The sequence below is a fragment of the Triturus cristatus genome, chromosome 4_2 (genome assembly GCF_964204655.1).
Source record: "Triturus cristatus chromosome 4_2, aTriCri1.1, whole genome shotgun sequence".
Lineage (NCBI taxonomy): Eukaryota > Metazoa > Chordata > Amphibia > Caudata > Salamandridae > Triturus > Triturus cristatus.
In genome coordinates this window covers 366037080-366325437 of record NC_140586.1, presented here as the reverse complement: position 1 = coordinate 366325437, position 288358 = coordinate 366037080, and the positions used below count along the sequence as shown (strand labels likewise).

Sequence of the window (288358 nt, the reverse complement as noted above, 5' to 3'; positions counted from 1 at the left end):
GTAGCCGCGATGCTGCTGACACTAGAAAAGTGCGTAAGCAGATTGTGCCTCCTAGAAGAAGTCCCTGAAAAGGAAAAAGCCCACAGGCAAAAACCTCCTAATGGCAAATGGATGTCACCAACCAGCTTCCCTAAAGAGAGGAATAAACTCGTGGTAGATGGTATTGGTGAGCTGGCTGCCATGAGATAAGTGTGCAGGAGGAGTGACACAGCGGTCTGTCGGCACCTCTCCCCCACTACTGCATCGTGCCCGCTCGGGATGAGCGCAGAGATAGCTGCTGGGCAGGACACCGGCACAACAATTTTATTATATTGTATTCCTTTGTTGAGAATACTTTTCAAGAACTTTGCAATACTCACAACATTATATCTATTGTTTATTTTGATTTACATCAGACAATATTTTTTGTATTATGAAATGGACAATGGGTTTGGTATTGGCTATTAGATTGCATTTTCAGGGAGTATTTCTTAAGTTACTTCATGCTTGCATGTTTGGCATTTATGTTTCCAGCTGTAATTTGATTTTAATAATATTACCAATGTCTGGATTTTCGTATTCTAAACATTGCCATGTAGTCCTAAAACATGCATTTACATTTTCTTGTGTGTTATTTGTCAATTGTACATGATTTCTTTAATAGATCACTAAATCAAATATTGGCTAAACTGAGGAAAGTTTTAACTCTGATGTTATCCAAGACCTTTTATGTTTAAAAAAAAAATAACTACATACAGTTTCACAAGTATGCCTTTGCTTACACTTTTTTTTGCATTATATTTATAAATCATGCATGATCAACACATCCTTCGACACCGCCATCTTCCCCGAGAGCTGGAAACACGCCGAACTCAGCGCTCTACTCAAGAAACCAACAGCGGACCCCACCGACCTCAAGAATTACCGCCCCATCTCGCTTCTCCCGTTTCCAGCCAAAGTCATCGAGAAGACCGTCAACAAGCAGATGGCCGCCTTCCTCGAGACGAACGGATCCCTCGACCCCTCACAGTCCGGCTTCCGAGCCAAACACAGCACCGAGACCGCCCTCATCGCCGCCACCGATGACATCCGAGCCCTGATGGACAATGGAGAAACAGCGGCCCTCATCCTCCTAGACCTCTCCGCGGCATTCGACACGGTCTGCCACCGCACCCTAATACGGCGCCTCAGCAACATCGGAATCCAGGACAAGGCGCTGGAATGGATCATCTCCTTCCTCGACGGAAGAACACAGCGAGTCCGCCTACCACCTTACAAGTCAGAGGCCTCCGAAGTCATCTGCGGCGTCCCCCAAGGATCATCCCTGAGCCCCACCCTCTTCAACGTCTACATGAGCCCCCTCGCGGCCATCGTACGCAAACACCACCTCAGCATCATCTCCTACGCCGACGACACCCAGCTGATCCTCTCCCTGACCAACAACCCCGCCGCCGCCAGAGCCAACCTACACGAAGGGATGAAAGAGGTAGCCGAATGGATGACGACCAGCCGCCTGAAACTGAACTCGGACAAGACGGAGGTCCTCATCCTGGGCTCCTCTCCCTCCGCCTGGGACGACTCCTGGTGGCCTCCCGCCCTGGGCACCGCACCCAAACCGACAGACCATGCACGTAACCTGGGCTTCATCCTGGACTCCTCCCTCTCCATGACCAGGCAAGTCAACAGCGTCTCCTCGGCGTGCTTCAACATCCTACGCATGCTACGGAAGATCTTCTGGTGGATCCCCACAGAGACCAGGAAGACCGTCACCCAGGCCCTCGTCACCAGCCGACTGGACTACGGCAACGCCCTCTACGCCGGGACCACCGCCAAGCTCCAGAAGAGACTCCAGCGGATCCAAAACGCCTCAGCCAGACTCATCCTCGACATCCCACGATCCAGCCACATCTCCGGACATCTGAGAGACCTTCACTGGCTCCCCATCAACAAGAGAATCACCTTCCGCCTCCTCACCCACGCACACAAAGCCCTACACGACCAAGGCCCGAGCTACCTCAACAACCGAGTCAACTTCTACGCTCCCAAACGCCACCTCCGATCAGCCAACCACGCCCTCGCCGCCGTCCCCCGCATCCGCAGAGCAACTACAGGAGGAAGGTCCTTCTCCTACCTGGCCGCCAAGACCTGGAACTCCCTCCCGTCCGACCTGCGCCTGACCCAAGACCACCTCTCCTTCAGGAAGAAGCTGAAGACCTGGCTGTTCGAGCAGTAGCGGCACCCCCCCCCCCCCAGCGCCTTGAGACCCTACGGGTATGTAGCGCGCTTTACAAGTGTCACTGATTGATTGATTGATTGATTGATGTAAAACTCCCTAAAGAATACACATGTACTCATACAGGGACCTTCAGCCAGCCCTGTTTATTCATTGGCCTTCTCTGTTTTCGTGTAATTTACAATTTGTTACCATCCACCACAGCATAGTGCAATGGATTAGCCAACTTCAACCACTTGCTCCTTGTATGGTGGATGTCAGCAAATGTGAGTTTTTTTCAAAATGTAAAACAACTTTTTTTCTTCTTTTTCTGCTTCATTTGGAAAAAGTATGCTTACCACTGGAATGCCAAATACTCAACTGACCATGAAACTTTGTGATATGCTTTAAGCTTTTGTGTGAAGAAGGATCTCCAGTATTTTTCTTAGCTAGAGACACGTTGTACCTCAACTATGTGCTTTCAACACGGAGGTTGTAGGCCATCTTTGAACCTGGCCATAAACTATGGGGTTTATAAAACTTATGCCTTCATTGTATGCCTTGGTACTGTACAAGTGAATACACTCTTGGGGCCATATGTATGAAGCTCTTTTGCGATCGCAAACACTGCGAATCACAAAAAAACGGTGTTTGCGATATGTATTAAAGTGTTCCGGTGCGCAAAAACGTTAACCGCAAATTTAGCGATTAGCAATTTTGCGAGGCATTGAATCTGTGAATAATTTTGCGAACTCGCAATCAGCGTCACGTCATTTGCGAAATTCGCTAATAAAGTGCTCGCAAATTGCGAATTTGCAAAATGAGATGCATGAAAAAATTGCAATTTGCGATTTTGCGAAATTCGCATTTTTGCACATCGCAATTATCACCAACTATGAGCAGGTGGTAACCAGGTGCAACCTATTTAAAGAGGCCCACAATGCCACAGGGGTTTTCCACCATGGCTCGGCTGTATGTGATAGTCAGGAGGCTGCGAATCAGAGCTGCTGCACAGAGAAGGAGACGCCAGGAAAGGATCTTCAGAGCGCGCATCACCCTGTTCCAGTGGACTGTGGAGGAGATCAATGTGAACTACAGTCTGGACGAAGACAGCATCCTGGACTTAATAGAGGAGCTCAAACCCATACTAGAACACCCCACATGCAGGACACACACCATTCCCACCCATGTACAGGTCCTGTGCTCACTGAACTTACTGGCATCGGGGAGTTTTCAGGGGGTGTTAGCCACAGCAGGAGTGGTCTCTCAGAGTGCTTCTTCCACGCGTTCCTTGATGCAATGGTACAGAGGCTGCATCACCACATCCAATTCCCCAGCACACAACAGGCATTAGATCAGAACAAGCAGGAGTTCTACCCGATGGCCCAATTCCCCCACGTAATTGGCTGCATAGATGGGACCCATGACGCTATCTACCCCCCTCATAGAATGAGTATGTGTTCCGGAACCGCAAGTCCTATAATTCCCTGAACATACAGGTAGTGTGCAATGCCAAACATGTCATCACTGATATTGTTGGTAAATACCCGGGCAGCACACACGACTCATTCATTGTTCGCCACAGTGGAATTAACCTACGACTCACAGATGGGCAGTTTGGTGAGGGCTACCTGCTAGGTAAATGCATGGCTTTCAAAGACACAATCAGTAAAGCTCAGAAGTGTCAGGACAGTGTTTAACCTGATTCTCGTCACTCTTCAGGTGACAGTGCATATGCTGTATGTGACTACATCCTGACTCCGTACCTGAATTCAGCCACTGCTGGGGAGCAGAGGTAGAATAGCGCCCACAGAGCCACCCACTGTGCCATTGAAAGAACATTTGGAATCCTTAAGAGCCGTTTCCGCTGCCTACATAAGAGTGGAGGAGCGCTACAGTACAGCCCAAGACATGCTGCAAAATTGTGGTCACATGTGCCATGCTACACAACATCGCCACCAGGAAAGGCACCCCAGTGGAGCTCACAGATTGAGACTCATCAGATGATGAGATGAGATCACACAGAACTATTTCTAGGTGAGTAATGATGACACAATGCTACAGATTGGTGCAAAACTGTGTTTTTTATTTCCTTGAGTGCAGGAACATATCCGTCACACAGCCTGACGTGCACAAAATGTGAGTCCAAATTGCTTGCACATGTTAAACACACAGTGCAAGTATGTTGCTCAAACATGAGTCAAGATGCAATGGGTTGCCTCACCCATTGCCATGTGCCACTCACGGCACTTCATCTTCTGCGGGCACGGCCTGTTGCCCCTCACTCAGGGTGCCCACTGCCCTCCCCTGAGTCATAAGCAGTTCTCCCCTGCTGCACACTCCGACGTCGGTCCTGGGGAATGGGTGGAGTGATGCTGCTCCTGCTGGATTGGTCCTCACTCTCCAGTGAGCTGAGGGGTCCTGTGCCACCTGTGGCTGCTGCCCGCAGCTGGTCCACGGCATGTGTGACCTGCACCAGGAACTTGGCTACATCCTGGCAACAGTTTGCCATTTCATGCTGCATGCTGACACGGCGACGTGCCAGCAGTGATGTGGCAGTGGACAGGTGGTTCACAGCTTTGGTGTATATGTCCAGGCGGCTGTGGAGACGTTGTCTCTCCCTGCGCCTGGCTGCCCGGTCTCTCCGCATCTCTGAACACAGTCCTTCCAGTGCACCAGTCATGCCCATGAAACCCTCCCTCATCTGTTTCATGTTGTTGTTATATGCTGCAAACTGGCGCTGTATTGACTTCAATGCCTTTGCTTGCAGGCCCTGGACTTTTAGCATGCTGCCTTCAAGCCCTGCAAACACTGTGTCTTCGCCTACGGCAGCTGTGCTGGTGGACGGCCGTGCCCTGCGCCTGGAAGAAATTCCTGAACTAGGACGGACAGGGGACTGTGTTGTGTGCTGTGCTGCACGCTGGCCCTGGACTGGCTGATTTTCTCCACTTGTGTCCAGTGGACCTGCCTCCAGCGGTGGAAGTGGTGGTACTATGAGGCACCGTCTGCGTGTCACAGGGATTGCTGGGCTGCCTCCCTCCTGCTCCTCTTGTCCTGACTGGTCTTCAGTGTGGGATGCATCCTCCCCTTCTGCCATTGATTCCTGTGTTTCAGATGGTGCTGTGAATGTAAATGCACACATTAATTTGGTGTCCTGCCTCGCATTGGTTATGCAATAAATGTTTCAGCTTTGGAGTTACATGGGTACTATATGTCTGTTTTTTGCCTTTACTGAATTACTCATTCTGATTCTACCTTGCTGGGTCTCACTACTCCACTGATTGGTGTATATGACTACATCCCCCATCATTCATTGCTGGGTGTGCTTGTTAATATGCACTGGAGTTGCATTCATGTTTAGTGCCTGGGTCTTTCCTGAGTGTGTGAGTGATATGGTGATGTATCAGGGGAGTAATAGCATGCTTCTTACCTTGCCTGGTGTTTGGGTATTCGGAGCTGTACAGGTCAGCCACGTACTGACACTCTCCGGCTGCAGGGTGCCCTCCACCAACTCCTCAATAGGCATAGAATCACTTGCAGTGGACGTCCCACCACAGGTCTTCTTTGCCTCTGCCAACCTTGTTCCCACCTTTTCTTTTCATCTTTGGCGCATATCGTACCACCTTTTGCGGAGGTCCTCAATGGTGCGGTGGGTCACGCTGATGGCATTCACCTTCTCCTGTAAATCAGCCCAGATTTTCCTTTTGCATGCCTCGGGCACACGTAAGGATTGCTTCCCAAACAGGAAATCACGGCTGACTGACATTTCCTGTATGAGCACCTCCAGCTCCCTTTCACTGAACTTTTACTTCCTTTTTCTGACATTCTCCTCCTCTCAGTTGAAGTGCACAAGTGTCTCACTATCCTCCCAGCCTCTCACTCAGCTTCTGGCAATCAGGTGCAGCATGGGCAGTCACAATTCCTGGTTGTGATATTATCAAGCTGCACCTGAATTTCCAATTCTCAGATTTGCGATTGCTTATTTGCGAATTCGCAAATAAGGAATCGCAAAATAGTTATTCTCATCAATATTCTGCGAATTTTTGGGAATGGCTAAAATTGTGCAATCTTTTTTTACATCAGGTTTTGCGATTCACAAAATGCAATTCGCTAAAAATCGCAAATTGATAATCGCAAATTCCGATTTTGATACATATGCCCCTTGGTCTTCTACTATGAGAAGAGAGTTTTTAATTTGTTTACTGCGGAGATTTAAATCCTAGCGAACCATTGTTCTCCAAAAAATAAGATGTAAATATGGCACCTCAATCTCAAGGCATCCACTTCAGAAAAACTCCTGGACCTGTGGAAGGGCAGAAGCTACTGTCTGAGATCTGAGAATCACCGAAAATGCTGCTCCTGCTGGATTGGTCCTCACTCTCCAGTGAGCTGAGGGGTCCTGTGCCACCTGTGGCTGCTGCCCGCAGCTGGTCCACGGCATGTGTGACCTGCACCAGGCCCTTGGCTACATCCTGGCAACAGTTTGCCATTTCATGCTGCATGCTGACACGGCGACGTGCCAGCAGTGATGTGGCAGTGGACAGGTGGTTCACAGCTTTGGTGTATATGTCCAGGCGGCTGTGGAGACGTTGTCTCTCCCTGCGCCTGGCTGCCCGGTCTCTCCGCATCTCTGAACACAGTCCTTCCAGTGCACCAGTCATGCCCATGAAACCCTCACTCATCTGTTTCATGTTGTTGTTATATGCTGCAAACTGGCGCTGTATTGACTTCAATGCCTTTGCTTGCAGGCCCTGGACTTTTAGCATGCTGCCTTCAAGCCCTGCAAACACTGTGTCTTCGCCTACGGCAGCTGTGCTGGTGGACGGCCGTGCCCTGCGCCTGGAAGAAATTCCTGAACTAGGACGGACAGGGGACTGTGTTGTGTGCTGTGCTGCACGCTGGCCCTGGACTGGCTGATTTTCTCCACTTGTGTCCAGTGGACCTGCCTCCAGCGGTGGAAGTGGTGGTACTATGAGGCACCGTCTGCGTGTCACAGGGATTGCTGGGCTGCCTCCCTCCTGCTCCTCTTGTCCTGACTGGTCTTCAGTGTGGGATGCATCCTCCCCTTCTGCCATTGATTCCTGTGTTTCAGATGGTGCTGTGGATTGCTTCTATTAGAAAGGGCCAACTGACCCTATCAAAAGCTTTAGCAGCGTCAAATGTTAAAACTGCCAGTGGAGACTCATACTGGATTGCTAGGTCTATTGCTCCAATAAGATCATGAGTTAAATCATATAATTTTCTCCCCTTCATAAAGCCCCTTTGGTCGGGGTGTATTATAGAGCCGGCCACCTTATCTAACCTCTTAGTAAGGAGTTGAGTGTAAATTTTATGGTCGCATATTAAAAGAGAGATTGGTCTGTATGACTCACAAAGTTGTGGGTTCTTGTTGGGTTTTAGAATAATAGTGATTGTGGCCTCATTCCAGGAAGCTGGCAACTCCTGAGCCAGAACAAACACAGAATTAAAAAGTTGGAGTAGAAAGGGGGTTAACTCCTCTTTCAAAATAATGTAGACTTCATTCGGGATGGCGTCTGGACCAGCTGCTTTCCCTTTTTTATGATTTTTAATGACCTGCAGTACTTCGTCTAACCTAATTTGGTTATTTAGGCTGTTACTATCAGCGGTCGAAAGCGTAGGGAGTTGAAGGTCTTGGAAGAAGACTTCCAGATTTTCCTTACTTGGAATTGATTCTTCAGAGTATAGATCTAAGAAGAAGCGAACAAAGGCCTCCTCAATCTCGGAGTCCTCTTCAATGACTTTACCAGTACTTGGGCATTTAAGGCTCTTCACCATGTTTCGGGTGTATTCTGATTTAGTTTTCCAGGCTAAAAGTCTACTACAGCCTTCTCCATACTCATGGTGGGCAAGTTTACTTGCCTCCCATTTTCTCTTATTTATTGCCTCAAGATGGTCTATTAATTCATTCTTGGCATGATGTAGTTGTTGTCTCTTATTCGGATCATTAGGTGTTTGTTGTAATGCTATTGTTTTTTGGGTAATTTTAGCTTCGATTGCCACAATATGCTCCTTTGCTTTCTTGCTGTGTGTTATCGAGAGTGTAGTCAATAAACCTCTTAAAAAGGCTTTATATGAGTCCCAGACAATATAATGTGCAGCTGAATTTACATTAAACATAAAAAATTCCTTTGTGGCTATCTTCAGTTTATGAACAATAACAGGATCCAGAAGTAATGTACGATTAAGAGTCCATCTTGTTGGTGCGAGGCGCTTCGGTAGAGCAACTTCTAAGAGTACCGCTGAATGATCGGAAAGATGTTCCGGAAGGTGTGAGACTTTAGATGTATCTTTACTGGTGTTGCGATCTAACAGGAAAAAGTCAATCCTTGAAGAATGGCCACATTTCTTATTATGAAAAGTAAATTTTCCCCCTGCAATTCTTGCTGTGAATCTCCTTTCGCCCCATATATCCAAGAGTCCTCCCTCAATTATTAATTGTTGAAGGACTTTACAGGTTTTTGGTGTAGCCCCTGCCGCTCTTTTAGACGTGGAGTCGTAATTAGGATTTAAGACAACATTGAAATCTCCTCACATAATAATTCGATCATTTACTTCTCCCAAATGGAGAAGCAAAGATGGGAGGTGGGTTGGATCATCAGTATTGGGGCCGTAGTAGCTGGCAAACGTGAACCAAGTTGTATTAAATTTTGCCCTAACGGTCACCCATCTACCTTGGGTGTCTGCTGTTACTTTCCCTTTAACTGCTTGAGTGTTTTTCTTGAAAATAATCGCTACCCCTTTTGTCGGTGTTTTTTGTAATGATTGAAAACAATGTTCTATCCAATTGTGGTCTTTGAGTATTCCTGCCCATTCTTCCTTGATAAGATGAGATTCCTGAATTAGTATAATGTCATAGTTAGTAATACGCAGATATTCCAAAATGTTCTTCCTTCTAGTCGTGAACCTGAGTCCATTTACATTCCAGGAAAGTATTTTTAAGTTCTGTACACTACCCATATTTTATCCTGAGATCCATTGAGAGTATCATCTTACTTGCAATATCACGTCTTTTAGGCTTATGTTTTGTATATAAGGCCATTTTTTTTTTCTCCCAAATGCTCCGCCACCCTGTGATAGAAAGAAAAAGTTTGTGTGTTTTCCTCTTAAACCCCCCCCCCCTTCCCTCCCTGGGGAACCCTCCCTCTAATCTAGAGACATATCAAGTCTCTTCCAGTATACTCACCTCCTCCCCTGACGGATAGGGTAAGATAAGATAAGATTTTTGTAAATTAAACATTAGTTAAGTGGACGGGCCTTTTATCTGCTTTATCCAAGTGCTAAGTTCCTCGGGGTCTCTGAAATTGAACATTTTTTTATCCCACATCACTTTCAGAGAGGCAGGGAACTGGAGCTTTGCAGTGGCTCCCAAGGTTTTTAATTCCTCTATGTATTTTCCGAGTTCCCATTGCCTCTCCTGTGTAGTGTGTGAGATATCCGATCTAATGCGGAAAGACCAATCTCCCTTATTGTAAACCCCTTTTTTAGCACTTCTGAGAGAACCTTTTCTTTTATAGCATAAGTTTTAAAATGTACTAGTATTTTCCTGGGGTTTTTCCTTCCGGGTCTTTGAGTAAAGGGGTCTCGGTGGACTCTTTGGATATCGTTTTCTAGAGTCAGTCTTTCAATTTCAGGATGGAAGTCATTTAAGAGATCAATTACGAAAGTTTTTATATCTCTTCCCTCAAGATCTTCTGGAACATTCAGAAATCGGAGGTTATTTCTTCTGGCACTATTCTCCAAACTCTCCAGTTTGTCCGCAGTTATTCTTTCTTTTATTTTTAATCTCTTAATCTCTCCTGTATTCTCGTTAACCTGCCTTGAAAGGTCTTCAACTCTAGCTTCTACCATTTCTACTCTGCCCATTACTTCATTGATTCTCAATTCAAGCGCCTCACAAGCCCCCTGACTCTTTTGCTGGTTTTTTTCAGATGTCGCAAAATTTTCTCTCATCTCAGAGATCAGGTTTAAAAGCAAATTCTCTGTGTTGGAGATAGGCCGTACCGCCTGTCCCACTCCTGCTCCCACTCCCACTCCCACTCCCACTCCTCCTCCCCGCTCAGTCGATTGACGAGGCGAATTATGTGGGGAGCTGTCTATAGTGGAGATTAGGGTAGACCTGGGAGTAGGAACGGGGCTGGGGCCGGCGCTTAAAGTTTCTGAGTTTTCCTGTGCTGAATCTTGCTCTATACTGCTAGTTCGGGGTTCTGTTAATACTTCCTCCATATCTTTTAAAGTGGTCAACCTATTCTCCAACAAGATCGTATCCTCTCCCTGCTCCATAGGTCCCAAACTGGTCTTTATACTGTCTCTGTCATAATTAACGGGGGCCTGGACAGCTTGAATACACGCCTGGGCTTGAACTTTAAAGTAACTACGGAGAGAAGGGGTAACCCGAGTACTCACTTGGTTAATTAACTTGGGCTGATCATGTTTTGTTTTTTGAGTTTTTATGGATTTGATACTTTTTTTTCTGGTATTTGGGGCCGAATTGCTGTTTTCTCCATTTGTGGTATACTAGATGGTGCTATGATGCAAGATAAGTCCTGCTCCCACAAACCTTTCCGGCGCAGAGTATATCTATTTAGGGCGCTACTACACCCCTCTGTGCTTACAACCGCTGACCTCTCTGCCCTCTTTAGGAAATGTTGAGTAGTATCGATTACAGCCTCATCCCCCTCACTCCTTACAGTCTCGACCTCTCTGTGTGCCCCCCGTGCCCCCTTGTTCTTTATTTTTTCGAGGGTCATCTGCGGGAGATGTTGCTTACTTTCGGCACTTCCCCCGCTGTATTCCGGAGAGACTCGTCTCCCGCCAGCCGCTGTGCAATTGTCAGAAACACATTGGAAATTGGTATAGAATTCTTTAACATGGCACTTATTGAATTGTAATCATTGGCGTACTTTGATATGTCTGACCATTGTGAATTTTAGCCCTTCTTTGGAGATTTTCTACCTACTATGTACTGTTTTACTGACATCAGACTAGTTTCTTGTCCTATTTTTACATGCTGATCTTGGGAAGCCGTGTCTTCATCTTCTGTAGTCTTGTTTATTTTGTTTGCAAGTCGATCTTCAACTTGGAGTACATTTGTGTTGTTAATGTAAAACTTTGTTTAATAAATGTGTGCTTACTGCTTCTGGCAACATACTTGTGAATAACTTGCAAAATAAATGTATCTGAAGCCAAGCAAAAATTAGGTGCATCTTTTATCCACATTATCATGTGAATATATAGTGTTCCTCTTGCTTGATATTTTCTCTGGAAGAACTATGTGATTTATCCAAGTGGTGGTGTCGGAACCCCTTTCAGAGGGCCATAGGTCATGCAGGGGCTACTGGACCCAACTGTGGATGCTGAGGCATTTTACTCCTGATTTCATAGGGCCCAACCTATTGTGGATCCCGGTCAATGGGGCCAGGCACCCCTTCTGCACTTGACTCTCAGAGGTAGCTGTGGTCGAGCAGTCAAGGCTCGCAGGGTGGGGATGTAGATGCAGGTCAGTGAAGACCACTCATAACTTAAAATGCAAACATTACAAGCAATAATTCAATGTCCAGCCAAATACTTGCTTTTATAAGATGACGTTGAGGCTCTAGTATTTGTCAGGCAAATGCCTGTCCCACCCTATTTTGAGTAATGTGTCCAAGATTATTCCCCATTCAGGGAATGCAAACTATTAGGATGTACTCAAGCGTTCTCTCTTCTGACCTTTTAGGAACTTAGTCAGAATCGTCAATTGTCCTGCAAGTCCTGCAGGGCCCCAAAAGCCCGGTTTCAGTCTTATCTGCTCCAGCAGCATGGCAATGTTCAGCGGTGTAGCGAATATGCGCTCCTCGGGCATTCCCAAGTCCAGATCCTGAATGGTGAAGTTAGGCTACTCACGATGGATGTGGTAGCACCAATCAATGCAGGTTCTTCCTGTCGAGCAGCATAGCCGGTCGGGTTCCAGTGAATGGTACTGCTCTCACTTGCTGGACAAAAAAGGTAAGTTGCTCTTCCCCCTAACAAGGGGGTGGGAGGTGCTGGTGTGATCCTCCAGCTTGCGACTAGTTCCAACGAGGGTGCGATGCCCATGGCAGCATCTCAGGGAACCTCAAGGACTTTGTCAGGAGCAGATCACAGCATGCAGTTCTTTTTTGGTCAGGCGTGACAGCCCGAACTCTAGGCCGAAGTCAGACCAGCAGCCCTTCCCAGCCTATGGGACTGCCACGGCTGTCACGATCAGGGCTCAGGCTCTCCTTAGATGATCACCCTCCCTACTGATGCCCCTCCTGCCATTCAGAATCGCCATTCTAGGCAGTCACAGGTCCTGCGTACCTGGCATAAACTCAGTTCACCGGACTTCTCTGGCATGCGGGGTCGCCGCAGTGGTGTGGCTTGGTGCTTCCCGCCCAGAACGTTCGATACAGCTCAGGACAACAATGCTCTCTCCTGGCATACGAGGGGCACAGAGTTGATACATCACACAGGCAACAGCCCAATCGGTGGAGAGCCTCACACCTCACTCAGGAAATCTTTGTGTAAGTCTCCCCATTGGACCTCGCTCTCTCCAACGCTCTCCTCTCTCTCACAGTTCATAGTGGTCTTGGCAAGCGGGCAGACGATGGTGATCCAGGATAGGTGATCTTGGTGTTCTGGGTGATGTTCCCTCACCCAGCAGGGAGACTAGCAGGCCTTTGCCTCCTGTCCTGGTCACAAGCAGAAGTCTTGCAGAGTTTCCCTTTCTGCTTGGCAGATGACAATTTTGTGGATACTCAAGCTCCCCTTCTTATAGTGCTGTTCCAGACACCAAATGTAATTTAGGGTCTTGATCTTTGAAGTTTTATGTTGGGGTTCTGATGCTTTTGAAGTGGTCACTTTTCCTTTCAGACTCCTTCATAAAAGAGGTCTGTCACAGCAGACATGATCTGAAGCTGATTATCCACAACATAATTCATGGTAGTGACCAGAGTTCACACCTTGATGCCAGCCACAGTGCTATGTGCTTCAAAAGGTTACTCCCAGCCCCCCAGCCCTACCCTATGATTTTCTTATCAGCCCCATCTTCCTTTCTTAGATGTGTCCAGGCCCTTTCCCTATCATCTATCATTGAATCAAAGAGCAGTCTTTTGAGATGTAAAGGGAGTCCCTTCCTTCCCACAGGAATTCAGCAATCCACTAATCTGTCTTCGCAATTCATCATGCCTTCACCAGGCAGGCCTGGGCTTCCCAAAATGGAACCCAGGCTCCTCCTAATGTACTATTGCAGGCACACTCACTCAGTGTACATTGATAGCACACTTTCTGTTCAGCTCTAATGCCTCCATGCATGGTACCATTACATGCACACATGCATTCAGCTCACACACTCAGTCTGAGCGCACTGTTAACCACTGATGCCTTTCTATCTTTAACCAGGGTTTGTTTATTTTAAAACACACTCACTACCAGCTCACACACTCACTATATGCATGCTGCACACTCCTCACCCTTCATGTATTGTGCTTCACACAAGGGCATATACACCCAGCACATGTGATCCCTGAGCACACATACTGCTCAGCACCATAGGCCAGATGTACATGGGTTTCAGTTTGTGATGACCTAATATCGAACCTTTGTGATTCGCTATTAGGTAATCGCAAACAGCTATGTACTACAGTGTGTTTTACACTGTTTGTGATTCCCAGTGGGTCACAAATCGACCTGCCTCATTAATAATTGTGAGGTAGGTCGCAGTTTGTGACCAACTTGGGAATCACTAAAATCACAGGAATGGTGGCCTGCTAGGGTCAGCAGACCACCATGTCTGTGATTGTTTTTAAATAAAGCCACTTTTTCAAAAAATGCATTGCGTTTTCCTTGAAGTTTTATTTTCATTTTTTAAGAGACCACTGCCTGCTCTTAAAAAATGCTTTTGCATGCATTCACAAAGGGAAAAGGGACCCTTGGTGACCCCTTCCCATTTGCAAATGGGTTACCACCTTCTTGAAGTAGGTGGTAAAATGCAAATGTTTTGCAACCGCATTTCAATCGCAAAACATTCACATGTACCACTGCGAGTCGCTATTAGGAAGGGACACCCTAAACACGCCCCTTCCTAATACTGAATCACAAACCCATTTTGTGATTCTGTAATAGGTTACCAAATCGCTAAATAGGGTTTGGTACATTGTAAAAGGCGTTTTTGCAGTCGCAAATGGCTTGATTCTGCGTATCGGACCGTTTGTGAGCTCATAAAAGATGCATACATCTGACCCACAATCTCTTATGTAATGTATTTTTCTCAGACCTACATACATCATGCACACGTACGAACCACACATGTACTGCACAGTACTGCACCATCCTTCTACTGTAACCTACCCAAGGTGCACATACAACTAACACAGAGTCACAACTCCTGTGCTGCGCAACACTCCACATCCACCTGATGTAGGCCAAGGGTTAGTTAAGCACACAGCAGCTGCACTTTTAAAATGGTGAGTGAGCCTGTAGGCTTCACTACTGTGACACAGGGTAAAAGAACCTGCTCACTACTACGGATCACTATACGTATGCTGCTACCACCTTGCGTGTGCTACTTAACTCCTGGTGAAGGCGGCCGCCTTTCACCAAAAGGAAGGTGTTGTAGGAAATGTAAAAAATGAACATGCTGTAGAAAATATGAAACAGGAAAATATTGCACAACATCAAGCACAAGTAGAAACCACACAGCTGTTCGTGGTGAAAAAAACAGTTTAGGCCCAACTCCCACAGTGACATGAGTAAGGTGAAAAAGTCACTTACGAATTTAGTGGAATAGGAAACTTGAAAGGGTTTTTAATTTAAGGCCAGCTCATGTCTAACAGACTTGAAAGCATTTACGACATCAGCACACAAGTCCCCGGCACACACCGTGCCTGCAAACAGATTGTGGCTTGATAAGAAAATTAGAAAATGGGTTCATAGTCAAATTATCCCAGAGAACACAGGTGCTTGATTAAACAATGGGTGCAGGGAAGAAACTGAATTCTAGGCACACGAAGGGCTCAGGCACACAATGATGCAGCACACACTTCACGTAAATTGCATCTATCATGAAACACACATGCATTCATTGGCCAAAGAATGCTCTGTCATTAAGCATTGTGAGAATTATAATGAAGAATGTATAATGGTTTAGTTCAGGAATTCAGGGTTATGAGGTCACATGTCTTTAAGTGTTTTCCACCTTAAATCTGTTACTTGCAAGTCAACTATTATTTACCATATGTAATAAAGTATTGTATTGATTTGTATAAAAAGGCATGTCTGTGAACAGGCATTTGAGAAAAACCCAAGAGAAAGTCTGAGCAGGACTGAGGTGCAGTTCGTTGTGTTTTTCTCCCTATTGCAACAGTTTGTACATACTGTCTTTGCATTGATAATAATAATTTGAATTGCAAAGAACTTGATTACTCCTAATGGAGTGATCCCACTCTAGGATTTCCCTACCAGCCTACAACAAAGCTGGGCTAAAAAAGACAACAAATCTGAAACTGGAGAGGCCGTGCCAGACAGAACCAAAACTGAACTCAAGACGGTCTGCGTGTTTATTCCGGTATTGGGAGTTTTGTCACCCCACAACAGTTGGCAAGCCATTGTAAGAGGTTCTTTTTGCACCCACCTGACAGCTGGCACCAGAAGACCGCCTACCTCCAGCTGCAGAGAGACCAGTGCACACCTTTTGATGAGGTAAGCAGATGCCGTCAGTGCTTAATTTGCAAAATAATAAGTGCCAGGGACCTGATCAGGAGGACACTGTAGCTTGCACCACCCATCGCCTCTGTCATCGCTGCCAAAACAACTACTAACCATCTCTCTTTTGACTGCAAGCACGACAGTTCAGATTGTGCCAGGTCCCCAAAGCTAAAGGAATGGCTGGGGAGATAGCTATTAGCCATTTTTAATGTATATTGTATTCATAAACAACTGTTGTTCTGATCATCTCTAAATTATATGAACAGTGCCACCATGTGGCAGACTGTCCTAAGTGTGGTGTTGACATTAAGTACCGGAAACCAATTAAGTGCTGGTGATGAGCACCGGAAACCACTGGCCCAAATTAAGAACTGGATGCCGTGTTTAAGCTGAAGTTTTGCATGTGCATGGGATTAGGAAGGATCCTGGGACTGCCATCTTTTTAGGCTGAGGACAGATCCTTGTTTATGTATTAGCTTGTTCTTCCTGGCAATACTAAACACTGATGTAATATAAATATGATGTCAATATAAGATGTAAAGTTATAAGACACACACATGTGATGTTTTTGTATTGGAAAGTGTCCAACGTGGGTAATTTGAAATTGGAAGGTGCCAGTATTGTTCCATTTGACACAGAGGGACAGCTGAAAGGCTGGTGTTGCTAAACCTTACCGCAAGTTAAAATATGAACACTCAAATTCCCAATCTTGAACCTACTGTCCAGCAGTCTCTCCATGGTTTCTAAAACATTTAGTTTGAAAAGAAATTGCTCTGGGGTGGAAGGGGTTCAGGGGTTGCTAGGTGCATTTACCCAATACTAGATTAGAGATGTGATTAATACCCTAGAATAGAATTTTGTTTTGTATTTTTTTTATGTGTAATTGAAGGTAGGCACATGCATATTTGAATGAAATGTGGCCACATTATGATGTTGTGTAGTGCTGTATAATGTGCAAACTGTTGTTTTGAATATACATTGCAAGAAATTAAAAGTGTATGTGGCCCCAATAGAATTGGGGAAGCAAAGTTAAAAGTTAAATGGATATTGTGAAATGATAAGTAGAAAAATAGACAACATGTTCCTACTATAAAAATTTGTGCAAATATATTTTAAAAATATTTAGTCTGGTAGGAAAATAGGTAAAAGTTAGAGTTTTAAATATGCATAATCATGGAGACCCCCATAGAGCATATGCAGAAGGTATTCCCCAATGACAAGAAAAAATTATAAAAGGGTAGCCTGGAGCAGTTTAAAGCCACCCTAAAGCACACACATCCTTGGCCAAAAGAAGGAACATTCCACAATAGGATAATTGAGCATTTTGCCATGTACCTCCGAAGTAAATATGCAGGAGCCAAATTGTTTTAAAAAAGGGAAGCCACTATAGCCTTATGGAGAATATTTTGTGCAAAGTCAAAAAACTCCTCAAAAGGCGATACCCCTAATACCCTCTCTGTTCACCCAACTCCATATGACCCTATGAGCATTGCACCTACAGTGCCTTTATCTACCCACTAGTGCAGCTGCAAGAAGTCACAGTAGAGTTTGAGAACCCTGAAATTTAAGAACACCTTCACACTCCCGACAGCCATCCCCAAGGTTACCCCACGACTACCAAAGCCAAAAAAAGGCAAGTACTCCTAGGCAGCAAAAGAGGTAGGGGACCCCCAATTTTCAGGGCAATTAAAGGCATAGTTTGTACTGCATCTAGATCCAGGTTATCCCCAGCAGGATAAGTGTGAAGAACAAAAGATAGTGATAACCAGTCATGTATATCATCAGCAATATCGCAGTTGATACAGAAAAGGGATACCACAGGAAGGGTTATTCCAAAACGATTATCTACCCCACTGCAAAGGGATGTAGGGAATGCCGGGTGGAGTGCATAGGACTATAGGTATGACACGATAGCGAACATCTCAAGCAAGGGAAGGATTGAAGATAGTTCACCCCCTTGGCAGAAGGAGAAGGGGGAGTAATAGTCTCACGCGAGAGTGTGCAGAACTGTCTATCATGTAGTGAGAATAGGAGAGAGACAAGTGAAGTGGGGAGAGAAGGGTATGATGAGGACTTTACAGGACAAACTCCGAGAAGTTTTGGGAAGTTAGTGGCCAGAACAGAACCCACACACCAGCATGTGGAGAGCATGGACGAACTGTTTAAACCCCAGAAGCTAGTCACCCCACCTATGATATCCAAGAGAGGCCACTCATTGACTTAGACCACACATGGGGCACATGGAGACTGTCTAAACCGACTGACCATAGGGAAAGAGAGCAAGATGTGCTGCCTAAGATTAGGAAGCCTCGAGCAATGGAGCTTGAATGATTACAATTTCCAGGAAGTAGGTCAGGGCTGGGAAGTGACAGGAGGTAATGCCGTATTGTTTCATAATGTAGTCAAGAAAGGGTTGCCTCCTGATGTGCAGGACAGCTTAGATACCATAGTGGCACGGGAAGCCAAGCCCTCGACTGAAATTCATGCACACATAATCCATTTTTGCAAAAAAATACAAGAAGAAGAAAAAAGTAAATGGGAAATAGCAGAGAAAGCAGCAGCCAAGTTGGTGCAGCAGATTTAGCAAAGAAAGGAGCAATGGAAGGTACTATAGTGGCAGAGGCCACTGATGCCTGCAATGTCTGTGGGAACAGTGTCAGGGGCCACCCAATGGGCCTACCCACAGAAGCACAATGTATGGACACGGAAGTAGTAGAGGAGTATGAAGAGGTTGGATGGATCCACCAAAAGGGACGGTATTATTGTCAGAGGTTTGGGCATTTGATTAAAGACTGTAACACAAAGAGATGGTATGAGCAAAATGGAAGAATGGGAATTCATAGCCAACCAGATAATATGACAATGCAGCCACAGCACAATCCACAAGTTATATTTGTGCCCCAGACACCCTCACAAAATGAGCAGTTCCCTGCAATGCCCCCAAGCTCAGCAGTGACTGCCTCAGCAGAACTACCATGCACCCCCCACGGGGACTCCACTCCAAAGTGGACAAGGAGTTGTAGTTTGTAAGGGAAATAAATTCTTTTCAGGTGGGTCAATACACAGAACATTTCTATGTGTTCAGTCTTGTCAGTAACGCACAGGACAGATGAGGAACCTACTGGGACAGTAGCAATCAATGACAAAGGGAATGCATTCCTCATAGAAACAGGAGCAACCAAATTGTGTATTAGGGAGGGAGGCTTTTCTGATTGCCAACAGATCAATGGACACATAGGGATTCCCTGGGGAAGTTATTAGAGTTCTTTTTTCCAAACCAGTGGAGATGGAAGTAGGGGGAGACACATTGATGACTGTGTACTGTTCTCTCCAGCTGCCCCAGCTAATTTGTTAGGAAGAGATTTGATGGCCAAATTAAATATGACCATTCATTTTGAAGCAGATGGTATCATCCAGAATCATGGCACTAATGGTAGATTCCTCCACCAGAGACCAAATCAGAGCATGACCCAATGATTTGGAGACATTCACTACAGCAGTATTTACTATCATAGCAGACACACCAGAGTTACTGTGAAAGAAGGTTTAATTGCCCAAAGAGATCTTTTTTCTGCAACAAAGGCAAGGCTCTGGGCTATCGAATGCTGAGTTGATATTACAGAGAGAAGCCTTGGAAATAACACCAAACTATGGTGCTCTGATAGCAAGAGGTCAAGATAATGTTTTTTGGGCATGTGTCATCTTCCTAGAGCCAGGAAAGTTAGTAAGAAGATACTGGATGACCAACTGTTTGATGATGACCTGAAGAAAACAGTTGTGGTTTTTCCAGAGGCCATACCTTTGAGAACATTGTTCAGAGATCTGTCCCAAATACCGGACACCTTGTGAACTAAGGGTCCCCATGATGTAAGTCTCATCCGCACTTCCGCACCTTTCCATTGAAGGAAGGTGCCCTCTTATCTGGAGTGAAGCAATATCCCCTGTCCAAGGAAGCAGACAAGAACATCACCCCTACTATACAGGCCTTGCTGAAACAGGGAGCGATTTACCCTGGAGAGTCTCCTTGCCACCCCTCCATTTACCCAGTCAAGAAAGTTAAGCGCAATACTTGGAACAAGACCGGCGCCCTCTAAATAACACAGTGGTACTAAATTTCCCAATTGTCCGTGATCCTGTCATCATCTTGACAAACATTCCAGAGGATGGCAAGTATTTTTCAGTTATTGATTTAAAGAATACTTTCCTCAGCATTGCTCTTCATTCAGACAGCCACTATCTGACAGCTTTCTCATATCGCGGGACTCAGCATTTGTATTCTCGTTTACCCCAAGTGTATTGTGAGTTCCCCAGTGTGTTCAACAGAGTGATAAAGAATGACCTGATAAGTTTCCAATGTGACAGTACTCTGTTGCAATATGTCGATGACATATTGGTTTGGAGTCCCACGGAGCAACAGTGTAGAAAAGACACTGTATCTCTTCTAACCACTCTCGCACAGAGAGGATACAAAGTAGAGAAGGAGAAAATTCAGTATTGCCAGGAAAAAGTACAATACTTAGGCCATAACACCTGGAAGGGCAGCGTCCATCTACCAGATGACAGAACCAAAAACTGTCAAAGAATGTCAGATGTTTCTGGGTCTTTGTAATTATGTGAGACAGTGGGTTTTTGACTATAGCATTGTAATAGCTCCCGTGTTAGCTGTGATCAAACAGGCAAGAGACAGAGAGGACAGGATAACTTGGACACCAAAGATGAAGGAGGCGTTTCAAAATCTGAAAAGTGAAATAACAAATGATCCAGCTTTGGGAACTCCTGATTACACCAAAGAGTTTTATTTATTCTGGCACTGCAATGGTCAGGTGAAGACAGCCGTCCTCACAGAGAAGTATCCGCTTGGGCACTAACTCATTGCATACTTCGGTGGGCTGCTGGACTCTGTAATGAAAGGACACTATCCAGCAGGCTCTTGCCACTGCACCCTTTGCAGTACAAAAGAGCACCCCTAGAGTTATGGGGCACCCTTGACGCTGTATGCAGAATATGCAGTAGTTGCCATAATTCAGAAGGCAAAGACCACTCTGACTACTCAGAGAGTGTCCAGGTATGAGGTGATACTGTCACTGCCATCTTTGAAGGTTGTGACTTGTCACACTGTAAATCCTGCAACATTCTGTGCCAATCTATTATTAGACCCTGAGGAGGATGCACATGACTGTGCAGCATATAATCCCAATTAATGCAGTCAAGCCACAGAGGACCCTATATCAGGTAGCATTGTCTACTTTGTTGATGGTCTCTCCACAATTGATCAGGAGACAGGAATTAGACACACAGGAGAGGTGTGGCTCACTGGTTAGAGGCGGCAGACCCGTAAGCAGAGAATCGGCCAGGGACCAGGGTTCAATTCCCGACGCGGCAGGGTCGTGGACCAGGGTCAAAACGGACTTGATCATTCTCGCCTCGGTACCTACTCTAACCAGGAACACACTCGGCAACTCTGGGCATTAAGCTTGCCTCATCTCTACAACGGCCCCCCACAGACGCCAGGGATGCCTGGTTTCACCTTGGAGATACCCAGTAAGGGACCATCTCACAGGGAAAACCAGGACGGGTTCCCCAGTGGTCTTCAGCGCCAGGATACTCCGACAGGAGTGATAGTGCGCTTTACAAGTACACACACACACACACAGGGGTAGCAGTAGTCAAGGATCAACAGCACAGTTCCTCTGATACACTGCAGGTCGTAGAACAATTGACATTACCCGCACATTATTCTACCCAAGCAGCAGAACTAACAGCATTAATAGCGGCCCTTAAGTTGGAGCAGGAGGAGTAATTAAGATACACTCTGATTCAGCATATGTAACAACTGCTGAGTACTCAAGCATCATGAGACGGAGCAGGAAAGGGTAGTCCTGTGATGCAAAGAAACCTCTTAGAGGCTCTAATAGAGGCACTTGCATTGCCACAGGCAGTGACGCAAGAATACACCTGAGTGAACTGCAGAACACTGCTCCTTTGCACAAAAAGCAGCTGTGGGAAGATAGAGGGTGCATCCCGTCAGGGGATGACCTAGTGTAAAGACAGTGTATAGACAGCTATCTATGGGAAAACCAGTAATGCCACAGGCTTTGCTCACCATAGCCCTGGATCAGATCTATTTGCCAGCCCACGCCTCTAGGGACTATTTGGCAACACAAACACAAGACTAGTTTGTCCCCAATTTGCACAACATAATTACCATTCATCTGCGCAGTTTACCAGCAGTATTCCCCTAATCCAGTGGTTCCTAATCTGTGCGCCATGGCTCCCTGGTGCGCCGTCAAAACTTGCCAGGGTCGACGTGCACCAAGCACTTAATGTTGAAGGGTTTGTTGTCTTCAGTTAAACTAATGAGACTTAAATGCAAGATGTTGATAATTTGTAAGTGGTACAAAAAACAATGGTCCTGGACCTATATTTCAATTGAATCGATCAAAAAAAAATTCATGAAACATATTATTGAGTAAAGCAATAGACATAGAAAATCAACATCAAAAAAATCAACATAAAAAGTGCAACAAAAAGACCATGATCTGGTTCACCATATATTTATTTAGAAAAATTAAGTGAAAGCCAGACAGTACATAATACAAAGTAGCAATTTAAAGAATCAATTTAAAGAAGGTTGCTCCAGGGGGAGACGTGCAGTGAAACAGAGTGCTCAAGAGTGACGTGATAAAGAGAGATACTTCAGCAAGGATACATACATTTTTTTTCAATATGTCAAGGCAAAAAAACAGCGGAACCGGTTGTGAGTCACCGTCCTTGGGTAACCTGGCCCAATTATATTAACACAAGATTATTATATCAGTTCGTACTAGAAATCAATTCTAGGGTAGCACGTGAGAAAGGCCAGAGGGTCCAGGTTAGGTTAATTGGGAGTCAACGTTTCGATCCGACTTATGGCCAACAGGGCAGTTAGTTCCTCGGCCGGGCGGATCTTCATCAGTACTACACTGGGCAACCCCTCAATTACAGGTGAGAACATGAATCCATGGTTCCCTTTATGGATCCAATATGGGGGTATTCGTCTCCAACCGTAATCTTCACACTTGGTTTCAATAAATGCACCCCGGTGAACCAAAGGAGATGATTGCGATTCCCAGTCACTTTAGAGGGTCGTGTAATCGAATTACTCCGGGGATTAAGCAGGCGCATCTTCACTTCGCGCCGTCTCCGTCGACGCCCAATTAACCTAACCTGGACCCTCTGGCCTTTCTCACGTGCTACCCTAGAATTGATTTCTAGTACGAACTGATATAATAATCTTGTGTTAATATAATTGGGCCAGGTTACCCAAGGACGGTGACTCACAACCGGTTCCGCTGTTTTTTTGCCTTGACATATTGAATTTTTTTTTTATATATCCTTGCTGAAGTATCTCTCTTTACCACGTCACTCTTGAGCACTCTGTTTCACTGCACGTCTCCCCCTGGAGCAACCTTCTTTAAATTGATTCTTTAAATTGCTACTTTGTATTATGTACTGTCTGGCTTTCACTTAATTTTTCTAAATAAATATATGGTGAACCAGATCATGGTCTTTTTGTTGCACTTTTTATGTTGATTTTTTTGATGTTGATTTTCTATGTCTATTGCTTTACTCAATAATATGTTAAATGAAAAAAATGTTGATCGATTCAATTGAAATATAGGTCCAGGACCATTGTGTTTTGTACCATATAATACCCAGGTCCTTGATTACTTTGGGTTACCCCGTTCTTTATAATGATAATTTGTAAGTGGCATGCCTAAAGCTGAAAGCGTAGTGCTTAATTGATGGCATGTCGAGGGAGATGACCTCCATATTTCACTGGATCCTCACATTCCAACACTCCCAAAGGAAGTGGAAGACTCCTGATTTGTTTTGTTAGACACATTGATAGTTTAGTTTTTTCCAAATGCATTTTACACCAATGCACGTTATCAGGAGACTAAAGTTGTCCTTTCTCTCAAACGCACTAAGGAGTATATTAAAAATAACGTGTTCTAAACATCACCAAAAAATGCTAATGCAACTTTACACGTCACAGCCCATCGTGGGAAAATAACCCGGTGTTAACGTGGAATTCACAACACGGCGGTACCATGCGATAGTCCGCCGAAAACGCAGCCAATGTCTGCGATACAACCACCCCGACGGAGATAAAAACACAAACCACAACACCAGAAAACTTGAGATGAGTCCATCCATGATGAGAATAGCAGGGATAAGCACCGCCAGTACCGCGAAACACACGGCAAACGGGAATAAGCACAACAAAAGCCTAAAAAAGTAAGACAGACCAAACAGAAAACAACAGCCAACCACAATGGAGGCAACCCGAGCCAGCAGACAACCCCACCAAACACATTGGCAACAAAACATTGTACATGGCAGGCCAACTTGGACAAGATGAATGCAGCCTGAGAGCGGAGGAGGACAATGGCAGAAAACCAGAACTCCAGCAATGATGCGAAAGGCACAAACAAGCAGAAACACGCCAACAACAAGAAGGCAGCAATGCACACCGGAGGTCGGAGTCCAGCGCCACACCAGGAGCTGGATGACATGGAGGAAATGGTCTCCACCACATCAGTCTGGAGATGGTGGCAGGACTCGGGGACCGGAAACTGCACCAAACAACAGACACAACAGCAACAGGGAGAGGAACCAGCAGGATATGGAGGACGGGGGAGATGGGCACAATGGCACACATGCACAACTAAGCACAGCACAACTGCAGACAAACCATGCCCAAGATGAACAACACCAACCAGGTGCACAAGTCACACAACCCGGCAATGTCACACCACTGAACAGGCACAGAAGTGAACACAACACTGCCTGAAAGGGAGAAGGGTGAGCCAAATGAGAGCTGAAGGGACATCTCACACACAATGCAGCACACACACATAGGAAGCAGAGCACCCCAACATCCAACACAATATGTTACAAACACCAACTTGTGCACAACCAAACACAGGACACAAGTGCACCCGCCTGTGGCCGGTAAACGGCCATACGCATCTGGCAAAGCACGAAACAGGGGCATGATAATGCACAAGTACAAACACACAGTCCTGATGGGATAGCAATGCACAGAGAGTCCGTGACACACATTGGCATACAAATCAAGACACAACACAGTTGGAGACAAGTGAAAGTGTGGAAACTTTATCAACAAGTGCGAGTCAGTACGGCCAAGAGAAGTGCCACGATATGCAGACCAATGCAGCAGCATGTCTGAATGAGGAACGTAGGAAAGCGCCCATGTCCACCTCGGGGGAGTCCCTCACCAACACAAGTCAGTGCCAACCCCCATTGGTTGTCAGCACCTGGAACATGAGTCCTGGCCAATGCAGCCATCTCCATTGTCGTCTCAGGACTTGTGACCATATCCACAACATGCAACCATGTGTCATGACAAGTGCAATGGCTCACATCCAGTTGTGGCTGCAGGTACCTTGTCACGCATCCATGAACGCAAGTGCAGCTGCGTTGGCCAACATCTTCAATGAGTGATCGTTGTCCACCACATCTGACATGTCGTCGACGTAATCCATCAGCTGACCAGGACAGATGTACTGACTCCAACCAGTGGATCCAATGTGCATCAAAGCCCAATCGGGTAGTGGCTCAATGTGCTCACTGCACACGACGACTCGTGCAATCTCCCAGGTCCAGTTTCCTGCCTGCATGCTGAACATCCATGCATGCCATAAGCGGTCATCCTGGTGACACTCCTTGTCGTGTGTTCAACAGGGGGCGCACACACACGTCAAAATCCAGGTCAGCCACCATTACATTGGAGAGGCAGACATCCATGGGACACTTGAATATGCACAAGCGACATTGCAACACAGGCTGCACGCAGGTGACGTGCGCAAGGCGGAAGCCCACCTGGTCACTGATCCGCAGCACTGCCAACGGCAGTGCCCCCAGTACATGCAGCCCACGTGCACGGTACAGCTCCACGTGACAGGAGGAGACCATGTATCCGGGATGGTCTGCCATTGGGTCAGTGGATCTGCTTGAAGCGGCACTGGCTTGCCCTGAGACAGTCCTGTGGATGAAATGGCACAGCTCAGTGCAATGAGCAGTATCTGTGTGCAAAGGGCGCAGGCCTTGGGTGGGGTGGGAGTACTTGTGAAGGCCATATCACGCACGCCAACTACAACCAAGGACTGCTGCGTGTGGGATGTGTACACATTGGTCTCACGCCGGGCAGTGCGTAGTGTGGGAGTCGCAAGCCAATGCTATCGTACCTGTCAGGGGATGCTGGGTACATGCAAGTTCCTGCTCGGAGCTGCAGATGTGCTACCACCTGATAGTACAGACAAAGGACCTTTCATCCCTAAAGTAACTTCACCAGCTGCATGCATACAGGAGACGTACAGAGGCCGGTCGTGGGTGTGGTGGGATGTCTGCAACCCTGGGTATCATGGATGATATGCCCAGCACGATGCACATGAGCGGACTCACTGTGTGTCACGTTGCCACACATCTGCTCCGCCCTGCCAAGGGCACCCACACTTGTGTGCGCTGCACAGTTGCATCACGTGCACTCCTACTGGACACCATTCTAATGCCTGTCCGCACATGTCCAGCGCCATGCCAACAACACCGCGACACTGGCCTTCGAAGGTGTGCACCCACTTGGGTATAGGCCAATGGTCCGGACAGGGCGGACACAGGTGTCCAGCCCATGGCTGGCTGGGTGAATGAGGCCAGGCAACAGACTCATGCATCCGCAAGACTTATACACATAACACCTGGCATGCATGTGCCAAGACCCCGAGCGTCCTAGCGCTCCTACATGTCCCCGTACCTGCAGGCCCGCCCTCCTGGTACATGCCACATTGCAAAGTCATGTACTGTGGCCTTGGTGGCGACAACACTCCAATACAGAGACACACTTACCGCACTTCCTGCACCGGGCCAGGTCCGGACCATGCCCTGCCTCCCCTGCCAATCCAGCACATGCAGCCTGTGCATGCAGGGGGGCAGGTGCGGGGCTACATGTCCAGGGTCATTACCAACGCTGAGGTGACATGCCAACGTCCGCAGAAAACAGCACACTGTGATGTTGCAGGGCCCGTGCACATCAAGCTGACACAATAAACACACGGACACACTTGCTCAGATGGTGTGAATGGCTACGGGCATGTGCGCACGCCCACATTTATTATCAATATATCAACACAATAATAAACCTTGAGGATTTATTCAACTTCTGTTAATCAATTCAATAGTCACCGTAGTGAACTTAATTTGCAAAAAAAACTCAGATACAGAAAGAGAAATACAAAAAAGCCACAATTCATTCTTTTGTATTGCTTTTATCTTAAATTAATCTTTTATCAAGTATTTTCATTGATTTCATGCACAAACGTACGGAATATACAAATCAAATTTGAACATTGGCAACACAAACTACTGTCTCAATATGAAACCTCAGCAGTAGTTACTGACACTTTTTCTCTCAAATATGTACCATCCACAGTTGGTCATATGACACAAACCATTGGTTTCAACAATTGTAATGTATATCAACATCAAATGGAAATCATTTGCGTCAAAACAGTGTCACAGCGTCGACGTTTCGGTCTCCTTATCTGTAAGATTATCCACCGAGACCATCATCAGGACCAAAGTTGCACCATGTATCTAATATAGAAATACATACGTATATTAAATAACATATAATTTTTAACCACATCTGAGTTCTACTTAAAGTATTGTCAATACACTGAAGGAAGACAGGTCAACAGGTGTGTCCCATTTACACCACCCGAAAGGGTGTAGAAGTACTCAGTCCCCAAGAACTATATAGCCACCAGTATACAAAACGCAAACCACAATGTGAGCGTAAGCCAAACACAACTAATAGAGCCACAATTATACCATCAATAAACACCCTATAGTGCAAATATCACTCCTATTTAAAAGACTTGGAAACACTTACTCCCTCATTAAAGATCTCACTCTCGTTTTATTCTTTGTTGTTTTTTTAAATTTAGTGCTTCCGTGAAAAACGAGACAATTTAACGAGAGTGAGATCTTTATTGAGGGAGTAAGTGTTTACAAGTCTTTTAAATAGGAGTGATATTTGCACTATAGGGTGTTTCTTGATGGTATAATTGTGGCACTATTAGTTGTGTTTGGCTTACGCTCACATTGTGGTTTGCGTTTTGTATACTGGTGGCTATGTAGTTCTTGGGGACTGAGTACTTCTACACCCTTTCGGGTGGTGTAAATGGGACACACCTGATGACCTGGCTTCCTTCAGTGTATTGACAATACTTTAAGTAGAACTCAGATGTGGTTAAAAATGATGTGGTATTTATTATACGTATGTATTTCTATATTAGATACATGGTGCAACTTTGGTCCTGATGATGGTCTCGGTGGATAATCTTACAGATAAGGAGACCGAAACGTCGACGCTGTGACACTGTTTTGACGCAAATTATTTCCATTTGATGTTGATATACATTACAATTGTTGAAACCAATGGTTTGTGTCATATGACCAACTGTGGATGGTACATATTTGAGAGAAAAAGTGTCAGTAACTACTGCTGAGGTTTCATATTGAGACAGTAGTTTGTGTTGCCAATGTTCAAATTTGATTTGTATATTCCGTACGTTTGTGCAGGAAATCAATGAAAATACTCGATAAAAGATTAATTTCAGATAAAAGCAATACAAAAGAATGAATTGTGGCTTTTTTGTATTTCTCTTTCTGTATCTGAGTTTTTTTGCAAATTAAGTTCACTACGGTGACTATTGAATTGATTAACAGAAGTTGAATAAATCCTCAAGGTTTATTATTGTGTTGATATATATTATACCCAATTCCTTGGGGTTTAGTGGGTTGCCCTATTGTTGGATACACATTTATTATCAGGCACACTTATCGAGTGACACCTGTGTTGGATGTGTGTGGGGTGTGTGCACACCAGCCAGCAAGGGCTGCCTGGTGCAGTCAGAAGTCGACAAGTGTACATCCTAAAGGACACAAGAAACAACCATAAAGGCCCCATGATTTGTGCTGCAAAGAGTTAGTGGCCCGGATGCACATCGTCCTGCACGGGCCTACCGCCACGGGCCGCTGACTTGTCGTGCACTGGGGCAGGGTCACGGGTGCAGAGCAGGTTCACGGGATGACAAGGGGCCTTGTCGTGGAGTGTCTCTATGGACAGTAGAAGATGTACCCCAGGGCAGGATGCCGAGGGCAGGCCCATGCTGATACAGTCACTATGGTGGAGATGAATGGAACAGACACATGTCAGACACCAAGTCCGGTCCAGCCAGAGGAAGATGCAGAAAACCACCAGGTCATGGGCGCCACCAGGGTCCAACTAAATGGTGCCCATGACTCATTGCGCACAGAGTTAGTGGCACCAGTGCAGTTAGGGGATGCCGCCTGCGATGAGGTGTGTCCAATGGTGTGGATTCATCCACATCTTACCCAAAACACAGTTCCACATGTGTGACCTAATGGAACGCAGTGTAGGTCTGAGGCAGCAGTCAGCATGGGCCATTCACTGAGTGTCGCCGGCATAGGTTGGATGGCCCCCACTGGCCTGCGTAGTTCAGGTTCAGTGGCACCACGGGACGCAGACTTGCGATGAACAGGGTTGATGGCACCAGTTCAGTTGTTGATAGTGTTCGGTCACCTCCGTGACTGTGACCTGGCTTTCGTCCAGACTGAGCCGCATCTTCCTCTTACTCCTCTCCGTGCGACCACTGGTGTGGACTCTGCCATTCGTGATTCACGACTAGGTGCTGGATGTGGGTCTTTCTGGTCCACAGGGTAGTCCTGGTCCCTCATCCACGTGTCGCCGGCTGGCGTTGAACAGGATTAGTGGCACCACGTGTCGCCGGCTGGCATTGAACAGGGTTAGTGGCACCACGTGTCGCAAGATGCCCATATGGAATTATGATCACTGATGGGGGGGGTCTGGTGCTGTGGCTGCTGCCCTGGCTTTGGGGTCACTGCCATTCAGGACTCAAGACACAGTTTCACATATGGGACATACTGGGCCAAAGAGGACGCTGGTGTAGTATGTGAATGTGGAAGGAGTAATGTGGTCCAGCGTTGGGGTGCTTGGAGCTTGCACCGGCACATGGTGGACCCTCCTTGACACACGCCGGTGTCGGCAGGTGATCAGTGTGGCCTAGCTGCGCAGGGGCGGTCCTGGTGGGTTTGGGGTCCAGTGGGCCGTGGTACAGCAGGCGCACAGGATCGCAGGCAACTCCGCTCATGAGGACGGCATCGGCCTCGTGGCGTGGTGAGAGGCGCTGCCCTGGTAGAGACATTGGGCTTTCCGGAAGTGGACCACGCCCAGGGCTACGTGCTTTTTATTCACACCCCTTCACTGGCCTGGCATACGCCGGGCCATCCCACTCTGCCCACGCTTACGGGGGGACATAACAGGCAACATTTGCGCGAACTCCCCCACTGGCCGGGGTGACATGGTTGTGTCCACTGTCCACTACACTCCATACACCAGAGGTGTATGTCGCCATGGATATGGATGTGTTCTGCATACTGGGGTCTGTCCAGCACATCTCCACCACTCTTGGCATTGTGTGCTTTCCCAGTTATGGTTCTCCTGCCTCCTTCACACATGCCTGGTTGCCACCTCTCCCTACATTGGGCTAGTGTGTGGCTGAGGTGCGATGCCATTGATGGCTCAGGTTCAGGGCTTGCCCAGGTTACCATTGTGAGTTGTTCTATCATGTCTGGTGGGTGGGTATGTTGTTTGGCATGTTGGTTTTGATTTTGTCACATGTGCATTGCCAGAGTTGTGAGTTGCATGGTTGTGGAGTTGAGGTGAGTGGGGTGTTCATTTGGAACTTGCCAAGGGGCTGTGCATTTCCCTTGGTGCCATCCTGGGAACGCTGGTTGCTGATAGACTGTCAGAGGATGGAGGAATCATGCACAGTGGCTGGGTATTTGGAGGCGAGATTGGTGGAGGTTCCACGGTGTTCGGTTGTTGCCTGCACATTGATGTGAGACGTGTGCTTTCTGTTGCGGTGATTGTGTGCTGTGTCGGCAGGGGGCACATATATGACATGTGTGCTGTGGATTGCCCCCAACATGTGCGTGCATCCAGCTATGGCGTATGGTCCTTGCTTGGTGTCCAGCGGATCCTGCGCATTGTGTGGGACGTATAGGGACTGGGGTGACAGGCTGATGGTGTTGTCCAGGTCAGGTGTGAGAGGCTTGGATGTGTCTGGCTGTGTGACTCCTCAGACTGTGACTGGTGTTGGTTGGAGGGTACCAGGGGCCAACAGGTGCAGCACAGCCAGCAGCTTTGTGTGGGGTGGGATGTTAGTTGTCTGCTGTGTTGGTGCCGTCAACCTGTTGGGCGTTGTTGGGCAGGATGCATAGGATGGTTGTCCTTTTGAGCCTGTAGTGGGCAATGACATTGTCAGGTGTTGGGTCTGTGTGGCTGGTGCATATCCTGGGGGTCTGCTGTCTTTGTCTGCGCTGCCTCTGCGGTGGTCCGGGGAGATGGGATTCCGGGTGGGTGTTGGGGTCCTGGGGTGGTGGCGGTGGGTGTTGTGGCCCTCTTGGGTGTCCGACCCACATGACCGGTGGCTCCATGGCATCTGTTGCCCTTCCGATGTGGCTGTGGGCTGGTCTCCCTTTTGTGGTGCAGGATGTGGTCTGACTTTGCACCAGGTCAGAGCAGGTGTTATTTTCCTGCTGCTAACGCGCCTTATCGCCTGTTTTGTGTTCTTATCGCAGTTCTGGCTGGTCGTTGTGAATGTTGTGGAGTGGTGTTGTCATGGCTTTGGGCACGGGAACGCCTACTCTGCATCTCATTAGCGATAGTTGCGGGGGTCTTCTGTGGCGATGTTTTTTGCGGCTGCTATTGCGGGTAAACTGGTGCTGTGGGCTGTTAACACCAGCTTGTGAATGGGGCGATCGATTTATCGCAACTTTGGCTGTGATAAAATGCTGTTAACTCGGCGATAGCTCCTTGTGAATATGGCCATAAGTGTTATTAAGACCTGACAATGGCACTGATTTTTCAAATGCAATATGCACACATTGTCCTCCGTGTACAACCCCAAAAATAATGGTATTGTTGAACGCCTGCATCACCTCTTGAAAAGCAAGTTATGCGCTACTTTAAACAAAAGATAGTTGTATTGTTTGCCAGATCATCACTTAACATCTCATCAAATAGTGACAAGAAGGTCTATCAATGACCAAGTCCCTGCCACGAGGAGTAGAATTCAGAGAGAGAGCATGTCACAAGCCCTGAATGGGAAAATGCATATGTAGTTGTTTGAACTTATGTAGTTTGCAAGGTTCATCTCCAAACAGGTAACCAGGGAAAAAGAAAAGAACGCCAACTCCGAGGTTGGGAATTTCGAGGGCTCCTACACAGTTGCCATGGTCACACCAACCACCCTCAAGGTGGGCAGCAGGAAGCCCTGGTAACACGCCCACCAACTGAGTTTAACAGCTATTTTGTAAACCTATTACCCCCAGACTGTGTTTAAAGGCCAGGGTTTAGGGTGAGAGAGTCAGTCTTTGCCCATGATCAGTGGCATCCTAACATTGAACTTTCCTGTAGGACCATGTCTTTATGGAATGGCACTGATGTCAGCCAGGATGCAATAGGGAAATGTACACCTACCACGGGATGAAAGCAAACCATGTTACACATGGGTAGATAGCACTGTAAGTCGCCACACTGTCATGAAACTAACTTCTGCTCCTTATGTTTCAGGGGAAATGGCACCATCAACGTAAGCCAGAATATTGGTTGCGGGGTCATAGTATTCCATGCCGACATGCCGGGGGGCACCTCCAGCCTCAAGGACTTGTTCTGGCAGTGTGGAGACCTGCTTTACACCCAGTTACCACCAAGCTGGGGCGGGATTGTTCCATTGTGGCTTTTCACATCCCAGTCTTGGTAATTCCTGGAATAAACATATCCACTTTGCATAAATACCCCATTAGGTGTCCAACAAAGTTACTACACCACAACTGAAGGAAAAAAAAAATTGTAGAATATTATGGCACAGGCAGCTGGAATGAAGTTCCCCAGAAGTATTGTGTTCAACGATGCTGAACATTTCTTTGGGAGCATCTTGCCATTTGTTAAAACTAAAACAACAGCTCAGTGGCTCCAAATTACAAGGTGGGAGGTCCCCAAAGTCATCCACACTACCAATGATGGCTTCAATGCCACAAAAGAAGACCTGCGTGCCTTAAGAATGATGGTGCTACAACACCATTATGTACTTGACCTTATGACGGCCATTCAGGGAGGGGTGTGCAAGAAAATAGGAACTGTCCGCTACACGTTCATTCCAGCAAATGATGAGGAAAATGGTATTTTGACAGAGGCAATACAGACGCTGCATAATTTATAGACTAAAATTATAGATAAAGGAGGTGCCCCAGATAGTTGGTTCAGTGATTATTTTGGATCGCTGCCATTTTAGATGTTGGGACTGTTGGGGGCTCGTTGCCCACAACTGTGGTCTTACTACTAGTATACTGTATGATATAAGTCATTCTGGTATGTGTTAGGAGAATAGGCACCAAGGTGGGAGGGATGATTTCAGTTTGGACACCAACATAAGTAGTAGATTCCCAGGACAGCATGTATCGCCTGGTGTCAAGGACAGACCAAGATCTAAATGAAGTAGCTGAAATATCAACTAAAGGGGAAGTATTGTAGGAAATGTAAAAATTAGCACGCTGCAGAAAATATAAACCATAAAAATATTGAGCAACATGAAACTCAAGTACAAACCACACAGCCATTTGTGGTTACAAACCAAGTTTAGGCCCAGCTCCCACACTAACACAAGCAAGGTGAAAAGTTCAGTTAAGTATTTAGTGGAATAAGAGATTTCGAAGGGTTTCCATTTAAAGGAATACTAATGTCTAACAGACTGGAAAGCATTTACAACATCAGCACACAAGTCCCCCGTCACACATCGTGCCTACAAACAGATTGTGGCCTGATTAGACAATGGGTTCATGATCGAATTATCCCAGAGCACACACATACTTGATTAAACAAAGGGTGCAGGGAAGAAACTGAGTTCTGAGCACACAACGTTCTCAGGCACCCAATGCTGCCAACTCACACTTCAAATAAATGTAAAGAATGCTCTGCCATTAAGCATTGCCAGAAGTATAATGAAAAATGTGTAATGGTTTAGTTCAGGAATTCAGGGTTATGAGGTCACATGTATGTGAGCATATTTCCATCTTAAATCTGTAACTTGCAAGTCATCTATTATTTACTATGTGTAATAAATAATTGTATTGATTTGTATAAAAAGGCCTATCTGCTTTGTATAAAAAGGCCTATCTGCTAACAGGCATTTGAGAAAAACCCAAGAGATAGCCTGAGCAGGACTGAGGTGTAGTCCATTGTGTATTTCTCCCTGTCGCGACAGTTAGTAAATACTGTCTTTGCACTGCCAAGAAGAGTCTGCATGGTTATTCTAGTACTGGAGGTTTTGTCATCCCTCAACAAGGGTAGCACGTTGGGTGCCTCTTCTGGTCCAACAAGACTGCAACCTGTGAGACAGGCCTATGTCATGGTGCATATACATGATCTGTGTTCGCCTATGACAAGAGAGAGAGCATTAGGGATCCAGACAACAGTACAGTTGGGTACTCAGGGCAGAGGTACATGTCTCTTACCATGTCAATAGAGCTTGAAATCAGTTTTGCTGTGTCTATAGAACATAACTTTCACACCATCAATGTTTGGCAAGTGATCATTGATTTCTATAGCAGATAATATGTAGATCAAACCATACACAGTCTGAACAGCTTATGATTATAATTTTTGTTAGAGGCTTTAAGTGTCTTAGCATACTATGCACATCAAATAGTGCTCACTACCAATATTCATTTGATCCACGATGATTTGCTAAAACAATTGTAATGTTTCCTACATGTTGGTGGTCTTTAATTTCCAATAGCCACTGCACAGTCATATTTTTAAGTGGAATGCTAGACTATAAAGTATGAACATAAGAAAGATCAGATATTCCTATTTCATAGATATAACAACTTGATTTTGTCTAACTCTTGGAACTTCAGTATGTTCTTTAGAGGCATGAGACTCACATGCACTATTATGAAAGTGTATCATATAGTCATACTAAGCCTCCCTTTGGCAAAGGCACTGAAATAAAACGTCCTTCTAAATTTTTCTTTCAAATGCTAATTTGTTTGTCTTTAGCTTGTTTGATTTGATATTCATCTCTACTTTCGTCTACAACTTTATTCAAATGTGTGGGGCATATTGTGTGGTGGTCATAAATGTATTCTAAGCCTTGTTGTATTTTTCCTAATTGTCCTGTACAGGTGCCTTTTTGAATGACATCTACTCGATGAATAAAAGATTTATATTAGATTTACATTTACTCAATAATATATCAATATATTAATCTTAATAAAAGGGATTATAGGATATTCCATACAGAAATACTTTCTCCAGTTTTTATCCATAATTCGTTTCTATATTTAGCAGTATTCAGTTTAAACTCTAATTGTTAACACAAAACGTTTGTATTCCAGAATATTCACAATTCTAACTTAATATTTTCAAAATATTTGATAGTGAGTATAACACATATCCATGTAGTATTTAGATGCAAAGATTGTTTTAGTTTTCGTGGAAATTAACTTTTTGAAATAGATGGACAGTTTAATTAAAAATGTGTTAATATAAATTATAGCTTTGAAGTGATCACGGTTCACAAACAAAATGGGTTCAGCATTGAGAACACTTCTTGTAGGGGGTTTATTTCATTTATACTTTTCAATATACTTTTATATCATTTAAAGACAAAGTTGGCAGTAAAGGGCCTGTAGATACCTACAGCATAGCATAGAGTTACTGTGAGTATATGTGTTGGTCCAAAGAACTACAATAGGCCGTGGAGCGAAATCTGGTTCTACATGATGAAAGTTATATGGTCGACGATTTACAAAGCTACCAGTGCAATCAGTACTTCAAATTAAACAAGGCAAAGCATGAGCATACATGGTGTGGATTGCAGAGGCACATTTCAAAGTAGGTTGTGGATTAAAGAGGAAATCTGTTTCCAAAAATCTGTCAGAAAAGTGACAGCTTCTGTTACACAATTGACAACTGACCTGTGGATGTCTGGGCATAAGCTCATGTTAAATATGACAGACATATTCTATGTAAACCTGAGGTTTATAAGGTGTGGACATTTATTTTCATAACTGCCCAGCTGCCATATGGCCTGGAAAAAGGTGCCTTATAAGTGGCTAATGCATTTCAGTCAACATCTTGGCTCAGACTTGCAGATCATATAAGGTGTTTAAGAGGGTGATCCCAATTGGAGGGATGAAAGTCCACCTCAATTAATAAATTTACTAACCTGTTAGTTCCATCGAATGTTTCACTGATTCAAAGTAAACCTGGCTTCACCCCTGTTACCAATTTAGAAAAAGACAGAAAAATGTTATTAGTAAAAAAGAAACCAAAATGAAAAAAAACAATAAGTGGAACCAGAGATGAGATTTTTAAAGATTTAAGTAGAAAAAGTACCAAGAAAAAAAAAGCTCCTAATGTGTGCCAATGGTCGCAACTGCCCAGGAGCAAAGTGCAATTTAAGGTGAACCGCAATGGAGCCCTGATCAGATGCACAAAGTGGATTCTTTCTGGTGAAAGCCTAGAAGACAAAAAGTCAAGATCATGTTTCTACTGGTCAGTTGGACACTTCAGGAAAATCCTTCTTGCAGCTTGTTTTAGCGTGGAAGTCACACAGGAGGCCAGTCAACTGATCCGTGGAGTTCACTTCTTTGTCCAGGGTACAAGTGGGAGCAGGACTGGCCCTTCACATCTCCTCACAGGTCTCAAACTGCATGTGGAGTCTTTCTTCTGTTCCTGCACAGTTCCAGAAAATGTTCTAAGGGTTGTGCCGTGGGGTACCATACTTATGCCTGGCACCAGCTAGGGGGTGGGGTGACTCTAGGCTCTTCTCTAACAAATGAGGTAAAAGCTTCCTGGGGCAACCCTATATACTTTTGCAGCAGTTTCTGTTTTCTCTATTGTAAATATTCCCACAGTGCACCTTACTCCAGAAAATACAAGATGTGAAAACCCTTCTCCTCTTGTACAAGTACTGTGTGTCAACCTAGAGTTGCGGCCAGGGTAATGAGCAGTCCGCTCCTCTGTTGGCACCCAGAAACAGTTCTAGGGCGTAGCTTTCCAACCACTGGGTGTGTGCCAGCCTGACTGGGGGGTCCAAAGCGTGGTCTTTTCAATGGGTCACCTAACATTTACTTTTGACAGGGGAGGACTCTTTAAAGTTAATTAAGTTTCTGTGCTCACCCCAAATGTTCTTCCTGCTAGGGGTAGAAAAACATCACCCCACAGCCCGCACATTGTCTTGGTGTGGAAGCAGTTTTCATGCTTAATTAAGGTCAAGCACTTGAGTGACTGCAGAGCTAGTATAAATTAGATTCCAAGAGCTTCAGGAAGGGAAAAAGTAACTTTCTATAAGCTATATTTCCCAAATATGTATTACAAATCTAACTGTAAACGTTAAATGACTTTCAGTTGAAAAATTCCTGTAGCACACTGTCACAATCATTGGATGATGTCACCCGTGATGTCATCAATGATGGCATTTGAAATGTCATCATTGATATCAAGGATATCACTGAACGTGTTATGAGCGATGTAATAAGTAAGGTCGAAAGCAGTTCATGAAGGGGTGCAATTTATAGTTTTCTAAATTATAACTGGCAAATTTCTGTGTTTTTTTAGGATTTTACCATTAGTTCTTATCTAATTTCAGCACATAGGTACATTGTCACTTTGTGACAAACCTTTGTTTTTTTCAGTGAATTTCAGGGTTTTTTAACGTACATCAAGGTATTGCATCTTACTTAGCTATAGCATCACATTAGCCTTTGTTTTTCTCAGAGAATTTCTTGATGTTTTTGATCATAAAAATGAGTAAACATGTCTTCAGGCGGACAACCCCACTATGCAGAGCTTATAACCATGTGCAATGATGGTTGGGTGCAAGGTTGCTCTCCATTCAGGACTTGCTCCCCACCCTCTGCAAGCATCCAACGTGACCCACTTTGCACACAGCATCTAGTTGGGTGAATGCATGGCTTTTCCTATAGCCAATTTGATATTTAGTTTTATATTTCCGTGTTATTGTAAAGGTTTTTAATTTTTGTTTAAACTTTTGTTTTGGTATTTTTTACAATGAATTTCTTTAACTTTTAAATTATTTGTCATCTTGATTTCTTTATGTAATGAAACTACTTTTTTATTTAATATGTTTTTTGTACAAGTCTTTTCATTTGGTGTTTCAGATAGTCTTGCATTGCAATTCTTTATTTGTTTTGCCAGAAACTATGACCTAAATACATTATTTGCAGTGTATTGCAAAACACAGCATGTTCTCGTTGTCTTCCTCTTTTGTTGCTGCTGTACTTCAGGTGGTGCAATTTCACCTCCTGGTTTCCTCTTTCCACCTGTGCTCGAGCAATATGCTTTAGTACATAGCCCGCAGGTGCTTCCTTTTGACACCACTACTCATACTGTACTGGCAGGTTGGATCCTATGCAGCATGTGATTGCTAAAGGAACATGTTACTTTAGGGCACTGATTTTTTTTGCCTAGATAGAAATATATGAAATTCCAAAACCACTGATTGTCTTTCAGGCCTAGTGGATGGTCCTTCTTTTGATGCAGCGCAGTAAGAAACTTGACCACTTTCATCACCCCTCCTCAATCCCCTTTCTATGACAATGGGCCATATGTAGGAAGCCAAATTGCGAACGCAAATGCTGAAATTCGCCGAATTTCGGCGTTTATTTATTTTTTTTTTTTATGGATTTATATCGTGCTAGAATCGACTCTTGCATAAGAGTATCTCTGCGCACAGAAAAAGAAGAAGAGAGTGAAAAGTTGGCAGCTACAGGAGACGGAAGGAACAGCTCAGCACAATACAGCGTATAGAGCTGAAACGGTTGATGAATTACTAAAATAGAAATGTTTTGAGTTTTTTCCTAAAAACCAAGAATTCAGAACATTGCCTGAGCTCAAGAGGAAGTTTATTCCATAGTGTCAGGCCTACTACGGACAAGGCTTTCCCACCTTGTCTGCTCCTCTTGATGGTAGGTACTTTAAGTCGAAGTTGGCTACAGGACCTAAGAAGCCGAGTGGGATTGTAGGGAGTGAATTTGTCTTTCCAATAGGAGGGTCCAGAACCATGTATGGTTCTATGAATAAGACAACATGTCTTAAACGTAATCCTTTTACAAACTGGGAGCCAGTGTAATTTGTCAAGGAGTGGTTTAGAAGGTGTTCTTGGGGGGGCATTCAGCACGAGTCTTGCCGCGGTGTTTTGTATCACCTGGAGTTTTGCTAGGACTCCCTGGTTGGCTGACAGCAGGAGTCCATTGCAGTAATCCAGGCGACTCAACACTAGTGCCTGAACCAAAGTTTTTCTAGTGGAATCAGGTAATAGTGGAAACACTTTGCGTAAGAGTCCAATAACATGAAAGCATTGGCCGATAACCCAGTTGCCATGTTGTTTATAGGTGAGCTCACGATCAAGACGGACCCCTAGGTTTTTTACGACCAATTTGGGTTCAGGTACTTGACCAAGCTCACATGGCCACCACTCTGAAGTCCACAGATTTCTAACCTCCCCAAAAAGCATTACTTCGGTCTTATTTACGTTGCATTGGAGGTAGTTAGATTTCATCCAATTTGCAACAGCTTTCATGCCATCTGAGAAAGCCACCCTCACTTCGTCGGTAAGATGTTGAAAAGGGAATAGGAGCTGCGTATCGTCAGCATAGGAGACAGGGACAAACCCAAAGTCTCTCAATATGCTGGCCAGGGGTGCCACATAGATGTTGAACAAGGTAGGGCTTAGACAAGAGCCCTGTGGCACCCCCTTGGTGATATGAGTTTCTGTCAACCGAAATGTGCCCATGCTGACAGTTTGGGTGCGGTCAGACAGAAAACTCTTTAGCCAGGTTAACGCTGTGCTCTCAATTCCAATTGCGGTCAGACGTTCGATTAAGATATTGTGAGATATTGTATCGAACGCCGCCGATAAATCCAACAGTACCAGGATCGCCGAATACCCTCGATCCTGATACATGTGAAGGTCATCTGTCACCGATAGCAGAGCGGATTCAGTACTGTGTTTGGGTCTAAAACCAAACTGAGAACTGTCAAGCTTGCCAAACTGTTCTATGTACTGTGAAACCTGCTTGTTAACATGTTTCTCTATAACCTTCCCTAAAAAAGGGAGTAGTGAGATAGGCCTCAGATTGGATAAGTCAGTCCAGGGAATGGAAGAGTTTTTCCTAATGGGCCTTACCAGCGCTTTTTTCCATTCCCTGGGAACTTGCCCCTCAGTCAGGGAAAGGTTAATGAGACTTTGAATCTGTGGACTCATACTTTTTCCTACAATCAGGATGATTCTGGCTGGAATAATATCTGAGGGACTTCTGCTTTTAATCTGACCCAGATAACATTCTGTATCAATCAAGGAGATAGGGGAAAAGGATTGCAGATGCGTGATTCCTATCTCTTTTTCCTTTTCCACAGGTGATAGAGTGTCATCAATGATGGGTAGATAGGAATTTAAAATATCGTCATGAATCTTATTTATTTTATTTGTAAAAAACTGAGCAACTTCATTACAGAGTTGTTGTGAAGCTAATTCAAGAGTTTCACAAGCTGCTGGTTTTACAAATGAGTGTAAAGTTTGATATAAGATCCTGGGGGTATTTCCTGCAGCTAAAAGAAGGGCCTGTATGTGGGCTTTCCGGGCATTACGAATTTCCTTGTGATATTTAGAAAGAGCTGCCCAAAAATGATTCTTATCCATGGTGTCATGGGTCAATCTCCACACCTTTTCTAGTTTCCTCGCCTGCTGTTTAAGAGATCTCAGGTGTTCCGTAAACCATACCTCTTGTTTACGGGCTAGACGAGGTTTATAGGTTTTCATAGGAGCAATCCTGTTTACCACCTGGAGTATCGCCCAATTATAACGGTCCAATCCTTTATCAACATTCTCTCCAGGAAAAATGGGGCATCCAGCAAAGTGTTCCTGAAATATTTCTGGAGTAATCTTGTGCCATGGTCTACGCCTAGTGGGAAGGGCTTGTGCCTGAGGGGGGGCTTTACCTGAATGTAAGGTAAAAAATTCCAGGACAAAGTGATCTGTCCAATTGACCTGAGTGGAAGAGACATATAGCAGGGTATTAGGTTTGTTTGAGAAGATGAGATCCAAAGTACGTCCTGCCAAATGAGTAGGACCAGTATTCATTAAAGTTAATCCCAACACGGACATGTCAGTTAGTAAAGATTGTGCCTCGGCATTATCCTTGAGGTCACAGTGCATGTTAAAGTCTCCTAAAAGTAAAAACTCGTTCTCAGTGTCAATGTGTCTGGCCAGTATCTCCAGCAACAAGATGTTAAAGCTGGTATAAGGTCCGGGAGGTCGATAAACCAGTGCCCCTTTGTTAGACCTGTCTGCTTCTGAGAGTCCCCTCACACCATGATTTATTTTGTTCCCCCGTGCCTCCTAAAATTTGTCGCTTTTTATTTGTCTACCAGGACCTTTTTGTGTGTTGTCCCATGGGGTTAGATGCTCCTTGACGCTCAGTTGCTCACCAAGTTCCTGGCACCTATGTACAAGGCGCCTGACGGAACCGGTGGCATTACACACTGAGGTTGTCAACCCTAAAATGGTGGACACCATTGTCCCCTATGAGAGTGACTCCCATTGGAGTCCTTCTGACCTCTGACCCTTTGGAGGTTTTGGCGCACTTTGTGTAACCTGCAAACCTGACAGGAATCCCCTCAGAAGTTACAAGTACACAAAATGGCTGCCTTAGGAAGCCCAGTATGGTGGCTCCTAATGACCAAAAAGACACCTTGGAAGGGCCATGTCATTGACACAGCCAGGAAAGGTTCTAGAACCTTCTGGCTCGTGCTGGCACCCCAGGGCACTGACTATAAAAGGCCCAGTCCCTGGCGGCCATGATGAGAAAAAGTGGAGAAGAGAAGAAACATAGAAGAGGACTTGACACCAGATTGACACCTGCCCTGTTCCCCCCCCCTGAGGCAGCTGATAGCGCAGGCAGAAGTACAGCCGAGGTTGTTGGCGTGGACCCTGACTGGCGTTCCAGTCAGAAGCGCGAGCAGTGACCTCTCGCCTTCAGCGCCTGGCCAGCGAGTGCCCAATTGCCCCTCAGAGACTTTGGCCATAGTTAGAGCCTCCCCACCTCCCCCAGTGGTGAGATCGCGACTGCGACCCTTGACAGGGCCCCTTCAACTTAAGTGCCTCCTGGCGGGCGTTCGGACGTCTCCGAACCCACCGCCGTCGAAGCGCTGATCGTGGACAGAAGGTGAGGTGCTGCGCTGGGGCGGGGAAAGGCTGGCCTTCATTTGGGCGAGAGTACCGTCTCTGCCCTGCCCGAGTGACTTGGGGACTGTTGTTCTGGGCGGGAGCCCCCCCCCCCCCCGTGAGTGAGATCGGAGGGAGGATCGCAGAGCCCCTGGGACCCCCCTTCGCCCTTGGGAGAAGGGCCATACCGACTGGAGCGCTTACCGGCGCAGCTAAAGTGAGGTGGGACTGTCTCTTCCCCTGAAGTTGCCGCATTGTTCCGGGACTGAGGTGCGGCTCCAATTTTGAACTGTGCGCGCAGGTAGTTTGACCCCTCCGGCAGCCCGTTCAACGGTCTGAGGACTCGTGAACTGAAGCCGCCTTCGGAGACCCCGCCTGCGTTGACAGAAGCGCACAGACTCCTCCGGCCACAGTAGTATTAAACCGGCTGGCCACAGAGTGTAATTGCCGTAGTCATTGTATGTCTTTATCTTCCAGATACACGCGCAATATGCTTAAGTGCAACTAAAGGATTATCACGAGTATCTTGTGCCCAGAGAGCCCGAACCCGTGAACACTTCAAAAACTGTAAGAGCGCGCATTCCGCATTAAATGGCAATCTAAATGTGTTTACCCTGAAAGTGATTAATTGGTGGCAGCGATACCAGTATGACCCTGAGATATTTATGTGAAACGATCGGTATCTAACTTGCTATGCAACTGTGATGTTTTGCTGATATTTATTCCGGTCATTGCTGATATTTATTCCAAATGTATTGAATCCTGATATTTATCCAGTATATTTATTTATTAGAGTCCAACCATTTATTCCTACGCAACCAGTACACAGCTAATCAAACCCATGTAAGAAAGGTGAATGTGATTAACTAATTGAACTTCTTCCAACCCAGAGAACTTTTACATAAACGAAACGTATTTATCTATAACAGTGGTGTGGTGTCCTTCTTTTTATGTGGTGTGCAGGGAGTTATTATTTGGTCATAGCCGGCTTAACACAACAGCCTTCTACCGCCTTGTCACTCGAGCCAAGCTACCCCCCTTTGTGCTGGGCTTGCCCATCGCAGGTCCAACATAAAATTGGTGGCAGCGGTTGGGATTACGAGCCGTGCTGTTGTGAACCTCATAATAATTCAGTGTGCATCACAGGTACACACCCGGAGTATTCTCCCAGCGGCCTTCTAATTCTGTGATTTTGTTTTTTTTAAATTCTTTCCTGGAGGTGGGTGGAGGTGTCCTCAGAGAAAGTTCCTATCTTCATAACCTACTTCGGGGTGGTGGTCCACACTTTCAACTGGCAAAAATGGAATTCAAAATGTCAGAGCTGGAGACCTATACTGTGGCACAGCTCAGGGAGTTCTGTCAGGAAAGGGGAGTGTTCGTTAGGCGAGGAGCCAAGAGAGAGGAGCTCCGTACTAGTCTGCGAGCCTGGGTGGAAGCACACACGGAGGGAACGGTAGAGGAGGAGGAATCAGACAGGGACACTGTCCTGGAGATGATTACAGAATGTCCCCTGGGGGTGGGTGCGATGTCTATCAGCCCCAAGGTAGCCTCACGGGAGGGCAGTAGTGTGTCATCAAGAGGGTTATCAGAAATCGAGTTAGCCGACAGGAGAGAGGAAAGACAGTTAAGGTGGGAGTTGGCCAAGCTGGAGATGGAAGGGAGGAGGATGGAACATGAGTTCAAGTTACGAGAACTCGACCTCAAGACCATTAATAATACTCCGGGGGGTGTCGAGTCCAAGGAAATTGCCAGGGAGCCCAGGCCCCATTTACCAAAGGACGTAGTCGCCAGTTATTCCGCTGGGAACGACATAGCCAAGTGGCTGGCAGCCTATGAGGTCTCCTTAAGAGCCCATGGGATCCATGAGAAGCACTGGGGTGGTGGATTATACCGGTACATGCCTCCGACAGGAAGGGATGCCCTATTGGCCCTAGACCGGGAGGAACAGGTAGACTACCCCGCCATGAAGGTGGCGCTCATTAGGAAGTTTGGGTTGACCCCGGAGAAATACCGGCAAAGGTTTAGGGGTAGCCACAAGCTGAGTTTACAAAATTGGGTTGACTTCCTGGATTTTGCCAAGAAAGCCCTGGAAGGGTGGGTCCAAGGTAGTGAGGTGGAGGACTATCAAGGGTTGTATGACTTAATCCTCAAGGAGCATCTACTCGAGAAATGCCTTCCCGAGCTGAGGCAACACCTGGTAGACAGCAAACTTACTTGCCCCCGTAAGCTTGCTGAGGAGGCGGACATTTGGGCAAGTACCCGAGTGTCCACGAAGGGGACTGAAGGAGATTCTCAGAAGTCCGGACAGGGTGCTCCCCTAAGGAAAGAGGGGGGAGATAACAAGAAACAGGAGTTCTCCAAAGGCCCCCAAAATAACTTTAAGGGGAAAAACACCTTTTCCAACTCTAAGGCTAACCCGCAGAAGAACCCTAACCCTGGCAAGAGTCAGCAGCCAAGGGTTGTCCATTGCTTTGAGTGCGGTGGTATTGGACATTACAAAGGAGACCCGAAATGCCCAAAGAGACCACCCCCTCCCGCTGGAGCAAAGGCCCCGGGAGACGCTAGTGTAGCGCTCGGGGAGGAGATGCCCTTAAGTGAGGGAAGGGAGTGGGCGGGAGTCACCTTAGTGTCCCTGGGTGATCGGGAGATGGTTCCAAAGATCCAGGTGCCCTCGAATACTACCAAGTATGGGCAGTGGGTCACCATCAATGGCCATAGAGGGGAAGCTCTGAGAGATACAGGAGCCAGTATGACTATGGTAAGGAGTCATCTGGTGTCCTCGGAGCAGGTGGTTCCGGGCGTACTTCATCCAGCCGCACTGGCTGACGGCAGAATGGGCCACTATCCTGTGGCCGAGGTTCCCTTTGAGTGGGGAGGGGTTGCAGGTCCACTTCGAGTCGCCGTAAGCCCCGTCGTGCCAGTCGATTGTTTGCTGGGCAATGATATGGAGCACAATGCTTGGAAGGAGGTGGAATACCGGACTCATTCGGAGATGCTGGGTACACCTGATTGGGCCTGTGTGAGTACCAGGTCGGCGACTGCTCGGGAGGAGAAGTCGCAGGGGTCGGAGTCTGGAACAATGGCCCACCCCGTAGCTGCTGATGAGGGAGCATGCCGAGGACAGGAGGAGCCTGCCTCGACGTCCGTGCCCCGTGAGACGGATAGGCCACCTACGGAGGTGGACCCGGAGTCCACGGAGGAGGACATGGTTCCGTTGGAGAACTTACCTATCCCCGCTGATTGGCGAGTGGAGGGATATGGCACTATCGTGGCTCCCCTTACTGAACTCACGGCCAAGAAGCAACCCAGGAGAGTCATCTGGACCGAGGCTTGCCAACGAGCCTTCGACACTCTGAAACAGGCATTGTGCAACGCTCCAGTTTTGAAGGCTCCAGACTTCTCGAAGGAATTCATTGTCCAGACAGACGCATCCGACATTGGCATTGGGGCGGTGCTATCGCAACTCAATGAAGAGGGTCTGGATCAGCCCGTGATCTTCCTGTCACGGAGACTACTTCCCCGGGAACAGAGATGGAGTACCATTGAGCGGGAAGCCTTTGCGGTGGTCTGGGCACTGAAGAAGCTGCGACCATACCTGTTTGGTTCGCACTTCCTGGTTCAGACAGACCACCGACCCCTTCGTTGGCTCATGCAGATGAAGGGGGAAAACCCAAAACTGTTGAGGTGGTCTATCTCCCTACAGGGAATGGACTTTCGGGTGGAACATCGGCCCGGAGCTGACCACGCCAATGCAGACGGTCTCTCCAGGTATTTCCGCCTTAGTGTTGAGGACTCCCAAGGGGTTGGGTAGCTCTCCCCACTTTCAGCTGGGGGGGATGCGTGTTAGACCTGTCTGCTTCTGAGAGTCCCCTCACACCATGATTTATTTTGTTCCCCCGTGCCTCCTAAAATTTGTCGCTTTTTATTTGTCTACCAGGACCTTTTTGTGTGTTGTCCCATGGGGTTAGATGCTCCTTGACGCTCAGTTGCTCACCAAGTTCCTGGCACCTATGTACAAGGCGCCTGACGGAACCGGTGGCATTACACACTGAGGTTGTCAACCCTAAAATGGTGGACACCATTGTCCCCTATGAGAGTGACTCCCATTGGAGTCCTTCTGACCTCTGACCCTTTGGAGGTTTTGGCGCACTTTGTGTAACCTGCAAACCTGACAGGAATCCCCTCAGAAGTTACAAGTACACAAAATGGCTGCCTTAGGAAGCCCAGTATGGTGGCTCCTAATGACCAAAAAGACACCTTGGAAGGGCCATGTCATTGACGCAGCCAGGGAAGGTTCTAGAACCTTCTGGCTCGTGCTGGCACCCCAGGGCACTGGCTATAAAAGGCCCAGTCCCTGGCGGCCATGATGAGAAAAAGTGGAGAAGAGAAGAAACATAGAAGAGGACTTGACACCAGATTGACACCTGCCCTGTTCCCCCCCCTGAGGCAGCTGATAGCGCAGGCAGAAGTACAGCCGAGGTTGTTGGCGTGGACCCTGACTGGCGTTCCAGTCAGAAGCGCGAGCAGTGACCTCTCGCCTTCAGCGCCTGGCCAGCGAGTGCCCAATTGCCCCTCAGAGACTTTGGCCATAGTTAGAGCCTCCCCGCCTCCCCCAGTGGTGAGATCGCGACTGCGACCCTTGACAGGGCCCCTTCAACTTAAGTGCCTCCTGGCGGGCGTTCGGACGTCTCCGAACCCACCGCCGTCGAAGCACTGATCGTGGACAGAAGGTGAGGTGCTGCGCTGGGGCGGGGAAAGGCTGGCCTTCATTTGGGCGAAAGTACCGTCTCTGCCCTGCCCGAGTGACTTGGGGACTGTTGTTGTGGGCGGGAGCCCCCCCCCGTGAGTGAGATCGGAGGGAGGATCGCGGAGCCCCTGGGACCCCCCTTCGCCCTTGGGAGAAGGGCCATACCGACTGGAGCGCTTACCGGCACAGCTAAAGTGAGGTGGGACCGTCTCTTCCCCTGAAGTTGCCGCATTGTTCCGGGACTGAGGTGCGGCTCCAATTTTGAACTGTGCGCGCAGGTAGTTTGACCCCTCCGGCAGCCCGTTCAACGGTCTGAGGACTCGTGAACTGAAGCCGCCTTCGGAGACCCCGCCTGCGTTGACAGAAGCGCACAGACTCCTCCGGCCGCAGTAGTATTAAACCGGCTGGCCACGGAGTGTAATTGCCGTAGTCATTGTATGTCTTTATCTTCCAGATACACGCGCAATATGCTTAAGTGCAACTAAAGGATTATCACGAGTATCTTGTGCCCAGAGAACCCGAACCCGTGAACACTTCAAAAACTGTAAGAGCGCGCATTCTGCATTAAATGGCAATCTAAATGTGTTTACCCTGAAAGTGATTAATTGGTGGCAGCGATACCAGTATGACCCTGAGATATTTATGTGAAACGATCGGTATCTAACTTGCTATGCAACTGTGATGTTTTGCTGATATTTATTCCAGTCATTGCTGATATTTATTCCAAATGTATTGAATCCTGATATTTATCCAGTATATTTATTTATTAGAGTCCAACCATTTATTCCTACGCAACCAGTACACAGCTAATCAAACCCATGTAAGAAAGGTGAATGTGATTAACTAATTGAACTTCTTCCAACCCAGAGAACTTTTACATAAACGAAACGTATTTATCTATAACAGTGGTGTGGTGTCCTTCTTTTTATGTGGTGTGCAGGGAGTTATTATTTGGTCATAGCCGGCTAACACAACAGCCTTCTACCGCCTTGTCACTCGAGCCAAGCTACCCCCCTTTGTGCTGGGCTTGCCCATCGCAGGTCCAACACCCTTTATAGCAAATTTTCTTGGAAAAGCTGATTTTAAATACAAGAATTTCTAAGTCCGGGGTACTCATTTCCTCTAAGATGGTTACTAATAGATTATTTTTATACACAATGGCAATGCCTCCTCCTGTCTTGGCAGGCCGGTCAAGTCTGGCTATTTTATAGCCCTCTGGGATCCCTAATGTGATGGCTGGGACAGAGTGCGGTTTTAGCCATGTTTCTGTCAGATAACAAAGTTCAGGCTGAGTTGAAGCAATCATATCCCACACTTCACTATGATGTTTAGACAGCGATCTAATATTGCAGAGAAGATTCCGACTCTTACGGGAGTCATGTGGGAGAGTGGTTATAAATAATGTTTCATGCGGTACGATTTGCAAGTGATCAGCAGAAGCTTGATATTGACATTTCCGACATGAAAAAGGACCCTCCAGTAGGCATCCTTCCCCTCTCGTGCAACCCTGAAGTACAGGCTTACGGATACGCAACAGCTCTACTGAGGAGTATTTTACCAAAGGTTTCACGAAAGCAGTCAGCTGGGCAACACTCGCGGCCATGACCTCTAGCCCCTAGCCTCGTCCAGTCGCGGACGGGCGCAGACGGGCTTCTCTTTGGCTTGTCTTAGGTGCGTTCTTAGGCACACCCCTGTGCGCAACCGCTGCGCGCTTAGAGTGACGAGCACCCTTTGTAGTCCTGAGACGCCGAAGCTAGAGCGCTAACCGCCCCTAAAGCGGAAGTGACTGGGTCTGCCTGTCCGCCCTCCGCTCAACGGTGATAGACACCGAGTCAGACCGAGGCGTGCAGGCTGTTTGTGATCGCAATTTGGGCAGTGTGCCATGTAGCACACAAAAACCCACACGCAAAATAAGGAATCGCAAAATTTGCGATTCCTTATTTTGCTAATGCATTTAAGGAATCCCAAATTGCGATTCCTTAAATGCAATGTAGGAAGCACCCAAGTTGTGCGATTTTGGCTTAAGGAATCGCATATTACCACCAACCTCAGGTTGGTGGTAAGTTGCGATTTCTTTGAAAAATGCACTTTTTTGCATTTTTCAAAGTGCCATGTGGCGCACATACATGCCCTTAGCGCATGTATGTGCGCCACATGTGCACACATATTTATTTCAGGGGTGCAAAAGGGTGTCCTATTGACACCCTTGCAACCTTGAAATTGCATTCTCAATTTGCGATTCTCTAATTGAGAATCGCAAATTGAGAATGTCTTCCATTCATTCCTATGGGCCTTCTAGCCCATAGGAATGAATGGCGAGGTATTCCTTATTTGCGAATCTCAATTTGGGATTCGCAAATAAGGAATAGGTGGGAATCGCAAAATATTTTGCTAATCCTACTTACATTCCGTTTTGCAATTCTCTAATTGCGATTCCCTAAAAATTGCAATTAGAGAATCGCAAAACACGTTTTACCTACATATGGCCCAATGTTCTCTAACTAATAAAGCCATTGCCTGTTATTCTAGGAACCTGAACATTCCTACCTCTTTTTGTCATAGAATGCTGGCAAGAACACTATACTTCAGTACATAGACCTAGTCACAATATCAAGTGCCACATTCAAAATTAAATTGAGCATTTAAAAATTACACAATTTTCTTCATTGATCTCAGAATCCCCTTAAATTTATTTCTAAAAATATATTTAGTTAAGAGTACGCATCTGAAAGTGCAATGCCTCTAACATATACAAAAGATCACCTTATTTTTTCAAATCTATCTGGACAAGCCCAAACTCTTAATATGATATTTTTGTTTTAAATACTTGAAAGGCAAAATCTATGTGGTTAATTAGAAATTGTTCACCTAAATGTTTCCAATGTACTTAACAATCAGAGCCACTCTAATTTAAAAAAGCATGATTTTGTTTCAATTTCTATAAACTGTAGCATAATCAACTAAACAACCCCATTCCCCAAATGCAGTTTACCCTCTGAATTACAGCGTGTTTGCATCAAAACAAAAAGACCCATATGTATAAATTATTAAATCATACCTGGAATCATGACAGCTTATCTTCACACCCTCAGGGTATAAGGGAATGTGCTGGAAACCTTTATAAGCAGATCAATAGGTTTGAGCATTGATGTGATTAATATTTGTACCTTGCTTCAGTAGAATATTATTTAGATGTGTACACTCCAAATTTTAATTTCATCCCTCTAAATAATGAGTAGGGCATAAAAAGTATATTAACAAAGATATATATTTATTCTTGCTATAACAAATTATAATACTGCCCACATTTAATCAACAGACATTTTGACCATAAAACAGAAAATGATGTGCGTAATTTTAGGTGACTACACATAGTATTGAGGCGAAACTTCAATGCAATTTCCACTGTCTTCAAATATTGTTTGATCTGCATCCTTATGCACATCTGGGATATTTCAGCTGACCAAACATGCACTGTACTCTAACCCCAGAAATCCCATCCACGGGTGCATTATAAAACCCCCTCTTACATCTAAATTCAATGTAGTCCCCATGGAAGAAAAATTCCTTGTTGTCAAAACTCCATCGAAGTTCCAGATTGTTGTTTTCAATTTCCTCCAGAGATAATATGCAGGGTTCTAGAAGAGAACACAGTGGCACATATAATGTTATTGACAATTGTGCCACAATGATTAATCAAACAAACAGTGACAACACCAACATTTTCTTACATGTTAAAGCACTAAGTATAACTTTTTGTGACAGTATGGTGATTATCCTAGGGCTAAGTTATCATGACTTTATCTTGAGGTGCAGGTGAAGGTGGGTGTGTGTGTATGTATCTCGATGTGTGTATGGTACGTACGTGTGTGTGTCTGATTTCTTGAGCTGCAAATCAAACCATTGCCCATGCCACCAAGTAACCCAATATTGTGCAGGACTACTAACCAGTTTCATACCTCATAGGAATATCAGGTATACCATTGTAGCAGGCTCATCAACAAAAAGTATTTATCCTACAAAATAGCTCAGTAGAGAATAATTTTTTTAAACAAATTCAATCTTCTCCATCATTTCTGGTACCAGATTGTGTCTTGAACATCCCTCTAAAGTGCATTTCATCTTTACTTTTGAAAAAGGATCGATATACATTAAATTGTGGGACCTGTTGACCCCTGATCAAAAAACAATGAATGGAATGTTGGCCAGAGAATTATTGGTATCCAAACTAAAGTTAAGCAATATATCAATCACTCTGAACTTTCAAACAATGTTCCCAAGAGTTCTGCTAATCACTACTATTTTTAATGTATGCATAGTTTCATGCTAGATATGATAAGATCTATAATGTTAATACCATATTAAATTCCTATCTTTATTGGGCCTGCCTCTGTAGATACAATAGTTGAGAAAATAATACTGAGACATTTTATATACATAAAAACAAGTGATCAAAGAAAGCTTCATGTTGCTACAAAGGCAAAAACTGAAATTCTCATCCTACCCACAAAACGAATCCTGACCAAACAGCACACACCCCTTATCAGGATATCTCCTAAATCATACTCTTTGCTGTAATACTTTGTGGTTTCCCAAACACTCGAGTCTTATCTATTTTTGAGCTATCATGGCCACAACCTGGGAGGTGTGTGACAGCCAGCCCAAATATATTGTAACAGAAATGTTCAGTCAATAAAGGTCAATAGTGTTTGTACACTAATCAAACACCATATTTTTTTGTTAGTCCAAGATTTTCTCTAGTTATGACCATTTCCATTTTATGATAACATAACATAGTATATAGAAAAAATAATAGTGATACTTAGTAAATAAATGTTGACGTTAGAAACATAGGCACAAGCTGCATTGGGGATGTACGTGGGCCAGATTTACCAATTTCTCAAGCAGCGCAGCAGCCATAAATGCTGCGCTGCACTGCGTGGAAAGAAGGAGCAGGAGAGCGCCAAATTAACTGAACTATGGCGCTCTCCTCCAATCTTCCAAGTGCCGGCACAGAAGTTAGCTGCCGTGCTCTATCAAGACACCTTTGCGATATAGTGTAAGGGTGTATCTGTGAGTCAAGCATAGGTTTTGTGCTGGAAGGACACCCCTCCAGTGCAAAATACCATGCTTAGACTAACTTTAAAATTTTTCCCACTTTGTATGTAGGCTGTACAGTGCAGCACACATGCGAAGTCGGAAAATAAAGGCGGAAAAAAAACTTTTCTCCTTCATAGCACCTGGTTCAAGGGTTTGTTATTCTCTGAAGCTAAACCCTCTCTAATTTAATGATAACAATGATCCTTCCCCTGATCATAGGGCAGCGGCAGCTGAAAGTCATTGCGTATGCAGATGACATCGCTATGTTCACTACCGATCCAGCACTTGCAATAGAAAGTATTGAAATGGAAGCTAAGAAATTCGGTATGTATTCCGGTTATTAGCCGAATGCTAATAAAACGCGAGTGCTTCTAAGTTTTCAGCCGGAACAACCTATTATAGGGGTCTGCCCGACTGCTACGTATTTAGGGGTTCGTATTTCCCCTAAGATTGAACATATACATGCATTATATAATTATACTTTATTGGCAACTATCTCTAAGCAATTAAAATGCTGATACAAACTCCCAATCAGCATCCTGGGGAGGTGCAATATTATAAAGATGAAGGTGCTACCAAAATGTTTGTACCTATGCCACTCAATCCCACTGCGTATCCCAAATTCTTTTTTCAATAAGTTAGATGGGGTTTTGAGTAGTTTTATTTGGGGGTACAAAAAATCGAGACGGGCAATAGGACTAATGAATACCCTTCTAACGAAGGGGTTTTAGAACTCCCCGATTTTAAAATGTATTTTTGGCCAGCGTTTGTGGGGCGATTACGTAGCCTCATGAGCTCAGATAAACTGGAAGTTTGGCACTGGCTCATTCTTGGTTCAGATAGCCAAATGTTTTTATACAGAATCAATGACCCCCGATTACTTTAAACGGGTACGCTTCAAGTCCATTAGGGATTGTGTACACATATGGCAGGGCATTATGGCGAGGTGCTCTATTTCTCTTATACATGATAAACTCCTCCACTGGAGTAACCCAATGCTGCCCGAGATATTTCAGGACTCTGAGGCTCGGAAATGGGCAAAGTACGGCATTTACAATTTGGGTCAACTTTATTATGATACTAACGGTTTTCTATCATTTGAAAACTTGCAACTGACATTCGCTATCCCTCAATAAATGTTCTTTAAATATCTCCAGCTTAGGGATTACCTCAACAGACACCTTTTATTGCAAGATGTTTCAGGCTCAGCGATATGGGATTGTTTGCATGCACAGAATCAGAGGGCAGCAATTAGCACGAAGTATCGATGTTTATGTCAGGTTAGGGTGGACGGTTGTTAGAAGTTAGCAACACGATGGAGTGTGACTCTGGGCGCAAATGTCACTCTTGAAGAGGTCAGGATGGCATTTGATGTTATCGAGCGATCAGTATACTCAGTAAGTGTTAGACTTCAGCAGTTCCGGACATCTGTGCACTATATTATACACTGGAAAGGATAGCTAGATGGGCTCGAGGTGGGGGCTTCCAAGCGGGGACATCTGGCGGGGCACGTTGTGAATGCCCTAAATGTGGGATCCATGCAGCCGGCATGGTGCATATGTTCGTTACCTGCCCTGAACTAGTAACATTCTGGCAGAAGATATCATTCGCTATTAAGCTTCGACTTGGGTATGAATATACTTTCACGACAACTGAGAAGATGCTGGGCTATAAAGAGGACAGTCGTGGCTATAGATCCATCATTGAAATAATGCCAGTAGCAGCCCGACTTGCAATAGCCAGAGTCTGGATTTCACCCAAGCCTCCTTTAGTCGCTGAGTGGTGGGCCATTGTCAGAGAAACGTGTGAAAGAGAGAAGGCTCTAGCTAGAGCTAGGGGAATTAGAGCGCTGCAAAAGTTTGACTCTATCTCGGGTTGCTTGGAGGACACATAGTGTACAGGCACAATTGGGATTCTGTATTTCTGTATCTCTTTCTTTTTTTTTTTGTCTTTTTCTTACCGCTCAGTGAAGCTATGTTTGTTTTGTACAGTATTGGCGATCTTGCCTGGTATGAACCCGAATTCAGTGATTTTTTCTGTTATCCTTAACTCCCACTCCCATTTTTCTGATATGGTGAATTGTTATTGTGAATCAGAATATATTGATGTACCATTTTATTGACAAATAAAGAGATTTTTTTTAAAAAAAAGATGACAATGATCCTTGCAAAACATAGGGAACGGTGAAAACAGCATCACATACTTTCCTGTTAATCAAATATTGATACTGAAGGCTGAACTATACATACTCCAAAAAAACAGTGCAAGTTTGGAGACAAGAAAGAACTACTTTTTGCAAGGTGTGGTTAGTTAGGGGCAGTTTACGTTTGTTTGTTAAATGTACACATTCCAAGTTCTAGGTTATTTTGATACTGCTTATGACTCTTAAGCCGTGTTTCCATATCAGAACTTTATTGATATTTCTCTCTTTATTTTGGAAGTTCAAACTTGCCAAAATGTAATGGTGTCTACAACTGGATGGCGAAAAGAACTGTTCCATACCGCTCTTAATTGTCTGAGGAATTGGTGAACCTTCCAAGTTGTTACAGTGCCACCACACATAGAAAAGCATATGTGAATAGTATAAAGTGTCTCCTTAAAAGAGTGTTAGTGAGGAGGAAAAACCCTTAAAATGGATATGCCTCGGTGGAAACCTTATAGCTCTTGATCTGCAGATTAGAGCTAAAGTAACTAGCTATGCACCAAATGCCTCCTGACATCAGGAAGGAGAAACAGCCAAGCAAGAATAAGGTGAAGAAATCCATAAGAAGATCAATCTGTTGAAATCAAAAATCTAAGACAGCAATAGTAGCAAGGAGGCAAAAACACAATTAAGAAATAAGGGAACAAACATGTTGTGACACCTTTTCCTTTTGTCACTCTCTTATATATGATTAAACAGGAACTGACATAAAAAAGGCTCAACTCCATCTTAAATTGGGAACCTCAAATAATTTTCTGTGTTCAATCCACCATCTTGAGAAGGGCTGGTCATAAGGCTTGTCCAAGCGCCTTTTTCCAGAAAGTCATGGCATTAATTTGTAGATCAATGAAGAAGCCCATATTTGCCATCTTCTGTTGCACGCTGAATTCCAGTTTCCCACCGCCACCCTTCATGCCTGACACTCCATGCAACTTGTGTAATACTTTTTTTTAGCCATTTAACAATTCACTTAAACGCATGTTATAGTTACATATTCTCATTTTTGCTATATTAATTGAAATTTTCTAAACTCCCTTTCACTTTTAAATAAAGTAATCTTTTTTCTTTAAATGCAGCCTGTTTTCCATTTCCATCACCCTTTCGCTGCTAGACACCCCCCCCCACCGTGCCAAGCCTTTTTATGGCTATTTAGAGTCATTATAAACACTAAGAACCCTGAGGTTCTTAGTGTTTATAATACTTTATTTGGGGATTTAATCCTGTGCGGTCTCAAAAATGTTCCCTCTGACCCTCCGGTATCTAACCGTTTTGTAATATATTTAGAGTCATTCACACTGAGACCCCCATAACCTTTTGTCCACATAAGGTATCCACAGCAAAAGTGCGTCCTTTTTTTCCACAATCCTGGGGATTCTAAAGGTACCCAGAGTTTGGTACCTTTAGAACACTTAGGGGAACCAAGATATTAGCCAAAATACAGCTACATTTGTTTTTGTTTTTGGGACAAATGGGAAAACAAGTGCTGCAGAAGAAAGCATCCGTTTTTTCCCTGCAAGTGGTATTAACAAAGGGGTTGTAGTGCTAAATTCACCATCTTCCCAGCTTTCAGGAACAGGAAGACTTTTGTCAGAAAACCACATTTTTCGACACATTTGTGGTATTTTACTGGGACATACCCTATTTTTCATATTTTTGGTGCTTTCCTCCTCCATCGAGTAAGTGGTAGAAATGGGTGTGAAACCAATGGTGGTCCCAAGAATGCTATACATTTCTGAAAAGTAGACAAAATTCTAATTTCAGCAAGGGATCATTTGTGTAGATCCTTTAAGATTTTCTTATAGAAAGTAACAGTTGAAATAAAAAATATCGAAATGGAGCTGTGCCCATCTTTTCACATGTAACTACTACTAGCTGTGGCAGATTTTTGAAAGACATATACTGTTACGTGAATTAGAGGTCATTTTTAAAAATGACTTCTTTTTTACATACAGTCCAACATTTGGAAGGCACAATTGCAGAGAAATACATTGGTGATAAAAATGGCACCTTACTTGTGTGGGCCTAGTGCCCACGACAGGAAATGGCCCAAAACGCAAAATGGACATATCACATATCACATTTTCCACTGAAAACTGTCGGGTTTTTTTGCAATATGCCTAGCTGTGTATTTTGGGCCCTAGCTCAGCCGGCACCTACAGAAACCTAGCACATCCATACATTTTTTAAAACAAGACACCAGGAAAATTCAGGATGGCATGACTTATGTGGCTCTCACCGGGTCCCGTTACCCAGAATCCCTTGCAAGCCTCAAAGCATGTCTAAAAAACACATTTTCCTCACACTTCTGTGATGGAAAGTTCTGGAATCTGTGGGGAGCAACAAATTTTCACCCACCCAGCATTCCCCTAGTCTCCGGATAAAAATGGTACCCCACTTGTGTGAGCAGGCCTAGTGCCTGCGACAGGAAACGGCCAAAAACAAAACAGGACACTTCACATTTTTGCACTGAAAACTGACTTTTTTTGCAATGTGCCTAACTGTGGATTTTTGGGCCTAGCGCAGCCAGCATCCAGGGCAACCTAGCACAACTGTACAATTTTTTTAACTAGGCACCTAGGGATATCGAGAGTGTGCGGACTTGCATGGCTCTTACCATGTTTTTAATCCAGAATCCCTTGCAAACCTAAACTTTGACAAAAAAACACAGTTTCCTCACATTTCTGTGATGGAAAGTTCTGAAATCTGTGACGAGACGCAAACTTTCATCCCCCAAGTCTCTCGATAAAAATGGCACCTCACTTGTGTGGGTAATCCAAGTGCCCCCAACAGAAAACGACCCAAAATGAGTTGTGGAGACATCAAATATATCTATCACAAAACGACCTGGTTTTGCAAGGGGGTATCCTGCGTTTTTGGTCCCAGCTCGGCAACTATCTATGGAAACCTACAAAACCTAGACCTTTCTGAAAACTAACACCCGATAGAGTCCAGGGAGGCATTGCTTGCATGGATCCCCCAACATTTTCTTACCCTGAATCCCCTGCAAACCTCACATTTAGCTAAACAAATCCCAGTTTCCTCACATTTTTGTGAGAGATCACCGCACCAGCACAAATTACTACCACCCAGCATTCCCTTCGGTCTCCCGACTAAAATGCCACCTCACTTCAGTAGGTGAACCAAATGCCTGCAACAGGGCAGGACCAAAAACTTGTAGAGATTGGATGGGTATCACAGCGTGTTGATACGCAAATTTTTTAATACATTTTTAGGCTGACTCTACTTTGGGCACACTACCAACCAAGCCCCACTCCACGCACACTACCATCCAATCACCAGTCCACGGACAGCCAGCCAAACGCCAGTACATGGAGATCATCAGCCGAACTACAGTTTACACACAAACATACAGAAACTTTCCCTGGTGTCTAGTGGATTCTGCTCCGCTTGGGGGCAGATGGGCCCCTGGGGGCTGAAACATGGAAAAACTTGTTGCCCCAAGGGCAGCGACCCTTGCACAAGGGGCCGCTCTCGTCACAATGCACCAAAAAGTAATCCTGAAAAAACGGCTGTTCAAGCCCACAGGGTTAAAAAACATGCCCTCCAGAGAGTGACCCTTGTTTTATATAGCACGAACTTGACCTGAATCCAATCAGGTATCAGAGCGCTTTACATAGCTCCAGTTATGTTACATAAGGACACACATTCATTTTTTGTTAGGCACGGGGAGATTAAGTGATTTGCCCAGAATCACAGGATGTTTAGCGTCATTACCGAGACTCGAACCCAGTTTCCCCAGGTCCGAGGTCGAGCGCCCTAACCGTTAGGCCAACTTCTCTCCCCTTGCCTAAGGGGTCACTCCCCTGAATACAAAAAGAAAAATCCCTGGTGGTCCAGTGGATGGATTCCTGCTCCACAATTGCGCAGGCCTCACCTACAATCAGTGAGCAGCAATCCATTCAAAACAAGCAAAGGGGAAAGGGATATAAACTATTTCCTTTCCCCCTGTGTCTGTTTTTTACAGGAAAATCCCCAAATCCCCCCGCCCCACTGGGAAGAAGGACACATCGCAAGTGTCCTGTCTCCTGGACGCGCTGTAAGCTAATGGCTTCCAGCACATCGTCTGTAACTTCTTCTGATGATGTTGGAGCAATGTTAGTGCGCTGACGTCAACAGATCACCGAGGGGGGCCTAGGGGTGGCAGCAGAAGTGCGCCCTCTGCCATCCCCAGTGGGGGCCTCTAGATGAGTGGCCCACTGGGGGAGCACTGGCGCTTCTCCGATTGGTGGGTGCTAGGAGAGAACGGTTGAGGCGGAGGACAGAACCGTTCCATTCATAGCACCCAAGAAAAATGGGATGTGTTTACAATAAAAGAGTAAAGTTTGTAAAACAGTTTTTAGGAATGGGCAGTAGTCCAGTGGACTACTGCCTACTCTTGAAAAATATATTTGGGACCATCCACAAAGGGGAATCATTCCCTTTGGACCCCGATCCTGTTTGCAAACTGGTCACCACCTCCTTTCAGGTACTGATAAAATATTAATGTTTTGCGACCACAATCGTAAAACATTAACACATACCACAAGGAACCGCTTTTTGGAAGGGACACCCTAAACGCGCCCCTTGCAAATAGGGATTCATTATGGTTTTCTAAACCCATTTAGTGATTCTGTAACATGTTATTGAATCACTAAATGGGCTTACTACAATCTAAATCCAAATTTTCTGATTGCAAACCCAGTGATTTACAGATTCGCAGTTTTGTGACAATAAAATGCGTTTGTATGTCTGGCCCTCTGTCTTTAATCTTGATGCTGCAAAAACATTTATTTGGGTTTAAGTGGAGCACATGAGATTAAGATCATCGTTATATTACTAACCAAGGGAATTTGTGTTTTTGCACAAGTCAATTTTACCAGCATGTGATATTACAAGGAGCAAGGCAGAGTTATTCCTTTTCCCTGTCACTCTTCTACTTGTTTTTAGAAACACATATTTTATCGCTTCATAACGCAGAAACTCATGGTTATATTTTTGTCAAGCTATAATTTATGTTTTGAAACATACAGACTACTCTAACAGTGCCAGCTAAGGGTTGAGGTGGTAAAATACAGCAATTCTTTCGTTTTCGCGAATTCTAACAGTTTAGGTAAACCCAGGACATGCACTGGGGAAATGGTGATTTGCAACTGGAGATAAAACTTGACATTTGGAAATGTTCATCTTCCTGAAAATTGGCACAATTTCAAGCTGAAGTGTAGCTACTCTGATAAAGTTGTTATGCTGTATTTATACCCATTGGCTTGAGAGTGTCCTTTAACCTTGTCGAAAATTCTATTTTAATTTCAAGCCTGATTAATTTTACTTACCCTTTGAGATTAGACACAATACACTCTAAAATTAGTTAATCTGATGGCATAAAATCCTCAAAATGCAACAAAGTGACCTGATATCTCTAAAGCTGAAATATAAATGGCAGGGGCCTTGTGTTTACATTATTATTAGGCTATTGGTGATAAATTAATTATGTTCTGGGAAATTGGCACATCCACAATGTGTCGTTAAGCTTCAACATCACTTATATGATTCTATGCTTGTTGCTGTTTATAGATATCAAAGAATGTTTAAGTTTTCTTCCCTTAAGTTTTTTTAAACAGATCAGGCTCAAATCAGTGAGGCACTACTATCAGGAAAAGTTTATATTAATATTAATAATAATTTGGATTTCTTACAGAGAAGGGTTGGAGGTTCACACCACTGTTGAATTACTTTAGAGCTTGTGCTTGGCCTGCTGTTTTTTAGAGGCCCACAGTGGTTCATGCCGGTGTCTAATGAGGCAAAAATGGTAGAAAGTCTCTTATGAGGTGACATGATGCAGCTTTGGGCCTTTGCGCTTAGAAAAAATCCATGTTACTGTAGTGTTGTTTGTCAGTAAATCAATGTTTCATCGGTTTGGACTGCCAATTATGAAAATACATTCAGCTGATTGCCATACAACAAACCGTGCTTATTACTATTAGTTCTTGGTGCTTCCATGAAAAGCAACACTGCCCCTTGTGAATGGTGGGTGCTCAGTTTGGGACAAATGTTTCCACCAAGAAAGGCTACTCAAAAATTAATTGACCTAGCATAGGTTGATTCTTGCAAGATTGAAAATAACACAATTCTGTGTTAAACATCACCTTTACAGTACTACAGCTTATCTTGATGAGTTGACTAAAGGTTGCCGGGTTTATGTTTGAAGTGTCAGCCTGTGAACTGCTAGGTTGATATGTTAGAGATTTACCAAGTCATATTTAGGTTTGATCTGAGGCTAGTCATCGGATAGCTGTAATTACTGTCAGAACGATTTCTAGAAACTGGAGATAAGCTAACAGTGGAGTGTTTCTTTGTGGTGTTTCACTTCAGACAACTTTAGCGTTCAACAGCAAGCTAATGCATTCTATGCGACCAACCCATGACATATTGTTGATTTGTTTGTTCCTTAAATGTCGCCATTTTGCCTTGGGTAAAGTAGGTACATTTCCGGCTCATAATTTGACATGCATGAAAGAATGTTGCCACCATATTCCTGATGTAGGTATGCTTGGCCAGCTGGACCCATGGGTAGACCAATACTTCTTCTATGTTGCTGCTTCTTTTGGTAGTTCTTTTATCATGAAACAGTGATGTAGCTCGGAACCCCCTAATTCTTGTGACTGATGGAATGACGAAGGCTATGAATGACCTCTCTGATCATAAAAATATGTTTGTTAAGATTTGAAGGGAGTGGAGTAGTGCAGTGGAACGTTTAATCAACAGCAAATGTAATGTAATTTCTTCTTCGGGGTGAGGTAAAAATGGTTCAGTCACACTAGTGGTAGCAAAATGCTATAGAAGGGCTAAGACCTTGACAGCGAAAGACCATTCCTATTTTGGTGTTATACGGAACCTTCTATCAGTTTAAAACATAAGCGAGCCTTTGTTATTCCGACATTTAAAAATGCCTCCTTATCCTTACCTATGCAGGCTGGTGGTGTGCTCCATTGCCCATTCTTGCAGTCGATTCTCCTAGATCCTTGCAGGAAATGATGTTCAAAGCATGAGTAGTCAACTGAAGATCCTGTGCTGTAGCTTGTTGGTTCTGATTGAATGACTCCATTCTGAATGGCTGGTGGTGATCCACAGCTTTCCTCAATACCTAAGAGGACATAGGAGAGGCAAAAAGGAGATTTATTTTGCATTTCATCTATTCATTCTAACAATGTGTGTTTTCAGAAGCTGTTCTGAACTCAGTGACAGTTTATTTTCAACTGTATTCTATATGCATAGGAAATCTCCCTGGAAAGGTAGAACATCCTATCCCACACAGCCCCCAGCCTCCCCACACACCTGCATCTTACTTGGGAATCGTATTTTCTCTTTACCTGGGTGCCTTTATCTGCCCCTGGGAACCAGACACTTACCCGGAGAGGTGGCAGTACTCACTTCCTCTAATCATGCTAAATGGCCGGTGCTTTTCCAACATCCTTAATAGAGTCTGTCTCTGTCCAGACACAGGACACCTCTCGGTGTTGTCATGGATAGATGAGATAGGTTGGTCTCTCCAAAGTGCTTTCTTTCTCTACCTCTATGCTCAAACCCCTAACACTTGAAGTCGTGTTTAATAATATTAAGAAAATAATGTAGAGTTGGCAAAATATAGAAAGAATGCAAAGTCTTAAGAGAAAACTCTAAGTGTGTGTAAAAATGCAGAATGTAGTACGCAGTCATACTTAACTGTGCTAGGCCTAAATAACTGATGCAGTATTATTTCCCTTAACATATTGACCTGACTGAAAATACTGAATGTGAATAAAAGAACAATTGATTTTCCTGACCTTCCCGTGACATGTATTCTTTTTAATGAACAATAAGTTGATTAGACTTTTAAATAATTCAGCACATTTTTCTACTTCCGCAAAGATTGCTATTAAATGTCTTTATTAAATATTCCTTAGAAAGATAGAGATGAAGTTTTCATCATGGGAAAGTAGTTTGACTATGAGAACCAGTGCCAGTTAGTGTTAGTTGATCCGTTTATAATTACTGTCTGTAGAGCTATTGTGTGAATGGTGAGAAGACGAGGAGCAATCCCATCCCCAAGATGGGTAAGGGTTTTTGGGTGGCAAGTTTATTTTTTGGATTTAGGGTGGGTATGGGTTTTTGGGTGGCAAGGGTCATTTTAAGGGTTTAGGGTGGGTGTGGGCTTTTGGGTGTCAAGGGTAATATAAGGGTTAATGATGGGTATGGGTTTTTGGATGGCAATGTTATTTTTAGAGTTTACAGTAGGTATGTTTTTTTTGGGTGGCAAGGGCAATTTTAGGGTTTAGGGTGAGTGTGGGATTTTAGGTGGCAAGTTTATTTTTAGAGTTTACGGTGGGGATGGGTTTTTGGGTAGCAATGGAAATTTTAGGGTTAAGGGTGGGTAATGGTTTTTGGGTGTGGGTATTTGGGTGGCAAGGGCAATTTTAGGGCTAACGGTGGGAAAGGATGTTTGAGTTGCAAGGTTATTTTAGAGTTTAGGATCGATTTAGACTTTTGGGTGGCAAGGGTAATTTTAGGGTTGGGTGGGTATGGGTTTTTGGGAGGCAAGGGTAATTTTTAGGGGTTTGGGTTGGTGTGGGTTTTTGGGTGGCAGGGTAATTTTGGGGTTATCGATGGGTAAGCGTTTTTGCAGGTGTCAAGGTTATTTTTAGGGTTTAGGGTGGGTATGGGTTTTTTGAGTGGCAACGTTAATTTTAGGGTTAAGGCTGGGTGAGGGTCTTTGGGTGGCAAGGTTATTTTTAGGATTTAGGGTGGGTAATATAAGGGTTAAGGATGGGTAATGGTTTTTGGGTGGCAATGTGATTTGTAGAGTTTACAGTGGGTATGGATTTTTGGGTGGCAAGGGTAATTTCAGGGTTTAGGGTGAGTGTGGGATTTTGGGTGGCAAGGTTATTTTTTAGAGTTTACGGTGGGTATGGGTTTTTGGGTAGCAATGGAAATTTTAGGGTTAAGGGTGTGTATGGTTTTTGGGGTGGTTATGGGTTGAGGGAATATGTATAAATATATTTAAATTATATTTATATCAAAAGTGCTATATAAAAAGTGCTTGTAATTACCGGTACATTTTTAAGAAAACATATACCGTCACCATGCATGCCTTAAAATGCACGTAAAATTTTGCGGTGTAATTGTAATGAGTTGTAATGATAAATACATTGTTATAACCCTGTTGTAATGGCGTGCATTGTACTGGAATGCATTGTATCATCACACATTCTTGGAGATGCCAGGAATCTGTTTGTGGCATTGTTCATGTATTGTGGGAGTGTCTAAAAGTTAGTATTTTTGGGTTTCAGATTGAATAATATTTGAATAGCTGCTCTCCAATTCGCTTTTTGCATGATATTTCAGATGCACCCCTATGTCTATACATAAAGCCAAAATACCACATTTCTGGAAGACAAATATACTCCCGACAATTCAATCCTGGCTAGAAGATAAAAATGAAATGGCAAAATTTGAGAAAGTTATTTGTAACCTAAATGACAACTTGCAACAATCTGATTGTATCTGGGGCCCTTTTCTAGAATTACGACAGCTTTAACACTGTAACCTCTTTTATCTTAGGAATATACCTTTTATCGACTTGTGTTATTTGATATATTCAAGAGATATTTTGAGATGATTGTTCTCATATACATGTGATTAACATACTTGTTCTTTGTTCTTTCCTTTCTTTGTTCGATTTATCTTCAAATGTGTAATTTGTATTTCATGTACAATTATATTGATTTGCTGAACATATCCTGTTTTATATTTGAAATGCCAATATTTAATTGGAAAAAAAAGAACTGTGAGAACTGCATAACTTAGAAACCAAGCATGGCAGACAGTGCTGCCCTTTTGAGTGATGTTTATTGTGAGTGCAGGGTGAGCGGTGGATATTGTACGTTCAGGGTAGACAGTATGTCTTCAGACTACATGGTAAGGAAAGTGTCTGGGTGAGTGCATGGTGAGGGGCGTATCTGGGGGTGTGTACGGTGAGGAGCATGTTTGGATAAGAGCAGGGTGAATTTACTATCTGGGTGTATGGTGAGGGGATGTCTGGGTGAGTTAAAGGTAATAGCAGTGTCTAGGTATGTATTGTGTTTGCAGGTTAAGTTCAGTGCCATCTTAAGGTTTGGAGAGGCCCTGGGCAAGACAAATTTTAGGAGCACTGTAAGGAACACGTTTTGAATGTAATTTCCAATTTCCTGCTAACTCAAGCCAGCATGATGCCAAACTGTACTTTTTAAACTTTTACCGAGTCACACAATAACAGTAGAAATATGTCTTACCAGGAACTCAACAAATCCTTAAAATGAGAGCTGGAGTCAGAGATAGAGATAGAGATAGAGATAGAGATAGAGATAGAGATAGAGATAGAGATAGAGATAGGCAGAGAAGGAGAGAGTTGTACATAGAAGAATAGAAAAGACAGTGTTCAATAAGAGAAAGCACACTTTTCCAGTGGGGCCCTTGGAAGTTGGGATCCCGGGGCAAGTGCCCACTTTGCCAAGGCTATAAAACGTCTCTGAGCGTTGTAACTCTGAGTGCAGGGGAAGGAGTATGTCTATATTAATTTAGGGTGAGGCTTGTGTGATTCTACAGCAAACAGTGTGGCTCCATGAGTGCGAGGTTAGATGTGGTTTTTGATTGCTTGGTGAATGATGTGCATTTGTAGGTGAGGTATGTGCTTATGTTAGTGCAGGGTGTGTACCTTTGTGATTATATAGTGAGAGATGTGCCTGTGTGACTGCAAGGTGAGCAATGTGCGTGAGTGCAAGGTGAGTGGTGTGTATTGTGACAGGAAGGGGGATTCTGTGCAGTGTGAGGTGAACGGTGTTTCTTTGTCACTGAGGGTAAGCGAGGAGCCCGTATCAATGTAAGATAAGCAACATGGCTTTGTGAGTGTAGGTTACCCATTGTTCCTGTTCCTGTCTAAGTGTAGGGTGCGGAATGCAACTGAATGGAGGGTTTCGGTGTATGTTGTGAGTGCAGTGCATGGTTAAATCAGTGTGCCTCTAGGAGTGCAGGGTGAGCAGTTTGCCTGTATGAGTGCAGAATGGGTGGTGTGCCTATGTGAATGCAGAGCACAGCGTATTAATACCAGACCTATTGGGACTGCCAATATGTGTTCACCTGGAAGTTAATACGATTTGGCAGACATCTTGGTTAAGGGCAGCAGGGGATGCATGCATTTGCCTGTTCCTTTTTCATATCATAACAGGTCACCCTAATTTCGTGAAGCTTCACAGATATGACTCTTGCTCCCCCTTTTGATTCCTAAGATTTTCGAAGTAAAATCTATTTTTTCTTGAACTTATTTTGACTTGAAGTTAATTCTAACAGTAGCTAGGGCACACATTTAACTGCACCCTGTGCATGGAAGGGATGCAAGCTGTCAGAAACATATATTATATGCCAAATACATTAGATTTTGAAAAATTATTGTTTCTGCTTAGTCACATCTGGTTATATAATTGGCCTCTCCTCTTCTTGAAACGCAAAATGGCATGTTCTCTTCCACCCCTGACATTAAGACATATGTACATTTACCGTTATTATATCTCTGTGGTGCTATAACCACAAGAGATCTTTTGAGTATAACAGTTGACAAAAGCCACCACAGAATTTCACGGCTGTAATCGGTGGATTCTACCAGAATACAAATGTCACAGTTCACTGTTTTCTCTATCATGTATATCTCCCAGACGTTCACAACTTTTTTTCTCACTTGTCTCTTTTCTTCAGACAGAAATATGTGGCAAAACATCTGGAGAGTTTATTCGAATTGATTAAATAGAGTGGTGCTGTGCAGACCGGTTTCAAAAGCCCTTCCTCTGATGATTGCAGCACTGAAATGATGCGCCCTGTGTATAACTGTGAAGGGCCCTAGAGAAGCAAATGGCACCAGAGATCCCAGTGTTTTATCACATTGTCTAGTCACACACCGTTGGTGTTGATGGATAGACTTTTCAATACCCCTTAAGGAACTTAGCTAGCACCTTCAGCGCATGACACTGAACTGCATTAAGTGATGAAACTGTCAAGCACCAAACTGTTTTAAGTTGCCAGTTACAAAAGTACATGAAGTAAGGCAATGGCTCCCCTGGTTACTGTCTTTATGCAGTCAGGCCTCATGTGTCTTGAAGATGAGATGTGGTCTAGAAGCTGAAAAAAGTGGCTGAAGATGGAGGAGACAAGAGCTGTAATGACAACGTGTAGACTCAATAAAGCCATATGAATCTCTTCACATGTAGGCATCTTCCTGCACCTAAGATCCATTATTTGAAAATGCTGGGTGGGAGCAATTAGAGACTGGCAATCAGTGAATCAGATCACGCCCAGTCTATTTCCCTTAAAGGCCCTCATTGCTTCATTGCAATGGTAACAGTAACAGAAGTCACCAGGAAACTGTGAGACCCAAGACAACAATGTGGCTCTCTTAGCATTCACCCAGAGATTAAAAACAGCTGAAATCTGCAGCTGAAATTCCAGCCCAGAATGAGGAGATATTGAGGGATGTGAACCCGGAATACCAATTCCCTCTGTAATACTTTTGATTTGCATAATGTGGTTTCTATTGGTGCGCACCCTGGCAAGTCACGGCTATGCACTTGTCACTAGCTTTAGCACATTGAAAATTAATACAACGGCATCTGTGGCAATTTTCCCTACCTTAAAGACTGAAAAAATGGGTGATCGATAGGCTACTACAGGTCTCTATATGCTTCTTAACATGCATATGTAACTTGCTCTTTGCCCTTCATAATCGAACTAAGCACTGATTTCTGCTAACTGATTGTGTAACTTATATATTTAAGAGGAAATTGGTAGGAAGCACCAATATTGGGATTTTTTTTAGAAAATGTTTCTAAAAATAGTCCTAGTAGTGGTCTGCAGATGAACACGCGCATCACCAAAGCTCTGTTGGTCCAACCCCTGTGTTGACACCAGTTTTTGATAATTCATTTACTAGATGACAGTGCTCTTTGAGGACATTTGAAGTCAACGCAGTAGGGTCTTTCTATTTTCTTTGTGTGTGTGGTTCCTAGGATCATAAGGAGGACTAAAGCCATATACTACACAATCTTTGCAAGTTTCATCTCCATCTGCCAAAGACTTTTGTTTTGACTATCAATTTCCGTTTGCACAACTTTGCTATTTTGGTTGTGCCTTAGGTTAACCCCCGAGCTTTCCCATTATATGGCAGCGCTTAAGGAGGTTTCCAAACTTGATCGCTTTAAAAAGATTAGGTGGCTTAATGAAGTTAGATCACTAGTAATAGCGATAGGCCCAGGAAGTTCTTGGGAAACTAGAGATGTAGGCCAACTGCCCAGCAAAGAAGTGGTTAAACCCCAATACTGGAGTTGGGTAGCACAATCTTTTGTTGTACAATCATCAGTGGGTCGCCTTACGAATGAATGGAATTCAAAATGCAAAGGACTTTTGAGGCCTACTTGGATTATATCACCATCCCGCAGGATAGAAAACTTTATATCCAGTTCAGACTAGGTTGTCTTCCTGTGATTTCCTTCACAGCTGCTTGGTGTCAGCCCTTGTCCACTACACAGCATTGTCCACGTTTTAGAAATATTAATAGATCTTATTCTTTTAACAATTGTCTTTTACATTAGCGATGATTTAATATCCTTTTAACAGATGTGTACTGTTTAATGATCTTTTATCTTCTGTGTAATGTTGGATCATTGTATTGTAAGCACTCGCACTTTAATGGTCGTAATGACCGAATAAAGTTATAATGATGACAACTTTGCACAACTGGTATGCTAGTTATTTTTAAAGCTTTGAAATACCAAAAATTATGGCTTGGCTTCAAATATTTCAAAAGCAAATCCTGCCACTAACCCTAATGATCAGAAACATTGACTCCGTTTAAAGGGCTTAAAGTGGCCTGTCCATCTGCCATGTTAGAGATCGGCCTCATTTGGAATTTGGTGGTAAGTGAAAATCCGTCTGGTGGAAATGCCAATTACGTCGTACATTCATTGTCTGAATGTCCCCCACCGAACTCCTGGAGGAATTCTGGAGGAAATTGGCCTAAAACAGATACTGCGTGATCTGCCAAACTAATATCTCACTGGTTCAGATTGTGGAGCTCTTGGTGGTGAGAGATGTCACAGAAGCCGGCAATGAGAGTGGAGGTGAGGGTCCCAGGTGCCGGAGCAGGCAGTCAACTACTGCAGAGTCAGGAGCCCATTGCCATTGATTTGTGGTGTATACACTCTGCACTGAGGTTCGTGAAACTTACACGGCATCAGAACCAATCAAAAACTGGCAGGCTTTTCTCCAACCAGTCCCAAGACACATGAAATCATCAGAGGGCCCGCTTCTAATTCACAGTGAGCACTGTCATCGCGAATCACAACCGATCTGAATCAGTTACCTCTCCCCATCTCTACTAGATTGTTTATCCCTTGGAGATTTGGCGCAAACTCATGAGTGGCCCTAATATCTGTAATTGCAAGAAAGAAACTTCCCACTAATGTCACGAATAATAAACTCTCCAGGAAAGATTTGGGTGGGTCAGGTGGTCCCCTTAGCTGCACAACACAAGGGTAAACAAATAGAACTACTACCCACTCACATTTCTAAAACCACTGTTCAACGGAAAAGGCGGCACAGCAAACCGTGAGGAGGAAAAACAACACATGTGGGCTGATCAAAATGCAGACGGCACTTCACTTGCAACAACAAATGACTGAGGGAGACTCACCTATTGCCCCTCTCTCTAGGTATTGAGGAATAAGCGCCACAAAACACCTAAAGATGTATATAGGCAGATCTGAAAATGGGATAATGAAAACCTGGCCTCGTGTATGGCACCTTTAGACATAAGCAAGGAAAGTGTTGACTGGTGCCGTTTGTGGAATTTTTTTGATTTAAAAATATGCAAAAAAAACACAGCACAAACACATGTTCCATTTAAACATGAAAAGTAAGTTGCACTTTAAGGTTGAGACGTTTTTATAAAATGATGTGGTGTATTACCTTTTTTGATGCAATGAGGGTATTTCAGCGTTCCATTGACACACTGGACCTTGAGTTCACCTTGTGCCAGAACAAATCCTTCGTTGCATGCAAACTCTATGATATCACCGTGGAGGGAATGTATATTTGCTTCGTAATTCCATAGCAGTTCGATGCTGTTGCTTTTCATTTCATCTGCATCTGCCTTACACGGTTCTGTAACACAGAAAAAAAGCATGCAAAATACAAGTTGTTTGCGACATTCTTTTCTGGCAGGCTTAGGAAGGATGTCTCATCACACGCGTAATGTTCTTTGTAAAGGCACTACTCAGAAGTCCGCTTCTATGGCTGCCTGATCAGTTAGAACAAGTCATTGTCTGTGCAGATCTCATTAAATAGGCCATTCAAAAGGGAAAACGCCCTTTAGGACAAAGCCGGAATCACACTGTCCCTTCACAGAGCTGGCAATATAGCGCACACAAGTATAACGACTTGCTTTAGGGGGGCCATTGGTGGAAAATGGTGTTAGATTCAAAGACTGACACCTTCCCTACTGTTGCTCAGATTGGAGTTGGAATAGTAAATTAAACTATCCCAAAATCCTGCGCCCCCCCTAAGGCAAGTTGTTAAAACGACTTGCGTGCTGAACGAATTTGTGCTAAAGACGCGTTGGTTCTAATGACGGTGTTCCGAAGGTATGCGTTCTAAACGCATACATTCATTCAAAAGGCTCCAGTTCATCTAATAATGGCTGAAACAGGAACCACATTTAGCTTTGTTCTGAAGCAAATGGATTTCTTGTTTAATTTGGAAAACAGGTACATTTTACATTATTTTCATCAGAAAATGTGTTTACGATAGCTGGGTGAACTGTTTCCATAGTATAATAATAACTACACATGCAATTGTTTTTCAAATTGTTTAAAAACTGACCAGCATACTTAATGACCTCCTCCTGGATTCAGGGTTTCTACAAGATTAAGTCACAGCAACATCTTTGTGGATCAGGCCTCTTAGTACCACATGCAAAGCCATTCATTAGTATCCAAATGAGTACTCATGTATTACTACTCCATATACTCATAAATGGCTTAGCAAATTGCCCCCCAAACATCTAAAATGACAACATTCCGAGAATGCAATGATGTGACAGGTAATTCCCACCTTAATTACCGATAACAGTTCCAAAGGGTAAATCTGGAGGGATTACCAGTCGGTTGTAAGTGGGACCCACAGGGTGACCTGAGAAATATGGATTTACCTGCACAACTGGTCATGTAGTGTCGGTTAAATGTTTAATTGCTCTTTTTTTTTTACAGTTTTTATACCAGAGATTTTGCTTGCTTGAAACAGATGAAAGAAACCTCTTGGAGCAAATCCCAGGTACTACGGATTTTGTCATTTTGATGGGACTGGTAACAGGAGTTACTGACCCCCATAGGAATTAACGTGCAACTTGTAATGAGGTCCCAGGGGTTGAATGTGCACAAGATTTGCCCACGCAACCTCTGCTACGCAGCCAGACGCCTAATTAATCATTTCTTTTTGAGAAAAATACATTATTTCAATAGTTTTATAGTATTATTGAAAAATACCTGATTGAAAGATATACAAACAGTGCAAACGACACCCAAATAGCTCTCCATTATAGCAGTTAATTTCCCAGTTTGTACTCCAGCCCCAAAATTCACCTGTATAAGCTGAGAGTGACATGAGAAGAGTAAGACAAGGGATGTGATATGACAAATAATTATATTAGGGTTGTGTTTACAACCAAAACTAGCTTCATATAAGTCGGTTAGGGGTCCACATAAGGATACCTAACTGGAGTAAATGCTTTTATTATTTCTTAATAGTGTGCAATGACTGAATACAATTATAGGGCAGTGATCCCCACAAGTGTGTTGGGCGGATCTAGATATTTTTTGATTTCAAATAATCTTTATTGATTTTCAATACAAAAACTATGAAGCAATAAATACTGAGACAAAGGAAATAAAGACCATAGCAGGTGGAGATGACAAATCCCACACCTTCCAAAAAAAAGGAAGTTATTGGTGAAGTACAGTGTCAAATTTAGTCGTTCATAGAAGACTGTATGGGTGGAAAATCATTATAACAGGCAGGTACATAGGCCATTTTATACATAGTGTTGGTATAAATTAGCCATATTAAAAAAGGTACTCAGAAAATCAAGTGAAAAGAGGGGAGATATATAGATAAGGAATGAAAATGGGAGGCCTGATGTCATGCTCCTACTTTCATGTCTGTAGTACAAAGCTGAGAATAGAGATCTACATATTTGAGATGCAAGGTAGTAGGCCGGTAGTTCAGGGAGGTTTGGGGGTATTAAAGTAAGCATTTAGGGGAATGCTGGAGAGCAATGTTTTCTGCACTCCTGATCTATGACACCCAGTTTAGCCAGACCATAATTTATGGTTTGTGTGTGTCTTTCCAGTTTGAGGTGGTTGTTTTAACTGCAGTTGTTAATAAAAGATCTAGTAAGAAATGATCAGTAGGGTTGCAAATGTCAGGGTGAAGGAAGCTCTTTAGAAGAACTGAAAATTCCTTTTTTTGTTCGATGTTAAAAAGTTAGGAAATGAAGGAGAAAAAATGGTCACAAAATATTCCTACCGATTTGCAGTGGAATAATAGGTGAGCAAGATTTCCGAGTTCTTACTTTCAGTTCCAGCATGTGGGTCTATCTAAAATGTTCATATTGCATAGGCAGGATGGGGTCCAGTTGGCTTTGTGGATTAGCCAGAATTTAGTCTAACATAATACTGGTGAGATTGTATGTTAAGTAACTGCTTCCATATGGTGTTCACTGAGTCTCAGTTAATTTAATTTAATTTAAAAACACTTGTAGAGCGCGGCGTACACCTTGCGGTTTCTTGGCGCTGGAGGTTCAGTAACTGAGGAAGAAAGACCATGGAAGGGTGGAGTAAGTATTAGGCGGGGAAAGCCTGGCTGAAGAGGAAAGTTTTCAGGTCTCTACGGAAGGAGAGATACTGAGTTGCAGAACGGAGATTGTCTGGAAGTGAGTTCCAGAAAGTGGGGGCCAGAGTTGAGAAGTTAGAACCGCCCCACTTTTTGCGTGAGAAGCGGGGGGTCTGGAGAAGGGACTTGGAGGAAGACCGGAGATTTCTAGCGGGGACATAGGGTTTAATTAGTGAGGCGATGAAAGCGGGGGCAGTGCCCTGGCGGGCCTGAAAAACCATGCATCCGATCTTGAAAAGGGAGCGTTGTTTCACGGGGAGCCAGTGAAGCTTTTTTAGAAGGGGGGTGGAGTGGTGGTAGCGTGGAAGGCTGTATATCAGCCTGGCCGCCTGGTTCTGGATGGTTTGGAGTCTACGCAGGCTGTACGCTGGAATGCCATGATAGAGGGCGTTGGCGTAGTCCAATCGTGAGATTACCAGGGCGGCTATGATGGTCTTAAGTGCCTGGGGAGAGAAGAAGCGGGAGACAGAGCGGATAGTTCGGAGAGTGAGGAAACAGGAGGAAACCACGGAACTGATTTGTGAGTGAAGAGTGAGCTGATTATTCATTTTAACACCCAGTGTTTTGACCACGGTGGAGGGGGATGGTGCCGGGCCAAGAGAGGGGGGCCAGAAAAGAGAGTTCCAGGGGCTGGATGAACCACCAGTGAGAACCAGCTCGGTCTTGTCAGGGTTCAGTTTAAGATGGTTGTGGTTCATCCAGTCCCTGATGAATGTCAAAGTTGACTGGAAATTAGAGACCGAGAGAGGAGAGGGGGACAGATCAAAGATGAGCTGGAGGTCATCCGCGTAGTTGTAAACAGTGACCTCCAGCTGCTGGAGTGCATAGATAAGAGGAAAGATATAGAGATTAAAGAGTAAGGGAGAGAGAGAGGAGCCCTGTGGAACACCGCAAGTGACAGAGAGAGGGGTGGAGGTGAAATCGCCTAGTCGGACCGCCTGAGTGCGGTCCCTCAGAAAGGAGGAGAGCCAGACCAGAGCTGATCCCCCGATGCCGGCCGCCTTGACACGGGCAAGTAAGATGGTATGGTCCACCGTGTCAAAGGCGGCGGAGAGATCAAGGAGGACCAGTGCCTGGTGGTTGTTGTCATCCATACCCTTTCTGAGGTTGTCTAGGACTGAGACTACGACCGATTCGGTCGAATGCCTGGGGCGGAATCCTGCCTGGCGAGATTCCAGCCCCCCATTCGCCTCGATGTGAGCGCTCAGTACCGCGGTGACATGGCGTTCCATCACCTTGCCCAGGAAGGGCAGCAGGGAGATGGGGCGAAAGTTAGCCGAGATGGAAGGGTCCGCGCCGGGTTTCTTCAGCAGAGGCACTATGGTGGCGGCCTTTAGTGCAGGGGTCACAACACCCTGAGCCAAGGAGCTGTTAAGGAAGGCGATAGGGGGATCAGGGCAGCTAGAGTAGATTTGCTGTAAGATGCGTGCGGGGCAGACGTCCGCCGGAGACCCCGACTTTACTTTGGGGAGTATTGCCAGAAAAGATTCCTGAGTGAGGGGAGGGATGAGGGTGAGAGGGTTCTGGACGGTGGGGGGGGAGGGATCAACAAAAGCAGACGAGGGTAGTGGGATATTAGCCTTGATAATTGTGATTTTGTCCAAGAAGTAGTGATTGAGTTGATCACAGAGGGGCTGGGAGGGAGGGATTTGGGACGAAGTTCGGTCAGAGAATGCCAGGTCATTCACAATGCCAAAGATTACCCTGGGTTTGTTGTCGGCAGACGTTATTTTCGTGGAGAAGTAGTCGGTTTTTGCAGCCAGGATTGCTGATTTATATTTAGCCAGTGATGCCAGGAAGTGGGTTTTAGATGAAAGGCTATAATCTTTCCTCCACTGCCTCTCCGCCCGTCGGGCGCTCAGTTTGAGTTCTTTTAGGTGGTCGTTAAACCATCTATTGGAGTCCTTGAGTCGGCGAATGGAAATGCGACGTAGGGGGGCCACTGAGTCGCAACCTCCAGCCAGCCAGGTGTTAATGGCCTTGGCTTGAGAGGCAGATGATAGGCCAGAGAAGGAGGGAATGGAATTGCGGAGCAGGGAGGTCAAGGAGGGGAGATCCAGCCTGTTCCAGTTCCGCGCCCAGGTGTTTTTGGCACGCGGGGTTTTGGAAAGTGGGTTGTGGAGGATGGAGAAGGAGATGAGGGCATGATCAGACCAGGGGCATGGAGAGACAGCCACCGAGGCCAATGGAAGGTTGAGAGACCAGACCTGGTCGAGTGTGTGCCCGTGAGAGTGAGTGGGGACAGTTATATGTGACACGAAGTTGAAAGATAGTAAGGATTCTGTAAATTCCTTTGAGGCAGGGCACTCGTGTGGGTCTGAGGGCCAGTAATTAAAATCCCCCAGCACCAGAACCACTGAGATTGTATGTTAAGTAACTGCTTCCATATGGTGTTCACTGAGTCTCAGTTATAGGGTGAGAGCAATGATTTTCCCAGCCTTCCATTATTTCCAGTTCATACCAGATTTTTGGGGTTGTATCAATTTATAGATTTGGTTATCCAGTAGTCCAGTATAGTGTTAGACCTTCATGTGTGATGTTCGAGTTCTACCAGAGTGAGGGTAGATTGGAAAATTTCATCAGTGACGGTAGTTTCTGGCTATTGGTTATTTGGGCGGTCCTACTGTTTTATGAGTAGGTATTTGGAAGCGGTGAGAAGTTTGTCGTTGGTAGTGAGAAGCATGATAGGATCTTTGTTGTTCAAGTTGGCTCTTTCGACTTCTAACTATCTAGGTTTGTAATTGTCTGATGAGGTGAACCAGTGTATGACTGAATAAACAAGAAGAGTGAGAGAAGCAACAACCAGTTCATCTTCCCAGCCAAGACATTCAATAAACAAAATTAGAATGGATTTTCTGCCTATTTTCATCTCGGTACTGTATGCCTACTCCGTCAATCTCTTTTACAACTTCAGAGACCTAGAACCCACAAGCTGTTTTAAAAGAGCCCTCACTCACCTACCTCGTAGGTGACATGCTTCATCATTGGGTTCCCACCCTGGTTGCCGAATGCTCCCAGGGTGTGCTGTGACACCTGATTACAGCGGGGCTGGATTTTCTGATCGATGTATTTGTATTTATGTGTTGGAGCAAGATTCACAATTTTGGTAGTGATTTTATACATGGGGCTCTCGGTCAATATAAAAAATGAGTGATGGATATTTGTGGGATAGTAAGTTCGTTCCACTTATCCTGGGTGGGTGCAGTCTACATGTTTCAGCCACCTTTAATAGCCCATCTGGATCAACGTGGCTTCTTCAGGACCAAGTTCAGAGTGCTTGTACGCTTACTAAGGCAAGCAATAAGGGGTGTCTGAAGTCTGTAATAACAGAACCCCTGTTGAATCTGATACGAATACCTCTTGTATCAAATCCTGTAACATAAAGAATCATAAAAAAGGGGTGTGTTAGACATATAGGTAGTAATATTCATACATCGTGGGGTCAGATGAGTGCTTTACTCGCCGAAACCCCTAACTTTTAGATATAAATCATTTGTATAGTTCGTACATTCAACAATTTTTAGATATAAATAATTTGTATAGTTCATACATTCAACAGTGTGATGAAACCATGTTTCGAGCAGACTGCTCATATTCATATCAAACATGCACCTATTCTGAGCTGGCAGAAAGGATCAAGAAATCAAGGATCACGTTATAGATGCATAATTGTTTCACAAAAAGAAGAAGTACCTATATGACTGGGCTGTAAAGGCTCAGTGGTCAAATTTGAGTCCCAACAGGGGGTATTGCAACCCATTCAGGTTGTTGTTTTGGGGTTTTTTGTTCTCGAGTCATGCTGTGCATTTTGTTGTGCACATTAAAAGTATAGCAAGGAACAGTGGTTCCTGTAGACAATGTGTATAATATATGATAATAGTTTAGCTCAATGGCAAAACTCATGGGTAAAAGTATGTCGAAGAGAGAAACAAAACTATACACATGAAGAAAATCAAGGTTATTTGCTATTTATGTAACTTACGGAATAAAGTTAATCAAAAAAGGGTGCACGGTGTCCCAAGTGAGCATAGATCCTACATATCAAGGGTAACAGTTTGTGACATCAAATAGGTTTCAATTTTGTACATAAACGACCATATTATAGATATTTATTAGCAGCCTTCTAACACAATAGTAGGGTCTGGAGGATGGTTCGTTTTAAATGTGTGTCAATGGTGTTTCAACCCCACCATCAATAGTGGGTCTCTTCAGGACCTAACAGTAAGGGGCACCTGAAAAAAAAAATGAAAGGATAACTAAGTGGGCCAGAACAGAGATAAACTCAAAATAAGTGATCTAATGACGTTATACCTGAATGAATATAAAACAACTGTCAGAGTGGTAAGGTGCACACCAAGAGTCAGTGGCTCAAGACAGAGTATACTGAGAAGGGATACTCACATGGGGTCCAGCCAGGCACCAGGGGGAGAGAAAAATGTAAAAGTACATGTAAGGCTTGATGTACAGCACAGAAGGGCAGATGGCATAGACTGTAATAATCTGTAACTCACCCCTGTGATGGGAAAGGGGCCTGACAGTCCTTATGGCGTATTGTGGGTATACGTCTGTGCTTCACAGAATTGAAGCTAAAACATATACGACAATACGTAGTGTTGAATTTTATCTTTGGAGAAAATGTAAAAAACGGGGGGAGTAATAGTGCCTGGCTGGGCCCCATGTGAGTACCAATTTTGTGAATGAAGAAAAATATCTGAAAGGGACCATGATTTGTGGCTTAGTTATCCCAATGCAAGTCGCAACTCTTGAACAAAAGAGTAGTTTTATGATTGAAGGGATATTGATCCGTTGTTTGCACTTTCCTAACTGTGTTTTCAAGTTGTCATGGTGGGATATTGGGTAATGTTTTCAATAAGCTATTATCCCGCCTCAGTTGGCTGCAACTACACAAAACATTATATGTCTTTAACTGCATTTGCATTACATAAGTGGTAACAATGGTTCTGTTTTGTTAAAGGTTTAGCAAGACTCCAAGGCCCTGATTCTGAGTTTGCTGGAACCCAATGTGCTTGAAATTCCACCAGATAAGTAACAATACTCGGGGTATATAATTTATTGGGATCAATAAATAGCACCTGATACGAGTTTCTGGGAATACAAGTCAGATTTTGGTACTTACAGGACCAAACTTCATATGGTACACTTTCCCCTATTAAATTACATCAGGTTTGACTTGTCAAACTTTAATTAAGGGTATCATGTTTAATGCATCCAGTAATTACTGAATGCAGTGAATACCATCCAACTTGTAATTCCAACCTCTGCTCAATCAGGGGTTTAAGCAGAAGTTAGAAAACACTGAGTCACTTGTAATCATGGCAGTGGTGTAGCTGGAGTGGGTGGGGCGGTCCGTCCCGAGCATCACTCTATTTGAGGGCAGCAGAGGTGAGCACGTATTCTGTCTACTACCATTTTCAACAACCCGTGTGTGTTATTTTGTGGGCCGGGCATCGTGCAGCCTTCGGGCTTCTTTCCCAGCAGGACTCGGTAGCAGCAGTGGCAGTGACTCCCATGCAGCTTCAATTTCCCTGCCCCGGAACTTCTCAGGAAGAGCAGTTATAAGTTACTTGAAAGTGCTAGTGTGTTCAAACCACAAGGAAGGTCAGCTATAGTCTGGAATACATGTATGTTTGTCAAAACTGAAAACCTAACATGCCAAGCTGATTATAAACAAATAATATGGAACACTAGATTGAAGGATGGCAATGAAATCAAAGACACTGTTCTCCAGGTTCAAGCAAAGTTCTACAGAAAGTGCAGTTCCCGCTGTTATCAGAATGAACTGAACAAACCTACTGAGCAATGGAGGAAGAAAAGTAAGCAAAAAAGAATTCTGAGTTTAATAATGGACAGGTGTCCAGTAATAAAAAGTCAGAAAGGAAATGTTTTTTCTGTGATAATAGAGACCCGGGCCGGGTTGCACATAAACTCTGTAGCTTGCATCAACCTTTCACATGGGTAACTATATAAGACAGTGCTTTGCTTCTGTAAAATGGAGGGATGATTAGCAAGCTAATTGAGGGAGACATGATTGCCGTATTTTATGCAGTATGCCTCTTAAGTATATCCTAAGATTGCAAACAACATACCAGAGATGAAAAGGATGATTCACACCTGCAGTGCCCTCTTGCTGCCAAGTAAAAAAGGACTTTGCTGTTTGCTGTGTCTCCTGCTTGAGGAAGATCTCCAAGGGCTTGAAATAGAGCTTGCCTTCTCTGCTTAAGTCTCATGGACAGACAGACTTCACTCCAGTCCCCCTGAACTCCTTTGCTGGGAGTTCTGACCTGCTGAGAGGTGCCTGTTAGTGTTCTGGACCTCTGGAGGTTGTTTTGGGACTGGGGACTGCAAGAACTGGGAAAATCGACGCATCGCCTGTTACCGACATATCACAGCGGTGCGAGAAGAATTTTCCGACACATTGTTGCTGCAAAGAATTGACACAGCACCTGCTTGCAGCTGAAGTGTCTGCTGTGCAACGAATCCTATGCACCAATCCCCGGAGTCTGAGATCACTGCACCGATTCTGACGCAGACCTGGTTGGAGAAGAACCAACGCATCGTACCAGATTATCACAGAATGCATCGAAGCGCCAAGTCTGTTGCATCGTTGGGGGATGCAGTAAGAAACCGACGCATCACCTCCTCTGGAGCAAGGAACTGACGCATCACCTTCCCTGCAAACCTTTTTACTTGCCTTTTTCAACGCATCCAATGTACTTTGTGTAAAAGTATTGCATCCTACATTTTCTTGGAACAGAACTGTTTCTACCTTTTAAGAATCATGTTTTTGATACTGTATTTTGGATTTATGTTGTTTGGTCTTGTTTTGTTTTAAATAAAGATTACTTATTTTTCTAAACTAGTGTGGTGTCTATTTGTAGTGTTTTCACTGTATTACTGTATGTTTTAGAAGTGTATTCCCCTTACACTGACTAGGAAGAAAGGTCCCTATTCAGACAAACGTACCTACCTCTGCCAACTAGAGACCCCCATTTCTAACAGAACCCTTTATAGAAGAATTGAGCAGCTTGGAGGAAATTCATCCAATATCCATTCCACAAGAATAAACAACAAATTCTAGACAATATTCTGGACCTTGAAGTATTTACAGAAGCAGAGAGGTGTCCATGGTTGCAAACAAAGAAGTCAGTGCAGGGAGCTGAAGGCATAACTCCAGATTTGCGTGGGACTTTAGAGCAGGGGTTGAGTTGGCTGCCAGTAGTGCCACTCATCAACCCATGCTCCACATGGCACTTCATGACAGCGTAAGTGTGTGCTCCTCTTGTTTTAACATCACTGTGGTTCCACTTCATGATTCTTACAGTTGTTTATAAAATAATAATGAATCTGCACTTTACATGCCATGTTTTCTCTCATAAAATAAATCTAATCTGGAGTAGAACATCATTAAACGTGGCTATTGATATTACAGGAACCATAAATTATGCCAGGGTTTATTCATATAACAGCGGGAAAGTGTAATTTCTGCTAGCCCTAATGAATGACACACATTTTGGGCCTCATGTAGGTAGCATACCAGTTACCACTTCTTAAATACCGAACGTTACCGAATCGGTATTTAAGAAGTGGTAACTCGTATGTAGGTAATGTGTCGGTATTTTTTACCGATTCGTTAAAATTCGGTAATTACCGAATCGGTATTTACCGATTCGGTAATGAGGCATACCTTCCCATTGAGGGGAAGGTATGCCTCATTACCGAATCGGTAAATACCGATTTGGTAATGGGGGAGAACATGCAAGGGTGGCAGGGTGTCACATTGACACCCTGTTGCACCCCTGATTCGGCCATGTGTGCACATGTGGCACACATACATGCCCTAAGGGCATGTATGTCTGCCACATGTGCACACTTCTAAGCGCTTTTAAATGCTTTTCCTCATCCATACATTATTTACCACCAACTATTAGTTGGTGGTAAATACCGACTCATAACAACACCCACACACTCCCCCTACATCTCATTTCTGGATTCGGAATTTACCGAATCGGTAAAATTACCGATTCGGTAAAATTACCGATTCGGTAATTTTACCGATTCGGTAATTTTACCGATTCGGTAAATTCCGAATCCAGAAATTGTCCCCCTACATACCAATAGCCAAAATACCGGTCGGTAACGGTATAATTACCGAAAATCGTCCGTTACCGACCGGTATTTGGCTACCTACATGAGGCCCTAAGTGTTAGTTAAATATAGTATACTCTTGAAACTGCTGTTCAAAACCAAGCCATGCTTCGTGCTCAGAGTCATCAGTTGCTAAAAAAGAGCACCAAAATGCAAAATATAAAAACAAAATTATTTTCATTTTTATAAGTTGGTTCTTTCTTATTATTAAGTCATGAAGGTGAAAAGAACATCTACTATGGGAAGATATGGGTAATATCCCTGATTACTTTTGGTTCTTTGCAATCATACTCCTTCTCCGAATCCCTCCTGAGCAAATGAGAGCCTATTATGGGGCTAATATTTGAACAAAATCCTAACTTGTGATATCATCAAAGGGTCAAAGACAGTGTGAGGTTACTTCTACTACTCCTCACATTTTGGTGAATTTGCTTACCTGTGAATTGTTGTGAAATATGGGAAGGCGGATGAAAGGGCACATAGGGCAATGGAGGGCACACAGAGGTGGCCAGTTGAAAGTGGGATAAGAATCATGTGTTCATTAGTACAGTTTGCACAGCAAAGTGTAAAAGTGGGAGGTAGAAGACAGTAAGGAGAACTCAAAGTGCAGCTCATGGTTTGATTGGCAAATAACAATTCAGCTGATAAGCTATGTTATGGACAAGAAAGAGAGGATGGTGAGAAAAAAGATAAAAACTAAGGGATTTAAAAGGAAATTAACTATGGACTGGGACAAAGAAAAAGGAAGGTACTGATGGAAGCTTACCACCGTGCAGCCTATCTGAATGTTTTGATAGAATAATTCTATATCTAGAGATAGTACAGCAGTGCTCTTGCAAGAGTGTTGGCGTCTTTACTCCATGCACAACCTGCAACAGACATTTGGTTTAGTCTCGCTGTTTCTTGTGGGTCAATCTCAATATCTCTTTTATTTACTGAGAGCTGCATGTCACAAAGTGTGTTTTGCTTTTACGAGGAGGTGAATGGTATGTGCACTTAATAGCAGTTAACTTTTCTTGTGCATGTTTGGAGTTGCCCTGGTCATACGACTCCAGCTTACCTGGACAAACCCTGCGTTGTAACAATGATTTGTTGTCTGAGGTCTTACTGGATTTTGCTTGAGAGCAACAGTTGGAAGCAGGAGAGAGAAGCAGCCTCTCTGTCTTGTCAGGTTACCTGTGGATCGCTGCTGACGTTGAGGATCCTGGTAAAGTATTTTCCTGCTGAGTTACCTCGTAAGAGCCCTAAGCTTCTAGACTCATGGACAGAGGAGGTCAAACTCACATTTGCCACATTCTTTTTTTTTTTTTTTTTTTAAAAACCTTTATTCTTCAAAAACATGGACACAGCTATTCAGCCGACAACCCGGAGGTTCGGCAGCTTTAAGAGAGCAGAACAAAGAAGCGTCCACAGCGCATAAAAGGAGAAGCAAAAAAGGTTCTATTTTAAATAAACAAAAACACACACCAAACCCAAGCAAGGCGAAAAACACTGAATACCACTGGTGATTGCCCCTCAGGGGAGACCGGACCCCCCTCGTCTAACAGTCACAGTGCTGTGATAAGAGGAAAAAGGGGGAAAAGCAGAGGCCCAAGAAGTCAACTAACAATCAGATATATATACAGAGCTGGAAAGAATGTTAAGGAGACATATGCCCCCCCTATATTGGTTCCACCGCCCCCAAATGGCATGCCACTTCCGAGGGCGCCCTCTAGCGCAATATACTGTCTTTTCCCTGAGCATACTCCAGTCCATATTTTCCTTCCACGCAGTCAATGTGGGGGGTCCCGCAGATCCCCACAGGCGCGCGATGTCTCGCTTAGCCACCATGTTACCCAGAGTCACCCACAGGGTCTGTGCCTCATCGTGATCAGTAGGCCCCCAAACAACCAGGAGACAACACCGCGCCTCCGGCTGCATGGCAATGCCCGTCACCTCCCCCATTACCGCATGGACTCTCCTCCAAAATTCCATGATGACGCCACATTCCCAAATGATATGCAGGAAGGTACCCACCATACCACAGCCCCTCCTACATAAGCCCTCCTCAGAGAATCCCATATGAACCAGCCTTGGCCCCGTAACATAGATTCTGTGGAGTATTTTGAGCTGCACCAGCCTCAGACGCGATGGGATCGCGACCTCCTTAGGAGAGGAAACCGCAGACTGCCAGTCCTCGTCATCCAGCTCAAGTCCGTCCCTAGTCCACTGGTCCCGCAGCCCCAATAGCAGGTCCGCCCGAACATTAATCAATTTCTTATGGATGAGAGAGATCGTGCTCTCTGGCATATGGCCATCGAGGATCCGGTCCTCCAATGGAGAGGACTCAGGCACCTTCTCACCTTCTACGAGGACTGACCGCAGGGCATGACGCACCTGAACATAGCGGAAGAACTCGGATTTCCCCAACTCATACTCCTTCTGCAGCTCTTCAAAGGACTTCACCCTCCCCTTAATCAGCAAATCTCCAACCCTGGAGATACCGATCAAGTCCCATTTATCAAAACCTTTCGTATGCCAAAGCCTCCCCAATTTTTCAGATTCAAACAACGGGGTAGCAAGGGTGAGCCTGTCCTTCCAGACCAGCGAGTCAGTCGCCAACTTCCACACGCGCACCGCCACCCCAGTGGGCCCTGTGAGGGACGAGTCCAGCGACCGCGAGTACAACGCTCTGTGATAATTACCGCCGCGCAACAACCATCGGTCCATGGTGTAGCCGGGGCTTAAAGCCGGACCATAAAAGCCATGGTTAATCGCGCTCAACTGGGTGGCCCAATAATAGCGTCGAATGTCCGGAAGCGCAATACCCCCGTCGTACCATGGAAGCGTCAACTTAGCAATCGCTATTCGCGGCCGCCCATCCCACAACAACGACCGTTGGAGGCTTTCGACCTCCCGAAAGTAACTGGCCGGTACCCAATCAAGAGTATTCTGCAAGGCGTAGAGGAACCGGGGAAGAGACATCATTTTGAACAAGGCGGCGCGCCCGACGAGGGAGAGCGCCAGCCTCCGCCAGCCCGCAACATCCCGCCGCAAACGCGCCAGGGGGGGGAGCAGGTTCTTCTCATACCGCAAAGTGGAATCAGTGGAGATAAAAATCCCCAGGTACACGAAGCCCTGCTGGGCGATCTGGATCGAACAAGTTCGCGGGACAGGTGGAACATCGCCACTCAGAACATACAGATATGATTTACTCCAATTGATGACGAGGCCCGAGTTCCTACCAAAAGATGTCAGAACGTCACAAACCACTATAAGCGAGTTCTTGGGCGAGGCGAGATATAACAGGATGTCATCGGCATATAGCGAAATACGGTCCTCGTGCTCGGGCGACCATCTAAGTCCATGTATATCCGGGTGCCAGCGTATCCACGCCGCCAGCGGCTCGAGGGCGAGGGCGAACAACAAAGGCGACAGGGGGCAGCCCTGCCGGGTGCCCCTCCCAAGCTGAAACGGAGTCGACGCCCGCCCGTTTACCACAACACTCGCAAGGGGACCCTCATAAAGCAACCTCACCCAGCTCACAAAACCAGGGCCAAAGCCGAACTTGGCAAGCACCGCCCACAGATATGCCCATTCCACCGTATCAAAAGCCATCGTGGCATCAAGAGACGCCACAATAGCTGGTTCTCGCAGCGTGCTCGCCCTGGCAATCACTCCATGAAGACGCCGAAGGTTTAACGCAGTGTTACGGTGCGGGATAAAACCGGATTGATCCGGGTGGATCAAGTCTCCAAGCACCCTGACCAAGCGGCCCGCCAGAATTTTAGCCAGAATTTTCGGCTCAGCATTAAGGAGTGAGATTGGCCGATAGGAGGCACACTTGTCTCGGGGTTTACCATCCTTGTGTATCACAACAATCGTCGCCAATCGCTGGTCCAACGGAGGGGACACACCCCCCCGTGCCTCCACGAACATGGCGCGCAGGTGAGGGGCAACCCTATCCGGGAACAGCTTATACAAGTCAATCGGCAAGCCATTAGGGCCTGAGGCCTTGCCCGAGTTCAGCGCGCGGATAGCACCCGCCACCTCATCAACCGTTATATCTCCATCGAGGTCATCTCCATCTACGTCAGAAAGGCAGGGCAGAGCGATGTCACGCAGGAGGTCAAGCGAGTCCTCAGTCGGCCTATCCGAAACTGAGGCATAAACCATACGGAAATAATCCGAAAAACACTGTACTATACCCTCGGGATCAACAACCACCTCTCCCCCCTCTCTCGTCAGCTCCGGCACCACTCTATTAACACGTTCTTTTTTGTCCAGCCAAGCTAGGAGTTTCCCGGCCTTATCGCCAACATCGTACAAGCGACCCTGCTGTTCCCTACTGAGGGACTTGGCGGCATTCGTCACCAGGTCCTTATATTCCGCTTGCTTCAAACTCAGCTCATGCAGTGAGGCCGCTGTAACCTCCCCCTCCAGGGCCACCTCTAAAGCCGCGATCTCCTCCTCAACCTGCATAACCTCGCCATCTCTCCGTCGCTTGGCTGCCACTACCAAGGAGAGGGCCTCTCCTCTCAGCACGGTCTTAAATGCTTCCCACAACGACACGGCCGAGTTAACTGAACCCTGATTGTCCTTAAAATAGTGATCCATTGTCTTCAACAGCGCACTGCGCATCTTGGGATCACGAAAGTACCAGGGGTTAATAGGAGCAACCCTGCCCCCTCCCTCGCGGCCGACGTCCAGCCGGACCCACACTGGCGAATGATCAGATATGCCCCGCGCCATATGCCTAGCCTCAGATACAATGAGGCGTGCGCAGCCAGAGTGAGCAGGTAATCAATCCGAGAGAGACTACCATGCGCCCCGGAGTGGAAGGTATATTGGCTTTGTGTGGGGTGCCGGAGCCTCCAGCAGTCTACCAAGCCGAGTGTATCTATAAAGTCTGGAAGCCACTTCTGAGCCCCCCCGGTGTCCCTGGGCGGGTACCTATCCAGCAACCCAGAGCCGACAGCATTAAAGTCGCCCCCCACCACTAGCATACCCTCCGGGAGGTCCAACAAGGCCCTACCCAGATCTGCAAATGTGGAGGCCTGCAGGGCAGGAGGGACATAAACCGAAACCAAAACCAACGTTCTCCCCTCCCACCTCCCCGCCACCGCCACAAACCTCCCCCTATCATCAACAATGGTGGAGTCCACCTCGAAAGGTAGTGAAGCTCTAACAAGGATGCCCACACCCCTGGAGCCGGAGGAGAATCCCGAGTGAGCTATGAATTTGTAACCTTTTCGATTAAGAGCATAGCAAGTATTACCTATAAGGTGTGTCTCCTGCAGTAGGGCCACATCCGGCAAAGACCGTTTCAAGAACTGCAAGAGTATCCCCCGCTTAATACGATCTCCCAAGCCATTAACATTCCAGCTAATAACGTTTAAGCCCCTACCCCCCATCCCCACACACAAAGAGGCCCACCCCACACCCGAAGAGCCACCATTGAACAACCCTAACAGTCATTACTACGCCTTGCAAAAACAAACCCCCAACAACAACCCCAAAATCCCAACTCCCCCCCCACCCTGCACCCCTGCTGCATCTTACAAAGCCCCCCCAACTTGCAGTGTGCCTGTCGCCCTACCAGAACCCAAAACTACAAAAAGTACCCTGAGGGGGGAAAGAGCTCCCATCTGCCTCCCGCAACCCTCCGTATTTACTGCAATGAGCTCAAGTCATTGTCTGGAACCAAAGCAAGTCAGTCCGGCTCCAAAGCATCAACCCTGCCCATCCCGGCCACTCTCCCCGTCTGTGGCAGCATCCTCGCCAGGCCGTCGTCGGGGCAAAGCGTCCAACCATTCTCCGGCCATAGCAGGCGACTCAAAGAAGAAAGTTCGGTCCTCATACACCACACGTAATCTGGCAGGGAAAAGCATGGCATACTTCAGGTCCCTCTCCCGAAGACGTCTCTTCACCCCCAGGAAACTCTGCCTTTGCTTTTGCACCAGCTGGGTGAAGTCAGGATAGAAACTCACTGATGCGTTCTGAAAAGGGACCGGGCCCGTCACCCGTGATGCTTGCAGGATAGCGTCCCGATCTCGGAAGTGAAAGAGCCGGGCGACAATCGGTCTCAGAGGGGCTCCCGCCCTGGGCCTCCCGCCAGGAACTCTGTGAGCCCGCTCGACTGCAAAAAACTTCCCAAGGCCCTTAGGCTTCAGATGGTTAAGCACCAAGTCCTCCACGAGCAGGTCTGCGGAGATCTCATCCGAGGATTCCGGGACCCCAATAATGCGCACGTTGTTGCGCCTGGCCCGGCCCTCAAAGTCCTCAAGCCTACGGGCGGAGAGGTCATTCTCGGCCCGCAGCTTACGAACTTCGGTCTGAAGTTCCGAGACATCATCAGCGAGGCCTGTGGTCTTGAGATCAAGGGTTTTAACCCGCTCATTAGTTTTGCCCAAATCCGCGCGGATCAGGTTAACATCCACCAAGATGGTATCCACTTTGTGCGCCAGGGTATCGAACTGCCTCCCAATCGAGGCCTGCATCCCCTCGAGCGCACCCATGACATCCTGCAACGAGAGCTCCGAGGTCGGGGATGAGGCAGTCTTCTGTACATCCAGCGACTGGCCCGATCCACCAGGCGATCCCTTCTGCTGGGCATAGCGATCCATATTATTGGATTGAATATAGGCTCCCCGCCTGGTAGCCTTGGGTTTCAGCCGATCCACCTCTCCTTTACCCGACATGTCTGGCACCGGGCAATCCGGTGCAAAAAGACGACCCTCTCTCAGTCAAAGGGAACAGGAGAAGCCAGATCTGCAACAACCAGTCTGAGTAGGGCGCAGGACGTCCAGAGGATAATGAAGCATCCGAAGGCACTCCCGGGCCAAGGCAAACAAAGGGCGAGAAAGTGAAAGTGAAAGTACGGCGTTCTCCGTCCGCCAGTTCACACCTCGCCAGGCCGCTGTTGTTCGATTAGAGGCCGGGCATCCTGCCAACGCCAGCCCCTGGCATCCCTCGGAGATAGGCCTCAATCTTCCGCCGTGCACAACTCCGGTTCCCGGTGGGCGATCCGAACTCGGGCAGCATCAATCGCCTCCACAACGAGTCATCTGCAAGATGCCGTGCATATAAAACAGGATTTAAGACAGGATAGTCGACGGAGGGCGCGTGGGTCCCGGGAGCTCAAAGCTCACGCGGCCATCTTGGTCAAGCGCTAGGCTCCTCCCTCGCCACATTCTTAATTAGTAAAGCACCTAAGAGGAAAATTCTGCAATTGTAGAAATGCAAATAGGATGCCAGGGTTAATTATAGTGGCACTGACAAAGTGATGCCCTAACGCTGACAAAAGAATGTCAGTAGGATAGAATGGATGTAAGTCAGATTGAGTGAGATGATGGAAGGAGCACAGAAGATTAACACATCTTATTCCCTCAAAAGAGTCCAGTAGTGTCAATCTAAATTTTCGCTAGAATCCAGCCACATTAAATGTGATCGTTCCTATTTGCATTCAAACACCAATGAAGAGCTTAGGGATATAGCTGAGTTCCTACTGTGCACTTATTTGGCGTGTTTGCACATGCCATGAGGAGTATATTGTTGAAACCTGTGCAATAGACTTTTATCTGTGTACAATGGATGTTCCCATCTGCCAATTGTAAAGGTTATTTTATATACTGTTTGTAGGAAATGTCAGTCTTTACTGAGAGGCCGCACACCTACATTTTTGCCCTATTTTTTTGTGTGGCTTTATTACTTAATCTACCCCTGCAAACCAGTAGTGGAGTGCCTCTGTTACCCCTTTAAACAATGTCAAATTGGTATACTCCTAATTGGTATATTTAGCTTGCCTATAAGTCCTTACTATGTGGTACAAAGTATTCCAAGGGCTAGAACATAAATGTCACAAGTGGACTGCAGCACTCATTGTGCCATCTACTACAGAGGTAGTGCAAATATGACTTCAGGCCTACCATTGTTGCCTGACTGTAGCAATTTATAACTGCAATTCGAACTGTCAAACTAAACCCTTTTGACAGGTCAAAACTGTCCTTTAAAATATTTATGTCAGTTCTATGTAGGCCTTGTAGCCCACAAGGCATGGTGCATGGTATTTAAAAGTAGGACGTAGAAATCTACTGTTAACATGTGCTTACAGTGACTAGCATGCAAAAGCTATAGTAACTGAAGGAAGGCTGGTCCATAAAGAAACACTGGGAAGCAATTTTAAATATTAATTCTTCTATCTCAGTGTAGAGACCAGGTAGAAACATGATGAAAGCAGTATTTTTAATATTTAGTAAAAGTCACACTAAATGGTGAAGTCATATTTTTAAGAAGTATTAAGGAAAATAAGCATTTAGAAAGTTACCTTTCCCCTGCCTGAAGCTCTAGGAGGCTAATTTGCATGTGGCTCCAGCTGCAGCTTTCTGAGTACAACAAATTATAAAGAAATGACGTAGACCCAACTGGACCTTACCTGGATGGACCCTGCTGGTGAGCTCTGCTAGGGTGAGTCCTGACCCTTAAGTGCTGTTCCTAGGGTCTTGGAATTCAGGGGCCCGATTCACAGAACTAACTTAAGACAAAATCCTAAACTTACAACCATTTACTCATTTTGGTATTCACAGAAGGCACTTACTCATTTTGGTATTCACAGAAGGCACTTACCCATTGATGAGTAAGGGCCTTCTGTGAATACCAGAATGTGTAAGTGCACTTATTCTCTTTTTTTATTCACAGAATGCAGTTACTCATCAATGAGTAAGTGCCTTCTGTGAATACAAAAATGAGTAAGTGCCTTCTGTGAATACCAAAATGGTAGTAAGTTTAGGATTTTGTCTTAAGTTAGTTCTGTGAATCGGGCCCCTTGACTGTATCTGGCTGGATGTCTGCTATCAGCCCTGAAATCCTATTGGAACTTCAGTAAAGTGCTCAGCTGCCCACTGTGTCTTTTTCATGCTACACAAAACTAAAATTATGAGCATTCATCATCACTAATGCCTGGGAGAAGGCTTATTGTAAAATGTATGTATGTATGTGTATTTGCATAATATGTGACATTCTGCAATCCCTGTATAAAAACAGATCTCTAATTTCTTCTTAAAATGCAACTTGGTATGCATCCAGTTGCCTACTTTAAAGAAATGACGTAGTCACTGAACTGTAATAACTTATTACAGTTGAGTTCTGAAGTCACAATACTTGCTGACAGAGCCAGTATCAGAGAGGAATGGCAGGTCAGGTCACAAAGCATAATTAAAGCAGTTGTTTAAAGAACGAAAAGGAAACATTGCTTTTTTTCTTGTGTTCTGTTTTTCTAGCTTACAGTGATGAGCAGAAAGTAGGTATTTATGGAAACATGCTTATTTTTTGCTCTCCATAGGTAATTGTAGAAAAGTTAAAATCGTTCTGCCTATTTCTACATATTCCAACATTTCAAACTGCTGTGCCTTTTTTATTTTAATGACTTGTGTTGAACTGATTCTAATATCCTTTTACAAATTGACAGGATTATTTTGTTACAAATATCTAACAGCGTTTTAATGTGTTTAATTTTGCACTAGATATTCTATTTCTATTCTTCATGCTTACTGACATATGAAAGAGCTATGCACCAAATATTTAAGTAATTTGTGGGAAAGATAAGGTAATTGTGTGACATTGTATTATAAGGGATAAAGTACCCCTTATGTACATGATGAGAATATTGCAAGTCAAATTGGACTTCCATAATCTAATATAGGACACATTCCTCCGTATTGATATAGGACGTGTCCCTCCCCAGTAAAACTGCTCGTTTGTTGGACAGCATGCATGTCGGGACTGTACCAGACTGATTCAGTGCACACCTTCAGGATTTGTTGGCCTGTAGTCCTGCTAGCTCCCAGTGCACCATGTGTACCCCAAACCCAATCAGCCAGCTGGAGCATGCACCCTCAGAACATGACAACCCTGACTTCCCAAGGATATTGTGGCAACTGATCTAGAAACCTTTAACTCAGTCACTTTTGAATACCCATAGAAATACTCAAGAAATTCTCAGCATACTCAACAAAGGGTTTAAATCATTATTGAAGCATTTTGATTCTTGTATAAAATACGTGTGCTGCGATAATCAAGAGAAGGGAACAGAATAGCATGAACAGCATTATGAGGCTAGTGAAAAAGATGTACAATTCCACCATTGTTCTATAACAGTGAATATAAGTGCTGTGCTATTGTGTACCCCTACCTAGTGCTTCAGAACCCAGTTTGCCTAGGGTGGGTGATCTGCCAAATCCACGCCGGGTGTTCTAACTCCTCATTTTCTATGGGTAAGTGTCATCAGACTGCCCTTCTTGGTTTAGAAGTGGACATCCCTCATGAAGGTAAACATGAATCAGCTAAGCTGGAATTCAGGCATGAAGTGACCATGCAGTGTCAGCGGAGTGGTCCTCTAACTCAAAACAAGGAAATAGTTCTGTATAATGAGTAGCATTGAGTTGGGTAACAATAAACATCTGTTATTCAGCTCCAAGATACCCGTCGCAGTGAACGTGCACTTTACAAATGTGCATGTTATGTATGCTATAAAATAAAATAAACAGCACCCACGCAGCCATGTCAAGTCTCAGACAGGCCCAGCGTGCGCTACAAAATTCGTTTTATTTATATTATTGTTTACTTACCTGCAATTATCCATATTCCAGTTTTTATAACCCCCCACCCTGCCCCTCCCCCGCCCCGCCTTTCCGCCCCACGGAACTCCCTCCACGGGCCGCGGCTGGAGCCGACGTAATGCTTAAAAAGGGATCTTGCAGTGATTTTACGCTGCCATGCTCATTAAAAGCAGTACTACTTCTGTACATACTTCGAGTTCATTCAAACAGAATATCGGACACTCAAAGGAAATGTGTGGTAATTCATAAGGTAATTCTTAAGGAACGAATTTGCCTTTATGTAATGGGATATGTTCCCGAGGGCAGGGCCCCGGACTGGGAACACAAACCAGCCCTGACAATTCTGCTGGACCTGCAGGAGGGCGGGGGGGGGGGGCTCGTAAGAAGCACAGGCTGGGGAGGGGGAGTACGGCTGCTGCTTTAGCACTGCTACCGCTTTTCTTGCAGGGGGGCCAATATTGCAACCCGGCCTCACCCTAATGGCCCCCAGTGAAAATGCCTGGAGCCCATACGGCCAGTCCAGCCCTGCCTCAGGGAATCAAGAAGTCAAGCTGGAGGCACTATGAAACTGCAGCAAACTACTGAAAATATTGCTGTCATTCACTTTCCCTATCTTGTATACAGGCTTGTTCAGGTCAGTGACCAGCATATGAAAGGCGAAATTCTTGCCTGCCTCAGGCAACATAATTGAGAGAAAATATTTTGGCTAAATATTGCCAACTTTCACACACTTCAGCCAAATCCACATATCATGACCAATGGAAAGATCTATAACATTTTGACTTACAGTGACTACAAATACTCTCAAAGGTTACATTCACAATGCCGATTTGCTCTTCCTTTCAGCACAAAATGAAACTTTGTTGCTGAACCGAACTTACCCATGCAAACTGGTGGAACAGACCACACCCCTTGCTTGCAGTGTACAGTGCTCAGGCCCTCCATCAGGTGATAGTTCTGGCACCTGTACTCCACTGAAGATCCTGTAGGATAGCCAGTCAATATCGGCTCAACAATGTCTCCATTTTTGATTGAAGGCGGTGGCCTACACTGTTCAGTGTTTTCTAAATGAGATGAAAACAAATGAATAATACATCAGCAACTAAACAATCAGGCCTCTGTTTTTCAAAAGCTGGTATTTCCTCTACTTTCGAGCTGTATATTTTGCTGTATGCCTAATGACTAGCAGAGTCGTTTGACATTTTAAGGTGTTTTGACAGCATCATGTTACTGGGAATACCTCAAAGTAAAACCAAAATTACAAGTACTTCAGAGTAAGTATATGCAATAGTTTGTGGAAATTTGTTTTTTCTTGCATGGGAATTTAGCTCATGGAAATAGCAAGCGGTATTAGCGTTGGTGCAAAAGTGCATGAAAAAGCTACCAGTGAAAAATGTCCAGGCTTCCCCTTCATTGAACAAGAAGTAGGAAGGCAACAACAGAACGGAATGAGCTAATCCTGAACCCCCCCAGACAAAAACAGGCGATAAGTGAGCTATTCCTGTAAATTGCACAAAAACAGTGCATAATTTGAACCGGTGGTTTCCGGTGCTTGTCATCAGCACTTAATTGCCAACACTGGTACCTACGACAGTCTGCCACGTGGTGGTGCTGTTCATCTAATTTACAGATTAGCACAAAACCAGTTGTTCGTTGATTCATTATGCATTAAAAATGACTGATGCCTGTTGCCAAAGCCATTCTCATACCTTTGGGGGGCTGGAATAGTCTCAGTTGTCACACTTGTAGGAGTGCGATGGCAGTAGTTGTGTTAGTACTGCCATTGGCAGGGCTGGCAGGGGCAATGGATGGTGCAAGCTGCAGTGACCTCTTGACGAGGGTCCTGGCACTTATTTTTTTACAAATGAAGAACTGACAAAAACACGTAAATGAATGGAACAATCACAATACGTACATTGTGTTTAATTAATATAGTTTGATATCAGCACTTGGAAGAAAGACATATTTTCCATTCTTAGATTTCATCATACTGAATTTCTGAAAATATTTAAATAGACGAACAAAAACACAATGACATTCCATAGTAGCCAATAAAATCAGTGCATCCTTTACATTTTGAATCACAGTTTTTTAGAGAATGGGTGCAAGAGTGTGGGGGAGGCCTGCTGTTTTCTCACTCATTTCCTGTCTCTCACATGACCCAGCACATTTCACATCTACTGCAAAAGTAATGGAGAGCTAGAATCTCAGTCCATTGGAAGGCTTACCTGGCCAGGCGCTTTAAAAGCCAGCGCCGCTCCCGCATTGCAGGACTCCTCCAGATCCCTCCCGCCTGCTGCCTACATTTCCCAGCAGCCTCCGCTGCCGCAACGAGAACCCAGCCCATTGGAAGGCTTACCTGCCCTTGTGCTTTAAAAAACAGAAATATTTTTATTTCTCCTCATTGGTTCATCTTTCTAAGTGTGCTGCAAAATGACACACATTTTAAAAAGTTTTGAGGTTAGCAAATTTCCATTGGCATCCACTGACCTAGGACTCCAATACTGCAGTCACACTCCATGTAAAATTAACATTGACTACATATGGGTGTAGAATTAGACCTTTCTTCTCCGCATAGAAAGCACAACAGTAAATGGTTATAATTTTAGTCAAGGGAAGTGTAGAAGGCTGAATGGTATAATATTCCTCCTTTGTATATAATTTAAGGAGAAAATTGCCTTTTCAAGGAGAAAATATGGCTTAGTCAGACGTTTCTGTACTGAAACCAAACTTGCATAAGCAAAAATCATGTAATAGTTTGAGAAAAGGTTAGGTTAGTAGGTTTTCCTTGATACTGACTGACCAGGGACTCAAATACTGCAGCCACACTCTGCATAAAGTCAGAATTCACTACAGACGGGCACAGTCTTAGATCTTTCTTCTCCTCATGAAAAGCACATATATAAATGGGCAAAATTTTAGGGGCCGATTCACAAATGTAATTTGAGACAAGAGTCTAGCTTTACGACTTTTGGTATTCACTAAGATCATTCACGATTCGCATCTTTAAGTCCACAGTCGGGTCGTACTCTACGCACCCAGGCCATACTCTCCGCACCTGGGCCATACCCACTGGCTCGGGCCGCACTCTCCAGCTCAGGTCATACTCCCTTTTACAAAAGGGAACTTTAGGAACATGTGATAAATGGTAGAGGAGGTCATGAAAATCCGGTTTGGGCAAGGAAAAGGGTGCAGCCAGACACCACATTATATCCCAGAAAAGTTTGTTTCTTTGCATCATGGTACATGCAGTGCAAAATGTGCATTCCCCTCAGTGTTGACTGTAGTGTCAACACTACAGTCAACACTAAAGCGAGTGCCCTTAGTGTTGACTGTAGTGTCAACACTACAGTCAACACTGAGGGGAGAGCAAATTGCACCATGATGCAAAGGAGCACACCTTTCTGGGATAAGTTGTAGTGTCTGGCTATACCCTTTGCCCTGCCCAAACAGTTTTTCAAGACATCCTCTACCATTTATCACATGTTCCTAATGTTCTCTTCTGTAAAAAATTGTATTCCAGACCATTGATTACACTTCATCCGGCCCGAGCCGGGAGTATGGCCCGGGTGCAGAGTGTAAGGCCCGGGTGCGGAGATTCCGGTCCAACTGCGGACGTAAAGATACGACTCGTAAATGATCTCTGTGGATACCAAAAGTCGCAAAGTTAGACTTTTGTCTCAGATTACCTTTGTGAAACGGCCCCTTAGTTAGGAGAAGTGTGGGAAGGCTGAATGGTATTAAACCCACACAAAGGTCCCAAAAGGGAAATACCCAACCAGAAACATACAACACTTTTACGAACATGAAACTCACAAAACGTTCATCTGTTATCTAGAAAGAAAAAAAGAAGACATCAGGGAGAATCAGTGTCTCCAGGCAAGAGTGCTTCTTTAAGGACAAAAACCCTCACTCACCCAAGGGTGGCATGCTTCATTACTGGGTTCCCTCTTCACACCAGGACCGCAAGATACCTGGTGTGGGCTACAATTCCCTGATGGGGAGGAGCAGAGTTGGTTTTATTCAGATGAGCAGATGTTGATAAGGAGTGAGGGGCAGAGTGCAAGAAGAAATAAAGATAAAGCTGAAACTATCTACAGAATGGCTGGCCTGGATTTATTTGGATGTCCTCCGTGACAGGGTTTCAACTAAGAGTGGACAGCGGGATTATCAATATATATTCTCCCTTTATGAGGTCAACATGTTTCTGCCACTTGTCTACCCGGGAAGGGGTTTTAAGACATTCATCTGGTCCCAAATGATGAGTCACTCTGCTAAGGAAATGAAAATTGGAAAGTTACAGGCCACACAAAGGCAAGCCTGGCAGGAGCATGGATGGCCCAATAAAACTCAGGATCCGCTGAGGTTCAAGAACGGCGAGGTATAATCCACTCTCGAGCCTGTAGCGCTACCTTAAACGCACAGATGCATCTTTAATGTGGGAAATTTCCTCAGCGTGCCTGGAGAGTAAGAATGAAAGCTGAATGGTATAACATTCCTTACTGGCAGATAATTTGTGACTCAGGACAAAGGCACATACATTTCTCTTCAGTTGTATTTTATTTTGTCCATATACATACAAAAGATTAAGGATATTGTCACACAGGTATTTTGCTGCACAAATGATTGTCACAAAGGTGTTTCACTGCACACATGAAAAAAACGAAGCTTTGAAAATTCCAATTTGAGATACTCAAAAGACACTGCGATAAAGAAAATGCAAATGATTTTTGAAACCAAAGTCAAGTGTGAACATGTAGGCACAGGCAGAGAGCCCAAACATATCCACAATTTGAACAGGTGAGATTATTACTAAAGATAGTGAGGTGCATGAATGTGAATGAGACAATTCTTCGTACTATGAAGGTATTCTTTGCAAACATGTTCCTCAGAACAAAAAATCAGTAGCACCTGGGATTGAGGGTCCTACCCATGTATGAATAGGAATGCATTTTTAGACCTACCAGACAATCCCATTGGCTCATATTGGCTAATGAGTAGAATATCAAGGCTTTGGGGCTTTTGCTTTGACTGTCTGTACTTGTGTGTGTTGTATAGCTCACAACTGTCACCTGTGACATTTCTGAGCAGAATTAATGTAGTGGACTGTGTATTGCTCCAATCTATTTTTTTCTATGTACACAATTCATGCCTTTAGTAATAGAACTAGGATTTCTCTAACTATCTCTTTCTGTACTTTTCTCTAAGTGAGACCTGATTAGCATTTTGCCAGTGTGCAGATACATTTTCATTATTGCCTTCTCATGGTAAGCAGGACAGGCTCACAATGGTGTGTCTTTCTTGCTTCCTTACAGTGTTCACTGAGCCTGAAGGAGACTCCCCCCTTTTCAAATGTTGCTTTTCTTTCAGGAAAATATGCCTGGTGGTCAGAGTTGTGTCCCAGGGTATTGGCAGCAATAGATAATACATAGTGGTTGCCATTTTCCCAGTATATAGGGGATCTTTATCCTTCCCCAGGAAGGCAGATCAAGGAGGGGTGGGACCTGAAAACCAACACAAGAGGAGGGAAAGGGTTCAAAACAAATTGCTAATGGGGCCCAGCTTTATGTGAAGGGGTCGATAAAATAATTCCAAAGTGTTGGAAAATAGACCTCTCTGGAGGATCACCCCCAATTATTTTGCCTTCCTCCTCCTCTTTTTCTGACCTTCTTTTTGGTGGCTTTAGGACTCTGGGCACTTTACGACTGCTGACCATTACTAAAGTGCATGTGCTGTCTCCTCTAATCATGTTTGTGAAAGTCACCCCTAAGGTAGGCCATAGGTAGCGTAAGTGCAGGTTGGTATGTAAGTAAATGGTGGAACATGTACCTTTATGTTTTACATGTCCTGGTAGTGACAAACAGCCCATTTAGTTTTTCACTACTGTGAGGCTTACTCCACTCATAGGTTAGAATTGGAAATTCCTTAAAACGCATGTAAGCTATAATTCCTGACCAGAGAGGAGTAGCTTTTTCATGTTTCATATGTACGGAATGGTAGTGATAAATCATACTTACTGGTGAGGTTGGATTTAACTTTACTATTTTAGTAATGCCACTTTAAGAAAGTGGACATTTCTCTGCAAGTACTGCTTTGTGTATCTGACAGCCTGTCTCCAATACACATTTGGGCTTGGCTGGGTGACCGCTACACTTATACACTCCCTCTAGACAGCTATAACACAAGACACTTGACTGCATCTGCATTCATCTGCATACTGATGGGTCTTCCTGGGCAAGAGGGAAGGGAGGAGCTGACACTTCATATGAATAGGTAGTGTCTTGTCCACACACAAAGGGCTGATTTAACCCCCATTGCTAGGCTGGCAGACAGAATTGGGCTGAAAGGAGAAACAGTGCACTTTAGAGAATTGTTTTGAAGTCACCCCCACAACAAAGGCACTTTTCAGTATCAGTACTGGGTCTCTGACCCCCTTTAAGTAGACACTTCATGAGATCTGTAACCAGATACAGATGGCTCTAAGTTTGCACATTGCCAGAAGGACTGCTGTGCTGCCAGGAGGGACTGCATCTTGCTGAGCTGAGGAGGGACTGTCACTTTCTGATCTGCCTTATGGCCTGCTGCCTGCTAGTTGTGTGCTGTGCTGAACTACTTGTGTTTTCTTAGGGATTGCTGGCTTGCTTCCTCTTCAGAAGGTCTCGGGATCATCAAAGATCTCAACCCCTTCCACTGCCATGGTACTCCATAACTGGTGAGCCTGGCAAGTGGATTTTGACATGGATAAGCTTGTGAGTCAATCACTGTCTTGATCTTAGCACGAAGACCAGTGCTTTACCTTTGCTGAGGACTCAGCGCTACACTTTTCTAGAACCGGCGTTATCTACGAAGCTCAAGTTGTTCAGACTGTGCTTGTGCCAGTCTAACTCACTGTCGCACTCCTAGCGGCTGCAGCGACCTTCCAGCGTGGCTCTACTGCATCACGTTGCCCAGGTGACCAGGGGCATGTACATGGGCGTGAGGTTTGTCAGCTGTCGACGCGCACGCTGTCGTGACCCAAATTATCCAATGACATGGGCCTCTCTCACGAGGCCCACCCACAACTCGATTGAAAGGCACTGTACTGAGGACCCCAAGGTTTCAATCACGACCCACATGTTCGCAGGCGGTCCGCCATTCGTTGAATTTACCCAGTCCCTAGGGGCCTGTCTAACAACGAACCTCTGGTGCCATTTTGTGCACTCCTTTGCCCCCATGTTGAGGAAGTAATACTTATCAGTAACGACATTCTTTTTTTTTGTTCTTTTTTTTTTTGTCCTCATCACACAAAGTTTTGAAAGATAGAGTGTTTATCGCAAACAAAGCCACTTAAGGAGAACTATCCTCTTAGGCTGTATCTTCCATGGCCCTTACCCAACGCATGGATCGCTCCGTATCCTGCAAAGGGATAACCTAAACAGCCCATTAGGCCTCTCCAACGCGGCTTGCCCACTCTTTCCAAAGGTAAACTCTCTGTAACCAACACTCAAAACTATTGATGCGCTTAATCATTGGACTTCAAAAGGTCACCAAAATCTCAAGAAACTACGATTTCCCTACCCAGTAGTGTTCTCAATCATTCCAAAAATCCAATCTCTTACTATGCGGTCCAGCTCTATCCAATAAACTTATTCTAAGTACTGAATTCAACCACTCCTCTACATTAGGGGGACAATGATTGACCCATTTTATGCAAATCTCACGTCTGGCAGCTAATATCAACAAAAATAACAAATTCCTCTGTTTTTTAATGAGACTGGACCTCCCATTATCATCCAATTTTACCCCGAACAGTATCAATTGGGCGCTTACCTGAATTTCTTGATGAAGAACATCTGAGAGAATCTTACCTACATCTTCCCAATAGGACTAAAGGTGCATGCACGACCAAAACATATGGATGTCATCAGCTTGCTCCTCGCCACATTTGGGGCAGCACCTGACTCTCCCTTTATTCATTTTCGACAACCTCTTCGGCGTCCAATATGCTCTGTGCAGAGTGAATAGAAAGTTCTTCTTCAAAGGTGCGGATTTAATAGCATCCCGAAATGCAGCCGTAGATACTTGCCATAATGCTGATACATCCAGCGACGGCAGCGCCTTCCCCCAGATCTCGGTAGGTAGTGTAAATTCCTCGTGTCCTTCATCAATAAGCGCCCAATACCATAGGGCTACTTCTTTCTTTTCAAATCTCGCTTGGAGTTTTGCTTCCAGCTCTTTATTTCCCATCCCATCTTTTTTTAACGTCTTGGTCCAGCTCATTAACTGATAATACTTAAATTTGGATCAACCCCCCTTCGAGAGTTCAACCAGTCGGTGCCAGTCAACAATGTTAAATCCAGATAATAGTTGTCCCGATTCCAGCACTCCACTTTCTCTCAACGGTACCGATAATGCATCCTTTAGACATTCAGGCGTACCAGGTGAGTCCCAAATGGGAGCATAATAACTATAATAAGGAATACCCACAATCTAATAGCTGCTCCCAGAATTTTTGATTTAATTTTCTTAAAGTATTTCATATGACCGAATTTGTATAAGAAGTGGTCACCCTCCAGACCTATCATTGCTTGCATAAATGTTGGAAGCCAGCAAAACTTTTTTTTAAAGTACTCTAATGTTCTTAAAATGGAATGCCCTATAATACTGGAATAGGTCCGGGCAGGCTATCCCTCCATGTTCCTGTTTCCTTCTTAGCTTCTTCCAAGAGATTCTAACTCCCTTTGAAGCCCAAATAAAAGAGGAGATTTCACCCATCATTTTATTAAACCACTCTTTTTTAAACTCCAGTGGTATCGAATTAAACAAATAAGTAAATTTAGGCAGAATCATCATTTTCACCAAGTTAGAGCAACCTATAAATGAAAGAGGGAGGCCTTTCCAGGCGTTAAGTAGTTTTTTGGATTCTGATTGGATTTTATTGAAGTTTATTTGGGCGATCTTCTTAACCTCACACACGATTAGTATTCCTAGATGTCGTATTTGGTGTTTTACCAAGGGGTCAACATTCTGAGTATTCCAGCACATCATCTCGGTCTTTTGTTGATTAATTTGGTAACCTGATAAATTCCCAAACTGCTGCAATGTTGCTGTTATTTCAGGAAGGGAACCCATCAAGTTGTTAGTAAATATCATTAAATCGCCAGCATAAAGTGCGACTTTCTTTTCCCAGTTCCTACTTCTAAAGGGGGTTATAGAAGAGTTAGATCTTAAAGCACAGGCCAGGGGCTCTATATATAAATCAAACAATATAGGGGATAACGGACACCCCTGTCTAGTACCTCTTTCTATTTGGAATTTCTCTGTCAGGGACCCATTAATCAACACCCATGAGGTTGGGGAACAGAATAGTGCTCTTATTGCTCTAATGAAGTTACTACCCAATTTATAAGTCTCCAAAGCGTTGTGCAAAAAACTCCAATTAACCCTATCGAAAGCCTTAGCGGCATCAAAGGTAATGACAGATAGGGGGAGTTTGTCCTCATTCGCCAGATCTATTGCTGCTATTAATTCATGTATACGTTTCTGGCCCTGTCTACCCTTTATGAAGCCTTTCTGATCTGTATGGATTAAATTAGCTACCCATTTTCCCAATCGTCTTGCCAATAATTGCGTAAAGATTTTATAATCGCAATTTAACATAGAGATTGGTCTATAGGATTCACAATATTTGGGATCTTTCCCTACCTTTAGTAAGATACATATAGTGGCTTCACTCCAAGATTTAGGAGGTAGTTGTCCTTTTATAAATATATCATTAAACAAGTTAGTAATTTCAGGGACAAGTTCTTCTCTCAGGACCTTATAGAACTCGTTGGGCAAAGGGTCGGGCCCAGCGGCCTTAGCTTTTTTAAAGGATTTAATTACTTCATTAACTTCAAATTCAGTGAATTCAGCGTTAATCTCTGTCCTTTGCTCTTCTGACAGAGTTTGCTTAACCCAAAGGTTGAGATATTCCTGAGTTGGAGCCTCACAATTATTCATATCCTCTTTATATAAATCTGAGAAGAAATCGAAAAAAGCCTTTTTAATATCTACTTCCTCTGTAAGAGAATGGCCCGTACCCGCCTCTTGGATAGTTGAGATCTTATTCCTATTTAAGTCCGTTTTTGTTTTCCAAGCCAAAAGCTTGCCGCACCCCTCGTATTGATAATGAGCAAGTTTGCTAACCTCCCATTCCTTCTTAATTCGGGTATCTAATATACTTAGCGAATTGTTTTTTTCCATGATGAGTTCCCTCCCAAAAGTTTCCACATTGCAGCCGAAGATTCACTACTAATGATCTTTTCCAATCTCAGAATTTCACTCTCTACACTTTCCAGCCCCCCCTTATTCCATTTATTTATATGGGCCGCTATACTAATCAACTTCCCACTAAATACCGCCTTAAAAGCCTCCCATCTATTCTGACTAGAGGTCTGACCCTGATTCAGGTGAAAATAGGATGTTGTTTCTTCTCTGAGAACTTCAATTACTTAGAGTCTTATCTAAAGTCCACCTTGAACGAATATGATGATTATATAATTCAAACTCCATTAAAACTGCGGAGTGATCAGATAAGTGCTCGGGTAGGTGGAAAACCTCTTTTACTTCCCCAGATAGTGATTTATCAATTAAAAAATAATCTATTCTGGAGGAGTGACCTAATTTTTTATTCTTAAAGGTGAATAAATTATTTTTATTACCCTTACTTCTCCATATGTCTATTAATCCTAGGTCTTCGAGATAGGTATTGAGCCATCTCCTCATTTTGGGCAAAGTCGTTGATTTTTTAGGAGGGCTCCTGTCTAGCTCAGGATCCAATAGTAAATTAAAGTCTCCACCAAGAATAATGTGTCCAGGGGCATCCAAAAGTTGCTCATAGAGAGCCTGCAAGGCTGAAGGGTCATCAACATTAGGCCCATAATACCCTGCTATAACTAAAGATCTACCACTTAAATGGATATTTCCAAAAAACCATCTCCCTTTTATATCAGATTTGTAAGAATCTAGAATAGCTTTTGCTGATTTTTTAAAAATAATCATTACACCCTTCACACAACAAGTTTGCTCAGTACAAATATAAAAATCCACCCAGCCTTGGGATTTCATTATAACTTTCCATTCAGATTTTAGGAGGTGGGTTTCTTGAAGGGTTATTATATCCCAGCCCTTACATTTAAGATAGTCCAGAATCCTTTGTCTTCTTGCTCTAACTCTCAGGCCATTAACGTTCCATGTAAGGACTTTAGTTCTCATAATTTAAGAAGATAGGATCAATTTACCTTTTAGCTTGTGGGATTCGGACAGAATTTTTTTTTTGATTTTTCTTCCCATAATGCTCCCACACCGTAAGTGCAATATTAAACAAAACCCTTTGACCCCCCCCTCCCAATTCTTAACCTTCCCACAGAGAACCCTCCCTTTATTCATTGGCAGGTTTGTCCTGCCGATTTGAGCTCCCTGCTATGCGGGCATTTCAGACTTTATGTGCCTTGATCGTGCTTATCAATGCCTCTACCTCTTGAGGTTCCTTCAAGTTATACATGTGGTTGTCCCACATAATTCTCAGGAGTGCCGGAAATTTCATTTGTACATCCCAGAGCTTTTAGTTCCTGCATGTATTGGCCTAGGTGCCATTGGCGATCCTTTCTCGTCTTAGATATATCGGATCTCACTCGGAATGACCAGTCTCCCTTTTTGTGAGAGCCCGCAATTATTGCCTCTTTTAAGATCCTCTTCTTTAGTGCATAGGTCTTAAAATTGACCAAAATCTTCCATGGATTCAGCCTATTTTTATTCTTGACAAAAGGATCTCTATGGACCCTTTGTATATCTTCCGAGAGGGCATCAGTTTCAATCCAAGGAAAACATTTCTTCAAGAGATGTATTACGAATGCTTTTATGTCCCCAGCCTCCTGACCTTCTGGAATATTTAGAAGTTTCAGGTTATTTCGTCTAGCCTGATTTTCTAGGGATTCAATTTTTCCTCTCAAATCCCTCTCACTTGCTTGCAGAGTCCCCGTTGCCTTTTCATTAGTGACGAGGCGTTTATCTTGCTCTTCCAAATTACACTCCAGCATAGTAACCCTTTCCATTATTGTATTAATCTTGGTCTCCAGTGCCTCACAGACCCCTTAAATTCTAAGCTGTTTTTTTTCGGAGGTGGCAAAACTCGATCTCATCTCCGTAATCAGGATTTCCATTAGATGGTCAGACATTTTGGCCCCTTCTTTTAATTTCGTAATCTTCCCAATTTCTGCTATAGCACCAGGAGCAGTGCATAAACCATTTTCCAATTCCTCAATTTCTCCATCTTGTTCTAAGATTACCAGCTCTTTAAAGCGATTGGGACTATGAGGAATGTCTGCCGTTAGATTTTTCTCTGCCATTTCAGATTGAGGTAAGCTTCCCTCTGTGTAAGTAATGTTACCCTCGACCTCTGGAGTTACCTCTTTGGGGAGAGTATGTTTTACCTTAAAATAAGTACGAAGAGAGGGAGTAATTTTAACCTTTCTTGTTTCGGCTTTCGGCCGAATGGGGACAATATTAGACTCCAGGGTTTGTAATGGAGACACTATTTTAACTCTTTCTTTAATTTTTTCTTATCCCCTTGTAGTGTCTCCGTATTTAACGGATTTCCTAAAAAGTTCCTGCTTCTTAGGCAATATCTTGTCCCTCTCTTGAATGGCTCAGTGACTGTAATATCACTTGCTATATTTCTGAGCTCCCCGAAGCCTTACTTGATGCCAATTCCTGAGGATTTTTTACAGCACCCAAAGCCTTTGCCTCCAATCTCGTACTTACTTGGATATCCAGCTGCTTCCTCACTGTTTTTCCCAAGATTTTGCTCTGTGTTTCACCAAAGGAGGCACTAGCCCTGCTGCCTCCCATTTGTCCTCCACCACCTGCAAGATTTGCCGGCTTACAGTCCTCATCAATCTCCTTGCTGCTGTTGCTGCTGGGGCTGAGAGTGACCTTTGCCCTGAAGGAAACTCTTGCTGCAGCTTCCCTGTTTTGCCGGAGAACAGCCCCTGCCTTTGCCCACACCGAGTCAGCGAACCTTGCAGACTTCCTGGGCTTGGCGGGGCTCAGGGGGTTTACTACAGGGCTCACGGTAGTGCCCTCTTCCAGAGGCGCTAGTCCGACCGCTCCCGCGGGGAGCCGGGACATCAAGGAATCCAGCACCGCACTTGCCCGAATGCACCGGAGTCCATCACACTCCGCACCACACCGCGCCAAGGGGGCGGCTCGACCGCCAACGTAACGCCGCCACACAACAGCTCTCCAGGCCCTCCGAGCTCCGAAACTCCTGCGCCGACGACAGAGCCCCAAGAGGTAGGTTTTTACCGATACTATTTCGGCATTTTATGCGCTATAACAAATACGTGCCCATCTATGCAGGAAGCTCCCGACCGGCACTCATATCCAGCTGCCATGTTCTCCACCAATTCCCATCAGTAACCACATTCTTGTATGTGCTGCTAGCACAGGGTTTTCCTTAATGAGTGTAAAACATGTTTTGTTAAGCACTGTGATTACTGTGGACATTTAATGTGATTACATGAAAAGTATACATTGTATTTTTTGTCATTTTGATATTGTCTTGTTTATAATACAATAGCCTATTTTTATAAACCTGTGAGGAGTCTTTTTGTGGTGTATTCATTGTGTTACTCTGTATGTGTGTGTTGCACAAATACTTTACACGTTGCCTCTTTGGATAAGCCTGACTGCTCTGTGCCAAGCTACCACAGGGTGAGCACAGGTTATCGCAGTTGTGTATCTAGCTTATCCTGAATCAAGTGATAGGTTCTGCCTTGCCTGGGTGTATACCTTAGCCAACCTGAAACCACATTTATAAAACTCGGTAGCTTAATGTAGGATCACTGCATAGGGACACCATTGGAATGGGGAGTTTCTCCCTTTTCTAATGGTGCCTCTCTCTCAGGATATTCTGCCTTGGGGTGGCATTGGGACTGCACCATTTCAAGAGCCACAATGAAAAAATGAAGACCATTGTTGTTTCTTATCCTTGAAGAGCCTTTGCTCTTTCCTTGAGGATGTGTATTTGGGAAGTCAGGAGGGCTAATCAACTTCCCAGGAAAGGGAAAGGGTTCAAATACCCAATTTCTGATCCTCACTTGCAAAATGGAATCTAGAGTGGTGTGACTTGCATGGAGAACTGCTATTTTTCTTACACAAATTGCCCTGTAACTGTTAAAGTTTCATTGGAAAAAAAGATATTTCCATACATTTAAGTAGAAGAAAAATTGGTGAAATCTGCATGATTTCCTTTGCAAAGATTATAAAAAATGCCAAAAAGGCATGTAAAACAAGGAGTTACTACATAAAATGCCAGCTTATATATTTTGCACTACTTTTTCAGCACACAATTTGTCCTTACATCTAAATTTGGCCCAGGGTTCATTTTGCACAAAAAAATTACAGCCCAAGCTTGGCTTCTTTATGTTCTTCTAAATGTCTTGCAATATGATTTTTTACTGAAGGTATCCTCAATTACATAATTATGGTGCAAGGCCTTTTATGTAACAATTGTAATGTGAAATGATGACATTACACAAGATTATACCAACATAAATGACATTTTACCGGGGTCTACTGATATATTGGATATGACAGGAACAGATTAAACTGTGACAAGGGGAAGAATGCATGGCCATCATTTGGTCTCAGCTTTTTTCTGTTCCAGTCCCGGGCTATAGACCCTCCCACAAGTGAGGTATACGTTTTACTGGGAGAAGTGTGGGACTGCCGTGTTGCTGTGTGTTAGGACTTTGCTTGTCCATGAATATTCTGGAATTTCCACTCAATGTGAGGAAATTCTGTTGGTTAGCCAAAGTTTGGCAAATGCAGGAAATTCTGAGAAATTAAAAATGTCACAAGCTATCTAGTTTTCAGAAATGTCTGGGTTTGTTAGGTTTTCCTTGGTGCTGGACGACATCGGGCCCAAATGCCACGGATACCGGCATCCAAAGAATGATTACTGTTGCAAGGCGGACCCCGAGGAGTCGGCGAGACCACCAAGGGGGGCCCTCACACTGTACGAAGTAGCCGAGCGCTGCCGAGAAGTCTCCTGAGAGATCCTTCTCCTATCACGTACTAGCACAGTAACACCACCACACAGGACTCAAGGAGGTTGTCTCAAGACAAGCAATTCTTTATCAGCAATAAAAAGGTTACGAGGTCAATATTTACACGAAGGGATCGAGGGATCCACCAAAAGTCTCAGTGTCTCTTTGGAAGGGTAGGGGTAGCGGGACAGTCTTTGGCAGGAGTGCGGTACGAGGGTACCTGGGGCCCAGTTCTTATCCTCAAGCTGGAGGACCTCCGGATCTCGGTGGGGTCGAGCCGCGACGGCGTCAGCAGGGCTCCGGCGTACAGTTCGTGGAGAGCCGCGATCCAATCAGCAGGGCTCTCAAGATGGTTTCTGCTCAGCTCGAGCCGCGACGTCGTCAGCAGGGCTCTGAGGGAGGTTTCAGCGAGGTTGGGCCGCGACAGCGTCAGCAGGGCTCCGATGTTCCAGGTGGCTTCAAAGTGTTCACAAGAAGGAGCCGCGACGCAGTCAGCAGGGCTCGTGATGGTTCCGACAAGAGTTCTTCTCCGTAGCGTCAGCCGCGATTCAATCAGCAGGGCTCTCGACTCCGGGATACAACTGCCGATCTGTGGCGGGGTCGCCCCAGATATAGGTCTGGAGCCCTTTGATGTCCGGACCCAGGCGCCCGGGGGGGGCGGAGAGGCCGGGTGGAGGTGGCCAGACGCCCAGCAGGAGAGGCGCCAGGCCCAAGGGAGTTGCAGGGCGATCACACCTCGAGAGGGGAGGACAGTTGGGGGTCCCATCGATACTGTCCTCCGCCGGGGGCGATGAATGGTTCCTGCGGCACCCCCTGGCCAGTTCGTGGTGCCTCGATGTCGGGGCTTCGCTGGGGTCGAGGCCGGGTTGAGCGGGGTCGCGCTGGCTGGTGCACAGAGTCACGTGGATGCCAACAAGATGGCGGAGCCACGAGGGGTATGCGACCTCGTGCAGCTCAGGATGAAGGGCCTCGGTGCAGTTCAGAAGGGTGGCCCGTGAAGGCCGGGGCGGGGAACGGGCACAATCCACGGGGTTAAGGACCACGCCACGAGGCCGGGTCCAACAGGCGTCCCCCCCAGCCGAAGGCATGGAGAGTCACCCATCTCCTTGGGGATTCTCCTCGTCAAGGCGGAAGAAGCGGGACAGGCCGTCGGCGTTGGCGTGGTCATTGCCGGGCCGGTGTTCAACGTCAAAGTCCATCCCTTGTAGCGAGATGGACCACCGCAGCAGCTTGGGGTTCTCGCCCCGCATTTGCATCAACCACCGCAGGGGCCGGTGGTCGGTCTGGACCCGGAAGTGGGTACCGAAGAGGTAGGGCCGGAGCTTCTTGAGGGCCCACACTACAGCGAAGGCCTCACGCTCGATGGTGCTCCATCGTTGCTCCCGGGGCAGTAGCCGTCGGCTGATGAAGGCCACTGGTCGGTCGAGCCCCTTTTCATCGGCTTGGGACAGGACGGCCCCGATCCCATACTCGGAGGCGTCCGTCTGCACCACGAACTCCTTATTGTAGTCAGGTGCCTGCAGCACCGGGGCAGTACACATTGCTGTCTTTAGGGTGTCGAAGGCTGCTTGGCAGCGGGGTGTCCAGTGCACCTTCTTGGGCTGTTTTTTGGACGTTAGCTCTGTGAGGGGGCCAACAATGCTCCCATAGTCCCGGATAAACCGCCGGTAGTATCCGGTGAGGCCCAGGAAGGCCCGGACAGCGGTCTGGGTAGTGGGGGGTTCCCAGGCCTGGATGGCATCTACTTTAGGTTGGACAGGGGCCACCTGCCCGCTCCCCACTTGATGGTCCAGGTAGGTCACGGATCCGTGGCCGATCTGGCATTTGCTGGCCTTGATTGTGAGCCCGGCCCGCTGGAGGGCGGCCAGGACGGCTTTAATGTGAAGGAGGTGCTCTGCCCAGTGGTTGCTGTACACGGCAATGTCATCTAGGTAGGCCGCGCTGAAGGCCTCAAGCCCGGCCAAAACCTTGTTCACCAGTCTTTGGAAAGTGGCCGGGGCGTTCTTCATTCCGAAGGGCATCACCCGAAAGTGGTAATGCCCATCCGGGGTCGAAAAGGCGGATCTTTCTTGGGCGCCGGGGGTGAGCTGGATTTGCCAGTACCCGGCGGTGAGGTCCAGCGTGCTCAAGTAGCGAGCGGCCCCTAAGCGGTCGATGAGTTCGTCGGCCCGGGGTATAGGGTGGGCGTCCGTCTTGGTCACTGCATTCAGGGCTCGGTAGTCCACGCAGAATCGTAACTCTGGGGGGTGGCCGGGAGCTGCGGTCTTTGGCACCAGGACGACAGGGCTGGCCCACGGGCTGTCGGAGGGTTCGATGACCCCCAGGGCCAGCATCTTCGTTACTTCGGCCTGGATGCATGCCCGCACTCGGTCGGGTACCCGGTAGGCTCTGTGTCGCACGGGGGTCTCCCCCCGGTGTCGACGTCGTGGACGCACCAGTGGGTCACCCCCGGGGTGAGGGAGAAGAGGGCTGCGTAGTCCCGCAGCAGTTGCTGGCAGTCGTTGCGCTGTTCCGGAGTCAGGGAAGAGGCGAGTTGGACACCTTCGATTGATCCATCATGGACGTTGGACTGCAAGAGGTCGGGCAGGGGCTCGGAGTCGTCCTCGCCCCCCTCGTCGGTCGCCAGTAGCAGGCTCAGTTCGGTCCGGGCAAAGTGGGGTTTTAGCCTGTTAGCATGTAGGACCCGGAGGGGGTTCCGGGGGGACTCCAGGTCGACCAGGTAGGTGACGGGACTTTTCTTCTCCACTACCTTGAAGGGCCCGGTACACTTGTCCTGGAGGGCGCCGGGTTCAACCGGGGCCATGACCCATACTTTCTGACCGGGCTCGAATTCTATGGTAGAGTTAGTTCCGATCGTACCACCGCTTCATGTCCTCCTGGCTGGCCTCGAGGTTGGCTTCGGCCATGGCTCGGAACTTGCGGGTCTGGTTTCGGAGGGTCAGGAGGTATCGGTAGACGTCAGGAGGGGTGCCTTGGGGCTTCATCTCCCAGCCCTCCTTGACCAGGCTGAGCGGTCCGCGGACCGGGTGTCCGTACAATAGTTCAAACGGGCTGAACCCCAGGGACTTCTGCGGGACCTCCCGATAGGCAAACAGGAGGCACGGCAGCAGGACATCCCATCTCCGCCTGAGGGGCTCTTCCAGGCCCTGGATCATTCCCTTTAATGTTCTGTTGAACCGCTCAACCAGTCCGTTCCCCTGAGGGTGATAGGGGGTCGTGAACTTGTATGTGACCCCGCACTGCTGCCACAGGGACCGCATGTATCTGGAAATAAAGTTCGTGCCTCTGTCGCTCACCACTTCGCGGGGAAATCCCACTCGGGAGAAGATCCCCATTAAGGCCCGGCCTACCACGGGGGCCGTTATAGTTCTTAGCGGGACCGCCTCCGGGTACCTGGTGGCGTGGTCCACGAGGACCAGGATGAAGCGGTGGCCCAGGCCGGTCTGGGGGTCCAGGGGCCCCACGATATCGATTCCGACCCGTTCGAACGGGGTGCTGACGGCTGGAAAGGGTTGGAGGGGGGCCTTGACCCGACCCCCCGTCTTCCCGCTGGCTTGGCAGGTCTGGCAGGACCGGCAGTGGTTGTCCACGTCTCTCCGCATCCGGAGCCAGTAGAAGTGGGTCACCAGACGGCTGTACGTTTTGTCTTGCCCCAAGTGTCCGGCGAGGGGCACATCATGTGCCAGGTTGAGCAGGAACTCCCGGAAGCGGAGGGGGACCACCAACACTCGGCTGGCCCCGAGTTCTGCCACTTTCTGCTCACTGAATAGCAGGCCCTCGGCCCAGTAGACCCAGTGGGTGCCGGTCTGGTCCCCGTTGGTTTGGGCGGACGCTTGTTGGCGGACCCCTTCGAGAGTGGGGCAGGACTGCTGCTCTTGTTGGAACTGCTCCCGGGTGGGGCCCCCTTCGTGTCGCCATTGTGTCAGCTCTGGTAGGGCGCACGGGGAAGCCATCTCTTCGGGGGAGGATTCACTAGGTCCAGGGTCGGTGTCCGCCTCCCCCTCGCTGCTGGCGGGAGAGGGTGCGAGCCCCTCGGGCTGGGCGGCCCCGGGGGCCGAGGATGAGCGGGGGGCCCGGGCGGTCATGGACCGGGTGATGGCGCAGGCCCAGTCAGATAGTCCCAGCATTCGGAGGTGCTCTCGCCGCTCTACTTGAGCCCAGGGGGAACTCTCCAAGTCGTTCCCCAGGAGGCAGTCGACAGGGGCGTCGTCGCGTACCGTCACCTTCAGCAGGCCCGTCACCCCTCCCCACTCGAAGGGGACCAGGGCCATCTGGCACAGGCTTTCGCTGTTGTCGGCCGTCCGGACGGGGCACAGCACATTCGGTAGAATCTGTTCAGAGGTCACCAGGTGGCAGCGGACAGCAGTGACACTGGCGCCGGTGTCACGAAGGGCTTCGGCCCGTTGTCCATTGACCGTGACCTGCTGCCGGTACTTCTGGGTGTTGCTTGGGATGGAGGTGCAGGGTACCATTTCTCGGCAACCCAGGCAGACCAGGGACATAGCTGCCGGCTCCCATTCAGTGGTCCCTCGGTCGAGGGTCTCCTCTTCCTCTTCTCCTTCTCCCAGGGCGGCGGCCGCCAGCTGTCGGGGCGGGGGCCCGCCGGCCCCGTTTCTTCGGTTCAGGGGGCAGACCGGATCGCTGGCATAGTGTCCGGTTTGTTGGCAGCCGTAGCACGTTACTGGTGGCCGTGGTCCGGGTCTGGCCGGGGGCGCCCCCCTTCGGGCTAGGCTCGGGGAGAGTTGTTGCTGCGGTGGCCCTCGAGGGGGGCTCCTGGGGGCCCCGGTGGGAGGGTCTCGGTTCCTGTTCGGCCCTCCCCCTCCACCGCGTTGGCGGGGAGGTCCGGTGGGGTTCCTCTGGTACTCCCCCATTGAGTTCCGGGGGACCCGGGAGTTGACCCATCGATCGGCCTCGACGGCGAGTTTTCGCGGGTCAGTCATTTTGCTGTCGAGGAGGTGCTGTCTCAGTTCCACGAAGCAATTGTTGGAGAGATGTTCCCACACGATGAGGTCGACCAGCTGCCCATAGGTGGTTACTTTGCTACCTTTGATCCACCCTTCTAGGGCCCGACTGAAAAAGTCCACATATTCCACCCAGGTGGTACCCGGGATTTTCTTGCAGTCTCTGAACCGCTGGCGGTACATTTCCGCGGTTAGCCCGTAGCGGGTGAGCAGGGCCTCCTTCATGTGATCGTAGGAGGTCATCACCTCCTCCGGCAGCTGGAGCAGTGTGTCTCGACCCTCACTCAGGAACCGCCCCCACAGGCCCGCGCCCCAGTCTTTTCGGGGCACCCGATGAGAGGTCATAGCCACCTCGTAGGCCTTGAACCATTGTTGGATGTCGTCATTCTTGTAGTACTCCTTGACGACCTCTTTCGGGATATGTACCTTGGTCTCGGAAGGCGGTAGAGTGTCTCTAGTACTGGGGGCGTCGGTCCCTCCGTTCTTGGCCTTGATTTCGAGCTCCTTGAGACTGCGCTCGTGCTCAAGGGTCAGTTTCTTTTCCTCCAACTCCCGGTGTCGTCTCTTCTCCTCTATCTCCTCCTGAAGCCGTAGCTGCTCTAGGGCCAGTTTCTTTTCCACCAGCTGGAGTTCGCCGTCCAGCCGCAGTCGTGCGAGTTCTAGCTCGTGGTTCCGGACCTTCTCCCGCTCTCGTATTTCTTCTTCGGAGAGGCCGGTTTCTAGGCTCTTTCTTCCTCCGGTTGCTGGAGTCAGTGCGGTTGATGTGGTCTCAGTCAGGGGCAAGGGACCTTCTTCCTGGGAGGGGCCTGCCCCGGCCTCCAGCCATGATCTCAGAGCTTTCTGCATCTCCTCTTTGGTACCTAGGCCGGTGGTTGCAATGCCTTTGTCTTTGCAGAACTGTTTTAACTCTTTGTGCGAACTCCATTGTCGCGTTGTTTTCCTGGCTGCTCATGATTACTGTTCGTTTGGATGGGTAGCTAGTGGGTACTGGCTGGTACGTACTGCGTTCGGCTCGGATCCCGTCGCTGGCCACCAAATGTTGGAAGGCGGACCCCGAGGAGTCGGCGAGACCACCAAGGGGGGCCCTCACACTGTACGAAGTAGCCGAGCGCTGCCGAGAAGTCTCCTGAGAGATCCTTCTCCTATCACGTACTAGCACAGTAACACCACCACACAGGACTCAAGGAGGTTGTCTCAAGACAAGCAATTCTTTATCAGCAATAAAAAGGTTACGAGGTCAATATTTACACGAAGGGATCGAGGGATCCACCAAAAGTCTCAGTGTCTCTTTGGAAGGGTAGGGGTAGCGGGACAGTCTTTGGCAGGAGTGCGGTACGAGGGTACCTGGGGCCCAGTTCTTATCCTCAAGCTGGAGGACCTCCGGATCTCGGAGGGGTCGAGCCGCGACGGCGTCAGCAGGGCTCCGGCGTACAGTTCGTGGAGAGCCGCGATCCAATCAGCAGGGCTCTCAAGATGGTTTTTGCTCAGCTCGAGCCGCGACGTCGTCAGCAGGGCTCCGAGGGAGGTTTCAGCGAGGTTGGGCCGCGACAGTGTCAGCAGGGCTCCGATGTTCTAGGTGGCTTCAAAGTGTTCACAAGAAGGAGCCGCGACGCAGTCAGCAGGGCTCGTGATGGTTCCGACAAGAGTTCTTCTCCGTAGGTTCAGCCGCGATTCAATCAGCAGGGCTCTCGACTCCGGGATACAACTGCCGATCTGTGGCGGGGTCGCCCCAGATATAGGTCTGGAGCCCTTTGATGTCCGGACCCAGGCGCCCGGGGGGGCGGAGAGGCCGGGTGGAGGTGGCCAGACGCCCAGCAGGAGAGGCGCCAGGCCCAAGGGAGTTGCAGGGCGATCACACCTCGAGAGGGGAGGACAGTTGGGGGTCCCATCGATACTGTCCTCCGCCAGGGGCGATGAATGGTTCCTGCGGTACCCCCTGGCCAGTTCGTGGTGCCTCGATGTCGGGGCTTCGCTGGGGTCGAGGCCGGGTTGAGCGGGGTCGCGCTGGCTGGTGCACAGAGTCACGTGGATGCCAACAAGATGGCGGAGCCACGAGGGGCATGTGACCTCGTGCAGCTCAGGATGAAGGGCCTCGGTGCAGTTCAGAAGGGTGGCCCGTGAAGGCCGGGGCGGGGAACGAGCACAATCCACGGGGTTAAGGACCACGCCACGAGGCCGGGTCCAACAATTACCATTCAAAAGAAAAATCTTAATCTTTCCACAATCTTTTCTGAGGCCTTTTCTGTCCTGGTTGATAGGCCTACCCACAAAAGCAGGGAACTTTTTTTATAGGGAAGTGTGGGGATGGTAGGTAGTAGGATTGTTGTCGATCTCTACAGATTCCAGAAGTATCATCAGAAATGTAAGGAAGTTATGATGTTGTAACCCAAGGATGTCATGGGTGAGAAACGTAGAGGGATCCACAAAAGTCACACTACTATAAACTCCTCCTGGTACTAATTTTTCAGAAATCTCTGTGTTTGTTAGATTTCGCTGGATGCTGGACACCTGTGTGCTCAAATACTGCCTTTAATCACATCCTGAGAATGATTGTGAGTCAAAGGAAAAATATTGATGCTTCCATGTTACGTTTTGAAGCCGTTTCTGTCCTGGGTGATGAGTCACCCGTAAAAGCAAGGTAGAATTTCTGTCAGGTGGGTTGGGGGAAACTTTATGTGATTTTAACCAAAGTTTTATATGTAGGGAATTCTGGAAAAGAAAGAGAAAAAATTGCTACATCAAAAAGGTAAAATAGAACTATATAAATGAAGTGTGTGTGTTGGACTCGGCTCTTTTTGCAGGGTTATCCCAAAGCATTTTGCCGTCCTCCTCCTATATTTCCGACCCTCTTTGTGATGGCTTTAGGAGTCTAAGCACTTTACCATTGCTAATCAGTGCTAAAGTGCATGTGCTCTCTCCTTTAAACATGGTATGATTTTTTTACACTTGTTTGGCATATTATTTAATTACTTGTAAGTCCTTTGTATAGTGGTATCCCATATACCCAGGGCCTGTACATTAAATGCAGCACTGCTTGTGTCACTCACTGACGTCGCCTTTCAAACCTCTCGCAGGCCTGACACTGCAGGGTCGGTGTGCGCAGTTTACTGCCATATTGGCTTGGCATTTAAAACTACTTGCAAGCCTAAAACTCCCCTTTTACTAAATATAGGTCACCTCTAAGGTAGGCCCTAGTTAGCCCTATGGGCAGGGTGCTCTGTAAGTAAAAAGTAGGAGCTGTGCCTTTATTGTGTGGCATGACCTGGTAGTGACAAACAGACTATATTATTTCTAACTTCTGTGAGGCCTACACCTCTCATACATTAGTATTGGAAATTCCCTTATATATGTTTCACTGGCAATTGCTGATCTGAAAGGAGCAGCATTGCCATGTATGGTGTGTTTGGAATAGTTGCGATAAATCCTGCTTAATGGTGTAGTTGGATTTTGCATTACTATATTAGAAGGGACACTTTTAGAAAGCATTTTTAGCAAGAGTGAAGGTACCTCCTATATAATGGATCAAAAACAGTTTCAAAAGAGAACTGTCTCTCATTTGTTTCTCAAAGTGTCAACCTATGAACAAAAATCTAATTTTATTAACTTGAATCCTGTACACTGCTGCTACTATGGATCAATTAATAGTATAAGGTTGTAATCCCAAGCCAAGAGAAGACAAAGATATACTTTAACTTGAATACCATTGTTGTTTCTTTTTTAGTACCACCCATAATACATTCACTAATATACAAAAAATATACTATATACAAATTGGAAAAAATCTTTTTACAAACAAAAACATAGAAGACATATACATGCAAATTCTAAAGACATTACATACACATTCACATTGATCATATCTATGTTATGTCACCTCGCTTCAAGAACATAGTGTGACAAATGTGTCCTATAGTGTAACACTAAAGCGATTATATGTCTGTTGATTGTGGGTGCATGTTTTAACCCTTAATGTTGTAGTCTAAACAGTACTACGCGGCCATTTTTGTGGTCAGAGATCATTGGCTAAGTCCAGGAGGTATCAATACGCTCCTTGCCGAAAACATTTATTAACTCCTTCCTCCCACCCATCGTTATTAAACTAACCCAGCTGTCAGAGTTCCCATTCCAAAAAGCTGCCCGTCAAGACCGGCATCTGGGTCAGAAGTAACCCCGTGGACGCCCGGGCCAAAAGGGACTGTGGGAATTTTACCATTACAGGGGATGCTGCACTGCACACTCACAGGCAGCTGCGATTGGGTACCCTGACTAAGGCGATTTTTTGCAGCTGTGCCTTTCAGGCTCTCAGTAAGGCCTACCTTGGGAGCAGTAATTCTTCAGCGGCAGTACTGGGTGAGACCTCCACGGAAGACATTGGCCGCCAGCAGGAGCCTAACTGACCTAGAACTACCACAATTCCTGTACTAGGAATGCAGATGCTACTGTGGACTATGGTGGATGCCTTGCTACACTTGTCTCAGCTTAGGCTCCAAAAGCTAACATAACCTGGCGAGAAGAAGTGCAAGTTCAGAGTGCCTTATTATTGATTGACGATTCATGTGTCTAGATTACTTAATCTGCTGCATTTCATGCCCTAGGCATTTACTGTTGGCGTTCTGTAATGCTGATGATGACTAATGTGTCAAGAGTCTGGTCTCTATATCAGGTTAGGTTACCTTGGTGATCCATGTATTGCTCGTGAAATTGGGTAATTCATGTGCATTCTCATAAAATGATTTGCGGTCTTGCACCAGGTGATGACCAGTGTTTTTACTTCATAGTCTGTTGTATCTCATGCCCTGATTGTATAATGTATGTTGTTTTGATTCTTGCACTGACAGGATAACAAGTACTATTTCAGTAATTGCATAATATGCACAGTAGTTTGGATTTGCATTGTTTTGGACCTATGTGTTATGTACAATATAGTATAGAATTTTAATAATCCTGTGTGGAGTCTTGTTTGTGGTGTGTTCATTGTGTTACTGGTGTGAGCGTGTTGCGCAGGTTATCTTTGGTGTGCAACTTACAAGCCCTGACTAAAGTGGTTGGTTCAACCTGGATTAGGTGCATACACTAGCCAACCAGAAACCCCATTCCGAACAGGGTGGAAGCACAGAAAGGACCGCCAGAGGCCTGCTAGCAGTCCGAAGGTCCTGAGCCCACAAAAAAAGCATTGAGAAAGCATTGTCACTCACCTATAAAAGGAGTACCCTAATGGCTTAGCCAATGCTTATTTTAGAAAGGTACTATTATGTTGCCCTTCCAAACTCTGACAGGTTTTTTTCTCAGAATTCTGGATTTGTTTAATTACTTCCATTAGAATATCATCTAGGCCATATAGTTTAGTAGCATTTGCCTAAAGGATAGATTTCCCAATTTTAGCTCAGGCGTAAGTTGAAACAAACACACAAGGTCACTCAGATATTTGGTGGTGGAGCTTGAACTCTAATCATAGTTTCTGAAGCATCCGCCACACAGTTTCATAATTTCTGTATTTCTCTTCATTAATGCAAGTTTTAATGCATGCCACTCTTTATCTATTCATCCACATTCTGACTTTTCATAACAGCTTTAAAATAGTTTCTAATTATTTTAAACGCTGTGGCCAGTTTCAATGGGTCAGTTAAATGTATTGAAAAGTAATTAGTGGTGAGATGCACACCTCTTTACTCAAATTATTACTTGTATTCCTTATAATGTACTCTCCAGTTTCAACTATGTATGGCACGAGTCTCTTCATTTGCATCATACTGATACTTCTTGCAGCCTTTTTTTTACAGAACATGATCTATTATCTTTCAAGTGGTTAAAATCATCATGTCCTGCTTTATTTTTAATGTATTATCAAAGTAGGGTGTGACTTTGTACGTTTATGCAAATACCTTTTGTTAGGAAAAGGGATATTTTACCAAGTCATATAAAATTCCTGCCTTTTCTATACGAGCTTCGGATAATTCATAAACTGAAGTCACTCATCATCCTCTATATGCTAAAACATAGAATTATAAAATCTATATTGGACAGAACACCTTCGTGATAATCTTTATCTAAGTACATCTCCTCATAATTACGTAGTTGTCCAAAGAGACATGACCATTTGCAAGGCATGTATGGTCTATCTCTAAAACATGTTTCTTTTTTTTGGAGTTTTATATAGTGCGAACACAGCCCAGGGCACTGGAATGCTTTATGTGAGCACCACATTACAATGCACAAAGTCTGACTCACTTGAGTCTTGGCACAGGAGATGAAGGTTCATATTTATGAAGCCTTTGCAATGTCCTTCTGTCATGCAAAGTGGCCAAGGGCACTGCAAAGGCTTCAGTAATATTTACAAATCCTGATTTGCGTGGCCTTGCTTGGGGAAGGGAAATATTTTTGGGCCTTATTTACGAGAACATAACGCAGCATGGTGCCACAAGCCATTTGGCTGCGCCGTGCTGAGTTACTTTCAGAGCACAGGGATGTGTCAGATTTATAACAATATGAAGGATCTCTGTGCTCTCCCCTGCACTGGTGCACAATTGGCTGCCATGAGCTAACGCAGCCACCCTTGCACCATGGTGCAAGAGTGCCTACATTGTGGTGATGATTGTTTTTGTGCAGGAAAGGACACCTTCCTGCAGGAAAACAATCACAAGAGGTGTTTTCTTCTTTCAATGTGTCCTTGTAAATATGGAACACTAAATTGCCCGCCAATGCGTCACAAAAAGTGATGCAAGGGGCTTGTAAATATGTGCCATTAGTTCTTCTCGTTATTTCCTCTTTCCACCTGTGCTACATTCTGTAGATCACGTGGAAAGCGGAAAACGTATTAAAGGATTGTTCGTGTGCAGGAAGGTGTCCATTTCTGCACAAAAACATTCTTGCCTGTAATGCCAGCACAGTTGCACTATGGTGCAAGGGAGTCGGCATTGGAACTAGGCTCCACACAGTGCGCCAGTGCAAGGAGAGAGCAGAAATGCTCCATGCCTTTACAAATATGAAGCATTTCTTCTCTCTCTCTTTCACACAATGCAGTGCAGTAACTTTGCTTGCTGCCCTGCCTTGTGTGAAACTTTATTAAATGTGCCCCAAAGTGACTCGCCCAGAATCACAGGATGCGCCGATGCCAGAATTTGAACGTGGTTCCCCAGTTCCAAAGTCAGCAACTCTGGCGCTTGGGTCACCTTTGTAGAGGTATTTTTGGTAAACCCAAGATGCATTGTTAAGAGCCATTTCAGTAGAATTCTACCCTGGACTCCTATGGCGCTCTGTAACGGTACTCGAGATCGAATTTTGAACTGCTTCAAAATAATGAAAGAAACTGCATAGTGGCACTCTAGCTTTTAAATCCAAAATAATATCCGACACTGATGTTGGGTACTCAAGTTCATATTTCTCAGCTAATGTCATTATGTCTGATGGTCCCAAATTTTGACAAGTTCCTGGAATAATATTACATATTAAATATTGTTTTTCCCACTCAGTGCTGTTATTAGGAATAATAATAAGGCTAAGATATTAAAGTACAGAACAGTCCCAATGAAGAAGTGACGACACCCATGATTTCTAATTCCCCCTTTTTTTAAGACAAGGACTTGCTAGTTTACCATAGACATTAACGGTGAATAAATCTCTATAACTAACCAACACAGAAGATGTTTTGTACCATAGACATCCCAACTAACAATCCAGCACCACAGGCTCATTGTATTCCTGAGCCAACCAGTAGGGAATAGTGATGCGCAGCGGTTGACACAAATGGGTGGCACCATTGTATCCCATGATTGCTGTTTGTAGCGTGCTACCAGGAGCTTGAAGTGGAAGCCATAACCCATATCTCAGATTTAACTAACTCAATATCCTTGGGCATTATTAATTGAAATTGAGATAATAAACATAATACCTAGTTAGAGGAGGCCCGGGAGCAGGGTCAGGAAATTAATTTTTTTAATGAGCCATTGATGATCCTCATACTTGCTTCATTGAATAATTTACAATCAATACTAGGATTCCTAAATTTCGGCAGGACATACATTTTAGATTACGCACAAAGGGTAAAACCTTTCTATGAATTAATCAAACCTGACTTTTCAGCCAAAGATTGGACACAAGAACATACTAATATTCTTTGTTTACTCTAGGAAGACATGATTGCTTCCAAACACTTACAGACACACGTAAAAGTACGCTACTTGGTGATCCAAATAATAGCGGGTCAATGCGGGTACACTTATTTGACCTTTAATGAGGGAGAAACTGTACCAATTGCTTAGAAATCACACCTGTACACAAATGCAGAAATGCGTTTCACTTCAACAGAAAAAATCCTGACAGCCATTTAGACTGCTGTAGCAAGAGAAGGAGCACTGGCTCAGGGGAAACGCATCATTGTTGTGACTCCAGTACCAGCTTTAGAAGCTCTTACAAAGGCCAGCATCCCAAATTCGAAAGTGTTACATCCTAGGTGGATACAATGGGCGAATTCTTTTACTGCAACAGATGTTAAATACAGATTTGATCCCAGTTTAAAAACTCAGGCATTCCTGCAACATGAACAAGAATATCCTCTACCTAATAAAATCTTGCCTCTTGATCAGTATGAATATATTATCTACACTGATGGATCTGCACAACCGGCCATAGGAAGTAAGCAACAATATTTTTCAGCATGTGCTATCGTTAAAGGTCGCATGTGTGATGGTAAGTTCCATCCAAGTTGCACAAAAACGCAATCTCTAGGAGACTGCATGGCTCAGTTGGCAGAATTAAAAGCACTAATACTTGCACTTGTAAATACGGATCACGAATTCCCCACACTGATCGTGTGTGATTCTTTTTACTGTGAACAGTCATACAATGAGTACTTACAACATTGGGAACAAAATGGGTTTAAGGACCCAAAAGGTGGCACAATCAAGCACAAAATGCTATGGGAACAGGTAGCGGAATTGAAATCCGAGCTACCAAGGACTCACGTGATCCATACGCTGAGTCATCAACGTGATGGTGTGCACGTTGAAGGGAATTCATTGGTTGATGAAGCCGCAAAGGGGGCTGTTCGCACAGCGTCCGTATCTGCGCTGACCCGTTCAAGAACGAGAATAGACGGAGATATAATGGTAGCTGTCAATGCATCACGCAAAGGCAGCATAGCAGTACCTAAAAGATTTCCACTCAAATAATCCTACAAGTTAGATGAAAAAACATTCCATATGTTCAGATTCCTGGAGTGGGGGATAGAGGAATACCAAATATGGATCGTAGGCAAGGGTTAATACTAGCTGCACACAAAGGTTTGGGCGCTGCACACACAGGCATTACAGCGACTATTTCTTTACTGAAACAGCGCTATTGGTGGCCAGGGTTATCTAAGCAAACTAAAGACTATGTCTTGAAATGCGACATCTGCCAACAGATGAAAGGCTCCACCGTTGCACGCCCAGCACAGACGCCATTACTTGAGTCAGACAAACCTCTCACGTGTGTGTACTTGGACCACTGTGGCCCTTACAAACGGACGGGGCCTACAGGTATATCATGGTGGCAGTGGATTCATGCTCAAGATCCCTATGGGTTTGGCCCCAGCGTTCTGCTGACGCTCGAACTGTTGTAAAAGATTTGCGAGTCTTTATCGGTGCATATGCGGTAAGCACGTTACACTCTGACCGCGGCCCTGCGTTTAGCTCTCGGGCTTACAAAGAGGCCATGAAAGGAATGGGTGTAGCATTGCGGTTCTCATCTCCGTATCATCCTGAGGGAAATTCTGTTGTGGAGAGAAAAAAAGGGGACTTAAAGCAATCTTTAACAGCTAGGGTATTCGGCAAGGGCGGTAGTTGGGTCACACATCTGTATAGGGCATTAAATAACCAGCCAAGAAGCTCTCTGGGGGGTGTCACTCCATATGAAGTCCTCTTTGGGACACGAATGTGGGTACCTGATCTTGATTGTGAAGGCGCAGTGGCGGATGAAAAGCCATTTGACATCCATGATCGATTGGCTGTTTTACAGGATCTAAATGAATCCGGGACAAAACAAACAATGTCCATCTAAAGCAGACCGCCACTGAAGAAGTCAAGGTAGTCACAGCAAGACCTGTCTGGATCCCCAAAGTCGGGGATCTGGTCAGAGAGAAAATTGCGGACAAAAAGGAAGTTGGACCCTGTTACAGAAAACCTGTACCAGTCCTTGCAGTACACGGAACAAGAACTGTGCTGCTCCCGCCTCTTGCCGGAAAAAAGGAGAAAAAATTTGTCTCAATTGACTTAATCAAACCACACTATGTGGCCGATACTTAACAGTATGCCTAGTGGACTGCGATGTAGCAGACATCCTCCTCTAGCTACAATCCAAGAAGTTCAAACAGAAAGACTCATCACGTTTGAAGAGCAACCTTTAAGGAATGAAGGACTAAGCAACAATGCTATGGAACTTATTCCACTTGAACCAAACATTCAAATTCGAAATGAAAATCGAAATAATTCACAAGTTGCAATTAGACCTAATACAGATGTCTACATCAACATGCCTTCTTGAGAGGAAAAGGAAATTTCAAACAATCCCGATGCAATTCCAACAATTGATTGAACTGCTTCTGGCTATTTCATTAACTTTGATACTTTTTTTGGATGCAAGCGAGCCGGAAACGACGCCAGCCAAAACACCATTCAAGGAAGAATTGAAGAACGTTCTTCTCTTTCTTCAAAAGACCTACCTGGTATCACCTTGGATTGAACTATGGGTAATTTCTGGGAAAATGTTTTTTCTTTCATGGCTAGGTTTAGTATTGACTTTTAGTAAGCTTATTAATGGACATTATCTTCAACAAGTTTCCACAGCCCGAATGTCAACATCCTCCTGAAGCCACACACATCGCAACATTGTGAACAAAGAGACTTATTATCAGTGAACATCACAGCTGTTCCCATACCAGATGGTATAGTATGGGACAAGGTTGATTTCAACATATTCGGACCAACCAAACATTTAAAAATTAATCATGTATTTAAAATCTCATTAAGTGATTTCATTACATCCAGTACATTCTCTGATGATTGGGACACTGAAACAGTTAATAACATGTTATCTGATTTAGTGAAAACTGCTGCATTTTCTAATAATGAAATATTAGAAGGTTCAACAGATTATGACAAATTGTACTGTTATCAACATTATGGTCTTCATTTTCTGCACAAATCAATTTCACATAGGAATGTATTTGAATACAATCAGTGGGAACATTGCCCAACACCACCAAAAAGTAGTTCACAAACGTTTGCACAAAAATTTGCATACTTTTAAGGGTTTAACACCACAGATCCAGCCTCATTTTATTATGAGGTTGCCCCAACATCAGCACTGAAAATCATACTAACAAACACTATACAGATTTACTCTGCTTCCTTCTTGGCACAATTGTCTGAACAGGGTTTCGACCTATGGCAAGACGAAATTGACACAAAATCGATTTGGGGTTCAAAGGACTGGCAAGTCCAGGGTAGAGAGGCACTATTTAGAGCATGCCTCATTCCACACTAGATGATCTTTTTAAATGATACTGTGCAACAGACATCCTGTCTTAGAATAGCCAAGATGAAGGAGCAGAACACTCCAAAGTTTCCAACACCAACTCATGGGTGGCAGAATTCTTCTACACAGGAAGGGGCAACACTTGATGACATACTAAAGTACAACAGAGCAGACCCCAATTGGAAGTAATGGGCGGTTTGGCCCTTAGACACAAACACATCTCATAAAATGTTCTTGCACATCACCGAGGGACTCAATATGCATAGGCCTGAACCACGTTATGAACAGAGAGAACATCAGGGGGTAGTGACATCGTATAGTGTTGGGAAGTTGTGCCTACAATGGCTAGAGACCTCAACACTTACAGAAGTGAAACAACATTTATCTTTACTCTCACAAGACATGAATCTTAGGGACTTTCTACTAGGACCTAGGAAACAATGTAAAAAACGTTTCATATATGCAGGCATTTATGCAGCCTATAATGAAATTTGGAAGATTTCCCAACAAGAAGCCGCTGAGAGGATAAAGGAAATAGACCGTATTAACTTAGAAAAAGCTTTTGCTGTGGTGGATAATGGGTTAACAACTTTGATCTCCAGAGTATATTCATTGGGCAACATTGTATCTTCTGCTATTGACATACTGGAACAGGATTTAGCCATATAACAGCATGGCCAATCACAACTACATTCTATCATGTTATTGAGCTGGATGCTACAATCTTTGCGTGCCTGCCTTGTGCCTTGGCGTTTTATATGTTATGTTAAATGAAATTTGTAAAGCGCACTGACACCGTGGGTTTCCTGGCGCTAGAGGCAAAAGTGAGTGTGGAGTAAAGGAGGCGGGGATTAGCTCGAGGAAGGGAAGAGGAAAGTTTTTAGCAATTTTCTGAAGGGGGGGAGGGAACTACTTGATTTAATGGACAGGGGGAGAGGGTTCCAGAGTTTGGGAACTAGGTGGGCAAACCGGCGACCACCGAATTTATTAGTTTTAGTTTTAGGGGCGACAAGCAGATGTAAGTGAGCTGAACGAAGATTGCGGGTGGGGTGCTGTGGAGTGATGAGAGTTTTCGAAAATGCTGGGCTGGTGCCATGAAGGGATTTGAACGTGAGGCAGCCCAGCATGAAAGCCGCCCTTTGTTCTATGGGTAGCCAGTGGAGTTTGTGTAACAAGGGTTTAGCCGACTGACAAATAGGAATTTTATAAATGAGACGGGCTGCCTGGTTCTGCATAACCTGGAGGCGACGCAGTAGTGACTGTGGAAGTCCAAAGTATAGGGAATTGGAAAAATCCAGGTGAGAAAGTACCAGGGAGATAACAACCTGGTCCAGGGCAGCTGGAGGTAGAACGTGACTAACTTTACGAATTTTTCGGAGCTGGAACGTGCATGAGGAGATCACCGCACCCACTTGCGGTCTGAGGGAAAGTTCAGCGTCGATAGTCACCCCAAGACTCTTTACTGATTTCGCAGGAACCGGGGGGGGGGCTAATTCGTTAGGCCAGAACCGCGGGCCCCAGTAAGAGGGGCTGGAGCCAGGGAGGAGGAGCTCTGTTTTTCCCGGGTTCAGTTTTAGTTGGTTGTGGTTCATCCACTGCTGGATGTGTAACATAACGGACTGGAAGCTGATGACAGCATCTGGAGAGTTGAGTGGAAAAATAATCTGCAGGTCGTCAGCATAGTTGTAGATTGTGATATCCCAGCTCTGAAGTGAATAAATCAAGGGTTGGAGGTAGAGGTTAAATAGTAGTGGCGACAGGAAGGAACCTTGAGGGACTCCACAAGTTGTGGGGGTTTTGGCTGCTGTATAGGGGCCCAAACGGACAGCTTGTGTTCTGCCGGTCAGGAACGACTGGATCCACCTAAGGGCCAGTCCCTGGATGCCTGCTCGCTTGACACGGTGAAGAAGGATGTTGTGGTCCACCGTGTCGAACGCAGCCGATAGATCCAGGAGTACAAGGGCCTGGGGAGTCCCTGTGTCTGCGTTCCTCCTAAGTGTGTCCAAAACTGACAGGATGACGGCCTCGGTAGAGTGAGCAGGCCTGAAACCGGCCTGATTAGGCTCCAAGTGGCCGGAGGACTCAATGAAGTTGGAGAGAAGCCGAGTGACATAGGCCTCCGTCAGTTTGGAGAAGTAGGGCAGGAGGGAAATGGGGCGGTAATTAGATGGATCCGCTGGGTCCGCGCCAGGTTTCTTCAAGAGAGGCACCAAGATGGCCTCCTTGAAGGAACTGGGGACAATACCGGTACCGAGGCAACCGTTCAGCAGAGGTAAGATGCAGTCGGGTAATTTAAGGCAGACGTCCCTTAGGACAGAGGGGGGACAGCAGTCGTATGGCGAACCTGATTTTACCCGGGTCGCAAGTTCAGCTAGCAGAAGGGAATTGAGGGGGGGAAAGTGAGTGAAGGTAGATGAATTATTAGGGGGGGGGGTCTGGTGGAGATGCCTGTGGGAGGGGGGTAATTGAGTCCTTGATTTTGTTAATTTTCTCAATAAAGAAAAGATTGAGAGCATCACAGGTCTCTTGGGTAGGGGTCTGGGTAGGGAGAGTTCTATCATCTGTGGTGAGTTCATTCATGATTTTAAAAACCTCCTTGGATTTATTATATGCAGACAGAATTCTATTTGAGAAGTGTTCTGATTTAGCTAGGGAAATTGCATTTTTGTATTCTCTGCGTGCTATGGTAAATTGGAGTCTGTCTGGCTGGGAATAGTTACGTCTCCATGTCCGTTCCAGCTGGCGGACCTTCTGTTTGAGTTGCTTGAGGTCGCCGGAGAACCATCTATGGGAATTGTGGTGTCTAGTACGGGGGAATTTGGTTAGGGGGGCGAATTGATCGCTAGCCGACTTTAGCCAAGTGCCAATGTCACTTTCCAGCACATCGATGTTGACTGGAGTGTGAATGGCTGGGCAGGTGTCGGCTAAGGTCAAAAGGAAACCTATTGAGTCATAGGAGTTCCATTTCCATGAAAAACCACCGGCCATCAAAGGGGCGGGAATACTACCGGTGATGGTAAGGGTGGTGTCGCTAGGTGGTGATCCGACCACACGCAGGGGGAGACGGAAGGCTGGGTAAGTGCTAGATTATGGGTCCAAATCTGGTCCAAGATGTGGCCCTTGATGTGGGTGGGTGAAGAAATTAGTTGGGTCAGATTGAGGCTATTAAGGGCTTCGAAAAGTTCTGTAGCGTCTCTGTTTTCAGAATACAATCTAACTGATACACAGATGCAAATGGCCAAAGGGGAGCTAAATATACAATGCTGCAAATTGAAAAACTGGACAGGCTACCATTTACAGTGGCTGAATTACCATCAACTGAGTGGCTAATCCACGGCCAAATCACTCTTCCGGTCACTACATTCCAGTTTCAGTATTGCCTTGAACAAAGGCAGGCAGGCACATATGAAAAATTGGGTAAAAAATACATTAAGAAATCCTGGGATCTACCATATAAATTTCAATGCCGGAGTGGGGATCGAGAAGTGTTTCTTAGTGGTACCAACTCCAAGAACGCTTTAGGTGGTTCTCTCATATGCCAAGATATCGTTTTGCACAGAGCCTGTAATGGTTCAGTTTCAAATCTGTCTTGACATATGAAAGGAATACCAGCTGCCGTTATATCGCCAGTGTTCGAGTTACTTTCAAATGGGAGTTACTTGATGCTGAACGATCAAGGTTGTTGTGGCATGCTTCCAGGCATTGCATATCTGGTCACCGTGAACACCAGGGTTACTTGCTGTATGCAAGTATTGTTTCCTCCGACATATACAGTCAGGGAGGGGCTAGTATGGCCTTCACTGAATGTTTCGTTGATACAGTTTGATGCTTTGAGCAGAATGAAAGCCATGCTTTTACAGGAAACCGTGCCACTGACCTCCGCTCAAGAAACCTTTGAACTTCAAGTTGCAAGGACCTTGACAGAGATAAAGGCTCTAATTCGAACAAATTGCCCCCTACATTTCGTAGAAATGGTGGGACGTATCTTTAACATTTCTGATACGAGTGGCATTATACAACTATTTAAGACCATTGGGTCACGATTCCTTAGCACTTTCCAGACTATCCTCGGAGTTATTCCTAACTCCATACACTCCGTGTTTGGAAGCATTTTCGGGGGTCTACCTCTGATACTGCTCGCTGTAGCTGGAATCCTGATTATAGTATACCTGCTGTGCAATGGACGGACCATCCACCAGCGAGATTGCGAAAGCTCTCCTGGAAAGACATTACAGTGAGCGCATGGTACAGCATCTCGGTGCACCTCGCCTACGAGAACTAAGTGCTTCTTGGTTCTTATCCTTCAGACCAGTCTTTGAGGACTGCATCGTACCTGTCTTCCGATGCCTGTTCTGCGAAGGCAAATGCGAGTTGGACATCTGTCTGACACCTCTGACGGAGACGCCAGCGGACTTAGCCTCCAGGCTGAAACCTTTGTGGTCCCATGCACAGCTCTGTCCTCAGCGTATTCCCATCTTGACGCATGCCTTCCTTGAGGTACCCCAGGTGCCTTTCACAACTGATTTAATTTCAGCTCCAGCATTGACACCGAGGTTTCGAATCCGGTACCAGAAGCCTACACACCAGCTACTGGCAACGAGGAGCTACATCTATGCACACTTGATGTGCTATGCGAGGTATTGCAATGTTTGTCCCCTGCTGTAACAGGCAGCGATAATGTTATGTCTCCCAGCCAGGACTTCTAATTTGAATCTGGCTCATCGTGTGCTGGGAACGAATATGGAACTTTTCCTTCCCTTTCATTTTTTCTTAAAAGACTCTTTTCAAATTGACACTTTCTATCTCAAAGCATGGCCTTCAAAGTACGCTTACTGTAGTTCAACTTGTGTGATCGAACTCGTTTACAACTGTGATTTGCGGAACTTTACAACAATGTCAATCATTACCAAAGAACATTTTTCCTCGTTTTGTAAACTGTTTTTAAATGACTTTTTAACTTTTTTTGAAACCTTTTAAATGTCTACTGATAATTTTATGCCCTTACACTGTTATAACTATGTGGTTCAAGGATGTGTATTATTATTGTTAAGTATAAGGTGGAGTGGGTGTTATATTTCATATCGGTACCCTAATATAGGTCCAGGGAACATCGTGCACTTTCCCTACATCAGATCCCGTTATTTCAAATGAACGAGCCTTATAAGGATGTAACTCCAAATAAGGACAGAATGCCTTATACGGACATCAAGCCTTCTAAGGACTGCAGCCTTTTATGGACTAAACCTTTCACCTAGTTCCATGCCGAGGGTGTGTTTTTCCCAATACGATATTGCTAAGACGTCATCCTTAGAACATATGAATAATTGATGAGTACACTCTCCAGGAGGCATACTTCACCTCTCCCATCCGCGCACAAGGTTTAATCCCCAACGTCATGCTCATGCTGAACAATGGGTAACACACGTACATAGACTGTATAAATACAGCACCTCTTGCTATCAGAAAGCAGAAGGGAACTGAGACTTCAAGACCGACACACTGACCAGAGACGCTACAGCACCGGCATGCCATCGCTCCAGCTGACGATCCCTTGCAGGGTGTCCAGCCCAAGTCCAGGACAAAGTCCCACACTCTCACTATTCAGGTATGGGGTTCCAACTAAATCCTAGTGGGATTCTTGGCTCGTAGGCTTAGGCTGTGTGGCACCTACTCACATGCAAGGTACACTTAGGTACATCTAGTTAGGCATCTTAGGAGTACGCACTTTATTTTATAAATGCATTTCATGTTCATGTATGTGTTCATGACTATTGCAAAATGGTAGAACAATACTATTCCTTTTTATTCACTGTACTGCTGGTTCTATCTCTGCTACTGTGTTACAGTTGTAACAGCGCACTTATTTTACATGAGAAGAACTACAGTACAATAAATTATTATTGTAAAAACACTCAACCGTTTCTTCTCTGTATCTCTCTGAGAGCAAAACAAGCAAGCACAAGTGACTGGCCGAAAAGTAATATATTGTTTCCACGAGTCTAAGGTTATTGTGTTCTGAGGTTGCCAAAAACGAATCTCACTGATAACAGGAGATTCTAGTGGCACTGCGAGCTAGCTAATGCAAACCATATGCTAAAATATGCGGCGGGGTGCACGGAGTCAGTCTGCCACCAGACCCACGGTATATGTTATCCGTAAACAGCGTAGGTCCTGCATGATAGGGTACTATTGGGACTACACTACAGAATCTGATATATGCCAGCCAAAGAGAATGAAAAGGAAGATTGAACAGACATTGATAAGGCCATTTCTTTTCGTGCGGGGAACTTGATTTTTTAGGCTTGCAAAAACATAACTTTTTATGTGGATTTCAATGTCTACCCACCCTATTCCTCCAACTGTAAAAACACACAGTACTGGTGACCTGACAGAAACTAAGGGGAAGAGTGCATAACATTAAAATATGCCGTATACACATAGCACTTGAAACTGAAGCTTTAATTTATGGATATTTATAAGCACCAAATAAATCTAATTTCATAGCTTGCTTTATTGCTGTAACATAAACTTTTTTTAATGTTACCGATGCCCACTGCATGAAAGAGTGAGGGTTATAGTTGGGCAGGGTGGGGTAGGCATGCACCCCAAATGTCTGGACATCCTGCATTCGTGGGTGTCACATCATGAAGAATGTATGCTTTATTCACATAGTTATTACATTGCTACTCTGGAACTTCTGACTGCCCCATCACAATACCAAGGAAAGTAGGAGCCCTGGGCAGTTGCCCATTTTGCCCATGCTTTAAAACAGCACTCGCATTAGCATAGTAACAAGACGCATCTAACAAATCTATGTGAAGGCTTTTGTTCATTGAAAGCTTTTCTTTGCATTGCACTACATCACCATGTTATGCCTTGGTCCCACTTACACAATCTACAAATATCTATTGCTTTTGACTAGTCACTAGAAATCTAGAGGCAGATTTATCCTCAACTTTGGTAACCAAACGATTGAGGATTGGCTAGGAACTCACCACCCTACTCAAAACCTCTATTGCCACTGCAACATTTCTTGATGCCTGGAAACACGCAGAAATCAGACCACTACTCAAAAACCCTCTGCCGACCCCTTCAAACTCAAAAACTACCCTCCAATCTCCCTGTTCCCATTCCCAGTGACGGTATTGGAAAAGATCATCAACGATCAACTAATGACACACCTGGAGCAGAACCAGCTACTTGATGCCTCCCAATCCGGCTTCCGCAGCAATCACAGCACCAAAACTACCCTGATCGCAGCCACCAATGACATCCAAACCCTCCTTGACTGAGAAGAAACAGCAGCTTTGATCGCCCTCGACCTCTCAGCAGCCTTCCACACAATATCCCACCACATGCTGATCACAAGACTCCACCACATCGGCATCCAAGCGGACCACTCAGATGGATCACTTCCTTCCTCACCCAAAGATCCTAGGGGATCCATCTACAACCTTTCACCTGTTAACCCAAGGAGATCACCTGTGGTGTCCCCCAGAGCTTTTTCTTCAGCCCCATGCTCAAATGCATATATGACCCAGCTAAGCAAACACAAGGAGACAATGGACGAAGCGCTGAAACTTTTCAGACACTAACCCCCAGTCACAGATCTGGGTTGAATCCATCATAGTTCTTTAGCTCACTTCTCCACCTCAGGTCAGACCCAGCTATATGCAAATCAGTCTTGATCCTGTGCCTCATGCCTGGACGGGAAACAAGCATCCTGGGATGTTTGCATTGTCCAGCATTCCGTTCATCAATTGTTTCTTTTGCATATGTCGCCTGAAGTGGGAATGGTATGCCCAGACGTGGGTTAAGTGGTCACTACACCACTGGATTCAAATTAGCCTGGCTGATGAAGGGTGATGCCCTGAAACCGGTCCCAGGATGCTTGTTTCTGGTCCAAGGAGGGCATGGCTTGGCAGTTCAGGCTGGACTGTTCCCACAAGGAACAGGGTCGAGACGGATTTGCATATGGCTGGGTCCAAACTGGGGTGGTGTGGGGAGCAAAAGAATGATGGAATTAACCCAGATTATTGTGACTGGGGGTGAATGTTTGCATTTTCCAGCATTTCGTCGCTCAATTGTTTCTTTTGCATATGTCGCCCTCAGTGGGTATGGTATGCCCAGCTGTGGGTCCCGTGCTCATTACACCACTGGATTCAAGCTAGCCTGGCTGATAAACGTTGATGCCCTGAAGCCGGTCCTAGGGTGCTTGTTTCCGGTTCAGGGAGGACCTGGCTTGGCAGTTTGGGCTGGACTGTTCCCACAAGTAACAGGGTCAAGACTGATTTGCAGAAGCCTGGGTCCAAACTGAGGTGGGGTAGTGAGCAAAATAATGATGGATTTAACCCAGATTCTTCTGACTGGGGGTGAATGTTTGCATTGTCCAGCATTCCGTTCATCAATTGTTTCTTTTGCATATGTCGTCCTAAGTGGGAAGGGATTGCCTAGATTTCCCGCGCTCACTACACCACTGGATTCAAGCTAGCCTGGCTGATGAAGGGTGATGCCCTAAAACCAGCCCCAGGATGCCTGTTTCCGGTCCAGGGAGGACTTGGCTTGGCAGTTCGGGCTGGACTGTTCCCACAAGGAACTGGGTCAAGACTGATTTGCATATGGCTGGGTCCAAACTGGGGTGGTGAGCAAAAGAATGATGGATTTAACGCAGATCCTTGGAACTGGGGGTGAATGTTTGCATTGTACAGCATTCCGCCCATCAATTGTTTCTTTTGTATATGACCCAGATAGCCAGCATCATCAGATCCACACTCTCAACATAACTTTCTACACAGACGACATCCAACTCATCCTCTCACTCACCACCAGAACCAATTAACACAGATTTATGAAAAACGTCACCGACTGGATGAAGAACATCTGCCTGCAGCTGAACACAGATAAGACAGAAGTACACATCTTTAGCAACAAAAGCAATACATGGAACGAATACTGGTGGCCATCACTGCTATGACGAGCACCCACTCCCTCCAACCGTGCCAGAAACCTCAGAATCATCATTGACAACAAACTCACTGTGAAGTCACAGATCAACACCATCTCCACTGCCTGACTCCTCACTCTGCACATGCTAAATAAGATCTTATAGTGGCTACCCCTACACACAAGAGGCACAATGTCATAAGCCCTCTTCACCAGTCGACTGGACTACAGCAACTCCCTGTACATAGGAATCATTGCACACCTCCAACAAAGACTTCATACCATACAGAATGCCGCAGCCATACTCATCCTTGGCCTTCCCCAGTGAACACACATCACACCCCACCTTAGGCAACTCAACTGTCTTCCCGCAAAGAAGAGATTCAAACTTCTGATCCACGCACACAAGGCTAAACACAACCAAGGACCCACCCAAATTAATCACTACCTGAACTTCCACCATCCATCGATAAGACTATGCTCCATCTCCCTTTCACTTGCCTATACTCCCCGCATCTACCAAAGCAGAAGCGGAGCACGCTCCTTCTCCCACATTGCAGCAAAGACCTGGAAAAGCCTCCCCATGCACCTCCGGACCATCACCTCACTTCTAGAATTCCGAAGGACCCTCAAGACCTGGCTGTTCGAATAAGCCTCCTGGACCTGCAAGCGCCTGGATACCCTATCGGGTGATTAGCCAAGCTTTATAAATCCTGAATATTTGATCAACACTTTGCTCTTCTGCAAGTGACAAAAAATGCTGCATAGTTATTCAAAGTGTTGATAAACTATTTGATTAACTAATTTGCAGGACAAAACTTCTTTTGAGCTGGGAAGCAGCATCAAACTCATAAAAGAGGGGCTTTGCACTACTTTGTGCTCGTGTGCACTACCTTATATCATGGGGTCATCCCATGAGTGGTACATGTGCATTCCTGAGCTATCACCCAGGCATTGTGATGCAAAGCCCTGTTTACCAAAATTGATAGACAGGAACATAACAAACAAATGTTAATTTGGAGACTGAAGTTCTTCTAACTTTTCAAACACTTTAATGGGTGATGAACGCACAACACATCCAATGTGTGAGAAGTTTAAAACTTTGTTTATGCATAGGATTTCATACTGGAAGGGTAAGCTTCCAAAACAAAAACTATTCTAGAAAGCAAGCCTAAACATTTCCACTGTGGTGTAAAGATGTGTGTGTTGTGCCAGCAGCCTGACTGCGCACCATTGGGGGGGGGGGGAGAGAAGCAGCAGTTCTGTATCTTAGTAAATGTGTCTCTGTGCTTCTCTCTCCTTATACTACATTGAGGCACAGCAACTTTAAATGCTGTTCTGCATTGTATGAATTTCATTGTCCCTTAGCAGAGCTCAATCATTTGAATCCTGCCACAATCCAGCTTTTTCAATCAATATGTCCTTTCTGCTCCCAACCTGCTTATTAAATTCCTAACAGTCAGCTTTCCCACCTCATTGAATTTTATACCTTCTGGTCTGCGGTTAACAAATGCAAGCCCAATGAACTTTATTTAATATGGTGAACATGTTTACTGTGTGAATGTACTTACCAATACATTTAGGAGGTGACTGCCATTTCCCCCTTTTGCACTGAATGTCTTTTGACCCGCTCATCTCATAGCCGTCTGAGCATCTATATTGCAAGGTATCTCCAGAATAATAAATTTCAGACTCCAGAAGAGGTTCGCCATTTTCAACAGAAGGAGGCTGATTACATATCTTCTTTTCTTTAATTTCTGTGACACCAAAATAAGACAAAGTGAGACTAATTACAAAGTCCGCATGTGAGTACAGAAGTAATTATAAAAAGATATAAGAAACTAAAATCAAATACTAAAAACTGGGTCAATGTTCTGACAGGTCTAGGGTTACTACTGAGAATAATATGAGATTACCGAAAGATATTCATCTTTAAGTCAGAAATTTTACTACTGAGTTAATCTGTATTTGAGTTTTGGCTGGTGATCATTGAAAGCTTAGGGGAGTAACATATGCCATGGCTTCCAGTGATGGAAGCGAGTGAACCCAAATTCTACGAAGGCTTTGGGCAATCTCACCCTTAGAAAAGCTTGAAAAATAGGGACAAATTGTGCTTTTAACCCACTCTATTTATATACAAATGCTGAAAGGCAATGGCCTCTGGAAGGGCACACATGAATATTTGCAAGTACTTTTATGATGTGCTAAGCCAATGAAGCATGGAAGTGACTCATGGCATGGAACCCCTCTGTTGCAGTGAGCTGTATACAATAATACAATACACTAATGCTGGAAATGTGTGTATATGTGTGTATATATATACAGAGTAAAAGAATAAAATCTACCTGCCATTTCTATCAGGGTCTGTTTCTCTCTGTTCGCTGCTGCTGTTGCTGTCGCGCTGCCGTGGAGGTTCGGAGAGCTCGTTTTGCCACACACACATATATATATATATATATATATATATATATATATATATATATATATATATCTGTGGCGCTTACTGGAGGTACCTGGAGGCCAAGGTGGCCCCCAGGGGCCCTCAGGATTGAAAGGGAATTAATTCCCCAACTTTAAATGTGCCACAGGGTGTGTAAAAAGGGGCGTGGCCTCTGAACACCTCTTTGCTACGCAGCTCCCTGGCGCATACTGGAGATTCCTGGTGGGCATCTACACTGAGGAAGGCGAAAACGCCGATTCGCGTTGTCTTACACCCGATTAAATTCAAAATTATAATATATACTGTCTCCAGAGTGCACTCGATTTATGGCTACTTCGCTATGGGACAGTTGCGGTGAAGGAATTATATGTATATATATATATATATACATATATATATATGAAATCCAACAGGCTGTCTCCCACCTCCAACCGGCGAGGAAGAAGCACACGGACACCAACTCGTGCTTCACAGGTTTTTAATGGCAATCAGCACCCACACAGCACGCCATTACGCGTTTCGGCCACCAGATGGCCTTGATCACATGAAGTAACTGCTGATTCAATAAGCTTTTATAATCCAAGAGCACTCTATAATCTCGTGATGCTTGTGGCCATAGACATGGAAAAAATACATTGGTCTAAAGTTGATTTTTATAGTGTTTAAAAAACATATAACAAATGCATATATGTTAATACTTGTAACAGCATGGGTCTGGGATATTACCTGGTTGTATCATTAGATGTGCCTGCTTCTAAATACCTTTCTATGTTCACGGAAATATTCCGAACTTGTAAATACATGGTAATTTACAAAGGTTTAAAGTGCAATAGTAAGTTGTGCAAATACGCAAATTGTAGGTGCAAATCCTGATATATAAAGTGCAAATAGTGCCATCAAGGTGCAACAAAATGCAAGTGTGCAAAATACGCAATAATAGTGCAAAGTGCAAACAAATGCATATGTATACATATGGTAATTGTGTTACAGACCATAATTGATGTCCTTAAATAATGCACGATCAGAATTCATTGCAACATTTCAACATATGTTAAAATAGTATCTAATGATAGAACGTATATGAACGACCCGACATTGCTGTTAAAACCAATAGCCTATGTAAAAGGTCCTAAGACTAATAAAAAAGTGAGAAAAGTGCAAATAGTGAGATAATGATAAAATACAGCGGGGATCAAGCGAGGAAGGGGATAGGAGGGACACTCCAAAATACTATTCACCTATATGAGGTTCCATATTAACCAATACATAAAGACAACCAAACACCTGGTCTTCGGCGAAAGTGGGTCCAAAGTTATAGCGGGTCCCAGAGCTGCTTGCACCTAGATTGTAATATACCTAATGGTAAGGGAAGCTTGGCTGAAAGTATCCTCATATGTGGAGAACTGGAACACATCGTTATATGGAGAAAGCGTTTGATATTCATTGTTATCTTGTCTTTGGCCTTACTCCTTTGGAATCAAAAGACAAAAATAGGGAAGATGTTGAAGGAACAAATTAGTCCAAACAACTGGCTAACAGTTCTCCTTTCAATTCAATTAAAAAATATAATATTCATAAAATTGATGAGGATACAGGTAAAACAAACAAGATAAATCAATCAATGAGGTAGCTTAGGACATGAGAAATTGACACTATATACACTGCAGATATCAATCTAGTAAAACAAAAGTAAGTCTAAAAAAGAGCAGAATCAATCCCGTGTTGTCTATCAGTACTCATATAAAATTGTGTAAGTCTTCAGTGGTGTTTAAGCCCGTTGGTGCTTTGCTATCGAACTCGAGTATGTATTTTGTTTCGAGTTGTCTAAGGGCTTTTTCCCTGTTGCCCCCTCTTCGCTGTGCGGGGACGCCGTCGACAATAAAGTATTTCAGGCAACTAAGTTCATTGTTATGTAGTTTTCTGAAATGCCGTGCTACGGGGTAGCTGGAGTCATTATTCACAATTGCCCTTAAATGTTGTAAAATTCTGACATGGGCTTGTAACTTGGTGCTCCCAATGTAATTCAAACCACATGTACAGGAAAGGACATACACCACAAATTCAGATCTACATGTAAAGTGGCCCTTAATTTGTCTGGGGTTGTCACTGAACGGGACTGAATACTGAGTGGTATTCTGACCAAATTTACATGCTCTACAACTGGTGCATTTGAAAAAACCTCTTCTGGGTTTTAGCCACGAACTGCTAGTCGGGATTGGATTATTTGGTCTCGTGAGCTCCTCTCTCATGGTTCTGGCCCTTCTAAACGTCAGTACAGGTTTGGAAGGTAACATAGGGGCCAGGACACCATCAGTCAATACAATTGGCCAGTTTTTATTTACCATGGCTCTGATCTTACGGTGCTGTTTGTTAAACGTTGTGATCAAACGTGGTACATTGGAGTTTGCATTATCAAATGTATCCACTGAGCTATGTTCATTCGTATTGACCGATTTGTCTATGAGTAGGGAGTTCCTGGGGGTGGATTCCACTTTGTTGTAGGCTTCCCTAAGGATCCCCTCAGAGTAACCCCTTTGCCTCATCCTGTTCATAGCTTCTTCTGAACATTGAACCCTCTCCTCCGGTATACTGCAAATACGTTTAATACGGAGGAGTTCCCCATAGGGGATGCTTTTTATAAGGTGTGGTGGATGGGCACTGCTGGCGTGTAGGATAGAGTTGCCTGCAGTGGATTTCCTATACAGACATGTTTCTACATGGTTCTCAACAATCGTGACTGTAGTGTCTAAAAATTCAACTGATGTGTTGTCCACCTTAAAAGTGAATTTGAGATTAAAAGCGTTATCATTTAAAACCTCAATAAAATCAATCACACTTTCACGATCGCCTTTCCAAACCATAAAAACATCGTCAATGTATCTGTACCACTCTACAATCTTGGATCCAAACACATTAGCATGGGTCCCCATGAGAACCTGCTCCTCCCACCGGCCAACATGCAAGCAGGCATAGCTGGGGGAGAAGCAAGCTCCCATGGCGACTCCCCTCTTTTGAGAGTACAGTTCGTTTTCAAACATAAAATAGTTGTTATTTAATGCCCAGTGAATGAGTTCTAAAAGCATATTGTTATGATTGTAAAATTTGATTGGTCTGCAGTCAAGATAGTGTTTTGTAGCGGCAATCCCTGTCTTGTGTTCTATGCTTGTATACAAGGACTCTATGTCAAGAGTGACCAACAAGAAATCCTCATGCCATTGAATTCTGGCTAGTTTCCTGATAAAGTCACCAGTGTCCTTAATGTACGTTGGTAAGGCGCGGACTAGTGGCTGTAAAAAGTAATCCACATACTTACTCGCATTTTCACTGATGCTCCCAATAGACGAGATGATAGGTCTGCCTGGTACTGGCCTCACGCCTTTGTGGATTTTTGGTATCAGGCGGAGCGTTGGGATGATCGGAAACTCATTGAACAAAAAATCGAATTCTTGGCTTGAAATTAATCCCTGCCTTTTGTAAGCATGTAACATTTTCTTCAGGGATTCCTTAGATGTATTGTACATTTTTAAGCTGATTTTTTCATAGCACTCAATGTCCGAAAGCTGCCTTTTTACTTCAGTTTTATATTCCTCCTTAGGCCAGATGACCACATTGCCCCCCTTGTCGGACATGCAAATTATTAGGCCAGGGTTGCTGTTCAATTTATGGATCAAGTTCTTATATTCTAAATCTTGTTGTTTCATTCTCCTGCTGTTAGAACTTGTGGCCCGATAGAGATTCTTTAGGTCATTGGTTACCATCTCTTGAAAAATATCGATCGCGTCCTTGGGCATCATAGGGATGAAGCTAGATTTGCCTCTAAAAGGACTTAGACCGGCACAAGGTTCTGTGCCAATGATCGAGGTGAGTCTGTCTTGGGATGGCCGTGTGTCAACTGACTGACTAGGGGAATCATGGTGCGTTTTGTTCAAATCCGCCAGGGTGAGAAGTAACTGTGCATCGGCAGAATCCAAATTGTGTTCATTGGAAATTGCGCTGTTGTCATGAGGACCCGTATTCGTTTTACTGCCAGATTTAATGGTGAAAAACTTCTTTAATTTCAACTTTCTTGTAAAATTAAATAAGTCCGCTCTGGTTTTGCAGTAGTTGAAATTATTACCAGCGCAATATGAAAGGCCTAAGGAAAGAATATCCTCCTCTTTGGCGGTGAGCACAAGCTTGGAAAGATTCACTATGGTGTTATTATTAGTTTGACCCTCACCTAACGTCATCGCCATTGGGGTTTTCTGCCTCTTTGCGCAGCGGGCCTTTCTTCTGGCATTGCGTTTTTTGTTCTGTTTTGCCCTGCTGATGCTTGTGGATTCCGCGGCCTCAGGGTTTGACGGCGGTCCTCGGCTAAAAAATTCAGCTCTTCACCAGGTTGTAATATGCCGGACATGAGACTGCCCCGGACCGTTTCCTCGCCTTCATTGCCGCTTCCACTGGTCAAGGAAGCAGAATCACCTGTATCAGATTCTCTTGGCGTGCATTGTTCGCCACTGTAGGGTATTTCACGCGTGGTGGTGGCCAACTTATCCGAGCGTCTCTTCCTCGCACTATCATAGCGGCGGGCAAAAGTAAAAATCTGCCCAAGTTCGTAGTCCTCTTTATCCCTGGCGAACTTGCGTAATTTCCTCAGTTTGATTTTCTCTTGTTGTGTCTTAATCCTGTCCTCGATTTCTTTTCTTTGCTTGAGAATCTCTTCCTTTTCTGGTCGATTATTGAGTTGGTCATTAATTTCCTCTATCTTTTTGATGAGTGCATCACGATCGGTTCGGGCATATTTGATAAGGATTTTCACTGCATTCATGGACGCATTAAGATTGTTGTCCGCCCATTCCACCAACATTTCTGGGTGGATCTGTCGAAATTGGGTGCCAGCATAATCCTTAAGCCTCGTGGAATCCGACCTGCTTCCACGTACTTGGTCAAAGATATCTCCTCCCACCACTTTGTCATTTCACTCCGTTGGCATTTTTCGAGTGATTTCAGTAGTGTCCTGAGATCCGGGTTGGAATCCGTAGTCGGGTCGATGCCTGCATCTGAACGTTTCGTGGATGCTGCCATCAAATCTTTAAAGAGCTCCTCCGCCTCCTCCTCGCGGTCCCGCTGGGCGTTACTTGACATGCTTGTGGGGTGGTGATGTTGTCTTGCTGTCGAGATCCGGAGGTGTAACCGGATCGGATGAATAATGAAGCACTGCCTCGAAACCCGTGCGCGTCTGAAATCCTTCTAGCCCAAGTTCAGAGAAACTGCCTGGAACCCCCAACGAATACGTCAGAGAATCGCGTCCGGCAAAAACTTCTCCAAGGGCACTCTGGGATATGTAGTCCGCACGGGGGAGCCACCGCGTTTTTCCTCACCAGGAATGCAATACGTAAAGCGGCTGAGAGCGGCGGCCCACACACTTCGAGGGGATCCGTGAACGGTAGCAGACCCACTACCGGGTGATTGGTATGAAATCCAACAGGCTGTCTCCCACCTCCAACCGGCGAGGAAGAAGCACACGGACACCAACTCGTGCTTCACAGGTTTTTAATGGCAATCAGCACCCACACAGCACGCCATTACGCGTTTCGGCCACCAGATGGCCTTGATCACATGAAGTAACTGCTGATTCAATAAGCTTTTATAATCCAAGAGCACTCTATAATCTCGTGATGCTTGTGGCCATAGACATGGAAAAAATACATTGGTCTAAAGTTGATTTTTATAGTGATAAAAAAACATATAACAAATGCATATATGTTAATACTTGTAACAGCATGGGTCTGGGATATTACCTGGTTGTATCATTAGATGTGCCTGCTTCTAAATACCTTTCTATGTTCACGGAAATATCCCGAACTTGTAAATACATGGTAATTTACAAAGGTTTAAAGTGCAATAGTAAGTTGTGCAAATACGCAAATTGTAGGTGCAAATCCTGATATATAAAGTGCAAATAGTGCCATCAAGGTGCAACAAAATGCATATATATATAGGTTGTTATAGTTAGGAAGAGCATTTTTTTATTTGCCAATAACATTGGCGTTGTTTGCTAAAGCCTCACCAAGTTTTCAGAACTAGTTTACCCCTCGCTTCAGCTGCTGTCTTGAAAGTTTTGGGGTGATCTGTTAAGTGGGGGGGCGAGAAAAAGGGGGGTCCCAAACGCAGTTTCCCTTTGTTTATTTCCATAGGATATTTAGACACGTCTACAGCCCGAACTGCTGAAAGGAATAGGACCAAATTCAGCAGGATGGTAGATGTTGGTTCAGGGAAGAACCTTTTTGTCATCTGGTGTAAATCTGTTCAGCAGTTAAAAAGTTATTTAAAAAAAAATCCAACTGTAGACCTAGGGACGCGGAGGATCTGCGACCCATCCCAATCTCGTGCTGAGATCTAATTCGCTGTCAACACTTCAAACCTGGCAGAAATGTGGGAGGGGTAGAAACACCATGACCCCCAAGGCCTCTAGGGGGGTCCAACAGGGCACAAAAAACATTTGAAAAATACAATTCAGCGGGAGTCGAGATGGATCAGCGAATCCCACCAAATTAAATTTTTTTAATGAAGTGCGGGCTCCCACGCTTCAATTCTAATCCCCCCCCGGAGGGCCAGATCCGGGGGGGCATTTTTATAAAGGAGGGGGGGAGAGCACGCCCCCCCCAGGACTCATTGATGCCCAAGGGCCCACCACCTCCCTGGGGCTTCATGACAAAAAGATGCAAGGTAGGCCCGTATGGCCTCCCCTGCTGCCATGGGGACCACCACCTCCCCGGGGCTTATTTATTTATAATGGGGGATTTCAGATTAAATAATGCAGGGGGGCTGCACGCCCCCTGCAGTCACATTGACCACCACCTCCTCGCTGAAAATTCTAATAAAGGAGGGGGCCACGCAGCCCCTCTTGGAGCCATAGATGGCCGTGGAGACCACCACTCCCAAAGACCGGCTCCTGCTATGTCCTGTAATGCCCACCCCCAGGGACATAGCTGTTTGCTATGGCTTTGTGGGACCTTTACCGCATGATCAGTGATGTCACTGACCATATGAGTGATGTAATATGTGAGGTCATAAGCAGTGCATTTCAGGGCATGAGTTATAGTTAGCTCAGGTAACTTTAACTGCACAATTTCACTGGTTTTCTATGAGTGAAATCCGAGCTTAACAACAATGTCCATGTAACCTTTGTTTTTTTTAGTGCACATGTATACATACATCTTTTGGATTCCTTGCAACTGGGAACTTTGCTGGAAGAAGTGATGTATACATATATATGTATGTATATATATATATATATATAAATACATACATAAATCTATATATAAATATATAGATAGATATATATGTATAAATATATATATATAAGACATGTTTTGTGGTTTTGATTTTATTGCATAAAATGCTGTGTTGTCAAAAACCCATAGAGAACTGAAAACAGCTGCATGTAAAATACAGAATTCAGCATCATAATGGTAGCCGCTCCAAACCACTCTAGAGAACTTTAACATTGTAAAGGCTACTACGATTGTGTGCAATGGGAAATCAAATCAATTTTCTAAATTATGTGGCAAAGAATGCAAATTATGCAGCACATTCTCTGGAAGCATCATTTCTTCCATTTGAGATAGACATATTCTTGGTGAAATCTGCAAACATTGCAAATTATTCAGCAAGTTATGTAGCAAATATGGAAAATGTGGTTCATAAATTTGATGACACCGAGCATTGCCCATTGTTTTATTAACAATAGTTAAAGAAAGTTAAGCAAAATCTAAGCATTCTAACTCCAATCGATGCTTGGATGATAGAGAATATTTATATTTTTGATTTTAAGCAAAAAATGAATTCAACCGTCACTAACCAACACAACTAGGGGGAGATGTCCATGCTCCGTTCACACAGTGGATTTCTGGGGATCCTTCCATTTCATAGTTTTCATCACATTCAAGGTCAAACACATCCCCGCTGCCGTATACCTTTGTGTGCTGTAGTCTAATAGAATGTGGTATTTGTGGTGGAGGCGGGCATCTATGTTTTATATCTTAAATGAAAAATAAAGAGAGCATACACAAATATAAAAATAGCGCACATCATATGGTGAAAATATTGAAGTGTAATGAATAACAATGAAGGAGATGATTGCTAGATCATGCAAATGGTTATTCCTATAAAAATCAATTGTTGGACACAGTATCAAACATCGAATTTATGATTTAGTACAAGTCTACACCAATCAGATTTGTTGTAAAAAAGAGGACCTGTATGCACAGATCTGGGTGAATCTGCTCGCATGAAAATGCAGTTTTTTTAAGAGAATATGTGGAACATCTGTTGTATGTTATATCCTAACAACTGTAAGGGCAATTATCATTTCACATGTAGGACAGTGTCCACAGCAGGTAGAGAGAAGAATATCAACACCTTTCAATTGACCACAATAAAAGAACAATGGTAGAATATTCACATTTATACACATATTACTACAAGTCTATGGTCAACTAGACTCCTTCAGTGACACAATTCATTGTACCCAGCCTTTAACTCATTCTTTCATTTGACACTGTCAATATAATATTTCAGTTTTAGAGCTCTTTATATTCTGCCATTAATTTTCTTAACACTAATTCCCATGTGAAGTTTATTCGAGTGGTGTTCATTATTTTTATATTGGAAAAGCCAAATGATTAATTTCAAGTCCAGCAGGCAATTCTTATTCTAATAATTAATTGGGGTACATAAATGATTTGTATCTCAAACTCAGAAAAAAGATTCAAAGTTAAATCTACTTTTAGCAGTGAGTTTGAGGGCTAATGAGAGCATGTTTGTGCTGACAGGTGCAGTGGGATAAAAAGTGATTACTATTATCAGTTTCTATGTTTCCTTTTAGGATAAATGTTCTTATCACATTTGCATATCCAAGTGATACCAATGAGAAAACAGACTAACGGTGACACAGTTGTGGATCCACAGATGCTTGTGAACTACGATCAACACCAAAAACGTAACGTGGTTCATAGTTTGAGTGTTGGTGCAAAATCTATATTCCTCCATTCCTTAACTGTTTATGATGAACTCTCATGGCCTGAATTACAGTCATTAATATTCATTTAAAAAAAGATACTCCAATATATAGCATATGCATTTGAAAGAAGCAGCACAAATTTTTTCCCCGTTGATAGAATTAATTTTCACTATGTTATAGAAATTTGCAAAAGATAGCAAATATTTTTCCCCACAATTATAACAATGAGAATTGCACCCATATTAAGGTTTACTCACCTTTCCTTGTTTTATTTTTGGATATGGCATATAGATACATAAACATAAACATTATACGATATGATTAAAAAGGAAAACATATTTCCAATTATGGAACTCTATCATACATTTGAGCTTTAAACCTAAATTGTGATTCAGTCGAACAACACTCACGTGTTACATATTTGCAGACCACTGTGTTGTTTATGAAATGCAATTCAAGTAGCTCATTCTGGAAATCCCCCATTCCTTTCCTATCCCAGTGATACACAGTTTTCAATTGCCACTGCAAAAAATGTGTAATTTGGCCTTCTTTGCTTCCTGATAAGATACTCTCATCATTATTTTTTTATGCATAGGAAGATAAAGATTTGCCATTTACGCATGAAAATTCTGAAAACAACTTCAAAAGATATAACATCAGGTCGGGACAAGCAATGAATTTATGGGTTCTAACTACCCCCTCTAAACCACAATTAGAAAAATGAGGTGCACCCTTGTACTACGCTGCCCACGTCCTCATTTGTGGTGTAGATGGCAAGTGAAAGATTTCTAAATATATTGACATTTTGTATAGTCAATCAATTTATCCAACATACTGAGTTCTGAAGCTGATTGAGGGAAATATTGGTTGACCACCTTTCACAACTCTGACCTCCTATCTAACCCAGACCACCCTTAAGGTTCATTGACAGTAGGTTGTGAATAATAAGTGCTATGAGGGTGTTACAAGTCAAGTCAAAATCACTTTCTTCAATTAATTCCAAATTAATCATTAAAGTACATATAAACCTCGCATAGATAAAAAAGACAGTGATAAGACCATCAAAAGCATAAAATACAGTACATTTCATCAAGTTTGCAAACTCCTGGTTTTTGGAGAAAGACATAGAAAGGAAGCAACACAGTAGCAGACTAGAGGATCAGGCAATATTGTAAGAAATACAGTCCCGGAAGGCATTGCCTGAATTTATATTTGTGCATGATTGGAAGTAAAAATCTCTTGTGACGTTCAGAATAAAACTTACAAAAAAAGTAGGTATGCAAATCAGATTGGGGGAGACACGTTCACATGGGAAGCATGGCAAAGCTTGAGTGGAGAAAATGCCGGATGGGAAACCCAACAGAAATGGGATAGAATTTAAACAAACTCGAATTAAAATAAATCTATGGTGTGGGTTTGTCACGAATGACAAGTATGATGGTTCCCCCTCACCGAGCATTGGGCCTTCAAGATAGGTTCGAACCATATATTTATTGGTATGATTTTTAGGTCGAATTACAGCCATGTCATTTAAGAAACAAGCTTTTATAGCTCTTTTAGATATAGTTGAGCATTTTTTGGGGGTTTCAAAAATAATTCCTAGACCCAGAGCGTTTAGGGTGTTTTTAACATGCACAATCCAGGGGATCCTTTGTACGTGTTCTAAAGCGAGGCAGTCTGTATTAAACTCTTGGATCAGTTTAACTGTTTCTCTTCTCCATATGGAGTGCCATAGGAGAATTAGTGCCACGTTTATCTGGTCTGTTATGTAGGGGACATTCAGCTCACAATGACAATTACATTTAAAGCAGCTGTTTGTGAGGCTCATCATTTTTTTCCAAAATGTGTCCTCTATTGATTGAATTGCATTTTGATTAATATATCCCCATACTCCAGCTCCATAGGAGTCTACTGCACAGGATTTTGCCTCATATACTTTTTTGACCATATCTATCTGTTTTGAGCCTAACTTTTTCATGAACAAATATATGGCGGTAATGGGTTTTCCAGCATTATCCCTCTATTAGACACCATGTGGGACCATGTTGACATATAATCAGAAGTCACCCCTAGGTAAGAAAACATCTCCGTCTGGGCCACTTTCATTCAGAAATAAAAAAAGTTGGAACTTTCTTGGCCTTATGTCCTGTAACTAAGGACTTTGCCTCATTTGTTTGTAAGTCCACATTTTTCATAAAATTTGCACAAGTGTCTAAAAGCTTCTGGAGGGCCCTTCCCTTATGGACAATTAAAACTGCATCATCTGCGTAAAGTAATATTGGCGTTCGAACCTTATTCATTAAAGGGACGTCCAGGGTAGATTCTAACAGGGGGGGCCTCTACTCCATTGGTGTACGATGAGAACAGAAAAGGGGCAAGGACACAACCCTGGCAAACCCCCCCTGGATATTGGCGACCAACTAGTGCACTCCCCCTGTTGTCCATATATACACAAGCAGCAGCCCTCATATACAATTGCCTAATAAACAAAAGTATTACTTCGTCAACACCCATCTCCCAAAGGTGATAATGGGTGACGCAGTCAAAGGCCACGGATAGGTCCATAAAGGCAAAGTATAGCTTACCATGTTTGACTTGAGTGTACTAGGCAATAAGCAAGCTCAAATTAAGACATTGTTCCTGTGTGCCTTTGCCCTTTTTAAAACCATATTGGGACAAAAATTTCTAGAGTTATTTGTAAAGGAGGCTTGGTAAAGTCTTTCCCAGGCTTCATCCTGCAATGCATTTAATCTAGTCTTCCTACTGGTTTTATATGCCTGACAGGCAAGCTTAACTAGGACTGTGTTTCTTGGGCCCATCCTAAGGGTATGATGTAGGTTAGACAGTGCTTTAGTATAATGCTTGTCAAACCACTTCTGACCCTTTGGAGTTGGGTCTATACCACTTTTTATTAAATTCCTTTTTACCTCCTGCAGAATTGATTCAAAAGCAGACATGATTCTAGTGGGTTAGGCGTTTATCTCGAGGCAGGCAATGATTTCGTTATACCTACTTACTACGACCCACAGGATAAAGTCTTCCCTAATAATTTCCCCCCACTTAAGTTTAATCCCATTCTTCCTTGCAACATGAGGTCTTACATGTGAGATCTGGGATCCCTAGATGCCATCCCAGTGCAGTTAGCATGATATGTCCGCATGATCGCTAAAAGCTGAGAAGTTAGTTTTAATATCAGTTAAAGCCTCTCTAATGGATGCTGATACTATTAAAAAATCTATTGTAGCACCATTACGGCTAGAATTAAAGGTATTCTGTAACTGGCCTGTAATTTCAGAGAAAGGATTCATTATCTCTAAATTTTGGGTGATAATGAGTCTGTTTAATATATTACGTACTGGTTATGCATAATATGCGGGATTCCTACTTCATCCTCATCAGAGAGGCCGCATATCGAGCTAGAAGAAAAACAGCAGCTATGCACATTAAATTCACCCATCCATATAACTCTAGGTATTTTCTTGCAATTATTAAATAGAACATTCAGTTTTTCCTCGACTAAAACTGCAACCTTAAACATCTCACCCCCAAAATGGTTATTGTAAAAAAGTATTATTAATATGGTGTTACCATCAGGGCCTTTAGATACAACATATTGTAATATTGGGAGTCATTGTGGGAGGAAAGAACTTCAAATTTCAAGGTGTTCTTTAATAAAGTCAGAATGCCACCCCTGGCACGTCCGGAGTTTGAGGCAATGGCAGGAGTATGAAAAGATCTGTAACCATCTATAAAGATAGGACTTAATTCCTAAGTCTCTTGTAGGCAAATTAGTTCAAAAGAGGAGATGTACTTAATCCACTCTTGGTCAGACATTTTTTGTCCCAAACCTGCAATATTCCATGTGATGACTGAGATCTTATCTTTACCTATGAACGGTTGAATTAGGGAGCCCACCCCCTCAGGGACACCACCATTGGCTGCTTTTGAAATCACCTCCTCGGTTCTTTGTCAATCACAAGCTTCCATATTCGCCAATACCATAAATCAATTGGTGAAGGGTAAGGTCTGTAGAGGGGAAACTCCATGCCTCATGCAGTGTTGGTTGTCCAATAGCTGGGGGAGAATAGTGAAGTCTCCCAGCCCATTTAATCTTGGCTGTTGGGATGCTGGTTTACAAAAGAAGCCAAGTATGAGGGCAAATATCTGATGTTGGTGCTTTGAGCAATAAATATAAAGATTCTGGGCCATGGCAGATGACTTAAGGGTTAAAACTACTCAGTCCCCCCTGATTGTTTTATCCGAGATACCCAGACAGGCTACTCTTCTTGCCTTCAGAATGTTAATCTGCCCCTCAGCGTGTTCATTTATATGCTTGTAGATCCAGGGGAGCACTTTGTGGATCAATTGGGTAGTCTTTTTGCATATTTTTTAGTTGTGGGGTGTTAGCCAGAATGACCACATAAGGGCTCGCAGCTGGCGGGAGGTCTAATCTTGGCCCATCACAGACTCTCCGCATGTAATTGCAGATGCCCTCTGACCTTGGATCTAAATTGACCTAACTCGTGTTCCATACTGTGGGCTGTGCTGGTGTCTCCACCACCAAGTCTGCAGAGGGAGCTGAGGTTATTAGTGAAAATGGGTGGGTGCCAGCGGTCAGGGGTACTGATGTTAATACAGATTTAGGGGCTTAGCTTACAGAGGCAAGACTGCTTGGGCCATTGCAATCCGACACGTTATCTGCACCATCGAGGACTGGCGATTGCAAAGCAGTAGTTGGACCTTGGGGGATGCTGCTCCTATCCCTTTCCCTCTAGAGTTGCAAAGACTTTTTGACTGCCAGCTCTTTATTTGCATTCTGAATGGACTCTAGACGTTTGCAGATAGGGAATAATAACTCTGATATTTTATCATAGAGATCATCCCAGTTCAAGATCTTTAATGACGTGTTATTTATCTGGACTCGGGTGGTTGGTGTTTGCACGGTTAACAGGGTTGGCAAGGGATTTTTTGTCACAACTTGCAGTGTTCTGCAGTGTTCTTACCAGTTCTGGCGAGTTGGAGAGATCCTTGACTTCGGTTCTTGAGGGTTCTTGTCTGCCCGAGGTAAGGGCAACCCTTTCTGGTAGCCACGGTGCTGCAGACAAGAGAAAAGTCCAAAAGGAGTCCCAAGAGGAAAAAATCCCGGCGGGAAAAACCTTTGATGGAAGTGGGGACTCCAGGAAGGAAACGGAAGGAAAGAAGCTAACAGTAAGGAGGAATTAGTAGGCAAGGAATCCAAACCGAAATAGAAGAATATAATCAGGATGAAGGTACACCAGCACGGATCACAGATACACCAGGCAGGAGCACAGGATACCAACAGGAGCGAGGACACACCAGCAGGAGCAAAGAGTGTTGCAATGCAAGGAAAGGAAGGATTCAGTCCTTTAAATACCCATGAATAGGAAGTTACCAAACAGGAACAGAAAGTGACCAAACAGGAACAGGAAGTGATCAAAAAGGAAGTAAGTAACCACCATCTTGGATAAGGAAAAGGATAGTGAACGGAATTGGAAGGTCGCCATCTTGTTATGTTATGTTATGTTAAAATTGGTCTTATATAGCGCTCGGCTACTCTAAAAGAGTGTCCCGGCGCTTTTAATAATAATAATAATAATCTTGAATTGGTTGAGCAGATACTTCCCATGGCCTTCTGGGAAGAAGACTATGGAATCATGGGAAGGCAAGATGGCCCCAAGAAGAAATGAAGAAGGAAATATATATCCAGTGAAAGAAAGGTAAGAATATATAGTGCACCAACATGTGAAAATGAAAAGCCGTAGTTTGAAACTGGAGGTGCGGCATTCCTGTCATGCAAATTGTCAGATAATGGACCACCGCATAGGTATGCGGCGTACGGGACACAGAAAGAGAGCAGACACCACGGGACGCACAAAACCAAAAAGGCAACAGCAGCCGCCGTGCAGCACCGCGATGCACCTGAAAACAACAGGGAAGTGCCTCGGGCTGTATCGCTGCCCTTCAGGAAGAAGCAGGCAGCCCCGCGGGCTGAATCATGGTCCGCGGTGCAACATTTTTGGACTTTCTGGGTATTTTGACGTCATTGGGAAAGGAGGCTTTAGCAAGGCCTCTTTTTCTTTGGCAGGCATAGTCCAATACTGGGGCACTAGGTGTTATTCCGCTAGGCAAAGAATTAAGAAGCCCAGACGTGTTAGGTATGGGGGAGTTAACAGTTACTTCTTGAGGATTCAACATCTGTGCCTCAGTATTTGCATCTGATAGTAACACCCTATCACCATCCACTGGGCCCAACAAAATTCTCATGTCTGGACGGGCAGTCTCTTTGGTTATGGCTGTAGTGGCTTTGGCTAAAAACGAATCTAGAGAAGTAAAAGATACCTCCTCTGTTGTCGTGTGTGTTACCTTCTTCTTGCCTATTCTTTGTCACCCCTTTGGTCGTCTTTCCTCTTCCCTCTCTCGAGATGTTAGAGGGGGGCCCAGCCCAGCCTCCTCCGGGCTCTGACAGTTGTGGATGGGGTACTTAGCCTGGCGGAGCACGGGAAGTGTAGTCCCCAGTGGTACTGCAGCAACGGCACAGCTCACTCCCCCCACCAGCAGTGGCAGGAGACAAGGTGTGTTGGCGGCTACACCCAACTCAGTCACTCAGTCCCAGGCTAGGGCAGGGAGGAGCAGCAGAAAACGGCTCACCAAATCTCCTCTGAGGCAAGGGGTCACTGACCAGGATGTCTCGGTCTCAGGAACTGTCCCAGACCCACGGGCCGTCACATCGCAAGCAATTACCACGCTGTTTTGAAATTGTGAAAGGCATTACCTCACACGCATTTACTGCACATGCTGTTGCCACGCGATTGTAGTGTCTCTGCTGCTTTGGGGCATTACAACGCAGTTTACTTACGTTTTTTTCACTGAGTTAATTCAGTTTCTGGGCCGTGTTGTTTTTCATTCTGGTGTTTTATGTTTCTCTGGGCACGAGGTGCAGGAACATTAGGGAGAGGAGAAGGAACATGAATATGAAGAAGATTAGTGGCAACATGAAAAGAACTAGAGGCAGCTCGACACAGGAGATGTACCTTTATATACGGGAAAATGTGGAATTCTAAATGAAATGGCAAATATGTATACCAATGCTGTGAATCAGGTGCACGATAATTTGCATTATTTGCAGCTATGGAAAAGCAGAGCCTCTGAATGCTTTGGCAGACTCGGTCCTAAAAAAATACTTTCATTCCCTTTCAAAACTTCTTAGGTACCCACTGGCCAAAAGCAAACACATTTCACATTTCTTGCCTTTCCCCTTCCCTCATGAACTTATCATAAACCCAAGTGTAAATGTCTGATTTGAAATTACATAAACATGAATAGAGTGGAAAGCTTCTGTTATGATCACCTATCTGGACTAAACCAGTGACAGAAGGTCAACTTATGGCCTGAAACAGAAACCCACTTTTCATAAAAAGGCTGCGACAGCGCATGATCAAAACTGCATTTCCATATAAAGATGTTGGCTGCCTGCCCATCCTCCACATCCCGGGTCCGGCTCTGCCCAAAAAGGCAGGATCCAGCAAAATCTTTATTCCCCTGTATCTTCAAAGTCAGGACCAAGACTGCAGAGACCAGAGGCCTATGACTGCCGTCCTGCCCATCAAACAAGAATTGCCACATGCAGTGCTGATCTGATCGTGGGATTCCATGGGTGTTTTCATCTCGCTGCCGGATCATTGTTTTCCCTTGCAAGTGGTGCTGACCTGAGTTGGACAGCCTCCACCCTTATTTCCTGCACTGGCAGCTCTGGTATACAGATATGTATCCATTCGCACTTATGTTGCTTACAGCTCATCATTTTGACTGTGAGTTGCGCCTAGCGGAGGAAGAGGGCTGGTGTATCTTGGCAACTGACTATTGCACTAATTTTATCCCCAGATCTGCAACTCAGACCTGCATACAAGCATCTGTGAGCCTTAGTGATTCTGACGCTGCAACATGTCCACCTCTGTGAAAGTATAAATCTATTGCCCTGGCTGCATTCGACCGGGCTGCTTGAGTTGCACATAACTTTACACCTAGTGCCACCCCCGGGAGCAAGGACTGTAACTGCTGACATCTGCCACCCATCACCCCCTCTCTGAGAACTACATACACTGCTTCCTGAGTCCACAAAGAGAAGAGGGAGCCTGCTGCCCAGCATAGAGGGTTCCTTCCAGGTGCTTGTTCCAGAAGATGCTTGCCGAAGAGCGGCTTGCGTTCTATCTACCCTGAAGACTGAGGAAGAGCACGGAATGTGTGACATAACGTACTGGCAAACCTACAGTCAAGCCACTCATCCACCCTTTCATCCATCCATCCATCCATGCATCCATCATTCCTTCACCCACCTTTTCACACATCCATCCATCCATCATTCATCCATGCAACCTTTTATCCATCCATACACCCATCCTTCATCCATCCACCCTTTCATCCTTCCATCCATCCTTCATCCATCCACCCTTTTACCCATCCATCCATCCATCCTTCATCTATCCACCCTTTCACCCATCCACCCATCATTCATCCACCCATCTTTTCACACATCCATCCATCCATCATTTATCCATGCAACCTTTAATCCATCCATCCATCCATCCTTCATCCATCCACCCTTTCATCCATACATCCAACCTTCATCCATCCACCCTTTAATCCATCCATTCATCCTTTCATCCATCCATTCATCCATCCATCCATCCATCCATCCACCCATCATTCATCCACCCACCTTTTCACACATCCATCCATCCATCATTCATCCATGCAACCTTTTATCCATCCATACATCCAGCCTTCATCCATCCACCCTTTCATCCTTCCATCCATATATCCATCCTCCATCCATCCTTCATCCATCCACCCTTTCATCCTTCCATCCATACATCCATCCTTCATCCATCCACCCTTTCATCCTTCCATCCATACATCCATCCTTCACCCATCCACCCTTCCATCCATCCATCCACCCATCATTCATCCGCCCACCTTTTCACACATCCATCCATCCAGCCATCATTCATCCATGCAACCTTTTATCCATCCATACATCCATCCATCCATCCATACATCCATCCTTCATCCATCCATCCTTCATCCATCCACCCTTTCATCCTTCCATCCATACATCCATCCTTCATCCATCCGTCCACTATAGTGCCAGCCTTTGCCAATATGTTTTAAAACGTACCTCATGTTGCATCAAAATCCTCAACGAGTCATCTTGGTCTGTCATAATCCATCATCTTGCACACGCGTTGTCATTGCTAGCGATGTAAAAGTCAATAAGCAGTTGTAGTGTGCGTTCTAAAAGCATGCGATGTAAAGCCTCCTGCGATTTTAAAGTCGCATTGCGATGGCAGCGCGTGAAAAGACCGTCGTAATGGGTGTTTCCCGGTGATTCTCATCCACCCAGTTGGTATACGACCATATGCTTTAATAAAATGTCTATCAAACCCTTGAGCCCAACAATAGTGCGCATTAAAGACCAAGCTAAAATTGCATTTACAAATAACGTTATGTAATTGGTCACACTATAAATATCCTTTCATTTGGCATACTATCCTTTCTGTGCTCACATAACGATTTGGGTTGCGATTCGCATACTTGACCCAAAAAACACAGAAGTCAGAAAAGGGAGATCGAAACCGAATCAGCTCTTAATAACATCACAGGAAGTGAAGTTAGTGTTTGGCTTTTTATCTGTAATGATTGCTCATTGTATTTCTCTTTAAGTAATAGTCACTACAAATTCAAAGGCGTGCCATATTATTAAACCATTACTCATGACAAACCCAAATTGCCATGTGGTTAATCTAGCAGCCAATGCTTAAAAAACATAGGAGTTAATTTATTTATTTATGTGACTTATAAAGCACCCGAATCACCCCCAAAGGGGTGTCTCCGCGCTATAGTAGTGCTTTGAGGTCAGTGTCGGGTAGATGAAGGGGGATTACAGAGTCATCGAGGGGGACTGAAAAAGTGTGGTTTTGAGAAGTCGTCGGAATTGGAGATAGTGGGCACATTCACGAAGGTGAAGTGGAAGTTGATTCCAGTATGAGGGGACAAGATGTTAAAATGCCTTCCCCCAATGCGTGATTTCTTTATCCGAGGAACCACAAGGAGTGATTTCAATCCAGACCGGAGTGTTCTGGAGGGCTGATGGCGCGTGAGTCTATCACTAAGATAGCTGGGGGCTTTGCCGTGAAGTGCCTTGTGCACTAAACAGCAGATCCGTTTCCGAACAGGCAACCAGTGAAGTCCCTGGAGTAGAGGTAAGGAAGCGGTTCTGGCTGGGGAATTGGACACCAGCCGTGCGGCAGAATTTTGGACCACCTGAAGTCTTTTGAGTGATGCTTCAGAGGCTGCAATCAGGAGGGCATTACAGTAGTCAAGACAACTTATCCAAGGGCCTGTAGTAGAGTTTTCCTGACTGTTAAAGGGAGGAAAGGAAAAGCCTTTCTCAAAAGACTTAATGTAAAGAAGCAGGTACCCACGGTAGATGAAACTTGTGTTTCCATCAAGAGTTTCAAATCTAAATGCACACCTAAATTTTTCACCACTGCCTTAGGGGTAGGACCGGGACCTAAATTGGTGGGCCACCAATGTGGGGACCATAGTAAGGTTGCCTCTCCAAAGAGCATAATTTCCGTTTTACTGGCATGTAACTAGGGAAAGTTTTTTCTCATCCATTCCGAAATTGCATTCATACCTTCAGAGAAGGCCGGCTGTGTGTTAGCAGAATTTCTGTCAAATGCCATTAGCAGCTGGGTTTCATGAAGCCCAGGGTCCTCAGTAGATCTGCCAGGGGGGCCACATAAAAGTTAAAGAACGTGGGGTTCAAGCAGGATCCATGGGGTACACCTTTGGTCAGCTTTGATGTAGAGGATTGGAAAGTGCCTAAAGTGACAGTTTGAGGGCGGTTGTTAAAGAAGTTAGCCAGCCACAGATAAGCTTGATTATGAATACCAACATTTCTAAATCTAGATAGAAGAATAGTATGGGATATCATGTCAAATGCTGCTGACAAATCCAGCAGCACTAAGAGTACCGCTTGTGTCGGATGTTATCTGTGACTGCAACTAAAGCTGTCTCTGTACTGAATCTGGGTCAAAAACCTGACTGGGAAGGATCTAAACCCCCGGTTGATTCCATGAAATCAGAAAGATGATGATTCACATGCTTCTCCAGGAGTTTACTCAAGTAAGGCAGCAAGGAGATAGGGGGTAATTAGATAGATCTTCCGGAAGAGCATTGGGTTTTTTCCAGATTGGTATTATTGGGGCAGCTTTCCATTCGGAAGGTAGTATGCCCGAAGTCAATGAGGAGATCAATGGAGCCAGCTGTTTATGAAGCAGCATGGATGTCTTAGCAGGTAAAACATCCTGAGGTGAGCCAGATATTACTGTTTTCATGAGGGACTCCACTGTGTCTATTGTTAGAGGGGGGAAGCAATCTAGAAGATTTGCGGGGTTAGGGTGAGGTAGATGAAATACAGTGTTAGTTAGTTGGGGATCTTTATCTTTAACAATACTGTCATAGATGTCTTCAATTTTCTGAGTAAAGTGCTTAGCCAATTTATCACAGAGGTCCTGTGAGGGTGTTGCATCATCGTGGCATGCCTTGGGGTTGATGAATAAATTCAAAATGCGGAAAAGCTCCTTAGAAGAATTTCCTGCCTGATTCAGCTGGGACTCAATGTGCATCTTGCGAGCCTTTTTTGTATTTTTATGGTAGCGAGTTAAGCAGAGCTTAAAGGCTTCTTTATCAGTTGCACTATGAGAAAGCCACCAGCGCCTTTCTAGCTTTCTACAGTGACTATTTTCTTCCCGTAGAATAGGAGAGAACCAAGTCGCTTGTGCTCTGTTCGATTTAGAGGGGAGGAATTTTAAGGGGGCAAGTTGGTCAAGTGTGGAAGTAACTAGAGCATCATAGTTAGCTAGGTCTTCTGCAATGTTTTCGGACGACGAATATGTACTACTAGAAAGGATATTTGAAAAATGGCCTGGCGTTATTTTATGCCACTGTCTTCTCCAACTACGTGAAGATGTCATAGGAGTAGCGAAGGCTCTGTCCTCTTTTATGTGGAAGCGTAGTAGATAATGATCCATCCAAGAAAGGGTGCAAGGAGCCTCGCAATATATGTTAGGAGTAGTAGTCAGGATAAGATCGAGGGTATGTCCCGCTAAATGGGTGGGGCCGGTGTTGATCTGTTTCAGACCAAGAGAAGCTAAATCCGATAGAAATGTAGAAGCCTCTGCATTTGAGGAGACTTCACTGTGGACATTAAAATCTTCAAGTAGGAGGAAATTGTTAGAGGAGATGATATGAGGGTCAATCAATTCCATGAGCTGAACTGAGAAGTTCATAAGGGGACCTGGGGGGCGGTAAACTAGGGCACCTTTCCAACAATGATGGGTAGGGGAATCAATCCTAAATACCATGATTTCAGGTTTGGTATCACTATGATGTTCGGTAATGGAGACCTTGATAGATTCCTTGTGTACTATTGCTATTCCCCCACCTGTCTTAGCTAATCTATTACATTTTTGGATTCGATAACCTGCGGGGATGGCCGCCATAATGGCAGGGGAGGAACTGGGCTTCAGCCAGGTTTCTGTTAAAAAGCATAGATCTATGGGCCCTGATGAAAGTAAGTCCCAAATCTCAATGGCATGTTTAGGAAGGGATCTGACATTCATCAGGAGGCAATGCCAGTCCCGATCAGAATGACATATATAAAATGGCTGAGCCTTGTTAGCCGCTGGGGAATGTATTTTGTTCCCGTTATCTAGTCCATCATTAATTGATGTAGGGGTGAGGCTACTAAACTGGCATTTTATGCAAACAAAACCTCCCTCCTATGCTGCTGGAGCCTTGTTAAGGCAGCTGGAAGAGAAGGCCCCTCTAAGTGCTTTGAGCCTTAGACTAGAATAGGTGTACTTCAGGTTTTGTTTAGATTGAAGATTAGAAGGGTCAGGGGTTCTGGCTCCTGGTGACGGCTGGGCGCGGACGGTTGCAGACGGGATTGCCTTAGGCGTGCCTGCTGCGTGCGTCCACTCCCACATGGTGTTTTATTAGGGCTACAATCGGCCCTAGGAGCTTCGGCGGACCGGGGACCGGTGTACAAACAATCAGTAAGGAACAAGTAAAAATAAATGCTGTAATAGAGTTGGCAAAGCTAACGTTTATTATAAAAAGACGATGTGTGCAAATAGTGCTAACTAAAAGTACGAGCATGAAATGCGAGCAACAAAGTTACAGCAAGGTTAAAAACAAAGGTTCAGAATCTGGCCCGCGCTGACCCGCTACCGCTAATCTTTGCGGTTTAAATCCCTCGAGCTGCCAGGTAGTCCATGGCAAAAGCTTGTATGAACCTCTATCTGTCAGAGGCATGGTAGTGTACAGCAACCTTACTGTTTTAAGGAGTGATGACATGCAGATTCCGTATAGTATGATTCCTACTTGGCCTGGGAGAAATTATATTGGCGCAGGAGTAATTGGAGTAATTTCAGTAATTATGCATTACTCTTCAAATGCGAAACTACCTAAATTATACGATTGTGCCAGCTATAGTGATTAAGAGTACTTTAGGGCTCACATCCTACCCTAGGAGCACAGCCGCAACCAAGTAAGAGAGGGCAAGTGACTGCTGGTTGATGCTGTTTGTGTCCTGCAGAATTTAGCACTATTTTCTTAGTGCAAGATGCATCCTCCGGCCTATTTTGGACAGGGGAGTGCATTTCGCATTATGAAAATACCACTAATTGCTGGAATACGCTTTTCACACAAATACACATAATTAGGAGTAATTACGCTAGACAAAATTACACCAGTTATGCCCACCCCTAATTCCTACTCCTATTGGAGATCACTTACCTTCACAATGTGGAGGATCAGGCGACCATCCAAAGTAATAGCACTGAATTAGTTCTGATCCATTCAAAAAATAATTTTCCCCACATGAAAATTTCACCACATCCCCATCAACGTATGATTTCTTTCGGGGATAAAACTCTCCATGTTCTAAACTGCTCAATTCTGAGCATGTTAGTTCTGAAAGGAAAAATAATATGCATATTGATATTAAGTGAAAAAACTAATTAAAGACACAACAACGTTTTTTTCTCAAAAGAACTGCCATCCAAACACCAATTACTAAACTATATTGTAAGATCTTAAATATATGTTTCCCATACATACAGTACACATATTTAAAAACTGATTTTATCAGTTCAATGACCTTATTTTCAGACATTCCAGAAGCACACATCTTATCCTTGGGTTATTTTTATCTACGATGGAGACTCTGGAATCTTTGAATTCAGTCAACTCAAACGATGAGTAATTCTATTAGATACAGTGAGATCATTATATTTATGGTACATAAGTTTTATTTACATACTTCCACATTGGCATTCATTTGAGTGTTGTGCTCAATCGGAAGGTAAAATAGGACAATCAAAATAACCCTTTTCCCGGTCTTTACCCGATGTTTGTGCCTGCATAAATCGGGCAGGAAACATATAAAACCACTTGTGTGAAGTTTGGCACGTTTCGTGCATCAGAGTTTGTTTTCATTGGCTAGACATAATAGCTGTGGGCCCGATTCACAGAACTAACTTAAGACAAAGTCCTAAACTTACTACCATTTTCGTATTCACAGAAGGCACTTACTCATTTTGGTATTCACAGAAGACGCTTACTCACCTTCGGTATTCACAGAAGTTAGGAGTCCTAACTTTAGGACTCCTAAATGCCTTCTGTGAATACCGAAAGTCTTAAAATTCGGATTTTTCTCAGTTTAGGAGTCCTAAAGTTAGGACTCCTAACTTTACAACTACTAAACTGAGAAAAATCCTAATTTTAAGGCTTTTGGTATTCACAGAAGGCATTTAGGAGTCCTAAAGTTAGGAGTCCTAACTTTACTACTACTAAATTGAGAAAAATCCAAATCTTAAGACTTTCGGTATTCACAGAAGGCCTTTAGGAGTCCTAAAGTTAGGAGTCCTAACTATACTACTACTAAACTGAGAAAAATCCTAATTTTAAGGCTTTCGGTATTCACAGAAGGCATTTAGGAGTCCTAAAGTTAGGAGTCCTAACTTTACTACTACTAAATTGAGAAAAATCCTAATCTTAAGACTTTCGGTATTCACAGAAGGCATTTAGGAGTCCTAAAGTTAGGAGTCCTAACTTCTGTGAATACCGAAATGAGTAAATGCCTTCTGTGAATACCAAATTGAGTAAGTGCCTTCTGTGAATACCAAAATGGTAGTATGTTTAGGATTTTGTCTTAAGTTAGTTCTGTGAATCGGGCCCTGACAGTTTTACATGTGGCTTACCACAAAAATGTGAATCGTGTTTATTCCCAATTTTATCTTGGTGCCATTCAAGCAAAATGCAATATACAAAACAGCAAGCATGATAATTCCAATATGTCTATGATGGCAGTCAATGGAATGGTAGGTCAAATTGTTTTGCTATATTCTTTTTTTACCTGCACAACATTCTAACTTGTTACCGGATGCAGTATTACGACCACTTTTTATTCTATAGTGCGGAATTGGGGAGGTTAATGCTTTATTGCTGCATGCTTATTCCCATTCTGAGCTGAGAACTCAGAATATGTTTGGTTTTTTGGTGCCAAAACTGTTCAGATATAATCAGCCAGGTGAGGTAATTTTTCAGTTGTTGAAAAGCAGAGTTGAGAGCACTGCCCTTTGCAACCATACTGAGCACGATAACCTATATGCATAAGTATTGTATATGGATAATCTTCGAATTGAACTTGAAGCACAGCCACAAAGTTGGTCAAATCATGATGTGGTCAAAGGAAAGCATTGCTAATAGCCAGCAGAAATATGAACAAAAATATTATGCAAGCCAACTTACTGATGCATTGTGGGGTGGTGGACCAGCCATATGAAAGGCACTCAACCTCTTCGGCCGCACTGCCTCTCTTCGTGAGATACCCTTCCTCACACTTGTACTGCAGCTTCTCGTTCACCTTGAACTTTTTCTGGGCTGACAGCGAGTGTCCATTAGGCAAATCAGGAACTTCACAGATTTCTAAACACAAATGAAACATATTTTATTTTTCAATTAATAGGAAAGGGTGCGAAATCTTCCTGATATCTCAGGTGGTTATGGAGGATTAGCTAGAAATAAATCAACTTTTTGAAAATGTGGAAAGAAAAAATCGCCTAACTTGCCCCATTGGTAGGCAATGGGCAGATATTGTGAAACATATTTTTAGATGACATTATATATAGGGGGTTACAGCAATATGGATGCTTTTCACAGATGGGTTCTAAGTGACTTTAAAGTTAACAAGAGTGAAGCTCGAGCAGTCCATGTCACATGTGGGAAATACATATTGATACAATTGTATTTATTTATTTATTTATTTAGGAGCTTATAAAGCGCACTAATACCTAAGGGTGTCCTGGCGTTTATGTTGCACAAAGCCTACCATGTCTCTTTCTTACCTGCCGGAGCTGTCATCCTGGAAAGTGAGCAAGGAATGAGGGGCTATGTATTGACATAAACATACTAAATTCCTGCCTCCATTTTCCAGTTGAGTCCACAGAGAGGTGGCATAGACAGTAGTCAGCGGGACCTTTACATTTTATTGACCACTGATGTGGCTTTGCAGAAGTTGACAAGAACTGCCAAAATCTTTTGTTTAGCCCTATTACGCACGACTAAAGTATTCTAAAAAATTAGTTTTGTAGACTTCTATCATGCCTCTGCTTTTGAAACTCCCTGAAACTGCATGTCTTCCTAGATGAAAAGAGGTCGTAGATGATTTCCATTTTTTCTTGGAACGATGGACTGCCATGCTCTCAGACTCTCAGTTAGTCAGCTTCTAGGAGCTGATCTATATATATTGTGTCTGTGTGTCTTGCACAATAACACTTGCTTTGTTTTATTCCTCCACTTATTAAAATCACAAAAAACGTTGCAGGCAGACCAAAGGTGCACGTGACTGATTTCAGGTGGTGCCATGCAGATCGGTCAATCAAGCTGCAGAAATGCGTTGAACTACTCATGTGTACAGGCTGAGCTGGGGTGCCATTCGTGGCATCCTGAATAAACAGCTAACTCTCCAGTTTATAAAATGTGTGAGTGAAAAGGCATTGCATTGCCAAGCAAAACCAAGAATTGGAGAGCAGAGCTTGGAGCTAGTGTCGGGTGACTGTGAATCACCTTGTACCCTAAGTAGCAGCGGAGTTCCTCTATTGGGGAGTTAGGGTGTTGGCCCCTTTCCTTGATGCCCTCCTCGGCCCCCATATTCATATTAAATATTAAAATAAATGTATTTTCCCGGCTGCAAGCTTTTATATCATCCATGGCCTGGGCCGCAGTTGCCTTTCTACATGCGTGAGGGCTGGTGAGGATGGCGCTTCATCCACAGTAGGCTCAGCTGGGCCTTGAAGTGCAGTGCGCATGTCAGATTAGACGTTTGCCTTTCTATGGCCAGCCCGACATGCGCGCTGCAACGTACTCCTATCTGCACAATGTTAGCGAGCTTGGGGAATCTCAGCCGCAGAACCCCAATCTCCTAAAGTGCTCTGGGTTTGCTTCCCCAACCAATCCGTGCAGTGCTCTCATGCTAACATAAACTGCAAGGAAAAATCATCTGGATTCGCTCAGGTGATGTGGCTAAGCCTCTCTAGTCCTGCACACATGAGGCAGTGTGGAGGTGGGAGGTTCACAGAACTGGGTAATCACTGTATGGCTTCAAGCCATGCAGTGACAGGCCATTTTCCCTCCCTTGCTCTCTTTCCTCTTTGTGCCCAGCACTAGTAAGAGATTGCAAAGGAGCGAGTGACATTACCATAAGAGTTATTCGCGCGCAGGCCTGCATGGACGCCCTGTCCCAAAGGCACTCGGGGGCTTATTTACAAGCTCCTTGAGCCGCCGATGCAACACTTTTTATGTGATAAAATGTGGCGCACCGGAGGCGCAAGGGGTTTGTAAATAAGCCCCACGTGTATAAAAGGTAAAATTAGCTCCAGCTAAAAGAAACCAAATTTTGGTGGAGATTTAAAAAGTAAAGTGTAAATATGATGCCAACAGTTTCTGCATGTTGAAGACAAAGAGGGGCTAAAAATAATCCTGTGATCCTCATTATCTGTTGTGTTCCGAATGGGATGTTGTCGTAATTGTTCTGATGCAGGGACTGGATGCTTAGCTTACCCTTATGGGAATCTGCACAGATGGAATGCACTGCTGAGGACAGCCTCGCTCACCTCAGGGATGATCCTGTTATTATATGGCGCTGCGGCAATACATGTTATACTGGCTACAAGCCATTCTTCAAACTGTCACACGTTCATCTATGTACATAAAAAGTCCAAAACTGATATTTGAAAACTGTGTTTGGGGACGACATCATGTAAATGAAGCGAACTACATATTTGCACCTTGCATGACACAATAGGAAACACTGCTGCAAGTCAACATTACCGGACACGACGTATGAATGTACAGCATCAAGCTGTGTACACGTCCCATTGCAGCGTCGCACGTTCGCCTCACCGATGAAGACCTCAGAGCATTTACAACTGTTTATGGATGAGCATTTCAGTCCTTGAGCATTCAGCAAATTCCCCCAAAAAGGGGTAAAAAAGTACTGTACACCGTAGAACTGGAAGTCTGTCGAAATATAGTGCACATGTTGTCAATGGAAATGTGCGATCTGTAAATGATAGTGCACTACATCACTATGCTTTAGTAATATATTTGTGACAGCGTGTTCCAAAATGCACCACCACCTACATACTATACCCATACCACTTTCCCCTTGACTGATTGTAGCTCACTTGTGACATGTTCTTTGTACATCCCTTGGATTTTTCCCAATCCCTATAATTTCAGTGACGTAACATGGTGGCAGCACCCCACTCTGAAAGTTGTTTGACCACCACTGCAGTGTGCAAGGCAGTGGGACATGGAGCTGTGCTTTATAAATGTTCTCGTTTTCTCAAATTTGTTTTAAAATGCACCATTTGTCACACTTTGGGAGATATTTACAAGAAAATGCTGTAGCACTCTGACATTTTCGAAATGCAGGGATGCCTCGTATTTACAAAAATACAGTGCACCTCTGAGTTTCCCCTAGCACTGGTGCAAAAAAATCTCCCTTGCGCCAGCCCAGGCACCCTGCCGTCATGTTGCAAGGGTGCCTGCGCTGCAGGGGTGATTGCTTATGTGCAAGGAGGGACACCTTCCTGCACACAATAATTCATGGCGATTTGCTCTATTTCTGTGTGCTGCAGAATGCCATCCTAAGTCCAGGTATTACCTGGCCTTAGTTTTTGGCGCTGCTCCAGCCTGGTAAATCTGGGGCAGCATCAAAAGGCAATGGGTGTTGCTGTTTAACACCCACAGCAACACCCATTACCCACCCCTTCGCCAGAGGGGACTGCAGTGGAAAAGGGCATATTTACAAGGTGGCGTTAAGCCCCACATTGTAAATATGGGGAATGGCGCAACACCATCAGAGTGCCAGAAAAAGTGACGCTCCAGTAGCTTTGGGGACTTGTAAATATGTCCCTTTGTTTCAAAATTTTCTCGTGGGAGAACCTTCATATGATGTCAGACTCGCTCAGATCGCTCACTCATTCATTCACATCTTTTATGTCCTCCAGAATGGACCATCCAATATCCACCCAGTAGTATGCATCCACTAGCTTACTGTCAGGTACCATCCAAATGATAGGGTATTTAAGTTCTTACGTACACAGCACTAAAAGCAGAGAATATGTTGTGAAGAGAAAGGCTTTAATGTGATGAGGAAACCTACAACAAGACCTTAATATAAAGTTGGTGCCTGTCAAGGGGAAGACGTTTGCTGAAACGTTCTGATTATACAGAAAAAGTGAAGGAGGGAGAACAATTCAAGGTGCACTCAGTGTACAATGCACTGCAATATAGTTGGTACAGTTAGGATGTGTGTGTATTTCAGAGACTGAATATTAATATTTTTGCCAATTGTAGCCTCTACCACCTATAGCGAAAATGTGGACCTTGTTGGAGATATAGTACATATATACTGCAAGAGGAAGCTAAACATTTCATAGAGTTTGCATGTCAAGAGTCAGCTCACCTATTCTGACCAATGTAATTTGCCCAATTCTCGTTGTCCACTATCTTCCAAAATGCCAATCAAGTGTTTTTTATGAATCTCAGAAATGTCATATATTTTTAGAAGTACATTTTTCTGCATGGAAAATTCCAGGAAGAGAATCATCATATGCTTTATTCAATGCTACAAATATTGTCTTCCAATGGATTGTATAGGGTATTCAGGCCTTCAAATTTCAAATGAAAGCTGAACACAAAAGAAAGGATTGTGGATACTTTGGGGCATATTTACGACAGCCTTGCATCATACTTGAAGAACGCAACTTGGTACATGCATGATGCAAAGCCCCAAGTCATATTTACGAAGCCATGCAAGGCCAATATGTATGGCTTTGAATGGCTTCATAAATATGGGGTAATGCCACGCAGCGCAAATCACTGCGTTGTATTACTCTGTTCAAGAGAGGCAGTTGATGAGATTTGTGGTGGGTGTTCCCACGCAAATCCCATTTTTTTTTTAATGCATTCCAGATTTACCAAAACGTGTTAAACCCGGAAGTACGATAAAAAGATACGCCTCCATGGGTGAGGCATAACGAAGAGAAATATTTTTATTTTTCCTTGTTTTTTCCTCTTTCTGTGCAGCACACATAGAAAGTGGAAAATGCCTCTATGGATTGTTTTTGTGCAGACAGATGCCCCTGCATCATATAAGGGTGCCTGCATTGCTGCTAGGCTGCCAAAACGAAGCCAGCACTGGGGGAAAGGACGAGAATGAGCCATATTAGATTTATGAGTTGCATTCCTGCCCCTTCTCTGTCATGCAGGGCAGCGCAGCAAGGTAACTTGCTGTCAGTGCTTAATTTGAGCCAGTGGTTTCCGGTGCGAGGTACCAGCACTTAATTGTCAACACCAGCACTTACAACAGTCTACCACATGGTGCCGCTGTTTGTGTTATATAGAGACAAGCAAAACAACAGTTGTTCATTAAGTCAATATACCTTAAAAATAACTAATTCCTACTTGCCATGCCGTTCTTATAGCTTTGGAAGTTGGTACCAGCATTGGCAGTGTTGGCACAGGCAAGGGGCTGGTGCAAGCTGCACTGGCCTCCTGACGAGGGCCCAACACTTATTTTTTCACAAACTAAGCACTGATTGCTGCGCAGATCTGCACCACAATCCTGATAAATATTCCCCTGTGTGTTCACTGCCTGATCAACAGAAAAACGATTTACTGAGATCAGTCCTTTGGCTAACAAAATACTACACCAAGTTCATCAAGTTCATGCCCCATACAGGGACATTTTAAGGATTTTTAGGGCCCTGGGCAAAATGTATTTTGGGGCCCCTGTTCTAAACAGCTTTGAATCTATGATCCAATATGAGCTCTTTCATGTACTCTTTGGCCAGGTCACTAATAGTGCACAGACACGCTCGTCCAAATTCTAAATGTATTTGAATCTAATATTCAGAGAAAGTGATGCGCGGCAGCTAACTAATATTACTGCGAATAATCTCTGTGACACCCTCCCATTTCTCATATGTGAGGTCCTGTTTTTATGTAAAATAAACTCTTTTATGGATGTTGCATGAAACATAAATACAGCATTGTTCTGCAAAATGTCCATAATAGACTCTCAGACATCACCCACATGAAAACTAAATAAAATGAAAAACAGGATTAAAAAAAACCTGTTTAAGAATTATTCAGGGTCATCAGGGCAAACCTCTCTGCAGATCCGAGCTGAGTCTATCAGGGTCCCCTCTGACAGGCTGGGGCAGTGGGCCAGAGCCCACTTTGCCCATGCCTTAAAAAGTCTCTGGCCCCATATGAGAACGTAGGAAGAAGGGTCAAAAGTGTAGGTACAGTGGTTATGCGAGAGAACCTTCCTCATGGTTTGAAAAGAAATTATCCTGACACCAACATTAAAAAGTATGGGGCCGATTTACAGAACTTATCTGAGACAAAATCCTAAACTTACTACTTTTGGTACTCACTGAAGGCATTTAGTAGTAGTACAGTTAGGATATTGTCTTAAGTTTGACTTAAGACAGACTTAAGACAGACTTAAGACAGACTTAAGATAAACTTAAAACAAACTTAGGACAGATTTAAGACCGACTTAAGACAGACTTAAGACAAAATTCTAACTTTACTACTACTAAATGCCTTCTGTGAATACCAAAAGTAGTAAGTTTAGGATTTTGTCTCAGATTACTTCTGTGAATCGGGCCCATTGACACTTAAACTTATCTATAATTGCTGACTCTTCAGTCTGTCAATTGTGAGTGGATCGTACACAAAATAAGGATAGAAAGTATCACAGTATAGCAGTTCTCCTTGTAAGTCTCAAGCCACCAAACAAAATAAAAGCCAACATTTCTGTTCCAAAATGAACATCAAGATTGTTTTTTTTGCTGTCATGCTTCCCCGGTTATGGTTCTTGTGATACAGTGGTGTGTTGCACATCCGTGTCTGTCCATAATGATGTGCATTCACTGGTTGGATAATAATTCTCACAACATTGTAATAACTTTGCAGGGCCTGGAGCATATTCCACCAGTAAAATTTCCTGTCAACTGACACCTTTCCTAGTAACACCATAGTTGTTTATTTCTCACAGGTCTTGGATACACATTTCTGCATCTGACTCACAAAATATGTATTACACAGCTATTATTGTTATGTTTCGTAGAATAATTGCGAAGTTTATAACATTGTTTTAAATGGAACGCATACCTGACTTTTTGTAGCAGATTGGTTTGGGAGACCACCCTTCCGATGCACACTGTACCTCTTCTTCCGCTGTCCCCCTCTGAGTAATGTACCCTGGGGTGCACGTGTACTCCACTTTCTCCGAAACTTTATAATACTCTTTTGTGCCTTTGAAAAATCCATTGTCCAGCTGCGGCTTGCTACATTTCTCTAAAAATAGTAAAGAGGTTGCATAAAACAAATAGATATATTTTATCACTACTTTACTGAAAAATATTGAGGGATAGAGAATGATCGAGAATGACAGATTAAGTAAGACAGAGAGTGAGACACATTGGAAGTAAATATTTTAGTGATCTCCAGTTCTGTATCGATTTAAAACTGGGAATGTGACGTTAGCATCCAAAAAATGGAAGAGAACTTAATAGCTATGGTTTTATAGATAATGGTTAATCCAGAAATAATAGCTAATTGTATATTTATTAAGTGCGTCTAGTTTTCAGTCCAATGAAACTCATTTACTGTATTTGCCATTATCAATGGGGGCTATAAGCTGCTAAGCAATGTCTTTGTTTTTTGTTTTTTAAATGATAGAAACAAAAATCGAATTTCAGAGTGGATATATTTTCGATTAACTCACCTCATTTTTAAAATTTTCTCCCAGAAGTTCAACCTAAGGCGGATCCAGATAAAATGAAGATGAATGTAGATCTAATTGATCAGCTACTGTTCTATGCCAGACTAAAATTCCACTACAAGTTTCAAATACTATTCCCAAACCCAGAATACAACCACTATTTTTGTACACTCACCATTCTGGACATGATGCCTCAGCCACCTATTATTGTATAAACTGTCTATATTTATTGGAATGCGCGTTCAGAAAAGTTAATGTGGGTAAAACCAAAAGAAAGAGCTAAAGATAAGTTTAATTGAAAATGAAAGCAACATTTGCAATACATACCTCGAGACATAGATTGATGCACACTTGAATTACACTTTCAAGTAATAGACGTCATACAGTTGAATGGGAACATGTGTGGACAATTTTCCTTCACCCGGTGGTATTCAGGATTAGAAAATTGGATGAGATAATTCCCAAAGGATTGAATGATTGGCTTGTTCTACATTGTTTATTGTGAATGAAGTACTACATACACTGACAAAAGTCTGTGACTTACTGACATGACTCAGAACAGCAACTTCACAGAATGATGGGAAAGAGCAGTACGCAATAGACTTTGAGCATCTGTGTGTTCACTGATATCAGGATGGTGATTCTAGTTCTTCACTGACACATTTAGATCATGGAGGCAATTTAGAATTGTGACAAGTCACATATCTTGACATTGTGTTTTTTTGTTCCAGTTACAGTGATTATATTTGCATTCCTATTTTTAGTAGGACAGTTAAAGAACATGCCATTATAATGGTCTGTGAGATTTTCTTGATGGAGGATTCAGTCTGCAGGGCAAAGTGCAATGAGATGAAAAACCAACATACATGAGAGCTCTTCACTGTTACATCATACATGCACTAATTTACTTCATGGGACACTAATTCACAGAGGATGATAAAGTAAAAAAAACATTTTATTTCCACTTAGTGAACTTTAGTTTACTTTAAGATTATTGAATAATTGAACACACCGTGTTAGTTAGGGCGTGCTAGCCACAACTCAGAAAACAGTATTCAAAAGCAAATTATGACTTCTAGAAAATGATAACTGATCTATAGGTGAGCATGCCACAAAGTTGAGTAGCTTCTATAATATCATGACCAAAAGTGTTGGGAAATATTTAAATCGGAGCGTGTAGACAGGAGGGAGTTTCTTCCTCTGGATGGTACATTTTCAACACTTTATAATTACATTAATATCAACGAGAGGAAGCCTTAATATTTGCTTTTATAGATGTCAAAATAAACAGTACAAATGTGAAAACATGTCAATGACTTTCTTCTACTGTTGATCAGAAAAAAGAACAGTAAAACCATAAATCAAACCCCTATTCCTTTGGCTTGTTTTCTGCAATGAATTTAAAGCTTTGTAATTAGCACCACCTTTTTGCAGGCACTAATAGGCTTGATATCCCCATGTTGTGAGGTCGAATTCTGCATCTGTAATGTTGCAATGCAGCTTCGATTTGAATTGCAGAGGCTATGGTAAATGTATTGTGACTGTTCACTGTACAAATAAAACATGGTTTGTGCATTCCCAATCTAGTGTAAGTTGGCCTGTTATAGGTGTGTCAGTAGGGCGTAGGTGAAAAGTAATCTTCCCTGTGACTGCACATGTTCAAATATACAGATCATGTGTTTCCACAGAGAAAAAAGTAACGTTGGAACAATTTCTGGAGCACCCATTTCACCAGCAGAATGGGTGAAAGCATTCTAGCCTACACGTTCTCTGTTATGTGTTCTGTGCAATTTGGGTAACTGTGGGATAGAAAAACCAAAGTTGAAAAGGTTGCAAGCCACCACAGATACACCACCTGGCATCCTTGGTGTGGTTTCCCCTTATTTTTGTGTCCTGACTTATTGATTTGCTGACCTCATTCTTGCTGGCTTTAGGACTCTGGGCACTTTACCACTGCTGACCAGTGCTAAAGTGCACGTGCTCTCTTCTTAAAAACATGGTTGGTACCATTAGCTTATCCACAATTAGCATATTTAATTTATTTGTATGCCCCTGGTAAAATGCACTATATTTGCCCAGGGCCTGTAGATTAAATGCCACTAGTGGGCCCGCAACACTGATTGTGCCACTCACTTAAGTAGCCCTTTAAACATATTTCATGCCTGCCACTGCAGAATCTGTATGTGCAGTTTTACACTGCCATGTCGACTTGGTAGGTTAAACTCTTTTGCCAGGCCCAAACCTTCCTTTTTAATAAATATGTCACCCCTAAAGTAGGCCCTGGACAGCACCAAGGGCAGGATGCAGTGTATTTAAAAAGTTGGACATGTACTTTTAAGTTTTACATGCCCAAGTAGTGGAAAACTCTTAAATTAATTTATTTACTACTGCAAGACCTATCTCTCCCATTGGTTAACATTGGGATTACCTTATCACAGCTTATAAGTATGATTTCTAATCAGGATGATGTGGGACCCCCACGTTTGATGTCTCTGTAATCACAATTCCAAACCTTAACTTATGCTGATGTCAGATTTTAAATTGTAATCCTGAAAATGCCACTTTTAGAAAGTTTGAAAGGTAAATATGCCTACAAGGGATTCTTTTAAATGTAAGAAGATTTCAAATAAGTTCTATGTTTAAATATCTCTGGAGTGACATCTAATAACACACAGTTGAATGAATCACAACACTTGAATAAATGAATAATTCAATTACAGCAACTGGGTGAGAAGTAGAAAAATATATTTCAAATAACATAAATAAGGCAAGGAGGGTATAGAAATAACAGCAACAGAACTTCAGCGGCATTAACAAAAGAAAGTACATAAATCAGATTTATAAAAAAATCCTAATTATCAGTCAGGTTATCCATCTTCATAGAACAATATGGTGAGTCTGCTTTATACATAGGATTCAGAGCTCAACATAAAATGTATTTATTAATTGCTAAAGGGAAGAATGGACCAGGGGTCAAGAAATCTCATAACAATTAGGTTTGTCTTGAAGATGGTCTCGTTGACTTCATGCAAGGGAGACCAAAACGTCGACAACTATTCCATTCTTCCCTTTAGTAATTGTTAAATTAATTTTACGTTGATCTCTGAATCCTATGGATAGGACAGACTCACAATATTGTTCTATGAAGATGGATACCCTGACATTGAAATCAGACAGATGCCTTTGAAGTGCACAAGTCCCTTTCTTTCCTACCCTGGCTCCAGCCTCATTACAGGGGGGTATGCAACCCATTTGTGTGACGACAGGACACAGCCCTTTCAGGTGTAAGTTTCAGCTCCTCCCTCCCATCCTGCCAGGGATGATCAATCAAGTTGCAAATGGCACTCAGTCACACCTATCCTTCCTTTGTGTGTGCCTGTCTAGAGGGAATGCACAAAGCCAGCAGTCACCCACCCCAGACGTGAATTCCAGAGACAGGCAGAAGGAACCAAATGGTTACAGTAAGAAAATGCAAAATTTCTAAAAGTGGCATTTTCAGAATTGCAGTTTTAAAATCCAACTTCACCATGTTTTGTGCTTTTCAGTTGCTATTCCAGAGACAACAAATTTGGGGGCCCATTTCTTCCCATTTAGAAATTACGCTTATAAAATGTAATAAGGTGATCCTAATGTTATTCTATGTGAGAGATATGCCTTGCAGTAGTGAAAAACTAATTTAAGAGTATTTCACTACCAGGACATGTAAAACTTTAAAAGTACATGTCCTACTTTTTAAATACACTGCACCCTGCCCATGGGCTGTCCAGGCCTGCCTGCGAGGTGACCTATATGTATTAAAAAAGAAAGTTTATGTCTGGCAAGTAGGGTAACTTGCCAGGTCGACGTGGAAGTTTAAAACTGCACGCAAAGGCTCTGCAGTGGCAGATATTTTTAGAGGGCTACTTCAGTGGGTCGTACAATCAGGGCTGCAGTCCCATTTGTAGCATTTAATGTAGAGGTCCTTGACAGATGTAGTGCACTTCACTAGGAGCTTATAGGAAAATTGAATTTGCCAATTGTAGATACACCACTGTTACCATGTTTTCAGTATAGAGCACATGCACTTTAGCACTGGTTAGCAGTGGTAAAGTGCCCAGAATCTTAAAGCCAGCAAAAACAGTAAAAACAGGAGGTTTGAAGGCAAAACGTCAGGGGAAACCAAGCCAAGGATACCAGGTCTAACACAGTGTTGCATAAATGTTGTCTTCACTTATGAGAATGCACTAATTTTGTTTAATGTTCGTGATCTTTCTTTTGATTCGTTTCAAGGGCTAGGCTTGTTATGGGCTTGTTATAGAAGGACTTGTGCTAGTTTTGGGTTTCTTTTTAAAGATGATTGTGCTTACTTTGCACTTCAGACCTCACAACACAGCAGCAGTCACCAAGCGGCAGCAAACAAGGAATGCAGAGAAGCAGCTGATACCTGGCCCAGTGGCGGCTCCTCCGCTATGGCAGAGGAGTGTCACCCCACTACTTTTGAGCAGTGTAAAGGAAAGGAAATAACTTTGAGTTATTATCATTTTATGTTTTCTTTGCTTCAGGCCTGCTCTGCTCACGGTGCAGGGCGGGGGAGGAGGGGTTTGCCCACTCCTAAGTGCACAATGACTGTTTGCTTGGCCCTCTTGGGCAGCCCAAACCAGTCATGTGTACTTTCCCCATTCTCCATGCAGGCTGCATTACAGCTTGCATGGAGAACAAGCCCAGGCCCCCATTCCCTGGTTTTAGGTCGAACCAGGATGCTCAAAACCAATCACAATGCCACCACTGGCCTGGCCACAGAGGAAGGGACACTTATAGTAAGCCATTAATGCTTGGGGACAAAGTGCCTGGGACACTTGCAGCAGGTAAACTGAGTAAGACATGGTAATAGGGCTTCTGTGGAAGAGGAAAAGTGAAAGAGAGAGGCAAGTAAGCAATTCACTGAGGTAATGCAAGGAAGGTGTGGCTATTTAGTAAGATGCCGACTACATAAACACATTTTGTATACTATTCAGTGAGTATCAGGAGTAGATAGGTATTAGTCCCATGGCATGAGTGGCTCCTTGAGTCACACAGACATGTTGGTCACCTACCTAGGGGCCGATTACGATCCTGGAAAAACCCGGTACAAACCGTGGGTCGGAGCGTTTTCTCCGTCCGACTCGTACCGGGTTGTAAAACTTTACAAACATGCAATTACGATTCGTACGGAAACACCATTTCCGTACGAATCGGAAAAAAGACCAACCGACAGAAAAATACATACAAATGTGATCCGGGACACCGCGGATGTGACGTCCGGACAGAGTTAGGCATGTTTTTACGTACCAGCAATTACGATTCGCACCGACTGCAGTCCGGATGTGAATATTTTTACGGCACTTAAAAAGTGCCGGAAAAGCTAAGTACGCAGCGATGCGAGCTGATTAGGGGACCCGGTACGCGCCGTACCCCCCCCGCCGCCCGTATGTTCGCGCCGTACCCCCAGCCCCCCCGCGGATGGACGCGCCGTACCCCCCAGCCCACCGTATGTACGGAGCGTACCCCCGTACCCCCCAGCCCCCCCGTATGTACGGAGCGTACCCCCCAGCCCCCCGTATGTACGGAGCATACCCCCCAGCCCCCGTATGTACGGAGCGTACCCCCGTACCCCCCAGCCCCCGTATGTACGGAGCATACCCCCACCCCCGTATGTACGGTGTGGACCCCCAGCGCTGGGGGTCCGCACCGTACATACGGGGGTGGGGGTACGGGGGTGGGGGTAGGCTCCGTACATACGGGGGGCTGGGGGTACGGGGGTACGCTCCGTACATACAGGGGACTGGGGGGTACGCTCCGTACATACGGGGGGCTGGGGGTACGCTCCGTACATACGGGGGGCTGGGGGGTACGGGGGTACGCTCCATACATACGGGGGACTGGGGGGTACGTCCGTACATACGGGGGACTTGGGGGTACGCTCCGTACATACGGGGGGCTGGGGGGTACGGCGCGCCCATCCGCGGGGGGGCTGGGGGTACGGCGCGAACATACGGGGGGCGGGGGGGGGATACGGCGCATACCGGGCACTTGTTTGGACATCTCCATGGCTGCTATGGGAGTTCGCTCCGGACGGTCTTTCTTCCATACAGTTGTACAATCGGACGGATGGGACGGATCGTACTTGCGCATTTGGACTTCAGTTTTCCCATTTGTACGTAAAAATGTCCGGGGACGTGTCGGAGACTTTTCCCGACCCGAGGATGTGTGGGGGAATTTTCCCAATGCGATTTGTATGGACTTTTTCCCATACGAATCGTACTTGACAGTTTGTACGGCGCTTTTACCATTTGTACGGAAAAAAGTCCAGATTCAATTTGGTTGGGGAAATTTTTTCCAGGATCCTAATCGGCACCCTAATGTATCTTTTTAATGATAAGTTTGTTTTTAACATGCGAAGCAGTGTTTTAGGGAAGGTTCTGTTGCTACTGGGCCCTAATTTCTGCCCTTGACTGACTGACAAGCTTGTAGGCTGTATCTGATGAAAGTCATTGTGGAATGGACATGGGGAAGGGAAGAGTAGGACCGGTAAGAGGAGGATAATGTCCAGTCAACGGATAAGAGCCCGGAGGTGGACCAGCAGTAGGGTCGGGACGACCAGAGCCAATAGGACCAGGACAAGAAGAAGCAGGACCAGGAGACACCTTTCACAAGAACCAGAGTTAGAATGGCCTTAGAGGACCATGAAAAACAGATGAGGACGAACAGAGAAGGAGAAATAGGACTAGGGGTACTGGGACCAGGGTGAGAAATATTAGGAAGTCCAGGAGAATGTGGAACAGTAGACGAGAGCCTGTAGGAACAGATGTACCAGGAAAGCTAGGGTGGTCTGAGTCCATCAGGTGATCCTCAACATGTGAGCTAAAAGGACCTCGCGCTTGGCACTTGCAGAGAGAAGCATGAGCTGACACAGCAGGTAAAAATATCCAAAAGGTGTATTCCAGTAAGTTAGGATAAACAGAGCCCACAACAGCAAGTCAGCAGTACACTGGAGAAAGGCAAACTGACTCAACTGTCAAAGACTACTGTATAAATAAAGTAATGACCGCTTGAAAGCAAACATGCATCTGTGCGCAGGGGAGTAGCATCTGCGTGCAGATGCATGTTTGAACAAAAACAGAACAGAGAATGCACACCTAGTTCTGGCGCCCATAAGGAGTAGAGGCACAAGGGTTGTGAGGAGGAAAAAGAACAAAGGGTACCTCTCTCGCACATATCACCAGCTGAGGGCGAGAAAGGTTACAAAGAAAGATGACACCAGTACATTTTTGTGAAGGGGAAGGTGTTGTACTTTGGTTATCTTACTTTGTAACTGTTCTCGCGCTCAGCTGCTGAAATGCGGCATGGCTTCACATAAAGCCATGCAGTGATTGGTGAATCTGCTCCTCATGCTCCTGGATATGCCCAGTCACGGGCACCGCGTTCTCTGGCTCTGCCTGGAGATGCTAAAGCAGCCAATCCAGGCGCTGCTAAAGCAGCGCTTGTATTGGCCTGGCAAGGAGAACTCTCCGCTCCTTAGGAGACAGGGGGGCTGCGGCTTTGATACCGTCTTGCTCCTTCATTGTATAGGGGAGAGTGACTCAAGACCCTGAAGACTGCGCATGTCAGGCTTGCCAGGGAAAGGCACCCGGCCAACCCGCCATGCGCATTGCTGGTCTGGCTGAGTGCCAGAGTCCTGCTCCTAACCCCACCGACCCTGCCTAAGACTGCAGGCAGACTAAAGTGAGTACCGTCACTAAGCCAACAGCTGAGACAGCTGACTGCCGCCGTGCCATGGGCTGAAATTGTATTGGGTAAGTGCTGCCGATACTATAATTTTTGTTGTTCACACCATGATGGACCCTGGGGCAAAATAATCAGTGGGGCGAGGCCCCAACGCCCACATAAAGGAACCGTCCCTGAGGGAGAGAGCAGACTGTCCCACTTTTAAGTAGGTATGGTGCAGTTTTGCTCTCTCCTGTTCCTGTAACGCAGCAGAGCAATTTCACTTGCTGTGTTGCATTGTGTGAACTCTTTGTATATGTGCTCCAGGGTTTATGATGGTATGCACAATAGGAAAAGAAGGACCAAGGAGACCAAGACCAAGGAGGCCATGGCTAGATGGCTGATGGACCTGGTAGGAGAGATCTAGGCTCAAGAAAACCCAAACTATAAGGACCAGGATAAGTAGGATCAGAGCCAAAAGACAGAGAGTCAAGGGAAGGACAAGGATTATGACTATCAAGAATAGAACAGCCATGGCCAGAAGGGCCATGGACGTGAGACCAAGGACCCAGGCAACCTGAACCAAAATGATAAGCTCTAGGAGGATCAGGAAAGAAAGACCTGGAGGACCAAGAAGATCAGGGCAAAGAGGATCAGGACTAGGAAGACTAGTGTGAGGAGGAAAAGGAGGATCAAGACCAGGGACATCAGCACCAGGATGACCACAGGCAGAAGTATCAGGCCACAGAGCTAGGGATAGAATGGTCAAGTAGATGAGAAAAAAGATGGCTAGGCCTAGGAGGAACATGCCCAGTTGGTGCAGGACTATGAGAACAAGGAACAGAAACACCAGGGCCATGAGGCAACCAGTGGGACCACAATCAATGGGACCAGGATGATGAAGTCACAGAGACCTCAGTGGCTTAAGACCTGGTGAACCAGGACAAGGGAGACCAGGACGAGAAGGAGAAGTATAACCCTGACAAGAGGGCCCAGGATGACCAAGCCAGGTGACTAAGAACAGAATTACATGAACAAGGAGGATCAAAACTAAGTGGATGAGTCAATACAGCACCCCGATAACAAGAAGCAGCTGTAACAGGGTCAGGAGTATAATGACAAGATTAGGGAGAACTAATTAGATAAGGAGCAGATGGACCAGGACTAACAGACCAGGGACCAGAATGTGAACTAGAATGATCAGAATAAGCCGGACCTAGAACAGGGCTAAGAGGACCATCAAAGCCAGAACCAAGGGGACCAGGACTTGAAGTACCAGTAGAGCAGGAGAACCAGGAATAAGGACAGCAATACCATTCTGACAAAGATCAGGGGGCCAGAATGCCCAGAGTCTCAAGGATCAATGGGACCAGACCAGGACCAAAATGATCATGCCCAGCAAAATAGGATGCAGTTCCAGATGGACCAAAAGAACCAGGATGACCTAAACCTGGAAGACTTGGAGTGCCAGACCTCGGAAACTAGGACAACAGAGCCAGGTTTAAAAGGGCCCAGCAGACCACCAGATCACAGTGGGGGGATCACGTACTAGGATCAAGAGGCCCCAGGAAGGGGCAACACAATGAAGACACAGGAACAGGACTAGGAAGGCCAGGGTCAGGAAGGACTAAAACTAGTAGCACGAGATTCAGGAAACCTGGACCTAGGTGACCAGAGCTAGTCAAACCAGCGCTAGGATGAGGACAGGGAGGACCACCACACAACCCAAATAAGGAATACTTGGAACAGGACCAGGTGGAGGACCAACAACAAAAGCCATCGGACCTGAAAAAGAATCAAAAGGGCAGGAGCAGGAGGACACTTATGTGGTTCTAGACCACACCTGTTGGATATCCTATTTGTAGATGATTCCTATTCATGCTTCTTATGCTCTCCACCCCTAGAAACCCCACTCTTTTCAGCCCACTTATAGAACTAGAAAGTATTTGATGAAAAACCAGAGCATGAAAAGTGAATAAAAAGCTAGGGTGTTTACCTCAGAATGATAACAAAGGCTGTCTGATGTTGACACAGTAGTCTGAGGATGGATCAGAGGGCAAAAGAACTGAAACTTGGCAGAATGGTCTAAAGGGTATAACAGCAGATGGGTAAAAATGAGTCTGGTTTGAGAAACTCAGAACGATGAAGTCAGCAAAAATGGTTAATGGCTAACAAAGGAGTCAAAGGGCTATGGCAATCTGCAAAGGGGAGCTCGGGATCATAAGAAGTCTACGATAAGCAGATGGGGTGAGGGAGGCTCCTGATAGCAGATAGCTCACCTCAGATGTCCCACAGAGAAATTCTGAGTAACAAACAGCTCTGACTTTCAGCTCTTATAGCAGTCGGAACTAAGGCCAGCAGTGATAGCTTCAGCTCCAGACGAGTGGTCTGCAAAACCCTTGAGGTCTAGATGAAGGGTAATGGAGGAACATATATGGCAGAAGTGTCTAGAAGGTCAGCAAAGTAACACTAAGGGGCCGATTCCGATCCTGGAAAAATATTCCCCGTACGAATCGTATCTGGATTTTTTACCGTACGAATCGTACAAGTCCCGTACAAACTGGCAAGTACGATTCGTATGTTAAAAAGTCCATACGAATCGCATTGGGTAAATTCCCCGACACGTCCTCGGGTCGGAAAAGGTGTCTGACACGTCCCCGGACATTTTTACGTACGAATCTGAAAACTGAAGTCCGAGTGCGCAAGTACGATTCGTACCGTCCGTCTGATTGTACAACCGTATGGTAAAAAGACAGTCCGGAGCGAACTCCTATAGCAACCATGGAGACGTCCAACAGGTGCCCGGTATGCGCCATCCCCCCCCAGCCCCCAGTCTGTACACGCCGTCCCCCCCAGCCCCCCCGTATGTACGCGCCGTACCCCCAGCCCCCCGCGGAAGGATGCGCCGTAACCCCCCCAGCCCCCCGTAGGTACGGTGCAGACCCCCCACCTGTGTATGTATGGTGCGGACCCCCACCCGTGTATGTACGGCGCGTACCCCCACCTGTGTATGTACGGCGCATACCCCCACCCCCGTAGGTACGGCGCGTACCCCCACCCGTGTATGTACGGTGCGGACCCCCACCCGTGTATGTACGGCACGTACCCCCACCCGTGTATGTACGGCGCATACCCCCACCCCCAAAGGTACAGCGCGTACCCCCACCTGTGTATGTACGGTGCTGACCCCCACCCGTGTATGTACGGCGCGTACCCCCACCCGTGTATGTATGGTGCGTACCCCGACCCCCGTAGGTACGGCGCGTACCCCCACCCGTGTATGTACGGCGCGTACCCCCACCCGTGTATGTACGGTGCGGACCACCACCTGTGTATGTACAGCGCGTACCCCCACCCCGTAGGTAGGGCGCGTACCCCCACCCGTGTATGTACGGCGCGTACCCCCACCCATGTATGTACGGCACGTACCCCCACCCCTGTAGGTACGGCACGTACCCCCACCCGTGTATGTACGGTGCGGACCCCCACCTGTGTATGTACAGCCCGTACCCCCACCCCCGTAGGTACGGCACGTACCCCCACCTGTGTATGTACAGTGCGGACCCCCACCCGTGTATGTACGGTGCGTACCCCCACCCGTGTATGTACGGCACGTACCCCCACCCCCGTAGGTACAGCGCGTACCCCCACCCATGTATGTACGGTGCGGACCCCCACCCGTGTATGTACGGCACGTACCCCCACCCGTGTATGTACAGCTCGTACCCCCACCCCCGTAGGTACGGCGCGTACCCCCACCCGTGTATGTACGGTGCGGACCCCCACCCGTGTATGTACGGTGCGTACCCCCACCCCCGTAGGTACGGCGCGTACCCCCACCCGTGTATGTACGGCATGTACCCCCACCCGTGTATGTACAGCGCGTACCCCCACCCGTGTATGTACAGTGCGGACCCCCACCCGTGTATGTACGGCACGTACCCTCACCCGTGTATGTACGGTGCGTTCCCCCACCCCCGTAGGTACAGCGCGTACCCCCACCCGTGTATGTATGGTGCGGACCCCCACCCGTGTATGTACGGCGTGTACCCCCACCCCCGTAGGTACGGTGCGTACCCCCACCCGTGTATGTACGGTGCAGACCCCCACCCGTGTATGTACGGCGCGTACCCCCACCCCCGTAGGTACGGTGCGGACCCCCAGCGCGTAGCCGTACATACATGGGTGGGGGTCCGCACCGTACATAAACGGGTGGGGGGATGCGCCGTACATACGTGGGTGGGGGTACGCGCCGTAACTACGGGGGTGGGGGTACACGCCGTACATACACGGGTGGGGGTACGCGCCGTACATACACGGGTGGGGGTTCGCACCGTACATACACGGGTGGGGGTCCGCACCGTACCTACGGGGGGCTGGGGGGGTACGGCGCGTCCTTCCGCGGGGGGGCTGGGGGGGTACGGCGCGTCCTTCTGCGGGGGGGCTGGAGGTATGGCACGTCCTCCCGCGGGGGGGCTGGGGGTACGGCACGTCCATCCGCGGGACTGGGGGGGACGGCGCGTACATACGGGGGGCTGGGGGGGACGGCGCATACATACGGGGGCTGGGGGGGGCGGCGCATACCGGGCCCCCTATTCTGCTCGCATCACGGCGTACTTCGCTTTTCCGGCACTTTTTGGGTGCCGTAAAAATATTGCCGTCCGGACTGCTGTCGGTACGAATCGTACTTGCTGGGACGTAAAAACATGCCTAACTCCGTCCGGACGTCACGTCCGCGGTGTCCCGGATCACATTCGTATGTATTTTGCAGTCGGTCTGTGTTTTTTCCGACTCGTACGGAAATGGTGTTTCCGTACGAATCGTACTTGCAAGTTTGTATGGTGTTTTTACCGGGTACGAGTCGGACGGAGAAAACGCTCCGACCGACGGTTCGTACCTGGTTTTTCAAGGATCGGAATCGGCCCCTTAGTGTTAGGACCAGTAGGGTAGTATGAATGGCTCCCAGACCTTTGTTCTGACATCCCATGTGTGTATATGTGTAGTGGATGTGTAGCAACTGTGCAGAAGTAAACCTCCATCTGTGGTGAAACTGAGTGCTGGGGCCAGTGGAATGCATTCATTATGGCCCATGGTATAGCATGTCATGTGATAGAGAGATGATACATCTTCCTAGGCAGTGAAAGTGTATTGACTGTGTCCCTGTGGCTGGAGGGTGGAGACCCAGATGGTGCACAGTCTTAATATCGAAAAAAATATATCGAATGGACATAATATCGAGTCTAAAATATAGAATGGACATAATATCGAATGGACATAATATAGTTGTTAAAAATATCGAATTGCAGGTAAGTAATATCGAAGTACATAATATAGGCATTAAAAAATATCGAATTTACATTAATATCGATTTTTTTAGTATATGTGTTAAAAGTGTTTATTAGATTTTGTAATGTATGTTTAATTATTTTTAAAGTAATGAATTTTATGTTATTTAATTTTTGTGTTATTTAATTCCGTAGCGGGTTGTGGGTTTATAGGGGATTAGGGTGGGAAGTAATTTAATTATAGTACATTAAATAATAATTTTTTGGAATTATTAATTATTTTAAATTTAATTTTGCATTTTACTTCTGTAGCGGGTTGTGGGTTTATAGGGGAATAGGGTGGGAAGTAATTTAATTGTTATTAAGTAATTATTAATTGGTGTTGATAATTAATGTATTGTAATTAATTATTAATTGGTAATTAAATTGTAATAATTGGTAATTATTTGTTATTAATTTGTATTAATTGGTTAATTGATAATTATATTAATTGTATTATTTATTATTCTGAGCGGGTTGTGGGTTTATAGGGTAATATGCTGGGAATTAATTTAATTATAATGAAGTAATTATTGAAAATATTTTTGTGTATTGATAATTAATTTACTGTTAATTATTAATTGTTATTTTTTTATTATTTATTAATTTTTGTTATTGAAAATTAATTGGTTGTTAATTCATTATTAATTGGTAATTAATTAGTAATAATTGGTATTTAATTTGTATTCATTTTTTATTTGATAATTATGTTAATTGTATTAATTTATTATTTGTAGCGGGTTGTGGGTTTATAGGGGAATATGGTGGGAAGTAATTTAATTGTAAATAATTAATTATTGAAAATATTTTTGTATATTGATAATTAATATCTTATTAATTAATTACTAATTGGTATTATTTGTATGTATAAATGTTTGGTATTGAAAATTAATTGGTTGTTAATTAATAATTAATAGGTAGTTAATTAAAAAAAATATTTATTGGTATTGATAATTAATTAATTATTTTGTGATTGGTAATTAATTTTAATACTTTTTTTTATTGGTATTAATAATTAATTTATTTTTATTAAAATATTAAATTATTATTTTCCCTACTATTGCACTCACTGGAGTGGGAATAGTAAATTTTACCCCTTACACTATCCAACGTTTTCGCTACTGTTGCACTCTTTGGAGTGGGAATAGTATTTTTTACCCCTATGCTATCCAACGCGTTCCCTACTATTGCACTTACTGGAGTGGGAATAGTTAATTTTACCCTCCCGCTATCCAACGCTTTCCCTACTGTTGCACTCTTTGGAGTGGGAATAGTAATTTTTACCCCTACGCTATCCAATGCTTTCCCTACTGTTGCACTCTTTGGAGTGGGAAAAGTAATTTTTACCCCTACGTCATCTGACGTTTTCCCTACTGTTGCACTCACTGGAGTGGGAATAGTACATTTTGCTCTCACGCTATCCAACGCTTTCCCTACTGTTGTACTCTCTGGAGTGGGAATAGTAATTTTTATCCCTACGCTATCCAACGGTTCCCTTACTATTGCACTCACTGGAGTGGGAATAGTAATTTTTACTCCTACGCTATCCAACGCTTTCCCTACTGTTGCACTCTTTGGAGTGGGAATAGTAATTTTTACCCCTATGCTATCCAACGCTTTCCCTACTATTGCACTTACTGGAGTGGGAATAGTAAATTTTACCCTCCCGCTATCCAACGCTTTCCCTACTGTTGCACTCTCTGGAGTGGGAATAGTAATTTTACCCCTATGCTATCCAACGCTTTCCCTAGTGTTGCACTCTTTGGAGTGGGAATAGTAATTTTTAACAAAACGCAATCCAATGCTTTCCCTACTGTTGCACTCAGTGGAGTGGGAATAGTAAATTTTACACTCTCGCTATCCAACGATTTCCCTACTGTTGCACTCTGTGGAGTGGGAATAGTAATTTTTACCCATACGCTATCCAACGCTTTCCCTACTGTTGCACTCTGTGAAGTGGGAACAGTAATTTTTACCCGTACGCTATCCAATGCTTTCCCTACTGTTGCACTCTCTGGAGTGGGAATAGTAATTATTACCCTCCCGCTATCCAACGCTTCCCCTATTGTTGCACTCTCTGGAGTGGGAATAGTAATTTTTACCCTCCCGCTATCCAACGCTTTCCTTACTGTTGCACTTACTAGAGTGGTAATAGTCAATTTTACCCGCCCGCTATCCTACGCTAAAAATATTGAATATTTGTAATTAATACTTACATTACTTATTTATTAATTTTAAAGTTATTTAGGTATTTTTAAGTATGTTTTAGTTAATTATATTTATTATTTCATCAATTTTACATTACTTTTAAGACATTTAAAAAATTCGATATTTTGACCAACTGAGGTGCCGATTCGGATCCTGGAAAAAATTTCCCCATACGAATCGTATGCGGGATTTTTACCGTACGAATCGTACAAGTAGCGTACAAACTGCCAAGTACGATTCGTATGGGAAAAAGTCCATACGAATCGCATTGGGAAAATATCCCCACACGTCCTCAGGTCGGAAAATGTGTCCGACACATCCTCGGCCGATTTACCCTACGAATCGGAAAAATGGAGTCCGACCGCGCAAGTACGATCCGTCCCGTTCTTCCAATTTTACAACCGTATGGAAAATACACCGTACGGACCGAACTGCAATAGCAACCATGGAGACATGTGCCTGCATACGCGCCGAACCCCCCCCAGACCCCGCGGATGTACGTGCCGTACCCCCACTCGTGTATGTACACCCGTGTATGTACGAGTCGAACCCCCACCCGTGTATGTACACCCGTGTATGTACGAGACGTACCCCCACCCGTGAATGTACACCCGTGTATGTACACCCGTGTATGTACACCCGTGTATGTACGAGTCGAACCCCCACCCGTGTATGTACACCCGTGTATGTACGAGTCGAACCCCCACCTGTGTATGTACACCCGTGTATGTACGAGTCGAACCCCCACCCGTGTATGTACACCCGTGTATGTACGAGTCGAACCCCCACCTGTGTATGTACACCCGTGTATGTACGAGTCGAACCCCCACCCGTGTATGTACACCCGTGTATGTTTGAGTCGAACCCCCACCTGTGTATGTACACCCGTGTATGTACGAGTCGTACCCCCACCCGTGTATGTACGGTGCGTACCCCCAGCGCGTACGGTGGGGGTACGACTCGTACATACATGGGTGTACATACACAGGTGGGGGTTTGACTCGTACATACGGGTTCGACTCGTACATACACGGGTGGGGGTTCGACTCGTACATACACGGGTGTACATACACGGGTGGGGGTTCAACTCGTACATACACGGGTGTACATACACGGGTGGGGGTTCAACTCGTACATACACGGGTGTACATACACGGGTGTACATACACGGGTGGGGGTACGACTCGTACATACACGGGTGTACATACACAGGTGGGGGTTCGACTCGTACATACACGGGTGTACATACACGGGTGGGGGTTCGACTCGTACATACACGGGTGGGGGTTCGACTCGTACATACACGGGTGTACATACACGGGTGGGGGTATGACTCGTACATACACGGGTGTACATACACAGGTGGGGGTTCGACTCGTACATACGGGTTCGACTCGTACATACACGGGTGGGGGTTCCACTCGTACATACACGGGTGTACATACACGGGTGGGGGTTCGACTCGTACATACACGGGTGTACATACACGGGTGGGGGTTCGACTCGTACATACACGGGTGTACATACACAGGTGTACATACACGGGTGGGGGTATGACTCGTACATACACGGGTGTACATACACAGGTGGGGGTTCGACTCGTACATACACGGGTGTACATACACAGGTGGGGGTTCGACTCGTACATACACGGGTGTACATACACGGGTGTTCGACTCGTACATACACGGGTGTACATACACGGGTGGGGGTTCGACTCGTACATACACGGGTGTACATACACGGGTGTACATACACGGGTGTACATTTACTGGTGGGGGTACGTCTCGTACATACACGGGTGTACATACATGGGTGAGGGTACGGCACGTACATCCGCGGGGTCTGGGGGGGTTCGGCGCGTACCGGGCCCCCAATTCCACTCACATCGCGCCGTACTTCGCTTTTCCGGCACTTTTTGGGTGCCGTAAAAATATTGCCGTCCGGACTGGTGTCGGTTCGAATCGTACTTCCTTGTTCGTGAAACGGAACCTGACTGCGTCCCGACGTCACGTCGGCGCTTTCCCGGATCACATTTGTATGTATATTTTCGTAGGTCGGTGTTTTTTACGATTCGTACGGAAATGGTGTTTCCGTGCGAATCGTACTTCCATGTTTGTAAGGTTTTTTTACCGGGTACGAGTCGGACGGAGAAAACCCTCCGACCGACGGTTCGTACCCAGTTTTTCCAGGATTGGAATCGGCACCTATATTTTTTACGATATTTTGGAATCGATATTTTTGTACTTACCTGTTTGTAGATAGGGATTCGATATTTTGGCATTCTATATTTTTTCCTCGATATTTTTGTAGGTCGATATTCTTCTCCTCGATATTCTGTCAGTGATCCGACCCAGACATTGAAGTGAGAGGATGGAGATAAGCGGCCCACAAAAGTTCAGTGATATACTTGTGAAAAAAAGGCTTCTCATTATTTCTTTCTGAATAGGGTAGATGGTGGGAGTGAGGGGTAGATCAGAGGTTTCTCTTGTTAAAGACGACAGAATTTCTAAGAAATGCCTGTCCTTTTGTCTGTGCCAGATGACTGCTTTAGGAAGGCTGATGATAGCCAGGTGGTGAGTTTTCACGCTTCACTGTGTCCTTGCTTTGAAAACCACTGCTTCGAGGAAGCACCTTTGTTTCCACTATGAGAGCGATCACCTAGTACAAAGCCTGTGTCTAAACTACAGCTGTTTGAAAGAGAATCATCCCACTGTAGCACTGCTAATAATATTGCCTAGGAGTTGCATTCACCAGGTAAGACTCTTGTTGGGCAGGACCTGCTGAAAGACCAGCAAGTGAATGAAGCCAGGAGTTGACCTTTGTCATAACAGGTCCTCCTGTTTCCCCTGAGAGGTACCGGAAGAAAACTGAATTAAAACTTACAACTAAAGAGCAGCATTGTTTCATCTGACATCTATGCCATGTGCTAAGTGACTGGTGTGCTGCTGTTTTACACAGGGGCTGCCATGGAAGAGGAACTGCTGTCAACACTAATCTGTTCTAGGAGGCGCAGCAGCTGAAGGTAAACATCCACTAGTGATCTGGCATGGAAACTGCAACTTCTGAAACCAAGCACCAATCTAGGTACAGTCTGGAAGGCTGCACCTGCTGAAGATATATGAAATCAACCTACTGTACAGGACCACTAATACCCTTTCAGAACCCCTTGTACCGAGTGAATCTGCCTTTGTGGTCCTGCATCATTAAAGTCATGGCTAGAGGAGCAGGGTGCCAGAATTGATCCTTCAATGCCACATCTTCACCAGGTTGGTAGTACAGAGTCTAGCACAAAGACTGAGAGACAGAACAAACAAAGGCAAATCTGACAATAGTAATTGGTAGACTTTTCCCTTTTCATAGCAGTATGAATTGTTGAACTGATCTATACATTAGCCAGTTAATCAATGTCAATGGGCCATCTTCATTTGAGGACATTAGGAGAACTTCTAGAGCGGAGAGGAAGCGGCATAGGGGTTGTAGATTTGCAGATAAGATAGCAACCCAGTAACTGAATTCTGATTTGAACTGTTCAGTGTTTCATTTTACTGTGAGATTATGGTACTTTCCATTTATTAAGATAAGCACAGAACTGGATCATATGCTACTGTATCTGTTGGTTAATTGTTGACTTCTGAGCTCTTGTGCTCTGAAAGATGTCAATTAGAAATATGACGAGCGCATAATGTCTATTAAATTTAAATAAGTACTTGAATTTAAATATGAATCTGTTTACTTTATATTCTTATAAGCTGTGCACTTACAATGTGTTTTTATACTATAGTGTTAATAATCACAATTAAAGATAAATATTTCAAAAAGTGTAATTTTATACTTTTAAAGCCTAAAGGCCATATGTATCAAGCCTTTTTCCCGTTTGCAAATGGGCAGATTCTCAGAATCAGCCCATTTGCAAATTTGAAAAAGCCTTTTCGGATGTATCATCCCAAAAGGCCATCGCAAAATAGAGATTTGCAAAGTTTGCGATTCTCTATTTTGCGAATGCAATTAAGGAATTGCAAATTGCGATTCCTTAAATGCAATTCTGAAAGTACCAGAAATTTGCTATTTGGCCTTAAAAGAATTGCAAATTACCACCAACTTCAAGTTGGTGGTAATTTGCGATTTTCTTTAAAAAAACACTTTTTTTATTTTATAAAAGTGCCATATGTCGCACATACATGCCCTTAGGGCATGTATGTGCGCCAAATGTGCACACATGCATATTTCAGGGGTGCCACAGTGTGTCCTTTTGGCACCCTTGCAACCTTGAAATTGCATTCTCAATTTGCGATTCTCTAATTGGTAATCGCAAATTGAGAATGTCTTCCCATTCATTCCTATGGGCCTCCTAGCCCATAGGAATGAATGTGAAGGTATTCCTTATTTGTAAATCTCAATTAGCGATTCACAAATAAGGAATATGTAGGATTTTCAAAATTTTTAGCAAATCCTAAATACATTGCATTTTGCGATTCTCTAATTGAGATTCGCTAAAAATCGCAATTAGAGAATCTTTTTTGATACATATGGCCCTATATGTTCTAAAATTTCTGACGATATAGCTGAATAAAAAAATGCCATAGCAACTATTTTAATACAACCAAAGTCCTTCCTGAAAAATTCAAGTTGAATATGCTGTATAAACAGGCTAATATTTGGAAAGCAGTCATTATATTATTACATTTTTTTTAATTAAATGAGTTTAAATGTTTTATTTCCTAAAATTGACTGACATAAGAAGGGTAATGTAGCTGGGAAGTGGGAGAGAAACTGAGTCAGTCACTGTGAGATATGCCAGCAATATAAATGGTTTAGGACCACGCGACCCATCATCTTCTTAATATGTCTATATTGAGCCCGAGTCTCGGTGAGGGTATTGTTGTTCAGATTGTACCACTTTCTGCTGTGGAAGGCCAACAGCAAAAGGCATTTGGTTTATTGAATGGCATAACTCTTGATATTATTGGAAGGGTTACCCTCACTGTCCCCACACAGATGATTATGCATAGGTCAGATTACAGGATGACGGTATGTATCCAAAGGTTTGACTATTTTACACTTTTCTGCCACACTCCGGGCCTGATTCACAGAACTAACTTAAGACAAAATCCTAAACTTACTACCATTTTCGTATTCACAGAAGGCACTTACTCATTTTGGTATTCACAGAAGACACTTACTCACTTCGGTACTCACAGAAGTTAGGAGTCCTAACTTTAGGACTCCTAAATGCCTTCTGTGAATACCGAGAATCTTAAAATTAGGATTTTTCTCAGTTTAGGAGTCCTAAAGTTAGGACTCCTAACTTTACTACTACTAAATTGAGAAAAATCCTAATTTTAAGACTTTCGGTATTCACAGAAGGCATTTAGGAGTCCTAAAGTTAGGAGTCCTAACTATACTACTACTAAACTGAGAAAAATCCTAATTTTAAGGTTTTCGGTATTCACAGAAGGCATTTAGGAGTCCTAAAGTTAGGAGTCCTAACTTTACTACTACTAAATTGAGAAAAATCCTATTTTTAAGACTTTTGGTATTCACAGAAGGCATTTAGGAGTCCTAAAGTTAGGAGTCCTAACTATACTACTACTAAACTGAGAAAAACCCTAATTTTAAGACTTTCAGTATTCACAGAACGCATTTAGGATTCCTAAAGTTAGGACTCCTAACTTCTGTGAATACCGAAATGAGTAAGTGACTTCTGTGAATACCAAAATGAGTAAGTGCCTTCTGTGAATACCAAAATGGTAGTAAGTTTAGGATTTTGTCTTAAGTTAGTTCTGTGAATCGGGCTCACCATGCGTACATGCTCCTTCAAGGTAATTGTCAGATAATTGGATACGATACCTAATACTTTTCATATAGAGCAGATAACACACCTGCAAACTACCAACCAAACAAAAACACCAAGAAGATGGTACAGGTATTTAAATGTAACTTTCTCCCTCCTAAAACTATCTGCTTCACTTCATGTACACAAAAAGTGGTGAATGGAATTTTTGAATTAATCTCAGCCACTGGTAATTTACTCAAGGCTGCATCTAAGTTCATCATTATTTTGCACTCCATGCCACCTCGGTATTGACTCAGCCATATGCAAATCAGTCTTGATCTTGCTCCAATGGGAATAGCCCAGATTAAACAACCAGGCCAGGTCCTTGCTGAATCAGAAATCAAGCAACCAGGACCAGATTTTCCTTTAATAGGGCTCTAAGGTTGGATATAGCTTGGTTCCAGTGGCACAGTGTGTATGTAACCCATGTCTGGGCATTCCCATCCCATTTGGGGCCTCTCACTGAAGTATACAAAAAGTAATGGTTGGAATGGTTGGAATGCTTTCGCTAATCTCCGCCACTGATAATTACTTGGGACCACATCCCAGTCCATCGTAATTTTGCCACTATGCTACCTCAGTATGGACGCAACCACCAGCAAATCAGCCTTGACCCTGCCCCAATGGAACCAGTCCAGCCTGAACGCCTAGGCCAGGGCCTCCCTTCACTGGAACACCATAAGTTTGCTATGAATGTTATTGGACTGAATTTCCATCCATCAAATATCATACCCAATGTTTCCCACATGGGACCACACAACATCTATAAATTCTAACAAAGTGGGTGCTTTATAGCTGAGTATGCAGATGTATATACAGTATGGATGAGAGGCAATATGAACGGATAACAAGTAAGGAGATTAAACATATAAAAGTTGAAAAGCAATAACAAGTCGTTGGTAAGAGTCTTTGGGTGGCTTTATGTCAGGTGTGCTTTGAATTGTATTCAATGCGAACAGCCAATGCGTTTCGCCCAAACAAGGGCTTCTTTAGGGATGTAATGGTATACAATATACAGGTGTTTTAAAAACACAACATAAAATAACGTGGATCAAAGACTATAGTGTTCTGTGCAAGAGTTGACAGAGAGTCATAGGCGAAAGCAGAATAGAAAAGTAGACAGGGGAGAAGGACTGGAGGAGAAAAAAGGGGGTGAACGTGTGACTGGGACAAGTGCGATCCCGGATTGTACGTGCGCAGGGAAGGAAGAAAAATTACCACGTCTTTGAAGAACCGTGGGAATGGAAAGGAAGGCACTAGAGTCCAAGATGGTTTCTGGACCACATGTGCTGTAAACACCCTGGTGTCAGTGCTCGGGCTGGTGTAAGGAATAGTTAAAACAAAGCCAGCTTACCGATAGGTGATGCCGTGTGGGGGACATCGTAGGTTGGTGTAAACGAATAAGACTCAGCTTAGTGAGGCCTAGTATGAAAAGAAACTCAGTCAGGGAAGGCAGCGGCAGGGCAAGTATGCCCGTGGTGAGATCAGAATTGTCTGAGAGTGAACGTACCTTTAATTCTACTGGCCACCCATGGGTGTATCTCACTGTGGTCCAGTGTGGATAAGTTCTGAGTGTGGATAACGTTCTGTGGGAATGCAAATCTGTAGGGTAGCAAGAGTCAGATTGAGACCAGGACCAGTAGTATGCCAGCAAAAACGTCTAGCGACACATCATAGCAAGAAGTCATTAGGCGTATGAGGAGGTCTCCTTAATGGAGGGCTTTCAGTTCCTTGGCCAGGTCACTAGTAGGTTCCAAAAGGGATGTCTACTAGGTTATAAGTCCCATTAAGCGGCTCCTGTGTGTGAAGCCTGATGGTTTTAATCTTGAGTGGAGGCTTCCTTTGAAAGGAGAAAGTGAGTGTGAAAGGTGTGGAGCGGAGATAAAGGTGAATTCACCGAAACTAATATGCAGGTTAGGCGATGTAAGAACCCTCTGAAAGGTGAATTAGTGGGTGCCTGGCGGTGGCTGTTCACATTGGATGTAATACAAAGCACACCTGAAATAAAGCCATACAAGACTCGTACCAACGACTTGTTATTGCTTTTCAACTTCTATATGTTTAATCTCCTTACTTGTTATCTGTTCATATTGCCTCTCATCCATACTGGATCAAGGGGGAGCTGATCGTTTGAGGTGGGCAATATCAATGCACCACGTGACAGATCCAGGTTGTGCAGTCTCTTACAACCCGGCTGCTTTCCTTCTTTGTAGAGTATGCAGATGTACTTTGGACTACAACAGGGGAAAGAAATACAAACCTTTCAATGCAAAGTAGGATTATCCTAGAGAAGAGCGTCTTCATGTTGCCCATCATTTTTTGGTTTGTTTCACGCCAGACAGCTCTCTCCATCTGTTCTCATTACTTACGAGACCAAGAGCAATATAAGTAGCAGGGGAAAAGTGGATTTCACTAGAGCAGGAAGAAACCTAAATTGACAAAGGGGACTACACTTACAGCTATCTCCTCATCTACCAACTACAACTGGTTTCAGGGAGGTGGGCTTAGGAAGCAGTATGTGCAAACTAGCATGTTCACAATAAGCTAAGAGAGCCTACCGCACCATCAACTTGTGCAGCATGATCTGGGGCTCAGATGTACCCCATTATTCACCCTGTATCAATAAACCACAAACACTAAGCTTCCATACATGATTAAGGCAAGAGACTGGGGCTTAGGATAGCCAATCGCCAATATCCCTACAAATTACACATGTAATATTAATCTGATGTTACTAGCACCTAGAAACATCACAAAATAAAATGATGGACGGAGTGTTGAAACTTTTCAACACTTCAAACACCTATCACAGTATAACCTGGGTTGATGGGACAGTAGCCAATCTTACTCAGAATGGGTACAATCTGAGTCACAGCCTCACCAAACAGAAAGGTAAAAGGATCGAGGTGGTGCAGAGGACACATATGAGTGTTCAGTTCACCTTGAAGACAAAGGGCATGCCAGAGTAACTGACTGGTCAGGATGGTATAGTATTTGCAAGCCATACAGAAGTCATGCCTTCCATTTTTTTAGTTAAATGTTTCTGATATTGGAAGTGCAATAAAATAATCACAGTCCTATACTCCCTCACCTTCAAGATCTCAAGATGATTATTCTGATAATATTCCAAATTTCTCTATATGTTTCCCTGAATTGAAAAGTACTGCAAGACTGGTGTATTGATGAAATAATCATTTAATTGTCAGTATGTGGGGCACAGAAAGTGGCCTGTTGAAATACTGCATGCATCATTTTTACATGCTGAACATAAAAGCAGTGCTGAGACTCAACAGCAGAGCAGATGTGTTTGTATCCTTGTTGACTATATAACATTCTGACTACTGACTGCGTGCTTCCCTATTTGTTAAAAGATGTTAAAGGGGCAGATTTACAAGGTCTGGCGCATCTCTGCAAATCAGCAGGGATGCGCCATAACACTTGCGACCCGCAAAACCACCCGTGCGCCACCACTCATTCTTGATCCCCTCTGAGGCGGAAAGCCGGAGGTTTTGCTCAATCTGCTTTTTTAAAATTGTCGCGAATTACTTGTTTTTAAACTCACAAAAACGAGCTGTCTCACCTGTCAGTCGAAGCGCTGCCGCTTCGCGCTCACACAGACCCCCTCCTTCAGGAAACCACAACAGCGACAGCGCGCCAAAAGGCGGAGCCACGCCCACTGCGAGGCCACGCCCACCGACCACTACAAAAACGCTAGGAAAGCGCAACTACTGCCATTCTTGATCCCCTCTGAGGCGGAAAGCCGGAGGTTTTGCTCAATCTGCTTTTTTAAAATTGTCGCGAATTACTTGTTTTTAAACTCACAAAAACGAGCTGTCTCACCTGTCAGTCGAAGCGCTGCCGCTTCGCGCTCACACAGACCCCCTCCTTCAGGAAACCACAACAGCGCCAGCGCGCCAAAAGGCGGAGCCACGCCCACTGCGAGGCCACGCCCACCGACCACTACAAAAACGCTAGGAAAGCGCAACTACTGCCATTCTTGATCCCCTCTGAGGCGGAAAGCCGGAGGTTTTGCTCAATCTGCTTTTTTAAAATTGTCGCGAATTACTTGTTTTTAAACTCACAAAAACGAGCTGTCTCACCTGTCAGTCGAAGCGCTGCCGCTTCGCGCTCACACAGACCCCCTCCTTCAGGAAACCACAACAGCGCCAGCGCGCCAAAAGGCGGAGCCACGCCCACTGCGAGGCCACGCCCACCGACCACTACAAAAACGCTAGGAAAGCGCAACTACTGCCATTCTTGATCCCCTCTGAGGCGGAAAGCCGGAGGTTTTGCTCAATCTGCTTTTTTAAAATTGTCGCGAATTACTTGTTTTTAAACTCACAAAAACGAGCTGTCTCACCTGTCAGTCGAAGCGCTGCCGCTTCGCGCTCACACAGACCCCCTCCTTCAGGAAACCACAACAGCGCCAGCGCGCCAAAAGGCGGAGCCACGCCCACTGCGAGGCCACGCCCACCGACCACTACAAAAACGCTAGGAAAGCGCAACTACTGCCATTCTTGATCCCCTCTGAGGCGGAATGCCGGAGGTTTTGCTCAATCTGCTTTTTTAAAATTGTCGCGAATTACTTGTTTTTAAACTCACAAAAACGAGCTGTCTCACCTGTCAGTCGAAGCGCTGCCGCTTCGCGCTCACACAGACCCCCTCCTTCAGGAAACCACAACAGCGCCAGCGCGCCAAAAGGCGGAGCCACGCCCACTGCGAGGCCACGCCCACCGACCACTACAAAAACGCTAGGAAAGCGCAACTACTGCCATTCTTGATCCCCTCTGAGGCGGAAAGCCGGAGGTTTTGCTCAATCTGCTTTTTTAAAATTGTCGCGAATTACTTGTTTTTAAACTCACAAAAACGAGCTGTCTCACCTGTCAGTCGAAGCGCTGCCGCTTCGCGCTCACACAGACCCCCTCCTTCAGGAAACCACAACAGCGCCAGCGCGCCAAAAGGCGGAGCCACGCCCACTGCGAGGCCACGCCCACCGACCACTACAAAAACGCTAGGAAAGCGCAACTACTGCCATTCTTGATCCCCTCTGAGGCGGAAAGCCGGAGGTTTTGCTCAATCTGCTTTTTTAAAATTGTCGCGAATTACTTGTTTTTAAACTCACAAAAACGAGCTGTCTCACCTGTCAGTCGAAGCGCTGCCGCTTCGCGCTCACACAGACCCCCTCCTTCAGGAAACCACAACAGCGCCAGCGCGCCAAAAGGCGGAGCCACGCCCACTGCGAGGCCACGCCCACCGACCACTACAAATGTGTCGACCAACCAAGCGCAGCGGACGAGCGCAGCGGGAGCGCCGTCTGCGCGCCGAAGGCGCGCCTAAGGCAAGCCCGTCTGCGCCCGTCCGCGCCAAGACCGCGCCTAGCGCACGAAACTCTGCGCAAACCTCAACCATCATTAGGTACCTCCCTGAAGACCTCTATCGATTACAGGGTGGCAAACACTGCCCCTGTATACTCGATCTAACAAAGTCTGCGGACACTATCAGCTGTAAAAATTGCAACTGGACGACTACTAATCATCCAGCCTCTATACCCACTCCCCTATTGCATCCCAAGGCCGCCCCAACGCTCTTTAAAGGAGGTTTGATTAACGCACGTTCTATGTGCAAGCATAATCAAGACATTTGCGACCTCATCTGCGACTCGGACCTGGACTGCCTAATGATAACCGAAACTTGGTTAACAGAAGATAGCAATCCTGATATTGCTGCTTCCCTACCTCAAGGCTACACATTCTTTAGGCAGGACAGACCAAAAGGCAGAGGAGGAGGTGTCGCCATAATACTTAGGAACACCTTCCCATGCCACTCCTTCAACCTAGAGCCCCTAAAAAACACGGAAGGTCTAGGTTTCTCAATCAAATTGAACGAGCAAACCTCCTTCTCTGGTGGCCTCATTTACCGCCCGCCCGGTAATGCCACTGAATTTCTTGATTCATTGTGCGACTCCCTGGGCCACTTTCTTCTCCGATACCCCCACTTCACCTTACTCGGGGATTTCAACCTACATCTCGACTCCAAATCTGATACCCAAGCCATCAATTTCCTCCAAACACTAGAAATGTTTAATCTCCAACAACTAGTCTCCCAGCCTACCCACCTGCTTGGTCACACCCTTGACGCTGTATGTACCAATCTCTCTTCCCTCATCACCCTACCCCCGCTCCCTCAAATCTGGACTGACCACAGCTTGATCTTGTTCCACATCCATAGCGTACGTTCCCCCTCTCGCAATAACACTAACTCACGCCCCTCCAACCCTATCAATTGGAAAAAAGTCCAAGAAAGCTTGACTCTTAAACCTATGGATCAATCCCATACCCCTACTCTGTCCGGAAATGTAGAAGTCGACGACGACCTCTTTTACAATTGGCTCACACAGGAAATGAAAACCAGAAACCCCCCCAAACGTCAAGGCATCTCTCATAAAAAATCCAAAATCAATGCCCCCTGGTTTACCCCCGAACTTGCCACCTCTCACCTACTTTGTAGGAAAGCAGAGCGAAAATGGCGTAAGTCCTATGACATTGACGATCGTCTCTTATATACTCAAACAAGAAAAGCCTATCTTGCGAGTATCAAAACAGCCAAGAAGTCCTACTATGTGAACGCCATCAAAGAATCCCATCAAAAACAAAAGACCCTGTTTTCTATAGTAAAGTCATTCACCCAGCCCAAAGCACTGCAACCTGAAATACCTCCATCACAAGACTTATGCGACAAAATCTCCGACTATTTTGAAGAGAAAATTGTTTCCATTCAAAGCAATTTCCCTCCTTTCTGTACCTCCTCATTCCCCCCTCCCTCTGACTCCTTTCCCGGAAATTTGAGCAGTTTCTCCCCTGTAACTCTGGCGCAAACTAGAGAAGTCATCCTGGCCTGCAAATCAGGCTCCCCTTCCGACCCCTGTCCCCCCAAAATTCTTCACCAAATTATCGACGTGATCAACCCAGCAATTAACGACATAGTCAACTCGTCGCTTAGCACAGGAATTGTCCCCCCCCGGTGGAAGAAAGGAATTGTCAAGCCTCTTATGAAAAAGGCCAATAAACCACCGTCTGACTTGACCAATCTTCGCCCGATCTCTCTACTCCCAGCCTTAGGAAAAATAACCGAACAACTGGTCTATAGAGAACTTAGACAATACCTGGAAGCAAATAACATACTCCATCCGCAGCAGTCTGGTTTCCGTCCCAAACATTCGACGGAAACAGCGCTGATAGAATTATCAGACACGATCAAACTGCTACAAGATCAGCAAAAAAATTCAATCCTCATTCTTCTTGACCTGACCGCGGCGTTTGACACCATTTCCCATTCCATCCTCATCAGTAGACTGATGAACATAGGGATTTCAGACTACGCTCTATCCTGGTTAAAATCATTCCTTGCTGACCGATCACAGACTGTCGCTCTGGGCCCTTTCCATTCAAAAGAGAAAACGATTTCCTCAGGCGTCCCGCAGGGTTCTATCCTAAGTCCCCTCCTTTTCAACATCTATCTCATTCCTCTCCTGTCCTTGATTGAATCCTTTGGAATACCTGTAACCTCCTACGCCGATGACACCCAGCTCATCGTGCCCTTGGATGGTAACTCCACCAGCGCCGAACTCAACCTCAAGAACTGCCTAACGGAGGTCTTCCATTGGATGAACGCAAATCATTTGAAGTGTAATTCAAATAAAACGGAGATTCTCCCAATTGGAAAGAACACCTCCTTCCGCCCAGCCCTCTGGTGGCCAGACGATTCAATCGCCCCCCCCCCAAACTGTAACTACGGCCAGGAATTTAGGCGTCATTTTCGACTCAGATCTCTCCTTTGATCAACATGCTAAGACTGTAACCGGCAAATGCTTCGGGACAATAAGATCCTTAAGAAAGTTCTTCAACTTCCTCCCGCTCGACGCCAGAAAGAGTGTAACAGTAGCCCTTATAATTTCACGACTAGACTACTGCAACGGCTTACTGGCAGGGGCAAAAAAGAGCACTCTCGCGAAACTCCAGAGCGTGCTCAATACAGCTGCTCGACTTGTACTCAAACTGCCCCGTAGAGCTTCCATCTCCGCAGCCCTTCGATCCTTACACTGGCTACCTCTCCACAAGAGAATTTTATTCAAGATTCTAATCGTCGCCTTCAGAGCTTTCAATAAATCCGGTCCAAAATATCTCCACAGACGTTTTCCCCACTACACCCCCAGGCGATCTCTCCGTTCGTCCCAGGACAACCTCATCCTGCCTGCAAAGTATAATCTGAAGACGAAGGGAGGTAAAACCTTAAGCTACCTGGCCACCAAAGCATGGAACAATCTGCCCAAACACCTCAGGCAACTAACGCAAGAAAAACCATTCAGAAAGGCTCTGAAGACTTGGATCTTCAGCCTCCCCGATGATCTCACTAAAGCAGCCATCTAATCCCTCTCTGTCCCCAGACCGGTCATCAAGGATTCTCAGCGCCAAGATGCTCCTTCCGGAGCGAACGCCGCGCTTTACAAATACCCCTACAAATACAAATACAAATACTGATACGCCGCATTTACAACGCGGCGTGCCGTGGCGCATGGATGGGCAGATGCGTGGCGCATCCCCCGGCGGATATGCGACGTATTGCTGGAGTCGCATCGCAAGCGCGACGCGGCTCCAGCAAGGCTCGTGGATGCCCTGTGCCTAACATGCTTCAAGCATGTGCAGGGTTTTGACGCAACATGGCCGTAAAAGTGATACCCCGAAACCGGTCCTAGGATGCTTGTTCCATTCCAGGGAGGACCTTGCTTGGCAGTTCGGGCTGGACTGTTCCCATGAGGCACAGGGTCAAGACTGATTTGCATATGGCTGGGTTCAAACTGGAATGGCATGGTGAGCAAAAACACGACGGATTTAGGCCCAGATCTCTGTACTGGGGTGAATATAAGACATTGTTCTGCATTCTGTCCATCAACAGTTGTTTTTGCATTTGTCACCCCGAGTGGGACGGGTATGCTCAGACGTGAGTCCTGTGCTCTCCATGCCACTGGAATCAAGCTATCCTGGCTGAAGAGGGGTGAAACCCCGAAACCGGTCCTAGGATGCTTATTCCAGTCCAGGGAGGACCTGGTTTGGGTTCGGGCTGGACTGTTCCCATGAGGCACAGGGTCAAGACTGAGTTGCATATGGCTGGGTTCAAACTGGAATGGCATGGTGAGCAAAAAAACAATGGATTTATGCCCAGATCTCTCTACTGGGGTGAATGTATGACATTGTTCTAAATTTTGTCCATCAACTGTTGTTTTTGACTTATATAGACTTAAAACAAGACCACAAACGACAAAAATCCACAATACCGTACTTAAGATTGACTTAAAGATGGTAAAAGTTACTTAGTTCAAGTTGATGATAAATGCGACACAGTTCTCACAAAAGTACCTTGATGCGTAAAGCAAAATAAACAAAAGGCTCGCAGAGGGAGATGCGTCAGTTCCGTGCTCTGGGGGAGATGATGCGTCACGCCTCAATACTTGCGCAGAGTAGGAGATGCGTCGTGATCCTTACCGGTGCGGGGGTGAAGTGTAGTTCTCGGCCTGCAGCCGGGTTGCGATGCACAAGATGGCGCCTCGATGCGAAGCAACAATCCTAGTGCGATGCGAGAAGATGGCGCCCTTGATGCGACGATGCGACGGCAGTGCGTTCACGCCCTGGCAGCCTTGTGACGACTCTGCTTTGGAGGTAAGACAGGCCCTGCGACACGCTTCTCCTGTGATGCAATGGCGACCCTCTCGATGGCGTCACGCTTCTCCAGTGGTGCGACAGCAGACAGCTTCGACGAAGACACGCTTCCTGGGAGATGCGGCAGCGGAACGCTTCTCCGGTGATGCGGCGACTACAGCTGCGGCGGCGACACGCTTCTTCTCATTGCGTCGCACTTCCAGGTCCCAACAACACGCAGGCTTCTGCAGATAGAATTCCCAGCAAGGAAATTCAGAGGGGAGCTGGTGGTGAAGTCTTTTGTCCCTGAGACTTCAGCAGGAGGCAAGCACAAGTTCAAGCCCTTGGAGAAATATTCTGTAAGATAATGAAAGTCCTTTGAAAAGTTCCTTCTCCTTTCCTTGGCAATGAAGACACCACTGCAGGCCAACCCAGCAAACAGCAAACTGGCAGAGGGGCAGTCCAAACTCCTGCAGCTTCCTTGGCAAAAGGTTTGTCTTGTTCCCAGAAGTGATCTAAAGTTCTTGGGTCTGGGTCCCAATATTTATACCCCAAAATCCTGTGTTCTCTGAAGGCAGAGAGCCCTCTGCCTAGTCCAAACCAGTTCTTGAGCACTTTGTTTACAGGACTCCTTCTTTCCTTTCACAGTGCAGGGCAGAAACCTCAGACGCCCCACAGGAGGTGGAGCCAGCATTGTGAAGGGAAAGCACAGCCCTGGAGCACTTTGTTAACATGATTCCTTCTCTTCTTTCACAGTGCAGGGCAGAGACATCAGCCGCACTCCAGGAGGTGGAGTCAGCATTGTGGAGGGAAGGCCCAGCTCTATTCAGGTCCCAGGTGCAACTCCTCCCTCCCATCTATATGCAGATCTCCCTATTCACCACTGGGCTGACTCATTCTGTCTCCTGGAATTCCCCAGCCCTGTCACTCAAACTCCAGACAAGGAATACACAACCTAGCAGAGGCAGGCTTTGGATAGTTAGACAAGAAAATACCTACTTACTAAAAGTGGTATTTTCAAACACAGAATGTTAAAACCAACTTTACTAAAAGATGTATTTTATCATTCTGAGTTCAGGCATACTAAATTCGAATTTCTACCATGTTCCCTGAATCAGTTAGGATTATAAAATGGAATAATCTAACTGCATATTCTGGCCTATGGAGAACAGGTAGCCTTGCAATAGTGAAAAACGAAAATGGCTGTAATTCACTATTAGGACATGCTACACACACCAGGGCATGTCCTACCTTATACTTACAATGCACCCTGCCATTGGGCCTACCATAGGGGTGTCTGATATGAAGAAAAAGGAAGGTTTAAGGACTGGCAAGTGGGTGCACTTGGTCAGTCAGCATGGAAGTACCAGACTGCACATAGGTTCTGCAATGGCAGACCGGAGACACACTTTACAAGCTGCTTCTGTGGATGGCACAACCAGTGCTGCAAAGCCACCAGCAGCATTTGATTTACAAGCCCTGGGCACACATGGTGCACTGTACTAGGGTCTGACAAGTAAATCAAATACCCCCATTATGGAGTCACTAATCAATACATCAATTTAACATAAGGAGCACTTGCACTGTGGCACTGAATAGCAGTGGCACAGTGCCCAAAGCATATAACCAGCAAAAACATATAAAAAAAAGAGGAAGCAATCCAACAAAATGGAAGGGAGACTCACGCCAATGATGCCAGGTCTAACAGGGCCTGAGCCTGGGAAGAGTTGATGCTGATGCTGAACAAGTGTTTGCCTTTTGCAGGGCTAACAGCCTCATTGACTTTGGATGATTACAGCATTTTACTGTAAATAATGTATGTAGTGTGCTCATCCTCCCTAAGAAAATGTAGATGTGAGTTATTCTACTCTCCATGCTCTCCTAATGTAGCGCATAGAAGAAGGTTTTAGGGTGTTATGTTTCTAGATGATATTTTACCATGTTAGAAATGTTCCTTGTATTCTCTTTGTTTGCAGTGTGCATTTGTGCTGTTTTAATAATATTCTTGGTGGTTAATTTGATGTGCTGAGCTACAGGGTGCACCTGTTGAAATAAACCCGCTTTTTAGTTAAGGTGTCTTTTCCTTAGCGCATCTTGTGTGTGTATGATTGAAAAGTATGATTGAAAAGAACAAAAGAGGTTTGTTTCTGATCACTACTGTGTTCCTGTATCCCTGTTTTGGAACTGTTAGCAACCCAAAACCCAAAAGCATTGATGCCGCTTCACCTATTGTATTAGGTGGAGTTCTGTGTGGCTACAAAAACCTGTCTTTCACATTCAAGCGCTGGTGCATTGAACTAAGTTCACTCATGTCACCCGTGGGTGGGAAAGCAAACCCTATACAGCTGAGCCAGAGACTCAGATTACACAACATAGTCTAGCCTGGTTTGTTTAATTGAACTGAACCAGAATTAATAATTCCATAATGCACAGTTCTGTTGCAGAACAATAGATGTTCTGATAGCATGTAGACTTTTGGTAACCCTATATCTGGCATTTGTACATTCCCATGGCTTTGTGAGTAAGTGCAAGTCCATAACTGTAGAAGAGTTAACAGCTTCATCTATTTTTTAAAAGGTTCTAATTATCTTTATCGTTAGATGCCTCTGCAAGTAAATTTAAAGGAGTATGAGCATTTGTGGAGCACACAACGGCTCCATAAGGGGTCTCCCAAGATGCTGTGTCTTGGCCCATGGTGTAATAGTGTGCCATTCTGTGCCATGTCTGTCAAATTAACTTGGAAACATTCAAACGTTTGTGACTTATAGACCCATGAGTTAGTGCTTAGGGTGTAAATTGTATTTAAGCCAGTCATGCCTCATGTCTCAAAACCACATGATTTGTGACCTCAATAGTGCTTATCATTAAATACAAAAGCACTTTTATGATATGGAAAATTCTTTCGACTCATAAAAGGACTTTGGGATCCTTTCAAAATAGCAAATAGGTGTGCTTTTGAAAGGGTTGTCCCTCCTCCCACTTCTGATTTCGAAAGGAATTTATCAATAATTTACTACTGCAAATGTGGTTGCAAACCATTGTTGAGCTATCGATCCGTGAGTTGGGGCAGTAACTAGTTTGCAAAAGGGAATGGGTCCCCATAGGACCACTTCCCTTTGAGAATCATACAGGCAGCATAAGGGAGCAAAGACAGCTTGACGTTTTACAAAACAGAAAACCTATTTTTAAAAGCAGAACTGGTTCCTTTAAGGAACGCAGACTGCTTTTAAAAAAAAAAAATTCCATTTCGGAATGCAGTCAGAGCAATGGCTGTGGGCTGTCCTTGCAGGCCACCATCCCTGTGATTACAGCCATTCACAGAGGGTTACAAATTGCCACCTGCCACCTAGGCAGGTTGTTCTGCGACGTCCTGTGATTCAGCATTTTGTGAACTGACCTAATAGTGCATAGGTTGGTTTGAAAAATACTGTTCCATTCACAAAAAGTCTATGCGCAATATGCAATCACTTTTTACAAATAGAACAATGATACATCAGGACTTTTACATGTGGTTGTAAATTACATTCCTTCCTTGTTTTCAGTCCTTCCTGGTGGTAAGTGCCCACTGAAATCTTCATAAGGCATAATAATACAACAGTTAAGCTGTTTTGACAACAGGCAGTTAAATAGTGAAGTTTCTCGGCTACTTGCATGGCTAATGGCCAAATTTTGCATACTATCTACAATTTGCTATCCACCAGGTGAATAATTAAGTTTCTATTTTATTTGCATGGCTGCTGGCGTAAAAATGCACAATTTCTAAAATCTAGTCAGGGACCAGGAAAATACTGATGTTTAATTGCTGTTTCCAATGGCACTGACCAAATGGTTAGTAATTTCTGCTAATTAGCCAGCAGCCAGGCAAATAGTAAAATTGCTTTGCTATTCGTAAGGCCATCAGCCAAGTAGTACATAACGTCTGCTATTTAGCCAACAACAACCGGATAAATAGTAATTTATTTTGCCATTTGCATAGTCACCAGCCAATATTACGTCATTTTTGTTATTTAACCAGCAGCCACGTAAATTGTGATGTTCATATGATATTTGCCTGTTTGCAGGCCAATTTGTACATCATTTCTGCTCATTTGTGAGCAGCTGGGTAAAAAGGGACGGTTCTTTGCTGTTTGCTTGACTACTGGTCAAATAGTACATAATCATCCATGCCAACATTCAAAAACAGACTGACAGTGAAACAGAGGCAATTTAAAGTGGGAGAAAGATAAACTAAAGCCATTTTCTGGCTTTAGAAATTGTGAGTCTCCAACCTGATTTAGGGATGTATGCAAAATGTATTTTAGTTAGCTACAAGCCAGGTAAATCGTAAAGTTCCTTTGCTATTTGCATGGCTGTCGGCAAAATAGTACATAAACTCTACTGTTTAGCCAGAAGCTTTGTAAATAGCGAAGCTTTCTTGTTATTTGCATGGATGTTAGCTGAACAGTGCTGATTTTCTACTATTTAGCCAGTGGGCAGGTAAATAGTCAAGTTTCACTCCTATTTGCAAGGCTGGTGGTCAATAATTAAATAATCTCAACTATTTAGCCAGTGGCCGGGAAAAATGGCAAAAGAAATCACAATTTATTCATCAGCCAACTAAATAGCTGCTAACTTATTGAAATTAATTGCTTGTTACATTTACATAAATGAATGTACATGGGAATTATGGCCATTTTACATGTTGCTCGCTGTGCTTCCTTTAAGCCTGCACCATATAAATAAAGAATTTAGAAGTCTCTTCATAAAAAATTCCACAACCTTTTAAGAACATTGCACAATATAGAGCTATACTAAGCTTACTTCTGAAATACATTTTAGACTCTTTTCATAGAGTGCACAACCTCCCACTTGCGCAGTTTACTTCACTGCTTAAATTAACCCAAATATTAAGACCCTCATCATGAGCAGCCTGGTAAAGAGTGTGATGTTTATTGCACATGATAAAATCTGACTCCCTCAAGATGTAATTTTTCAGGTGTGATAAATATCACCCAATTACAAGTTTTTAGAAAAGAACACACAGATTGTGGTGCTTATTGCACCAAACTCCATATGTTCTAGTCAATATCACAAATTTTTCGCTCGATAAATATCATCAGGTTTGACCTGCTAATATTTTTTACAAAATTCATAATTTCGATACGTGTGTTTTTTTCACACATTGCAATCAACCGGACCGCTCGTAATGCGGACCCAAGTGTCAGGGGCTGATTACAATGGTGGACAGACTTCAGTCCATCTGCCATTGTTCTGTATTTTGGACCGCCCGCCTACAAGGCAGCTGTCCCACAGTACAAATTACGATGCGACCGCCACCGAGGCGGTCGCATTGCCCTTGTTTTGCATTGTGGTGGGGGCTTCAGGCTGCAGCACCTGCTGCAATGCAAAAAAGGGACAATGTACATATCCCCGCACTATGTGGCAGCTGCCATATGGTGGAGGGATCTGTAGGGGGGCACCATAGGTGCCCCTCGGTCTGTGTCTGGGGGTAAGAAGGGCCCCCTATGGGCCCCCAAAGTTTATTTCCACCTGCCTGTTCATAGCGGTTAACCCGCCATCATTGGTACTACGAGCCCCTCTGCCGCACCAGTGGGCTCAAAGAGCCTGTCAGATACGTGGCGGTCGGTCTTTACGACCGCCACATGTCTGCCCGCCATCATAATATGGCGGGTGGTAAAGTTGAGTACAATGGTGGGAAAATCACCACTGACAGCCTGATGGTGGCGGTTTCACCGCTTTCGTAATCAGGCCCTCAGTTTCAAACACAAAGGAAAACCTGTCTACGTCCGCCATGCTCCAGACACACTCAGAGTCGACTGAGGCAACCTTTCCTTTGGAATTGTAAAACATTAAGAAGCCATGGGAGAAAACTGAGCAAAGAATTGGAAGAACTGCAGTCATGGGCAGATAAGGAAAGAAATGCCGAATCAGCATTTGAACTTGTATCAGTGGTGTCTGCCTGTATGTTTCTGGATACGCTAATAAGGACATGAACTGCTTCTGAGTGAGTGTCATAGGAGCAGCGTAGGAGGTGGAGCCAAGTGAGTAGTGAGCAAGCCGCGGGGGCTGCAGGAGCAGAGGGGCAGCTGTTTGAGCTGTATGAGATGCCAATGACAACTGGGGCGGGCAAGAGTGACCCATCTGATCCCTGTGGCTTGCGAATCACCACTCCCCAAGCTCAAAAAGCTCGCTAAGCATCGAGGCAGGAGAAGGCAGGTGTTTGGGCAGCAGGTAGCAGTAGCGGCAGCAAAGGTGCCATACTCTGACGCAGCCTCCATATTCCAAAGTGAGTGGTCCCAGTAAGGCTGAAGAGGGGCAGCAGTGGCAGCGATTGCAGAAGTGGGCACAGTGGACTTAGGCTCCGCTGCATTTGGTAGAGCCCCAGGTTTGTGGAAGCAGCCCCACCAGGATTGGGCCGACTTACGGCCTGAGCATGTTCCCTCTCCACACAGTGCCCTCCCGCTCATGCCCCCACACCTGTCCTTCTGCCCTTTCTGCCCTTATGTCATATTGCCACCCAGTCATTTTGTCTAAATGGGGTCAAGCTTGCTTGCCTGCCCACCATCCACCAACTTTACATTACCTGCCCACACTACTTGCTGGGGATAAGAGGCAGGCTTTTAGGCAGGAGACTGGAGGCCGACAGTCACAAAAAGGTAATTGAGGCAGTTAAGCACTAAGTATAAGCACCAATATTTATTTGCCTTGCATCACATGGCACTGTGTTGTGCAATTATCAACCTAGGAACAGTGGAGCTCAAGCGGGGCTAAAGACTAAATCACTGTAAACTATTCGGAAGGTAGAAAGCTAACAAGTCACACCTGGATATTTTAGGAGAAAGTCTCCTACATTTACTCCTACTCCAACCTCCAACAATCTCGTGCAAATGAAACTGACCAAGATGATCCAACCCAGGGGACACCAATGGAGCAAATGGCGCTTTCCTACCTAACACAAGAAGAGTGGGACAAGATATTGGCATCATAAGCAACAATGAACGATTACGAGGACATAACAGAGAAAATTCCATCTTCACCCAGGGCCCAACCTCTAGGGAAAGCTGCAGAGAACAATGATCCTCCATACAACGGAGTCTAGCCCACTAAGCTGAAAGCTATCCAATCAATGGTTGATGCAACGGACTATTGTTCCACTAAAACGGATCTACAAATCGAGCTACTGAACACCCTGGCAGTGCATGTGGCTGGCATCAACAGGAAAATAGGCGACCTAAATAAACTCATCCAAAGGGCCCAAAACGAGACCATGGAGCTAACATTGACATGCACATGCTCTCCCATACTGGAGAAACTCAGCACACAACCTGGAACCCTGGAAGCACTCTTTGACGACTTTAAGACAGTCATCAAGCTTCAATCAGCAACAGAATTCCCTCTTTCCTGGGACAGATTCTGCAGGGTGGGGTAGGCCTGGAGATTCAACCGGCTGAATCAACAGCTAAGGTCAACATATCTTCTCCCGCCTTCAAGAGCCCTTCCTACTCCAACAAGTCCTAGTCCTTCACAAGATGCAAAGGCAAAGCATTCATGGGCAGAGGAGTCAACTAGAAACAGCTCAAATGCCATCAGCAATGGAGCAAAGCCATCCAAACCTACGGTAAGACACTCAAGTATCCCCCCCCACCCCCATCATCACCGCAGGAGCAAGATCACAATCAAAACAATGTCATAAAAGGAGAATTAAGAAATAAAAACTTCCCAAGTTTAAACTGACTAAGGAACTATGCCACCTTTGACAAAAATAGCTTAACGCCAGGTGGGCCACAGAAAGATCACTCCCAACTAAATAGGGCAACATCGGAACAAGTAACCCCTACAAAACCAACACCTATCATAATGGCACCAGACTCAGAGGACCGGAGGGCCACCCCACAGTCTCCTGATCAGCTCTCAAGTCCAAACCCAGAGACCAGACCACTAACCAGAATAGAAGCTGCCAAACCCAACCCCAAAACACATCAATCTACCTCACAAGAGGAACAGGGCAGAATTCACAGAGCACCCGGGTTCGGCCCAGGCACACATGCTGAAGAACAATGAGGTGACAAAAATCCTGACACGGTGAACTTTGTCCCACGACTTCCGAAAAAAGAATCTCCAAAAGATTTTTTTCTTTAAAAAGAATGGTTCAAAACCTCCCGCAAGGGCCACTATCAATCCACAGGCCGCAGGACAATGGCGCCTCTGTTAGCCCTCTGAAGGGCAAAATAGTCAAGGAAGATTGGGAAGGCATGGTATGTGATATGGAACTTCCAGCCCTTCAGACACCTGATAAAACCATCTCCAATAGATACATGTTATCAAAAAGAACAACCCAAAACAAAACGTAAGGTCAACTGACCTCCAGCAAGCACCAGGACAATGGAGTTCTAGCCAATCATTTGATGGCGGACAAGAGCATACCAACGCCAGGGGCAAACCCCCAAAAAGGGGGATCAACTATAACCCGTTTTCATCCAGCATACCACTCAATGGATAATGACAATATCCTCAATTGAAGCAACATCATCAAATTGCTTAATCATATCCCAACAATCGCTGGGGTAACTTCTGCTTAAATTTAATTCCATCCAATGTATTAGCCCAGCACCAAGGCACTAAATAAACTCATCAAAAGAGAACACAATGAGACCATGGAGCTAACCTTGATGTGCACTTGCTCTCCTATATTAGAGAAACTCAGCATACTACCTGAAACCCTAGAAGCGCTCAAGCAACAACAAAATTGCCTCCTCCATCGGGACAGATTCTGCAGGGTGGGGTAGGCCTGGAGATTCAACCGGCTGAATTAACAGCTAAGGCCCCTCCAACCACTCCTAGTCTTTCACAATATGTCAAGGCAAAGCAGTCAGGGGCATAGGAGCCAATTAGAAACAGCTCAAATACCATCAGCACCAAGAATGGAATGGAGCAAAGCCAAACAAACCTAAGGTAAGGCACTCAAGACCCCTCCCCCTACCTCCACCCCTCCACCCCCCTGCCGATCATCACTTCAGGAGCAAGATCACAATCAAAATAATGTCATAAAAGGAAATCAAGAAATAAAAACTTCTGGTCTCCTGGTCAGCTCTCGGGTCCAAACCCAGAGACCAGTCCACCAACCAAAAATGAAGCTGCCAAACCCAACCCCAAAACACATCAATCCACCTCACAAGAGAAACAGGACAGAATGCCCAGACCACCCGGGTTGGGCCCAGGCACATGTGCTGAAGAATAACTAAGTGACCAAAATCCTGACTGATCTTTGCCCCACCGACCTCCGGAACAACAATCTCCAAAATATTTTCTGCTTTAAAAAGAATGGTTCAAACCCTCACACAAGTCCACTATCCATCCACCGGCCGTAGAACTATGGCGTCTCTGTTACCCCTCTGAAGGGCAAAATAGTTTAGGAGAATTGGGGAGGCATGGTATGTGACATGGAACTCCCTGCCCTTAAGACACCCGATAAAACCATCTGCAATAGACAGATGTTATCAAAAAGAACAACCTAAAACAAAACATAAGGGCAACTGACCTCCAACAGACACCAGGACACTGGAGTCCTAGCCAGTCATCTGATGGCGGACAGGAGCATACCAACACTTGGGGCAATTCCTAAAAAACAGGGATCAAGCGTAACCCTGTTTCATCCAGCATACCACTCAATGGAAAATGTAAATATCCTCAATTGACACAACATCATCAAACTGCTTAATCAGATCCCAACACCCGCTGGGTTAACTTCTGCTGAAATTGAATCCATCCAATGTATTTGCCCGGCACCAAGGCACATGAGCGAATCAATCAAAGCCACCTGGGGATCATCTGACATGGCCCAGATAGTACTTTGTGAGAACAAACAATTTAGGAACTGTGGAGTAGTTGTGGAAACATACCAGGAACCCGTACCTGCTGAAGAGGGCCAAAGACGTTTAGACCGAGAATATGACAGCGTTACAAATGCTCAAGTGGAAAAAGAGAGTGGACCAGACTCAACTAATAACACAATGACCCAACACAGGAAAGGGACTCTGATGAAACAAATGAGGGTGGATCGCAAGGACTTTTAACCAGCCATTATCCTCAAAGTGAACAAGCCAAGAACAAGCAAGTACCTCTGAACATACAAAACCCATCTTTCAACTTTGTTCATGGAACATACATGGCCTGGTAGGTAAGCTTGATGACCCAGGCTTTCAAAGCTTCACTTCTGGGTTTCTCCCACAATGCAGTTCTGGCCACCAAGGAAGCAAAATTTGGTGGTAGCAGAGGAGTTATTGCAATTTACCTGTTGACAGCAATCAAAGCCATGATCAAAGAACACAAACTGATTCTGACAACCTAAAAATACTGCACATACCAATGGAAGTAGGAGAGGAAGACACAATGGTGTCATTAATAAACATCTATGCACCACCCGGTCACACAGATGGCGTAGAGAGATCGAAAAAACTGATTGAAAACATCTTTAAAGTAGGGGTGACCTATCTGAGCTCCATGATTATAGTGACAGGTGACTTTAACATGAAACTGTTAGGTTATTCAACAAGAAATGAAATCATAAAGGGACAGGAGCATCAATGGGAGATCCCCAAACAAGCATTATTAGACCTCGGGAGGAGGGATGGAAAGGAACTCAATCTGCTTGTCAAACTAGAGCACCAGGGTCTACTGGTCCTCAAATGGTTGATTTCAAGATGACATCCCCCCAGTTTTGTCTTTACACTCCACCGATGGAAACTCCCTAATAGACTACACACTGGGATCATTGCCCTTATTAAAATTAGTCTACTCTTTCAATAAAGACCTTAGATCTGAGTGCGACCATCTGTCCCAGTAGCTGGAACTTGCTCTCGACCTGAGCAAAACTAGATGCTTGGCAGAACCTGAAGGCTCTATATACACAGCCGTTTTAAAGCGAGTACATTTTCTGCAGCCACAAAAAGAATTATAGGTGCAAAAAGCTAAATGCCATCTACAAAACACTTGGAGCAATAGGAATTCTGCAAGGGAGAACAGGGAAGCATTTACAGATTCTTTTTCCAAACAACACGCCTCTTGAGTCAACCTAAAAAGGGGCCCACCAGTAGCTCACCCACTGAACGGCCAATATCCCCACAAAAGTGAGACAATAAAACTATTGAAACAGAAAGTCAATAAGGCCCTGCGAGCAGTATGACGGTCCCCACATAATGAAACCCTCATAGCAGAACAGAGGCACACAAAAGGGGAGCTAAAATGGTCGGCCTGGATCGCAGAGGCAAAACACAGAAGCCTTCTTGGCTAAATTAGTCTGGGACATCAAGCAACATAACTCCAACGTGTTCTGGTAAATGGTGAATGCCTTAATAAATCCATCACAGCTGTGTCTAAAGTCCAGTCTCTCTGAGGAAGCTTGGGCCACCTTCCTGTGTGCCCATTTCAACTCACACACCTGTACAGTGGTAACATCAGAAGTTGGAGGGGGATGCTTCATCTGAGGGAAACTGCACACAAGCCGCACAGCCCAAAGATACAGCCCATCATTGACACAAACGCCACACACCAGAAGATAACTAAAGGCAGAACCACCGGAGCCCCAGGTCCAAACAAAATCCTCCTGGCCATCTACAAGACCGATTCGACAAAATGAACTGAGCACATGGCCCCACTGTTCAATCATGCCCTAACAGGAGCCATGATACCAGCAACTTTGAAAGGTTCCATTATATCACCCATTTTCAAGGGAGGTGACAAATCAGAAGCAGAGAACTACAGACTCATTGCCCTCATGGACAATGAGGCAAAATACTATGCAGGCATTCTGCTCGAGCACCTTCTCAACTGGGTCACTACAAACTCAATTATCCCAATTAACCAGACTGGGTTTACAAAACAAACTGTGACTGTTTGACTCCTTAAACATTGCCAAACATCCTCCATACCTCTGCCTCATCGACTATAAAGCCACTTTCAATTGTGTAAATCAAAGTCTCTGGAGGAAATTAAGAAGATTGCTTATAGCCCAGGTGCTCCTTTGAGCAATTGAAAATCTGTATTCTAACACGTGGGTCAAAATCAAGTTGGTAAGTCGAACCAATCTATCCAGGGCCATTCTAACATCATGAGGACTTAAACAGGGGTTTTTCCTGGCCCCTATAAATGTTTATCTATTTCTGGCAGACATTCCCCCTGCTCTGGCCTCAGTCAACCCCCAGGCCCCAGAGTTTCTGTCCATACTCCTCTCAAATCAAATCTGATGACCTGGTGTTAAACATTCGGATGAAGGTCAGCCTGCAGCGCCTTCTGAACACCACCCAAATATGCCCCACCACGAATAGCCTGACAATAAACACCAAGAAGACAAATATCATAAAGTCCTCTAGCAGAATAAATGGAAAAGCTAGCTGGTTTCTTGATTCCATCATGGTTGTCGAAAGAAGCTTGGCCTGTTAACAGCAATGGACCATTCAAACCCCAGAAGGAAGAAATCAAAAGAAAAGGGATCACCCTGACAGCGGGGATAATGGCCCTATTCAGAAATCTCAATAATCTGTCGTACAGCCCCATTTTACAAATTGCCAGGCCATAGGTGGTACCTACTCTGGCTCATGGAAGTGAAGCCTTAAGGGGCAGAGATTAAAACATCTTGGACACCATCATCGCACGCATATATAGGCAAACTTTCCAGCTCTCCAGCTACATATCACCTGCACAGATCAGGCTGCAGTTTGATTTAGTTACACAGTTATTTGCTAGGAGAGCAGTTTGCCACCATCTGCTTCAAACTTAAGTCCGCCGAGAAGAACACCATTAATTACAGCGCATGGTTGGAAATAACCAACAGATCTCACTAAACCAGCCAGACACTATCTCAACTGAAAAATTGATCTGTTTGGTCTAGCAGAATTATGGTTTGTGGCAATGAGCTATGAAACCTTTAAAAGAGCTGTCGACAAAACATCCAAAATATTATCATCTTTAGTCGGCCAAAGGGCACACCTAAATGGCGAGAAGACAGGGACACTAGACACTGTTGAAATCTCTTTGCCTAAGCACCTTTATCCTGGATTGGCTCACTGCTGCTAGCTGGACTGCGCACACTGGTCACGAAAATAAAAGCCTTTTTGCATTTCTTGTATTTTGTATATTAGAATGATTTTAATTAATCAAAAAATAAATAACATTGGTAACTCAGGGGCAGATTATGATGGCGGTCGGACGAGCGTCCTACCACCATCGTTTTGGGAGCGGGACCGCACAACAAGTAGGCGGCAGTCCTGACCTCCAAATTACGATCTGACCTCCTACATGCCTTTTCACATTGAGTCTTGCGCTGCTGCCTGAAAAAGGGCTGCAGCACAAGACTCAATGCAAAAAGGCATGTTTAGAAACATTCCTGTACTGTGCACCAGGCACCATTTGCACAGGGTGCATAGATGTTTTAGGGCCCCCTGGGCCCCATAGCGGAGGCCCAGGATAGATGGGTCTAGGGGCCCCCAAACTGGCTTTCTGTCTGCCTTTTCATGGCGGTCCAACCAGCAGAAGGAAAGGGATATCATAATTACCGACTGTGGTGTCTGTGCAGGCCCTGCTGCCATTCAGGGATTACCTATCTGACTGCCGCCCCAACCGGATCTCAAATCCTGTTGGAGGTGGCGTCTTTTCCCCTGCCCGGAGGGCTCCGACTGCCAGCATTGTAATCCGGCGGTCAGACCGCGGCCCTGGATGTACACCCAACTCTCTGTTTTTCTTTCTAGTTTAGGGATAGAGAAACTGCATTCTTTCCAACAGTAGAGCCACAGCTGGCTTGGCTATTGGAAATACATTTGTGGCAGGCCATTCATCACAGAACCATAGGCTCCATAGCACAAAAAGGCCGACCATGCTCAGGATGAAGCCTTGACTTTTTCCTTCTCAAAACCTTCTGGGTAGGAAAAACAATTAATGTCCGCATACATTCAGAAAAACTCCAAGCATTTCAGTGGGTTTGTTTTTGCAAAACCAAAAAGAATGCTGGCTATCCACAATGGCAACCTTGCTTGGTGGATAAGCCAACGTTTATTTATTTTCTTATATACTTTTTTCTAAATTGCCCTTGCACCTTGTGGTATTTGGGCACTTTACATAAAACAGCATTGATACATCAAACAGCATTCTAAGGCAGAAAACTGGGGGATGAAGTGGCAGAGCTCTATTAGAGAAGGCATGCGAGAGAAGGAGAGCTGAAGAGCAAAAAAGAGGACCCAGGATGACAAAGTAATATGGACTTGGCAATTCTTAAATAGTTCAACATGGAAACCAGTGCAAACAGCACCAGAACCAAAGTTGCCAATGTAAATCCTATTGGGTGCAAATTATATTGGAAGAATGAGAGATGTGAGAAATTGGGTGACTGGTTGACTGGGGTGTGAGCCCTGGTCAATCAGCAACCACAATCATTGTCAGGGTATGGCACAAGCAAACCCCAAATTAACCTGTGCTCACCCCCTGATAACTTGGCACAAGCAGTCAGGTTTAACTTAGGGGCAATGTGTAAAGTATTTGTGCAGCACTTTAAACAGTAAAACAGTGAAAACACAGCAATAAGATTCCCACACCAGGTTAGAAATAAAGCCTAATTTAATAAATAAAACAAGACCAAAATGACAATAATCCAATCAGTAGAACCAGAGTTATTCATTTAAAAAAAATAAAGTGTCAAATAGCACCTAAAAGCATAAAGTGCTCTCTGATTGCTCTGGACCGGGTGTCAAAAGTTAAGGCTGACCGCAATGGTGAGCGGGCTGGATACAGTCACAGATTAGTCCAGCTGAAGGTTTACCTTCTCAAGTTTTGTTTCAGGAGTCCAGTTCACGTTGGATGAGGCAGCGGGAAGCAAAGAGAGCATCGCAGGAGGCTGTCGGCATGATGCAAAGAGCAGGTGAGGTGTCGTGGACGGGCAGGCTGAAGCTTCACATTGGTGGTCCATCACGGACAGTCAGTGCTACTGTGCAAAGGTATCACTGACATAATATCGATTCAGCAAATATCAAAACACAGAAATATCAGAAAATAAATATTGATTAAAAAAAATCAACTCAAATACTTAACTATAAAAAACACAAATATCAACAGTACAAACATCTTTGTGAACAATAAAGGGGCCGATTCACAGAACTAATCTGAGATAAAATCCTAAACTTACTACTTTTAGTATTTATAGAAGGCATTTAGTAGCAGTAAAGTTAGGACTCCTAACTTTAATACTACTAAACTGAGATAAAATCCTAAAGTTACTATCTTTGGTATTCACAGAAGGCATTTAGTAGTAGTAAAGTTAGGAGTCTTAACTTTACTACTACTAAATGCCTTCTGTGAATACCAAAAGTAGTAAGTTTAGGATTTTATCTCAGATTAGTTCTGTGAATCAGCCCCAAAGAGTTTTACATATATTGAAAACAAAAATATCGGAAACAAACTTATTGTTACCTTTAAATAAACATACAATATGTAAAACAATATCGATCCACACAATATTGAGTACAATGTTATCGCAAAAATAATTAAATAATCATTATTAAAACACTAAAAAAGCTTTTGCAGATAAAACAATTACTTTACAAACAATTAAATCTACAATATAAAAGTCACACTAATTAGAACAACTAAATACTTCAAAAACAACAAATGGTGCAAGACAAGGAGACTCTGCTGGTTTCATTTTATAAGTCATTAAAGAAGAAAAATATGCATTTTAGCAATTGAATAACCAAGTCAGTATTTTTAAACTAAAAGGTAGCTTTTAGCAAACTTAAAAACATACAGTTAAAAAAAATATTAACACACTTTCCAAGTTTTATCTTTTTCTACACGGACCACATAAAAGAATAAATCTACAACTTGAAAACAAAAAAACTACCAGAAAATATCAACTGTCACAAACCTGCAAAAAGAAAGAATGAAGTAAGTATAAATAAATAAATAATAAACTTACCCAAATAACAAACAAAAATAAACCTAACAACCTGAACTCCTACATCCTATCTACAGAGTACCATTTAAATGTAACTTATATTTTTCTTTTCCAATCAACAGAAACAAAAGCACCTGCTGCACATTAAAACACCTCCAAGGAAAAGCTTCAAAACCGGTTGAAACATCTCACCAGAACAAACATGCAAGCATACAAACAATAAGTAAATGCATGTTCAAACATGTTAATGGTAAACGTCCAAAAGTCTAAATAATGTTGGTCGGATTTGCCTCCGACCGACATCGCTGCGGTTGCGGAACCGAACAACCTCCGGTCGGCGGTCCTGAAACCGCAGTTACGATGCGACCGCACATGGTGTGGTCACAAACTCCCATTTCTCTATGGGAGCTTGTGCGGCGATCAGAATCCGGCTGCAGCACGAGCTCCCATAGAGAAATGAGAGTGTCTGTAAATCTCTATATATTTATACTATTAAAAAATAACTACAGATACAATGACAAAGGCCAACAAATGTATCACTTCACAGAAAGGAAAGCAGTTGCTAAACCACATGAGCTACACCTACAGCCAAGAAAGTACATCATTAGAAACTATCAAGTGGAAATGTACTAAATATTATTCCAATGCATGCTATAGGAGGGCAAGTATAAAACATAATTTATCAATTCATGTAAGAGAGCACAACCACCTCCAAATGTGACAGAAATAGAAGTATGAGAAACATTGCAAAATATAAGAGGCAAGCAATAGCTCCCAGTAAGCCACCAGCAAAAACATTGAAGTATATTTCTATCTAGAATTCCCAAACACATAACAGGACAACTACCACCCATTCCCACTTTAAAAATATTAATTGTATGAACTAAAAAAGCCACCAGTGATACCCTACCTGCACCAAGAAGATACCAAGACATAAGCATACCTGAGCATTTAACAATCACACATAGTGAGGAACCTTTAATTATTTATGACAGTCAAAATAATGAGAAACAAATTCTAATATTCTCTAAAGCAAATGAGTCCTAAACCATTACTCAGCTATACACCCTACATGGTGAATATGAAATCTGAAATATCCCTTTTACATATGCCCTACTACCAATATAACAAAGCAGCTCTTAGTATGAGCCCTTAAACCATATACAACATACAACAAATAACTACTACCCCCAAAAACAAATCATGAACTTTGAACAAGCCATGATTCAAACAATTGTAAAAATATACCCCCACATAGCTATACTAGGCAGTTGCTATGATTTTAATCAAAGTACATGGAGATATCACAAAATATCTGCACTAAGTGTAGAATGTTCCACAAACAGCCAATGGGCCTTTGAAGACAAATAAATAATACACTAGTCTATGTCCCTGTCACAGAGGTAGCCAACCACTACAATCCACTAATAGAAAGTCCATTCTACCAGCAAAATGAAGTCAAACTTAGTAACTTGATGGACTACTTCAAAGTCACTTGGGTTGGCACAGTGCATCGCTCCAAACTCAGATGACAACCCAAATTCCAAATACTATGGTGGAATGTCTATGACAGAACTTTAGCACAGGAAGCCAAATCAAACAATGCGGTGGGAGGATGGCACAGAGCTCAACCTACACTATACAGATTTATAGAAGCATTACTAAGAACTAAGAATGGAACAATTTGTTAGTCACATTGGCCCTTTACATAGCAAACAAACCAAAAAGAATGCATGACATGCTACTATTTGAAGTCAAACCCTACATAAATAACAAAGGACTACATTACTTAGGAATGATAGTCAAAAGCATACTCTAAAATAAATCTTAACCTACCAAAATCCTTCAAAGGTACACCAAATTGTAAACCAACATTCAAAATCTTTTTTTTTCTAATTAATAAATATAATATTTTATTAGATCAATCAAACAACTATCTAAAATGACTATAGTAATACAGATACATATCATAAAACTATATATATATATATATTACGACCGCCACGGCCCCTACCGGCGGTCTTTATCCGCCTACCTGTCGGACCTCCCTGTAGTCCCAAAATGGCGGCAGTGCCTGTCAGGCTCCGCCGTAGGGATTGCAATATCCCTTTCTGCCAGTCGTTCTGGGGTGGTCAAACCGCAGCAAAACGGCAGGAGGAAAAGGAGTTGGGGGCCTGTAGCGGGCCCCCCCTAACCTCCTGGGCAATGAACATAGGCCCTGGGTGACACCTATGGTGCCCCCCTACATATCCCTACACAATGTGGTAGGCACGACATGGTGCCTGCCATGTAGTGCAGGGATATGTGAGGGGTGTCCGTTTTGTTTTGCAGCGGCTGCTGCAGAGCGCAGCCACCGCTGCAATACAAAACATGGGCAATGCCACAGTGGCGGTCGCATCCTAATTTGCCCTGGTCCCAAATACGATTGGATGACCAACAGGCAAAAGTCCGTCCGCCATTCTAATGACCCCCAAAGTAACTATCACCAACTAAAATCAATCAGATACAATAATAAGATCACATAATCCAAGCAATTCCACATAACAACCACATATATTTAATATAAACAAAGTAATATTGCATTTCCCAACCACAATAATAAAACACTTAAAACTATGGATCAAGGTACACCGAAACAAAAGGAAATTAAAGTAAAAACCATTAGTTTATTATTAACCAAACTGATTTCCTTCCTAAAAAAATGACAACTCCAAATGCCCATAGAACGTGTTCGTTGACAGAAATCTGTAAAAGAAATTGACAAAACCCACCCACAAAACACATTGCGTTCCCAAAAATACATATACATAATAGTTAGTCATCAAAATATAACTACCCCACCTAACATAACATAGTAATACTTTATTAAAACAGTGTAAAACATGCAAATGACAAACTAGTGTCAAATGGTAACAGCAATAGATGCAAATTTAACAAAAACTAGATTACAAAGTAGAAAGTAGCAGTAAAAATAATGGCCGCCAATGAACTATAAAAAAGACAATCTAGTATTTTTTTTAAGTTGAATAAACATATAAAACATTGTTAAAAATTGCTACACATGTAAAACATATCAAACAATGTTATAAAAATCTATGAAAAAATTGTGCAGTATAAATTGAGCTATAAATTAAATAACAGTATATGATATATACATTTATTTAATACATCTTATTAAAACATATGTGAAAATAATGTTGAACATATACATGTAAAAAAAGTTTACAAATGTTAAAAAAATTGTCAACAATAAAAAATAAGGGTATAACATACAAATGTATATATATATGATTTACCTATTTTTTATTGTTCAAAAATGCAGTTTTTTTTTGATTTGCTTAATTTTATAACTTTATTTTTTTACTTAAAGTGCATATAATACAAATGGTAAAACTACACAGTAATAAAAAAATTGAAACAAATAAAAACTGAAAAACGTGTGACATGTTTTTATTATACAAAATTTGTGAAAGGTGTTGGACACTAAAGAGGTAGTATTTACTATTACCACTCCAATCTAACCATATTGGGGAAGGTGTTGGACACTAAGGGGTCGATTCCAATGTTGGTCGGAAGGGCTCCGAATCAGTTTCGGGTTTGCCAAAACCAATTCGGAGCCCTTGTTTCTGACCCACTCCGTCCCAGTACCAAACGACCAAGTACGATACTTGGAAACAGTGAGGGCTGACGGAATAGGTTCCAGAAGGCATTTGGAGAGGTTGAGTGTTTCCAGAGCCGATTCGTACAGCTCTGTGGACTTGGTTTCCGAACGAGCGAGTACAATGACCGATTCGGACTGCCTTTCCAATTCGGTTATCCCGGAACAAAAAAGTTGCCAGAATCGGTCTTTGGGAGCCTATAGCAGGCCCCCTTTCACCGGGGCCCTCCAAATCGGGCCCATGGGTCCCCTTTCCAACCATGCAGAGTATGGTAGGCACTATGTGGTGCCCACCACAGGGTGCACGATTTTCCTCAGCCACCCCTTTCTTCAATGGGAGCCTGTGTTCGCGTTCAGAACACAGGCTCCCATTGAAGTCAATGTGAGTCCGACCGATTTGAATTGGAATCGGGCCCTAAAGGGGCAACATCCACTATTACCACTCGAATCTAAACCCTATTGGGGAATGTGTTGGTCACTATAGGGGTAACATTTACTGTTTCGACTTCAATCTAAACCAATTTGGGGAAGGTGTAAGACACAAATGATGTTACATTTATTATTCCCACTCAAATCTAAACCAATTCAAGGAAGGTGTTGGACACTAAAGGGGTGACATTTACTATTCCCACGCCAAACTAACCATACTGCTAAAGGTGTTGGACACTAAACAGGTAACATTTACTATTCCCACTCCAATCTAAACCACTTTGAGGAAGGTGTTGGACACCAAAGCGGTGATATTTACTATTCCCACTCCAATCTGAACCAATTTGTGGAAGGTGTTACACACTAAAGGGGTTTCATTTACTATTCCTGCTTCAATCTAAACAAATTAAAGGAAGGTGTTAGACACTAAAGGGGTAAAATGTACTCTTCCCACTACAATATAAACTATATTGGGGAAGGTGTGGGACACTAAGGTGCCGATCACGATCCGGTAAAAAATTCCCCCGTGCGACTCGTATCGGGTCTTTTTACCGTACGAATCGTCCAAGTGCCGTACGAACTGGCAATCACGATTCGCATGGTAAAAAGTCCATACGACCCGCACCGGGAATCATTCCCCACACGTCCTCGGGTCGGAAAATGTGTCCGACACGTCCTCGGACGATTTACCTTACAAACGTAAAAATCCAAGTCCGACCGAGGAATCACGATCCATCCCGTGCGTCCGAGCCTACAACCGTATGGAAAAAACACCGTCCGCACCGAACACCAATAGCAACCATGGAGACATGTGCCCGCATACGCGCCCAACACTCCCCCCAGCCCCCGTACGTCCGACACGTACCCCCCGTAAATGTATACCCCCACCCGTCTATGTACACCCCAGTACGTTCCAGTCGTACCCCCACCCCAGTACGTGTCGTACCACCGTCTATGTACACCCCCCCACCCCTGTACGTGTCGTACCACCGTCTATGTACACCCCCCCACCCCTGTACGTGTCGTACCACCGTCTATGAACACCCCAGTACGTTCCAGTCGTACCCCCACCCCAGTACGTGTCGTACCACCGTCAATGTACACCCCCCACCCCTGTACGTGTCGTACCACCGTCTATGTACACCCCCCCACCCCTGTACGTGTCGTACCACCGCCCATGTACACCCCAGTACGTTCCAGTCGTACCCCCACCCCAGTACGTGTCGTACCACCGTCTATGAACACCCCAGTACGTTCCAGTCGTACCCCCACCCCAGTACGTGTCGTACCACCGTCAATGTACACCCCCCACCCCTGTACGTGTCGTACCACCGTCTATGTACACCCCCCCACCCCTGTACGTGTCGTACCACCGCCCATGTACACCCCAGTACGTTCCAGTCGTACCCCCACCCCAGTACGTGTCGTACCACCGTCTATGAACACCCCAGTACGTTCCAGTCGTACCCCCACCCCAGTACGTGTCGTACCACCGTCAATGTACACCCCCCACCCCTGTACGTGTCGTACCACCGTCTATGTACACCCCCCCACCCCTGTACGTGTCGTACCACCGCCCATGTACACCCCAGTACGTTCCAGTCGTACCCCCACCCCAGTACGTGTCGTACCACCGTCTATGAACACCCCAGTACGTTCCAGTCGTACCCCCACCCCAGTACGTGTCGTACCACCGTCAATGTACACCCCCCACCCCTGTACGTGTCGTACCACCGTCTATGTACACCCCCCCACCCCTGTACGTGTCGTACCACCGCCCATGTACACCCCAGTACGTTCCAGTCGTACCCCCACCCCAGTACGTGTCGTACCACCGTCTATGAACACCCCAGTACGTTCCAGTCGTACCCCCACCCCAGTACGTGTCGTACCACCGTCAATGTACACCCCCCACCCCTGTACGTGTCGTACCACCGTCTATGTACACCCCCCCACCCCTGTACGTGTCGTACCACCGCCCATGTACACCCCAGTACGTTCCAGTCGTACCCCCACCCCAGTACGTGTCGTACCACCGTCTATGAACACCCCAGTACGTTCCAGTCGTACCCCCACCCCAGTACGTGTCGTACCACCGTCAATGTACACCCCCCACCCCTGTACGTGTCGTACCACCGTCCATGTACACCCCCCCACCCCTGTACGTGTCGTACCACCGCCCATGTACACCCCAGTACGTTCCAGTCGTACCCCCACCCCAGTACGTGTCGTACCACCGTCTATGAACACCCCAGTACGTTCCAGTCGTACCCCCACCCCAGTACGTGTCGTACCACCGTCAATGTACACCCCCCCACCCCTGTACGTGTCGTACCACCGTCTATGTACACCCCCCCACCCCTGTACGTGTCGTACCACCGCCCATGTACACCCCAGTACGTTCCAGTCGTACCCCCACCCCAGTACGTGTCGTACCACCGTCTATGAACACCCCAGTACGTTCCAGTCGTACCCCCACCCCAGTACGTGTCGTACCACCGTCAATGTACACCCCCCACCCCTGTACGTGTCGTACCACCGTCCATGTACACCCCCCCACCCCTGTACGTGTCGTACCACCGTCTATGTACACCCCCCCACCCCTGTACGTGTCGTACCACCGCCCATGTACACCCCAGTACGTTCCAGTCGTACCCCCACCCCAGTACGTGTCGTACCACCGTCTATGAACACCCCAGTACGTTCCAGTCGTACCCCCACCCCAGTACGTGTCGTACCACCGTCAATGTACACCCCCCACCCCTGTACGTGTCGTACCACCGTCCATGTACACCCCCCCACCCCTGTACGTGTCGTACCACCGCCCATGTACACCCCAGTACGTTCCAGTCGTACCCCCACCCCAGTACGTGTCGTACCACCGTCTATGAACACCCCAGTACGTTCCAGTCGTACCCCCACCCCAGTACGTGTCGTACCACCGTCAATGTACACCCCCCCACCCCTGTACGTGTCGTACCACCGCCCATGTACACCCCAGTACGTTCCAGTCGTACCCCCACCCCAGTACGTGTCGTACCACCGTCTATGTACACCCCCCCACCCCTGTACGTGTCGTACCACCGTCTATGTACACCCCCCCACCCCTGTACGTGTCGTACCACCGCCCATGTACACCCCAGTACGTTCCAGTCGTACCCCCACCCCAGTACGTGTCGTACCACCGTCTATGTACACCCCCCCACCCCTGTACGTGTCGTACCACCGTCTATGAACACCCCAGTACGTTCCAGTCGTACCCCCACCCCAGTACGTGTCGTACCACCGTCTATGTACACCCCCCCACCCCTGTACGTGTCGTACCACCGTCTATGAACACCCCAGTACGTTCCAGTCGTACCCCCACCCCAGTACGTTCCTGGCGCACCCCCAACACAACCTTCTAAGTACGGAGCGCACCCCATGCCCCAACATCACAACCGCATGTACGAGTCGTACAAAGCCACACACAAGGACCAAATCGTACAACCAAATGGCCCATGTACACACCGTACACACGCTCAAAACGCACGTACACAACAAGGACAAAACAAAGCAACTCAACAATACACCATTCGCAAGGCACACAGCCACTAAACATGGCCAACAACCACTAAAATAACACAATCACTGACCTGCAACTGTCAAAAACAAACAGAGGCCCAATACACCACCACTCCTTATAACACACCCACCCAAAATTCAAACACTGCCACACCCACCCATGGACCAATAAAAAGGGCCCACACACACAAACCATGAGCCTTTGCAACAGACCCACTGCTGCCAGACACCACAGAACCAGACTACAAGCGACACCACATCTTACACTTGCACACCTTCACACGACCACCCTCACAAACACCCTCTCATCACATTCACACACACACACAACCATCCACACCCCCCCCAACATCCACACACCCCCCACACCCACACCATCCCCACCCACACCCCTCACCATGCCCACTACCAAGAATCCAAAGTTCAGTCACCGAGAGTTGGAGGTCCTTGTTGATCAAATCCTCAGAGTCGAGCCACAGATCTTTGGAACATTGGTCAGAAGCACCAGCCAGGCAGCCAAAACAGCCATGTGGCAGACCATCGTCGATGCTGTGAATGCTGTTGCGGACACCAGGAGGACCAAGCAGGATTGCCAGAACAGGTGGTACGATCTGCGGAGGAGGGTCAGAGCCAAGAGACAGGAGGAACACGACCAGGCCAACGCCACCGGAGGAGGGCCCTCCCGCAGACCCGTACAGTACCATCCCTGGGAGGAGAGGGTGATGGCCATACTGCCGGTGGAGGCAGTTGAAGGAGTAGAAGGACTCCGAGACCCGGGTGAGTACACAAACAACGCACCTCACATGGGGGGAACTGCAACCACAACCAAAATTAATAACAGGCACGCAAACACCACAAGCCATCGCATTACTCAACCACACTCCATGAGCAGGCACATGCCACTGCTGCCACCATGCCCCATGCACCCAGCTGGACAATGTCAAGTCACAGGCCACAGAAGACAACAACACATGACACGGTAACCCGGATGGCGGGAGTGTGGGCACCAAGAATCACATAGTGCGACTCCAAAGCAGACAACAATGCCCTCTGCCCATATGGCCTAGGTCACAGCCAGACAAACACTGTGTCCCAACACAGGAATGACTTGCCAGCAAATGGCGGATGACTTGCATCAACACATGGGGGTGAAGGCACTGTTTTGCACATGCCAGCAGCTAATGAACAGCCAACAGTGTGAAAGAGTGGCAGCACACACCACCACAGCAGCAGCGCACAGACACACAGCAGACAAAATGGGTGCCTGGAGATCAGAAACAAACTCACATCAACAGGCCAAGGGCCACTCAAAGATCTGCTAACAGTGTGTGCCCAGGAAGCTGGGCCAAGGTGACAGAGGGTGACACACGGAGGGAGGGAGAGGGGGACACAGAGGGAGGGAGAGGGGGACTGAGAGGGAGGGAGACACAGGAAGATGGACAGAGGGAGGAGGCTGACACACAGAGGGAGGGAGAGGGGGACAGAGAGGGAGGGAGAGGGGGACAGAGAGGGAGGGAGACACGGGAAGATGGACAGAGGGAGGAGGCTGACACACAGAGGGAGGGAGAGGGGGACACAGAGGGAGGGAGAGGGGGACAGAGAGGGAGGGAGAGGGGGACACAGAGGGAGGGAGAGGGGGACACAGAGGGAGGGAGAGGGGGACAGAGAGGGAGGGAGAGGGGGACAGAGAAGGAGGGAGACACAGGGAGAGCAAATCAGTCCTTTGGTGTGTGGGAATGTCTGCTCGTCAGCAGGTGGACTGCGTGCATGTAGACAAGGGTGCCCAGTGCCAGAACCCCCCCTCTTCATCATGGCAAAACGCAGGGCCATGTCACAACCTGTACACGAGCACAAGGACAGCCACCTGCATCATATGAGTGTGTGGATCCACTCCATGTGCACATGTACAGTGCTACAAGGAAGGCGCAAACGCATAGCTCGGCACACATGCACACTCCACTGCTGACTGCAGTCACACTTGACGCAGCAAGTAAGACTGTGCCACACATAGTTAAAGGGGCCAAATTGGTGCCCAAGGGACACACACATGCACAAGTGCACTGTGAGTGGAATGCAAGACAGATCCTAATTCCAAGAGGAAATGTGCCAACTTTGTAACGGATGAAACATGGATGTTGCATGGATCCAAGGTAACATTGTCTCTCTCACACACAGGTCAACGTCGTGCTGCACCCCCCAACACTGGGGGGGAACACTCACAGGACCCGGATCTGCAGGAGACCGATCCCACCGGCAGCGACCACTCTCAACACTCTGCGGACGACCCCGACCGACCTGGCCCCTCTGGTGTCCAACCACCTGCAGCACCTGCGTCAGGTACAACCGTGCCAACCACCACCCCCACTCCTGCCACATCCCAGGAGACACCCAGGATCCCTGCCCCAACACCACAATGCAGCCAGGCTCGCCAGGAGGGACACGGTGTCCCGGGCACCCAGGAGGAGGCAGGCGACAACGCCAATGCCACCCCTCAGGGGTCCCGGAGACCCCATGTGCCCACAAGTGCAGGCCAGACGCAAGTGGGCAGGGGTGGTGGGAGTGGAGAGCGGCGGAGGCGCGAGCCTGACCAGTTGGCTGGGGATCCGGTATTTTCACATGTCCGTAACATCCTGGACTCATACCGGCAGGACACCACGGGCATGGCCCAGGTTGTGTCCGTCCTCGAGGGGATCAAGGTCCAGCAGGCCCAGCAACATGCGGAGCTAATAGCCTGTCTACAGCTACACCAACGGAGGATGGAGGACAGACAGGCTGAGCAAGTGACGGCGTCCCAGGAGATTCACGCTGAACTCCGTCGGATGGCCGACACCATGGCCGACCCTCCCTGTGCCAGAAGGCGGAGAACATCACCACCCACAGGGAGGGATCATGAGGAGGAGGAGGAAACATCCGACGGAGCATCCCAGACGTCGTCACGGCCTGCTGCTGAGGTTCCCCGCAGGAAGCCGGGTCGTCCACGGAAAGGACCGTGAGGGTGGCTGCTACATCACCATCTCCCAGGACACCTGGCCTGGCACCTGGCCCACTGGAGCAACAGCATCACAGCATCAAGAGACATTCTCTGACACATGGCCCTGCTGGTCACTGGCTGACCAATGTTGACAAAGACTGTGGCATGGACTCTGAGGATTTCCAATGGCAAGGACACCAACTCCCCTACTGAACTTTGGATTCCCTAATCCCGGAAAGGCCCTCACTTGGCCCCCCCCCCCCCCCAATAATAAATCACACTATTATGAGTTGATGCCTGCTGGTAGCATTATTACCTAACATGTGTCTTGTACAGTCTAAACATGCCTGAGTCATCTGTTCACTTCAACCATACACACCCTGGGGCCTGAGTCTGGCACAGGACACATGGGTCACAGTTTACTAGGCAAGACAGACATGGAGCACCATACACACCCGTGATGGTCAGAACCAGCTGAGGGGGTGGCCGAACAACCGTGCTGACAGACACATTGAGTACAGCAACAGTCATGCGCAGAGGTCAGGGATCCTGGCCCGTGTCCTGGGGGGCACCCAGGTACGTGTAGACAGGTGGCAGAACCATGTCCTGCAAGCTTGAGTCCGGTGGATGCAGAGAATGGGGTCATGGACAACGTTGGATGCATGGGGATGGCACATGTCACAATACCCACACAGTCATGGACATCATGCCCATTACACAGTCTCAGCACACACACACAGCTTGCATCTTGCCACTCGACACATTGACACATAGCCACAATCAGGGAATACCATGCCAGACATGCAGGATGCACCGTGCCAACACACCAGCATTGACTGAGAAGAGGCACCTTGGAGGCATAGGGACATCTTTAATAGTCATGTGTTTGGGATTGCAGAGGCAACTTGAAGTACACATGAACACATCATGTGGAGTAACATGTGGCTCCAACACTGGCACCCCACTCTGCAGCACTAATGCGTGATAGCCATGGAACTGGCACACAAGTGTCGGATAATAGCTAAATACCCACAGCTGCTCACGGAGAGCCTGCCATACACCATACATCCGCTGATGTGGAAGTCCCACGCCATGTCAAGACAATGTTAACCGTATGTGTCCGAGGGCAGTGTCACACACATTGATGCCTTCATCACAATCCACCATCCCATCACTGATGACTGACAACCAGGCAGCCCATCTATTCAGGTGTACCCAGCTGCATGTCGTGTCCCATGGGGATGCCACATGTCTGCAGAGGACCCAAACCCCGACCGGGGCAGTGTGCACACATCGTGAACAACTGCCACACCCAATACACCCCAGATGCATCCCTTACCCCATGGAGACTTCCAAACGTGTCCGTGCCTGTAACGCTGAGTCAGCCCACGATGCCATGTCCATGAGGAATAGCAGTGCCACAACAATGCAACCAGCAAACGGCATGCGCAGGTACCTGGGGAAGAGAGACACACAAGAAGTCAGCCACAAGAAGCACAGCCACTTGCATGTGCATGTACTCGACACATGTATGTATGACAACATGCTAGGTCACAATTATGTCTGGGGAAATACTACCATCACTGCCACCATCACTCCAGTGACACACCCACACACACCTCTGACCCACGTGCCATACATGCAGGTGGAGACACACATCACAACGCATGCCACACGTGGACCAATGCGTGCACACTCAGACCCTGGTACTCACCACTAAGCAAAGAAGTCGCGTATGAGCCGAGTCCGGATGTCCTCTTGAGGCTCCACATCCTCCACATCACTAGCCCCATTGCCAAGCCCTTCGTCCTCCACGGGTGGATGGTCCTCGTCATCTTGATCCAGGATGAGGGGCACAGCTCTTTCAACTGCCATGTTGTGCAGCATGCAGCAGACCATGAAGATCTTGCAGACCTTCGCCGGGGCATATGGGAGTGCGCCGCCGGTCTTGTGGAGGCACCGGAATCGGCTCTTCAGCATGCCAAACGTCCTCTCTATCACTCGCCTTGTCCGGCCATGGGCGGTGTTGTAGCGGAGCTGGGCCGGCGTGATGGGGTTGCGGAGAGGTGTCAGCAGCCAAGGCATGTTGGGATAGCCAGCGTCCCCTAAATGGAAAGCACATGGACATCGTTAGAACTGGCGAAGCGGTAGTGCTGCTCGGCCAAACAGAATACAGGACCGACAGACTGTACCCACCAACAACACATGCACGTTCGTTGCGCAGCTGCATCATCATATCAGGCATCCCGCTACGCCTCATGATGTAGGCATCGTGTGCTGATCCTGGAAAACGAGCACAGACATGTGAAATCACCATGTTGGACAGACACACCACAAGGGCATTGATGGAGTGGTAGTGCTTCCGATTGCGGTACGCCACCTCCCGTGCGTGTGGTGGTACCAAACCTACATGTGTCCCATCTATGGACCCAATGACATGGGGCATCCCTCCCAGGGCATAGAAACCACGTTTGACCTCAGTCATCTGTTCAGGGGTTGGGAACTTGATGAAGTCATCCAGGTGAATCAACATGGCCTCCAAGAAATCATGCAGCACACCGCTGAACATGCTCTGGGACATGCCACCAACATGGGCTATGGTATATTGGAAGGTACCCGTGGCAAGGAAATGTAGGGCAGCCATTACCTTCAGCTGGGGTGTCAGTGCCGTAGGATACCTGTGCTGCGGTTGCAGGTGTGGTGCCAGTCTCGCCGTCAGCTCCAGAATCAACGGTTGGGTGAAGCGGTAGAGCCGGATGCTGTCATTCTCCTGCATGGTGGCCAAGTCTGGAATTCTTCGGGCAACAGGAGGCGCTCTGCAGTAATTTGGAAGTGACAAGGAAGAGTGAGTGCACTACGAGAACAACTCATGTCTACTGAGCACATGTAAATCTGCCAATACACACATGCCACATAGGGAGTCAGGCATGTGCTACATGCCCAGGACACGTATGGATGCAAGGTGACACTCCTTCCAAGACCCAGCTACACACGGTGATTGAGAACCTCCCCATGCCACGCCATGGGAATAGCTGTGTCCCAGTGCAAGTGAACAGCCCGACGCAAGACAGGAGTGACATACGCCCACACATCAGCAGAAGTAGGATGCCGATTGTAGAGACTGGTAGCGGAACACCGGAGCCACAGGTCACATGACATTACACTAGGCCTGCCCACACACCTTGCCATGAAGGTGCACATGTCATGACTCACCACACATTCCTTGTGAGGATGCTGACATGGCCTTGTCACGCTACTCCGTGTCCCATGCATACATGTGCACCTCACATCAGATACCACATGTGGCATGGTGTGCGGAACAGTGTGCAATGACAATCTACACACAGACACATGTTGGTTGCTGCAACGGCTGCAGCTTTTGAGGGTGCTACAACATCAACCTGATGTAAATCCCGGACACATAAATGACATAGTCACATTGTGCACTGTGGGTAGTGACAAGTCAGGTGTCATGACCCCTGTACCGGGCATCATGGGACACTTCCGTGTGTTGGTGTCCGTGCCATGCCAGTGACGCTCACCCCAAGTGCGCAGTACGACATGCACACATGTCAAAGGAGTCAAGGGCATGCCTGGCACACATTGCACCCTCACACAGTACACCTGTACACATCTCATCATACATCTGGTGCCTCCTCCACTCAGGAGGCATGTTCCACATCACAGCCTGTCACACCTGTGCCCCACACATGTAGTAATGCACAGACGATGCCTTGATGTCCATTCCTGGACAAGTATGTCCATCCATGGACAAGTATGTCCGCCCTATTCCTACCTGTGTGTCGACTATCACCACAGTGATGTGTACAAACCGGCGTACTGCTGCTAAGAGGGCCTGTGTATGTTCCCCAATCACTGTGGGAGTGCTGCCGTATGTGTACCCATCGTGATGGCGAGCGTACAGGCATTTGTACGGTCCGTACCACTACGTGTACGCATACGCGTGCAGAACCATAGTGATAGTGAGCGTACAGGCATTCGTACGGTCCGTACCACTACGTGTACGCATACGCGTGCAGACCCATAGTGATAGTGAGCGTACATGCGAGTGTACGGCCCTCTCACTATGGGTCTGCACGCGTATGCGTACTCGTTGTGGTACGGACCGTACACTCGCATCTACGCTCACTATCACTATGGGTCTGCACGCGTATGCGTACACGTAGTGGTACGGACCGTACAAATGCCTGTGCGCTCACTATCACTATGGGTCTGCACGCGTATGCGTACTCGTTGTGGTACGGACCGTACAAATGCCTGTACGCTCACTATCACTATGGTTCTGCACGCGTATGCGTACACGTAGTGGTACGGACCGTACACTCGCATCTACGCTCACTATCACTATGGTTCTGCACGCGTATGCGTACACGTAGTGGTACGGACCGTACACTCGCATGTACGCTCACTATCACTACGGGTACACAGACCCATAGTGATAGTGAGCGTACAGGCATTTGTACGGTCCGTACCACGACGAGTACGCATACGCGTGCAGACCCATAGTGATAGTGAGCGTACATGCGTGTGTACGGTCCGTACCACTACGTGTACGCATACGCGTGCAGACCCATAGTGATTTTGAACGTCGGCATGCATGTACGGGCCGTTGCCATGCATTTGGGGTGCCCTAGGGCCCGGAAACGCACCGTACCTGTGTGTGATTCTCCTAATTACATAGGGGACAAGTATTAAGGCCTACATGCATGCTGGTTGTCATGGCGACCAGGTTCAAATTTCGATTTTGTTCTGGAAGGTGCACAGCAGAAGTCAGTTGGAATTCTTCTACTTTGTTGCAATGTGTTTGTGGGGCTGACATCATGCAGGAGAATGAAACCGATAGAGAACCCACAGACTGCTAGGTTTGAAGGGATTGGTGGAAACATAGGATGCAAATGTGAGTGACCAATCACTCTGTACTCCTGTGCATGAGACTGGGCAGAAGGCCACATATAAGGCAGCCAGGTCCCATGAGGGATTACTTGCCTGCACATCTTTGCATTTGTCGACCAAGCTGCTGCTACTGATTCCCTGGAACCATGTCAAGGGCTGTGGAGAGGACACAGCCATTCACCCTGGAGGAGAACATGGCTCTGCTGGATGTGATCCTCCCACAGTACCCCATGCTGTATGGGCGACCAGGGTATCAGGTGAGTGCATAGGCCACTGCCACAGACTGTCCCTATGTTGTGACTGTGTCTTCAGGCATTGTGACCCGGTGTGACACACATGCCATGTACTGTCGGGGGGGTACCAGGGGGGGGGTGCCTGATGTCTCCCAGCAGTGCCCTGAGACAGGAGGGGTGTGTGCAGAGTCCTCCCAGCAGTGCCCTGAGACAGGAGGGGTGGGGACCTATCACTAACATCAGTGCCCTGAGACAGGAGGGGTGGGTGTGGAGTCCTCCCAGCAGTGCCCTGAGACAGGAGGGGTGGGTGTGGAGTCCTCCCAGCAGTGCCCTGAGACAGGAGGGGTGGGGACCTATCACTAACAGCAGTGCCCTGAGACAGGAGGGGTGGGTGTGATGCACAGTGTGAGCCTTGATCATTGATTGTGACATTGCCATCATTCCACCTGAGTACCCACTATGGCACGTACTGCCTTTTCCCTCACCAGAGGATGATGTCCCTATGACAGAGGTGCAATGCGTTGGCTGCATTACATGCCATGTAGTAACCAGCTATTATGTTCACATATGTCTCTCTGTGACATGTGGCTGGTGTATTGATGTGGTGTCACTTGTACTTCCTCACAGGTAGGCGCCTCTGCCAAGGAGCAGATCTGGCTGACCGCCGTCAGTGCCGTGAGGCGTGTGGATGGTCGGAGGCGGAGCCTGTCCCAGGTGAGGAAACGCTGGCAGGATATCCGGTGCTGGACGCGGAGGATTGCACGGCTCCTGCTGGGGGACTCACCTGAGAGCCACAAGAACCGCGGCCGCCGCCGTCTGACCCACCTCCACAGGCGTGTGCTGCCGGTGGTCTTTCCAGACCTGGAGAGGCGCTTACAGGCGATGCAGCAGGCGGAAGGGGGTAGGTACATGTGCGTTTGTTGTGTGTCACCGGCATTTGTAAGGGCACAGTGGCATTAATTCACTGGCAGGGTTTAAAGGTGCTGTGCCCATCCAGTTTGCCCAAGTGTAGCGCTGCGCCCCTGCCACCCTTCCCCTCCTTGCAATGTGTTCCCTGGTCTGTGTGTAGTCACTCCTTCACAAGGTAATGTAGGCTGGCGCTTTGTCCACGAGAACAATGACTGTAGCATCATGGGTGGTGGTGGTGGGTAACAGGTTGTGGGACCTTGCCTGTGAACTGTCAAGTTCACTGCATGTGGGTTCCATGTCAGTTGGCACTGATGCTGGCTCCAGACATGGGAGTTGGTCTCTCATGTGTCATGCCTTACAGCGCGCATGTCCTATGTAGTGGCCTGTGACATGATGTGCATGAGTGTGCGCTACGCATAGTGCAGGGATGGTGACGTGTGTAGCAGTCATTCCCATTCAGCCATTCAGTAGCATGTAGTTGCGTGCCCAATACTGTCCCCTGGGGCACCTTATCCTCAGTGTTGTTTGTGTCATCATCAACGTGGACACTCTCACTGTCTACAGCGTAGGTTGTGCTCTGTGCCATTGTCCCCTGTCACCATGTATATAGACGTGCTATTATGTACAGGTGTCCACTGTGCAGCCTGACCTGATTGTCCCTCTTCATACTCACAGTTGCCAGTGCCTGTGTGTCTTGTTATACTCATCTGAGGATGGGCACTGGTACCTCATTATTTGTACAGGCGCACCTTTGCTGTTTTGCGTCCAATCTAGCCTTTTGCCTGCCACTGTGTTTATCACCCAGACTATGAGATGTTGGTGCCACCTGTGTCTCAGCAATTAGCATCGTGTGGGGGTTGCTTGGGGCGGGCAATGCCTATGTGTCAAATCCTGATTCCTAATTGCTGGGTCTGGACAGTGTGTGATGTTACTGGACACACACGCAAGGTGCAGTGACCGAGTTATGTTGGGCATGTTTGCAGCATTACCTATGCAGCATGTGTCTCAAGTTCATGGATATTGTCCCTGGTCATAGGTATTTTCACAAACGCTGTGTGGTGCAGAGGCAGTGCAGGATTGTCCCCAGGGCCTGGGTGCTATGTCAGACTCCGTTTCCTGTCATCAGCTATTGTCTCATGCTCTCCATGGTATTTCAGTGGCATGGTGGCTCAACCAACTGTGTTTCATGCCCTACATCGGTACCTTGTTTTGCAGATGTTAGGGATCTGCCTCTTCAGGCTATGCAATGTTGACTATGTAGATTGGACTCATGTGACAGATGTGTACAGGTGTCTGATTAATTTCTGTCTCTCCACCCTGCCCACAGCATCGTCGGGGGACACAGAGGGAGACATGGACACGGACCAGGCGGAGGGACCGAGCACCAGTGGCAGCCGTGACATTGGGGCTGGCACATCGAGTGGGACAGAGGCGGAGGATAGTGTGGCCGAGGACCTGTCGACTGGCACATCAGACTACGAAGCTGACAGGTCCGAGGAGGATGTCTCAGGGTTGGCGGAGGCTGCACCAGCAGCTGACAGTGGAACAACACCTGCCACCGCCCCCTCAGTTCCCACCAACCGCCTCCCACTTGCTCGTGTCCCTTCCCAGCGTGCCCGGTCACCGCATGTCTCCTTCCTGCCAGGCACCGCACCCCCTGCCCCTGTCTCCACTGCTGCCGCCAATGCTGAGTCTATGGACATCCAGCGGCAAATGCAGGTTGGTCAGGCTGCGATCCTGAATGTCCTCCATTCCCACGGGAAAACCCTCAGCAACATCGAGGCATTCTTGGAGGGCATTCATTCTTTGCAGGCTGACCAACGCAACTTGCTGAGGTCCCTAGACTCCACACTGACTGCAGCAGTGGGTCTCCTGCAGCGCGACCTCCCCCCACCTACCCCTGCCCCATCCACACTTCCCACTTCCATGCCTGTCCCACGTACACCCAGACGTCGGCATGCACCCACCACAACAGACACAGGCACCACACCAGCAGGGAAGGTCCACCGCACTCCTCCTGACACGCACACACAGGGTGAGATAGGCACACCCACTGGGTCGGAGGGCAAACGTGTGACACGCAGCCAGAGTGGGAGTCCGCATTCCACACAATCCACTCCCTCCAAATCCCCTCCCCTCAGCTCTCCTGGCCACATCTCCCCCAAGGACTCCTTCATGGCCGCTCTGTCCCTGAGCCCCACAGTTACGCCACCACGCAAGCGGTCAAGGAAGTCCTCGGTCAGGGTGGTTGAGTCTCCCCCCCTGTCTCCACCCTCCCCCGGTGGCGCTGCAACCCATCCCTCTGAACCCCCCCCCTCCTTGGGGCCTGAGGTCACTTCGGGTGCAGGGGACTCCCTGGAGGACCTTGCTAAGGTGTGTAGTGCCATCCTGGCCTCCGCCTTTGGCCATGACACACCCCCTGTGGTTGAGTCCTCCATCCCTGCACCCACAACGCCGCCCCTTTGCCCTGATGTCCCTGCGGTGCCTGTTGCTTCCCCCCCCCCTGATGCCCTCACCAGTATGGAAGACGATGGCATTTGACTGTGCAGGCAAGGTAGGGGACACACATCCCACTGTGTCCCCCATGCAGCTGGGAATAATTGACTGCCCTATGGCCTTTGTTGACTTTGAACTGCCGTTGATCCACGGACATTGTGCTCATGCTGATTAAAGCTTATTTTTTTTTTCATTATCACACTCCTGCTATGGTGGTATTGGTGTTGGTGGGGCTGCTACATTGTTTTGGGTGGTGTTTAAGGCTTTGGGTGTGTGGGATTTGTAGTAGTGTTCTGCTCTTTGGGGCCACCCTAGGATCTGTGTGCCATCACAAGGTGTTGGCTAACTTCCTTAGGTCATGTCAGCAGTTACTGCATGGTTCAATTGTCCCAGGGTGTATTCCTTCCTCTGTGTACCCAGTTTCTTCCCTGCAGGGTGTTCCCAATGTTTAGCGCAGAGCTGTGTGTACATGAGCTGTGTGTGTGACGGAGCCCTTCTACTTTGGCCATGCATGCATGGCCATGTCTCCACCTGCAACAATCGTGGCATCCTTGGTGATCACTGTACTTGTGTGTGGAGTCAGTTGACATGAGTTCATGGGGACATGTTCCCTTGTAGGCAGTATGGATGTGGGTAATTGTGGCATCACACACATGTGTTACACCCCTCCTGGGTGTGGACACTGCTGGGAGGACTCTGCACCCACCCCTCCTGGGTCTGGACACTGCTGGGAGGACTCTGCACACACCCCTCCTGTCTCAGGGCACTGCTGGGAGGTCTCTGCACCCACCCCTCCTGTCTCTGGGCACTGCTGGGAGGACTCACCACCCACCCCTCCTGGGTCTGGACACTGCTGGGAGGACTCTGCACACACCCCTCCTGTCTCTGGGCACTGCTGGGAGGTGTCTGCACCCACCCCTCCTGGGTCTGGACACTGCTGGGAGGACTCTGCACCCACCCCTCCTGTCTCTGGGCACTGCTGGGAGGACTCACCACCCACCCCTCCTGGGTCTGGACACTGCTGGGAGGTCTCTGCACCCACCCCTCCTGTCTCTGGGCACTGCTGGGTGGACTCACCACCCACCCCTCCTGGGTCTGGACACTGCTGGGAGGACTCTGCACACACCCCTCCTGGGTCTGGGCACTGCTGGGTGGACTCACCACCCACCCCTCCTGGGTCTGGACACTGCTGGGAGGACTCTGCACACACCCCTCCTGTCTCTGGGCACTGCTGGGAGGACTCACCACCCACCCCTCCTGGGTCTGGACACTGCTGGGAGGACTCTGCACCCACCCCTCCTGGGTCTGGACACTGCTGGGAGGACTCTGCACACACCCCTCCTGTCTCAGGGCACTGCTGGGAGGTCTCTGCACCCACCCCTCCTGTCTCTGGGCACTGCTGGGTGGACTCACCACCCACCCCTCCTGGGTCTGGACACTGCTGGGAGGACTCTACACACACCCCTCCTGTCTCTGGGCACTGCTGGGAGGTGTCTGCACCCACCCCTCCTGGGTCTGGACACTGCTGGGAGGACTCTGCACCCACCCCTCCTGTCTCTGGGCACTGCTGGGAGGACTCACCACCCACCCCTCCTGGGTCTGGACACTGCTGGGAGGACTCTGCACACACCCCTCCTGTCTCAGGGCACTGCTGGGTGGACTCTGCACACACACCTCCGATTTCTGGATATGTGCGCTTGGCACATACACGGTGGGGTTACGCACACTGCATTAGAGGTGAGGGTACGTGTCTACTGACACTGGTGTGGTGGGGGTACGCTCCGTACGTCCGCGGGTGTGGGTACGGGTCGTACTTACACTGTTGGGCAGGGGGGTACGCTCCTTGCATTCGTGGGTGGGGGTTCGAGTCGTACTTACACTGTTGGCATGGGGGGTACGCTCCGTACGTCCGCGGGTGGGGGTACGGGTCGTACTTACACTGTTGGGCTGGGGGTACGCTCCGTGCGTCCGCGGGTGGGGGTACGGGTCGTACTTACACTGTTGGGCAGGGGGGTACGCTCCTTGCATTCGTGGGTGGGGGTTCGAGTCGTACTTACACTGTTGGCATGGGGGGTACGCTCCGTACGTCCGCGGGTGGGGGTACGGGTCGTACTTACACTGTTGGGCTGGGGGTACGCTCCGTGCGTCCGCGGGTGTGGGTACGGGTCGTACTTACACTGTTGGGCTGGGGGTACGCTCCGTACGTCCGCGGGTGTGGGTACGGGTCGTACTTACACTGTTGGGCAGGGGGGTACGCTCCTTGCATTCGTGGGTGGGGGTTCGAGTCGTACTTACACTGTTGGCATGGGGGGTACGCTCCGTACGTCCGCGGGTGGGGGTACGGGTCGTACTTACACTGTTGGGCTGGGGGTACGCTCCGTGCGTCCGCGGGTGAGGGTACGGGTCGTACTTACACTGTTGGGCAGGGGGGTACGCTCCTTGCATTCGTGGGTGGGGGTTCGAGTCGTACTTACACTGTTGGCATGGGGGGTACGCTCCGTACGTCCGCGGGTGGGGGTACGGGTCGTACTTACACTGTTGGGCTGGGGGTACGCTCCGTACGTCCGCGGGTGGGGGTACGGGTCGTACTTACACTGTTGGGCAGGGGGGTACGCTCCTTGCATTCGCGGGTGGGGGTACGGGTCGTACTTACACTGTTGGGCTGGGGGTACGCTCCGTACGTCCGCGGGTGGGGGTACGGGTCGTACTTACACTGTTGGGCAGGGGGGTACGCTCCTTGCATTCGCGGGTGGGGGTACGGGTCGTACTTACACTGTTGGGCTGGGGGTACGCTCCGTACGTCCGCGGGTGGGGGTACGGGTCGTACTTACACTGTTGGGCTGGGGGTACGCTCCGTACGTCCGCGGGTGGGGGTACGGGTCGTACTTGCACTGTTGGGCTGGGGGGTACGCTCCTTGCATACGGGGTGGGGGTAGGGTCCGTACATATCCGTCCCCACGCTATGTGATGTTTGTGCGGCCCGTACCCAGGCCTTTGCCACGTGGGTGCGATCCGTCCCGCCATTGTTGGGGTGACGTGTGTGGGCCTGGTCCGACTCGTACCCACGCTCTTCAGGCGTGGGTACGGGACGTACCTGTCTGGTTGTGTTGCCGGTTCGCGTGGTGACGGACTTCCGTTGTGGCGGTCGCTGGATTATCAGGACACGCCCCCACCCCCTCGTGGTGACCAGGGCATGGGAGTCAGGTATGTCCAGGCCATGTGTAGTGTGTCACTCATGTGGTTGTTTTGTGGCCTGCCCTGGTAGTGCCACCCCCACCCCACCCCACTTTCCCCCCTCCCTTAGTTATTCTGACCTTCTGCGGCGTCTGCGTCGTAACCTGTAGAGGAGGTGTACTGCTATGAGGGCAGGGATGACTCGTAGGTTCGGGTCCATGTCTGTCCGTCGCGTACTGGTACTCCTTGCTCGCGTCGTCCTGTCGCGTACGGGTCCTCCTTGATCGCGTCGTCCTGTCGCGTACGGGTCCTCCTTGGTGGCGTCGTCCTGTGTGTCCGTCACGTACTGGTCCTCCTTGTTCGCGTCGCCGTCTGTCCGTCGCGTACTGGTGGTCCTTGTTCGCGTCGTCCTGATTTTCCGGCAGTTTTTGGGTGCCGCAAAATATTCACCGTGCGGGGTGACGTCGGTGCGAATCGTGATTCCTGGGTCGTGAATGGCTGGCTGCGTGCGTCCCGACGTCAGGTCGGCGCTTTCCCGGATCGCATTGGTAGGTGTTTTTTGTTCGGTCGGTCTTTTTTACGATTCGTACGGTAATGGTGTACCCGTGCGAATCGTAATTCCATGTTTGTATATTTTGACGACCGGGTACGCGTCGGACGGAGAATATGCTCCGTCCGACGGTTCGTACCCGGTTTTTACCGGATTGTGATCGGCACCTAAATAGTTTAAAACTACAATATCTACTTCAACATAAAACATTTTACATGACATGTTACAAGGACATTCAACACTACAGGCCTCATTCCAATGGCATTTGGACCGACCGTCCAACTGCTATCCTGGCGAGCCCTTTCTGACCGCAGAACCAGGAAGCTTCCCCCGCTATATTACGATGCAACTGCTGCTACAGCGGAGCACATATCTCTGAATATGCTGCTTAAAATGTGTACAAAACTAAGAGAAAACATGTAAAATATACACTCATGCATGACATATGTGTGGATATGCCTTGTGCACCATGTACCTCATTGCTGGAATGTGGCGGAATGTGCACAGTCCAGTCAATGGGGATAGATAACGCGGAAGGACTTACCTGCATTCGGGCACCCCCAGGATCGTAGTCATCGTGGTTCAGCTGCCCAGGGGTAGTGGGGACCTGGAGAAAGGGATCCACAGCGTAGACTGCTGGAGAGAAGCAGATTTGGGTGAGTATGCACCACAAATCCTTTGTTTCTCGAGGCAGGTGGTCAGACTACCATGGTCGGGTTGTTGGAAACCCTCATCCTAATCCGGACGGAGGTCAGAGATCCATTTACAGCCCTATGGCTGCTGTTTTCTCTGACGATCGGAGAAAAGCTGTTGGAGTCGGTGTTCTTTCAGAGGTCGGTTGGAGTACAGGATGCATGCTTCCTAATCCAGCAGTCAGACCAACTGCCTCAAACGAGACCGCAGCGGTCCAACCATCTCCGACAGGACCGGTCGGGAAATCGGAAGATCAGGGAAGCAGAGATCCAATCTCTGAAAAAGCGGGAAGGCAGGAGACAAGTGAAGCGTCCAGGTGTTTGGACACTCTGCTTCCCTGATTGATCCCGCTTCCCACATCCTGGTACGGTCCCGACCATGCGCAATCGAAGCTGGCCCCGTCCCACATGCTCAGTGATTGGATCTCTGCTCCTTCGGACTACTCCTCTCCCTACACACAGGTCGTGTCTGCCCCAGATCTTGTGGAGCAACCAAGTGACAATTACCTACCTTGCTCCGATTTCCTGACCACCCCTGTTTCCTCACGCGGGACCATCTACTGATTTCGTACAGTAGATTCCCCGTGACTGACTGCCTTGTTGGACCCCCTTCAGGCCGCTCCGCATGACCACTTGACCCGAATTACTGCTGGACCTCCAAGGCCACCGCGCATGACCTGTTTTTTCGCGGCACTCAGCACTACTTCAAAATTAGTGACCGTTGTTCTGATGATGACCTGAAATTGATCAGGTCGAAACGCCGTCGACTACCCAGCACAGAACTTTGGCGCTGCTGTGGTCAATCGATTCATCCTGACTTTGTATATATCTGCACTGTATCATTGACCAAAATATTATTTGTTCTTATTCCTTCGCCGTTCACACTGTTGTTTTCAGCCCAGTGTCACTGAGCCATTCACCGTCACTAGTACGTTCAGTGCACACTTGTGTGGTATGTTCACTGTATATAAAATTGTACAGTAGTGCTGTTACAACTACCTACAAATATTACTTTAGACCTTACCAATCCCGTTGTGGTCTCTCTTCCTTTGTTTCCTTTGCTTGTGACTTATGCTATCATTTTAATTGCCCTGATCGAATGACTTCCAGTTGAGACATTTTTGCTTTGTTACAATCTCTACCCGGTCTCACCTGGGTTAACGGGATTACTCTTATAATGTGTTCTTTGAACTTTCTAAAAGTGGCATTTTCAGAATTACAATTTAAAATCCAACTTCATCATAAGTTAAGATTTTAAGTTGTGATTTCAGAGACACCAAACATGATCTAACTATCTACTCCCATTTGGAAATTACACTTATAAAATGTAATAAGACAGACGATCCCAATTTTATCCTATGAGAGAGATAGGCCTTGCAGAAGTGAAAAATAAATTTAAGAGTTTTTCACTACCAGGACATGTAAAACTTAAAAGCATTTGTCCTACTTTTTAAATCCATTGCACCCTGCCATATGGGATTGCCAGGGCCTACTCTAGGTGTGATGTATATGTATTAAAAAGGAAGGTTTGGGCTTGGTAAAAGTTTATTTTTTGCCAGGCCAAAATGGCAGGCCTCAGACAGTTTAAAGGGCTACTTAAGTGGGTGGCACAATCAGTGCTGCAGGCCAACTAGTAGCATTTAATTTACAGGCCCTGGGCACATGTACTGCCACTTTCCTAGGGCCTTATAAGTAAATTAATAATGACAATTCAGTATACACCAATGTTACCATGTTTAGCTGAGTGAACACGCACTTTAGCAATTGTTAGCAGTGGTAAAGCGTTCAGAGTCCTAAGACCAGCAAAAGCAAGATCAGAAAAAATGGAGCAGGAAGGCAAATATTTTTGGGGAAGACCACCTCAAGGCTGAGGGGTCTACCAAGAGAGTTCCAATCAGTTGTGGCAGAGCCAGGCAAGGTTTGTTTTAGAGATCAAAGGGTATCAACTGAGGCAAGTTCTTGCTCCTTGAACTTCTCAGGCAATGTTTAGGAGATTAGCTAGCATCTTGGTTTACTGGGATGAAGAGATCTGAATGTAAGACAGCAGAGATAGCGACTTTAAACTTAATAGGTGCCTCTAAATAAAGTCAGTGGAGGTTCCTCATTAAGAGGGTGATGTGATCTGAATTATTCTTCTGTATGATTAATCGAGCCAGTGAACTGAAGATATGTGGCACTGAAGCTACGGCAAAGGCAATGCAAAGACACTGAAACTGAGGATTTCTTTTCGTTATTTTTCTTTAATACTGGTTTACGTAGAACAAGGTTCTCTTCTCTTTTCCTAGGGTTTTCAGAACAGCCTTCTGTTTGTCCTGTCCCCGCCAATGCCCCTCAGAGAAGAAAAAATGACTCAAGTAAGTCACTTGTTTCTTTCCTCTTCTTTTGTTTTGATTACTAAGGTCTGGGAGTGAGGGCGAAAAGAAACTCTATCCACCCAACCGTCACCAGTGAATTCCCTTACTGTCCTTCATAAGGTGTATCTTCAATAACCCATTGACCCTCTCTCCCCCCAGTCTCCCATGTCTCCAGACTTTCTCTAATCTTTGTATTTAGTCTATTTAAATAGATTCTGAAACCGGCCATGCACCTGAGATAGCCACGTCCTCCTGGAATGTAGCGGGGCACTGCTTGATGCTGCTCACTCCTCTGGTCTCCTTCGTCCTCCGAGGGTTGCTTGAGAATGTACACACTCGTCGGTTCCCCTCCCGGTTCAAGGTCTCCTCCAGCTCCTCTCTCCTCTTGGCATCCTGGCTTCCAGTCTCCTCCAGTGTTCAAGATGTGCGCCGCCGCTTCCGCCTCCGGCCTGCTTCTTACGGAGCCCGCGTTCCTTCCAGCATTTTCCCATGATGCCTTCACGTCAGCGGGTCCTGCTCCTAAAAGATCGGCTTCATCAAGGGGGCTGTTCTCAATGTTGATGTTGGTGGTGTTTGAGAGTGTTGCGGGCTGCAAGGAGGGGAAAGGAGAAATGTAAGGGGGCAGCAGTGTGAAGTTTCCTCTTCTCTTTCTTCTGCCGTTTCACTGTTTGTGGGTACCTCATGTATGGGTACTTCGTGACAGGATAGCTTTGAGTGGCAACAAGGTTTTAAGTGGAAGGTCACTCAGCATTTTTGCATCGGGTGCTACTGCTGTGTCGACAAAAGCATCTTCTGTAAAAAAATTCTGGCCCATGTAACAGAGATCCATAGATTTGGAGGGAACGTTGCTGCAGGATCAGAAGAGGCTGGACTTCCCCCACCCCAAGGACTTGTTGAACAGACTAGGCTCTGCTGAATGGCTGAAATATGGGTACTTATGTACCAACCTAGAAAAAGTATGTCACATCACTGTTATTTTGATTTGGTGCCCATCTTTCACCGTTGGCCTAAGTTCACCAGTATTTTAATGCTATTGCTGATTTTTATCATTTCACAACACAGATAAGTACATAACAATATATTGCTTATATTATATGTAATATATTAGGATAGATAGATAGATAGATAGATAGATAGATAGATAGATAGATAGATAGATAGATAGATAGATAGATAGATAGATAGATAGATAGATAGATAGATAGATAGATAGATAGATAGATAGATAGATAGATAGATAGATAGATAGATAGATAGATAGATAGATAGATAGATAACTGCTGCATAGTCTACCATACCAAAGTTCCTTCTCACGGCCTGTATACTGCATTAGTAGATCTAATTTCACTTTTGTCACCTATTCGCCAAATTTTGCTCCAAGGATATTGCAGTGGATGGCAGTAGATAATGACTGTCACAAAGCTGGGTCTGTTGTAGAAACATTATTGTCCTTTATTTTCTCCACTGCTTCAGCAAGTGGGTCATATCTTGGACCTAATCAGCACCTATTTTGATATCAAAAAGGTAGCACATCTCTGGTGAAAATATCCTAGTGAAAAAGCCAAAATTGCTATGACAATATACTTGGAGCCATATTTATGACGCATGTGCGATGTAACTGAAAAATTATATTTATGAAGCCATGCAAGGCCACTATACGCAGTGGCTTCATAAATCTGGAGTAACTCAACACAGTGCAAATCATTGCTCTGCATTACCCTGCTGTTCCATGGGCATTGCGTGGGTTTTTATGGCTTGTAATCCACTTGAGCGATAGGAGAGGCCGTCACAGCATGATATAAATAGTGAGCAGCTTATGCGGAACTGTGGTGGCAGAGAGGAACCGCTTTTCTCCTTGCGGAGACTGACTAAATTAAATGCAATTCAGCTGAGTGGGGCAAGGAAGAAAGGCATGGCACAGGGACAGGGGCTGGCAGTCACAGGATGTTCTTTTTGCGGTTCCACAGTGGTAGCTGTGGCCCGCAAAAAGGACAATCCTTATTTGTTGTCCCACTCCCAACATTTCATCCAGATTGTTGATGTCAGTTTTGTCCCTCATTTGGGGAACTATGGACATACTTGATATGTTTGGAAACAATGAAATGGTACAAAAGATCTATCAACTCAATGCATCCTGTGTTCCTAAAACAAGTTCTAAGATTTGTCCAGAAAAAAAAACATTCTACCCAAGGCAGTACAATGGTACTAATGGTACTTACTAAAGCATTTGGGTGCTGGAGACCATCCATTTTGTGTGCAGGCAATTGTCTCATCTTGGTTACCAGCTGCAGTTGTGTAGCCCGCTGTACAAGACAATGCCAGCTTCTTGCCTTGGCTCATTGGGAAGTAGAACTTTTTAAAGTTATAAAAATATTGTGCTATCTTCCCATTTTCAATGTTTGGAAACTCACACATATTTTCTAAAAAGAAAAAAAATAATGCAGTCAGATCAAAGAACTAGTCATGCAAGGAAGGCTCTTAACAAACTGAGGTAAACTTCATTGTATGTTTATAATTATCTTTTTAGGCAGTAAATGAAAAAGAAATAATGCAGTTCCTAATTTTAAATGATTTCAAATCAGGCAAAACAGCTTAATTAATATGCAAGTAGTTAGAAACCTCTTTGATGTGAGTCAAAATCAAAGACTCAAAGTGCAAAAAAGTGCTAATTTCCTTATGAAACTCCTCACTAACTGGACAAACAATTTTCTTAAGTGTTAAGTGGCAGACCAAGTCCTACATCTACTGATCAGCAATCGGTGGGTTTGAGTCAAGCCAGAGTCTAGCAGATAGTCTTACAATCACCATAACAGTTTAATAGGAGGTTTTGTGGCATCTAATTTTCAGATAGTTTTAGAAGCCTAATCAAGGTGGTATTTTTTTCCAGAAAGCATTTATTTTACTCTCTACAATTATGGGCCTCATTACGATGTCGGTCGGAAATGCTTCGAACGGCATTCGGTTTGTCCGAATCCATGTCTGAACCCATGTTTTCGATCGGTTCGGAAATATTTCCAACTGCCGGATTACAATGTTAGGTAACCGTTCAGTCTTTCTGACTCGGTTCCAATCGGCATTTGGAGAGACCGAGTTGGTCAGGGCAGTCTCGTAGAGCTCTACGGACCGCGTTTTCTGACCCACACATTACGATGTCGGATTCGGACAGCCTTTCCAATTTGGTTTTCCCGACACGGATCAGCTGTCGAAAACCAACTTTGGAGGCCTCCGGTTGGGGCCCGCAGGGGTACCCATGGGTCCCCTCTTTCCAAACATGCACGGTGTGGCAGGCACCATGGGGTGCCCACCACAGGGTGCAAGGTTTTCTGCAACCCCCCAGTTTTGCTATGGGAGCCTATGTTGTCGAGCAGAACACAGCCACCCATTTAAGTCAATGGGAGTCCGACTGAACGGTGTTCGGAAACATCGTAATCGGTCGGTCGGACTCCCCGAATCCGAGTCAGTTGGAAACAATTTTGACACAGAGTCATCGAAATGCTTTCTGACGGACATCATAATGAGGCCCTAAGCTTCAGTGAGTTTGACCAGACAATGGCCCTAATTACGGGCGACCCAGTTAATTGCGATATGTGCGGTAACTACTCTTACTGCACATCTCGTAATTATGAGTTTGAGGTAAATAGCAGGTTAAACCTGCCAATATTTATCGGAAAATGCATGGTATTGTCTGCAAAATACAGATTTTTGTGCAGTAAGCATCAAAATCTGATTGTTATTCACCCAGAACTTGTAACTGAGTGGTATTTATTGCACCAGATAAATTCCAACAAGGTGGAGTTAGATTTTATCGGATGCGAAAAACATCACACCATTTACTGGGCCACTTGTAATGAGGGACTATATCTATAAACAGAAAATATGTATTTCTACATTATAAAGGTGGAAATGTTGTTTTTGTTTTTAAATAGGGGACTTTCCTTTCCACTCACTGCCCTAGTTGTGTCATATTAAGGTGTCACCTATAATGTAATATCTTTAAACTTAAAATATAGTGTATTACCCTTGTCCATTACAGTAATATCTCCAATTTTCACATATTTTAAATTGTCCACATTATATGCATACAACTGTTACATATGAGCTACTTAAGATTTGATTTTTTAATAGTTGTAAGTATATTATATTGACACTTCATTTACGCTCATGCTATACACTTACCATATGTAGTAACTGATGCAAATCGGTAATTAATGAAGCCATTGGCTTGAGCAAATCTCCGACTATTCAGTTTGTGAATGGCAACAAACTTATGTTTCTGGGTGCTCACAAATTTACAAGGGAAATCATGCCCTTTAAAGCCTACATCAACAACTGGGATTTGTTTGTGCTTGTGGCACAGAAAACCACAGTAATAAGGCCATATGGAAGGGCCAGAAATCCTTTGGTGCATTCCTGAGAGGCATACATGGAGGTTTAATTGCCAATAAACGTGTGTCTATGGCTAAAAATACCTTTGTGAATCATGCCTTCTTGGAAAATTCACCGTTAAACATATTTATATATTATCAATTTCAAGTTGTGCAAACCAAACCGGCTGAGTGACAGAGCGCTTTATATAGGATTAACTGGCACATGCATCAACAAAGACTTTTGCGATTCCTTAATTGCGATTTTTAAGGAATCGCAATTAAGGAAGTGCAAAAGCCTATGCATGTAGGAATCGCTATAAAAATAGCGATTCCTACAAATTCCTTATTTGCGAGTCGCAATTAAGGAACGCCGTCCCATTCATTCCTTTGGGCCTCCAGGCCCATAGGAATGAGTTGGAGATTGCATGAGCAATTTGCGAGTACCAGTAGGTACTCGCGAATAGCTCATGCAATTTCAAGGGTGCAAAATGCAAATGACACCCTTTTGCACCCCTGAAATTGATCTGTGCACATATGTTGCACACACACATGCTCTAAGGGCATGTGTGTGCGCAACATGAAACTTTGAAAAATGCACAAAAGTGCATTTTTCAAAGTTTTTGCAAATTACCATGAAGTTCAACTTCATGGTAATTTGCACCCCCTATTAGCGAAATCGCTAATTTTTTCACTTTCATGAATCGCAATTTAAGGAATCGCAATTTAGAGATTCCTTAAATTGCGATTTTTGCTTTTGGGATGATGCATCCCAAATGCAAAAATACCGGTGTCAAAGGGGCAGATTCTGAGAATCTGCCAGTTTGCGACCGGTTTTTACATTGATGCATGTGCCTGTAAGTTACAAAATACAAAGACAAAATACGTATATGGCAAAGTAAATCAGTATCAAAAACTAAATATGTAGGGGGGCATGACTAGCCGTCTGTCATGGCAGTCGCAGCACAGTAGAGCTCCGGACCCTCCCGGGGGAACCTACTTATCCTTCATTGTCCTACGTACTTTCATGGATGGGAGACGGACGTCTGGGAAGCCCGCAGCCCCCAGCCCGGCGAAGGACGTTTACCCGCCAGAATAGAGGCACTCCGGTGAGAATCCTCCCTGGAGCCTGTCGTCTGCCAGATCCGAGCGGAGGCCGGGGCCTGGAGTGACGAGGGCGCCCGGGCGCGAGGCGAGGACCTGGGCGTGTTCCCGCCCGAGCCCCGCGCTTGGCGTGGGACTTGGGGATCCTCCTTTGTTAATTCGCGGGTGCCCCTGCGAGATCCGCGCCAGCCTACCGCACTGGGCGGGGGGGCTGGGGGCCCCCCACACCCACCTACTGGACAGTGGCTGTGGGGCGAAGGGCCTAGCGGAGGAACGGCCTGGGGCTCCACATTGAGCCGAGAGTGTTGTCGCCCAGGGGAGTGCCCGCTGTGGGCTGGCTAGGTGAGTGGGGGCTCCGGAGGCGCCTGCGCTGTACCCGGGCCCCAGATCTGTGGCCTGCTGCAACCCGGGAGCTGTTCAGCCTGCAGAGAAGAGGCAGACGCGGGCCTGCTCAAGGCCGCGCCTTAAGAGAGGCGAGACCTGCGGCGGGACATTGGCACTGCGACGTGGGCCTGTGGCAGCGGTGGAGGAGTCCGTTGGCCTGGCCCATACGACGCCTATTTTCCTGGGACAGCCGCACGGTGGAGGTGTGCTGGAGGCTTACAGTAAAAAGACGCTCAGCCCATGGACCGGACCGGCCCCCAGAGGAGGTGCGACCGAAGGAGAACGAGGGAGCGCCAGAAGACCCAGTTAACGGTCAGTACAGTGCCAGGTGTGGTGCCACGGTACCGCGTGAGATCCTGCGGCCTGACATTGAGCCTTGTGGGAAGCGAGGTGACCCAGAGTATACAACCCTGACCCCTTTTCCCCTGCCAGTGGGCTGCCTGGACATAGAAGGTGGCCGGAGGGCCACGGAGCCCCGGGGGGGAACTGCGTGACAGATGCTGAGACGCCTCCTCCCAACGAAACCTGCGACGTGGGGCTGGCTGACGAGGAACCCTGGGCGCCCCTACCGTCGTCTTTAGTCAGAGTTCGACAACGCGAGACGCATTCTCCTACGGTGGACCGAGCGTATTATACACGTACTGGGGCGATACACATAGCGAACAACATACGGAGGGCCCTGGGAGGGCATACTACCTAACAACTTTAGGACACCACTGCCCGCGAACGTGGGATCTACCTGATCTGCCTGGACATACGCGGCGGGATACTGCCTCCCTGGACCCCCTGATCCATTGGCGATGCTCCTCCAGGGTGCGCTGAAACGTACTCTGGCTGTGCCATAACCCTACGAGGGACACTACCAGAGTTCTCGTGGACCCGATCATAGGGACGGCTCAGTACGAAGATTGGCGGCAGCGCTGCGTCATGGACAGGCATCGGGCTTGGACGCTGGAGGGACCACAGGGCCCTGACCGCTCTTCCGCCGAATGGGCCACACTAATCGGCTCTCCCCGTCGGGGGCAACATCGACCGGACATACAGAAGAGCCACCGGATAAACTGGACCTCATTTTCAAGGAAATCTGAGACACTAGAACAGCACTGGAACTACAAATGGGTATGCTGGCCACGGGGCTCACGCTGCTGAAGGCAGACCATAATAAACTGGCGGACACGGTAAAAGATCACAGCCAATCGATCACTGACCTTGCCCCCAGAGTAGCGGAACACTCATCCACACTGCAACAACTACAAAAGCAGGTGACGACGCTCCTGGATCGGGTGGAGGATGCGGAGGGCAGGAACAGACGCAACAATGTCCGTGTCGTTGGCCTGCCGGAACGCTGCGAGGGGAACAGGGCAGCAGACTTCATGGAGACATGGTTCAGGGATCATGTAGCACCTGAAGGACTTTCCCCGTACTTCTGTGTGGAACGAGCTCATCGAATTCCGACGGGACAGCCCAGGCCCGGTGTACCGCCCCGCCTCCTGAACGTGAAAATACTCAATTATCGAGACCGCGACGTCCTATTACAAAAAGCTAGAGAAAAGGCAATAATCCAGTATGAAAACCACCGCATCTCCCTGTATCCCGACTACACAGTGTTGGTGCAGAGACAAAGATCATCCGACCAGGCTGTGAAGAAAAAACTACAGAAAGCACACCTCAAATACGCACTTTTATATCCCGCCCGGCTGAAGGTTATACACGATAAGAAAACCCACTTTTTTGAAAGCCCAGCAGACGTTGAGGAATGGTTGGAAGTCATGTGCATCGGTTCTAGCCAAATTAGGAACCCGGATATTTTCTCGCAGGATTCAGACACACTCCTGAAAAGGACCCCTCGTCGAACTCATAACCCCGACGGGAGTAGAGGAGGCGCCGGCCCATCACGGGAACAACAGCAACGAGATCAGGAGGGAGCGATTGCGGCTGCCGGAGCCTTCCGTGATGACTCACACAAAATCTCCACTGATTCTGAGGACAGTGCTACTCACTCGGACTCAGAGCACAGTGCAATTCTCTTCCCCACGATCACACCGAGGCCAGCTGATGATATGATCAACAACTGAATATAGGGGAAGAGTCAACTAAGCTTGAGTCGGAGAATGTGGGACTTGGACTTGCCCTTGCCGATGGAGTGAGCCCTGGACCTGAGAGACTATCGTATCCTTTAACTTATAATGCTTTTTTGTGTATGCTGATGAGTTCCGGGACTCTCTCTGGGGGTAGGTGGGGCTACAGCCTTCTATCCCATTGATACAACTGCTGCGCTCTGATGCACCTGGGCTGTGCGCTATCTGCGGAGGGGCTTCGTGACACTCCCCATTGGGATGGAGTGTGCCAATAATTATGTCCCCATCTCATCTGCACACAGTTCCTCCCCCCCAGGGGGCGGAGTACCGTAGAGCTGCTGGGTTGCAGACCCCCTTTTTATGACCATGATTAGGTATTGGGGTGGCTACCTCCTTTCTTGCGTACGCACCGTTGCTTGTTTCATATTATTGGTACTCCAATGTTGGGCCCAGTGCAGTTTAGGCGCTGCGCCAAGTTTTGTTCCGGTTATGGGAAAGAGGTCTTGTGGTCAGGTCTGCTTTACTGATTCCACAGGAATGGGAGCTCCACAGAATACTTTGCAACATGGCAGGGAACGCTAACACAACAGGGTCATATAACTTCATCACATGGAATATACAGGGACTAGGTGCAATCCAGAAAAGGCACCGTATTCATGCATTCCTCCTTCGACAAAAGACACAGGTGGCGTTCCTCCAGGAATCCCACCTAACCGAATCTGAAACACAAAAGATGCGGAAAAAATGGAGGGGACATATTTATTCCACCAATTATTCCGCCTTCGCTAGGGGAGCGACTATTTGGATACGCCACGGGGTACCCTTTATTGAACTGGAGCGCAGGGTAGACGACCAGGGTCGCTACATCCTGGTGAAGGGCACCCTCGATGGCTCCCCGGTGGTCCTTGGCAGCATTTATGCCCCTAACTTCGACCAGGACCGTTTCTTGGGTATGGTGGGTGCAGTCTTAGCGGACTGGGACGGGATACCCTGGATACTAGGTGGGGATTGGAATGCGGTACTGGACACTGAACTAGACAGGTCACACACCCCCGTGCATGGCACGAATGCTAGCAAACTAGCAGAGCAATTCACAACATGGACCAGCGGGTGGACACTTTCTGACGTGTGGCGCAGCCTTCACCCAACCCACAAGGAATATTCCTTTTACTCCCCGGTAAACAGTCTCCATACCAGAATTGACAGGTTCCTCTGTTCGAAATCCATCATAGCGAAGGCCCACCACTCCACATATCTAGCAAAGACCTTCTCTGATCACAGCCCCCTCAAGCTAACACTCCATTGGGGCATGGTGCCTGCCCCAGTCCCCACATGGAGGTTGCATCCACACCTACTTGAAGATGCCCCATTCTGCACGACTCTGTCTAACACTATCACCAATTACTTGGAACTGGAACACAGCCTCCTCCAATCTGACCGAGTGGGATGCATTGAAGGTGGTGGTGAGAGGGGCTACGATTGGACAGTTAGTGGGGGATAGGCAGGAGACACACCAACGGCTGAAGGACGTTGAACATAGGCTACATGCACTGGAGAGGGAGGTAGTATCAGACCCTGCCAAACTGGGGGCATTGCAATCCGCACACATTGAGCATGTGGAAACACTGGAGACGCTGCGGACAATAGATTACAGGGCGTTTCTCCAACGAAAACACACCGAAGCGGATAGATCGGGTGCGTTACTTGCCCGCATAGTTAGAGATAGACCGGACCCACCCGTTATAACTAGAATCCGGACCCTAGCGGGACATATAGTCCACACACAAGAAGAAATCAACGCGGCCTTTCATGATCACCTTGAAGCACTCTATGCACCCCCTGTTTCGGTAGAAAGCTCCTCCATCACTGAGTTTGTCCAAGACCTCCCCTTCCCAGTGCTATCTGCTGATGTGCAGGAAGAAATACATGGCCCTATCACTCAACAAGACATCCGCGCTGCGATCAAGGGTCTAAACCGTAACAAGACGTCTGGGATGGATGCGCTCCCTGTAGAATTTTACCAGACCTACTCTGAATCTTTAGGGAGGGGGGGGGGAGGCTAACTTAACGAGACCGAATCCAGTGCACTAATAATGAGGCCCTCTAAGGACTACTTTGGCCCATAACCAATTCATGGAACTGAGTGGGATCCGGAAGGAGACTACAGGAAATCGTAGCACGGCACACTTTTAATACGTTCTCAGTTTGTACGATCACAGTACCGTATTTGCTATGGCAGATTGATGGTGACAAGTAAGAGTACCTGCACTGTGTTCAGGACTGCTTTTGAGCTTGGCCACCTGCCAGACTCCACCATGCAGGCACTGGTCACGTCCATACCTGAACCAGGGCAGGACGGGCTGGAGCTGTCTAATTACAGACCCCTCACTATGCTATCTACAGAATATAAAATCCTCAGCAAGGCCCTGGCTAATCGCATACAACCCTATCTTACAACGCTCATCCACCGGGACCAGTGCGGTTTCCTACCAAACCGCAGCACCTCTTTGAACACCAGACGGCTACATTATGTAATGAAGGCCACCCCACGAGCTTACCAATACACAGGGTGTATGGTGTTGGACCTTAAACAGGCATTCAACTCCCTTTCCTGGGACTTCATGTTCGCGACTCTGAGACGGTTTGAATTCCCGGACACATACCTTAAATGGGTCAGATTATTGTACACGTCCCCTACGGGCAGGGATCGCGCGGGTCGCTACATTTCAGATCAATATAATATCTACAGAGGCACGAGGCAGGGATGCCCTCTATCTCCCCTGCTCTTTGTCCTTGCACTGGAACCCTTGGCCCTGCTTGGCATTCCCATTGATAGAGTGTGCCACCTGATGTCCATCTATGCAGATGACATTCTCCTATACCTACGAGACCTGACCGCTGATAATGCCCCTCTCCCTAATATACTTGCCACCTTTGAGTGACTGTCGGGACTGGCCATAAACTCTGAGAAATCGACGAGCTATTTCTTCCAAGAGGCGCCACATCTAACCTGCCTGCAGTTTGGCACCTATACCCTACCGGTCACTCCTACCACCTTTAAGTACCTCGGTATCCAGGTTTACAGAACACAGGAGGATCAAATTGAGGGCAATATACAGCGAGCAATAACGGGGCTCCGTGCTAGTGTAGGGTTTTGGTCCTCTCTGCCTTTATCGGTAATGGGACGGATCACTATCTCAAAAATGGTGATGCTGCCTCGCCTATTATATTACTTTGTGAATCTACCCGTGATCCTCCTGCAATCCATTTTTAACACATTAAACACGATACTGGTGAGTCTTATCTGGGGTGCTGGCCGCAGACAAATAAGTCTTCGAAAGCTCCAGCTGGCAACACACAATGGCGGTCTGGGAGTCCCTGACTTCCGAGGCTACCACTACGCAAGCCAGCTCCAGTGGCTCTCATACTGGACCGCAGGGAGGAATTTGCAGGAGATTGGGTTTACATCGCAGAGGCTGGATCGAGGGGAATTGCATTCCTTGTTGCTACCGAAGGCTAGGATTCCCCCGGATTGTCCTCCCCTACTGAAGACCGCCCTGTTGTGTTGGAGGAAGGCTCTATCTTATACATCTACGGTACTCCCGTACGCCGCGAACATCCCCATCCCTAGTATCCCTACACTGCAGGGTAGACTCACGAAGGCCAGATTACGAGACTGGACAGACAATGGGGTGGAGGGAGTGGGGGCATTCTTTGGGAACGGCACTATGCTAGATGACGACTCTTTCATACAGGCCACACGGGCACCCCCACGCTTATATCTCTTACACGCTACTGTAACGCATTACATCAGAACCGCTTGGGCCCCACAGAGGAATGAACCCCCACAACACGATTTGGTACACCTAATATACTATATGGCATTTAGTACGTTGGCTATACACTGGAGTCAGGGCACATGCAGCAATTTCACTTACTTCCCTGAGGGCACGCTGGGTGGAGGAAGACTCTGTAGCTGAGATTATGGATAAAGCATGGAAGAGTGTGCTGGAACACCCCCAAAAAGTATTGCGTAATGCGGAACTCAAATTTATTCAGACAATGATCCTTCATAGGTCATACCTCACCCCGAAAAAGATACATCGCATGTTTCCAGACTCCCCTCACTGCTGCCCCCATTGTAGGGGAGACGAGGCGGACTTTATTCATATGCTGTGGTCGTGCCCCTGCATACGGGGCTACTGGGGGAGAGTCCGCAATTCATTGACGAGGGTAACGCAGCTCTCGGTTCCGGCTGAGGTCCTGAACTGCCTGGTGGGCCTTCGTCGGCGCTCAGGGGTGCAGAATGTGTGGTTAAGGTTCTTGGACCTAGCACTCATTTTGGCGATCAGAGTACTTACTATGAGGTGGAAGTCCCCCAGATGCCCGGCGGTCGCTATTTGGCAAACTGACATGATTCAGTGGGGACGGGCGGAGGGTGCAGCCCTTCGCAGAGAAGAAGAGAGAGGGCTAAGGAAGCATCCTATCTCACTGGAGTGGGAGGCTATGATAATTGAACTGGAAGCACTTGATCTATCCCCTATATAAGCTAACCTGATCCAGCAATACGCAACAACGCCATATGGCCTCTCGGAGTCAGGCCCTGAGACCCGAGAAATTATGATCTTGCTATGAAAATTACACCCCCTAGGAGAATAACGAACATAGACCAATCACGATCACCGTGCTAGTTGAAGTAAGAATGACCAGGAGTGGGGTAGGGAGGGATGGGATGGGGGGCAATGAGTTTGAATAAGCTTTATCAGTTGAATGTTAACATATACAACTTTGTAATGACACCCACGAGAGAACATTTTCCACTGTTTGCTTGATAGCATTATTGCCACAGAATGCTTTTTATTGTTTTATAGGACAATGGAAACAGAATTTCTGTGGGGGCATATATATTGTAATTGATGTACTAAGGGCAAAGGAAAAAACAGACTGTATAGACTGCATATTGCCTATGTTATGTATTTTACACATTGCGGTCATCAATAAAGTGTTAAAAAAAAAAAAATATGTAAAAGTAGAAGGAAAATAAATAAAGTCTTTATATACATAACCTACTGTAAAGAACTACTAGCAATGGAAGTAGTACGTTTTAGGAATAGATAGTACCCAAGATGTGATTAGTAAGCAACAAGCATTTCAGCTCCTTTAATAAAGTTTCTCTGGATGAGGTTGTCCTGATAGACATTGGACTAAGGAGGTTCAACAATTTCAGTGTACACTCGAGAAGTCATTTTGTATTTTTGTCTTTTAAAGAATTATAATTCTGAGAAGAAGGGTGTCAGCACTCTGAGGTGGTGATGTCTGCTAGAAATTGCTAATTTCTCATCAACATCGATTGAGGAGCAATTTGTGGATAATGCAGGATACTTTGAAAAAGCTCTTTGCCTCAATGAGCAGCTCAACCAGTTTGTTCAGAATGGTACAGATGTGATAACAATTTCTTATGCCTGTGGGAAACCTGGCATCTAGATGAATAACTGCACGGAGAGTGGGCATTTGTGCATTGGGAATTCCTTTTAGTTAGGAACATACATAGCACGATAGCACAAGGAGTTGAATTTCTGACTGAATCTGGAATGATATGCGCACAACTGTGATTCAATGTGTGATTGTACGCAATTTAACACTGACAAGAAAGTAGTACCTAGAACAGAAAGGGGAGGAGACTCGCAGCACAAAATCTGGAATATTAACATCAAAGTGGAATTTAGTGGCCGAATTAGGCAGCCAGGCACAGCTATAATTTAGCAATAATATGATGCAGTCTTTGCCTTATTTCCTTAGAAGATTTAATTTTCAATTCTCTTGTAAAACAATGCATAATTTTCATACTTGCAATCCTTTTGTGAGATAAGCACTGTTTTACTGTGTAGGAGGTGATGGTAAAATGATGTGGGAATGCATGTTATATACTTAAATAAGAGTCTGTGCTCACTCATTCAATCACTCATGCTTATCCAGCTCCATGCCATCGCACAAATAGCGGCTCTTCCCCAAACTTATGTCCTTGGCCATCTAGTCTTTTCCCAAAGCATAACCTCTCCAAGTAACATCAAGTTGGCATTTGGCTTGTCATATCAACTCTATGATAAAGACAATCAGATTTTCTCATCCCTATGTGACACTCGATGTTGGATGGGTGCATGCTTCTTAATCCATACCATCAGCAGGATCAAGACCACCCTCTTCCCTTCAGCAGCTGCTCCCTTCTAAGGGGCATATTTACAACGAGACGATAAAAAATTACCCGCGATAATTTTATCGCTATATTAGCAAGGCCACGCTAACGCGTGAAACCTTGCTTTAGCGTGGGGATGTCTAACGCCCAGCTTTGCATCTCTAATGAGATGCAATGTGGGCGTTCGTGACCTGACATGATAGGAGAAATGTCGCTAAGCGACATTTCTCCTATCATCAAGCCCCACGCTATAAAGCATAGCGTCAGGAAAAGTAGCGATAACACCTGTTATCGCTACTTTCCTAACACCTGCTTCAGGACTGACTTAGCCATGACATCCTATGGAAGGTGGATATCATGGCTAAGTTTGTGAGTCCCTATCAACTAGCTAACGTGAGATTATCGCTGGATTTCCAGCGATAATCTCACATTAGCCAGTTAGCTCTAGGATTTTTATCGCTGATGAGATAAGCGTTGCTAATAGCACGCTATCTCAGCGATAAAAATCGGCGCTAGCCGGCGATAATTATCCGAGCTGTAATTATCGCCGGTTGTTGTTGATATGCCCCTAAGTTCCTTTACTCCTCTTAATATGTCCTGCACTTTGGCTTGCAGTCTTGGGGCTAACTCTGTCAGGAAAAGCCAACATTTTGTTTTAGAACTGAAACCAGTACCTCTGGATGTGCTCACCTGCTCAGCATCTGCAAAATCAGGCCACACCACTTACTTTCTATATTGCCCAGAGAGAAATTAGTGCCTCGAGCCTCAGAACACAACTGCTACAACGTATGCTAGGCAACTGATGCTGTCTTAATCTTTCAGGATGTACCTTACCCTCCTCAAATTTGAAAAACAGCAGACTATCTCACTGTGCTCCTAGCACACAGCTGTCTCTTCTGTTTCCTAACTCCTGCGTATAATTGCACCCATGGCTTTGCAACAACTTGCCTTGGGCAGGCAATCTCTTTCAAAGTTTCAGCCTGCCCTTTGATCATGGGGCAGGACGTTTTTTGACTAATCTCAAATCCCTATGTCTTTATAATTAAATGTATTTTCATGTGTACAACCACTCCGTTGGAAAGCTGACATCTATCTCTGACATATATCCTGCTATGGCCCTACTCTACGTCAAGAACGCATGGTGTTTTAAGAGCATCCCCTTTTCTCTATTTCAGACTGGTTGATGTAACTCTTGTAGCCATCTTGTGATCGATCTCTCATCCCCCTCTCAACCAAACATGCAGCATTCTCTCAGGAATCAATGATAAGATGCTACAAGTGCTGCCTCTAATCGTAAGACATTTGCACTATTGCTAGTGAAAGGTTCACAAATACAAACATGCATTTACAGACCAAAGTAAAGACGAATATGTACCTTCCGCAGTGATTCTCCCTGTGCCATACAAGGTCAGAGTCAGAAGCGAGATCCAACCAGTGCACCCCATTTTCCTCTTCATGTCTGTGTTCTCGGTACTCTGACCTCAAATGCTGCGGTTCTCTTACTAGCTCCGGCTAACCTTCTCCTGACCTGCCCAGTTAATTATTTACAATTATGTTTGTCTTTTTTTCTCTTTGCAACAGAGGAAGGGTAGTGCAAATAAACATAGATCTTGTCAATTTTTGTTGGGATTTGCTAAATCTAATTATGTATTTTATGGGGCGTTAATGTCTTATTTATAGGACAGTACAGACTGCAATTACAGAGCATTCGCATCCCTTATTGGAGACATCATTGGGTTCAAAGTTTCCCTTTCGATTTACATTACTCCACTTAGAAGAAGAATCAATTTCACATGATGGAATGCACACTGATAGTCCTAACCCTGAGCTCTTAATAGGTGATTTTCGAAATAAAGACTTTAGACCAATTCTGGACAAATTTAACCAACGAGAGCACAAACTACATTACAAAATGTAATGGTTAATTATTAAACACCCTTTCACAATGGCCCGGTGTATACATAAGCATTGATTGCTGTTCTTGTCCTGCTCTTTAAAGTTCTCCACGTGGAGAAACAGACACAAGGAGACATTTCTGTGGATGGTGACGATTCCAGGTGTACAGAATGGGTTTTTAGCACAACCAACCACATTTTGAAATCATTTAAACAATTTCACAAATTTGAAAAGGAAGTAAAACACCATGAGGTTTTGACATTTGGCATGAATTAATAACTTTATTGTTCCTGGTGCACTGTAATTAGCCTCTTTATTTCTGTTTTTGCATTTTTGTTCAATCTTGTTTTGTTCGTCCCATTGTGTATGTTCTACTGTTTAGCGGCTGTCGTACGACTGAATACTAAAGTTACAGTAAAATGGTGTGTGAAGCTCAATAAATTGCAAACAGCACCAAAAGGTGCTGTGATGTCCTACTAAAGGTAGAGTGAGCAGTATACCAGTGCTAGTTAACATTAACAACCATCAAACTTCTCATTGTCTGATGGGTAGTAGAAGTGCCTTTGTGATCACTGACTTTTATGCAGAATGAATAAGTGGTGGGAGTCAGAAGCTATTGATCGTGGTAACACTGATTGAACATATATCATTTTTGAGGCATGCCCTTAAATTTTGAAGATAATGTTACTTTTCAATAAAGGATGGTCATACCAGGTAAATTACAAAATTGAAAATAAAGAAAGGGGCTTCAAAAATACCGATTTCAATAGCTTTTAATTCCAAAATTAATTAGTAGTAGACATATAAATTCGTATTCAATTCATTGCACATTATACATTACCTGTTTAAGTCAGCCAAAGGATGCTTACATGTATGCATTTACTCAAGGAGCACATTTAAAACAAGCATTGGCATAGCCAATAGGTCTCGCCTTTGGGACCCTATAAGTGTTTAGCCATGCAAGAGTTGCATAACTAAATACTTATAGGGTCCCAAAAGCGAGACCTATTATGCAAAGCGGGCGTGCAGCCGCTAAAGTGAAAGTAATCGCGGTAAAGTGTGGCGCGCGCGCCCGCGCACATGCACTGTAGCTCCAGGCTGGCCTGGTAGCACTTTTTGGAGCCCTCTCAATAAGTCTCGCCAGACCAGAGCATGCGCTGGGTCAGGCGAGACCTAAAAAAGTGTTTAGCCATGAAGCACACTTACAGCTAACAACTGCCCTGCAAGCTTCCAACGTGGATCAAGAGATAAGGAGCCCGCTGCAGCCTGCTTGCAAACTCCAGTGCAGGGGACCACTACATGGCGCCAATTTAAACCCATTTAGCAGATTAGCACAGCCCTGGGGGTCTATTGTACAGCACTGGGCACTGAGAACCCGGCTTGGACTCAGTCACAGCTCTCCTAATGCACCGTAATCTCGTGACATGCTTTTCACCCGGGAGCCACAGGAGTTTGTGACAGGCGTGACCCCATCTCTTCTTTCTGGTGCTTGTTGGAGGAAAAAAACTGTACATGTTCGAAATATTACCCTTTATTGAACCACAATTGGTGTAATAAATATTGCAGTTTAATGTCTCGGCCAGTGGTCCTTGAGCCTGCGCCGCCCATGGTCTGGGTTTACGCACAGACCGTCATGAACTGGCCTGCGTGAGCTGCAGCCGAGAACATGTGTTCACTCACTCACACATTCATCCAATCATACAAGTAGCACATCCACCCATTCTGCACATGTCTCGGCGCCGCTCTAGCTGGGCAAAGTTACCCCTGTGAAGCACACTAGAGATCTGGGGAGAAAGGAGGGGTCACCTCGGGCCTGCCCCATGCGAGGAGCTTGCTGGCTTCCAAACACATCTGCAGAGGAAAACACGTGAATGTGCAGGGATGCCGAAATGTCAGCCTATATTTAGCAGCAAGCAAAGGGCAGTGTTTGCGCCAAACCCACCAGAACCTTTCAAGAGAGCACCCCGCAGCCTGAACGGTTTGTGAAGGGACAGAACAAGGGTGTTTCACACCAACGCCGGAAAGCAGGGTGGAATAAACTCGCTAGGCGCTACCTTTGATAAGGACCCAGGCCGGTGCTGGCACACGTTACAAAACAGATGGACAGTTCGCACCGGAGGCGTGTGCACAGACCGAAGGCGAGGTCATTGGTCATTGAAACGATATTACAACATAGTAACACAAGCATTAAAAATGCAATAGTTCTCGCCTTTTATTAAGTTAAAGCCATTTGCTTTGCTATACAATACCATTAGCAAAGCAAATGGTTTTAACTTAATCAAAGCCGAGACCTATTGCATTTTCAATGCTTGTTTTTGCAAATCTTGAAGTCCTGGAGGGTCTGTTTAGTGCTCCATCGCCAGACTAACGCGGATCATTTGAGGTAAGTATTCAGGGAAGAATGGGACTGGAACTGCGGCCACAGCGAGCTTCAAAATACATCTGCGATAACAAATTGTAAACTACTTATACCCACTAAAAGGGCAGAACACCGGGGAGCTTAGAAATACCTTTCTGTGACAAATTACATAGTACGCATGCCTAGGATGACACGCGTGCGCACACGCGAGGATGGGCACTAAGACGGGGAGTAGACTTGCTTGTCTTTTTTTTATGTCGGTCAGTTGGGCTTTTGTGTTGACGAAAACGTGGTCTTCGCTGGAAATAATACCGTTTGAAGATGGACGCCATGAAAAAAGCAGTCATTGACTTCGATGCGCATGCGTGTTTCAGTCGGGAAGATTTGCTTCCCATGGGTAGGCCTGGCACTGTTAGCTACGGATCCGTTTGACCTGGGGTAGCTACAACATGAGACCCGTACCAGCGAGCTAAGGAAGGTAAGTTTGTGGAAAACTTGTTCGGTGTTAAAAGCATGGTCGGTTTCCAAAGGAGAGCAGGATAAAGTAAGTACGGGGACGTCGGCAGTTAAGGGAGGTGGCCTTTGTATTGAGGGGCAGGGAGAGCACCTGAAAGTCAGTGGTGAGTATAGTTAACTTTTGTTTCTTTCCTAAAGTTTTCAACTCGGTTATAACGCAAGGCAACGGGCGTTAGATAAATCCCTCCTGTAGTAAAGTCTAAAGTTTCTTAAATGTTTGCATGTGTGCAGAGCGGGGGTGTTGCCCCTGCAAAGAGAGGAGTGTAGGTACAGAGCCATTAATGTGAGCACTGCCATATTAGTCCATGTCGTGTGACCCTGTCAGTTATGGCATTTGGGCATATCACATTCCATTCTTGTATTTTGATCCTCTATTCTGAACACTGAGCATCACAGTGAAGTTTGTGATGAAAGTACCAGGTCTGGCTGAGATGTCACTTATGAAGTGCTGGAATTGTTAAACCAAACTCTGGGAAACAGTAAATTAGGGGTCAAGGCGTGTCAAACAAGCGTTGGCCGCGCTCGAGCGGCCGGAGACACAAAATGTGGTGGGGGAGGAGGAGAAGCGGGAGTTGTGTGTGCGCGTGCGTCATCGCGATCGCTCCGAAAGCGAAAGTGATCGCGATGACGCACACGAGTTTTCAAAGTGCTGCTGGCGGCCGGCTGCGCGTGTGCACGAACGCGTGAACGCAAGCATTAGGCCAGCCAGCAGCACTTTGAAAATCCCACATACAAAATGTCTCTCCGAGCAAGCGCATGCACTGGGCTCAGCGAGACCTAAAAATGAGGCCGTGATTGTCCACAATTCACAAACCAAAGCAAATTAATTTCTCTTAAGTTGACCCTTAAGGAACACATTTTGGAAAAATCATTTGATTTTAATTCAAAGGCAGTTATGTCATGCAAAATTCTCAACTATCCTCTTTTTATGGTAGAAAAATCCCAGTTTATGGAAACAAATATGTACTAGTATAGCTCCAAAAAATCAATATTGACAGCCCCACAAATTGAGCATGGGCTTCTCTCATACGTATCTCTAGGTCATTTCAGTAAATGAGGTTTCCTTCACACCATTGTTAGGTCTGGTGAAGCCAAGGGCATATATGAATAATGCACAGGGAGCCTGAGTATGGGTTAGATAAAACGCGGGCTGTATTTACCAGACAGAGCAAATTATATTACCCTGACCTAAGGGATTTACTGGGTCCAATAATTACCTCTTCATAAGTGTTTCTGCACTGGGAATGAGCTTTAGCATGCCGATGTCATAATTATCATACTACAATATGCATGTTTTGCCTCTTTTCCAGGCATTTTCCCCTGATACATCTCTCCAGGTTTTGTTTTGCAAAATTTGCATGGGAAAACTAAGAAGGTGTTACGATTATAACATACCTTGTTATTCCCATCCCGTTTTCAAGCTCCTGAGTGGGGGGGGGGACTTACAAATCCTGACATTTAATCAGGCCCAGTTAGTGTGCTCACATCAGGTGCTGCTTTGCTTGCTATAACTAAGCAAACACAAGGAGATGATGGACGGAGCGCTGAAACTTTTCAGACACTCACCCCCAGTCATAGATCTGGGTTTACTCAATCATCGTTCTTTACCTCACTTCGCCACATCAGTTCCGACCCAGCTAAATGCAATTCAGTCTTGACCCTGTGCCTCATCAATCAATCAATAAATCATAGCATTTGTAAAGCGCACTACTCACCCGTGAGGGTCTCAAGGCGCTGGGGGGTGGGGAATGCTGCTACTGCTCAAAAGGCCAGGTCTTGAGGAGTCTTCTGAAGGCCAGCAGGTCTTGGGTCTGTCGTAGGTGGATGGGGAGGGTGTTCCAGGTCTTGGCGGCGAGGTGGGAGAACGATCTGCTGCCGAAGGTCGCTCTTTGGATGCGGGGGACTGTGGCGAGGGCGAGGTCGGCGGAGTGGAGCTTGCAGGTGGGGGTGAAGAAGCTGAGTCAGCTGTTGAGGTACGCTGATCCAGTGTTGTGGAGTGCCTTGTGTGCGTGGGTGAGGAACTTGAAGGTTATCCTCTTATTGACAGGGAGCCAGTGCAGGTCTCTCAGGTGGGGTGTGATGTGGCTGTGGCGAGGGATGTCGAGGATCAGGCGTGCAAAGGCGTTTTGGATGCGTTGAAGCCGTTTCAGGAGTTTGGCCGAGGCTCCTGCGTAGAGTCTGCTGCAGATGAGGGCCTGGGTGACCGTTCTTCTGGTTTCGGTGGGGATACACTTGTAGATCTTGCAGAGTATGCGGAGGGTGTTGAAGCAGGAGGAAGAGACGGCGTTGACCTGCTTAGTCATGGAGATGAAACAGTCCAGCCCGAACTGCCAAGACAGGTCTTCCCTGAACCGGAAACAAGCATCCTGGAACTGGTTTCGGGGTAACATCCCTCATCAGGCAGGCTAGCTTGAATCCAGTTGCAAAGTGAGCAAGGAACCCACGTCTGGGCATACCCTGCCAATTTAGGGCAAACAAAACAAACACAAGGAGATGATGGATGGTGTGCTGAAACTTTTCAGACATTCACCCCCAGTCACAGATCTGGGTTGAATCCATCATTATTCTTTAGCTCACTTCACAGCCTCTGTTCAGACCCAGCTATACGCAAATAGGTCTTGACCCTGTGCCTCATGGGAACAGTCCAGCTCAAACTGCCAACCCAGGTCTTTCCTGAACCGTAAACAAGCATCCAGGGACCGGTTTCGGGGTAACACCCCTCATCAGCCAGGCTAGCTTGAATCCAGTGGCAAAGTGAGCAAGGGACCCACATCTGGGCATACCTTGCCAACTTAGGGTGAACAAAGCAAACACAAGGGGATGATGGACGGGGTGCTGAAATGTTCCAGACATTCTCCCCGAGTCACATATCTGGGTTGAATCCATCATCATTCTTTAGCTTACTTCGCCAGTACTTACTTTACTTTACTTACTTCGCCACCTCAGTTCAGACCGAGCTATATGCAAACAGTCTTGACCCTGTGCCTCATGGGAACAGTACAGCCTGAACTGCCAAGCTAGGTCTTCCCTGAACTGGAAACAGGCATCCTGGGACCAGTTTCGGGGTAACACCTCTCATCAGCCTGGCTAGCTTGAATCCATTGGTAAAGTGAGCAAGGGACCCACGTCTGATGACTGTCAGATGCAAGGACTTTACTCTTCATTTTCCTCTTATTTTGTATACTATACAACACACTGGAGACACCCTTCAACACTTGTTGTGGTAAGACATTTACTAAAGACAGAAACTGCCAGGTCATTTAGACTCTGGTGCATGATCTGCCTGTCTGCCAGGGGCGCAGAGCCATGACCCCACCATCCTGGTAGATCAGCAGCTTCTCTATTGAAAGATTCCTGCCTGCTTGGCAGGGATCTCAGTCTTGAACTGAATTTTTCCGAATAGAAGCCATGTTTAAAGCATCAGTTCAGCACCCATTTTTGTCTGGAGAGAACAAACTTCTAAAGTGGGAATTTGTTTTACGTAAACAAATGACTCCAACCTACAGACAGTTTTCTCCCTGCATGTGTGGGTCATTCTGTATTTTCTCTACAAGGCATGGCAGACACGGGCAGGAAAAATTAGTGAGGATAGTCCTGCCCTAAATAGAGAAGGAACCTGTGTCTACGTCTCATTGGTCCTGTGGTGGACAGATCACTGGGTGAGAGGTTACCATTGGCAGATCCAGTGGAGGTTCCCTAATGATAACACAGTGATTACACTGACTCTAATTACTGACTCTAAATAGACCACAGAACCATTGATTTGGAGGTGGCAGGAGTGCCATCGGTTTCTGATATTCCTTCTGCTTTTCTAAATGATAAATGAGGTCCTGTATCTGCTTGGGAGAGGAGGGATAAACAGTGCTATAACAAAACTTGAGGGGCCCCCTCCATGTACTCTGCATGGGGGGAGCCTCCACGGCCCACCACCTACCACTTTTTCCTTGGAGCTCGGGGTCCCACCGCACTGCAGGGGCTACGGGGGTTTATGTTACGCCACTAGGGATACACAGTCTGCGAGAGATGCATCAAACCTTTTCCAGAACTGTGACAGTGGAATTAGTATTCCCTCTCTGGAAAAGAACTATAAGAAAAAGCCAGAAACTTCCTTAAATGTTTCCAGGACTTTTCATTTACAGATGAAGTAGCAAGCTGCAGAGTGTCAGGAACACTCTGGAGATTCAGGGCCAGTGTTGGTGACAGCCAGTCCCCCAGAGTCTGCAACTACTTGCCGAAGGAGAGCTGTGGGTTTGGCTGTGAAAGGAATCTACTTGGTCTGCTGAGAGAAGGGAGCAGAAGACACAGCTGAAGTAGAACATCTGCTTAGAGCAGAAGCCTATATGTGGTGATCTGGACGAGGGAATGAAGCAGGAGTGGTCTGTCTGGAGGGAAAATGCAGGAGCTCACCTGGAGTACTGCAGGGATCTAACTTAATCCCCTGCTTAAACCAGCACTGCAGGGGTCTAACTTCATCCCATTTTAAAACTGTTGCACTGCACTGAAGATTCCAAATGTGACTATTACCAATGGTCACTCCAACCAGGAGATGCATTGCAGGAGCCAACCAGCATGCTGGGATAGATCTCCCTGCCTCCCCTGTTTCAGTCTGGCATGCTGTGCCAAAGGTCTCATGCGTGACAGCTGCAATTTGTCAACCCCCCACCCAGGATGGATCTCTTAGGAGCTGACCTGAGTGCTGGAGTTGGGATCCCTACATTTCTCTTTGAACCTGGTGTCCTGTGCCAATAAAGAGAAGTATGGTCATATCTAGTGATCCTCCTTGCACTGTGCACCTGAGATTACCTGCAAACTACACTTTTCCCCCTTTGACACCACAGGAACACAAACAGACTCACCACGGATTTGTTGGTAAGCTGTCATCACTGTTGGATGGAATGCTTGTATTTTGACCTGAATTTCACCACTGCAGATTGCAGCTACACCCGCTGAATGCCCATGGAACCAATGGCACCACTGGAACTGTCGAAAGAAAATGTGGTGCCATACACATGGTGCACATCTAGTAAGGATGTGGGGGCCTACTTATCGAATATTCACGCAACGCAGATAGCCACCTTGCTGTATGCTGCATGAAAGGGAGAGGGCAGAATGTGATTTATTTAACATTATATAGCACATTCCTGCTCTCTGGCTGTGCTGGCTCCCAAACTACTGCCTAGTGCCAAAGCAGGCACCATTGTGGAAAGATGCCTGCTTTGTACGCAGGATTATTTTTGTGAAGGAAGGGGCATCTTTCTGTACAAAAACAATCCTCAGAGGCATTTTCCTCTTTGTTTATGTGCTGCAGAATTCAGCACTCATAGAAAGACCAAACAATGAGGTGAAATAAGCATAGTTCTCCTCATTAAGCCTCTCCTGAGGTGTTGTATCATTTTGACACATTCGTAAGTCTTCCATTAATCATAAATTTGGGAATGCACCAAAATCCATGGACGGATGGAACATCCACGCTCCTCCTGTTTAATTCTTCCCGGGGGCACAGTATCTAAAGGCAGTGACCTGTGCGGCATTGGGCTACTCCACATTTACCAAACATGTAGGGCCACACAAGATGGCCATGTGGGGCTTGGTTAAGGTAATTCTAGGTTTTGCGTCACACTTGGGCTCCCTTGCATGGCGCTTGTGCAACACAAAACTATGATAAATATGCCTGTTTGTGCAGGGGTCCAAATGCAATGGAGAAGTTGAATGCTAGCACAATGCTACCTTAAGCAAACATTGCTTAGAACTAAGGGCCTGACTTGGACTTTGGTGGAAAGGACAACAGTGACAGAGTACCCTCTCTGCCAAAGCAAAATTCCACCTGCCTCATTTAGAGTTCGGCAGAACATCGGTATGTACACGGCAGAGAATACTCCATCTCCACCGCCTACATACATACACCTCAGATGGCATGACAGAGTACGGGCCATCTGAGGTTTGGCCATATGTCCGAATGCCCCATTTATAGAGGGCAACCATATGGTCAGTTTTCACTGTCCATCACCACCAGGTAGAATCTGGTGGTAAGGGGCAGTGTAAACTGCTAAATCAACCCATCATTATTATTGTTGAAAAGAAAATACCACTTTGGGATTTTCTTTTTGAAAATAAAGTAAGACATTGAAATTTGCTTTATGACTCTGTCATGTTGACGGAGCAATCCATCAAACTTTAAATGCATTCACAGAAACCACAGGGATGGCTTCTCCTGTAAATGAAAGAGATGTCCGCTGGGCTGGTACACATCTCAAAATTCGGTGGGAGGAGTACCCTCGGCATCGTGAGAGTAAAGTACTCAGCCATGCTTATAGAACCTACTCCATTTGCAAAATTATAAATCAGAGCCCTTAGCCTTGGAGCCTAATTTCTATTCATTAAAAAACTGGGTATCAATACGAGACTTAGTAGCCTGCTTGCACTTCCCACAGTTCCTTTAAACCTGTAATTTGCCTTCACAAATTGCTATTGCCTTACTACTAGCACTTAATTACAACCCTCTGTTCTCTTGTATAATCTTTTTTTGTTGCATTACTTGCTTGCTGTAATAAAATTCCTTTACTTTTCCGTAAAGCTAAAACACTGGTCTGTGGACAGCCTTTATTGAGTTTTATTATGTAATTAAGATCTGACTTTCTACACCCATAGTACTTCCTGGAGAAGCCTTGCACTACTTGGCTTGGTATCTTGACAGTTAAGTGCTGAAACTGTGCACTTACTGCTCATTTCTCAGTAACCAGAATAGGTCACGCTTCAGAGCATCAGAAGTAAAATGCCTCAAACATCTGAATTGTGGCACTGTAACAGCTTCTGACAATTATTACTATCTTAGAGCAGCCTGGTCCCTGTAGGTTGCTAAAGGCAACCAGGATAGGGGCCAGGCACATCTTTAATGCAGCTCTTTATTATACCTTTCACAATCTTAAATTGGAGTGTGTTGCGCCGGGGTGCTGATAATGCTGCACCATGATAGAGATGGCCAGTTGCGGGTAGATGCGAAGTGTTACTCGTCTGCAGTCAGGGCATAGAGCATCAAAAAAATGTTGGGATGAGGCACATTCTGGTGATGTTTACTGCCTTAGATATAGTGCTGAGCTACATGCTGCTTCATGTCCACTAGCCCAGAACCTGGGATCAGCTGCTTTGACTTCTCTGTATGTCACCTCTCTGACAGACTGGAAAAGGCTCAGCCAGGAGCTGGCCTGACATTGAGAAGTGTGTTGCAACTGAAGATTTCAGTGCTGAGAATGATAGAGTTTGGCTTTAACTGAAATACTAATTTTACAGAAGCATTGTATTCAGTGGAAGTCTGTGATGAAACAATGGAGAAAGGAACACAAGCTGCCCAAAGTTTCATGTTCTCAGTTGCTGGTAATGCTCACACAAGATACTTCTTTTCTTGTCTTGAAGTACTGAAGCACTGTAGTCTCTGGAAATACGTATGCCAAGATATACTAAGACTGACATAAGCCAGATTTGAGTCACGCAAGAGGGAGTTGAGTCACGCTGGAGTTCAAAAAGCAATTCACTTTCACACAATGATTTCTCACTTTCAACATGGCCAAGAACGATAATATAGCCAACCAAGAGGGTCCTAGCACCAATAGAGATGCTATCCTGGAAGGTGGCATAAAAAGGAAATTCAACTTGACAGAAGAGGAAAAACAGATTTAGGTTTCAGAGGTAAAAGAAAGAGTAAAATATCTCTTTGTCACCTCCAAAAGCACTTGTCTAAGAAGGATGCTTTAAGGCAAACAATTGAGGACAAAATTAATGGTGTAGCACCAACATGAATGACAGTAGTTGAATGCAAAAACAGGTGGCATGATTATAAGCACAGGAATAAGGAGAAACTGGATAGGAACCTGAAAGCTGCAATGACCACAGAAGAAGGAGTAGAACTCCAGCAGGACATGACCCAAATGAAGGTGCAGGTGGTATCACTCATTTCACGAGAGTTGGGTGCTGGAGTCGAGGGTACAGACACCCCTGAGTTGGAGACCATACCAGCTACTCAGGATAGTGTAAAACTTTATAATCATGGTTTTTTTACCTTCAGGTACTTGGTTGTTTTCCTCTCAACATAAAGTTTTATGTTTTTCTTCACAATTTAAATATTTCAATAGTTCTCTGTATAAATTAGAAATTTGTCATATGCATTACAGAGGTATATACTGACTACTCTATGTTCTCATTCCAAACAACAATACATTCTTAAATGACATGATGAAAATATTTCAAAGACATGAATTACAAAGGCGTCGATTATGATGCTATCCGGAAATGCTCCGAACAGGATTCGGAATCGGCGAATATGATTCGGAACCTATGTTTCCCACCGAATCTGACACCTTTCCGGCAACTGGTTATTCTGCAAGGAAACCATTCGGGCTGTCTTAATAGGTTTCGAACAGCATTCGGACAGACCATGTCGTTCTGAGCTGAATCGTACGGCTCTATGGACGCGGTTTATGAACGAGCGATTACAGCGGTACCGATTCGATTTGCCCGACACAAAACCGCTGTCAGAATCTTGCTTTGGGGGCCCGTAGCAGGCCCCCTTTACACAGAGGCCTCCGGTTGGGGCCCGTGGGGGTACCCATGGGACCCCTCTTTACAACCATGCACAGTGTCGCAGACACCATGGGGTGCCCGTCCCAGGGTGCATGGTTTTCCCCAACAACCCCTTTTTTCAATGGGAGCCTGTGTTTTCGTTTGGAACACAGGCTCCCTTTGAAGTCAATGGGAGTACAACTGAATCGTATCCGGAAGCATCCGTATGCATCATAATCGGTCGGTCGGACTCGCAGAACCCGATTCATTCGGAAACGATTTCGAAACCTATTCGGTCGGAAGAGTTTCCTAACTAGATCATAATCTGCCCTAAAGTAAATCATTGTTTGGTAAATCTTCACTTTAGCTAAGTTATTATTGTTGTATTTTCTGGCAGAGATGCATTTGAATGTACATGCAGCATTCCCTACACTGTTATTTAATACATTTATTATACATTTTTACTCATCAGGACTTCTGCTCCTAGTAGACCAATGTGCATATCTCAAAAGGTATATGTTCCAAATACGTTTATTTATGTAGCAAGAAGCCTTATGGTAAAGTATGCAAATCATTATTTAAATTATGTTCCCTTGGTTCTTGTTGAGTACTTACAGTCTTTATACATTGTAGTTGTGTAAGGGATTTCAAAATATGTTTTTTCTCTTTACTATGTGTCTTCCAACTAATATGTATGCACACATTACTGCAAACAAGACATATTGTACTTATCCGATTCTGGGCCTGATTTATATTTGGCAGAGAGGGAACTCCATCGCAATGGGGATGGTGTTCTCTCCTTCCAACATAGTTGGTCCGTCCTCCCGATTTAAATGTGGGCAGACCCATAGGTTTAATCAAGGCAGAGACTACTCTGTCTCCGCTGTAATTAAACCCCTCTGACAGCCCAATGGAGTAAGGGCCATCGGAGGCAGACCTCTAATTCCACCCACCGTATTTAGATGGGCAGAATTAAATGTCAGTTTACAGTTCATATCATCCCCAGGGAAACCCTGGTGGTAAAGGGCAGTAAAAACTTCTTAAAGTTCCCCTCCCATGGGTAAGGACTTCCATGGAAGGGAAGCATTTTCTGTTTTATTTTCAAAAAGAAAATCCCACTTCAAAATTTTCTTTTCGTAAATAATAAAAATAAAACAATTTACTGCAGAGCACTGTCATGTTGACGGAGCCCTGCACCAAACTGTAAAACTCATTGACATGAACCGCCATGAGGAAAGTTATACCTAATGCTTTATAAATTACCGCCAGCTTGGAGGTCATTTATAAATACGGTGGGGTCATCTCGTCAGGGCAGTGGAGTAATTTGCTCCATCACACTGACAGGATACCGGGCCTGCTGCCAGGATCAAAATAAGCCCTATGTCTATTTAATGTTTGTAAACGTGTGTAAATAGCTTACCAACACATACAGTAGAGGCCAGAGTAAGTGTACTTTGTTCTGCTTGCAATTGTTTTAAATGCATCATGTCGGGCAATGTTATATGTGTTGTTACTTTGTTTTCATGTGATTGTATGTTTCTGATTGAATATAGTACTTGTTCTCCTAAACCTCAGCCTTTTTTTCTTTTTGTAATTTCTTTAAATAAATATTTACTGGACTTGATGTGGATTTTTCCATTTCATTGAGCACCATCAATGTGTAAGTAAATGAAACAAACAAGCGTTCCTAGTGCTGCATTTTATCTAATAACCTTCCAGTCAGTAAGTAAGACATACATCACCATAAGTAACAAAATATCAAACATACCTCACTCTTGACTGTTTCTACCTTGCACATGTACGTTATTAAATCAAGATAAGTGGTCCAACACTGTGGCACAAGATACGTTGTTGTGCTCTGCTGCATCACCTATTGGGCGCAGAAGTGTGCCATTTGCTGGTAAAATGTTTGCAGTCCTGTTCTCTACATGTGCTGTGTAACTTTGTGCTGCCTTAGTAAAATGCTGACACCTTTGAGAAATTGAGCCACGGTGTGTGTGTGCGTGTGTGTGTGTATGTGTGGTGACTACAGTTTAAGGGCTGGAAGTGTCCCCATTATGCACAAAAAATAAATGTTCATACTATTGATGCCATGTATGTGTACATCACAATGCAGCTCACATACACAGATGTCATAACATGGACTTTTAAAAATACAATTTATAACATTCTAATCTATATTCTGTTTCAGAGGCTGAACGACATTCTCCTGAGGAGAGGACTATTAGTGGTGTGTCTCCTGACCTTAAATCCAACTGCCCACGTAGGATGATGAAATATAAAATGAACTGCTGGATGTCCTCAGTGGTTCTCCTCACATACTGGTAAGGGACAACAGTTTTGCTGTGTCTCCAAGTTAACCAACCCGGATTTCTTCCATGGAAGCATCTGCTCAGCATGTTCCTTTAGACCAAAATGATCATGACGTCATCTTTGAGCAGAAAGTCAACAGGGCACAGCTATGGCTAGGTCAAGAGGTCCCGTTGGGGGTGAACACATGGATGGGCACTCTATAGAGTCCGAAGGAGTCTGAGCCCCAAGGCCTTTGCTGAGACTGTAACAGGCATCCATTCTTGACTCCATGGGATTGATGAGTCTCTGGCTGACATTGCTGGACTCACGAGAGAGAAGAGCAAATAGCAATGTCCTACTTCCCCTGGTACTAGTGATGTAGCAAATCAGCTAGGACTCATCAATTCCTTTATCCAATCTTTCAATCATGGTCTGGAGCCCAAGATGGGCTTCTTCCTTCTTACCATGAGTGTCATCAACACGTTGTTGCTGTATTACAAGCAGACCCTTGCCAGGGATATTAATGTAGTAACAGAGGGACAAGGGCACCCAAAGCAATTGGTCAGGGACCTTGGGAAGTTACGTATTTTTGAAGACAGTGGTCCCTGAAAACAAGGAATTGTAACAAGCAATAATCAATATAGCCACAATAGGTACTATATTAAGGCCTATGTCCAGCCGGACAAGGCAGCTTTAATAAGCAAAAATGTTTTCAGTGATGTCACAAGATGTAAGCAAAGCAATGGTGGGACACAAGCCTGTATCCTATGGCTTACATATCAAGAGGACATGAATTTGTGAAAAAACACACAGGCAATTGAAGCGATGTTTCTTATGAGAAGAATAGCAGATAGTGAAACATCCTAGTCACCTTCACGACATTTCATACACATAAGTGAACATAGTGTAAGGTGAACAACATAGTCGACGACGTTTCGATCCTTACTGGGGGGGTGTTAGGATCATCATCAGGACTGATTAATATGATTGCCTTTAAAAATGCCTGAATACACAACAATTAACAAAAACCAACGTAGTACAATAAGGAGGGACAAAAAGGAGGAAGGGAAAAAATAATAATTAGGAAACAACATCATAATAAGTTTGAAATAAAGTTACAATATAACAATACGGTTTTTTGTCAGAACACGGGTTAAAGAGGACTGAGTGAACGATCGGACACGGATCGATTTGTAGTGGAGCATGCTGCGTGGCAGGCCGTGTGAATAATGGGAGGTCGTGGTTGCCGCGAGTGTTTAAGGCATATCGACAATAGAGAAGTGCGTGGTAGGTATCATGTGAAAACTATAGGCGTGTCTAAGGCTTAGGAACTATAGATGTCGCAGGTGAGACGAGCGAGTAAGCTACTACGGAAATTGTGTGGAAGGCGGTTGACCTCACTCACCCAATATGGCGCCTTAATTTCGCCATGTTTCTCATCACCAACGAACACTGCGTTACTATTAGCAACCATTAGAACATGTGACTGATCACCTGATCCAGCCACGCTCATATCACGCCAGCGCGAGCACTCTTCCACCACAACTCTTCCGGCACCGTCCGAGACGTTGCCTTGCCGACTCCCCCGAAACGCGACTACATCATCAAACCGAGGTATGTCCTTTATTTCGCAACCGACGGCTCCCTACCCCCGTAATCACACTGTGATTACTTTTAGTAATTTACCTTATTTTTCCAACAGATTTTGGTTACCGCGTTTATTATTACCATTGCGAACCTAGGTAAGCCGTTTTTCCCGTTCCCTTCTAACAGTACACTTCCGATTCACTCCTTGAGCTTGTATGACCTCCCTAATTTTTATTCCAGAACTATTCCGTGTTCTAATGACTGCTTAGCTTTCCCAACTAAGCTGATACATCTTCCTTGCTGTTATCGTACACAGCACGAGGTAATTGGTCAACCGCCTTCCACACAATTTCCGTAGTAGCTTACTCGCTCGTCTCACCTGCGACATCTATAGTTCCTAAGCCTTAGACACGCCTATAGTTTTCACATGATACCTACCACGCACTTCTCTATTGTCGATATGCCTTAAACACTCGCGGCAACCACGACCTCCCATTATTCACACGGCCTGCCACGCAGCATGCTCCACTACAAATCGATCCGTGTCCGATCGTTCACTCAGTCCTCTTTAACCCGTGTTCTGACAAAAAACCGTATTGTTATATTGTAACTTTATTTCAAACTTATTATGATGTTGTTTCCTAATTATTATTTTTTCCCTTCCTCCTTTTTGTCCCTCCTTATTGTACTACGTTGGTTTTTGTTAATTGTTGTGTATTCAGGCATTTTTAAAGGCAATCATATTAATCAGTCCTGATGATGATCCTAACACCCCCCCAGTAAGGATCGAAACGTTGTCGACTATGTTGTTCACCTTACACTATGTTCACTTATGTGTATGAAATGTCGTGAAGGTGACTAGGATGTTTCACTATCTGCTATTCTTCTCATAAGAAACATCGCTTCAATTGCCTGTGTGTTTTTTCACAAATTCATGTCCTCTTGATATGTAAGCCATAGGATACAGGCTTGTGTCCCACCATTGCTTTGCTTACATCTTGTGACATCACTGAAAACATTTTTGCTTATTAAAGCTGCCTTGTCCGGCTGGACATAGGCCTTAATATAGTACCTATTGTGGCTATATTGATTATTGCTTGTTACAATTCCTTGTTTTCAGGGACCACTGTCTTCAAAAATACGTAACTTCCCAAGGTCCCTGACCAATTGCTTTGGGTGCCCTTGTCCCTCTGTTACTAGTTAAGCGCAATCGCCGGATTGCAAGGGCTCACGCTCTTACCCCCACCTTTTTCTCTTGAAAGTGGGTCACTTTCCTTTCCCTTTGACTACCATATCCAGACTCCCCTTTCTCCTCACCGTCTCCTTGTCATGTCAGATCATGCACCTCTCTACACGGACGAATACATTAAAAAAATCCTTGAAGGTCCTTCCCTCTTTGTTGACTCCACCAATGCTCCCCAAGAAATCAGCTCCACCTTATCAGAACAACTAGAAAAAACTAAGAAAAAATCTGTCAGGTTACAATTGATGATACGGATGCTCACGGAATACCTGAAAGCTGACATTATTCCCACTGGCCTCCAAGTCAGAAACGTACCAGGTATTTTCACAGATATACCGAAATATATCAATAATTTTAGTTACATCAGTACTACCTGCTCGAGACATTGGTTAGTCCTTGGTATAGATATAGCGACAGAGGAACTTAATAAGACTCTGGCAGAAATAACTGAAATTGAACAACAACTAACCACTAGCGACACTATAGCGGACAGTAAAAAATTGCTAGAACAAATCCAAAAAACAGTGGATGAATTCTTTAGAATAGAACAAAATAAAAAATCCACTAAAGTGAAAAAAGATATTAAATCCTATTCTACTGAACGCACTTATCCTTACCTTAATAAGGACTTCTATACTAATAGATCCTACAACAACCAACGTTACAACCGTCCTTGGGGCAGATTTAACAGAGGTAACACCCTAGTCGGTTTCTCCGATACCTCCGTTGAGTCATCCGACAATTCGGACCCCGGCGAAGGTACAAGCAGCACAAACAGAGCATCTAACAACCCAAATCAATCGACACCCTCTTTTTTAGGTCGAGGCCCAAACGAACCCCCGAGAAGAGGAGGGTTGAAACGTGCACATTGGCAAAACCCGCCAGGAGAACGTCAAACCCGACGCAACTATTACCGTTGGTAGACTGTCCTCCAGAGGTACACTACAGCGACTCCACCAACCTGGCACAAAGAAACCTCTCGTTGCCAATATTCAACCTCACAAATTTCCAACTGAACGAATCTGAATTATCCATCCTTAGCAAGGGTCTTTCCTTTGTACCCACGACTAGGACTAACTTTTTGGACCTTCAAACCGAAATGCTTAGATTTTTTCGCAAGATCAGGCTACAGAGTTTTTTTCTGTTGAACCCTCTTCAACCTAAAACATCCAACACCCCATTGAGACCCCCATCCACTTTCTCCCCGTCAGCCAGCATGGTTCCATCTGAGGTTACCTGCTTTGAAAAATTGGTACTTAAAGACCTCTCCCAATTAGCTACAAAACACCAGTTTGTTCCGTACAACATTGCACTAGAAGAGAAAACAGCACTCCAAACTCTCAAATCCAACGCCTTAGTGGTTATCAAACCCGCAGATAAAGGCGGAGGCATAGTACTACAAGACACTACCACCTATAAAAACGAAATATTGAGACAGCTAGCTAATACTGATCACTATTCCAAACTTCCAACAAACCCGACCAATGAGCTTAAACAGATGATTCAACAGACAACCCAATCAGGTCTGGAACAGGGCTTCTTATCTAAGCATGAATATGATTTTCTGAATACCAAGGCCCCACGCATACCAGTCATCTACACTTTACCAAAGATCCATAAGGATAGTTCCAACCCCCCTGGACGGCCCATCGTTTCAGGCTGCGGGTCTATTCTAGAGCCATTGGGTCTCTATGTTGACTACTTTATCAAGGAGTTTGTTCCATCGACCCCGTATTACGTTAGAGACAGTATGCAGATGATTACCCTGGTAGAAAACCACAGGTTCAACCCCTCCATTGATACACTCTGCACGTTAGATGTTGAGTCTCTCTACACAAACATTCCGCAACGAGACGCATTACTCATCATTGAGACTACTTTAGACACCCGCATCAGGCCACATGCTGTACCCACTATCTTCATCTTACAACTCCTCGAGATCTGTCTGACTAGAAACTTTTTTCTATTTGATGGTCATTATTACCAACAAACCAAGGGAACATCCATGGGAGCTGTTTTCGCACCAAATCTAGCTATCCTTTATATGAATGCCCTTGAGGTGAACTGCATATTGACCCAACAGAACCCCTTCCAATCTGCAATAACATTATGGAAACGTTATATTGACGACATTTTTTTCATCTGGCATGATACCCAAATCATGCTTTTCAATTTCCTCCACTGGCTTAACAATAATTGTGGTGGTCTCAAGTTTACACTCACATTCAACAAAACATCGATACCATTCCTTGATCTAAACATAATACATGATGAGGGACACCTGATCACCAGCCTCTTCAGGAAAGCTACCGAACGCAATACTCTCCTAAAATACAGTAGCAACCACCCAAGGGCCCTTAGAGACTCTCTTCCCTACTCACAATACTTACGCATCAGACGTAACTGCACCCTAAAGGAGGATTATTTCAGGGAAGCCAAAACACTTAGTGAGAAACTAACATCAAGAGGTTACCCCAAAAAACTAATTCGCAGTTCCCTGAAAAGAGCATGGTACTGTCCCAGGGATGCTCTCTTGGAACCCAAAACCAAGAGACAGGAAAACCGCCTAGTGTGTGTCACCACATTTTCCCCATCTTCTAACAAAGTCCGCAAAAGTATTCTTAAGCACTGGAATGTGTTAAATGCTGGAATACTAAAACTTGAAAGACCTCTTTTTGCCTTCAAAAGAAATAAAAATATCAAAGACCATCTGATAAGAGCGGCACTCCCTGAGTCTAGAAACACTGGCACGCTCCTCGAACATTGGTCTTTACCTGCAGTTACTGGACACAACAAGTGTGGCAATTGTTCTGTATGTGTATTCACTACTGACTGTAAAGAGTTTGTGTTTGGTAACATACGGAAACCCCATAATCATTTCAGTAATTGTAACACCAGCAATGTAATTTACGCAATTCTGTGCCCCTGTGACAAGATCTATATAGGACAAACGACACAGAAAATCCGGATTAGAATCTGCCAACACAGAAGCAGACTGAGGTGCAAAACACCAAACGCACCGCTGGTGGAACATTTTGAATCAGCTGGTCATACTGAGGATGACATTCATTGGACAGTCGTCACTGTTGTCAAAATTCCTCCAAGAGGTGCAGACATTTCACAGCTTTTGAATAAAGAAGAACTAAAATGGATTCTGAAAACGGGAAGCATCCACAGTGGATTGAACCGCTTAGAGGATTGGACCTCCTTACTATGATAGTACAATTGGAACTGTCCGTAAAAACAACTACTGCAAAAATACCACCAGACTTTGAGAAACATTAGCACTTTTTTTCCACATTACAATTCTGCTCTTCATGTTTTATAAATGTATTGACTTTTTAGATCCATGTACCACATTTTCAAATGTCTTTCTCTGTTCAACAACCCTGTTTTTATCCTCACCACGCACCGCCCCTCACTCACCCAATATGGCGCCTTAATTTCGCCATGTTTCTCATCACCAATGAACACTGCGTTACTATTAGCAACCATTAGAACATGTGACTGATCACCTGATCCAGCCACGCTCATATCACGCCAGCGCGAGCACTCTTCCACCACAACTCTTCCGGCACCGTCCGAGACGTTGCCTTGCCGACTCCCCCGAAACGCGACTACATCATCAAACCGAGGTATGTCCTTTATTTCGCAACCGACGGCTCCCTACCCCCGTAATCACGCTGTGATTACTTTTAGTAATTTACCTTATTTTTCCAACAGATTTTGGTTACCGCGTTTATTATTACCATTGCGAACCTAGGTAAGCCGTTTTTCCCGTTCCCTTCTAACAGTACACTTCCGATTCACTCCTTGAGCTTGTATGACCTCCCTAATTTTTATTCCAGAACTATTCCGTGTTCTAATGACTGCTTAGCTTTCCCAACTAAGCTGATACATCTTCCTTGCTGTTATCGTACACAGCACGAGGTAATTGGTCAACCGCCTTCCACACAATTTCCGTAGTAGCTTACTCGCTCGTCTCACCTGCGACATCTATAGTTCCTAAGCCTTAGACACGCCTATAGTTTTCACATGATACCTACCACGCACTTCTCTATTGTCGATATGCCTTAAACACTCGTGGCAACCACGACCTCCCATTATTCACACGGCCTGCCACGCAGCATGCTCCACTACAAATCGATCCGTGTCCGATCGTTCACTCAGTCCTCTTTAACCCGTGTTCTGACAAAAAACCGTATTGTTATATTGTAACTTTATTTCAAACTTATTATGATGTTGTTTCCTAATTATTATTTTTTCCCTTCCTCCTTTTTGTCCCTCCTTATTGTACTACGTTGGTTTTTGTTAATTGTTGTGTATTCAGGCATTTTTAAAGGCAATCATATTAATCAGTCCTGATGATGATCCTAACACCCCCCCAGTAAGGATCGAAACGTTGTCGACTATGTTGTTCACCTTACACTATGTTCACTTATGTGTATGAAATGTCGTGAAGGTGACTAGGATGTTTCACTATCTGCTATTCTTCTCATAAGAAACATCGCTTCAATTGCCTGTGTGTTTTTTCACAAATTCATGTCCTCTTGATATGTAAGCCATAGGATACAGGCTTGTGTCCCACCATTGCTTTGCTTACATCTTGTGACATCACTGAAAACATTTTTGCTTATTAAAGCTGCCTTGTCCGGCTGGACATAGGCCTTAATATAGTACCTATTGTGGCTATATTGATTATTGCTTGTTACAATTCCTTGTTTTCAGGGACCACTGTCTTCAAAAATAGGGATATTAATGTAGCCTTCAGTGTATTGACTCATGTTTTATCTAGCTTGTGGCCTTCATCTTCCTTCCCTGGTGATTCTGCATTAGGCACACTTCCTCCTACTTCTGTTCCTCAATCACATCGTTAGGAGCATGCTGAATCGTAAGAGGAGGACGATGTAGGAATCACTATTGTGAGTCATGAGCCTGGTTAACAAATAATAGTGAGATGCTTTGAGCAATTTTTTCCTTGGTCCTATTATTGTCATCTTGCCCCCTTTTTTACACTTTATCTGCATCCCAGTGTTGGTGTTATGGTGCATCTTTTGTCCATGTATGGATGCCAGAAAGCTTCCTACTTAAACAGTCTTAATTTGAACAATTATTTTGTTATTTAATTAGACCACTTATGTTTGTATGATAAACATTATTATGGTTTTAATGGTTTTCCTCTTCAGAAAAGTTAATGTAACTTTATGTGTAGAAAATAGCACTGCTCTTTGCCAAGATCATAAAACCAAAGAAATGTTATAAACATATATATTGTTTCTGTACCTATATTTGTAGAATGTTTGCTCATGTCTCCTACCATGCCAAGCGTTATTTTGCTAGTCCTCAACTGCTTTCGAAAACAACTTTGATTAATTTGTATATAATCACAATCAGTACATAAATGAGGAATTCAAAAAGTCAGTTAACTATATATGACCTTCCTTCTGCTAAAGGAACAAAGCAATCAGAAGTTCTAGGCATGATAATCCTCAAAAATCTAACATTCACAATTACAAAACAATTTTAATTTGTCAGATATTCACATATGTCCAAAGAAATATAGAATACATATTATTAATCAATGTTGACACACATTCACATCGCCATCGCTTGGTGGTATTTGACCTGCCTAGTTTTGTGGACCATAGAAATGTAAGGACTTTGCTTCTGCTAACCAGTTCTAAAATGCTTGCGCTTCTCCTTTAAACACTGGCAATTTCTTTGAAACATGAATTGCAGAATTGCATTTCATTAGGTCTCTAATATATTCTTCTAATGTTACCCAGGGCCTGTAAGTTAAATACCAATATTGTGCTGCAGTATCCATTGTGGCAGCCACTGCAGTGACACATAAAACATTTATCCTGACCGACCATAGTAGGCTGCGTGGTGAAATTGCAATAAAATACTGTCTGAATAAAAACTTTTGAAAGCCATAAACATGAATGTAAAACACTAGTAACTCACCCTTGAGTAGGGCTTATCGTCCCAGATGCAGGGTTCAGGATATTTGAAAGTATGACATTTTGTCATTTTGATTTTCACATGTCTATAGTTAAAAAAGGTAATAAATACCTCTTTTCATTGTAGAGAGTCTGGTGCTGCATAGGGAAACAATGGTTTACATTTTTACAATCATGAATGCCTTTCACTTATATATCCAGAAGAAACGTTAACCCTCACCCTCCATCCTAGTTGGAGGCATGCTTCATCATTGGGGTCCCACCCATGATGCCTAATGTATCTCAGGTGTGGTATGACACCTGATTACAGCAGAGCTGGGTTTTGTATTGTAAAATAGTGAATTTGTGAGGGAACTAAAACTGCCTCAAGGGAATCTGCCCCTTAGGAAATTTTAATCGTGGATCCCGTCGGTATGGTTAAAAACAGTGATGGTGGACTTGGAGTGAGATAATATTGGCTTTACACATCCAAGTGTTAGGTCGACATGTTTCAGGCAATTATGCTTGCCGTTTGAGTCTCAATGAGGACAGTAAAAGGTACTAGGATAAGAGGTCTGCCTTGAGGAAAGTGTGACTACAGGCACCACCCCACTCGCAAGAGCTATCTCACCCTAAATTAGTGCGATTAAAAATTAACAAGAAGGTGAAAATTGTAAGTTACAAATTTCTCAACACCATTTACGTGTGCCGTTAGTGTGCATGCGTCTACTGACTAGGGTCTCCCTAACAGCTTAGTCCTGAAGAAAGCCACTGTGACTTTTCCGTACGTTTAATGTTTTAATGTAGTGTTACCTATAACATGTTTTTAATAAAAAAGGAGACATACTTTGTTAAAGTTATTTTAATTATTTATTTTTAATAGTTACATGATTTATTGAGTTGCTTGTGTGACAATGCATCACCTTTTCTGACACATTGTCACACAACTAACAATTGCATGGCATTGCGATGGAAAAGTCACTCAGTGCATCCTAAATCGCAGTGGATGGAAATAATGCAAAGCCCATGAATTGCTTTGAGCACGTTTCTGCCTACTACTTTCACTTTCTCTTTTGTTTGCTGGCAATTTGGTGGTGCATTTGACTGTTTTTAGAGTTTGTTGTTCTTTGAGGTGATTGTGTGCTGAATTTGCTGCTGTTGTGTTAGTTGTGTACGTTTATAGTCCCATTGTTAATTTTGCAGATAATTGTGTGCATTGTTAAGTTGATTGTTATTGTTTGTGCTAGAGCACTTGTGGCTGCTTGGAGCAAATGCATGCACCCTTGAGGTTAGGATAGTTTTTGTACAGGAAGGAATATCTTCTTTTACAAATATTATATCCTATAAGGCTTATTCCTCTATGCAGAATGCAGCACACAAGCAAAGAGGAAGTAAAAAGGAAAAAAGTATTTGTTTCGTCTCATTACAGCAGCCTCATGGAGGCACAGGATTTCGACCCAAACTCATGCTTGGATGGCTTGAGAAATATGTCTTTTTATCAAAATCCATGGGTGGAAAAACAAGCGCAGAAGTTGCACACTCCTCCACTGGTTCCCCGCTGTGCTCTGAAGAGTGCTGATGTCAGACGCCGTGATTGGAGCAATCGGATCATCGATTTCCCCCCATCACTTTCAGCTTGAGTTGGACCATTACGGTTTTGGTGTTCTGGACCAGTATTCTTGGCCTGCTAGGCTGCTAGATTGCATTCATGATCCACTGTCTGCGGTCTACTCATTCCTTGCAGTGATGTCGCATTCTCACTGTGCTGCAGGGTGACTCAGGCACACCCCTGCTCGTGTGCCAGCTCCTGGTGTTTTTGGGTGTTTCTGCCCAGTATTTAAGGAAGGCCAGGTTCAGGGATCGGAGGGTCCTGTGCCCAAAAAAAGGTTGGAAAAAAAAGGAGAGAGCCAAATGGAGCAATTCATACATTGACCTACAAATCTAGATGGTGGAGAAGCCACTGCAGTCCTGAGACAAATGACTTCTTGGACCCTCAAGACATGGCTTCTGCCTGCCACTCACGCTCTAACCTAATGCATCAAGAATGAAAGACAAATCATTCACCTGTGATATAAAATAGGAATAAGAGATACCCATCTAGCAGCTGAATTGCACAATGCGAAACTAGAAAACCTGAGATCAATCCTGGCTTCTGCGCTTGAACAAATTGTGTGCTCCTAAAAAATATTTGACTTCAGCTAGCCTCCTTTTCCTGCATTATTACATATGAGAGTGCTTTCAAATACGTGAGTTCAGGATGTGTGATGTAGAAAATTCTCTCTTTTGTTTGATTTAAAAGACCAGAATGTTGCTTGAATCCTGATAAGTCTCCCCATGCCAAAAAATGTAACATAATCTGTTTCTTTTGTAAGGTGCCGTTATGTTATTGAGTAAGGTTTGATCTATTTAAGACTTCCAAAAATAAAATGTGAATCTTACTTGTCCCTGACTCTTTCGTCTCATCCTCCAAGGATTAAGGGCAAAGCACTAAACATTTGAATTCATAAAGAGTCAAAGAGATACCCATCTAGTAACTAGATTGCACAGTGTGAATCTGGAAATTCTAGGACCAATCTCAGCTTCCCCGATTGACCAAAGTGTGTGATCCTAGGCAAATTCTTTATTTCCCCGAGACATCTTTTGATAAGTATCATCCATCAGAGCACCTACAAAAACATGAGTTCAGGGTGTGTGCCGTTGATTTTAATAGACTATGAATTTGCTTCATGCATAATAAGCATCTTGCTTTTTGGCCCACAAATAAGATACACATGGCCCCTGGCTTGTCTCTTAGTTCACTAATAATATTATCATTGCAGGGATGTAGGGGCCAGGAATATTTCTCAAATCATAATTAATAAATACTTTCCAGTGTTGTGATGTGATCTGACGTGCTAAGTAGAAAGGCCATTGAATTAAAGAATGTATTTTTTTTAAAAACACTTTATCATACATGATTTTTGTTTTGCAATTTGCATACCAAATACTTTTAATTCTTATATCAGCTCTCCCTGTTTATTTGTTTGCTCGGCCACCTCTATTGTTTGCTACTCTCCTTTGCTGATAAAATTCTCAACAATCTAAAAGCCTCTTAGAGGACCATATTACCTTATAGAAGTTACCAGTAAAATGTGAGAGTGACACCATGCAGCCCTATCATCTGTTACAGAATTCACACAAAGGAAACTCGTAAAACAAGCATTTGCAATGCAATAGGTCTCACATTCGTGAGTGTTTGAGCTATTGGCATTGTAAATGACAATGCCTTTTATTTATGTCTTTCGAAAACCAGCAAGCGATGCGTAAACACGCACTACATATAGTTGTTGCTTAAGAGAAGCAAAGTGGCAGTAACAGAGGCGCAGTTGCCAGCCTTGCTTTTCGAAAGCAATGACTATAAGTTTATGCACTACTTGCAGGTTTTGAAAACTAATAAATAAAAGGCATTTTCATTTACAATGGCAATAGCAAAAAACGCTTGCAAATGCGAGACCTATTGCATTGCAAATGCTTGTTCTGTACTGAGACCAGCATGCCAGCATCTGACATTCTGAAGAAGTCATGGTGTGTTTCAAATTATTTACCGTCACTACACTTTGATGTTTAACGTTCTCCCACTACAGAGCATGCTCATATGACTGAGGGCCAGATGTAGGAAGCCAAATAGCGAGCGCAAACGCTGAAATTCGCAGCGTTTGCGATCGCCATTTGGCTGCTTGCAATGTAGGTAAGTTTAAACCTACTCGCAAAATAAGGAATCGCACAATTGCGATTCCTTACTTTGCGCAAGCATTTAGAGAATTGCAGTTTGCGATTCACTAAATGCTATGCTGGTAGGCATCGCATATTGCGATTTTGCCTTAAAGAATTGCAAAATACCACCAACTTCAAGTTGGTGGTATTTCCCGATTTCATTTCAAAAAGCACTTTTTGGCTTTTTACAAAGTGCCTTGTGGCACACATACATGCCCTTAGGGCATGTATGTGTGCCACATGTGCACACATGCACATTTCAGGGGTGCAACAGGGTTTCCTTTTGGAACCCTTGCACCCTTGAAATTGCGCTAGTGTGCCTCTTGGTGACTCGCATATTGCGGGCCCCAATCCTATTCATTGCCATGGGCCTCGTGGCCCATAGGAATGAATGGGATGGGATTCCGTGATTGCGAATCTCAATTTGCGATTCGCAATTAAGGAATAATAAGGAATCACAAATATTTTTGCGATTCCTACCTACATTCAATTTTGCGGTAAAAATCGCTATTAAGGACTCGCAAAATTGAATTTACCTACATCTGGCCTTGAAAGGCTGTGTCAAAACGCCCACGGAAAAGAAGGGTGCAGGCTGAGAGAAAGCAAAAAATGAATAATAAGTTACTGGGGAGAAGGAACAATATGATGTTACATCATGCGGTGTCCTAATATAGCGTGCCTAAGTCCTAAAACTGCCTTGGGGCGCTAAGTGAAAACAAGATGGGGAGAGGAGTTGGCCTAACGGCTAGGGTGGTCGATCTCGAATCTGGGGATCTGGGATTGAGTCTCACAATGACGCTGAACATATTGTGATTCTGGGCAAATCACTTAATCTCCCCGCGCCTAACAGAAATGAATGTGTCCTCATGTAATTCAACTGGTGCTGTGTAAAGTGCTCTGATACCCGATTCGGGTCAAGTTCGCGCTATATTAAACTCTGAATTTTTTTTTAAAAAAAGGTGTAGAGGAAAGGAAGGAAAAAATAAGAAAGGAGCAATATAACTTGTTGTCACATCTTATTGTATGCAGATATCACAGTATACCTCCAGTGACGTAATGCAAAATGATGGGGCCTCTGCAGAATGTGATGAGGGGGCCTGTCTCTTCCAGATCTCACTAGGGATATGACAAAAACAGACCATAGGATTGGAGGGGTGGCGGTCGGTACGGGAAGCATTCTGGTTCTTCTCAAAAGTACTAGAATTTAAATCCGTCATATATTTTAAGTGCATCCAATGTACGAAGGCTTCCCCGGAGCTGTTAATGTGTGCATAATTCACCTCTCTAACAAAAAAACACGCTTTGGCAAAGCATCCTGTACAAAAGAGTCTCAAACTCCCATCAGTCTACACATTTCCACTCCTAATATAGCACCTAGAGGGCTACTTGCTCCCCGTCTCTACACCTTCTAAATCCATCTATGTGGTCTGTCAGGGCTCATGGCATTTTGTTCTTGAAATGCATTCTGGGGTCTAACTTCAGATCTCTGATTAAAGGGGGCGCTGTATCCTGTCACACAGTGACCCCAAAAGGACATACTCCTTAACTGAACACAAGCACCAACACAGAGGGTGAAAAAGAAGGAATGGGTCTTGTGTGTGGAGAAGGGTGCTGGCACGGGGTGTCACATTAGAGCTTTTTCATGAGTGGTGCTTAAAGTCCGGGTTTTCCTTAAATAGGATGGCCAGACCCGCATTTCACAGACCTTAAAAGCTATAGGGTTGAAATAAAAATTTGGAGATTCACAGCTGGAAAACAGTCAATCGCCGATGGAACTTTAGTGAAAAATGCCAGACCTGACATTAATATTGCGCTCTTTTTAAAAGAACAAATTACACTCCGTGCAAGTAACAACCCTGCAAAGTATTCCCTCAGAGCATGGAATATCGGTGGAAGGTTTGCAATGGCAAGAGCTCCTGGCTAACAAGAGGACCCTCTTTAAAGTTTAAGCCCTAGAAAGGGCAGCGCGGGGGCGGGTGAGAACACGGTTCTCCTGCCTGCTCGGACACTACTCCTTGAAGGAGCCAGGTGCCTCGCTCGCAAGGTGTGCTGGCAGCGTCTCTCAAGGGTGTAGCTGATTTGTATGTATTGATGAAATTTTTACTTTACCGGATGGTTCTAAGAATTGCTCAACACACTAATTCATATTTAGCTGCTTCCCCATGCCTGCTCCCGAAAACCATTACCGTAAGATGACAGGAATCTTCTCACAGAAAATGGGAGGGAGGGTGGGGGAGAGAAGACACAGACAGTGGGCGGACGGGGGTGAGAAGGCACAGACAATGGGTGCGTGGGCGGGGATAGAGGAGAGTAAAGAAGGCAGTAGGAGAACCTCATTAAAGTAAATAGTGCTCCCAGTCTAAATAACACGTACCGTGTATCACTCGAAGTAAAGGGGCCAGTCGCCATGGGAGGTGACAAATGAAGAGGAGATGGTACTAAGGAGGGACTAACATGCCTATTAATGAATCAGAAGCCAGCATTTAGGACAGACAGTGACACAAGCCAATGGCAAACATGGGAGGAGAGTGGGCAGGCATCTATTCGCTACTTGTCTACAATAAGTCTCGCACAGCAGCGCATGCGCGCTGGCCCAGGCTCGACCTAAAAACCAATGCCAGCCTCCCCAACAGTTCAAACAGTGGTGCAGTAAGCACCTCTTTATTATGGAGATAGTAACTAAACATTTGCAGGGCTGCTTTTAATTCACAGATCATCCCTCCTCCGTGCCTCCTATAAACTATATGCAGGGAGCATTAAGCTAAGCGACATGTGCTGCTCTTCTTAATACTACTTAAATCAGAGTCTGAGGGGACCGGAGGCTTCCCTTCGGATGCCCTATTCATCACCTCATACAGGGCAGTAATCACCCTTTCTTGTGTCTCTATTTCCTCACATAGTGCACCTTCAGGGGCTTTGAGCATATCCTGTGCAGCCCTGCTTGCCACTTTTTCCTGGTTCCGTCCTAGCCCCCAGCTCGATGCAGCTGCTGAAGGTCTCATTATGGTGATTAGGGGTCCTGTGGCTCTCCGAGCCCATGCTGCAAGCCCACAGGCAGCCGTCAGAGGGCTGCATACAGACACTTGTTAAAATATGAACAGTCTTGACGCGCACGTGGCGCCTTTCAATATGGCCACCTGAGCTCGGAGCGATACGTCGGGAGACCATCAGCGGTTCCAGCGCTGTTTTCTGGTTTCCAGAGGGAGGTTTCCGCTCCGGAACATCTGCTGACCATGAGGATGTCTTTTGGACCCTTCTTCCTTCCTTTGGACATGTAAAACAAACTATAATACCTTCTCCTGCCTTCCGACCGCCATTTTGTTTCTTATCCTGACTGGATTTTCCTCTCAGCTATGCTTCACTCATAAGGTACTGTGTTTGCGCATTGGTTTACGAGTCCTATATTTCTTAACTCTTGGTATTCTGCCCCAGCTACTCTCAAAAGAGCATTTTTTCACGCCACGGGTCATTTAATTTTCTCATTTCTCATTAAAGGGAGAATTTATTATATGTTTTTTATTCAACGCTGTTTCTGATGAAATTCTGTATTTCATGGGCAGAACTAAACAGCTGTTACATTCAAGCAAAAAGTCCACTACTGGTTTGCCTGCGATGCACTCAGCTTCCTTGGTACCCTCAATGGATGACTTGCGTAACCCACTCAATATGGCTCACTCTAATTCCTCTAGAACAGCTTCCTCATCCATTGTGCCTTCAAAACTGAATTCACCCTCTTCCACTAACAAAAGACTCAAACAAGACCATCCCTCTCCGCTGAAACCTACTACGCCTGTGTCATTAGACACTGTTCTTAAGAAATAAATGCTTTATACCCATTTATAGAGGAAACCAATACACGCCTGCAGGTTTTGGACAATAAATGGTCTACGTTTGATTCCAGACTTTCCACGGTTGAACAGAACGTGAGTGATCTTCAAAATACTTCTACAAAACTACAAAAATGTCTTCTTTGGAGAGGGAAGTGGTTCTCTTGAAAAAATCTGCTGAAGATCTTGAAAACAGAAATAGGCGCAATAACCTACGCATGTATGGTCTTACTGAGGGTATTGAGGGACATAACCCGGTAACTTTTTCACCTCTTTTCTTCCAAAGCTTCTGGACCTCACTGCTTCGACTTCTCTCAATATCCAATGTGCTCATAGGTTGTGCCCTCACATTTCTTCCACATCTGCTCCTTCCAGACCTCGTGGTGTGATCCTTCTTTTTTTGCAATTCATGGACCTTTTACTTGTCCTGAATACAGCCAAACTTAAGAAGCAATTAATATGGTCTGGAACTGAAATGTTCGTATCCCAAGATGTCTCAACAGTAACAGCTAAACGACTGTAGGAATTTCTAGATCTTAGAACAGCTTTACGTTCCATTGGAGCCCAATATGGTTTATTCCATCCATGCTTATTCAAAGTTACTTTTCAAAATAACACTTCTACTTTTGGACACCCTGCAGACCTTTAGAAATGTCTTCATTCACATTCTTTCACTACCATGGATACAGCCGGTCCTCCCTCCACAACGTGACTTTGATGTGGAAATTTCGCTGATTTTTGAATGGCTTATTATCATTTGTTTTAACCTTCATTATTCACTTCCTTTTCAGGTTATGTTTTAGTGATTATATCTGTTTGAAATTGTTCATGTTGTATCTTTTATTCTCATCCTTATTTCAGATTGTTTGGATTCCCTTCATTTTAAATTCTATAACCTCACCTTCCATTTCAATGTCCCGATGTGGTGCATCTCCTCTGTTTAGTTATGCTGTCTTGTCGCCGGTCCCAGTCTGTGTTTGTATGGCAGGTACTGTCATCTCTTTCTATCTTACTTATTCCTTCTCCTTCTTCCCCTCTCTTTTTCTCCTTCCTTTTTCTTTGTAACCGCATTGGACATTTTACTCTATAATATTATTTTCTCAAATCTCCTCTTCTTTCTCCACATCAATGTTGATTGTATGATTTTTATGTTTAACCCATTTTTTTACATTCAAGGTTGTTTCATGGAATGTGAAAGGTTTTGTTAGTCCTATAAAGAGGCAGAGAATATTATCTCATCTAGCCTCACATAACCCGGACTTAGTTATACTGCAATAGACTCATTTGTACGAGACAGAGGCTTTGAAGCTTAAAAGGCAGTGGGTGGGTTTGTTCTTGGTGTCTCCTACGACCACTAAGAAGAATGGGGTAATTATTCTGGTTCATAAACATTTGAAATGTTCTGTTATTTCTAAAGAAAATGATTTAGAAGGTAGATGGGTATTAGTTCAGCTGCTTATTAACAATGTTTCTCTTAGAGTTTTTAATATCTATGGTCCAACTCAACCAGATTATTCCTTTTGGCCTACTATCACAAAAAAATGCATTCAACATAAAGATGATTTTTTTATTTTAGGAGGTGACTGCAACCAAGGGATTGAACCTTTCATTGATTGACAATCCCAAGTCCTTTTCATCCCCCATAAGACCCACAAACAGTTTCAAAGTACAATTTCTCAGACAAACCTTGTGGACGCTTGGAGGCTTTACAATACTGACAACACAGAATTTTCTTTCCCCGCCCCTCCCATGGCACTCTATCCTGATTAGATTACATTTTTCTTTCTCCTGCTTTAACACAAAACCTTATTTCCTCCTAAATTGAACCCATCGTCATTTCTGACCATGCCCCAATTGTTGCTGATTTTGATTTGCTCTGCTCACAACCTAGATCCTCTAGATGGCGGTTCAAAAACTCTCTCTTGCGAGATACACTCTTTTCCTCTTCCTTTATTTCTTTTACGGAGGAATTCTTTGCTTTAAATACGTCTCCGGATACCTCTCCTTCGCTTCTTTGGGACTCTTTTAAAGCTACAGCACGGGGGTTTCATTATAGACTTTGTTTCCAGGAAAAAGAAACAATTCCTTAGTCAGCAGAAAGCTTTGATAGCTAATATCAAACGTTTAGAGCATCAATTTTATACATCCTCATTAGAATTTGCTTTGCAGGAGCTTTATCTTTACTTTAATAAAACATCAACTGATAATGCTTCGTCCGTTCTTCTCCATACGAGTGCTAGTTATTAAGGCAGATGGAATAAAGCGGACAAGCTCCTAGCTAACTACCTTAAATCTCGGAAAGAACATTTTTTGATAGATTCTATTCAGTCATCAGATGGGAAACTCCTCCTTAAAGACCAAGATATCTTAAATGAATTCATAGAATTCTATAAAAATCTTTATTATCCAGAGTCCTCTCCTCTTACCTCTTCTATCGCTACATATCTTAACCATGTTCCATCTTCATCTCATGCCAACCTGGACTTTGCCCCTTTAGAATCTTATCTGTCCATCATGGAAATGTCTCACTCCTTAAGTCTTCTTAAGAAAAATAAAACTCCAGGCCCTGATGGTTTTACTGTAGAATTTTATTTACATTTTTCAGATCTTCTTTTTCCAAAACTTTTACAGCTCTTTCAATATTTTCATACTTCTGGCGCAGCACAGGGCACTTTTTTAGAAGCTTCAATCTGTTTAATCCGCAAAGAAGGTCGAGACCTCAAACAATGTAAAAATTATCATCCGATTTCCTTAGTGAACGGGGACTACCAACTTTTCGCCAAATTGTTCGTGCTACGCCTTGAACATCTTTTACCAACACTAATTGGCTTAGAGCAATGTGGTTTAGTTAAAGGCAGGTTAACATCGGACAATTCTCGTTTATTATTTAACGTTTTGAATAAAGCCTCATCTCTTCCGTATCCTCTAGGTGCAGTTTCCATCGATGCAGAGAAGGCTTTTGATAGAGTGAACTGTCCCTTTTTATTTAAAGTGCTTCAATGGCATGGTTTTGGTCCTAAATTCCTTTCTCTAATTTCTCTGTTATACTCAGCTCCTAAAGCTTCTGTTGTA

General features: G+C 45.4%; 1 protein-coding gene across 1 annotated transcript; it reads right to left on the bottom strand.

Moving 5' to 3' along the window:
* Positions 1–50333: 50333 nt before the first annotated feature.
* Positions 50334–254830, bottom strand: LOC146833903 (coagulation factor XIII B chain-like). The gene is made up of 11 exons (XM_085601809.1): positions 254694–254830; positions 241415–241615; positions 165920–166105; positions 158978–159154; positions 156962–157138; positions 141917–142096; positions 133205–133390; positions 92029–92211; positions 69408–69602; positions 61348–61527; positions 50334–50721 (listed from the first exon to the last, which is right to left on the bottom strand). The coding sequence occupies exons 1-11, from the start codon at positions 254773–254775 to the stop codon at positions 50519–50521; spliced, it is 1950 nt and encodes a 649-aa protein (XP_085457935.1). The 5' UTR covers positions 254776–254830; the 3' UTR covers positions 50334–50518.
* Between the last annotated feature and the right edge of the window lie 33528 nt (positions 254831–288358).

Bases quoted from the DNA above. Each gene is read 5' to 3' on its own strand.
- LOC146833903 (XM_085601809.1), bottom strand. From the start codon at position 254,775: ATGAAGAGGAAAATGGGGTGCACTGGTTGGATCTCGCTTCTGACTCTG. The intron at 142,097-156,961 runs GTAAGTGATCTC...TTTTCATTTAAG, and splicing joins TGATCCTCCACATTGTGAAG to ATATAAAACATAGATGCCCG. The intron at 50,722-61,347 runs GTAAGGATAAGG...GTTCTCTTCTAG, and splicing joins CACACCACCAGCCTGCATAG to AACCCTGCATATTATCTCTG.